Source organism: Lygodium microphyllum, chromosome 24, assembly GCF_053477565.2.
Source record: "Lygodium microphyllum isolate KBCC chromosome 24, Lygodium_microphyllum_v1.1.10, whole genome shotgun sequence".
NCBI lineage: Eukaryota > Viridiplantae > Streptophyta > Polypodiopsida > Schizaeales > Lygodiaceae > Lygodium > Lygodium microphyllum.
The window spans coordinates 135023881-135312238 of record NC_141158.1 but is presented as its reverse complement, the minus strand read 5'-3'; the positions used below and the strand labels follow the sequence as shown (position 1 = coordinate 135312238).

Genomic DNA, 288358 nt, shown 5'->3' with positions numbered 1-288358 from the left:
AAATCAAAAGTTGAAAAGAAATCCTCAGTGAACAAGGGATTATTAGCAATATGGTTTGTTGCTCCCTAGACTTGCAAAGAGAGAGAGAGAGAGAGAGAGAGAGAGAGAGAGAGAGAAGAAGAAGAAGAAGAAGAAGAAGAAGGTGATGATGATGATGATGATGAAGGAGAAAAAAAAATTCTCAATAATTTAGTTTATATATTGTCAAATTTATGTAATGTTGTAGACTTAGTGTGTGAGGATAATATGCACATGATAAGCTCAATGTGAATAGAAATCACTATTAAATGTGTTTGTTTTTGAGAAACTTTGAAAAATGGTTATAAGGTTCTTTAGAGATATAGTTTAGGCTTGATCATATTAATGGTGGTCTTCCACTCCCTATACATCAATGAGTGCCACATCACCTTATATTGCATTTTCATGCATTCAACATTGTATAAGTTGCCAAAGCTTTCAAAGTTCAAAGTATGTTCCTTATATCAACCTTCCATGAATCGTATTGCCACAGGAAATGTGTTTTCAAGCCCTAGTGAGAACAATGGTGCAAATCACCTAAAGAATCCACGTGCAAAGTGCCTAGTATTAGACTAACATGAGGATTTGTAGCCTTACATCCAATAGGATGCCAATGTGCACATCATATGTTTCCAAGAATGCCAAACTAAGATATGGCTATTTAACACATGAGCCACATTGACACTTCTTGAGGGTTTTGAGATTTGGGGAGTTAGCCTTTATCACACTAGGAGAAAGCCACTTGTGGGACATGATAGACTAGCTAGAGAGTACTACAATGGCTAGCGACACATGGAGAGACCATAGGTGATGATGATGACCTAAATGACTCGTAGAAAGCAATCGGTTCCTCATAAGATTATCAAAGTAAAGCTAGGTGCAACTCCCATAGGCATAGGGGCTCTCTTCAAGGCAATCATCTTGCTTCATAGATCTTGGAATCTCTTGCATTAGAGATATCCACATCTTGCACTTATATCCTCAAAACGATTCGTTACAAGGAGTAACACTCACTACTAGTTTGCCCAAATGTGCACATGGTTGAGCTCACATGGGATCAAGATAGATGCTCTTCCACCCTAATGATTATAGCCTTGATTTCCCCACCTTTCATTCAACCACTTAGATAAAAATTAGCTAATTATGATGGACATTGTATGACTAGATAGTGAGAGGAGTTGAGTGAGCCTAGTGCAACCACTTGGTAGGAAGATGCTATAACATCCATTTGCATACATTCTTTTTACTTTTCAAACGATGGTTTTATTGCATGACTATTATACATTGACACCTACCTTTCACATGGCCTTAGATGTGCCATTGGTCAACTCCACACCTCATCATATGAGTTGAAGATAGAGACACAGAGAAATGAGAGTATAGCCCCAATGAAAGGTATACACTAATTGTGTGGGATGGAGGTTAAGTCAGAGGAGCACCACACTTATTAACGTGTAGTGTACTATGAGAGTAGAGGGAAATGGCATTACCTTTTTTGTGAGGGATTTGGTCAACTAAGACAAGTCATGGAGTACAAGGACTAGAGATATTTGGGATAATTCTTACTAGGGCATTCATGATATAGGAAGATACTCTCGAGGTTTGCGCCTCAAAAAGTTGTGTACCACATATGATTACTAGAATGGTTATTTTCATTTGATGAAATTTGGATAATTATAGGCTTACATTTGTAAAAGGGATTTTAAAATTGGAATTGGTAGAAGACTTGTAAGTCTCTAAAGAAGAAATGGATCATTTTATTTCCTCATGACACGTAAGTAAAGGGGGGTTACATTCATAAAAGGGATTTAAAAATTGCAAAAGGGAAAGAAACTTGTAAGTCTTTAAAGGAAAAAATGGGCCATTTTAATAGCAAAGGGGATAATTATTTAATTCCCTTTGAAAATACATGATAGAAGTATTTTCAAAGGGAATTAAATAATTATCCCCTTTGCTATTAAAATGTATTTTCATGGGTGTGCGTTTTACAAGCCTCTGTGATAACCGCCCAGGTCGTGCATGCATGCGGCAGCTCAAGCCTCAAGCCACACCCGCACGTGTGCGTGTGCGTGTGTGCGCCTGCATGAAATCAATGGGGCTCTGAATAGATAGATATTAAGCGGGTCTCTTTGTCCTACATTACATGAGGCGCGTTCACATCAGAAGTCCACTTTACACATGCATATTGACGTCGGGCGGATTTTTCTGATGCAGAAAATATTATTTGTTAATATAAATTGTCATTAGTGAAAGCATGTCTTTTAGGTTTGCATTTGAAGGGCACTCATCGTACCATGTACAACTTTTTGCTAATGGTGGTGGCCCATGGGGATTGCATGTTTCATCCTAATAAGTGGAAACTAAACTAGGCATGGAGATCCTCCTAGTGCTTCGCATCAATACTGGTAATAGGATCCTATATTAGCACCTCAGGTTACAAAATGGTGGCGGCCCGTGGGAATTGCATGTTTCATCCTAATAAGTGGAAACTAAACTAGGCAGAGAGATTCTCCTAGTGCTTCGCATCAATACTGGCAATAGGATCCTATATTAGCACCTTAGGTTACAAAATGGAGTGTGAGATGGCCCTTGATTGTAGCACTTTCCTTGGTCCTACTTTTTTCTCCTTTGCCTTCTTATGCAAGACCATACATGATGTGGCTCGCATCTTAATTTTTTGTATGAGTGGTTGGAATCTCTCACTCTTTGAAGGTCAAGGGAGTGTGCAAGGGCCCTTTCTATGAGGTTCACTCTGAAGCATGAATGACCAACTATTCATTCATTGTTAGGCTGTAGCAATGGGCACAAAAATTGAGTAATAACTTCCAATCCTAGAAACCTATAAGTGGGCATATAATGCAATATTGAAATTTTGAAAGCTAAGAGTACTCGCATCAATGAAATATATCAATGCATGTGCTTGATGTGGATGCAAAATATCTTATATGTGACTCTATCCATTGTCATGGATTGGGCTCTCTCACACTTTAATCTAATAATATTACTCTTATGCGGGATTGTTATCAAATTCTTTGTGATAAAGTCTTGGAGTCTTCTATCCAAAAGCCCATGAAATACTTTCCTAAAGTTGCTATAAGTTATTGTTGGAAAACCCTAAGGACCGTGGATAGATCCAAATTCGAATATGTGGAATGGGGGGAGGTGATCGAAGGATAAGGTGGAAGAGGGCGATCACAAATGCTATTAGATGCCCACAAAGTGCGACAATGTTACAAATATATGCACCCATGTTAGATGGCATGAGAGAAGGATAACATTAGTGACTAATCTAGCCATCGTGAACCTATAATGGCCATATACCTTACTACTAAAGCAAACCTTTGAGGCACGCTTCTATCACTAAAGGCAAAAAAAAAGAATTTGGGGAGGGCTAGTCTCAAGCCTCTCTTTAATACACATTGACATCCCGTACAATCATATATCGTAATTTCCATTGCTCTCGAAATCTCTTTGGTGATGTGGTAACTCTACCTTCCGATCCACAATCATAAGTTGGTCTGGTTGAGAATGCAAATTATGTGGATGAAAATCTCTAAGTTAAACATGAAATTTGTATGGGCAAGTAAATCAGTCAAAGTAGAAATCCCTTTTGTGAGTAGTCATGTATTCCATGGGCGAGGTCTACGTATGGATAATCAACTATGCTGGTAGTATGGCATGTCTATTTGTTGGGCAAAGTGTAGTCAAGATCTCACATTGGCAAGCAACCACATGGGTGACCTTGCTTTGGTGTGGTGGGTCAACACATAGAAATAGTGGATCTTCACAAATCTTTTGATGTAGAATCTACTTTGGTGCCTTATGTTTTGCACATAGTTGAGCTCCATCATACTCCTACACTAATAAGTGAAGTGTCCTTGTGAATCATTGAAGAAGAACCATCATTGAGGAATGTTGGAAACAAGGAAACAAGGTCAATGACAAGGAGGCCAACTTGGTGTGAGCCTTGTGGGGAGGAGACCCTTGCCTCCACCAAACTCCCACACTAAAAACATTGAATACTCTTCAAAAAGAATTGTCTCCAACAATGATCCACAATAACACCTACCATCTCAACGTGAGATCGAGATAACATGTCACTTTAAGAACTTGGATCCATGATATTCATGGACTTAATCCTCATGAGAGATAATACATTCAACATAGCCTCCCTTTGTGTATACAAATTTAATGCTCCACCTTAAGGAAAGCTTTGACTATCAGTGTAGTAGCATATGTGCAAAGGCTTTGGTGTTTTAGAAATAGGGTTGTTTTTGGGTTTTTATGGGCCATTTGATAAAAGAAAGTAAAAACAATGCCACGGAGGAGAAGAGAAGATAATTGAAATCCTATAAATATGGGAGATAATGTGAAGGGTAGCAGTCAAAGAAGAAGACAATCGTGGTTAATACTTGATCAGGCTCCACATTTTCACTATTGGTTATGTGATGAACTGAGATGGGATGCTAGTGGGAGAAGCATCGCAACATGGGATGTTATCAAAACCCCACCTCTTCAGCAACATATGCATTGTTCATGGCCTTCATGCCTTCACATTCTCTTCATTTGTGTGTACATTTCTTATAGCCTCCATTTAATCTTCCCTTCCTTGCAATAAGTCTCTATTCTTGGCTTGAGAGCGATCATTCCCTAGTTGCACATCACTTGATAGCCTCTCCCACAAGCACCAAAGAAAGACAAAAATGAAGGATTAAACCTACAATATCTATGTAGAAGGCTGAGCCTTCAATAAAAAAATTGACTTTTGTTAACTCCATCAGGTGACAGCAAGGTACTAAAATTTTTATAATAGTGTGAGTTTTGGTAACGACAAGAAGTAACTAATGTAATCAGAGTGTCAGGCTCACTCCCATACAAGTTGCAATAATCTTTGTGTAGTTGAATCCCACTTAGCTTTAACATCTACTTGTAAATATATAAGGTCAGGTTTGATGGACAATATAATGGTCTAGGTGCCCTAGGGGTGCAAGAGGCTAGAGCCCTCTAAACCTATGTATAAAAGCCAAAAAGTTAATGAAGGAGATTGCACCATTCGGATCATAAGACTACCTTGGTTTGCTGAGACTACAACAATGAGTGAGCCCTAGGTTTGTTTATTACAAACTTAGTCCCATTGGTTTCTTTTGCTACATGTGAGAGTAGCCATTGGATGAGAGAGGTAAGAGACTAGGTGAGAGTTGATTTGCCTCGGATGGTCAAATTGCTGAAATAATAGGAGCTTCATTTGGAGCATTTGCCTCTCTACCATGCTGCATAGGAATATGAAATAGGTTGTGAAGGGTGAGCAAGAGATTGATGGAGGTTCGCTTTTTGCTTGCACAATAGTTGTTTTCAAGACATGCATGGTTAGAGTAGGAAAGGAGTGAGAGTGATGTTGATATTTCCCTTTGTTAGAGTAGGTTGTAGTAGCTTATTATGGAATCTAGAAGCAATCTCACGTAGGAATAGAATATGTTAGGAGTAGGTATGTGCTAAATACATGCTGTAGAATTGTAAGGGAAAGACTCAGAGTGGTTGAGAAAAAATCTTGATAAGGAAGCCCCTTCCGGATAGAACTGAGAGATAGCATATGAGTGTGAATCCAAGTGCAACCATTTAAGGGCAGAAAGCACTTGAACATGGGAGAGCTAAAGGAAAAGAGTTTAAAATTAAAAGGAAAAAAAAATAACTACATGAGTAAGCAAGTACATGACATGGGAAATTTCTCTTTGAGAGGGTCAGATGTTAGGGGGTAACCTAAGCAGGAGGGAATGTTGTGATAATTTGAAGAGAGAGATAGAGAGAATACATGTTAGAGAGTGATATTCGGAGTTAAGGAAGAAGACCTAGTGACAGTGGGCCTCAAAAAAGGGGGTAGGCTCAAGTTTCCATCAATAATTGCAGTTGAATTGTATGAGAGGGTGAAGAGCATGAGAGGTGTATCTTAGTGCACATCCGAGTGTGTGATTTGATGATAGCACATAGCAAAGGGTGAGGTATTCTAAGAATAGAAGATAAGAGAGAGCGTGAAAAAGGAGAAAGGGGGAGTTGCATTTGGTGTGCCATTCGAGTGGGAGTACGAATTGAATAGTGATTGAGCAATTCGTGCGAGTTCTTTCAAGTCATCCAAGTGTGAGCGAGCTATTTGAGTGACCTCTCTTGAGTAATCCGAGTGCAAGTGGGCAATTTGAGCAATAGAGTCCACTTGAGTGATGCAAGTGTGTGGGTGAACAATCCCACTTGAGTGATCCGAGTGTGAGCAAGTCATCCAAGTGCAAGCAAGCAATTTGAGTAATGGAGAAGAGTCCACTCGAGTGATTTGAGTATAGGTTGAGCCATTTGATTGAGTGATTAGAGTGTGGGTGAGCAATCCCACTCGAGTGATCAGAGTGTGAGCGAGTCATACAAGTGCAAGCGAGCAATTCGAGTAATGAAGAAGAGTGAACTTGAGTGATCCAAGTGTGGGTTGAGTCATTCGATCAAGTGATTTGAGTGTGGGTAAATAGTTCCACTCGAGTGATCTATGTGGGTGGGCTATTCAAGTACGAGGGAAAGCTATCTGAGTGCAAGAGAGCTATTTGAGTGCAAGGGCAAGAAATCCAAGTGCAAAGGAGAGAAATCCAAGTGTGAGAAAGAGCAATCATACGAGTGCAAAGTGAAAAGAGCACTTGAGGGCAAGACATCAAACTCAAATAGGGTTCATGCCACATGAGCCCATGAGAAGTAGATCGTTCATCGGCTTGACCCGATTGCAAGCATAATGAGATGGTGAGTAGCTAACACCCAAGCCCTACACATGTAAATCCTGCATATCTGACTGAGTCCGAGTTCGAACACATCTGAGCCCTACACATTCGAGTTCCAGTAGGAGCATCATCTCCATCTGATCTATTTGAGTCACCGCCTGAGTGACCTAGTTGAGCCTCCACACCCACTTGAATAGAGTTTCATGGAATTGTTGTGCCTTTCGAGTGGATCCATATGAACGACTACCCCTAGAGTACTATGGAGCCCACAACAATCAAGCAAAGAGAAGCCATATTGCAGATTCACCACAAGGCCACTACACTTGAAAAGCATAGCCAAGCCATAAGACTGCACAGAGAGGAGTAGGCTTGAGCTTCAATTGAAGTAGGAGTTGGGCATCCTAGTCAAGTGCTCTTTGTTTATAATTCCATCTTGCTTTTGATTCTAGACTTTCCATTTGATCCCACACATGTTTTGGTTCCTTGACACATTTCAACTAACCGACCCTTGATTTGAGGCTACACAATCCCACCCAATTTGCTCATCAAATTTTCCTTCTTGATCGGTTTTACAAATTGGCTACCCTTCCATCATCCCAAGACTCAACTGGTTGATTTGGATGCTGTGTATGAACCTTAGGCATTAGCTAGAACCCCCATTACTCACAAATATGCCATTGAGGGTAAAGCACTTGCACGAGGAGTTTCCTTGATGGAGCATATGCTTTCTACTCATAGATACATATTTGGGTTCTCGACGCATCCTATGAGCTTCCCACATAATCCCTTAAATCATACCAGGCTCTCTTGTGGATAGACCTCTTTTGTATTTCTCTTTTTGCATATCATGATCCTCTTTCCTACCTTATGAAACTTAGTTGAAGCATTTGTCACGTACAATAGAACACATTCATTAGGCTTAGTCTCTTCTTGATCGGAAAATTGTCCTACATGACCACCTGATAGAAAATTGCTTGTATCTTCCAAACTATAACCCGGATAACCAAGTTTTATTCTGCAAAGATGTGGGTCCACTTTTGATCTACAACTTCCTTGAAGACATGAGGACCAAATTCTCAAGGATTCCCCAAAATTTTTTTGTGCAACTTTCAACTCTCTTTTCTTGTGCACAGTGTTGGTGGTCAGACATCACCTTTCCAAAGCCCATAACTCTCGCATACTAACTCGAATGAAAACCAAAATTGGTAGACCTCTTCCTTAGGTATATGAGCCCATCATGGAAGTGTTGTGCCACCATTAGAACCTCCCCAATTAGCATCAGAATTTAAAACACTAAATCTGCCCTAAATAATAAATTGCAATAAACAAATTAGATAGGAAACACACTCAAAACAATAGACCCACCATTGGAAAATACCTTAAGAAGTTGACCTAGCCATCAACACACCTTACTAGTTGAGGAAGGTCATAAAGGAGAAATTCAGTTAGATCCCAAGCAACCACCGTGTAGATCATTTGATCAACTCTAAGAGTAGAAAGTGTATTCCTCAGGAACCACTACATCATCATCCGACTTGATCAACCTCATTGAAACTCTAGTCGCACAAGAAGAGTCAAAGGCCATGTCTACCTTGAGATCCAACATGGATAACTTTACTTTTGACCCTAGTAGATTTCCAAAAGACATACATCCACTTTTAGAGCAATATGATCAGAAGGGGGAGGTCAGCAAATGAAATACTAATTGAACTGAAAGAGGAGAGAAGGCTAGGAAAGGACCTACTGCAACAAGTTGCTAGGTTCTCGCAAGCGCAAGGATTTGACAGGCAAAGGAGAGAGATAGAACTAAACTAGATCTAGTGCATGCTAGCATTCGCAAGAAGAATCAAACCAGGAGCAAATGACATTAGAGAAAGAGCACTTTATGCAGATCTCATGCTAGTTGAGCTTTTAACTAAGAATTTTACGAATAATTTAGCCAACGAATGAAGTAGTGTAGCACTAGCTACTTCAATCTTGGGAGGGTTAGGAATTGCACCCACCAACACTAGGAGCAAAATGAAAATCTCTATAGTCATAAAACAAGGCGAGAAGTACAAAGCAAGAGATGACCCTTACAGCTTCATTAAGGAGATTGAGTAGGCTTGCGGGGTCAATAACCTCCAAGATGCTAGTCAATGCACACAAGCTTTTGGGTTGTGCATAAGGAAAAGGGTCAAACTTGGTTAACCAGCTAAGCATAACAATTTTGACACCCTAAAAGACCTTTTCATCAAGAGGTTTTCCAAAGTAGGGTACCAAATGATGTGATTTTCAAATTGATGAATGTTAATCAAAAAGAAAAAGAAGAGATTTGTGATTATGTCACCCATATTAGGAGCCACTATAAGGGAATCTCAATGATTGAGCATCCAAACAAGAAGGTAGTCTTTACTTGTTCATCAATGGAATACGAAATGAGGAGCTCTACAAAGCCCTAGTGTGAGTAACTCAAGTTTGTAAAGGGATGTGTGAGCAAGGATCTTTGAAGAAGCAATATTTGTGATGACTTGTTGATGAAGGAAAGAATCTTAAAAGCCATTCAACCAACAAGCGCCATTTCTAGCCGTGGTGGGAGAACCATTATTCATAGTAGTGAGTGATCTATCCTTGACATTTAGGGTAAAAGGAAGGGTATTGACCAATTGCAGGAAATAGTAGACTTGAAATTGGAATTGGACAAGCTCTAGAAAGTCATACAAATACCTGCAGGGCCTCATGTACAATGCATCCATTGCAAGGGAAACCACCTCCCAACCAGATGCCTTGACCCTACACTATATAGTTGCATGAATTGTGGCAGGTATGGGCACAAAGCAATACATTACTTCTTACTGAGGAGGTTGCCATACTAGTATCGCCACCCATAGAGATCGGGAGCCCCTAGGGTTGATATTAGTTATATTAGTCCGACAAGAGTACATAGACCACTTGGGCCCATCATAACCCATCTGCCTAGTGATGCACCAGTGCACTTTGTGGAAGAACCATTGGATGAGGAAATATATGTGAATCCTTACATCACCTATGATGAGGAGGGTGATCTAGTCTTGATGGATTACAGACCAATGTTGGTTGTGGCTTGTACCTTCTTCCAATTCCACCATTGGGCTTTTAAAAGGTCCTCAAGAAATATGAGATTTATATTGGGATTACCTTGTAGCCTTTCTTTGAGACATTCTGTGATTTTCATTAACTCCAATTGGTTTAGAGGCACATGATAGGTCATAAAGAGGAGGAACCTGTTCCAACAGCTTATTTGAGGGTCAAGTTAATGGCTAGAAAAGAACATACAATTGATGCCCTACATGGGTCAATGAAGATGTAGAATGTAATGTCATGATCTATAGTGAGTGGACCAATTTGGGTCAACCCACGCTAATTCCAACTACTGTCAAAGTAAACCCATACGGAGGCATGCCTTACACACTACTAGGTAAATGACAATTGATGTTGATCGCCAAGATTAAGATCTTGCTAACCATCTTCTATGTATTGTGCCTAACAGGGAAGGGGTAGAGAATATTATTGGACATCCATTTAAATGATAGAGCAAGTGTCTAGTGGTTGATGTGAAAACTCAATGAATACATCTGGAATTACCCAACACATGGATCATCATGACTTTCAGCAAGGGCACACCGCTGCCGACGATGAAACCCTTACTTAACATGACCTCCACAAAAAGGAATCATGACCTACTCAAGCAATTTGTTCAAATGCACAAAGAACAATGCTGGCCAGTGAACAAGTTTGCTAACCACAAAGGTGGATCCTGAAAATAAATATCAAGGCCAACCTCATGTACAATGGCCACAAACCCCTAGGGAAAATCCCCGATGTAGGAGACATCTACATCATACCCATAATTGAACTAGGTGGGTCCCCAAATGCTTGTTGTAGGCACAAGGTTGTTATGATGGAAACTCTTGGATTTAGTCACTCAAACTCTCGCATATCACTATTTCCCACAATCGACCCACTCCACCCCCATCTCCACCATCCCACTCGTGTAAATTGACTAATAGCTGCAAGCCACCAAAGGCATCTAAACCCCAACTAATCTATAGGTGAAAAATGTCTCCCTTACCTTTTGGGCCCAATAACCAACCTAAGCTAGAAAATTTGTAGAGCTTTATAGAAGATCCATGGTCTGAGTCCTCTTCTACTCATGCTTACAAGGTGGACCATACAAGAGATCTTCTTATGCCATCACAAGACCCATCTGGCTCACTACCTCCACAAAAGGCCATTGAGGGCGATATGACTCTTGTGTCTAATGCCATCCTCTCGACATTAGCTAAATAGGAACCATAGATTTCCCAAAAACCATCTCTAATAATGCCACCGCAATAGCTCAACTTGACAACTGGCCTACCATGACTAGTCATGTCAATGAGCACAGCCAAACGAAGCCAACTTCTCCACCCAAGTTGAAACCTTGCTACAAGTAGCCATCCATTCTAGCACTTGTTGCTAACTTCGTTTCTAACATAAGTGAAGACATAGTCTCGTGCATTCGGAACTTGGATGACATCTTCACCATGTTTGCCTGTAGTTATGACAAGCTAGACCTTGGCCTCCTAGACGAGACCATGTCTCAAGCCATCACTTCCCTAGCTTGCTCACAAGAAAAATTAAAATTTACTGTCACAAAGGCCCCCTCAATCATTGATGAGCTAATCGCCATGCAAATTTTGTATGAAAACGCTCTTAAGGGCCATCTCATCACCTCTTTCTAGAGTGTAGCCATGTCATGACCACTCATGATGACCCCTTGGATTGACTAGCCACATTCGAGTCTAGATTTCTACAATAGTGGTTCATGCTACATGTGCAATGGGAGTGCATTGGGTGCCAAATCATGACCAATTCTAAGCAATGTTGTGCCATCAAGACATTTGAATATGATCCAACTTATGCTGCCCCTACCTCATTCCACATCCTTGCAATGACCCACAATGGACCGCTTGAGGAGAACATGTTGCTCCACCCTTACCTCGATAAAACTCTAAGTGAGAAGGAGCTTTACATTGCCAAGCAGGACAAACTCAAGAGACTTCCTAGTGTATATCCTCACCTACATAATGCATGTTGGCATATGCCCATAGGACATGGAACATTACACACCATTGGAATATAACTCTTAGTTCTACCATTGGCTCCTGCAAACCTCGTAACGTAGCATCCACCTTGTACGTAGCTACCATGAACACATATGCACCATTCATTTCTTTTATTCTTCTTCAAAAAACCACAAAAGGCACACCTCGAATTGTCCCACCTCTGACCTTTGCAATCTTAAGAAATATTGCACCCAGTAAGTTGGGGGGACACATAAGAGGCTAGAGATAGAAAAACAGACACATGGGAGATCGGAGATACAAAAATGGATACATGGGAGATTGAAGACACAAAAACACCAAAAGTGGACACTTGAGTGTCAAACTAAAGATGTCATCTTAACTAAGGGCTAAAGTGCTAGTGGAGATAATATGTCCTCATGCCTACAAAATTAATATTTCATTGTTCACTGCCATTGTCAATTTGAGCGGATGAGATCTGGCATGGATGTTTCCTTTGTGTATATGGCTCTATTGAGGCACCCCAACAAGGAGTAGAAGTCATTATAGACACCAAGTACTATGAAAAGAACAATATCTTCACCCTTAAGTAGCAACAAAAGTTCAACTTCTACCCCCAATAGTACTAGGTTGGGGAGCTAAATTTCACCCCCTGGGAAACCTAGATAAGGTAATCAACAATAGCAATATGGCCAAGGAGCTCATCTCAGATTGTAAGTTGGGTACTTATGTCAAGGCAATGTGTGGACTAGTATAGGTGTTAGGATGCTTGACCTTCATACAAACCTTTGACCTGGAAGCCAAGAAAGGGTTGGTCAATATTGGAGAAGAAACTAAAAGAAAGCTCTACCTGGTGATTCTTACTATTGAATTGGTTGAGGTAGTGTTACCAAAGAGGGATGAAAAGTATGTCATAAAGAAAGCCACGATGGTGGTAGCTAGGTGGAATGAAAAAATAGGAAGGTTGAATGATGATGGAATACTATTTAGTACAATCTTGAATGAGGAATTGAGAGTCGTGGCCTAGTTATTCCACTCCATGTTCATATACTAAAGTAGGATTCCAAAGGGACTCATGGAGGACATATTATCTAGAACTATCTTTAAGCAAAATATGAATAATCTCTGGATTGATAATGTGGTGGAATCATTTGCAAGAGCAAAATCAATGATGTGCAAACCTCGAGGAATTGTGACCAACTTAGAAGCAAGGATGGCTATAATCACTTATGGTTCGGCACTTATTGGAGTGATATTTATAGGATTAGGTGCATCTATGGGGGCAAGAATATTTATGGTTGGCTTGGCGGTGACCCATCCCACACAAACAACCACCACCATGCAAAGGAAGGAATAGATGTAGGGAGAAGATCAGGGCATAGGAGGCACATCAGAACAGGGAGAAAAGCAAAAAGGAGAAAAGGAGGAAGAGAAGGCAATGATGAGACAGGTTATGCAATGGAAGACACAATAGAGGAAGTTAGAAGAGAAAAGAGGAAAAAAAGGGAATGTTGGGCAAAACAAGAAAGAACAGACTTATCACAACCTTAATGGGGGCCCTAAAAAAACTACAATAGAAGTAGGCAACACATCTGAAACAACATGAGGATTTCTTCACAATCACACATTTGTCTCACCAAGAGGACCTACACAGAAGGGAAGAAGAACTACACAAGAAGGAAGAAGACCTATACAGGAGGGAGCAAGAGCTCATTAGCAAAACTAACACACTCCAGGTTGGGCAAAGAGAAATATCTAGCCAAGGAAAGAGCAAGGTAGATGAGGGATTGCATGAATTACAATTGATGTTGAACACACTTCAAGCCATACAAGCTGAGCTGTTTGGGCTAAAAAAGGGGAGATTAATAGAAGAAGCAACCGCCAAGAAAGATGGACAACCTGATGACTTTGCAATTGGCATGAGGTTAAGCAACCATCATAGAAGGGAACTTATCTACCCTTGGAATAGTTGTGCAAAGAACTCAAGAGAGAAAAAGCTAGGGTCTTGAGAGATAATGTGAAGCTACATGCCAAGCTAGATAAGATGATGGATACTTAGCAAGAGCACTTAAAGCACAAGACCTTGTAGCAATATGACCTTCAAGCTCAATTAGAAAGCAAAGACAAGGAACTTGATGAACTGAAGACACAAATCCAAGGGATAGGGGAGATAAAGAGGCAATGAGAAGACAAGGAACTTGATGAGCTGAAGACACAAATCCAAGGGATAGAGGAGGTAAGGAGGAAATTAGAAGAGATGAGAATAAAGTCAGTGCTCCACTTCAATGCTCCACCAAAAGGGATGAGTGATGAAGCCTCCAATCAATAATAAGACATAGAAGCCACCCATGAACAACAAGTAGCCTGTGACAGGATGAAGAGAGTATGGAAAGCACAACCATAAAGGGTGCAGGATGTCTCCCTAAACATCAAAGTGATTAAAGAGCAAAGCAAGAGCCTAGAAGAACCTATATGTAGGTATGTGGAGAGGGAGGAATAGAGTGAGACAATCACATTTGATTTCTAGGTATATGAAGATGCTAGGTATAGAGATCCCCTCTCCTTGAGGTTAGTGCACCTACTCATTAAAATAGGAGAGAGAATCACTCAACTATGGCTAGACCAACAAGATATAGGAGCTCTTCATAGAAGTTGTAGGCTCATAGGTACAGAAAGGAGCAACCATTGTGTTCATCAATGACCTCAAGAGGCATTCCCAAGGCAATCCAAACAACACTATCCCATTCTTGAAAATGATGGGATTGCTTGGGATGCCTATCGTCATGTAGGTACAACTAAGTGAGTTGACCCACATACTATCCCTATCCTCGTAGGCATCTCCAATACCACAAAGAAAAGCATGGCCGGCATAAGTTTCCCAAGGTTCCCAATGTCTAGGTCCTTGTGTTTGAGAAGACATCTCACTTCTAGCCAAGGGACTTGGTTCCATTTTTCAAGTTGTTTGTAAGGAGATTCAACAATTGTTTTGATGAGGCTTTCATCACCACTTGCAATTGCTTGAAAGTACTCATCATATTGCTACAATAGCCACCCACCCTATATGAAGACATGTTACCACCCCTCTTCTTTGATGTGAATGTAGAGATAGACATAGTTGCTATGGTGTGGTTGCATTTTTGTGCCTTGCCCTTGCCCGCATATTTCTTGAGTATCTTAGAAGATATATTAGATAGCCACTTTGCCCTATGCACCCACCCATTTTATCCAGAATTCCACCTCCGCTTAAAGAAAGACACAAAGAAGTAGCTTCTAACCAAAGATTGCTTGACTAGAACAATTTGACCACTACCCGAGGAGTAAAGTATGTTTTAGAAAATGAAAAGAAAAAGAAAAATGGGAGAGAGAGAGAGAGAGAGAGAGAGAGAGAGAGAGAGAGAGAGGGGGAGAGAGAGAGAGAGGGAGAGGGAGAAGGAGAGAGAGGTTTCACAAACACGTTGCACCTAGAGGTCCTTAGGCCTCAAAGCAAAGCCCGAAACCCTAGCCTTTTCCCCCCCATGACACAGATTCATGGCACATGAAGGGCAAGACAACTTGGATCAATTGATCGTCTCGTCTCCATAAACATCACACTGCACCCCCCCACCATGCACCAATTAGGTTCTCAAGTGTGGGTTAACGTACTCCGAGTTGCACTAGCATGTGCACAATCCACATCACCCAGTGAGGGTAGCACACCCCTTAGGGAGAGCATTGATAGATCTATAGCCATGGTTGACATGGGGTGATACCCATCGGCATTGGTGGCCTAGTATCATCCACACCTAGCCATGTGCCATGCGCCTTGTGTATCACCCCAATTGCAAGCTATATCACCCTTTTAGCATTGGTCACTATTATTCCACTTCCTCAATAGTGCAACAAACATTCCCACATGTCCTCTTCCAATGTAGTATGCCCCATCAAACCTTCCCCTTAGCAGTGCCATGGGACTAGCACTTTTTTAGGAGAGGGGTTATGTTAACTTCATCAGGCGACAAGTGACACAAAGAAAGAAAGGCACTACATTTTTTTTCTAATAGTGCGAGTTTTGGTAATGCCAAGAATTAATCGATGTAATTTGAGTGTCAGGCTGCTCACTCTCATGCAAGTTGTAATAATCTTTGCGGAGTCGAATTCCACTTAGCTTTAACATCCACTTGTAAAAAAAAGGTTAAGTTTGATTGAAATAGAATGGTCTAGGTGCTGAAGGGGTGCAAGGGGTTGGAGCCCTCTAAACTCATGTATAAAAGCCAAAGGCTTAATGAAAGAGATCATTTGAGTATGGTCCAACTTTTGAGTGAGTAATCTTCTACCTATGTGGTATTGCTTGAAACTTTTGAGTCGGTACTCTTCTACCTATGTGCTATTTCTTGAAGCTTCTATGTACTAGAGATGCATAGCAGGACATGTCAAAGTCTAGATCTTATGGGAAAGGTCCTTGTAAATCTTGTGGCCCCAAATCATCTCTTACATATCATTATTGTGAATAGCACGGTCATATTTGGCCACCATAGTGCTATAAAATGTGCCAGGATAGGTGAGATAAAGGCAAGAGAAAAGTGTAGGATAATGCTAAGACTTTGAATGATTGAAGCATCACAAAGTCTATGTCAAGATTAAGGAGATAAATGCATTAGAGTAGAGTTTTGATAAGTACATTTAGGTTACTTTTTTACTTGATGTCCAATTGACTGACACTTAGTCATCTTTCTCTCACTATTGGCTACTTGATTTGGGGGCTTCCTTTCATGTGCCCTAGCATCATGCTTGGTTCTACACATATCATTCTATGATAGGTTCTATGAGACGACCAGGAGATGATCATATTTGTGATATTCTTGGCATTTATTGAGCTTCACACATGGCAAGCAAGCTGTGGATGGAACTTTTATAATTTCTCAAGCTCAATGACTACCATTATGGAGTTATATCCTCCTTGTACTAGGGATAATCCAACTATGAATTCCATGCTGATATACTCCCATTTCATTTGAGGGATGTCAAGTGCCTGGAGCTTTTCTAGCAACTTAACATGCTCGGCCTTAATTTGTTGATAGTTTAGGCATTCAGTGACATACTTGAGTACATCACCCTTGAGTCTCTCCCAATAGAATCTTCTTCTGACTGTATTAAGAGTCTTACCATAACCAGGATGACCAAAAAATGGGAAATCGTGAGCTTCTCAGAGTATTTTCATTTTGAGTTCCTATCTTGCAGGAATACATAGTCTTGTCTTGTAATAGTGGATTTGAATCCTTGATAGAAATTTCTCTTAACAAGTTCTGATAGCTTGAATCCTTTGATGCCTCTTCTTTAGCCATTTCTATGAGAGGGTTAGTGGGCATTGAAATCATTGTGGCAAGAGTTCTAGCCCTAGAGGGTTCTTCTAAGATTAGAGCATTAAGGAATGATTTACGGCTTAGACATCTACAATCACATTCTCCTCGCCTGGTCTATACTTGATTTCAAAGTCAAATTCTTGCAAGGTCTCAATCCATCAGCATTGTCTCATATTGAGATCTGGTTGAGTAAAAATCCACTTTAGGCTCTTATGATCAGTGACTAGAGAAAACCTATTACCAAGCTGGTAATGTCTCGATAGTTTAAAGGCATGAATTACAGCAAGTAATTCTAGATCATGTGTGGCATAGTTTCTTTCATGGATCTTTAATTTTATTGAAGCATAGGCTATTTGATGTCCTTCTTGCATAAGCACACAACCCAAAGCAAGAGAGCTTGTGTTAGTTATGACTTCGAATTCTTTGCTAAGGCCGAGTAGCCTTAGGATAGGGGTAGTTACCAAACTCTGCCTAAGCTTCTCAAAACTAGATTGTTCGGCAGACATCCATATAATGGAGACCTAATTTTTGAGAAGGTTGATGAGAGGTGCAACGATTGAGGCATAGTCGTTAATGAAGACTCTATACCAACCCGTTAGCCCTAGAAATCTTCACACTTCCTTGACCGTCGTCGGGGGTGGCCAATCTTGTACATCTTGGACCTAGGCAGGATCCACTAAAATGCCATCTACTGATACTATGAACCCTAGATATTCAATCTACTTCTTGAAGAAAGCACATTTCTTCTTTTTAGCATAAAGTTTATGGGCTCTCATTAAATAAGACAAGGACCAAGTCGTCAAGGTAGGATCGGAAAATGACTTGCATCAACCTGTTGAAGGTGGTAGGAGCATTTGTTAACCCAAAGGACATTACAATAAACTCATAATGACCATACCTTGTGTTAAAAGCATTTTTAGGGATATCTTCCTCCCTAATTCTTATTTGATAATATTCTGATCTGAGTTCCATCTTTGAGAAGACCTTTGCTCCCTAGAGTCGATCAAGCAACACATCTATCCTAGGAATTGGATATTTGTTTTTCACTATCACCTGGTTTAATCCACGGTAATCCATACAAAGGCGGAGTGTTCTGCTTTCTTTTTCTGAAATAAAATCGGGGCTCCCTATGGTGAATTACTTGGCCGGATGTATCCTTGGTCTAATAGCTACTTGAGTTGTTCTTTAAGCTCAATGGCTTCAGGAATCGACATTCAGTAAGGCCGTTTAGCGACGGGGGTAGCACATGGAATAAGTTGAATTTCATGATCTACTTCCCTTGCTAGTAGGAGCTCTATTAGGTCCTTTGGAAAAACATCCGCATTTTCTTTTAGCCAAGATGGTTGATCCTTGGCTTCACTATTCTACTCAGCCTTGTTGAGTTTAATTAGATAGACATGTAATCCTTTCTTCAGTTCCTTTACTATTCGAGAGGCTTTAGCTAGCTAAACCTTAGGGTTTCTTGCTTCTCCCTGAGTGGTTACTTGTTCTCCCTTTGAGTTTTGGAATGTGATTTGGCCCTTTTCGCAATGGATATGGGCATTATTTGGAATTAACCAATCCATACCTAGCAGACATTCATAAGCCCCGAGGTTCGTAATTTGGAAGTTCATTTTGGAAGAATTACCACCCAAGCTAGATTCCACCTTGCTAGTTTGTTGTGATGATAGAACTTCTTTGCCATTTGCTAATTCCACAATCATTATAGGTGCAAGAATAATGTTTATGCCTAGCCTTTTTGCGTGTTTTGGTGATACAAAAGAGTGGGTACTTCCACAGTCGATTAAAATTCAAAAAGGTTTACCTTAATAATCTGTTAGTGTTTGAATTGCAAAGAATTGGCAATTTGGACCCTTCTTATTGAGAGTGGCATGTACTCTAGCTCTTTCCATATCAAATTCCATCGTGGGATTTTTATCGTTATTGATCTCCTTTAGGTTATTCGAGCAACCTTTCCCCTGTCATCTTGGCTTTGCCTACGAAATTAACCTTGGCCAAGCTTTGGGCACTGCGTCTTTAAATATCTTGGTTTCTTGCAATAGAAACACCTTGGAGTCTCATTGCTTCTTCTTGTGGGTATAAAGCTTCCCACGACATATGATTTGGTTCTTTAATAAAACCCTCGAAGTTTGCTACCTAGGCTCGCTTGAGTCTACCCCATAGTGGGAGTTCACTTGTGAATCTGGGAAAATTTTGAGTTACAATCCTCAGGTCTTTTTGCTCAATATCTTCTCTATTTAATGATTTTAGAGCTCTTCAAGTCCATTCTATGAGAATTCAAGAAGATTTAAAATCCAATTTGGGATATCACACTTACTGAATAGATATAGAAGCTCTATATAGTACAAAAGGTCTATAGAAGGCATAAAAACCATACATCTCAAACCAAAACCACTTCAAATCATAAAAAAACCTTCCAACACACTCCTCAAAATACTCATTCACAATCCCAACCTTACAAACAAAAAGAAATCAGATCAAAATAGAGGCAAAACAAACCCTATCATTAGAATCAATCAAGCTCGTTATAGAACCTATCAGAATATCATATCTCAATAAAAAACCATCATAAGCCTCAAACATACTTATAAAAAACTTCAAAAACATCTAAAATCAATCAATACATCGTAAAAATAAACTATTTAGCTCACAAAAATAATTCAACATCAGCCAAAAAAATGAGTCAATTTAGACCTCAACATATCCCCACACTTAATCAGGGAGCAACCTCGTGACCTTCTTTCTAGAACTTTGATCAATCAACATCCACAAACAAACATGGATCCCATCAATCTCCAAAATAACATGGATCTATCAAATAGATTGATGAAAGGAAAACACCTTGAAGCATAAATCGATCCTTAGTTTTCAAAATATAACCAAAAATTTTAGTAAAGGATATAAAAGGTTTTTCCATTTCTTCACAAGTCTTCAAACCTTTAGCCAAAATCCATAAATTAACATCTTCAAATCTTTTCTGCTTTCTCGAGTCATATCTGCAAATAAACACAAATCAAACACACTCATACACTAACACATAACACAAAAAAAATATGAATGACACCCTAATAAGGGAGGATAAAAAAGAGATTCCATTTAAAGATCAGTCCACTAGTTACATCCAAAAAGAAATCATCAATGAAAACATTCTCTTTTAAAGTCCTAATGATTTTGAAACCTATCCATAGAAAGGGATTCATCCAGAAATATATTGGGTGGATTTTGAAAAAATTAGAAATAGCACATCCTCTCCACAAGGACAAGATATCTGCTCGAAAGATAAAGAGCATAGAAATTCAAGGACAAGATATTTGCTCAAAAGACAAAGAGCATGGAAATTCAAGATATCCAATTGATGGGGATCAACATCCATATTGGCATTCGTATAAAACTTCAAGACCTGCTTTTGATCATTATGAAAATGGCATTGTATGTATGCTAGGTACTAAGAAAAATAAGTAATTAATCAAGTTGAAGGATTAGTAGATTGATGATAGATCTAGGAAACTACAAATAATTCTAGTAAGCTTGGATAGGAATCTACCAATCCCTTGGAATCATAGGCCAATTAATTTGAGATCCTGTCAATGAATTAGTTTGGCTCCACCCTCTTTGTCTTTGTATCTGCAAATTAAAATTAGAGTGGTTGAGGGGGACTATGAATAAAAGATATAGATGGAGGAAGTGGAACAAGTACCAATCGATAAGCAAAATCATAAAAAGAAGAAAGGGTTAAAGATGGAGATTCGTGTAATTTAGCTAAATTGGATAACAAAGGAGTTAGAAAATAGGTTGGAAAAGTGGAAAGGAGTGTGATAGACAATGTAGGACAAGGAGTAGGAGAGAAAACACGATCCACAATGAATGGGCAATGAGTAAAGATAGGAATTTAAGGACCACCTTGTGGTTAAAAAAGAAGAGGAGAAATAACATGGGGAGTCATTTGAAGTATGGATAGATAAGAATCCAATCTATGGGCCATTTGTTGATAATAAGCAAGGGAAGACATTGATGGACCTAGAATAGAGCGATGATTGTAAGCTTCAAAGAAGAATGTATCAAAAGGAAATACATTAGAAATATGGACTAAAAGATCCTCCCTCAGTTGGTTAGCAGTTTGTAATCATGCAGGAGCTTTCAATTGTTTTTGATTCAATACCACAAACTCTATCATGGAATACCAAGAAACCTCAAGACATGCATCAACTTTGAAAGAATAGGCTTGAAAGATCTCATCCATCTACAACTCCAAGCGTCTGACATAAATAACAACTTGCAAGATAATGTCCCCCATCATGTAGAATTAGAATATCACCTCTCAGATACATGTAAGATATCAGCATGGTATCTAATGTAGCTCATTCCCTAAAAACCATTCGGGCAAATTTTGCTAGAAGATTTGAGGATCAAGTATCACTCTATCCATCCTTTGGAGGATGTAAATCCATAGTGGACTCATGTAAAAGGCCAGCTTTTGTTGTTGATAGTGTATAAAGAATGAATGATTTGGTGAGATGTATTCCCTAAATTGTTCAAAATAAGACCACAAAAGGTCCATTCTAGACAAAAATATTTCCATCTTAGCTTGGAACAGACACAATGTTGCATTATGTTGGAGAGTAGCCAAGTCCAAGCTGATAAAGAGGGTATTGATGGTACATTAGGACTCGGAGGAATGGGGGCCAACTGTTCTTTTAACTCCTCAATCTTGGTATTTTGATGCTCAACTGTACGATTTGCTGATTCTAACTCCACTATTTGGGCAACAATTAAAGCTTTAAGCTCTTGGGTTTCCTAAAAAAGATGATACTTATCCTCATTGACAGTAGCTACTTGAGCCTTTGCTTTAGTCAATTGAGCCTACAAAGAGGAGATTTCCACCTTTTGAGCTTCTAGCAATCTAGTTTGTGTCTCCAGTTGTTTGAAAAGATTGGAAAGAGTCTCCTTAGTTGAGGCATGGTCAATGTTAGCCTTATGTAACTCCTCCTTGGAGCGTTGCATCTCTTCATGGAAAGAAGAGTACAACTACTGAGCACAAGTGGTAACTGATATCTCTGTGGAACTTTGAATGTCCTTATAGAGCAAAGAAATCACATCTTTGGCCACTATAGGCGATGCAAATAAGGAATTAGTATGTCCAAACCATCTCTATGTGCCCTAAATAAATTGGTAGCAGGCTGTAAGGCATATAGGAAGGGTACTCCTTGATGTAGTAGGGATTAACACTGGAGGTAAGGAAGTAAGAATTGTTTCTGCCACTCGCTTTAAGCACTTCCTCTAAATGACCAAAGGAGGAGGGGAGTCCTGATCCTCAAGGAGAGGTTCAAAATCTTCAATAGAAGGAGGCGGAGCTACTGGAGGATTTTTAGGAGGTAGTGGAATTTCCTTTGCAAGGGGGAAGAGTATATCAAGAAAACATACAAGTAAGAACCACATGTGACATTAGTCACATTATCCCTAGTCACTCTCATAAAGTGTTGATCCACCTTGGCAAGGAGATAGGAACTCCAATCAATGGTCATGCCCTTGAGCACCATTCTGGAAGTAGTGAATAATTCATTGGACATATAATTAGATGGAGTTTTGCCATGCATAAAACTACCTTGAAGGAACTAGCATACTTGTTTTCAAAAAGGATTAGAGATCATGGAGACACAAACTATGGATGTAGTGATGACCCATTTGGCATCCAGTAATTCTTTGGTATGTCTCTGTAAGAGCTTCAGAATGTCAACATTGAAAAAAAGCTAGTAGGCTACTGGAAAGGGTTCTCCATGATAGGGACGAGACAAAGCCTTTCTCAATCCTCGAGGTGTCAATAAAACAGTGGTACCATGAATAAAGCCAAGCTGCTTATTGTAAGAGGTTAAAAATCATCACATAAGATAGGATCATCAAGAATAAGTGGTAATGAGAGAGCCACATACTGGGAGACGTCAGCTTTAATAATAATATCTGATTTCGAAAAACTAAGAATATTCCCAACTTACAAACGAAACATATTAGACTAGAGGAGGAGTTCAAGGTGCCATTCAGATAAAAAACAAAATACACACCACACAAACAGATACAAAGGAGGCCTGCAAAATAGTAAAACAAAAAACCAATAAGATCTTGACAAAGGATCAATCCGTTCACAATACAAAAGACCACCCCAAGCAAACTACATCCTAGAAAAAATTCTGCATGACCTACCCACATATACATCCAATAGCTTCATAAAATGCAAACAAATAGGTACCCTAATCCAAGCTAGAAAATTAAAAATATTCGCACATCATATCCTAGACCACATCAATGTGACCATTAAAACAAAAAAAATACCACAAACTACACCACAATTGACACAACTGAACTCGACTAAAACCTACTAATATGGACTAAGTAATCGATTGAATCACCTTCATTTCCACATATCACATTCATTGATTAGATGAGAGATGTTGATGAAGAAGGATTTAGATTTAACGGCAGGTGGATTTAACTAATTACTATCAATGGGTGATTTTTATTAGGTAATCAATATTTTAAAAAAAAGTACAATTCAATTTATCCTTCAAGAAAAATTATTACATATTTACGGTGCATCAAATGAACCTGGACTTCAATCTCGACTCCATGGGTCTCTAAATTCATATTCATTTTTAATCAATTATTGTGTATGGAGTGTTTTTTTGCCAACATGTATAAGAGTGATGGTTGGTTCATTTTATTACAAATTTAAAATATGCATATTTAGTGTATGAAGCGCATGTAATGTGAACGACGGGTTGATTTGATTTTATTTAAATTGATGTGTGTTAACCATGGATGCTTGTGAAAAAGTGATCGAGTGGTTCCTTTTAACAATAGAATGTGGTTGGCAATGCATTAAAAATAAAATAAAAATTTTGATACTTATAGGGTGTGTAAATGCACCTTAATTTGAATGAGCACAAAAAATCAATTAGTGAAGAAAAAACCATAGTCTCGAAGCAATCCAAAAGATGATTCTACCAAGCTAAAAATTTATAGCATGAGGAAAAAATACCAAAATTACCACATCTTTTAAAAGATTTTTTTTCTAATTTTAATTCGTTTTTTTAAATCTTATTTTTCTACAAACAATAATCAAAATTTTTGGACTTTTTGGAAATTCTTTTCTAATTTTTATGAAAAATTTAGATTTTTTTACTTTTTATTTAAAAATTAGCTTATAATTATAGGTTAAAATTTTAGAGATTTTTTTAAAAATTTGGCATTTTTAGATTTTTTTTTTTAAAATTTCATTTGAATTTTTATATTTTGTTTAGATTTTTTAAGTTTTTTTTGGTATTTTTAGCATTTTGAAATTACAATAAGGCATTACCAAGATCCGCTACACTACATGTGAATAGCAACAACACCTCGATACGGTTGAGACTCCATGCACATCCTGGCACATGAATAACAACTTAATCAACACACTCGCATGGCAAGAAAATTCTCGCATGCCTGGCACATGAATAACAACTTAATCAACACACTCGCATGGCAAGAAAATTCTCGCATGCCAACGATGGCACCTAACAAAATGGCAGAATCAGCCCCACACGTAGGAAACCACATGACAGGGGCCCTCTCTAGGGGTCGGAGTCAATGCAAGGGCCGGTGGCAATGACGAACGGACATCGAGACAATGGGCGCGTAGAAGAGGAGGTGAGTGTGTTGGGGGTGAAGGGGGAACATGGGCTAGGAGGGGGGGGGGGGGGGGTTTACCGGAGGGGGAGATGATGTGTACGATGGGGTTTTGGGGGATTGGGAAAGGGGCTTAGGCAAGCAAGGGCCAAACAGCAGTTGCGCAGCATCAGAAGTGGGCTTGGTGGGGCTAACCAATACTAGTGGCTCGTCGATCGAAGGTAGCAACAACACCAACAGCCAAGCGGCCATAGCGGCAGCACGATAAGGCGAGGAGGGAAAGGGGAGAGGGAAAGGGGAGAGGGAAAGGGGGGAAAGGAGGGAAAGGGGAGGAGATGAAGAAGGAGAAGGGAGAGGCAACAATGACACCAACAATCGAGCGGCCACAGCGGCAACACGACGAGGCAAGGAGGAAGAGGAGGAAGGGGAGGAGATGAAGAAGGAGAAGAGAAGAAGGACAAGGGAGAGGGAAAAAGGAAGAGGGAAGAAGGAGAAGAAGGGGAGAGAGGGGAAGGGGGGAGGGAACACAGGGAGAAGGATGAGGAGAGAGAAGAGGGAGTTTGGGAGAGAAGAGATTACGGAGAGACGGAGTGAGGAGAAAGACATAAAGAAAAAAAGAAAAATAAAATAAAAAGAAGAGAGAAAAGAGTTGGGAGAAGGTAGAGTGGGTGGTTATGGCATGGGGTGGGTTTTTTTTTAATAAGCAATGACTTTCCCCACATCCCACCCACAAGCGTGGGTAGGATTAAAATTTTTGTAGCGGGGCAGAAATGACACCAAAGGAGGACAGATGGGTCGACCACAAGACAACGGACCCAACTGCACATAATGCAAGGAGAAAACCAAGCACTAGCACGAACACGCAAAGACAATAAGAGAAAAATTTCACATAACATTTATTTCAAAAAGATTTGAGCCTCAAATTGACATGTGGCAAAAAGGAAAAGTGGGCAAGGCAACAGGGCGAACAAGATGGACAGCATGAATAGTATGATCAGCATGAAAAAGCAGCATTTAGCTGAAAAAAGTTGAAAATTTTTCACACAAAAGCGTGATCAAGAATTAATCGCAAAAATTCTATTTGCCAAAATAGAGTGCAAGAAAAAGGCAAAGTGGTTGAAAATACGTAGGAAAACACAATTAATAATTAATAATATGAAATCTATGTATTGAAACACAGATAAGAAAAAACAAAAAAGCTTTGATGGGACAAGCGGCTCAAGCCTATCCAAATAGGACATCATTCCGATTAGAAAAGAGCGTGTTCACATGAAAAAATAGCAAAAATTGCGTGAGAAAATACCTACAAACATGCAAAAATGAATAATGGCTAATCCGTGCATTAGATAGACAAGCTATAAAAAGGAAAATTGTCTAAGAGAAAGGAAAGATCATGACTATCATATCAAAGTGCAATTCCAGGGCAAAAAAGGCATGTATGCATGGAAACACATCTAATTCACATAAAATTCTTCAAAAATTAATAACTAAGAAACCATTGCATGAAACAAAGGGAAGTAAAAAGGAAAAATGTCAAGTTTGAAGGAACAAACAGGGTTGTAAGATCATATTTGAATTTTGGTGAACATAGGATGTATCACAGAGATGAATGTGGTCCTGACATACCATGGATTCAATCCCTTTCATATCCTTGTATAACCAAGCAAACAAATCCAAGTTCTCCTTCAATACATCATGAAGGACTAATAATTCATCATCAAGAAGACTACTATCCACTTTGAGATGACATTTGATCCCATCTAGATCAATAAAGTTCCATCTACATCAATGAAGTTAAACTACTTTTTGCCTTTCACTTCTTGGATGAAGGTCTTGCAGATAGGTTATGGGTACAAAGTCAAATTCCTTCAAGGGAGTTGCCTCTTCTTCTAATGCTCCACTCAAGCCACCTTCTTCTATATTTGGCTATAAATCATCCGATATCATTGGATGTTAAAATTAAATAAGTTTGGTTTGTGAACTTATTTTAGGAAATATCACTTCTTGACTCAAGGACTCATCTTCTAAGGATGCATCTGGTAATATCACATAACAAGAATCATCTGAGTTTCTTTTCTTTTGCAACACTCCTGCTTCATAGCATAGTACATCATTACCATATTTTCATGAAAAGCTAAAGCAAGGTGGCAAGGGGCATTGGTAAAGGGAATCTTTGTTTGCTTGATCGATTTTTGATACATCTTATGCATGTTGCACATCCATTAATCAACCCAAAGGGGACCATCATCATTACATCCAATGACATTCGATTTTCAAATTCTAAGACCTTTATGATTGCATCATCCTTTGTGTTCTCTCATGACTGAATCAATTCTCTTGCTTCACTTCCATAACCCTGCTCATCAATAGCATCATCTTCTTCTTCAAATTCTGTTTTTGTGGAGGAGTTGACTTTTTTAAAAACTGATTTTTGCTTCTTCTTTTTTTAAGTTGAATGGTTGATTTTGAGGATGCATTAATTGATTTTGGATGTGTTGAAGTTTTTTGGAATGTTCTGGGATAGGTTGAGTATGTTTAAGAAGCTTATGATGGTCTTTTATTGATATATGATGTTCTGATAGGTTATGTAATGTGTCTATTTGGTTCTGATAGGGTCTCTTTTGCCTTTGTTTTGGTTTGATTTCTTTTTGTTTGTGAGATTGAGATTGTGAATGAGTCTTTCAAGGATTTATTCAAAATGGCTTGAAGAAACAGAAAAAGTAGATGAAGAAGACTTGAAATGAAGATTGCAGTAACAATGACAATAGTGAGCTTCCAAGGGACATTGTAGTGGCTTTGGTAACTCTTCATATCAAGCATACCTCTTGGAAGGGGTATCCACGACCAAGAGGGAATTATTGAGATTTATTATTTATTATTATAATATACTATTAAGAGAGAGCATATGTAAGAGAGATAGAGTATGAGAGAGAGCCAATTTTTATAAGAAACATTGTATCTACATGAGACAAAGACTATGAACATGATAAAAGATGAATACTTTGTGATGAATTCCATTTAAAGTTGATCTTTCTTTTGTGTTATTGTGGTTCTTTGATGGTTTCTATGAAGAATATGTTGAAGATTTGTAATAATAAATATGTGGGGGAATTGCTATATGATATTGCATGAAGTTTTGTGAACATTGGTGTTGTTTGTTTTCTTATGGTTGATTAAAATATGAAGAACATCCATATTTGTATAACAAGATGGATTTCCTTACAGTAGACTCCCCATTTTCTTGGTGCTCCTCTTAGGGATCCTTGTTTTTTATGCGTGGCCAAGGAAAACTATGATCAACAAGCACCAACAAAGGTTGAAAATGGAAGATGTGGCATTGTTGAAGATGAAGAAAAGCAATGGAAGATTGTAGAATTCCTATTACCATTGAAGAATTGGAGATCTTCATTGCCAAATCTACTTCATATAAGAAGTGCATTCCTCAATGGTGGAAGCATGTCACTATCCTAATGCGGGCTCTGTGTAATATTTCCATGTAATTAAAAATTAGTTAGTTAGTTTGAAAGTTATTTTGTCAATTAATAAGTTAGTAAGGTTATTAACTAAAGTAAAAAAACTAACTAATAATTTTAATTTAATTAAAAATATTTTAAAAAAATCGAGAGTCATAATGAGACATTTTTTTCGGATTAACAAGGACCATAGCCACCCTTCACAAAAGTTACAACGTGAATGAGAGTTATGAGCCATATTAATCACTAATGTTAATGTGTATAGTATAGATGGTCCAAAAATATTAGATTTTTGGGCAAAAACAAGCATATTCTACATATTTTAGATATTACTTATTGTAAATATCCTAAAAAGCTATGGAGATTTCTAAAACAAGATGTCATATAAAAAAAGTAAGTGATTTTTTTCAGCTTGTTTCGGATATTTAATACAAAAAAAGAAGGATTGGCAAAATCGTGTGCATCGCGATCGCAATTTGTAGGCAGTAAACAACACTTTGAACCTAGAGAAGAAGGAGTGATTTGAAAGATTTCTAATCAACTGTCTTGGAGTTTTACCGCCATTTCGGAGCCAATGGAACTATCAGATTTATGAATTGAGCATCAAATCACTGATTTTTCCAAGATCCCCTCCACAAAGAGCTCTTCTTCTTAGCCACAACCCTTCTTCTCTAATTCACTACAAATAAGAGGCATGGGGAGCAGTTTAGAGAAGCACAAGGAGACCCCGAGAGGCTACGAGAGAGAGGTAGAGGGAGGGAGGTAGAAGAATACCCCTCCAAGAGATTGAGAGAAGGAGCTTGAGAGAGAGAGAGAGACAGAGATCGAGAGACAGAGACAGAGAGAGAGAGGAATTACCCGAAGAGGCTACGAGGGAGAGAGTTAGCTCAATTCCCCTATCTCGATCTTCCATTAAGCCATCTTCTCCTATGCTCTCCCATCTCAAATTCATTTCTCCTTCTTTAATCTCTCGAATCCACTTGCGGACAATGGCCCCCAAGTAAAATATCTCTCCAAATGCTGAAACTCCCACCACAACCAACGGGACCACGAACCAAGGGACCGCAACTACAAGAAATGTATCTCTTATGAATCACATGCACCCTATTGTATTAGGGAAAAGCAATTGGGAGAAAAGAATGTTTACATTAATTATCGCAACTTAATTGAGCATGTTTTGAGATAATGAGCGTACTAGGAAAATTTTGTTCATCACATTCATCTCAAGTGATCGATTAAAATTGCACTTAGAAGCCATTAAATTACACATAAATTGCATGGAAATTTTATGTTAATATATACATGAAAGGATTCAAAAATATGCATCAAATTACAATTAATCCAGATAGATTTTATGTATCCACATCGGTTTGCTTGATTGAAAAGAATGAGGAAATCCTTTTACATCTCACAAAACATAGATTGAACTTGTGATAGAATACGTAACGTTCCTAGGAAGTTGAAAGAATTTCAAATCCTAAAGTGTAGGAAGTTGAAGGATTCTTCTCAAGGCCCAACTTGCTTGAAGTTGTAAGGAATTCAAAGTCCTTAAGTAACTTTATGAATTACGTGACAAACCCTAGTTCAAATGAATACATAGGGTTTTATTGTAGGGAAGCCAATGTCCCGAATTGCAATCAACATTGCAAGGATACTCCTTCATTCAAAAGAATGAGGAAATTAAATTAGGTTATCTCTAGAAATCTCAAACGATAACGAGGATAAAGCCAAGACTAGATGCCATCGCATCAAATCAGAATTTCCTTGGCAAAGAGAAAAAAGAATTGTCTAGTACATATTATGCACTTCTGCTTGTGTTGGTACTTAGGAACACCTGTTTGGAAAAGGAGTCATCTAACAAAGGAATTGATAAGAAGAAAATCTTTCAATTGGATTCAAGTTGAAACACCTGGGAAAGGCGTGTTGAGCACCCCTAGCTTGCCTTCAACCCTATATTCAATGGGGTTTTTGATAGCCACGTCGGGAATGTGGACCGAATCCATCATGAGAGGTCTCTCCATAGAAACATATGTTCGTAGGAGGATGTTTGGGTACCAGTAGGGGCTTTGGTTGTAAATCCCCTACCTCCAGGTCCTACTCAGATAGTCTACATGACTTGGGAAGGAATCTCAAGACCCTGTTATGAGTGCAAGGGCAGAAACTTGGAGGAAAATAAGACACATCCTTACATACGAATTGCATGAATCGTCCTATGGATGGGATTTATATCTCAATTAAATTTTAATATAAAGTTTATTTTCGAGGAATTTGTATGATATGTTTTCGTGTCAGTGCATAAAATTACATAAAGGAACATGTGACTTACGTGTTAATTAAGGAAGCTACTTATATGTGTTACCACTAATGCACCCTTAGGTAAGTAAGAAACTAAAGCTATCAAGGAAAGCGGGTGGGTGGAACCCCTAACAAATCCGTCCTACGGTAGGGTGGTCGCAGAGAACTGGGAGGCTTCTCAACATTCAAATCGGGATGATGTATTGACCTTAGATAATGTAGGGTAGAACTTTTGGCTCATATTGTTTTAGGGGACCGGAATGGGACTTTATCTTACAGGTAGAAAGATCGAGTGATGCGTCCCTCTTGTTTCCCATTCTCTTTGAATCGAGTGTGATATGAGTCCACCTCGGTTTAGATGCTCTCCGCAAAGTAGATCGTCTGAAGACCAATGCTAGAAGGTTGTGAAATAACTTGACCATTAGAAACCAAGAAGGATTTAGGTTGATCCTAACAGGATTGGCCGATATGCTTCATTACAAAGTAGACTTGGGGATTCACTATTCGACAAACCCTATGACGTTCCATGGGAGTGCCAAGCAGTGTCTTTTAGATCAGACTCCCAATGGACTACTAAAACGTGTCGTGACCCAGGCACATTACAATTGGTATCAGAGCAAACCAACAAACAACATAAGCAAGATAAGAGTAAATCAGGTAGAGTGAAGTAATATTTTCACTAGAAAATATTTTTTTAATTACTCATGTGAGGATTATTTTTGTGTTCAAACCTACGAGGCATGGAGCAGATTCCTCATATTTCATATCATGTTCGGGACTGCTACGAGCTCCTCAAGCTATCGCCAAAGAACATACATGATGGGGATCCTAGATCGCCTCTACAACCCTTCACCGTTGTTTATGGAAAGGCATTGGACTTGGAGTGTAGGTTACTACTACAAAGATGCCAACGGGTTTGCTTATCTTCAAAACAATCTGAAGAGGCTAAAATGGTTTGAAGGACTTCAAGATTATCAAGTTATTCATCTTCCATGAGGCACATGTGAACTCAATCTTGCACATCAGACACCGACAGGTAAAAGAAACTCGCTACATCTATGAAGAGGTGGTTAAAGTCTTACTGGCATATAGAATTAAAATAATGGGGCAATGCAAACATCATGGCTATCATAAGCCAGGATTTCCTGAACTTTCCATGACTTATCTCTTCTTGAGAATCCATTCTCCAAATCCATATTACTACTCTATCCCTGTAGAAGAATCCAATAAGGAATTGCTCTCTTGGCGTTGATATATATTTTGAACAGTTATCTAGCCTATCTCTATCTCCCCTAAACAATTGTACTTGAGGCTTATACCTCTTTTGAATAAATGAGAATTTTATGATTACCTGACTTGTTGCACAGTGTTTAAGTATGTGTGATTTAAATCATAATCTATGCATTGAGACAAGTTGTGAAGAAATGTGTAAATGCAATCTTAACGCAGAAATTTTAATCGAATCAAACACAACCCCAAACACAGAATCAAGTTCATGTTCCAGCACTAAGCCTGGTAGAGGCACAAGGGAAGAATTTTCTTCTCAAACACATCAAACCACCAAAATTTGATGGGAAAGGGAAGACTATTAAAGTTGATGCTAAAGTATGGATTGAATCCATGGAGGATTACTTTGGTGTAGTAGAAACAACACTTGCAAACCAGGCTATGGTTGCCAAGCTCAAGCTGATCGGCAAAGCTAGGCTCTGGTGGAAGCAGTGGTGCAAGGACCAAGCAGTAGCTGAAAGAACAGTAACTTGGGATAAACTCAAAGAGACAGTGCAAGGGAGATATATGCCACCGGCATACATGACTCAAAAGATGAATGAGTTCTTTAAGTTAAAGCAATTTGGTCTATCTCTGGAGGTAGACTACTCAAAATTTGTCTCCTTGCTAAAGTATGCCCCAACTATGTGCATATCCCAACAGGTTTCCAAATTTTGTGATGGGTTAGATCCACCAATGAATACCCGATTGGAATCTATGCATCCTACAAATTTACAAGATGCATTGATAAGAGCAGGTCCCATTGCCCAAGAAGTTCAACCCAAATCCAGGAATAATAGATCTCGGTCTTACAAAGACTAGAATTGGGGAATGACAATGGCCCAATTTAAAAGAGTACAAGGACAAGGTCAAGGACAGTGGAAGAAACCAAAGGCAAATGCAGTCAGTGACTTTGTTCCTACACAAAGAAATAACCAAAACCTATGATGCTTCTACTACAAGGAACCCGGGCACTTCAAAAGAGATTGTCCCAAACTTGGTGAGGACCACTGCCAAGGACGATTCCATGGGCAAACTAGAGCTACACTTGGTCGAGGTCAAGCAGCAATGGGGAGGGCAAGGACTTCCAATATCACCATTAAGGAAGTAAATGAAGAGGAAGAACCAACTATAGAAGCAGAGATTGAAAAGGTGACAGTCCATGCTACTCTCCATAAAAAGGGAGTGAATCGCCAATTCTCAGTTATCCAAACCCCTTCACACTACCAAGGTAAGAATTTCAAGACCTTGATTGACTATGGAAGTACACGTTCTTTTATTTCTCCTACTTGTGCAAGAAAGCTAGAAATAACCGCAATAATTGCACCCACTTTACTTGTGGAATTAGCAAATGGGCATGAAATCAATTGTACTAGAAAAATTGTCAAAGTGAGATTCCTACTCGCCGCTGGAAAGCCAACAATTGTAAAATTCAGAGTAATGAGCTTAGGGGCTTATGAATGCTTAATTGGCATGGATTGGTAAATACCCATTGGTTAATACCCAACGATGCCCACATTCACTATGGAAGGGGCCAAATTTCCTTTTGAAGTTCTGAAGGGGAACTAGTCACAACTCAAGGGGAGGCTGGTAAACCCAAAATCCAATTAGCAAAGGCATCACGGATAGTTAAGGGAATGCAAAAGGGTTTACCCTTCTACTTGATCAAGCTGAATAAGTTAGAGCAAAGCAAGGAGTCTAAAGAAGAACCTTCATGGCTAAAGGAATATGCATATTCCCCGAAGACTTGAGGAAGCTATCGCCCCCAAGGGAGATTGATCATGAGATCAAACTCATACCAGGTGTCGCTCTAGTTGCAAAAAGACCTTACAAAATGTCTATTCCCAAAGCTATCAAATTAAAGAAGCAACTCAAACAACTTTTAGATCAGGGGTTCATTTGGCCTAGTAGTTCACCATGGGGAGCTCCTGTATTGTTTCATAAGAAGACGGATGGAACGCTTCGACTATGCATCAACTACAAAGGGCTGAATTAAGTATCCTATCCCAAGGATAGATGAGCTACTCGATTGCCTACAAGGGGAAAAAATCTTCTCAAAAATTGACTTAAGGTCAAGGTATTACCACATGTGCATCAAGGATGAGGATATTCCAAAGGCAACTTTCAACACCAGATATGGTCAATTTGAGTTCACAGTAATGTCCTTTGTATTAACCAATGCTCCTGCTACATTCAATAGAATAATGTAGGATATCTTTAGACCATACCTTGATGAGTTTGTACTTGTTTCCTTTGATGACACCCTGGTCTACTCCAACGAAGAAGTGAGCCTTAACTTCACATTGTCCTTGAAATCATGAGGATGCACAAGCTTTATGCCAAAAAGAAAAAGTATGCCTTCCTCAAACGACAGATTGAGAATCTAGGCTTCATTGTATCACAAGAAGGAATCTCTGTGGATCTTAAAAATGTTAAAGATGTACAAGAATGGGCCCCATCAACCACTATTAAGGAAGTGCGTAGCTTTCTTGGTCTAATAGGATGGTATAGAATCTTCATCAAAGATTACGCCTTAGTTACCGTACCCCTCATAGATCTACTAAAGAAGCAGGTTGCCATAGTGTGGACAGCCACTGAACAAGCGAGCTTCAACCAACTTAAACATAGCTTAGTGACAGCGCCAATTCTAAAGCTCCCAGATTGAGAAAGGAGTTCAAAGTTGTTACGGATGCCAGCTCACTTGCACTAGGTTGTGTTATGCAAGAAGATCGTCCCGTGGCATATTCCTCAAGGAAGTTAAAAACCTATGAGAAAAATTATGCTACTCATGACTTGGAACTATTGACTATCATTCATGCCCTCAAACTCTGAAGGCATTACTTGCTTGGCAACAAATTCTCCTTGGTCACGGACCACAAGAGCCTCAAATGGACCTTCTCCTAGGTTGACCTCAACATGAGGCAATGCCGCTGGATCGAGGTGCTACAAGAGTATGACTTTGAAATCAGATACAAACCTAGCAAGGAAAATGTGGTCGTTAATGCCTTAAGTTATAAAGCATTCCTCAACTCTCTCATTAGGGAGAAACCTTCGATGGTCAGATCACTAGCTACCATTGTATCAATGCCAAGCAGCCCTATCCTCGAATTGGCTAGGGAAGACTCTAAACATGACCCACAATATCAGAAAATGATAAAGGAGATCCTAGAAATGACCAAAGACCCAAACTCAAAGTTAAATACCAAGAGTACTCTCTCTATGAAGGCCTAGTCTACTTCAGGACAAGACTATGTATTTCTTCAAGCCAAAGACTTAAACAACAGATACTTTGGGAAGCACATGATTCCCCTTTCTTTGGTCATCCAGGATATGCCAAGACTCTTAACATGGTCAGGAAGAGCTATCATTGGGAGAGACTTAAGGGAGATGTACTCAAATATGTCATGGAATGTTTGTCTTGCCAACGCATCAAGGCAAAGCATGTCAAGATGCCTAGAAAGCTACAACCTCTCAACATCCCTCAGATGAAGTGGGAATTTATCAGCATGGACTTTGTTGTTGGGTTACCTCCAGTTATAGGTGGGTACAACTCAATTATGGTTGTAGTAGATATGCTCACCAAGGTTGCGCATCTCATACTAGTAAAGACAAATTATAAGGCTTCAAATATTGCCAGATTGTTCATTAAGGAGATATTCAGACTCCATCGTCTACCCAAAAGGATCATCAATGATCAAGACTCCCTTTTCACATCTCATTTCTGGAGAGGGATATTTGAAGCTATTAGGACTCAGCTCTGTTTTAGTGCAGCCTATCATCCTCAAACTGATGGCCAAACAAAAAGGGTCAATTAAGTGATTGAAGATATGCTTAGAGCATATTGATGTCACGAACCCAAGAAGTGGATCCAATATCTACCCTTGGTGGATTTTGCCTACAATGCTTCCTTCTAGCAAAGCACTCAAATGACACCATTCCAAGCATCGTATGGGCATGATTTCCATTCTCCATTAAATTTCTCAGACCTTACTTTAAGGGTAGAGGCTTCCAAGAATATGCTAGAAGAAATGGATGAATATCAAAGCCATCAAGGATAGGCAAAAGGCTTATGCAGATTTGAACAGGCAAGAGTGGCTCTTCAAGGAGAGGGATATGGTTTTCATTCGTGTACGACCCCAAGAAGAATTCCTCATCCTTGGGAGAGTTTAAAAATCTTAGCCCTTGAAGATATTGCGGCCCTTACAGGATCCTCAAAAGCCTAGGACCTAATGCTTACAAACTTCAACTCCTTGAAAATGTAAAAGTTCACAACATATTTCATATTGGTCTACTAAAGAAATATGTCCAAGCCATGTACCGAGTGATCAAAAAATTGTAATGCCTAGCCAAGGAGTCCTTGAGCTACAGCTAAATAAAATCCTAGATACTAGGGAGAGAGAATTGAGGAGTAGAACCCTTAGAGAATACCTTGTCCAGAGTGGAAGGATTATCGTGAAGAAGATGCTAAATGGATAGATGAGAATGCTCTTCATCAACAATACCCACGGTTTCTCTCGAGATGAGGACATCTCGATTTCTCTAAGGGGAGGAGGATGTAATATTTCCACGTAATTAAAAATTATTTGGTTAATTCAAAAGTTAGTAAGTCAACTAACAAGTTAGTAAGGTTACTAACTAAAGACTAACTTAAGTAAAAAAACTAATTAACATTAATAACTAACCTTTTTTATTTAATTAAAATTATTTTTTAAAAAAAGAGAGTCGTAATCCAACATTTTTTTCGAATTGACAAGGACCATAGCCACGCTTCACAGAAGTTACAATGTGAACGAGAGTTATGAGCCATATTAATCACTAGTGTTAATGTGTATAGTATAGATGGTCCAAAAATATTAGATTTTTGGGCAAAACTAGCATATTCTACATATTTTAGATATTACTTATTGTAAATATCCTAAAAAGCTATGGATATTTCTAAAATAAGATGTCATGTAAAAAAATAAGTGGTTTTTTTAGCTTGTTTCGAAGATTTAATACAAAAAAGAAGGATTGGTGAAATCGCGATTGCAATTTACAGGCAGTAAACAGCACTTTGAACCTAGAGAAGAAGAATGAGTGATTTGAAAGATTTCTAATCAACTGTCTTGGAGTTTTACTCCCCTTTCGGAGCCAATGGAACCATCAAATTTATGAATTGAGCATCAAATCACTGATTTTTCCAAGGTCCCCTCCACAAAGAGCTCTTCTTCTCAGCCCACAACCCTTCTTCTCTAATTCACTATAAATAAGAGGCATGGGGAGTAGTTTAGAGAAGCACAAGGAGACCCTAAGAGGCGGCGAGAGAGAGGTAGAGAGAGGGAGGTAGAAGAATACCCTTCCAAGAGATTGCGAGAAGGAGCTTGAGAGAGAGACACACAAATATCGAGACAGAGACAGAGAGAGAGGAGTTACCCGGAGAGACTGCGAGGGAGAGAGTTAGCTCAATTCCCCTATCTCGATCTTCCATTAAGCCATCTTCTCCTACGCTCTCCCATCTCAAATTCGTTCCTCCTTCTTTATCTCTCGAATCCACTTGCAGACGATGGCCCCCAAGCAAAATATCTCTCTAAATGCTGAAACTCCCACCACAACCAACAGGACCATGAACCAAGGGACCGCAACTATGGAAAATGCATCTCTTATGAATCAAGTGCACCCCGTTGTATTAGGGAAAAGAAATTGGGAGAAAATAATATTTACATTAATTATCACAACTTAATTGAGTATGTTTCGAGATAATGAGCATATTAGGAAATTTTGGTTCATCTCATTCATCTCAGGTGATCGATTAAAATTGCACTTAGAAGTCATTAAATTGCACATAAATTGCATGAAAATTTTATGCTAATATATACATGAAAGGATTCAAGAATATGTATTAAACTGCAATTAAGCCAAATAGATTTTATGCATCTGCATCTGTTTGCTTGGTTGAAAAGAATGAGAAAATCCTATTACATCTCACAAAACATAGATTGAACTTGTGATAGAATATGTAATGTTCCTAGGAAGTTGAAAGAATTTCAAACCCTAAAGTGTTATAAGTTGAAGGATTCTCTCAAGGCCCATCTTTCTTGAAGTTGTAAGCAATTCAAAGTCCTTAAGTAACTTTATGAATTACGCAACAAACCCTAGTTCAAATGAATGCGTAGGGTTTCGTTGTAGGAAGCCAATGTCCTAAATTGCAATCAACATTGCAAGGATACTCCTTCATTCAAAAGAATGAGAAAATTAAATTAGGTTATCTCTAGAAATCTCGAATGATAACGGGGATAAAGCCGAGACTAGATGCTATCACGTCAAATCGAAATTTCCTTAGCAAAGAGAACAAAGAATTGTCTAGTACATATTGTGCACTTGTTCTTGTGTTTGTACTTAGGAACACTTGTTTGGAAAAGGATTTATCTAACAAAGGAATTGATAAGAAGAAAATCTTTCAAATTGGATTCAGGTTCAAACACCTAGGAAAGGCATGTTGAGCACCCCCAGCTAGCGGCCAACCCTATCCAAAGGGGTTTTTGATAGCCACGTCGAGAATGTGGACCAAACTCGTTGTGAGAGGTCTCTCCGTAGAAATGTATGTTTGTAGGAGGATGCTTGGGTGCCAGGGGGTCTGGCTATAAATCCCCTGCCTCCAGGTCCTACTCAGATGGTCTACGTGACTCGGGAAGGAATCTCGAGGCCCTGTTACTAGTACAAGGGCAGAAACTTGGAGGAGAATAAAACGCATCATTACAGATTGTGGGAATCGTCCTATGGATGGGATTTGTATCTCAATTGAAATTTTAATATAAAGTTTATTTTCAAAGAATTTTTTTGATATATTTTCATGTCAGTGCATAAAATTACGTAAAGGAACATGTGACTAACGGGTTAATTAAGGAAGTTAATTTTATGTGTTACCACTAATGTGCCCTTAGGTAAGTAGGAAACTAAAGCTATCAAGGGAAGCGGGTAGACGGAACCCCCAATAGATCCGTCCTATGGTAGGGTGGTCCCAGAGAAGTGAGAGGCTTCTCAACATTCAAATCACGATGATGTATTGACCTTAGATAATGTAGAGTAGAACCTGGCTCGTATTGTTTTTAGGGGACCAGAATGGGACTTTACCCTAAGTGGTAGAGAGGTCACGCAATGCATCCTCATTTCCCATTCTCTTTGAATCAAGTGCAATAAGAGTCTACCTTGGTTTTGATGCTTTGCGCAAAATAGATGGTTTGAAAACTGATGCTAGAAGGTTGTAGAATGACTTGACCATTAGAAACCCAGAAGGATTTAGGTTAATCCTAACAGGGTTGGCTGATACGCTTTGTTGCGGAGTAGACTCGAGGATTCGCTATTCCATAAACCATGTGACATTCCGTGGGAGTGACAGGTAGTGTCTTTTAAATCAGACTCCCAATGGATTACTAAAACATATCGTAACCAAGGCACGTTACACTATGTGATAGACTGATCCCATTGTCTCTTCTAAAGCTACAAAAAGTTGTATCACTATAGCCAATTGTTTCCCACAAAATTGAAGAGCAAAGCAGGGACAGAGAGAATGACCATCCATGGAAGATTTGACCTTCATTGAAGAATTTTCAAAGAACAAGCTAGTAGTAGAAGCCTCCTTTGATGCCCTTGCAGAATTATTTTACAGAAGTCCCAATGGTGAATCAAGGTTTCCTTCCTAGCCAAATCCATCCAAGAAATATTGATGACAGGCCATCAAATAGAGTCACGTTACCAATCTTTAAGGAAGAGTATAATGAAGATCCTAATCTTCATATAACTAAGTTCATGATAGTATGTGTAGCCAACAATGCTAGAACCCCCGAGCATTCAAGAACTTTTGACACATGGAACGACCTAAAGGTGGCCTTCCTCACCAAATTCAAGTGTGAAGGTTTTGAAGAGCGAATACAAGAGGAGTTTATGAATCTAAGTCACTCCTCTAATGAATGGGTGGAAGCATATATTTCTAGAATGGGATCCATACTAAAGAGATGGACCAACCATCACTTGGATTAAGGCATCCAAAAGGGAGTTTTTCTTATAGGCCTACAACCAAAAGTTTGTAAGTTTATGGATCCAAGAAGTCTAGTTAACCTACAAGGTGCACTAGAAGGTGCAAGACTGTATGATGAAGTTGAAGGAAGGCTATCGATGACCTCAAGAAGAGGAATCTTATCTCCTCCCATGCCAGAAATGGTATATCCACCAAATGCAGTCCCAAGGATTGTTCCCTATCTCTACCCTCAAATGCTAACAGTGCTGCAGTATAGTGCACCGAATCCACAACGGTGGCCACAAACAACAATACCTCACACCATTCAATAATAGTGGCCTCAAATAGTTCCACCCATGGAAACTCAATGACAACTGTGGAACCCTACCAACTGGAACCAACAACCAAGAGTCTCAAAAATACCTCTAAATAAAAATCAGAATAGAGGACTCTCTAGTCCAGTCTATGCACTGATTACAGAGACTTTCCAAAACCTACTATGATTACTCTAGAAGGAGAAAATTTAAAGGACTATTTCCTCAATTCAATTGCAAGCATCGAGAAAGAGTTCATGGATATGATTACTGCAAACATTGAAGGTGAATATGGCTAGTATATCTAGTACTGCAAGAGGTGGAAGAGTGTGATGTGATCTAATAGATGGTTTAAAAAGTGTCACTAGTAGGCAAGACATTCAGCCACTAAGTGTATCCAAAAATCAATTGTCACTGGAGCCTTCTGTTCATACTATTTAAGAAAGAACCACACATATGATTTATGGTCTCTAAAAAATATGTATGAACAAATGAAAAAAATATGAAAAAGAAAGATTCAATCTACCGGAATCCAAGTTAACAATCTAGGATATTGGACCAAATCTTAGAGAGTTTGGCCCTAATTTTGGCCCAAGAGGTTTCCTGCCCAAACCTACAAAGGATGATATTCTAGCGATGGCTAGAGATCAAAAGCAAAGTATTACAGATGCGGAGAAAAGGGACATATCTCACCAAATTATCCAAACCCTAGAAGATCCATGGACTACAATCCCTTATGCAATCAATGCAAGGGAGAAGGCCACACTGCAAAAGATTGTCCCATTCCATCCCTATAAAGGTCAGTGCTGCTAAAAGTCAGACTAAGGCCCAAGAACCTTCCTCAAACTTAGTGGAATTGAAAGTTGGTATAGTAACGTGTCCCAAGAAAAGAGAACCAACATTTCCAAAAGAGAACATTCCCTCTACCAAGACTATGAAGTTCAATCTCCCAATAGAGAAACAAAATAGTATAGAACAGAACAATACAAAATAGAGCACTCCAATGCCACAAAAGGATATAGAGACACTTACAAAAGCACCACTAGATGTCTAGGAGATAGAAGAGGTGGATGTACCTCCATGATAGTAGAAGTGGCGATGCAACTGATGCTAGAAGAAAGAGGAAAAATAAAGGTGGATATTGTCCCATTCCCTAGTTGGTTAGAGAAGCCTGTGGATCCTATCAAAGAGTATGTCTTGGTCAAAGACCTAGATACCTCTAAATCAAACGTAACATTTTGACAACTGGTGTTGTCCCCCAGCTCTGTCGAAAGAAATTTAAAAGCATACTGACAAGAAGACATGGCCTTGCCGCCTGAAACCTACATAGTGGCTTATTACATTAGCAAACCAGAGCAAAATTAAGCCTTTGGGCATTCTCCCTTATGTGAAGACAACTCTTGCAATATGAGACTATTGGCTAACCTATCTAGTAGTCAAACCAAATTCCTATGAAACCTCATATCCTTTAGTGGTACCATTACTTGTATGGAAACCAGTTTGGAGTTCAAAATGATCATACGATCCTAAAGTATTTCCTCACATAGTTAAATCTTACTCCTAAGAAGCATAGGTAGGTATCTACTTTCCAAAATTATGATGTTGACATCACTCACATGAGGGGCAAAGACAATGTGGTACCTAATTCTCTTTCCAGAATGTAGGTATGTACAACAAGGTCTCATGGATAAAAACTCACATTGTTAGCTTAAAAATGGCATAATCTGGCTTAATGGCAAAATCATTATTCTCTCTATTTCTTCTTTCACACAGAAATTTATAGAGGAGTCACATTCTTTGCCTTTAGTTAGACATTTTGGAGTCTTTAAAACCCAATGAGATAGAGGCATGGATGTACGAGTCTTCCTATTACATGGCCACAACAAAGCCAGAAACACAAGTAGATGTAGAGGCAGATACAGAAGCAAAAGTAGAAGATACAACAAAGAGTTTGTTTTTCTTTTAAAAGCCTCAACACAGGCAAAGCTAAAGTCTGAAGAGGATGATGATGAAAGTCAAGACAAAGATTACATGGCCACACCAAAGCTAGAAATAAAAGCAGATACAAAAGAAAATACAGAAGATACAACTGAGAGTTTGTTTTTCTCCTACTAGAGAGGTTCTACAGAGACAAAGCCAAAGTCTAAAGATGACGATGATAAAAGTCAAGATAAATATTATAGAATCAAGGTGGAAGAAGCTATCTAACCAGAAGAGGATAGGAATGAGAAGGAAGTCTCAGATGCTTCAAAAGCTAAAGATACTATGCCATGGGACAAAATGACTCTAGTATTATTTAGACTAGTAAATGAATCTCATCATATGTAAATGATATATAAGAAATGGATTAAGCAAAATAAGTCATTCTTTAGCAATGCCTTTTTTCACCCTAATGTATCCTTCTCAAGTAAGGATGATGATGATGCACCTTGCCAACAAACACCAATTCTGCAATCCAAATAGAACTCAGATGGTTCTTATTATGTGAGGTTCTTGGAGGCATCCTCAAAAGATGAGTCCTCAAGTCAAGATATAATTAACTCACCCATAAAATCTAAAACCACCATGATACCATTTCTATATCCCAAAGAGATAGGCAAGCCCCCATGGAAAGAAGAAGTTGCTTCTAGCAGAGCGTAAGATGAGGCTGTCACTCCTTTGAAGAAGTCAAGCTTTACCCACAAGCAATCCGTGGGACCTTCATTCGTGAAGTGGAAGATGAAAAGCAATTAACTTTTGTGGATATAGATGGCACTAAACGTCACCTAAAGATGGGTACCAAAATTCCAAAAGAAGAGCTATCAATCTTGCATAACCTACTAAAGAAGAACTTGGACATGTTTTCATGGTTGTATAAAAACCTAAAGGGGATTGATCCCATGGTGTGTGAACATCACATCGACATAGAGCTTGATACCAAACCTATGAGGCAAAGACAAAGGTGTATGAATCCAAATTACTCAGCCTGGTGAAAGTAGAGTCAATAGTGAATGGGTTTTGCCCATCGTAGTAGTATCCAAGAAGAATGAAAAGTTGTGAATACGTGTGGACTTTCGCAAGCTGAACTCTAAGACAAATAAGGATCATTTATCTATCTCTTTCATAGATCAGTTGTTGGATATAGTGGTTGGACATAAGCTCTATTCTTTATTGAATGGATTCAACAAGTATAACCAAGTCAAGTTAGCAAAAGAGGACTAATCCAAGGCAACCTTTATAATAGAATGAAAAACCTATGCCTACAAAGTGATGCCATTTGGGCTCTACAACACCCCTACCACCTTTCAAAGAGTGATAATGGCCACATTCCAAAATCACCCGCGTGATTTCATTGAGGTATGCCTCGATAATTTCCATGTCTTCAGTCTGCTCTCTGAGCATTGAGGACACTTGGAGTGGTACTTTCATCAGTGCCAGGAGTATGGGATCCCCCTCAACCCTAACAAATGCATCTTTGGAGTCTCTTCAAGAGTTCTTATGGGCTACATTATCTCTATGTAAGGAATAGCAATAGACCCTGCTAAGATTGAGATACAATTAGCATTTGGATTGAGGGATGTTTTATTACAAATGCATTGATTGATGGTAGCTCATAAGTGAACATAATGATAGATATGACAATGAAGGATCTAGGCCTGAAACCTACATAGTGGCTTATTACATTAGCAAACCAGAGCAAAATTAAGCCTTTGGGCATTCTCCCTTATGTGAAGACAACTCTTGCAATATGAGATTTGAGCTTCCAAGATGCAATCTGATGCTCAAATCACAAATTTGATCATTCCGTTGGTTCCAAAAGGGGGTAAAACCGTAGGACACCTAATCAAAAATCTTCTAGATCACTCCTTCTTCTTCTCCCCGTTTAGAGTGTTGTTTGTTGCCTTTAAACTGCAAATGGGATGGTGCGATTTTGCCAATCCTTCTTTTTGCATTAAATCTCCAAAACTGGCTGAAAAAACCGCTTGTTTTTTTTACTTGACACCTTTTTCTAGAAGTTTTCGTATCTTTTTAGGATATTTACAATAAATAATATCAAAAATATCAAAAAATGCTAGTTTTATCCAAAAGTCTAGTATTTTTGGACCATCCATACTATAGACACTGATACTAATGACTAATATGGCTCATAACTCTTGTTCATGTGGTAACTTCCATGATGGGTGGCTACAGTCCTTGTCAATTCAGAGAAAATTTCGAATTACAATCCTCTGTGTTTTTTTTTTCTCGAGATCTTCTCTATTTAATGTTTTTAGAATTCTTCGAGCCCATTTTGTGAGAAGTCATGAAGATTTTAAATCCAAGTCGGGATATCACATCCTCTCCCTCTTAGAGGAATTGAGATGTCCTCATCTCGAATGAAGCTGGGGATATTGGTTACATAGTGACTCATTGTCAATCCAAGTGGCATCCTCTTCAAGATAGTCTTTCCACTAGACGAGATATTCTCTAAGGGTCCTACTCTCAATTTTCCCTCCCTTGCATCAATTACTCTATCAGGTTGTAGCTCAAAGACTCCTTGGTTAGGTATTACAACTTGTTGATCATCAAGGCTATGGTTAGGGTTAGCTACCTATGCTTTCAATAAGATAGCATGAAATACATGGTCGATTTTTATATTCTCAAGGAGTTGTATCTTGTAAGCGCTTGGCCCTAAGCACTTGAGAACCTTATAGGATCCATATATCTTGGACTTAGCTTCTTAAATTCTCCTAAAGATAAAGAACTCTTCTTTGGATGGACACAGATGAAGACCATGTCTCCTTCTTTAAAGATTTGCTCTTGTCTTTTTAGATCAGCATACGCCTTTTGTCAGTCTTTGGCAACTTGAATATCTTGTCTGATAATCTTGATTTGATCATCCATTTTTTCTAAGATTTTTCTCGAAACTTCTACCCTTAGAGTAGGATCAAAAAATTAAGTGGCATACGGTAATCTTGACCATATAGTATTTGAAATGGAGTCATCTGAATACTTCGATGATAGGAGCCATTATAAGCAAATTCCACTAAGGGTAGATACTGAATCCACCTTTTAGGTTCTTTGGTGCAATATGCGCGTAGAATATCCTCAATCACTTGATTAATTTGTTTTGTATGCCCATCAGTTTGTGGATGGTAAGCAGTGTTGAAACAAAGTTGGGTCCCAATGGCTTCAAATAAACTCTTCCAGAAATGTGATGTGAAAAGAGAATCACGATCGCTAATGATCCTTTTAGGTAACACATGTAACTTAAAAATCTCTTTTACAAAAATTCTTGCAATATCTAAAGCTTTGTAATTGGCTTTTATTGGAATAAGATTAGCAACCTTTGTTAGCATGTCTACTATTACCATTATTTGAATTATATCATCCTTGCACAAAAGATAACCCAACTACAAAGTCCATGCTAATAAATTCCAATTTCATATGTGGAATGTCAAGTGGTTGTTTTCTTAGTAACTTGACATGTTCAGATTTTACCCTTTGGCAATTTAGACATTCAATGACATACTTAAGTACATCACCCTTGAGTCTCTGCCAATAATAGCTTTTTCTAGTAGCATTAAGAGTATTTGCATACCCCAAGGTGTCCTGAAAAGGGCGAGTCATGTGCTTCCCAAATTATCCTTCTCTTGAGAGTCTAAGTTGAAGGAATGCATAGTCTCATTCTAAAATAAACAAGTCCTTCGTCTTCATCTATAGAGAATACTTGATACTTAGTCTTGAATTTGGGATCTTGTTCCTTCTTCTGAACTTTCCAAAACAATTGTTGATAGTCTGGGTCCTTATTTTCTTCATCCTTAGTCAACTCGATGATGGGATTAGTTAGCATTGATACCATTGTAGCCAAAGTTTCTTCCCTAGATGGTTCTTCAATGTGATAAGAGCATTAAGGAAGGCTTTACAACCAAGGGCATCTACTACTACATTTTATTTACGAGATCTGAAGTTAATTTTAAAGTCATACTCCTACAAAATTTTGATCCACCGTTGTTGCCTCATATTAAGATCAGGCTGAGTAAAAATCCACTTAATACTTTTATGATCTGACTATGGAAAACTTATTTCCAAGAAAGTAATGTCTCCATAATTTGAGAGCGTGAATCACAGCTAACAACTTCAAGTCGTGAGTACCATATCTCTTTTCATGGGCTTTCAATTTTCTCGAAGAGTAAGCTACAAGATGACCTTCCTGCATTAGTATATATCCCAATGCAAGAGAGCTAGCATCAGTGGCAACTTCAAATTCCTTGCTTAAGTTAGGTAGCCTTAAGATAGGAACAGTTGTCAATCTATGCTTCAGTTGCTCAAATCTAGATTGTTCAATTGACGTCCAGATAATGCCAACTTGCTTTTTGAGTAGGTCTGTAGTAAGAGGTGCTGCAATTTGGGCATAATTTTTTATGAATATCCTATACCATCCTATTAGACCTAGAAAACTTCTCACTTCCTTAATAGTGGTTGGGGGTGGCCAATCTTGAATATCTTTGACCTGGAAGGATCTACTAATATACCTTTAGAAGACACTATGAATCTCCAAGTACTCATCTTTCTTTTGAAGAAGGCACACTTCTTCTTGGCAACAATTTATATGTTCTCATCATCTCCAGGACAATGCAAAGATGTGGTTCATGTTCTTCTTTCTCCTTAGAATAAGTTAGGACGTATCAAAGAATACAAGAACAAAATCATCAAGATGAGGCCTGAAAATGTCTTGCATTAAGTTGTTGAAGGTAGCGGGGCATTTGTCAATCCAAATGACATCATGATGAATTCAAAATTACCATACCTTGTGTTGAAGGCAATTTTAGGAATATCTTAATTCTTGATTCTGATCTGATAATATCCTAACCGAAGATTGATCTTAGAAAATATCCTTGCTCCTTGTAGATGGTCAAGAAGCTCGTCTATCCTTGGGATCGAGTACTTATTCTTCACTGTTACCTAGTTTAGCCCTCTGTAGCTGATACAAAGACAAAGAGTTCCATCTTTCTTCTTTTGGAATAATACTAGAGCTCCCCATGGTGAACTACTTGCCCGAATGTACCCTTGTTCTAGTAGTTGTTTGAGTTGCTCTTTTAGTTCGATGGCTTTAGGAATAGACATTTTGTAAGGTCTTTTTGCCACTGGAGCGGCTCCAAGAACAAGTTTGATCTCATGATTGACTTCTCTTTTCGAAGGTAACTCAGTTAGCTCTTCAAGAAATACATCGATGTATTCTTTTAACCAGGATGGTTTTTCTTTTGTCTGGCCATCTTGATTTACCTTGTTAAGCTTGATCAAGTAAACATGTAATCCTTTCTTTGGGCCTTTCACAATTCGAGAAGCTTTTGTTAATTGAACTTTAGGTTTCCCTGTTTCACCTTATGTAGTTGCTATTTCACCGTTCAAATCTTGAAATGTGACTTGATCTTTTCCACAATAGATATGAGCATCATTGGGAGTCAGCCAATCTATTCCTAGTAAACATTCATAAGCTCCTAAGTTCTTTATTCTAAACCTTATACTTGAAAGGTTTTCTCCTAGGTTAAACTCTACCTTGGCAGTTTGTTGTGTATAAAGTACTTCTTTCCATTTGCTAATTCCACAAGTAGTTTTGATTCATTTATTGTATCTATTCCTAACTTCTTAGCACACTTGGGAGAAATAAATAAGTGTGTACTTCCACAGTCAATCAAAACTTTAAATGATTTACCTTAGTGACTAGCTAGTGTCTGTATTATCAAATATTGATGATTTGGACCCTCCTTATGGAATGCAGCGTGAACAGTTGTTTTTTCAATATCTTCTTTCATAGTAGGGTCTTCCTCCTTATTAATCTTTGTAAGGGTAATATTTGACATTCTTTCTCTTTCCATAGCTACTTGACCACGGCCTTGGGCAGCTCTGCCTTGACCTCGAAATTGGCATTGGTGATGGTTTCCACCAAGCTTTGGACAATCTCTCCTGAAATGTCTTGGTTCATTACAATGAAAGCACCTAAGACCATCCTTGTTTTCCTGGGTAGAAACAAAATTTCCACCTGCATTGGATTTTTCATTTTTCTTCTGATATTGATGAAATTGGCCTTGGGTTCTTTTTGCTTGACCTTTGAATCCTCCTTTGTTGTGGTTATTGTAGCTCTAGAACTTATCATTTTTAGGCTTTGATTGTACCTCTTGCACAATAGGACCTCCTCGAATCAAAGCATCTTGGAGGTCTATTAGGCACATTGATTCCAAATGAGTGTTCAAAGGAGAATTTAGTCCATTGCAGAACTTGGACACTTGTTGAGCAATATCCATGGAGGGTGCATATTTAAGAAGTGAAACAAACTTGGAGTAATATGTCTCTAGGGTCAGTCCCATTTACTTCAAATTAAAGAACCTATTCATATTCTGGGTGTGATAAGTTGGATGTAAATATCTTTCTCTTATAACTTCTTTCTGCAAATCCCAGATAATGGTATTTTCAAGGACACCTTGATCTTGACACCACTTCTTCCACCAAAGTCAAGCTTCACCAATTAATTTTAGCTTAGTTATCATGGCTTGGTTGGCTGGATAGTTCCAGTAGCAGTAAAATAAATCTCCATGGATGCAATCCAATTTTATGCATCGCCTTCCACATCCTTTCATTTCTCGTCAAATTCTGAAGGTTTGACTTGCTTCAAAAGATTCGTTTTCCATTGGGCTTCATTGGAAATTGTTGTGGGTGCGAAATTTTGGGAAATTTTCAACAATTCTCAAGTTAAACTTTACAAAATTTATATAGTGTTACTATTAGAGTTTGATACTCAAATTATTTATCGTTTAATTTATTGAAACAATTTCAAATAAAACTCTTTTCCCATTGCTAAAGTTAAACTACAATTTCAGAGGTTCCAAGGGAAAATAAGGTTTCATTATTTCTCTGATTGATAAAATATCAATCAATCTTTATTATAACGGATGTACAAGGTAATCAAATGGGAAAAAAATACATTATTCAAATAGCTCACATGTGACAGCTTGCATCGATATAGCAGTATCCTCCACTAATCATCCACTGTCTTTCACAATATAGAGGTGAGGGGTTGTACAACTGATCTAGTATCCGCATCATCCGATTCCTCCAGGCAAGACTAGATGAATGCATAGCTAACATAAACATTACTTGAAAGATCAAGAATTGTTTCCAAGATTCGTTATTCTGCCATAATTCAAAAACATACATTAACAAAGAGAAGAAAACATGTCCTAGGCTGCTATATTAACCATCTAAGAAAAACAAATTCTTAAGCTTACGTCGTATTCTATTCTAACGAGTGCTCTAATACCAAATGTGAGGTGTCTGCCAATCTCAATCCAAGGCATGCCTTTTAGTAGTCCATTGATAGGTTTTCCAAAATGACACTGCCCAGCGTTCCCTTGGAGTATCACAGGATTTGTCACTTAGACCCTCTACTGATTCTACATCACAACAAAAGAGTTTCAACCAAACCCACTATGATCAACATGAATTTTCGAGTTCCTAAAATCAGATGGGTCTCCTAATAGCCACCTAGTGTCAGTAATTTCGAGTTTCCACTTTCTACAGGATTACTCGAACTAAAGCGGACTTGCCATTGCACTTGATTCAAAGAGAATGGGAGAAGGAGAGGAGTGCGGTATGTCAACCCTCTTGCCCATAAGGCAAAATCCCATTCCAGCCCCCTAAAACAATGCAAGTCGATTCTGCCTAATGACTAGTTGGTCAATTTATCGACTTTCTATTTCTATCACGGATTTAAAAAAACTCCCAGCTAATCGGGACTACCCTACCATTGGACAAACCCATCGAGGGTCACGCCCACTCGCTTTCCTTTCATGACGGTACCATCTTTAGTTTTTTAATTACCTATAGCACATTTATTGAAACATATACAACCAGTTTCCTTAATAAATCTATTATATCACAGGTTCCTTCACGTAATTTATTTCATGAACACGCATACAATTTAAACAACCCTTGCATAAAAAGAAATTTCATTTATTATATTGGAAGTTTATTATAATTTCCATCTTTTCAATCCTATGGAAGATATACAGAATTCCATGAGGGTATTATGTCCACTAAGATTCCTCCCTTGTAACTAGTATTAGGATTTTGGGATCCCATCCTGGGTCACAAACAAGCCCATCAGATTCTAGGAGTAATGTAGAATTTACGGCCATAACCCCCCTAGCATTTACATTTTCTACTACTCGAGACTATCCCTATGGACAGACCTTTCCACTACGGAGCTGGTCTAAGCCTGTTGAAGCAATAATCATGACCCCCTTGGAGTAGAGTCTCACAGCTAGCTTAGGGTTAGCTTAGCGCGATGTTTTCTTTTATCCTGTTAGTCAATGTTTTTAATCCGAGATCTAGATTCTAGCAAACACAAACAATCCTTTCAAACAATGACAATCACACCATCGTGCAATTCACAACTTCACATAGCCAAGGTAGATCCTTAACCCAAGATAACCTTACATTCTAATGAGGATTCTTCTTCCCATAAAGAAGTGTTGAGTACAAATATTTCAACATTATTAAGCAAGACACGAATTTCCCATTTAGGGCTAACTTACCCAACATAAGCAAATTTCCTTTTGGTACTTAGAAAAATATTGCGACAATAATTTAACGAGATGATTTACAAGATTCTTTAAATAGACTTTCACTTTTTAAGCATTAATCAACTCCTAATCATTGTCACGTTTGGCAATAAATATATCTAGTTATTTTACTAATCCCGAGCGCGCATAACATCCTTTACTCATTTTGTACAATAACCTCTTGCAACTATTTCCATCATGATTCTATAAACTATAATCGCGATTAATCTATCTACAAATCATAGGTAGTAGTTAACCGTTTATGCATCTATTAATATGCTCTCTAGATGAAACTAACATCTCGTGTAAGTGTAAGTACAAAAGTTAACATTTTATGTTCTCAATTTCAAAAAAAACAGTGTTATTTTATGTGGCTATATAAAAATAATAGCCTATTTTTGAGTTATGAAAAACATGGTTTGGCATGACGTCATTGGAAATTTCGTATTTGCTTATACTTGCATTCGCCACACCCGATGTTCCATTGGTAGTAGCAATTCTGGTAACTTTGAGCATTCCCGTATCTCTAGCAATACCCGTTCTTTGACCAATTGCGGTGGATTTCATGGTCTTTCCACCTCGTTGCTTTGGAGCTATCGTTCGTGAGTGGGTTTGAGAGGTAGAGAAGGTGGAATGAATTCGGGATGGGAGAACATAAGAGCAGCTTGCCGAGTTGAAGACCAAGACACGGGGAAGCTGAGTTAATTCATTTCCTCTCTAACCGCCTCTCTAATTCCCTCTCTCGCAGCCTCTTCAGATCTTCTTCCCTCTCTCTCTCTCTTTCTAATTCTCCCCCTCTCTATCTCCCTCTTGCAGCCTCTTAGGGAGGGGGGGTTAGTATCCTTCTACATCCCTCTCTTTTCCTCCCTCTTACTCTATACTCCTTAGAAGGGCCTCTCCCCTCTTACTCGGACCTCTCTAAATTGCTCCCCATGCCTCTTATTTATAGCTAAATTAGAGAAGAAGGGTTGCGGCTAAGAAGAATAGCTCTTTATGGAGGGGATCTTGGCAAAATCAGCAATCTGAAGCTTCCAAGATGCAATATGATGCTTAAATCGCAAATTTAATCGTTATGTTGGCTTCGAAAGGGGGGTAAAACCCTAGGACACCTGCTCAAAAATTTTCAAGATTGTTCCTTCTTCTTCTCCCCGTTTCGGAGTCATATTTGCAGCCTATAAACTACGATCACGACGTGCACAATTTTGCCAATCCTTCTTTTTGCATTAAATCTCCAAAACTGACTAAAAAAGTCACTCGCTTTTTTTACATGACACCTTATTCTAGAAGTTTTTATAGCTTTTTAGGATATTTACAATAGATAATATATAAAGTATGCTAGTTTTATCCAAAAATCTAGTATTTTTAGACCATCCATACTATAAACACTGACACTAATGACTAATATGGCTCATAAACTCTCGTTCGCATGGTAACTTTTGTAACGGGTGGCTATATTTTTTGTCAATCTGGAGAAAATGTCTGGTTACGATCCTCTCTTTTTTTTTCTCAAGATCTTCTCTATTTAATTATTTTAGAGTTGTTCAAGTCCATTTTGTGAGAAGTCAAGAAGATTTTAAATCAAAGTCGGGATATCACAACCTCCTACACTTGGAATATTTGGTCGAAATACGACAAATGGTTTTACAGTGTATGGAAGCCACACAGGCTCAACAAAAGGCTTAGCATAACAACTTCATCAAGCATAAAGAATTCAAGAAAGGTGACCTAGTCCTTGCCTATGATTCACACTTTGAAAAATTTCCAAGAAAACTCTAACAACGCTAGATGGGCCCCTACAAGGTACTCATTGTCAACCCTAATGGTTATGTCCAAGTGCAAACTATTGATACCTTAGATGATCCCTTTCTGATTAATGGTTACCACTTGAAGAAGTATTAGCATCCCTGAGGACCTTGACAATCGCAATCAACAGTCCCTCTCCCTCTTGGGCATCACTCCTTCCTACTTCATATGTTGTTATTGATAGCTATCATTCTCATCCTAATGATGTGACATCATTCTTTTAGCCCCTCATCTCCACCTCTTGTCTCTGTTGGGTTACCCTTCTATTCAATCCAACTAATGTGGTGAGGTTGGTTCTAATCTATGGTATTTTTCCATTTACCTACAGAAAGAAGGGGGAGGGGGGTGTGGGGGAAGAAGAGGAACAAAAGAAAAAAAAATGTCATAACAGAAAAGGAATTCGATCCCTATCATGCTGACCTACTCTTTGAGAAAAGAGGAAACACCCTCAAGAGTAGGGTAAAGAAAAAAAAACCAAAAATATAAAAAATCAAAAATCAAAATAGAACAATTAATAATAATAATAATATATTATGAAAGAAAATGAAGAAATTTCCTACCATAACAGGCCTTTTTCTAAGAATAGGTGGCAAATACCCTTGGATGGGAAGCTGGATGTGGAAACGGTGGCAACACCTTGCAGTCTAGAACAATTAACTCCTTGGTTGAAATCCTCGGGATGTGGTTCTAAAGATACCTCCCTTGGTGCATTGTGTCTTGTGCTTAGATAGTTGCATCTAACCCCCACGATAAACAACTTTTCTACAAGCAATTCAAGTTCTTGATCTGTTAGCTACCTCCCTAGATACACCTCTTCATCAGCAACAACTATTTGATATCATCGACAAGACAATGCTGCTCTTCATCGACAAACCCTAGGTGATGTGAGCTTTCATCCTAAGTAGATGGGGATGTGAGTATGGGAAGCCCTCTCATATTCATCAACTGAGCATGAGATAGAGGTGGAATTGAGTGTGACTAATTTTTCCTTCAATTAACTCTAAGAGGTAAGAATTGATGGACATTACGACATTGGTTTCGCGTACATTTTTGTTTTCTTATGCACACATAAGATAAGCCTCTATTATCACCGCATGACACCTCGCTCTCTTTTGTGCACTGCACTGCAAGACTCTCTAGCCTACCTTCTCGCACTTATGCCAAATGGGTTGGGATGCACTAATGTACTATCAACTATGCATGTTGGCATACTTCCTCTACACCATTCCCCTTGTCAATTTCTCAACCAGGTGTAAGATATGGGTTCTCTTTTCTTTCTCTCTAAGTGACATGAGCCATGGGGTAAGAGGCTAATCTATCATTCTCACATGAGCATTTTTTGAGCAAAGTGTTGCATTCTTTGTCACCGATACTTAATGGTTCTTCATCAATAACACTACCTCCCTAGGTGCTGCTACATGGTCCCTACCATGCCGAACGTGTGTTGTGGCGAGCCATGGTAGCTCCTGTAGATGACTCTAACTCCCAACACATCAATGACGATTCACCTCGACCATCTGAATGGGCCAAATGTTTCTAACCCTACCTCTTGCATTTATTTATATGTCATGTTTTAAGTGTAGGGATGCAAGGGTTTAGTTCATGGTCAAGTGTTAGGCCCCTGCTAATTAGACAAATCGGTTTATTAAGGTTTTAAGTGTGGTGACATGTCCCTACGCATCTTGTCTATATATATTCATGAGCACCCCACTATCTTATCTTTCAATGATATCATGTTTTATATATGCCCCCTTAAGGTGCCTTCCCCAGCCAACCATTGTGTTCTACCCCGTTTCGGGGTCTTTCCTTGCCCTTTAGTGCTTTTTCTCATTTTGCTGTTCTTCCACGTGAACGCATCCTACGTTACCAAAATTTAATTCTCAACTTATATCCATGTTTGTCCCTTTGAACTTGACACTTTTCTTTTTTATTGCCCTCTATTCCAACCAATGGTTCCTCTGTTTTTTTGAAGAATTTTACGCGAATTGGGCGTGTTTTCATACAAATGCATCTTTCTTGCCCCAGAATTGTAGTCTGACATGATAGCCCTAATCTTTCCCTTCTCTCGAATAAATTTTCTTTTTATAGCCTATATGTCCAACGCACCGATTCGCCATTATTCATTTTTTTATGTTTGTGGGTATTTTCTCACTCAATTTTAATTACTTTTTTATGTGAACATGCTCTCTTCTCGTCGAAATGGTGTCGTGCTTGGAAAGCCTTGATCATTGTCAAACCAATCCTTTTTCTTTTTCCTTCCCTCCATTCTAGCACATGGATTTCATGTTATCAAATTTTTATGGTATTTTTTACATGTTTTTTTATCTTTTTCCATGCAAACATGCCTTTCTTCCACCAAAACTGTGTTTTGACCTAGTCCTGTGGAACACCATTCCTTTCATATTTTTTCTTTTCATTACTCTCTATTTCGACCTTTGGATCTTCTCAAATTAATTTTTGTTTCGCTTTTTGTGTGTATTTTAACTATTTTTTCACATAAACGCTCTTATTTTTCACCAAATCTATGTTTTGCTTTGCTCGCTTATCCATTATATCAAACCCATCACTTCCTCTTTTCCCTGCACTCTGTTTTGCTTTGCTCACTTGTCCATTTTATCAAATCCATCACTTTTTATTTTCCCTACACTCCATCTTGGCAAATTAATTTTTCTTTATTAATTTTTTATTTCGTTTTCAAGTTTTTTTTTTCTTTTTTCATGTGAACGCCTATTTTTCATGCCAGATATGTCATTCCTATTGTCCATCCTATTCCTTATGTCGCCCTATCTACTTTTTCTTTTTGCTGCATGTTAATTCGAGGCATGGATCTTTTCAAAATATTTTTTTTGTGAATTTATTATATTGATGTCTCTGCATGTCCACCCGAATGCTAGTTTTCACTTTGTCTTGCATGCAATCGACCATGTTGTGGCCAACCGCCTGTCCTCATCCTTTGTTATTCGTTCCCACTGCTGTAAATTTTTTTTACCTCGCCCCATGCTTGTGCAAATTAGATTTTCTCTTCCCCGGTCGATTTTCGTGTCCTCATTCAAATTAGAGTGCATCTACACACCCTACATGTATTAAAATTTCATTTTCTTCTTGGTGCACCCCACACCACATTTAATTGTTAAAAGGAACCAATTGATCACTTTTTCATGTTGATTCATGCTTAACACACTAATATAACTAAAATAAAATGAACCTATCATTAACATTGCACTCATTTCATGCGCTAAACACATACATTTTTAATTTTTAATAAAATAAACCAACCATCACTCTTGCATGTGCTAGCAAAAAAAGCACTACACACATGGCAATTAGTAACAAATGAATATGCATTTAGAGACCCATGAAATTGAGATTAAAGTTCATATTCAATTAATGCATTGTGAACATGTAATAATTTTTCTTAAAGAATAAAATGAACCACTATTTTCTTTTTAAGGTTGAACACTTAATAAAAAATTCATCCATTGATAATAATTGGTAAAAACCACCTTTCAATAAATCAAAATCCATCTTCACTACACATCTCTCATCTAATCAATGAATGCAATATGTGGGAATGAACGTGACGTTGTTTATTACTTAGTCCATAATGACATGTTTCAGTCTGGTCTTGGTTCAATTGTATCAAAAGTGGTGCAAATTGTGGTTTTTCTTCTATTTTGATGGTGGTCACCTTGATGTAGTCTAGGATATGGTGTGTATATTTCTTTTTATTTTCTTGCTTGATATGGGGATCAGGGTGCTTGTTTGTTTGCATTTCACAAAGCTATCGATCGCATGTGTGGGTAGATCATGCCGAAGTTTTTCAAGGATGTGGTTTGCTTAGGGTGGTCTTGTGTATTATGGACAAACTAATCCTCTATCAAGATCCTATAGGTTTTTGTTTGATTGTTTTGCAGGCCTCCTTTGTGTCTATTTGTGTGGTGTGTATTTTGTTTTTTATTTGAATGGTACACTGAACTCCTCCTCTAGTCCAATATGTTCCGTTGGTCAATCAAGATTATTCTCAATTTGTCAAAATTGGAACTTATTACTAAGGCCATGCTATTCCATTTTGTGGCTCTCTCATTGGCACTCATTCTCGATGATCCTACCTTGTGTGATGAATTTTTAACCTCTTATAGCAAGCAGTCTAGTTTTTGTCATGGTATCACTATCTTGATGATGCCTTGAGATTTGGGGAAGGCTTTGTCTCTTCCATATCATGAGGAGACCTTTCCAGTAGCCTGCTAGCTTTTTTCCAATGCAAACATTATGAAGTTCTTTATAGAGACAGACCAAGAACTTATCGGATGCTAAACGGGTGATCACTACATTTGGAGCTTGTGTCTCCATGATCTCTAATCCTTTTTGGAAACAATTGTGTCAATTCCTTCATGATAGGTTTATGCCTACCATGACTCTGTCTAATTATATGTCCAAGAAATTATTCATAGCTTTCAGAATGGTGCTCAAGGGCATGATCATTGATTGGAGTTCTTATCTCCTTGCCAAAATGGATCAATACTTTATCAAGGTTACTAGGGGAAATGTGACTAATGTCACATATGGTTCTTACTTTTATGTTTTCTTGAGATACTTTGCCCCTACAAAGGGAATTCTACCACCTCTCTTGAAAATCGTCCAGTGGTTCCCCCTCCTTCTATTGAAAATTTTGAACATATCCCTAAAGATCATGATTCCCCTCCCTCTTTGGTCATTCAAAGGAAGCGCTTAAAGCATGTGGTAGAAACAATTCCTACTTCCGTTCCTCCAGTGTCAATCCCTACTACAATGAGCAGTACTCTTCCTACATACCTCACATCTCCAAATTTATTCAAGATGCACAAAGATGGTAGTTTGGACATACCAATTCCTTCTCTACATCGCTTGGTGTCAAGAGACACCATTCCTTTTCTTTGTGAGAACATTTAAAGTTCCATAGAAATATCATAGTCATATTTTTCAAGAGACCTAAGAGCTTAAAGCTTTAATTGTTGCCCAAACAGTGGAGTTACAATCAGTAAGTTGTACAATTGAGAATCAAAATACCAAGATTTAGGAGTTAAAAGAATAGTTAGCCGGCTACGCTCCATTTCTCCAAGTCCTAATGTACCATCAATACCCTCTTTATTAACTACAGACTTGGCTGCTCTCCAACCTAATGCAACTTTGTGTCCTTTGTTCGAAGCTAAGGTGGAAAGACTTCAATCTAGACCTTTTGTGGCATTGTTTTGAGCAATCTATGGACTACATCTCACTATATCATTCCTTCTTTATGCACTATCAACAACAGTAGCCGACCTTTTACGTAAAGCTATCCACTATGTATTTGCATAATCCAAAGGATAGATGGAGTGGTTCTTGGTTCTTAGATCTCTAGTAGAATTTTCCCAAATATTTTTGTGGATTCAGTTATACCAAACACTATGTTGATATCTTACATGTATCTTAGAGGTGATCTTTTGATTCCCGATGATGAGGATATGTCTTGGTATGTGGGGGATATTATCTTGTAAGTTGTTCTTTATGTCAAACACTTGGAGTTGCAGATAGATGAGATTTTTCAAGCCTATTCTTCCAAAGTGGATACATATCCTGAGATTTCTTAGCATTCCACGATAGAGTCTATAATATTTAATCAAAGACAATTGAAAGCTCCTACACAATTACAAACTACTTATCAACTAAGGGAGGATATTTTAGCCCATATTTCTAATCAATTCCCTTTTGATACCTCCTTCTTTGAAGCTTGTAATCGCCGCTCTGTTCTAGGTCCATTAGTGTCTTCCCTTACTTATTATCAATAGGTGGCCCACAAATTAGACTTTTATTTATGCATACTTCAAATAACTCCCCATGTTATTTCTCCTCTTCTTTTCCAACCACAAGGTGCTCCTAAAATTCCTATCTTTACTCATTGCCCATTTATTAAGGATTGTATTTTCTCTCCCACTCCTTGTCCTCCACCCCCTATCACACTCCTTTTCAATTTTCTAGTGTATTTCCTGATCCCTTTCTAATCCAAATTAGTTAAATTACCTGAATCTCTATCTTTAACATTTTCTTCTCTTCATGATTTTTCTTATCCATCCCTCATCCCTTGATGCTTGTTCCTCTTCCTTCATCCACATCTTTTCTTCCTAGTCCACTTGAGTTGGTTTTAGTAGCCACTCTAGTTTTTCTTTGCAAATACGAAGACAAAGGAAAAGGCTATAGCAATTAGTTATAGGCTTGTCACATTCCCTTCATAAGGAATGTCGATTCAAGCTTCATGTGGTTACTTATAAATATGCATTGCTACTGCAGCAAGGGCTCTATCATCATGCTATTTGCACTATGTCTTCCAGAAGCACTGTCAATGTCAAGGAATTCATAGCTTAGTTGGGGTTGGCCACAAGCACTTCGGCCAATTTTGACAAGGAAGGAGAGCGCACACTAATGACCTCTAACCCAACTAGTATGAGCTAGAAGATTTATTACTTGCATGGTATGGGTATGATGATCAAGAATTGAGAGATCTAGGGATCGTACAAACCAAATCTATTGAACCATCTAACATGTAGATTGAGTCATTGGCTAAAGCCATGAAGTCATAGCTTCACCATTATATTAAGTGGGTCCATAGGGTTTTGATGAGGAGGGTTTTATAACAGTATCCCAAGAATTACCACCAGTGATTGAGACAACATTCAAGGCCCATGCGTGCTTTGATATTATGCTACGTGTTCTTCATGCTTCCACTCAACAGATGCTAGAGTATCCACTTAACTTGCAAGGTATCAAAGCACATAGAGAAGACCTAAATGAGCCAATCAAGACTTATCATGAGAAGCGGATAAAGGAAGAGACCATAGTCTTTAATTTTGATGTCTAAGGCGAGCATGCCAAATTCAGGAAACCCTTACCTCTTAGCATAGTGCAAAGACTCGTCAACATAGAAGAGGACATAGCCAAAAAATGGTTGGGACAACAAACAAATCAGCTTTGAAGGTAGCTTGCAAGGTTCCCAAGGAGAAAAATAGAAGAGAATACCTCATAGAGAAACCACACAAAGCATGGGAGCTTCAACTAGACTGGAAGTATTCCATCCTTGAAGTAGATGAGCTCGATTGTCCCTTTACTACTCCAATGAAGGGGTAGATGTGCTCTATTGCCCTTATCCATGACAATGTGTAAGTGACTATGATGTTAAGAAACATGGCAAATATAACTTTTCCGAGATCCCCAATGTGCATGTTTCATAGGAGAAAAAAATCTACCACTTTCAGCTTGTGGAATCTTCAACAATGTTCTCAAACTATTCACAAATTGTACAAACCTAGCATTCGGAGCGATTCACATATGCTTGGTCTAACGGAGAAAGTGAGAGTATAGTGTTATATAGCCTCTTTGTAAGCAAAATTTGAATATAAAAAATTATAATATGACAGATGTAGATAGCCATGATCATCATCAAAACCAGATAGTACAACGTATAAAAAGACCAATATAAAGGGGAAAGTCTTTGAATAGAAATGCATGGAGCCCCTACTAGCTCCACCCACGTTCGCTACTGCCTCAATCCAATTACCCTCATTGCACTCCCCTTCCATCAGCCCCAGGTCCTGGGAGAGTGTTCAAAGCGGGAAAAAATAGAAAAAAAAAAGGGAAATAAGAAGAAGAAAAAAAAAGGACAGCAAAAGGTCCACAATTAGTCAGGTGCACTCAAAATTTACTATATCTAAGGGTCCTTAAGTTAGGTGTGTCCAATGGTTTCGATCGACTAGCTCTGTCTCTAACCCCTAGCCTTCCTCTCATTACACAATCTTAGGGCACATCAAGGGCATGGCACCCTAGCTGGGTCAAATGACCTGTCACCATGAGTTTTGCATTGCACACTAACTTGTCACAAATTTGGATCCTCAAATGTGTGAAACAGCACTTTAGGCTTTGTCTAGAGTTCGATCCATACCCTAGCTAGGTTGAATGACCTGTCATTGTGAGTTTTGCATTGCACACTAACTTTTCACGAATTTGGATCCTGAAATGTGTGAAATAACACTTTAGGCTTCTCGATCCATAACCTAGCTAGGTTGAATGACCTGTCACCGTGAGTTTTGCATTGCACACTAACTTTTCCCAAATTTGGATCCTCAAATGTGTGAAACAACATTTTAGGCATTGTCTAGAGTTCGATCCATCTCCTAGTTCCACTTGCATATGCTACATCATTGCACAAGTCAATTAAACACATCCCATAGGGAGAGTACAAGTTGGCTTGTTGGATTTTTGTAAAAGACAATTTGAAGAATTCAATACCCATCAACATCGGTGGGCTTTGCATCCTTCTCCTTCCATGATTCATTTCTGTTTGTTGGTAGTGGCATCAATGATTCGTTGTGCAACTACCTTCTTCCATCTGGAAGTATATCATTTTGGACATCATCTACAACATCAGTAGGAGCATCATCTTCTTTAGTACTAATTTTTTTATAAATAGGCATATTAGTCTTATCATCCATGGTTCTTCATTGACTACATTTATTTCTCTTCAATAGATTGTTTCTTCATTGATTGTTTTATTTTGTGAGATCGAAGCTTACTTCCATGCACATAGTATTATTCTTCATAATTGTATTTGTCACACCTACAATTGCTCTATGGGTTGAGCACATGCATATGTCATTGTATTAGTGTAGGCATGATCTAATTAGGCTAAGAATAAAACATGCTTCTAGCCTAGATCCCACAAAGTGGATAGGATGCCTAAAGGAGGGTACAAACCCTGAAATGCAATGTGGGGCGTAAACCCTAAAACATGAATGGGATGCCACCATAGAGAAATGACCTAACCCTAAGCCTAATTTGTGTCTATATAAGGGTGGGAGGTCTTGGTTGTATTTACCCTTTTGGTGCATCCATGCTATGGAAGCTTTGTCAATGCAACTGTTGAAGCTTTTTATTAATATGCATCTATTCTACATCTTACCTCCATTCTTGAGAGAGAGAGAGAGAGAGAGAGAGATTAAGGGAAGGTGAAGCTCCGCGTTGTCTTCTTTCTCTTCTTCTTCTTCTTCTTCTTCTTCTTCTTCTTCTCTACTAGCTTCTTGACTTGTTGGTGTGCTCAATGGTGGATGTGAAGGAGTAATGGCATTGGATCATATTTCTTGGGTTATGGAGTCATCTTTAGGCCTTCGAGCTTTTTGACTACAACATGGGAAGACAAGATCAACGAGTTTGCTACAACTTGATACTAGTCTTGTGTTCTTACTTTTTGGGTGTGGAGAGAAGGAGGCATGGTTAGTTAGAGCAAAGTGTTGAGAGACAAGGCAAGAGATCATCACTGAAGTGTGTTGTAACTTCTAAAAAAATAGAAGTCCCCATCCAATGTCCTGATTGTTGTGGATTTAGTCCAACACCCTAATGATGCTTTTGTGCATTATGTTGAAAAAGAGGAGTACAAAAATCCCTATGTCACTTATGATGTATAGGGAGTCCCTGTCTTAATAGACTATAGGGCATTCTTCTTAATGGATTATCATCTAGTGCCTATCATGATGTTGGGATGAGGAAGGGAATGTGGAATGATCCAACAATGTGAGATCATTGTATGTTGGAATTATGGCTAGCCACATTCCTACTTATCACACTCAAGGAAAGTAATCATAGCATAGTGTAGAGAGTACCACTACTACATCTCACATAAAAAAGGCCATTTCAATTAAGGTGGAAGAACATCCTAACCTAGATCAATAACTAGCACTAATTAATAAGGTAAAGAATTCATCCATATTGTTGAAGCCACGTGAGGGTTGGTAGTGGGATGTTGAGGCATCTGTGTTAGGGAACCATGCTTTGCAATGTGAATTCACTCTTTTGTATGCAAAAAGTACCTATATTACCACATGCATGCCATCTAATTTCACAATGAAATTCAATTTCTCCCTCATTCTTTTTTGTGTTCATCTTTTCTCTCTCTCTCTTCCTATCTCATGAAATTATTTTGAGGGGTTGTTTGAGCCACCTCCACCGTCCATTGTTGCCATTGCTTCCTCCTCAATGATTTATAAATCTAAATCTTACTCAACTTAATATAATACTATAGTTGTTCGTATTTCTTCAAAATTAATAAAACAACCATTCAACAACACTCTTCTTCCTAACCTAGCCATGCACGTTTTGGAGACAAGCAGCATGCATGCGATTCCTCATGGATCTCTCTCACACACTCCACATGCTTCCTATTCCCATGTAAGAAAGCAAAATGCTTGGCTAGCTGATTTGCTTGGTGTCATAATAGGATAAAAAATGTCAAGTTTTTATGCACTCAATGTGATGAGGCATGAGCAATCTCTTGTTCCTTCAAGCTTTTGACCATTCATGGTAGACTAGTTGCTTAGTTCCTTTTTCTAAATGCATTGAGTTCACTCTTCATGCAAGCAAAAGCAAACCAACGACTTTGAGATTGTAGTAGAAACACCTTAGTCCATCCACACATTGTAGTCTAGATTTAGAGTGAAGGTGGCATCATGATCTTGATGTCCTCTCCTTCACTCTAAGCCTTTGATCTATGCTTATAAATCTCTCATCAATCTTGAAGAGTAGAAGGGGAAAGAGAATACAAGAAAGAAGATGGATTTGATGAAGCTCTTCACCTTCTTGTCTCTCACACTCTGAAATAATTACTCTCTCCCTCTCTCTCCCTCATACTCTCTCAATAGCATGTAAGTAGGCAAGGGGAAAGAGCAAAAGAAAGCTTGAGGACAAACTTGGCACATACTAGAATGAGCTTTCCATTCATTTTTAAGCTTTTATACATAGATCAATATTTTAGGATTTTCTCCTTGTGGTTGGGTTCCATATCCTCTTTTGAGGATTTCGGGTTGGCCCCTTAGAAAGCAAAGGCCATAGGCGGAGAATGAACAAGTAGGAGAAGAATCCTTTGATGCCCTTGTGACACTCTTTATAAAAGTCCTAATGGCATGGCCGAATCAAGGTCCCCTTTATAGATAAATACGTCCTAGAAATGTTGATGATAGGCAAATGAATGTAATCCTCTTGCTAATTTTTAAGGGAGAATACAATGAAGACCCTAATTTTCATGCAGTATAGTTTATGGTAGCATGTGTAGAAAACAAGTCAAGGACCCTAGAGCATTAGTTGGTGATATTCCCTGCCACTTTCAAGGGTGTAGTGTTTCAATGTTATGAAAGACAAGCAACATGTACTTTTGGCACATGGGATGACCTGAAGTGGGTTTTTCTCACAAAGTTCAAGAGAGTGAATGTTTTGAAGAGAGGATGTGAGAAAAATTCATGAATCTAAGCTAGTTCCTTGGAGAAAAAATCAAAGCTTATGTCACAAGGATAGAGTCTATACTAAAGAGATGGTCCAATCATATTCTAGATGATGGAATTCAAAAGGGAGTCTTCCTTAGAGGATTGCAATTAGAAGTTCAAAAGTTCATAGAATTGCAAAGGCCATAAAATTTGCACATTGTAATGGAAGGTGCCATATTGTATGATGAAGTAGAAGTAAGATTGGCCATGAATTAAGGATGAGGGGTCCTACCTCTCTCAATGCCAAGAGTACTCTACCAGCCTAACTCAGTTCTTGGGACTCTACCCTACCCCCACCCATAGGTGCCTATAGTGCTTCAACCCAACAATGGCTATAGATAGTGTCTCTAATGATAGCTCAGTGATGATAGCAACAATGGTCTCATATAGTTTCCCCAATGGTAAACCAACAACAACAATGGAACCCTAGCAACTAGAATTAATAGTAGCCAATAGTCTAAATAGGAGCTTTGAATCAGAAATAGAACAAAAGCCCTTTTGCACCAATCTAGCTAGTCTATGCCCTAATCATGGAGACACATCAGAATCCCACTACAAGTGTATTTGGAGGAGAAATTTTGAAGGACTACATGTCCAGCTTAGTTGCAAACATCAAGAAAGAATTAATGGATATGATAATAGACCAATTGTAGACTCTAAAAGTGAATATTACTAGCGTTTCTAATACCATAGGAGTGGCATGAGACACCATAAAGTCAAATACTTCATGTGGAAAATGTTACCAAGTGAAACATTTAGGCACTAAATATACCCAAAAACCCACCATTCTTGGAGCTTTTTGTTCGTATATTGTTTAAAAAAGAACCACACTGAGGATATCTACTCCTTGAAGAAGATGCATGAAAGAAGAAAGAAAGATCTTGTTAACTCTCTCCTCCACATAATTGACTTCATTAGTCAAACTCATCCCAATTGTGACTTGTAACCCAATGAAGACTAACCTCAATCATGCTTGAGTTTGATGAGCAATTGCCAACTTGGTAAGAGTTGTTGTCCATGCTTTTTTCATCTCCAACCGGAGCATAAGATCTACAACCTATGGATGAGTGTTTTTTTCCCTCTTTCTCATAACTTGCACTTCTGTCATCTTATCTCTTAGCCCCATTATCTCCTTATTTTTCTCTATAATATGGGTTTGCAAGTCATGTAACTATTGGAAAAAGTGCCTTATAAATTCTTAATTTGTTGTTCTCTCTTTCTCATACTTCTTTTGCATCTCTAATCTCTCCTTAATTACTCTTTCTTTGTCCTATTTCAACTCATTACACAAGAATTCTAATGTGCTAACACTACCTAATGTCTCTAATGTCCTTTTTGTGCATCTCTTGAGCTTATTGAACTCTCAAAAGGTTGTTGCACTTCTATTTCAAAAATGATGGTAACATTTTCATTTTGTTTTTACCTTTTCAACTCGTTAATCCTTATGTGCATGGTCTTAAGAGTGGTCATGAGCATCTAAAAATCTCTCAAACTAATCACAAATTTCTTGACTATGGCCTTCCCCTTTCCTTTGCTAGAGCCTTCTGCACTCCTTGCAATGTCCTTCCCTCTCATATTTTCTTCAGATGATTCTCACATGGTTGTGCCCCATGTCCCCCTTCGTGCTTTTGGAGAGCTTCTTTCATGTGCCATGTATCCTTTAAAGACTCTATGATGGCTACATGGTGCTCTTTGGGATATTGTCTTGTCTTATTTCCTTTCAAGTTTGGCTTCTTGAGTTTCTTGAGTGGCTTCACAATATTTAGCTCATGTCACTCTATAACATGCTTATCCGAGCTGCTTCCTTGGGCAGTACATTCTTAGTAGCCCATCAAGAGATGTCCTAGAAAACGCCATCCGAGATTTTGATGAAAACTCTTGGAGTTTCCTAACTAGGATCGCTTGAGTCTACACTGAATTGGAACCAGTCATTCCCACGAAGATCAACTGAGTCTTTTTTGTCAAATCAACTACTAACAGTTTATTATTGTCAACGGTTCAAGTTTCCACCCCTTATAGAATTTGCTGACTGAAACGGGCTTGCATTGTGCTAGGTTCAAAGAGAACGGGAGATGAAGGGAAGTGTGGGACTTTGATCCTTTGTGCCCATGGTTCTAAAGTGATGCAAGTCAAGCTTTCTGATCTCTAGTGGTCTATCAAAAATGTGATTTTTATTCCTTCTTAGAAAAGCTATTGGCTCACTCAGACCATCCAACAATAGGTTTGGATCCAGGGGTCCATCCTCCCACTTCCCTCGAGAGAGTATTTCTAATTACCTAATTACCTACCACCTTAGGTTCAACATATAAAAATAGCTTCTTTGAATTATCTCCTAATACAAATTCGTTACACGCCTTTATTTCACGACACAAAAATAGAGTAAAGCAATTCCTTCTCAACAGTTCCTTTAAGAAAAATAACTTTTTACAATGTTTTCTATTCTAACTAGAATGATGTCAACCTGAAGGTATTATTCTCTCCAAGTTCAATTCCTAAACTAGTATTGGAACTTTTAGGATACGATTTGGAATTCAAAGGGTAGTTGGCAATTCATAATAGCCTAAGGAGTTTATGACCAGAGCCCCATGGCATCCTCACCTCCTCTTGCCGACTAGAGTACCCTAAGACAAGACCTTTCACATCATGATTGGTCTAAACTCACTAATGTGAAACAAAAAAGAAAACCCCCTGGAGTAGGTTTTATTCACGCTGGCCTTGGGGAGGTCTATCACCATCAAGAACACTACCTCAGTCATTAGCGTTCTATGCTCAAAATAATATTGCCTCAGTCGGCAATCTATACCCTATCATCAATCTTTTAGCCTGATGATTTTAGGAAAGATTAGTACCTAACTTACAGTCATTAATATTTTATTTTGAATGCATTATACATAAACTTTTAATAAATTTATTTCCAAGATAAATCTTTTCTTTCCAAAAATAATTATATCAAGGTAAAACTTAGCATAAGTGGCAATAGCTTCCAATAGTCTTCTTGGATTTCCCCTTCCTCAAGATCTAGTTTAGACTGAATCTAAACAAGATTTCTATTTTTGAGAATAACTCCCTTGGTGGACTTTTCTCAATGGAGTTTCATGGGTCCTTGCCCGCGATTTTAAAAAAAGATCTTGGTTAGTTTTATTACGAAAAGTATTCTTTTGACAACTCCATCTCAATGTATTTTATATACCGAGAATTAGCGTCCGTATTTATCCATTAGAGGTTTTGTTAGATCAATGCAAATCAAAAATATTAAGTCTTTTAGGGATACAGTACCTTCCTTGTACTCTCCTTGATACATCTTGTACAAACCCAATTTACCCCTTGAAATTTGTGGTTACGAATTCCTTTAAAACATTATATACAAGAAATAAATAAAATATTGTTTTATAAATGCAACTTTTTGTTGCCAATTCATGGGATGATGGCTTGCTAGTTTCCTTTATTATCAAAATATAGTACCTAGGGATCCAAGACAAGTGCTTGGTTGATGGTATTCTCAACTTTATTTGTAAACCCAATACTTGTCATTCCATTTGTAGCAATTGTGTCCACAATGTCATTGGTAGATCCTGCCTTCGTGGCCTTCATAACTTTCTTCTTTGGGGCCATGGCCTTTAATCGCAAGATTGTAAAAAGGAATTTTGCAAGGGAGCTTGGGGTTGTCGAAATTGGATTGATGGGAATTTGATTGATGGGGAATGGCGATCACTAGGAATTCAGAAAACTCGATAACTGTCTTGATTCCACAAGTGGACAGAGGATTCGATTCCAAGAGCATGCGGAGTATCCTCCTTGTCTTCGTGACAATAATTCCCGTCCTTGTGCTTCTCTTGTCCCATTCCCTCTTGCTCTATACTCTTGAGAAGAGCCTCTCCTCTCTTGCTCACAAGCTGCCTTCCAATGGCTCCTCATGCCTTGTATTTATAGTTAAATTGAAGAATAAGGGTCGTGGCCAAGAAGAGGAGCTATTTATGGATGCTATCTTTGAAAATCAGAAATCTAGAAGCTTTCAAGATGCAATCCAATGCTAGCAATTTGATCATTGAGATCCAGAGAGGCAGCCAGAGATGCCATGAGGACTGATTCGCCTGGCTCTCAGATGATCTTGCTTCAATCTAAGCCTCTCATCATACTGAGAAGAGGGGGAGATTGCCGGATTTTATGCTGTGATTGAGGAGGAAAATTTAGTCTTTTGCTTTTGTATTCAGGATCTCCAAATTTAGGAGATATTATGCTTTTTTTTTTCAAACAAAGGGGGGGTGGGACAATGGCCTATTCGTCATCATCTTCCTCTTAATCTCCTTCTTTTTTTCCATAAATCTTTAAGCTTTAAAGCTTAAAGTTTTTAAACTTGCCTTACTTGCTAAGTTTTAAATGGGTTCAGTCAATTATGACTTATGGGCCATGACTTGTGTTTGTGTGGTGACTTCTATAAAGGATGGCTATAGTCCTTATCAACCTAGGAAAGTGTGGAGTTACGACCTTCGGACTTTTCTTTTTTCGAGACTTCCTGTATTTAATGGTCTAGAATTCTTCGTGGTAAGCAGTAGTACTAAAGCAAAGTTGGGTACTTAGAGCTTCAAACAAACACTTCCAAAAGTTTGATATGAAGAGAGAATCGCGATCGCTGATGATTCTCTAGGGTAATCCATGTAACTTGAAATTTTTCTTAATGAAAAGCCTGGAAATATCGAAAGTCTTGTAACTGGTGTTTATAGAAATAAGGTGTGTAACTTTTGTTATGTAACGTGCCCACCTAACGGCTGTTCAAGTACGTTTTTAGCGGTCCATCAAGGAACGAACATAAGCGTTCCTGCCCGGCACTCCCATGGAATGTTTCGGGGTTTGTCACCTAGGGTTCCCTAAGTCCACTTCGCAATGGAACATTCACGGTCGAACCCACTAGGATCAACCTGAAATCTGGGTTCTTAGAGGCCAAGGTCTCCTAACAACATTCTAGCCTCGGATCATGAACATCCTATTTTATGCAAAGATACCGAAGCCGAAGCAAACCCATGCTACACTTGGTTCAAAGAGAATGGAAAACGAGAGGGATGCACTGCTCAACCTCTTTGCCCATAAGGCATAGTTCCATTTTGGTTCCCTAAAATGACATGCATCGGGTTTCAACTTAACGATTCATAAAGGTCGAATGCCGATAGAATCCTATAAGAAGTCTCCCAGTTCTCTAGGACCACCCTGTCGTTGGATGGACCCGTCAGGGTTCCGCCCACCCGCTTCCCTCAATGGGCATTCTTTAGTTACCTAATTAGGTCCTATCACATTTATGTGGGACATTTTAAAAAAACTTCCTTAATTAAGCCTTTTAAGAAACAAGATTCGTTTGCATAACTTATGGCAATGATACAAAAATAATCCATGCATGTTCTTGGAAGTAAACTTTATATTATCATCTTAACTGAAATACAAGTCTCATCCAAAAAGGACGGATTTCGCAATCCGTGGGGATGCGTCTTATTTCCTCCAAGTTTTCACCCTTGCACTAGTAACAAGGCCTCGATAATCTATCCCAAGTCACATAGATTGTTTGAGTAGGACCAGGAGGCAAGGAATTTACAGCCAGAGCCCCCCCTAGCATCCAAGCATCCTCCTACATTCAAACTAACCTACGGAGAGACCTCTCATGGTAGGTTTAGTCCACGTTCCCGTCACGGTTATTTGAAACCCCCTTGGCAAGGGTTGGCGGCCAGCTAGGGGTAGCTTGGAGTGCCCTTCTTGAATTCAACCTGAATCATTATTCAATTTTCTGTTGTGAGCTTGGGTCATTCATTCCTTTCACAGACATTGAACCTAGATATACAAGCACAAAAAAACAATGAAGGCGAGTGCTCTCAAGACATCTGCTAAGATGGAGTCCTCATCTTTGACGCTAATGTCGCCTTTCTTGATCATTCCTGCCTTGGTGTGATTTTTCATTATTTTTCGGGGGATAGACAATACCCTCTTCTCGACCTCACTACTATGTATTAGGGTGGAGCAATTACACTATAGTTTCATATGATAGCTCCCCTGGGTTACTATCCTTTGGTCCCCCCTATCTTAAGATATTGGTCTAAGGTTTTGTTGGGTCAATTGGTAATCATCTTTTCTATCTTAGAACTCTATCGGGTTCTAAGTTCACCCTAGGGTCTCCTCATCTTCAAGATAATGGAAACTTATATTTACTCCTCTTGCAAAACAACGTAAACCAAGTCCATTTACCATTCTGAAATAGCTATGAGCATCGAATTTAGCATGGCGAGTAGTCATTTTCCTTGTGGCTACTACATTCGAGCTTCCTTGTGTTAGTTTCAGGATGTTTCATATTCTGGAAATGATATACCTAAGCATGTTTTGGGCTCATCACGGTTGGCTATTGGGGTAGAGACCAAAGAGCATGTTGACTCCAAGTCAAAATATGGTCGTAAGGACAACCCGATTTATTTTGCGACTAAGGTCCTAGGTGGGTCGAGCTAAACCTTGGCTTCACTTATTGGCCATGACCTCATTTACCAAACTATTCCTTTCAAACAAGCTCAACATTTCACGTGTGCATCCTAATCTACCTTTTTAGATGCATATCCCATTATGTGGTGCAATTGAAGCTATTCATGATGCCATGCAAGTCCCAATGCAAGTCTTCCCTAAGTTGTTGATGCAATGCAAGATCCCTATTCATAAAAATCCCTTCTAGTACATTTATGCAACTCAGAAGGCGTGACCTAATTACTCAAATGTGACTGTACATGCGTTCGTTGTAAATGCAAGTTAATTCTCTATGATGGACTATGGAGTATAGTTGTCCTATATGGAATATTCATGTTCCCCGACAATCTACAATGCATCTACGAAAGTTAGATCCTAATACTTGACTTGTTTCTGCTATAACCGTAGATACTCAATCTATTTCCGACAGCTCATGATTATTAAACCCTTTTCGGCTACCTTTCAAGATATGAAAATTACCCGATGCGAGGCATGACTTTCTTCCTAATAATGCCTATGCTTAAATATTCGATTTCAGTTTTCTAGACATGATAGCAGTACCTGATTTTTGAGAGTCGAGTTAGCATTTCCGCTTGATAAACCATTCATGTTGATAGTGGCGTCTTTTACTGGCCTTTCTCCCGTAGTCGCGGCTTTTCCAGTTACCTGGGAGAGCTTATGCTTTGGGGCCATTTTGGAGTTGGAAGCGACCTTCACTTCCTTCGAATGACTCCTTGGTGTCAGAGTTCCCTAAGCCTTGTCTTGACTTTCGCGGTCTCCTTGTCAATTTGAGGCAATCGATGGAGAGGTTATGAGGATCGCTATGAGGGAGACGGTACTCAAGTGTTCGCCCAAGGAAGGAATTGTCCTTGGGCCTCCCTCTCTCTCTTTCTCTCTTCCTCTCTTATTCTAGATTTCCCTTCCCTCTTCTCTCTCTCTCTTTCTCTCGTTCACTCTCTCTCTCTCAACAGTACCTCAAATGGTGGTTCAACCATAATAATAGTGGCCTCAAATAATTCCACTAATGGCAACTCAACAATAACAATGGAACCCTACCAATTGGAACCAACAACCAGCAATCTCAACAAGAGCTCTAAATCAGAATCAGAACAAAGGACCCTCTAGACCAACCCAACCTGTCTATGCAATGATTATAAAGAATTTCCAAAACCCTACTGCGAGTACTCCAAGAAGAGAAAATTTGAAGGACTATTTGTCCAATTCACTTGCAAGCATTAAGAAAGAGTTGATGGACGTGATTACAAAACAAACACTGAAGCTCAATACCGCTAGCATATCCAATACTGCAGGAGTGGAAGAGATGTGATGCGATCAAATACATGGTGCAGAAAGTGCCATCAGGCAGGACATTTAGCCACTAAATATTCTAGAAAATCAACTATCCCTAGTCCCAATCCAATTCCTATGAAAGCCAACACCACTAATAATCAACAAAAGACCCAATAGCCTGCCTCCAATTTGGTAGAATTGAAAGTTGCCACAATAACACATGCCAAGAAAGGAAAACCCATATTTCTAAAATAGGACATTCCCTCGACTAAAATAGCAAAGTTCGATCTTCCAAAGGAGAAACATAACAGAATAGTATTGTACAAAGCAATCCAATGCCATAGAAGGATACAAAAATAGTTATAGAAGCACGATCAAATATCTAAGATATAGAGGATGCAGAAGTATGCCCAATAATAGAATAAGTTCAAATGTTGCCGATTCTAAAAGAAAGAGAAAATATGAAAGTGGTTGTTGCTCCATTTTCTAACTGATTGAAGAAGCCCATGGATCCTATCAAAGAGTATGACTTAGTCAAAGATCTAGATACCTACATTGAATTCTGACAATTGTCTGGAATGTCCCCCAGTCTCTGTGAAAGAAATTTAAAAGCATAATGGACGAGAAGACATGGCCTAAGAATTATCCCCATAGCTGCCACTAAGTCCGATAAGGTCCCAAAGCCTGTGAAAAAAGTGGATGCAGCATCTTCCTAGATCGTGGTACCCCAAAGATTAGTGTTTGGATTAAAGGTAGCTTTATTACAGATGCATTGATTGATGAAAGCTCATCAGTAAACATAATGATAGATGTGATAATGAAAAAGCTAGTCCTACAAGGCATGCAGCTTACACAATGGCTTATTAGAGTAGCAAACCAAAGCAAAAATAAGCCTTTAGGCATTCTCTCTAATATGAAGACAACCCTAGTAAGAACAAACTATTAGCTGACCTGTCTGGTGGTAAAACCAAATTCCTATGGGAACTCATATCCTTTACTACTAGAAAAGTCCATGGCTTTTTGAAGCAAGAGCACGAATTGATCGGTTCAAGGGAACCCTGACCCAAGGTAGAGGATCCAGCAAGGCGGTAGTAAAGTTGTATGGTTCGCAAAAAGGTAATGGATCCACTTCTATCAAAGTCTTAACAAACTCCTCCCATAAAGTTACATATGGTACATGAGCAGATAAAGAAGCTGTCAAATAGATCTTTCTCAAGAAAATGGAGGCACATTCCTTGACAATGGTATACTATAAGCCAACTCCCAAAAGAAGAAAAGTCATTGTCAATGGGTGAATACATGTTGCCTGAACTAGAAATGAATTTTGAAATTACCTCTGATAGTGAGATAGAGGTATGTATGTATTGTCCTCTCTATTACATGGCCACAGTAGAGCTAGAGACAGAAGCAAAGCCAGAGATAGAGATAGAAGCAGAGCCAGAAGTAAAAGATACAACAGAGAGCTTGTTTTTCTCCTACAAGGCCCTTGCAGAGGCAAAGTCGAAGTTTAAAGAGGGCAATGATGAAAGTCAAGATAAAGATTACAAAAGTGAGGTACATGAATCTATTCAATTTGAAGAGGATACTAATGAGGAGCAACTCCCAGAAGTGTTTGAAGATGAAGTCCCCCATATTGTGGGATAGAATGACTCTAGTATCCTTTGAAATGGTAAATGAATCGCATCATATGTAAAACCTTTATGAAAAATGGTTTAAGCAAAATAAGCCTTTCTTTAGTAATGGCTCTTGTCACCCTAATCTACCCTTCTCAAGGAAAGACGATGATGATGCACCTTGCCAACAAACACCAATCCTCTAGCTTGAGGAGAACTCATATGGTTCCTTTTATGTGATGTTCTTAGAGGCATCCTCAGAAGGATGAGTCCTCGAGTCAAGAAGTCTTCCACAAAATTCAAAACAACCATGATACCATTTCAACACTCAAAAGAGCCACTCAAGTCCCCATGAAAAGAAGTTGCTTCTAGTAAAGCATTAGATGAGGAGACCACTCCCTTAAAAAAGTCAAATCTGTACCTAGAAGAAATCCCTAGAACCTTCATTCACAAAGTGAAAAGTGGAAAGTGAAAAGTGAAAAGCGATTAACTTTTGTGAATACAAATGATACTCAATGTCACTTAAAGATGGGTACCAGTCTTCTAGAAGAGGAGCTGTCAATCTTGAATAACCTACTAAAAGAGAACTTGGACATGTTCGCATGGTTGTATAAAGATGTAAAGGGGATTGATCCTATGGTGTGTCAACATCACATCAACCTAGAGCTTGATGCTAAGCCAGTAAGGCAAAGACAAAGACGTATGAATCCAATTTACTCAACCCTGGTGAAAGCAGAGTTGCTGAAGATATTAGAAGTTGAGTTCATCTATCCAATGGCCAATAGTGAATGGGTTTTCACCCATCGTAGTAGTACCTAAGAATAATGGAAAGTTGTGAATATGTATGGACTTTCGCAAGTTGAACTCCAAGACAAAGAAGGATCATATTCTTCTCTCTTTCACTGACCAACAGTTAGACACCCTAGCAAGACATGAGCTCTATTCCCTCTTGGATTCAGTAGGTATAACCAAGTCCAGATAGCAGAAGAGTACTAATCAAAGACAATCTTTACAATAGAATGGGGAACCTATGCCTACAGAGTGATGTCGTTTGGGCTCAGTACCCCTATTACCTTTCAAAGAGTGATGATGGACGTATTTCAAAATCACCTGCATGATTTCATTAAGGTATACCCATATGACTTTTGTGTATATAGCCTAATTTGTGAGCACACTTTGATCGATACCGAGAGTATGGGATCTCCCTCAATCCCGACAAATGTATCTTTGGAGTCTCTTCAGGAATTCTTTTGGTGTCACGTTGTCTCTATACAAGGGATAGCAACAAACCCTACCAAGATTGATAAGATTGCAGTTTTAACAACACCAACCAACCCCAAATAGTTCAGGGGATTTTTGCCATGTGGGCTATTACAGGAGGTTCATCGCACATTTTGCAACAAAGGCATCGCCCTTGCATAAGCTCCTAAGAAAAGATGCAGAGTTTACAACAAAGACATAGGCCTATTCGTGTATGAGAATATTATCACTACCTTAGCAGTCCTTTAGAGCTGATTTGTGATAGAGACACTCACTTCTTGAACAAGATTATGGAAGAGCTAACATAGCTTTATAAGATCCTCCATCACAAGTCCACACCCTACTACCCCATAGCAAACAACCAAGTCAAAGTTACCAATTGCATCCTTTGCTCGATCCTATTGACAAGGACAATTATTGCACATCGTGGTGATTGGGACGATTGACTTACGAAGGCCCTCCAGGTGTATAAAGCATCTCGTAAGGTTACTACAAGACAAACACCTTTCGAGTTGGTGTATAGCACAGAAGCTATCTTCTAGTCAAATTGGATATTTTTTTCTTTTTCCTCTCCTTCGTTCCGACCCATGGATTTAGTATTATTAAATTTTTATTCTATTTTCATACATATTTTTATATTTTTTCATATGAACGTACATTTCTCACATCGAAACCACATTTTGACCTAGTATCCATGTTAAACACCTCTCCTTTGACATTTTTTCTTTTTGTTGTATTTTGTTTTAATTAACGGATTGTCTCGAATTAATTTTTATTCTCGTTTTCATATTCGTTTTTGTCATTTTTTCTATGTGAATATCCATGTTTCTCACCGGATCCATATTTTGATATGATGGCCCTATCTATCTTATCCAATTGGATCTTTTTCATTTTTCTTGTACTCCATTTTGACAAATATATTATTTTTTGATATTTTTTATTTTTCTATGTGAACGCTTATTTTTCCTACCAGACATTTCGTTCATGTTGTCCATCTTGTTCCTCATATTGCCCTGCCCACTTTTCCTTTTTATCGCATGTCAATCTGAGGCTCAAATTTTTTCAAATTAAATTTTAGTGAATTTTCTGTATTGTTGCATCTAAGTGTCCATGAGAATGTCTGGTTTTCACCTCAAATTGCATATCAGAGAGTCTACCATCTTGTGGCTGACCTGCTCATCCTCCTCCTTTGTCGTTCATTCCCATTGTTGCAAATTTTTTTTACTCCACCCCACACCTGTGCACGGGGCAAATTTTTTTTACCCCACCCCGCACCTATGCACGGGATGTGGACAATTTAAAAGAAAAACCCCAAAAAAAGGGGGGAAAGAAAAAAAAAACAAGAAAAACAAAAACCGACCCACCCTCCCATTACCTCCCACTCCTTTCTCTCTCCCTTTTTTTTCTTTTTTTCCTTCTTTTTTATTTCTCTCTCCTCCCTCCTCACTCTCTCTCCCTAACGCCTCTCCCATCCCTAACTCTCTTCTCTCTCCTCAACTCTCTCCCTATGTCCTTTCTCACCTCCCCTTCTTCTCCTTCTTCCCTCTTCTTCTTCCCCTCTCTTCCCCTTCTTCTCATCTCCTTCTTCCTCTCCTCTCCTTTCTCCTCTCCCTCCTTGTTAGTCGCCACTACCTATGCTACCACCACCACCCGTGGCCCTTGCCGCTATCGTGTACCCAAGCGGCCACCTCCCCCCTTCACTCGCCCACCTACAGTCCTCCTTGCCGTCCGTCGACTTCCTCCTCGACGCCCAGCGTCTTCCTCCTCGCCACCTCAATTTCCCTCCCTACCCCCCAACAATCTAACCCTCCTACCCACCCACCTACCTTCCCCCCCCCCCCCCCCCCCCCCCCCCCCCACTAGCCTCCATTTCCCCCATCCCCTTTATCCCCCCATAAACCCCCACCACTACCCCCCCTCCCCCCCGCATAACACCCCTGTAAACCTCCCAGTACACCCTTGCCTTGATTTTCATGTCCCTATCCACCGGCCCTTAACTCAACTCCACCCCCTGCTAAACCCCTAGTCACACGCATCTCTATGTGCCATGGTTTTTTCTCATTTCATTAAACATTCATGCGTGGGGATTTTCTTGCCACTCGGGTGTGTTGATTAAGTTGCCATTCACACACAAGGACAAGGTGGGGTCTCAACAATGTTGAGGCATTGTTGATATTCACACTCAGTGTAATGAATCCCAATACATGCATTCTCTGCAATTTTAAATGGCCAAAAATACCACAAATACTAAAAACTCTGAACACAAATATAAAAATTTAAATAAAATTTAAAAAATCTAAAATTTTACCAACAAAATCACAAAAATTCAATGAAACTTTTGCTCACAAATCTAAGTTAAAAATTATAATTTAAAATAGAACAATTTTGGAACCTAATAAAAACTTAAAAATTCTATTAAAAATTTCTAAAATTTCAAAAAATAATTGAGAATTCCTTTACATTTTGAAAAAAAAAACAATGACTCATTTTCAATCTTTTGCTTATTATTTTCATAGACATAAAATCCAACAATCCATTAAATCAAAAAAGAATCAAAAAAATAAATCTCTAAAATCTAAAATAAATCTTTTCAAAAAAATACATGCGATATTTTTGGTATTTTTTCCTCATGCTATAAATTTTCAGCTTGGTAGGATTGTCTTTTAGATTGCTTCTAGGCCATGGTTTTCTCTTTACTTGTCAATTTTCACGTGCCAAATTAGATTAGGGTGCATTCACACACCCTACATGTATGAAAATTTTCTTTTCTTTTTATTGCACCACAAACCACATCAAATTGTTAAAAGGAACTAGTTGAACACTTTTCCACACATATTTACACTCGATACACATCAATCTTAAATAAAATAAAATAAATATATCGTTCAAACTTCATGCACTAAATACACATATTTTTAATTGGTAATAAAATGAATTAGCCATCACTCTTACAGTGCTGGCAAAAAAAAGTGCTACACACAATAATTGGTAAAAATGAATATGCATTTAGAGATCCATGGAGTCGGGATCAAAGTTTCACTTCATCTAACGCACCATAAAACGTAATAATTTTTTTAAAGGACAGAATAAATTACGGTTTTCTTTTTAAGGTTAATCACCTAATTTTAAAAATGACCCATTGATAATAATTGGTAAAATTCACCTACCATTAATCCATCTTCACTACACATCTCTCATTTAATGAATGAATGTGATACGTTGGAATGAGGGAGACGTACTCTATTACTAAGTCTATGTTCACATGTTTCAATCTAGTCTTGGTTCAATTATGTCAAGAGTGGTGTAATATGTGGTATTTTTTCTATTTTGATGGTCATGTTAATGTAGTCTAGGCTACGGTATGTATATATTTTTTTATTTTCTTGCTTGATATAGGGATCAAGGTGTCTGTTTGTTTACATTTCACGAAGCTATTAGTCGCACGTGTGGATAGGTCATGTCGAAATGTTTCTAGGATATAGTTTGCTTAGAGTGGTCTTCTGTGTTGTGAATGAATTGATCCTTTGCCAAGATATTATTGATTTTCTGCTTTACTATTTTATAGGTCTCCTTTATATTTCTTTGTCGTGTGTGTTTTGTTTTTTATCTGAACGACACCCCGAACTCCTCCTTCCGTCCAATATGTTCCATTGGTCAGTCGAGATTATTCGCAGTTGATGGAATCAGACCTTATTACTAAGGCCAGGCTATCTTGGTTTATGGCTCTCTCATTGCCACTTATTCCTAATTATCCTACCTTATGTAATGACTTTTTAACCTCATACAATAAGCAATCTACTCTCTCCGACGTACCACTATTCTGATGACACCTCGAGGATTGGGGAATGCTTTGTCTCTTCCCTATCGTGAGGAACCCTTTCTAACAGCCCGGTAGCTCTTTTCCAATGCCTAGCATTCTCTGAAGCTCTTATAGAGACAGACCAAAGATTTATTAGGTGCTAAACGAGTCATCACTATATCTAAAGTTTGTGTCTCTATGATCTCTAATCCTTTTTGGAAACTGTTGTGCAAGTTCTTTCAGGACAAGTTTATGCCTACCAAGACTCCCTCTAATTATATGTCTAATGAATTATTCACTGCTTCCAAAATGGTACTCAATGGCATAATCATTGATTGGTGTTCCTATCTCCTTGCCAAAATGAATCAACACATTATCGAGGTGACTAGGGATCATGTGACTAATATCACATATGGTTCTTATTTGTATAATTTTTTGACATACTCTACCCTTGCAAAGGAAATTTCACCACCTCCTAAAAATCCTCCAATGATTCCCCCTCTTTCTATTGAGGATTTTGAACCTATCCATGAAGATCATGACTCCCCTCCTCCTCTGGTCATTCAGAGAAAGTGCTTAAAGCATGTGGTAGAAACAGTTCATGCTTCCACTCCTCCAGTGTCGATCCCTGCTACATCAAGCAATACCCTTCCTACATGCCTCACATCTCCAAATTTATTCAAGACACACAGAGATGGTAGTTTGACACAATACCAAATCCTTCTCTACATCGCCTACTTTCAAGAGACACCATTCATTTTCTCTATAAGGACATTCAGAGTTCTATAGAGATATCTGTTTATAGCTTGCGTTCATCAATTGTACTCTTCTTTCCATGAGGAGCTGCAACACTCCAAAGAGGAGTTACATAAGGCTAACACTAAGCTTGTCTCAACTAGGGAAACTCTTTCCAGATTTTCAAGTAAATGAAGTCACAACTAGAATGTTAGAAGCCTAAAAAGTGAAATCCCCTCTTTTCAAGCTCAATTGATTAAAGCAAAGGCTCAAGTAGCTATTGTTAATGAGGATAAGAATCATTTTTTTCAGGAGACCCAAGAGCTTAAAGCTTTAATTATTGCCCAAATAGGAGAGTCACAATCAACAAATTGTACAGTTGAGCATCAGAATACCAAGATTGAGGAATTAAAAGAATAGTTGGCTCAGCTACGCTCCATTTCTCCAAGTCCTAATATACCATCAGTACCATTTTTATTAGCTATGGACTTGGCTACTCTCCAATGTAATGCTATCTTGTATCCTTTGTTCCAAGCTAAAGTGGAGAGACTTCAATCTACAATGGATCTTTTGTGGTCTTATTTTGAGTAGTTTCTAGAATACATTCCACCAAATCATTCCTTCTTTCTACACTATCAAATGAGAAAAGCCGGCCTTTTACATGAAGCTGTCCACTATGGATTTGCATCCTCCAAAGGATGGATGGGATGGTGCTTGGTCCTCAAATCTTTTAGTAGAAGTTACCAAAATGGTTTTTGTGGATTCAGTTATACCAAACACCATGTTGATGTCTTATATGTATCTCAAAGGTGATCTTCTAATTCTCAATGGATGAGGATATATCTTTGTATGTGGGGAATATCATATTGTAAGTTGTTCTTTATGTTAGACACTCGGAGTTGCAAATGGATGAGATTTTCCAAGCCCTATCCTTTCAAAGTGGATGCTTATCCTAAGGTTTCTTAACATTCTATGATTGAGTTTGTGGTATTGAATCAGATATAATTAAAAGCTCTTGCACGATTACAAACTGCTAACCAACAAATGGAGGATCTTTACCTCATATTTCTAATCAATTCCTTTTTTATACCTCCTTCTTTGAAGCTTATAATCGCTGCTCTATTCTAGGTCCATCAATGTCGTCCCTTGCTTATTATCAACAAATGGCCCATAGATTAGATTCTTATCTATCCATACTTCAAACGACACATCACACTCAATCACATCACACTCTCTTTAACCGAGCACTCAGGGGATGCACCTATAAGAAATCATTCACATCATGTGTATTCAATGGGTATTTCAAAATGCCCTATTCTTACATATTATGAGGTATAAATGATCATCTTTTCTCAAGAAACTTATTACATTTTCTTGAATTGTAATTAAAAATCCTATCTCGTAAATGTAATCCTATAAGTTTCATTAAATAAAATAACCATTTTATTAATCTCTCATGGTACAATTTTTTTTTTTAATGTATCTCTCGAGAGAAAGCAATCCTTGATGAATTGATCCAACTTCAACACAAAAGTGATCATTAGAAGTGTATTATATTTTTTCTTTTTGTGAATGTACTAGCATAACAAGGAAAGCAATAGCTCAAGTGATGTGTAAATTCTACAAGGTCACAAGTTTAACTCCCAATTGGGTACCTTTGTGTGATGACTTTACTTTGGGTGCACATCTCTCTCTCTCTCTCTCTCTCTCTCTCTCTCTCTCTCTCTCTCTCTCTCTCTCTCTCTCTCTCTCTCTCTCTCTCTCTCTCTCTCTCTCTCTCTCTCTCTCTCTCTCTCTCTCTCTCTCTCTCTCTCTCTATGCATGCACACATATATGTGTACATACATGTGTGTTTGCCAATCCAATAATCAGGCCATGCATATCAGCATCTATCATTACTATTATTACTAGTCTCTTGCCAAACCATAGACTTCTTTCTCATCCTTATGCACATCGTTAAATGTGTAGCGTGTGACAAGTGCTACAATAAGGATTCTCGATGAAGGGCCAGCATGTTATCTTCACAATTGGAAATGGTGGCAAGGCCCATGATTCAATTTTCTTCCCAAATGATGATTATGAATGCCAAAGTGAGGATTACAAGCATGCAATGCTCATATATGGGATGATTGCATGTAGTGTTAAGAGATCACACGAAACCTCCCAGGATGGGCATGGCACTCTAAGTGGGTATGATTCCTTTCCAAGAAACACTCATCATGGAGCCAATATGTTATTTGAAATTCAGAAATAATGATACCACCAATTCCTTTTTGCAATTGACATTTTTGGTGTTCCAAACCTCTTCTTTGGTAGATGTAGAGCTTTGATAATCCGAGGATGGATATAATGACATGTAGCCCCTATATCAAAATGAATGAGAACAAGTTGATTAGCAATCTTACCCCAAGCCATAAAAAGCTTCATTTTCTCTAACGGAGTTTCACCCTAATCCAAGGATTTCTTAGGTACAACATTTGCTTGAGGTGTCTTTTTGGATTGGTTTTCCTTCTTTGCCTTATGAGGACATTGCTTAGTCATTTGTCCTTTTTCTCCACAAAAGAAACATCATTCTTCTCTTGTATATTCTACTAACTGCTAATATGTTAGCTTCTTTTTGGATGGCAAAGTTGATGTATCTCCATCCTTATGCTTTGGTTCTTATTTATCTGACTTCTTTTGGTCAAACATCTTGGTCTTCTTCTTTTGAGGTTTTACCAAGCATCCATGACATATACAGTCCTTCAACTTCTAAGGCCCCATCTTGGGCTACTTCTAAAGTATCAACCTCTGTCAACTTGACAACTCACCGTACCATGGGATGAAATCCATAAATAAAATTTATCATCTCTGTATTGAAAGGAACTTCATTAAGAGATGTAAATTTAAGAGAAACAACTGCAAACTTATTGGTATATGTTTCAACATTGTATCCATGGCTTTGCTTCAGCTCATCCCATTCTTGTTGCACATTGGCTTCAAAGGATAAAGGGAGAAACTTCTTGTTGAACATTTCTTTAAACTTTTAACCATTCTTTTTTTTTGTATAATCTTTACCACCAAAAGTGACATCAAACGGTCTAGTAAAAGACACAGCTTTCTAAGAATCTCTCTTACCATAGAAAACATCAAACTTGGCGCTCTTCACTCCAAGCTTGAAGTCTCTTTTAGCATCATTTTTCTTTGCTAAAAGCATCTCTGGAGATTCGGCTACTACCATGTAAATGGCCAGTTCTTTGACTTTCTCCTTGCTCTTCTCCATGAAGGGATTCTTGGAACAAGAGGAAACAACTTGTGTATGATGAGATTTTGAAGTCACCGCTTATGTGGATCCTCGAATGATAGATGATGTATTACCTTCATAGACTTACTTGCATTAATAACATTGATACATTTTGTGCTAAGATAGGCCTTCGCAATCGTAATACTATCTGTCTCAAGAGCCTTCTCAATAAGGAAATCTTTAAAGACCTTCACTTCAACCCCTACTTTAGTCATTCTCTCCATCAAAGCTTGAATTTTTTAATTGACTTTCAACTCCTTGTATATTTGTATCTTCTCATAAGTAGAGAAGCATACAAATACAAAGTGTCGAGAGCCTTTTAGTTATTGACCAAAATTCTCCCCTTTGCCTCTTAACATGGTGAGAAAGTTGAGGCTAAAGATCTTGTCACCATAGAAAAGTTATTGCAAAGAAGAAGTCCTTGCTCTGATACCAATATAAATGTAGGGAAGAATGTAAAAATGACAATTCTTTGAACTAATCAACCCGATCAAATTTCACCCTGAAAATTAGAAGAGAGAGACAGAGAGAGTCAACACCCATTGAGAGGGAATCGGCCCCTCCCCCTTTACAAGAATTATTGAAATAAACCACATGTAGCATCGAGTGCTTGAACCATATATAAAAGGGTTGATTTGCTGCAATTCTAAAAATGAGAGTTTTTGAAACCCTAATTTCTACAAATTCGTGTTCTTTAATGCTTGGATTAGATTAAGCTAAGTAGAAAGTGCTTCTTGGATGAGAAATAGATAGGAGAGTACAAAGCATATAGCTGAAATTTTAGCATGATAGCCTATTCCAAATGAAAAGAGAAACCTCTAATATATAGGTATAGGACTTGGGTGCTCAAAAGTGAAAAGTAAAGGCTATAAATAATAAGTGTTTGTTGAAAATGACAAGTATAGTGATACTTGTCTCTTCAAAATGACACGTCATATTCTAGATGCCACATGTCACTTTTCTAGAGAAAGAAGCTGTCAATCCTTCAACTCTAAAAATCTCTCAGATGTTTAAGAATTTGAGATAACTCTAGTGAAGACAAAATTGTTACTTGTGAAATTCTAGAGCCTTTGATGTAAACAAAATTTCCATTTGCGCAGCTTTCAAAAATAGTAATCTCCTAAATTTTAAAAGTCGCCAAATTTAGCTTCTGGAGAGCTTCATTGTATAGATTCATCAATTCATGGTTTGTTTCTTTAATCATAAGCATCTAGTTTCACTTTCTAAAACCACTTATTATACGGGCTTCTAATCAATACGACTATCTAAGTGTAAAAGTCTTAGTCATATGAGCTTTCAAGTAAATCTAACCGCTCAACTAAACTTTTAATTTCTCTTGGGCATCTTATCAATGATGACCCAATTATAATTATAGGGCATTTTGGCCATTGACCACTCTTAAGCAGAAAGATGAACATTTAATCATATTTTGAAATACTTAAATAATACAAATTGCCTTTCAAAATGCATGAGCATGAAATTAATTTTGATTCATTAAGCCAATATGTCTTCGTAACAATTGATACATAAAGGGTTTATTACAAATGTCCCACCGCTTGACAAGGCATAAGGGTAGGGAGAAGCCCCCACCACTAGCAATTATCTACATAACAGGAGGGAGCAAAGCATAGTAGGGTTTGTTGCTTGAGGTTATTCATAGCCCTAGAAGCCAAGCAACAAGAAGTCCTCTTGTTGTATGCCATATCCTTTGGTCTACTGCCTAATCTTCTTGGCTGGCATCTTGAGTGCTCTCATGATAGAGCTTCTATTTGTATTGTCTTCACTCATTAGGTTTGGCACTAGTACTGCCTTGATCATTTGTATCGGTTGTTAGGTCTTTGTTCCTTAAGAGCACTGCGCTGTAACCAATTGATTCCCATTCGGTGTATTGTCCCTGATTCCAGCAATACAATTGTTGATTTAGTTTTGAGTCCATTCCTGTGCTGTGATAATGCCTCGCTCTCCAACCCAGGCTCTGATCATCAGAAGTGATGTTAGAGTTTGTCCGTGTCAGTAATGAGTGCGACCATTATCATTTCTGTGGCAGTTGTACAAGGATACCAATAACAAGAAGCATGCCATGTTTTTGAAGGGTTGCCTCTGGAAGATGCAATTTCCTGGGCTGCTAGGATTACACGGTATGATGAACATGGTTAGGAAGAGAATATGGAAAGTGGCTGCCTCTGGAAGATGCAGTTTCCTAAGTTTTCATAATTGTAGAATAAAAGAGGAGTATCATTGGGCTATGACATGCAAGAGTCAACAAGTGATGCCTCTTGTCCCCAGAGTTAGCAGCTTGCTTGGCGTAGAAAAGGGAAGCAGGATCAGGACCATGAGTGGATGTGATTGGGAAGCATTTCACATCCTTGTTGCTGTCAGAATAGGGCTTGACATTGATGAGATAGTGCAAGGCTGGCAATGGCTACAATGCAGTACAGGATGTCTTGGTGGAGGACAGAGGAAATGTTGGGTGATGATCATAGTGCTGATATGAGGGCTGAGCTCCTAGCCCATACCTGTGTTTGAGCCGGTGGCAAGAAGCATGACTTGCTAATTGTGTGAGAGGAGACTTCCAATGCACAGGCTATGTCAGAGAGCTTGAGGACAAGTGCAAAGGGTGGGAAGGGATTGAAATGCTTGGGTTGATGATGGCAGCTGATTTGCTAATCAGGAAGGTGGAAGACATGGGAGAATTGGTCTTATTATCACAACAGAAGGACGGAGCCAATTGATTTTGGCCTTGCATAATGGGAACAGTAGACAGCTTTAGGGTGGTTCAAGCATCTTTCCTATGTTTGGAAGACCTCTCTTTCATTCCAGTCATGATGGGACTGTCATAGTAAAGTTGGGTATCAGGGGGCAGCTCGAAAAGAGATTGAAAATCAATCTTCTTCTTCTAGAAGGATTTCACATCCCTGTTGCTGCTGGAATCGGACCTGACATTGATGAGATTGTGTGAGGCTGGGCAATGGCTGCAATGAAGTGCAGGATGTCTTGGTGGAGGATGGAGGAAATGTTGGGTGATTATCAAAGTGCTGATATGAGGGCTGAGCTCCTAACCCTGTTTTTGAGCCTGTTGCAAGAGGCATGACTTGCTAATTGTGTTGCATTGAGGCCAATAGCAGGCTGAGAGAATACTTCCAATGCACAGGCTATGTCAGAGAGCTTGAGGACAAATGCAAAGGGTGGAGAGGGATTGAAATGGCAGCTGATTTGCTAATCCTGAAGGTAGAAGACATGGGAGATTCGGTCTTATTGTTGCAACAGAAGGATGGAGCCAATTGATCTTGGCCTTGCGCAATGGGAACATTAGACAGCTTTAGGGTGGTTCAAGCACCTCTCCTATGTTTGGAGGACCTCTCTTTCACTCCAGACATGCTAGGACTGTCATAGTAAAGTTGGGTATCAGGGGAAAGCTCGAAAAGAGATTAAAAATCAATCTTCTTCTTCTCTAGCTCATCCAAGGTGCCCCTCAAGGATTGAATGTATGAGATTACCTTTGTCAAGATTGTGATGCGGTCTGAGTGCTGCATGTGGACAAGCACACAAGACAATGAGATAGGCACTTCACTTTAGTCATGCTGGGACTGTCATAGTAAAGGTGGGTATCAAGAGGCAACTTGAAAAAAGATAAAAAATCAGTCTTCCTCTTCTCTAGCTTATCCAAGGTGCTCCTCGAGGATTGAATGTATGTGATTACCTCTGTCAAGACTGTGACACGGTCTGAGTGCTGCATGTGGATAAGCACACAAGACAATGAGTGGGGGTAGAAGAAAGTATAAGTTAGCCAAGTGGGCTACAGTCTCATAATTATGGAGCATTAGAAATCAATTTACAAACATATTTTGCAAAGGGTATCTTTTTAAATTCTCATTAAAAACCACATTCACTTGAATTGTACTGTCATTACACAACATACTAGTTCGATTTCCTCACCACCCATCTAGATATAGTATGTATCAGTCCGCCAGTATCAAAACATGACTGTGACTATTCACAGCAAGGAAAAGGCTAAAAGTGGATAGGCTGTCCATGAGCCAAATGTTTGCAACGGCCCTTAATTGCTTCTATGTTTGCCGCAATTCTCCTCTCTGCAGCCAGATCCAAGCTGTTCTCAGCCAAGAGACTGTTGTCAGAGCTGCATTTACTACCATGCACTGTCATACAGCAATTGATGTCATCAATCTTCTGCTGCCTGGTCACTTCCAGCTTGCTTTGTCGCCAATAGATGTTATCCTAATCAAATTCTTCCTCCTAGAGCTGTTAGCTACTACTGATCTGTTGCTGTCTACATACTCATCTTCAGCTACCACAGTCCTATGTGCAGTCTGCACTGCTGTTTACAATAGCTGGTCACTATTTGGAGGCTGGATACTGCATTTACATACTCTACAGTTCATCTTTGCCCCAGTCCTTTTGAGAGAGCTTATCAATATAATCGAAGGCAAATATAGGGAGATTACAAAAAAAGAGGTAGGATTTCTAAAGGCTTTAACAGCCCATCTCTCAGATATTGCTAGTTCTTCCCTGGTTAAAACTGAGTGGCTATCATTAAAAACTTAGTGCCTTTCTTGAAGTGGAGTGCCCCACAACACCACACGAAGAAATGATGATGTTGCAGAGGTCTTTTCGACTAAAGAAAAGCAGTTTATTGTGAGGAGGATTAAAGTGGCCAGATCCCAGACTGGAAGCATCCTAAAGTATGTGCGAGTCTAGTATTTATGCTAGTACATCGTTAAGTGGATTGATTACAGATGGAAATAGATGTCATAGGATTCCTGAGATATATGATTGTCTATGTTTAGTTCTAACAGGATGCGTTCTCTCTTGAGAATGGCCATTTCCGACTCCCGCATTGTGGTTCTAACAACGCTTCAAAACTGTTAAAAACGAAGATAAATGGGTGTACATCGGATCATTTCTTTCTTCATACGGTTCGCTTGAGATTGTGTTACCTCCTTGCAAGAGAAAATAAATCAGGCAAGCCCTACCAGTTGATCTTTGTGTTACCTGCTTGCGAACTCGGGGGCCGCTAAGATCAACGGATGGGCCAAACGACTGCGGAGATTTTCAACCGATCTTTGCGCTATGTGCTTGCAAAATTAACAGACCACAAAGCTAGCTCACCGGGGCAAATTAGGCAATTCGGTGTAAATCCAGGTGCAAAAGACTCCGGGCAGAAGCATCCTGGATTCCTGGGTTGCAAGGATGACTCTAATTTTACTGAAAAACCTGCTCATGTCGAATGGGTGGTTAACCGTCGTCTCGTTGAATTACCACTGCAGCTTCGGGTCGCACGACTACTTCCGGTTCCACTGCTACAGGTTCCCCCTTGACTGTCCTTTGTATCTTGGAAAAGAACACGAAGAACATGAGAAAAGAGCTGCAAGAAGGGAACAACAACGAGATATCAAATTGATGGCTTACCAGGGTAGTGGGTTTGTGAATGGTTGATGGATGCTTCATAACAGATGGCTGGCGCCCAGGGAAGAAGGGATTGATTCATATAAAAAGATTTAATACCTCCTCACCATGAGACTAATCGGTGCAATCAGGGCAGTCCATGCATGTACATTATCAAACGGGCAACTTGTCAAGCACTTGATGTGCTTCTACAATAAGGCTACACTTCCCAAACATATCAATAAGTGCCTACCAGTAATGGCTCTTCATGCAAAATCTCCCTTAGTTACTTTTGTATATATTTCTCTATCTAACTTTCTTGCACCCATAGTGCTACACGATTTCAAGCATGTCAGCATTTACAAGGATCTCGACTGACTGCATTTTCTTAAAATGATTCAAAACTTCCCCAACATGGCTGTAGTTAGATCCATGAGATTATATCATGAACTGACATCATGCAAAATATTTAATGTGCTTCTACAAGGCAACCACATTTGCCCTACATTTAGAACTTATATCTATATGTTTACATAACATCGCAATACATCTTTGTTAAATCCATGTTCACGTATGCTTCAATATAGATATTCTAGACGACTAGATGGGAAGTCCATTAAATATATAGCACCACATTTGTCTTACATAATCCACCAAAGCATTGCCCACATACAACTATTTCTGAAGCCTCTGCTTCATTATATCGACATGTATGCAATAGACTCTTCTATATCTTCCAACATAGCAAGCATATTGAGCATAAAGCGTGGCAACAAGTGTAAGTAGCTTTGCCTGCATATGTACCCAATGTTTCTTACCATGAGGAAGAGCAATAACGTTACATGCTCAATAGGTGTGAGAATTTGTGTTGATAGACCTCTATGTAGCAATCAACATCTTTCTTTATCTTCTCCGTGGTGTTCTCAATATGGTTTTGAGGCCCTCATGATGGTTGCTTGTCTATTGGGTTAACATCATTGCAGTAGTTCTCTATATATTAGTGGGCTTGTTTGGTTGTATTTCAACTATCACACAAATTGTTCTTTATGTAAGTAACTTGACATCTAATATAGATTGTACGTGTCCTTTATACATGATTTATACATACCCTCCATTAAATCAAGGTAGTAATGGTCAAAAGTCGTAAAAATGCGAATGAAAGGTAATAACTCTACGCAAAGTTTAGTGTATGGCTTGTAAAGATGTATTGTGAATGGGTTGTAAATGAGATGCAAAGTTGTTATCTTCACACTGATTTAGTCTATTCAAAAAATGTTATTGGAGGGCATACATCCTAATTCTGTCTCTTTTTTTCAATCTCTAACATTGTTGCTGCCAGGAAAGCTTCAAAAATAGGCCAAGGAAAACATGTTGAAGTAAGTATACAAGGGTTTGATAAGAGCTTCATGTGGAAAGTGCAATGTTGTGTGATAAGAGCTTCAAAAATAGGTTATGTTGAATATGGGCTCGGAAAGGAGGCAAAGATTGCATTTCAACAAATGATGTTACAGGACAAGTGCCCTGATTTTGCTTCGTTTGTTTCTTACTTGAAGGCATGGTGCTTTACGTGCACTGCATCTTGAATTTTTTGATTGAAACCACCAAAGGAGGGTTGGAAATAAAGGTCTATGTGGACAACACTAGTGTAAACATGTACATGGCATGTGGCTCAACTGTATAATCCTACCACTTGCAGGATGTTGAATATGGGTTGGAAAGGAGATAAAGATTGTGTTTCAACAAATGCTATTGGAGAGCATATGCCCTAATTCTACTACCTTTATCTTTTCCTTGAAAGCATGTTGCTCTACAAAGGCATTGGAATTGAGTGTTGTTCTATACACTTTTCTTAGTGCATGTAAGATTTATACAAAGGTAGAGATAGGGCAATGATGCTTATAACCTTGCAACTATGAAATGTCCTCCATTAAGTGTTATCCTATACACTTTGCTTAGTGCCTATAAGATTTACGGGGAGGAAGAGCTAGGGCAATGATGCTTACAACAACTAGTTCAAATGAATTAAGTAATCTCTCCCACTTATAATTTATTTGTATATCTTTTACTTCAAAGCTTCTAATAACTATTATCCATCCAGAACATTGTCATTAAATACTTAGTTTTCCAAATGGATTTGTTTAGTTAACCAATGGTTAAAAGCAATCACTATATTTTAGAATCTCTCTCCCCTCTTGAATGATATTGCTAGAATAGAACAAAAATCAAATTGGCTTAGTAAAGTACATTAATGTTGTAACTTATGTTGGTTGATCTAAATCCATAGATAATAAGTAATTTAGAGCCTAGTAGTCATTTTGGGACTTATTTTCAATGCCAATAAAGCTACACTTGCCTAATAAAATAACAATAAGTAAAGTATGTTTTCCACTGGTCTTAAGGTTGTATTTTCTTGATAGAAAAAAAAAGAGTTTTTGGAATAACTTTCTTCTACGAGAATTTATCAATGACTTTCATTATGGTTGTAATGTATGATCACTTTTCAACAAATATGTGTATTAACCTAGATAATTATCTAAAAGTGTTATTTAAGTCATTGCAAAAAATTATAATACTAGTAACATCAGTAAAATTTGAGGAATTATATAACATTTTATTTAGTCATCATTGAAATTAAAAACTAACATATTATCACACATTTCATGACTAACTACTTTCTTGTGATGTTTTGCGCGACTAAACATTATGGCATTTCACTTATAGCACTTTATCTTATTCCTTAAACTACAATAATTAGAGATCTTAAACATCTTCTCATTAGCAAAAAAGCTTTAGGACATATTGCTTATTTTGATACTAACTTTAGATCTTCAATGGACCAAAAGGAAACTCGATCACATCTAGATTTTGAAGCAAATACTAGAACATTCAAAACCACTTCAACTTTAATGGTCAAAACTCGTTTGTAAATATAGTTATTTTAGAATCTTCTAGAATGTAATGAATTTCTACAAAAATAACAACTCATGATGATATCTTAAAAAGATATTAACAAAATATGGAACATACTATATTGAGAACACTACGTACAAAAAATGCTCAAGGGCTGATTTGACAAATCATGCATTTGAATCAACAATTACATGTCAGAGAGAGAACCAGGGAGAGAGAAAGAGGAGAGAGAAAGACTGTAGAGGAGAGAGAAAGACTGCAGGGAGAGAGAATAAGAGTGACGAGGAGAGAGAAATACTAGAATTGGAGAGAGAAAGACAGGAAAGATGAGGAAGCCATGGAAGCTTAGATCAAGATGGGAGAGAAAGATTGTAAATGTATTGATTTGTCAAAAGATATGAAAAATTACAACTTATCTCCTTATATACCAATGTCAGTGTGACATGGCATATTATCAACATTTTTAACTATTCCCAACTTCTTACAATCCATCCCTTCCCAAAAGTTTTTGTCCTCAAAAACAAACCTAGAAACAAGCTAAAGAGGAGATGGATAGAACAGAGTACTACTCTGTACAGCATTACAAGGGATAAAGGAAAAGATTGCCTAATACTCAATAGTAGTACTAATCTATACAGGAGATCAAAATCAGCTTGTAGCCTCCCAGATCAAAAGGAAAAGTTGTATCTTTGCCATGCATTGGATCAACTTTCATAAGATCGAAATCAAATACTACTGGAAATATGATCATCATGATGGTACTCACTAACAAAGTCTCCATTGTATGATGGTCCTCCAAATCCACATGCTGTCCATAATCTGCCTTCTTGAACTGAACTTCTTGTTGTTGAACTTCTTGTTGTGGACTCATACCAGAATGGTCCTCAACAAGATGTTCTTCTTCATTTACATCATAATATTCAAATAGCAAGATTATTTTGGCAGACTTTGCTCTACATGTGGCTTGGTGATTACAAGATAGTGGCTTAGCACAACGATAGCATAAGCCCGCAGCATGCAGTTCCCGTATTGTATCACTAGTAAGGTGTCTAACACGTTTAGCTTTAGATAGCAATTTACACACCTGTTCATCACCATTGGTCAGCTCTATGATAGTTTTGACATGCTGCTCATAGTCATCTTGCTGCTCATGCATAACAGATGGCTGTCCATGCTCATCATGTACAGCTGTCCATACTTATAACCATATTGCTCATGCTGTTCATACTGCATATGGTGATAATAGCCCTGCTGCACATCAGAGGAATAGTTTGGTTGAGCATATACATTTGCTTCTACTGATGTTTGCTGCTCATATACATTAGCATGTTGCCTTTGATCATTGATCCCACTGTATTGGTCATAATCACTTGCTTGCTGTTGATCAAAGCTAGAAGTGTACTGATAAGCATAACCATTTCTGTTACATCCATAAGAACTATTTTGCTGAAGAGATGGATGCTCATAAGCATAAGCATGTTGACCATAATAACCATTCTGCTGCCAAGGTTCAATGGAATGATACTCTGCATTATGATATGGTACATCATATTTATAAGCATTAACATGATGTCCAGATGTACTTGCATACTGCTCATATTCATTTGCATATTGTTGCTGTTCATATTCATAAGATGCATGTGGATCATAGTGTGTACCATCAGCATATACATGTTGTCCATAAGCATAAGCATTTGATCCAAGTGTACCATCAGCATATTGATGCTAGCCATGAGCATAAGCATTTGATTCAGGTCTTGCTATTTTTTCCATATATGCCTTTATAAGAGCAATACACTGTTCAGTCGAAGCTACAAGTTTGTCAACATTAGCTTGTGTTTGAAGCCAACGTTGTTCACTAAAGCTGGAACTATTGTTCTCAGCTGCCATTGCAGTCAAGTTGAAGAAATATGTTGTTCCTTGAAAAATAGAAGTCCAAATAAGTTGTATGATAGCTCGACTCGAAGGTTAGGATGTCTAGTATCAAGTAGAAATCCTGGTTTGAATTTAGGAGTAGCAATACCCCTCTCTGTTTAAGAATTTCCAGAACTGTCCACAGTAAACTGCTAGTGAACTGCCGGTACCAAATAGGCTCTAGCTCGAGAAATATGTGTCCAAAAGAGACGTTTGATGGCTCCACTCGAAGCTTATGATGTCTAGTATCACTTCCAATTGTTCCTTTGTCGTTAGAATGATGCTACTAATTTCTGTAGCAACTTTTCCAAATCTGTCCCTGTTTGGACTGCACCCTGTTTTAGCCAAGGAATTGAAGAAGGCAACCGACAGCTTCAGCGACTCCCGTAGGTTAGGGAAAGGGAGCTTCGGCGTCGTGTACAAAGGTGTCCTCAGAAATGGCCAAGAAGTGGCAGTGAAGAAGCTGGTTCTGTGGACCAATTCATCATGGAGGTTTAGTACCAGTTCATACCATTAATCCTCCAACAACACCACGTCCTCTTGTTCCTCCTGGGTTTTCTAAAATTGCTTTTCAAAGATCAGGCTCACAAAAAGAGAATGATCAAGGAAGCAAGATTTCATCTGATGTTGATGGGAACTTTAAGGAGTCAAACACATGTCAAGCCATCAGAACTGAGAAGCATCAACATGATGGCACAGAAGATGAAGATCAACCCAACCAACACTAAAGATGATGAGGCCTTTTTGTAGCCAGCAATATCAAAATTTGCTCAATGGTTTGGTAAAGAAAGGAATGAGCCAAGATTTCTCCAGACTCTACGAATGGAGCTGTCACTACCGATGCTGCACCGGCAGTTTCCTCACCTATTGAGTCAGGATGTGGTGAAGCTCAACCTCAGCTTTCAAGTCTTACAATATCCAGAATCAGAAAAGCCTGGTTCATGAAATGGCAACATCAGTGCCCTTGATGTATATGCCTTCTCATCCAGCTGCACATTCAACATGGAACAATCTAACAGCAGCAGTGTTGATTGGTCATTTTCATCTCCGAATGTCTTCAAAAGATTGGTCGAAGCAGAATTCTGAGAGGCAGCATGCGATGATTCCTGGAGTTCCGTGTTACCAGGGAGGTCTCCTTGAGGCTGTCCAAGAAGATGCTTTGGAGAATCCAATCAAGATACACCGTCTGTTTTTGCCTCAGTCCTGAGAGATCCTTTGAGTCAGATTCTTGAGACCCCTTATTCCTTTGGTGAAGCGTTCAAAGCAAATGGCAATTGGCTATTTTGAATGCCCTTTGCAGATAAGAGACATAAATCTGCAAGGGTTTTCTCAAGTAGATCTTCTTGGTTCAGTGCTCTTTCGTTTTCTCTTTAAAACTTCACTGGGCAGTTTTTTTTTTTTTTTGGATCGTGAAAGCTCATCACTGTCAGGAGTAGCAGAACCCTCCACAGCATGCAGCCATCCTGGAGGAGTTGTAAGGAAACTATTGAAACTGTTGGGAATGTGCTTTCTTCAGCTTGTCTGAGGGAAGATGCTATTTTTGACTCTTTCAATATGCTTCTTACCTCGGCACATAGTTCTTTGTGCTTCCCAACTATCTCAAGGGTCATACATTCTCATCTCCATAACTGTGAAAGCTGGATTAATTTTCTAGAAAGCAGGTCAGAGGAGTCTGTGAGCCAGCTTCAGAAATTTTTTTGTTGTCAAGTATCAATGAACAAGGGCCTTTAGCTGTCAAGCTCCATGACATGACGGAACAAGCATTTTCAGAAATTGCAAGTCAAGAAAGAAGTGACTCAAGTCTTTTGGGCTCTGTACTCAGAAGGAATTCACTGCTGAAATGAACAAGCGATCCTTCAAGTATGCTTGGGTGCTCGATAAGCTCAAGGCTGAGCGGGAGCGTGGTATTACGATTGATATTGCTCTCTGGAAATTTGAGACCACCAAGTACTATTGTACTGTCATTGATGCCCCTGGCCATCGTGATTTCATCCAGAACATGATTACTGGAACTTCGCAGGCTGATTGCGCTGTACTCATCATCGACTCCACCACTGGTGATTTTGAGGCTAGTATTTCAAAGGACGGACAAACACGTGAGCATGCTTTGCTCGCATTCACACTTGGGGTGAGGCAAATGATTTGCTGTTGCAATAAGATGGACGCGACCACCCCTAGATTTGATGTTCTGCACAGTGAGCTACAGACACAGATTGAGCAGCAGCTTGGCCAGATTCACTGTTCAGCACAGTGAGCTACAGACACAGATTGAGCAGCAGCTTGGCCAGATTCACTGTTTAGCACAGTGAGCTACAGACACAGATTGAGTAGCAGCTTTGCCAGATTCACTGTTCAGCACAGTGAGCTACAGACAGAGAGTCACAGTTTGAACAGCAAATTTTGCATCCTTTCTTGCACAGGGGCTCATACACGCCCATCGCTTGAGCGGATTCACACCAGCGTGTCTACAGATTGTGAACAGACAAGTGGAGGTAGCAATTTGCAGTTTATACACCCAGTGTTGTGCAACTCAAACACATCGTGAGTATATCTATGCTTTAAGCAAGATGGTGCCTCATTCAGCAGGGCTTAGATTTGGTCTTTAGAAGGTAAATTCAGTCAAGTGGGAGACAAATGGCTCAGTTGTCGAGTGAGGACATAGCCAAATATGCACACAGTCATGTTCATTATGCTATTGCTCGTAAGGATTATGCAGCGTTGCGCAGGATTATCTCTGCTTTGTCTCGACTAGCGAAAGCAAGGGAGATCCACACAGGAACTGACGCAATTGCTAAAGGAGGCTGTCTTCGTGCTTTGACAATAGCTTTGTATGTTTCATCAGCACTTAAACCAGTCCACGGCACAGCTCCAGTGCACATCGCAACCATGACACATCCAAAACTCCAGACATAAGCTTAAACCAGTCCACGGCACAGATCCAGTGCACATCTCAACCATGACACATCCAAAATTCCAGACATCAGATTCTGGTGAAATTCCCACACGGTCATCAGCAAAGAGATTAAGAGCGGACTTCCGCATTGGTTCCCACGCCTCAGGTGCTGTATAGTGAGGGTTTAGCACGATACATTCTAAGTAGAATGTATCTAAGCAGAATGTAGACGTGATGCTCCATCATCACTCCCTAAAGAACGAGCCTTTCGGCAGTAGCAGGTCTTGCACCTTCGCAGAATGTAGACGTGATGCTCCATCATCACTCCCTGAAGAACAAGCCTTTCGGCAGTAGCAGGTCCCGTATTGTCGAAAATCTTCCAAAGGTCCTGTGCTCGAAGAAGAGGAAGCAGGAGAAAGAGACATGGATTGGCAGCAAGGATTGCAAGGAAGGGGTTCTTTGCCTCACTTCTAGTTTCTTTTGTATTTGTTTTTGTGCTTGCAGCAGATAGCCCTGGTCTGCTTTGCGTATCCCTTGACGAATGCCCCTTCTCCCAAAGGGTTCTTCTGCACCTCAAACAGAAAGGCGTGCCTTAAAATGCCAAATATGTGGACCTCGTCAATAAGCCCGACTGGTTTGTTGGAATCAACCCTGAAGCCATGTTTCGGACGCAGCACCAAGGGAAGAGGAAGAGCCAGGCCAACAATGGCTGCATAGAAGAAATCTTCAGTGCTGCATGTTTCCTAAAGCCTCTTCAAAGCCTTCAATAATGGTGCTCCACTTGTTAAGAATGAAGAGTAAAGAAAGTTTCCAGCATGAAATGCCTTCAAAAACCTCATGGCTGAAAGCTAGGAGAAGATATGTGCTGCAACTCCATGAAAGCTTGGCAAAAGCTTGGAGAAAGAGGAAAGGAATACCTCTTTTGAAAAGTAACCACAGTTGAACCCCAAACTAAGCCCGGTTAACCATCCTTTACCCTAGTTACCTCCATTTTTGCATGAAATTTGATGACGTCCAGCCATTTAAACCTTATCCGCCATATCTGACCTTGGATATCTCCAGATGTAGTCATTTACTAACTGTAGTTGTCCTGCAGCACTCCACTAGTCACTGTCTTGTACCATTTTTGTCTGAAATTGGTTTTGAAATAGGAAAATAGGAGTGAAAATGGAAGAAAATAATGGATCAAAGACTGAGGCTCTGATACCACTTGTCAGAGAGAGAACCAGGGAGAGAGAAAGAGGAGAGAGAAAGACTGCAGTGAGAGAGAGAATAAGAGTGACGAGGAGAGAGAAAGATAGGAAAGATGAGGAAGCCATGGAAGCTTAGAGCAAGATGGGAGAGAAAGATTGTAAATGTATTGATTTGTCAAAAGATATGAAAAATTACAACTTATCTCCTTATATACCAATGTCAGTGTGACATGGCATATTATCAACATTTTTAACTATTCCCAACTTCTTACAATATACCACTTGTCAGAGAGAGAACCAGGGAGAGAGAAAGAGGAGAGAGAAATACTGCAGAGGAGAGAGAAAGACTGTAGGGAGAGAGAGAATAAGAGTGACAAGGAGAGAGAAAGACTAGAATTGGAGAGAGAAAGACAGGAAAGATGAGGAAGCCATGGAAGCTTAGAGCAAGATGGGAGAGAAAGATTGTAAATGTATTGATTTGTCAAAATATATGAAAAATTACAACTTATCTCCTTATATACTAATGTCAGTGTGACATGGCATATTATCAACATTTTTAACTATTCCCAACTTCTTACATTACACTTATAATTGTTGAGCCTTTCATTCATCTCTTTAAATATTTAATACAAGTAGATGATTGCATATTATTTGAAGGTGCAATATTAAAATCCAAAGCACCTAGTGAGGGTGGCACTTCACAAAAAAGCCTACATGTCGATGCCACGACATCCATTATTAAGATAAGTCCATTATTTGGTAATATAGAATTTTATCCTGAGTGTAAGATATGACACTTCTTCCAATGGATACATTCTTTCGAGTCACAATATGAAAGGAAAGGGCCTACACAACCTACAACTATTGCTTTTTGTGTGATTTACATTGATAATGTATAAAAAGCAGGAGGTGGCATTCTTGAACAACAAACCATGGCCGATGGACCAAATCCTAAATACCATGCAACTATAAGCCATTAAATTTTCTTAATTTTCTTTCTCATAAAAACAACACGTTAAATTATATTCATTTTTATATTTGTAGTTAACTTTTGTATCATACCAAATAGCAACATACTACTACATGGTAGAAGAATTGAATGAACATGGCATAGTAATGTATGTGGTAAAGAATATTGGATATTAGAGAAAGCACATCAATACATTGTCTATTAATGATTGCTCAATACTAACATCAATTCTTATAGTCATTTGACAAGAACTCGTAGACATACAAACAAAACAAGTGTCTAATTTGGGATGTGGAAGATGAGCAACTTTAAATATCTTTAATACACAATAAGCATTCCATCAAAAATTGTTTAAACATACTTTATGCTAAACAAATAAATTTTACATTTCAAGTGTGTGGATCCTTAACTATCAGTAACATCAATGATAACTTAGTTGACCTTCTTTGTCCTTCTTGTCTTAATGCAAGACTAAATAAACAAGGCTATCAAACTTTTTACCTTTCTAGTGAAAAAACACGTGAAATGATTGAGTACCCATCTCTAAAAGGATATATCACTCAATCAAATTCATCGTTGGTCAATATCACAATACAATGTAATTATAGCGATAAAATCTTCAAGTTTTGTACCCCGTTAATGACAATGTATAAACAGTATATCAACCAAAAGAGCTATTCTTATAGAAACCAAACATAGAGGAATGTTCCATCTCAATAATGTAGAACAAGTAGTGGAATACTCAATAGAAGCTACCTTGTAAGACATACCGCCACTATTTGAATAAGAAAATAAGAAACATATACATTTTCTTATAAGTTGTTTATGTTCCAACACATGTGACAATGGAAAATCCAAATAAAATGGTGACAATAGTATTTACTCTTAAGAATCTTCACTTGATTTAGAACATATGAAAATATCAAATTCGCAAATCTTTTATATAAGCGCATTCAAACAAATCATCAATAATTGAAGTTCTAAGATTCATATTTAATATGTCAAATGAGCATACATTAAATATGACATTGCAACTTACATATGTTTTAATCTTATGCAAAAAAACAATAAAAAGTTATGTGAATCCTTAATGTTAGAGAAAGAATTTGATCTTAGTTTGGAAAACGTTGTAGCATCTCTTAGTGCTTCAAAAACATCCATGCTTTCAAGTTTATTCATTCTTAATGTTGTGTCAGAAATTGATATAAACAATATACACATAATAAGAATACCAAATGAACAATATGAAATAAGCCACATGGATACATTGATAAAACAATTTTTACCTTATGCGATACTATTTTTAAACCTACATGATGACAGTTTAGTTATATATCCTTCTAGACCCAATGTCAAGTTTCGAACAAGTGTTCATTGTTGGTCCAAAGAAGATGTAGAAACACTTTAAGGACTCATCCAAAATAATAGAAACAATACTGTTCAAAACATATCACATCTTTTCAATGAAATTAAAGTTAAACAAAATGAAATGAGCATCCCAATTAATGTTATCAAATGTCAAGTATATGCTCTGATGCATTGTATGAACATATCACAAACCCAACGAGAAGAAAATTATACATGACCCCAAAGAATGCAAAATGAGACAATTAACATTATGCAAACAAAAAAATCCAAAAGAAAAATACACATAATAACTCAATTACAAAATATATACAAAAAAATATTTAAAATCAGTGGAAGACGTTTCGACATTTCCATATGTATCATGTTGTACTTTACACATTAAAAACAATCTAAAGAGACTAACAATAAAAAACAACTTGCTATGCTAGAATGCACTAACAATCATATCATATATACAAATCCACTATTATGTTATTCTCATACAAAGCAACTTCATGCTGGTAAAACACCTTTATATACCAACCCTACAATATTCAACCTTAACAAAATACCACATATAATCAATCAACTTAATCAAGTAGAGATATGTCTTATTTCAATGGGTACATCTTTTGCACAAATATGAGAGCTATCTATGATAAACAATATGGTTCCTGATGGAGTGTTATTGATGTAATGGTAGATCCTCAACCTGCTCAACAATTACTTCCAAATTTTATACACGAAGATGACATTGTTCTTGTTGGAATAAAAATAAAGATGTAATATGAGCATTACTATTTAAGTGGAAATATAAGACCCCTAATGACAATGAAAGGACTAAGTACTCTTTTGAAAGCACTACTATATACCAAACATAATAATATCACAAATACTAACCAATGGCTTTTGCATATTCTTTTCTTGCAAAACAATCCAAATATGTGAAAGCATGACTTTCTTCTAAGTAAAGAAATTGAAGAACAACAAAATGATAGCTTGCTACATGGACTATACACATCTCAACAAGTTGTTGACCACAACGATAATATCATAAATATTTCTCCCTCTAAAGGCTTTTCCCCTATCAGCTTGTTTCGTGATGAGTATTGTGAAGAACTTGCATTTCCACATCTATTTGCGGGGCATGTCGACTATATCAAGTTTATGCTTCTAATAACTACCAGTCATATTGTAAATGGGAGCTAACCTCGAGCTAACAAACATTGATAGATGGTTTACTCATTGCATTGAGAATTTAATTTTTAAAATAATAAAAGTAATTGTGCAAAAATTTTCTCAATCTATTTGGATCTGCTGTCTTCGTAAAGGTCAACTCTAAGGATCAATTTTGTGTGCTAGAGACGTGGCCAATGACACCAATCTAGAATGATGCTTAGGTTCTAAAACCAAATACAAAGACTTGAAGCATTATGAACGTCACCAAATTATAAACACAAGCTTTTTAAAAAAGTGTTTGCAATGATGAGTCGACTAGATCTACTTACTTTCTTTTTCACATTCCCATTTGTAGAAAGACATTGGGAACATAAAATGAAATACTTACAAGAACTTAACCCTGATATTACACAAGATACATAAAAAACAGATTCATCTTATCATAAAAGACTCATGTGTTCCACCCCAATTACAATAGCTTAATATTATGTACATTGTTTTAAGCAAATTAAAAAACAATTATTAATAGATCCTAATATCCTTGGTAAGATTTAGGATTTTTTCTTCATTAGAAAATTTCAAAGCAGAGGAAGCCAACACAACCACTGAATAATTTGGATGAAAATGCATCTTCGTGCCATCTAGAAAATCATCAAGCAATAATTGAATTTGTGGATCAAGCTATATCAACAAATAAATATGCATTACCTGAAAATCTAAGAGCAATACAAATACATCAACATTGAGCAACTTGCAAGAAGAGAAATGCTCAACTTTATATACAAAACCCTAAATCCCTTTTGGGCGATCATCCCCTTATCCCCTTTTTTACATGGCCGGGGCCCTTTTTCCCATTGTCCTTCTATCTTCCTAGCTTCCTTTCCACCGCCCGTCTACATTTACAAATTGCACGGGTGAGAGCCCGGCACTCCTTAAATTAAATCACGATGCGTTTGCGCTCTTTTACAAATGTATTGACTTGCGCTTTTCCTTGTGCACCTTTTTCCCTTATTTAGGACTTTTCTACGCTTCTTGTGTTTCTAGATTTTTCTTGGCACGCCTTCGTCTTCCATTTCACTTTTGCCTTGGCCTTGTCTTCTACTTCAACTTTTCCGAATTTTCCACCTTTGTTCGTTTGAGGGTTAACACTTGTGCAAATATGGTACCATCCATTTCAAGCAGACTTATATCAAGAGTAAATCATCTGTCAATATGTTTGCCTTTTGCAATCAACTTGCAATCATTTTTTAGATATTCCACATAACAACCATGAGATGTGAACCGAACTTGCATTCCCTATTCTACCATTTGACCAACAAAAACCAAAATTTTTGTAATATTTGGCATATGCATCACATCAACCAAGTAAGTTTTGGCATCATGTAGAATCAAATGAACATTTCCAACATGAGTAATGGGGTGAGTTGTATCATCTCCTATCTCCACATAGCCTAGAGACTTTGGATTGCGTATCTCTCTAAATCACTCTCCACGAGAAGTCACGTGGTTAGAAGCACATGGGTCTACATACCATACATCATTCTTTAATGAACCATCAATAATCATAGTATTCAAATGTTGCATAATGAATATTTATTCACTATTGTTTCTATCGTTATGGATATATAATTATCTTGCTTCTTTTTTTCATTTCTAATTTCAACCTTATTTTTGAAGCAAATTTTAGAAGTGTGACCTTTATGGCCACAATGTCATCACTCTTTACTATCACCAAAATTATGTTGCCTATTAGAATTTGCAACTTGCCCTCTTTGACTCCCCCTTCCTCAAGAATATCCTCCTCTATTTTGTTCTATGTTATAACCTTGACCACAACCACTACCTTGGCCTTTGCCATGACCTCTACCCCTGTTAGTAAAGTAAAACACATGTTCATTGTTTTTGCTTTGAGAAGAAGAGGAATCCAAGCCAAGGTTCTTCTCCTCAAGTATCATCATAGAAATCAAGTCTGCAAAATCAATGATACCATCCCTTCTATTCATAGATGACTTGAAGCTCTTTTATTCATCTCCAAGCCCATCTAAACATGCACGCACAACATCATCATCATCATCAACTATCACATTGATGGATCCAAGAGTTTCCACGATACTCTTGATCTTCAAAGCATGATCAATAAGGGATAGGTTCCCTCCTTTCACTTCTAACTTGAGTTGCAACGTGTTTGCTCCTAATCTTTCTTAGCCTTAAACTATTTAGTAGTAGCATTTTGTGAGGAACTTTAGGTGTTATTGCCATGTCTCGTTCAATGTAATTCCAAATACCTTTACCCTTCATGAAATTTTTCATCCAGAACTTTCATGCAAGTTAATGGTTCTTATCACGCTTCTTGCTAACAATCTGGTTAAAGTTGCCAAAAATTTTGACAAAATAGAAACCTTGCAAAAACCTACAATCTACAAGCAAGCTGATACCAAGTGCATCACAATTAAACAACAAACCTTTTCATTGACTACACAATAGTAACTGCAATTTTCAATGCGTATGCAAATGCATTTTGTGTCTATAATCCAATAAACACCCGAAACCTTGTAGATTCAAAATTTGTAACTTATGTATTTGTGAATGGTGAACATAATTGAAACTACAGTGTATCCAAAAATTGTTGTAGAGACCACTCAAGGTCCATAAATGGAGGTCCAAATGATGTTAGATGCCAAAAATCATTATGTATAGTGTTCTTACTACTCATCAAGTTTCATTGCAATCGGAGACTGTAGTCCTACCGACCTCAAGAGCCTCATGCGGTTATAACCTAAGGCAAATCAAGCAAGGTGGAGGAGCTTCTTGCCCGTTGCTTGATTTCTTGCTTTTATGCTCCAATGCCTTCATTTGAGCCTTCAATTGAGCTCCATGCAATCATGGGATGGTTATGATACCATGAAAACAAACAAGAATGAAGAGATGTAAAGAGACCAAAAGCACATACACAAAAGCAATGGAAAATTGAGCACATAGAGAGATGGAGTTGAAGTCATCATCATCATCATCATCATCCTCTTCTTCTTCTTCTTCCACATTGAATAATTAAGTCTACAACATGATAAGAGACTAATATAAAAAGTACCACAATGTATATACACATGGTCACCGAGTGTGAACCTACTAAGAATTTGCGACGGTTACACAGAATTTGCGACGCTCATAGCGACGAGTGCAGTAAATTTGCGACGCAAATTATAAAGTGTGCTGTATGAGAGCCATACAAAATAGTTTCTGCACTACTGCATACAAAGCGTTTGCAAACAAAAAGAATGTATACTGAAATCATAAAACTGATACATGAAATAAATACATGATATCGCATAAAATGCGATTGGTACAATCATGAAACGATATCACTAATACATAGAAAATGTCTACATAGATCGGGCGACTAAAACTAAAGGTGTGTGAGCTCTAAGGATCCAAGGGCGAGCTACAAATCCTCGTCCCCCGAAAGCTCGTCCCGCTGCAAAGGAGCATCAAACGGATTCTGTAGAAAAAGAAACAACATATCAATCCACCATACAATAATGCATTCGAATATCTCATGGTAACTACGGACAAGAAAGATGAGTGACTTACAGGGCCGTCGCGTCTATACAATCGGTCGATCAATGCCCTAAAACCGTGCCTCTCTGCATATCGAGTCTCAAGGCCTTGCGGATCGCGATTTGTAACGGAGTGCTGCAAAGAAAACAAAATGCTAATTGTTAGAAACATGATTGTCAGTACAAAGAATATCTCAAAAAAACAAATAAGCAAAACAAAAGAGAAACTTACAAAGTCCTCAAAATATGTCCTGTGGCCGCCACTCCCAAGATGATGTACCGATCCGACCTCGATTCGTGCCCTCGCCACCTCCCGCTGCTGACTTCAACGTCCTGGTGAATTTGTAGTCTCCTCCCTCAGTCGGCGCCAGTCGTCTGCATCTAACCACTCGAGCTTTGGAGCCCCACTCTTGATTGCCTTGCGTGCGTCGGATAGTCTATGTGACATGTATGCACGCATGCAATCCATCATCCAGCCCGTAGAGAATCTATCCACTGTGGCTGGCACCGGGAACTCCTCGTGCAAGGATGCTACTATGTAGTCCTTGCTCCCCTCCGGTATGTTCCTCCAATGATCCAAGACGTTGTGCCGAAAAACTTGTTGGCACAACTCCCTCATGCGAGCCATCACCCTCCTCCCCTCATCATTCATGATGATGGCTCCTGACCTGCCATCCACTAGGTATCCATAACCCCTAGGAGTATGCCTAAGATGGGCCCTCTCCCATCTCCGTCCACGCTCCTGGGCATATCCAGGAGACCCCTGCACATCCGGTGTACCGACGGGGGTACCCTCTCCCGGAGTGCCACTCAAAGGGGTGCCACCAAAGGGGGTGCCACCAAAAGGAGTGCCACCAAAAGGCGTGCCATCTGCCGACGGCTGCGCAAAAGCCGGAGTAACTGGAGTGGACGTCCCCCACAGGTGTGACAAATCCTGGAGGTGACGCAGCTCCAGCTGAACGACGAGACGGAGACACCACATCTGTGTCTCCACAGCAGCACCCCCCCTGATCCTCCTTCAGTCGCAGTCCCTCCCTCTGGCCCAAGTCGCGAGCGTCGAGATCGTCTGCTCGAAGCTGAAGCATCTGATCGCGCTGAAGCTGATCTAGCAGAGTGCCCTGAAGAAGAACGAGACAGCTCCTGATCTGCCATCTCTCTGAATCTCGCGAGCTGATCTGGAGATATGCGTGCCATCATGTCCTGAAACTCCTCATCGCTCATCCCTCGACTCATCCTGAAAATGTCGATACCTGCACAGATAAAAAATGATGTTAGAATAATCAATTTAAACTATACAAAGCACATTAATATAAATCATTTTTGAAAAATCCCTCTTAAAATGTGTATCTTATCTACCTTTATGGAAGATCTAAACAACGAATTGAGTAATACAATTCTCCAAGAATGAAGTATTCTATGGTCCCATGTTAATCTCCTGACACAACTCTGCATACACTGGAAGGTCGATAGACATGTCACCACAAAAGAACGAGTCTGCCTCGTTCTCAAAAAATTCTACGACTTCTGTATTTCCATCATTGTTAGCCGATGCGGGCTCCAAGCTTGCGGTGGCCTCCACCCCTTGTAATATCGATCCCTCTATTTGCATATTTTCTTCATCTATGCCTGGAACATCGCTTTGATCATATACTCTCGCACCTCGAGGAGTTGAAGGTATAACATACCACCATCGAGGTTGTCGAGGGTTTGGATAGAAGATTACCTGTTCACAAACACTTACAAAGCGACTTCAAACCATTGTGACATAAACCATGTCGTATTACAATTAGCAAGCAAATGACTATTTGTACCTGTTCACAATGGGCCGGCAACACAAAGGTGTCGCACAAATCCATCCATTTTTTTTCGGAATCTATTTCGAGAAATCCAGATGGACCTCGTCGAACTGTTGCTCTAGCTCCTCCAAGTACCACTTTGAACCACTGCACATCGAATAGTATCATGGACAAGCTACGGTAATCCACCGTAATAATACTTTGCAAGTTTCAAAAATACTCCATCTCATCCACAACCGTGTTCGGATCCGTTGCTTGTCGCCGGCTCTCTTGCTCAAACCTTGCCATGACACCACAGTCCATTGTGAAGCGCATTTGGTCAATACGCTCCACCCGAAAATGCCGTCCGCGCGACCACGCTGCACTATATATTTTGTACTGCACATTGAAACACTCAAATTAGATGTAGCAAGCAAACTATCCCGCGATCGCGATCGGTAAGACAAACTGCCACAAATGAGAAAGCATTGAGAATAATGGTCACTTTTCAAATTTCAAAATGTCCACGCTAATTAAAATCCATTCTGTTCACAAACCTGACATATCTTATGCCAATCATGGGATTTTAGCCCAGACATTTGGTCATCTTTAGAAAATGCGGACCTGAGAGAACGCATCATACCCGTCGGAGTGCGGATAGACTTGATTACTTGCTTTACAATGCGCTCTTCTTTGGTAGACAAAACCCAGGGAGCGCGAGGAAGATGCACTCCCCCTTCAGCACTCGACTGCGGCCAAAGCGCCTCCATCTTACCTACCTCCTTTAAATCCATTCGTGACCCTATAGTATCTCTCTTTCCTGTGATGTGGTCCCATAGCAAGCTGCCCACATTTTTGAAAATATGCATGGGATCCAACAAGTGGTTGACCTGTAAGTGGGTCCAATATGGCAACTTGTAGAAAACTGAGAACCGTCGCATTCCATTTGGATGTGATTCCGGGTTTACCATTTTCAGCTTATACCAGCTTGCAGCGTTCATACGTGCTGGAGGTCGTCCAAGAAAACCTTCCCTGAGTTCATGATCCTCCAGCAAGAAAGCGGCGTGTCCTTGATATACCATCTTCTTCATGGTTCGTGACCTTCGGGAGTCTAACTGTGGCCCACACAATGGACATGCATGATAACCTGAGGTAACGAGACCTGCAAGGCGATCCACGACCTAGTGAATACTTGATTGAATGAAATAAAATATAGATATTACCAACGAGAACAAAGGTCTGCTCACCTGAGCACTCTCCCAATCCCGGAAAGTCATGCATCGTCCACATGAGAATGGCTCGAATGTTGGCTGACCGCCGACCATCTCGCCTGCTCATATCTTGCACCGTGACCCCCTCCTCCCACAAAATCTTAAGCTCATCGACTAATGGACGAAGATACACGTCCATATTTTTTACTTTGTAGTGGCCCGGGACGAGCAAGCTAAGGATGAGATGTCCTTTCTTCGTAGAAAGCCACAGAGGAATGCTGTAGTTGACAAGCACTATAGGCCACACACTGTAAGAAGTCGAGCGCAGACCGAATGGGTTCACACCATCCATGGCGAGACCAAGCCGAAGATTCCTTGGCTCTCGCGCAAAGCCTGGGAAGGTAGAGTCAATGTGGCTCCATGCACGCGAATCTGCTGATATTCGTTGAACTCCATCCGTGGACCTATTCTGCACATGCCACGTTGTCAAGCTTGCCATGGCAGACGTGCGAAACATGTGATTTATGCGGGGGATGAGCGGAAAGTGTCTGAGAACTTTTTGAGGGATGGTCTGCCCTTGCAAGTCCTGTCGATACCTGTGAGCACCACACTTTGGACATGTCTCCATAGTCTCGTATTCATCTCGAAACAATATGCAGTCGTTGATACATGCATGGATGTTATTGTAGTCCATGCCAAGCTTCCGTAAAACATGTCGTGCATCATCACGAGACTCAAGCATGGTGTTTGCAGGTGGCAATATATGATATTTCAATAACCTTAAAAAAAAAGCATAAAACACCTTGAAAAAACACAAATGTTTGCAATAATACTGTTTTTAAAAAAAATCAATGAAGTCTATGTGCAAGGTACCTGAATAACTCTGTCACACTCGTATCGCTCCAACCGTATTTTGCTTGCACACTTAAGAGTGCAAGCAATGTCTTCAACCGAGATACTCGGCACCCATCATATAATGGTATGGATGCTTCCTCTCTAAGCGGGTCAGATGTCTCAACATCCATGGGAATCAATGCATCGATCATTGCCTCCATCTCAGGCTCCAAGATTGTAGGAAAGTCGGGAAGGTTGTCTGTCTCCTCTGGCATTGACGGTATAGATGGGCCTTGCGAGTGGTCGATTGGCTCCTGCAATCCATCCATCGCACGTCCACGAACTCTTCTAATTGGCCGCAAAGGGTGCACTCCCCCTTGGGTCGAGACATCACCCCCCTGGATACAAAATTTGCCAACAAGACCCAATCTTTTTGTGTATGGTTTTCAATTAGCTTGAGAGTACAATGCATGAAAAATGCTAACTTCAAATTACCGTTTGCTGAAAATCCGCAATCGCCTGATCAATGATCTCAGATTGAAACTTGCCAAATTGTCGTACGTGTTCTATAGACAATCGGCGTTTTTGTCTAATTGCCAACTTGCATTGAGAGCAAGGACATGGGACACGCTGATTAAGATACGTCTCGCGGTCTTGAACAATAAGACCTTCTTCGTTTGCCATCTTATCTACATTACAACAAACGAGGCTTAAATGGATAGCTTTATGGAGATGTAGGAGATGTACATCAAGTTGCAAGTTGACCATAAACCTTGCATTGTATATAGTAGTCGAGAGATTTTCCGATGTTATATCTCGGCCTTGTATCATGCTCAACGATTTGTTTGTCCCGGTAGATAATTATTTGTTATATCTCGGCTTTGAGTATAAGTAATCCATTTTAAAATTAATGCGCGCCATCTATGCAATTTTATAACTATAGTAATAAAATTTATTTCAATCAATTCTACTCATAGTCATAAGACCTGAGATAAATTATCCTATACTCAATTTAAGGGTTTCTTCTTCTATAACAATAATTTTGGGTTCATTTTGATGAAGTACGTGGCCCACGGCAAAGCACATTGCATACCATTATCAATAAGTCTATTATCTTAAATTTCCTTCCCCTCCCTCTCCCTCTCTTTCTCTCCCTCTCCCTCTCTTTCTCTCTTTCTCTCTTTCTCTCACCCTCTCCCTCTCCCTCTCGTTCTCTTTCTCTCCCTCTCTCATTTCCTTCCCCTCCCTCTCCCTCTCCCTCTCTTTCTCTCTTTCTCTCACCCTCACCCTCTCGTTCTCTTTCTCTCCCTCTCTCATTTCCTTCCCCTCCCTCTCCCTCTCTTTCTCTTTTTCTCCCTCTCCCTCTCTATCTCTCTTTTCCTTCCCCTCCCTCTCCTTCTCCCTCTCTTTCTCTCACCCTCTCCCTCTCCCTCTCGTTCTCTTTCTCTCCCTCTCTCATTTCCTTCCCCTCCCTCTCCCTCTCCCTCTCTTTCTCTTTTTCTCCCTCTCCCTCTCTATCTCTCTTTTCCTTCCCCTCCCTCTCCCTCTCCCTCTCCCTCTCGTTCTCTTTCTCTCCCTCTCCCTCTCTATCTCTCTTTTCCTTCCCCCTCCCTCTCCCTCTCGTTCTCTTTCTCTCCCTCTCTCATTTCCTTCCCCTCCCTCTCCCTCTCCCTCTCCCTCTCTTTCTCTTTTTCTCCCTCTCCCTCTCTATCTCTCTTTCTCTCTCATTTCCTAAACAAGCAAAAAATAAAGTGATTTAAACATCCTCCAAGCAAAAGGGAGAGGGAGAGATACAATGCACTCTCCCTCTCTTTCTCTTTCTATCCCTCTCTCATTTCCTTCCCCTTCCTCTCCCTCTCGCTCTCTTTCTCTCTCATTTCCTCTCCTAAACAAGTAAAAAATAAAGTGATTCAAACATTAAACAAGCAAAAGGGAGAGGGAGAGAGAGAATGCACTCTCCCCCTCCTTCTCCCTCTCTTTCTCTTTCTCTCCCTCTCTTATTTTCTTCCCCTCCCTCTCCCTCTCCCTCTATTTCTCTTTCTCTTTCTCTTTCTCTTTCTTTCCCTCTCCCTCTCCCTCTCCCTCTCCCTCTCTTTCTCTCTTACTCTCTCGTTTCCTCTCTTCAACAAGCAAAAAAGGAAGTAATTTAAACATTAAACAAGCAAAAGGGAGAGAGAGAGAGAGAGAATGCACTCTCCCTCTCTTTCTCTCCCTCTCCCTCTCCCTCTCCCTCTCTTTCTCCCTCTCTCTCCCTCTCCCTCTCCTTCTCTTTCATTTCCTCTCCTAAACAAGCAAAAGAGAACGATTTAAACCTTCAACGAACAAAAGAAAGAGAGAGGGAGACTCACCAATGAGATATGGCGAACGTGGGCGGCTTCTCTTTGCAACGAGGGCTCCTCCTCTCCTTCGCGAACAACGGCGGCGGCGGCGGCGGCGACAAGTCTCTTCCTCTTCTTCTCTCACAAAGCCTTCGCTCTCGCTCTCAAAAGGCGAAGAAAAGAAAATGAAAACGGCGCTCTGGTTTCGGCCGCGCTTTTTTTCCCTGCGGCGTCGCTACTGGCGTCGCTATTTGCATTCGCAAATAGCGACGCCAATAGCGACGCCGCTATCTGCCGTCGCTAATCGGCATCGCTACTAGCTCAAATCCTTGTAGTGATATCTTCATCATGATGGAATGGTAAGTATAGTACACATTGCTCTCTATTTAAAAAAATTCAGGATCTTTTTCTTTAGTGTAGTGAATATATCTTACAACACATGATTTTTTGAGTTTTTTTTTAATTTAAGTCAATCAACGTGTACATGCTTGCATACTTAGCTAAACACAATTGTCATAGGTTATTAGGTCTTAAGTTATATTTTTGTATTGTATCTAGAAAGAACACAGGTCTTGTTCTTGCTTGCTTGAGCTTGTGCTTGAGAGAGGGAGTGTGAGAGTGTGAGGGAGTGAGTGTGTGAGGGTGAGAGACCGGGGAGGAGAAGCTCTCCATCTTCTCCTCTCTTCTTCTCTTTTCTTCTCTTCTCCTCTCTTCTTCTCTTCTCTTGTCTTGCTTGCGGTGATGGAGCTTGGAGCGTGGAGCTTGAGGATAGAGCTTGCTTGAAGCTTGCACTTGAATCGTGGAGCTACGGGAGTGTGCGGGAGAGGAGGTAACTCGATCGGCATGGAGGTAAGCTCACTACACCCATAGATATGGATGGCGCATCGGCTATGTGAGAGGTAGCCATTAGTGCTCGGCTTGGAACACTTGAAACAATAAGCGGTCCGTGGGTCTTGGTGGTTGAGCTAAAGCTCCCACAACAAGGTTCAGGTGTTGTGGCTTGAAATTTGGCATAAGAGATTTGGTCATGTGAATGTGCAGTAGTTGAAAGACATGTAGTCAAAACAAATTGTAGATGGCTTGCCCAAGTTTAGGGTTGATGGGATGCATAAAGTATGTAAAGCATGACAACTTGGAAAGCAAGCAAGGCACGTGTTTCCACATGAAAATCATGTATGCAAGAAGCCACTTGAATTGATACATTTTGACATGTGGGATCTTACAAAGGCTGCAACCTTGAGTGGTTATAGATATTATGTTTTCTTCATTGATGAGCATACTCGCAAAAAGTATATGTTAACTTGCAGAAAAATGGTGTACAAAGACAATATATATGTAGATATACTCCACAACAAAATGGAGTTGCTGAGTAGAAAAACCTACACATTATAGAGGTGGTTTGTACATTGATGTCAGAAAAAAGCTTGCCTCGTTACTATTGGGCTAAAGTAGTTGCTACTATTGTATACAATATGAACATGGCACCCATTGTTGTTATACATGGTATGATACTCAAAGAGAAGTTTACATGTAGAAAGCTAAATCTGTCCCATCTAAAAGTATTTGGATGTATTGCTTATGAATATATTCCTAATGAGTTGCTTAATAAATTGGATCCTAAAGTAAAAATATATGTATTTGTTAGATATTCTCTTGAGTAGAAGGGATATAGATATTATAACCCTATTACATGTGTGTTGAGAGTTAGCAATGATATTGTTTTTAATGAAATGAGTATTGGAATCATGCTATGGATGAAGAAATGGTTGCACTAATGGATAATGACACATGGGAGCTAGTGCCCTTACCTAAAGGCAAAAAATCAATTGGCTGCAAATGAGTTTATTAGGTCAAAGCATAATTCACATGCATCTATTGAGTGCTATAAAGCATGGCTGGTTACCAAAGGGTATACATAGACTCATGGTATTAATTATGAGGAGACTTTTGCTCCAATAGCTAAAATGGCCATTATAGGGGCTGTCATAGCAATGACTGTATCAAAATGTTAGATCATGCATTAAATGGATGCTAAGAATGCCTTCTTGTAGGGGGACTTACAAGAGGAAGTCTATATGGAGTAACCACTTGGTTATGTGAATGAGAATGATCCAAATTATGTATGTAGGCTTTATAAGGCCTTGTATAGGTTGAAGCAAGTACTTAGGCATGGCATGACAAGATTACAGAATACCTTGTCAACATTGGATTTCGCAAAGCATAGGCTGATTACTCACTCTATATATGTGAGAGTGATGCATTTATTATAGTCATTGCTATATACATGTACAATTTAATCATTGTGGTTGATGTTGAGATAGAGACTGACAACGTGAAGAGTCTTCTCAAGGCTAAATTTGAGATGAAGGATTTAGGAGAGTTGCACTATTTTCTTGGCATAGAGATTATAAGAGCTCAAGAGGATATATGCTTATCACAGAGATAGTATGCATTGGATATGTTCAAGAAGTATGGTATGGCTAATTGCAAGCCTATTTCTATACTTTGGATGTTAATGCTAAGCTTAGTGCACATAAGGGTGACTTGATTGAGGATGTCACTATGTATTGGAAGATTGTGGGTAGCTTTATCTATTTGATGATCACTAGACCAAACCTAAACTACACTGTTGATTTGGAGAGTTAGTTTATATGGCTTCCCAAAAGCTGCATTTGAATGTAGTATGGCACACATTGCGCTATGTCAAGTCCACATTGGACTCCACCTTATTCCATTGTACAAGTGTACCATTGGACTTGCATGGTTAGATACAGATTGGGCTGGTAGTATTTCAGACACGAGATCTACCAATGGTTTTATGTTGTCCTTTGGCAATGGTGCTATTACTCGGAGAACCAAAAAAGGGTCGACAATTGCCTTGTCTAGTACATAGACACGAGGATATGCCAATGATTCTACAACTAGACTACACCCACATAGTCCATCCTTGGTTACAACCCATTCATTGTGCCACCTCTTATTTTCTTAGTAGGTTTACACTTAGTGACCACGTGTACATGTATTATGGTACTTTTCATATTAGTCTTTTATAATGTTGTAGACTTAGCTCTTTGGTGTGGAAGAACAAGGAAGAATAAGAATAAGATTTTAGCCCTATCTCACTGTATGCTCAAATCTCCATTGCTTTTGTGTGTATTTTTTTGGTCTCTTCACCTCTCTTCCCACTTGCCTCTTTTTAGCAAAGTCGCATATAATATCGGTGGCACAACATTATACTTTGCTCACTTGTATTACAATCAAGAAGTGCATTATCAAATAGAAAAGTTAGATACCTTGTCCACACATTACAAAAATGTGCAACTACTCGTTCTAGATAAGAGATCACTTGTAGGTCAAAAAATGCCTATTATGGTGGATACAAGACTCAGACAAATAAAATGTAACCATAATTTACCATTTGGAAAACTTGATATCATTTTTTGTAGTGATTTATGCCAAGCAAGTCTAGTCAAAGACAATTGTATCTTAAAAAAATCTCAAATTCCAACATCATTAATTGGATATGATTTTTGGCACCAACATAATAAAGCATATGAACTAACAAAAGTCTTGCAACAAGAAAACAAAGAATTTATCAACATACTAAATAAGATAAGAATGGGAACACAATCAATGGCTAATTCATATCTTATAAATAAAAAAGATGTTCATGCTCCTCTATCACCCTCAAAGATCACCCATCTGCTCTACACTAACAAACAAAAGGATGACCACAACACGTTCATTCTCAAAAACATCGAAGGACTACTAGAAGTTTTCATAGCAATAGATAAGAAACGTAGCACATGCAATTAAAAAATTAAGCTTCCCTTAAACCCAAAGCAAATCGTTAGATTGCATCACACTCTATAACTTAAGAAAAACATGCTTGTTGAAATTTGTGGAAGCAACATAGATGTATGGGATGGACTAGTTAAAGATAATGATGGATACTTTAAAGGATCAACAAAACTACTTAATGAAGCAATAATTTGGGTAGAATTTATCTCAACTTGCATAGGAATGAAGTCAATAAACAAGCAAAAAATGCTAAGATCATCAAATATATATCCTAATTGGACTCCAATTTTCCAATCACAATAGAGTTTCAAATAGGACTAAATCATAGCAACACAGTAAGCTGAACACAATTCCCATTGCAACCATCTAAGACACGAACAATACATCGCGCACAAGGACTCACAATGGAAACAGTTGCATTTAGTCACAAAAATATAAAAATGCATGGTCTAGTATACACTGCATTATCATGTATTAATGATCCAAACAATCTTTACTTACTACATTCCATACAAACATCCCAAATAAAACTAGACCAAGAAATCAACAAAGAAATAGAAAAACTACAATCAGATGCAACATGGAAAACCATAAACCAAGATATTACAAATCTAAATCTAGAAAAATTGCTACTCGTGTCCTTAAATATTTGTAGCTTCCAACAACATAAGGAAGATGTCCTTGCTAACCACATGATCATGCAAGCTAAAATATCGTGTCTCGAAGAAACCAAAACAATAAATAATCATCAAGTTAAGCTTAATAGATATATAGGATACACATCAACAAAAGGCCACGGACTAACAATACACCACCACCCTAAAATACACACCATAAATGTAAAGGAAAATGTAAGTAATAATTTAAAAGCATTGCAAGCTACAATCAAATATAACCATATGACTATATACTCCATTCATTGCTGTTGCAGATCTCAACATAGACATTAAAAAACAAACAAATGAAACCTTACAAATTACTCAAAGTACAATGCAAAACCACTAATACAAGAACCAACAACAAGTCACTCATCTTGTTTAGACCATACATATACAAATATAGAAATAAACAACAAAAAAACAGGAGTTATATATTTTGCCCATATCATATATATAATATCACATATTAAATTAACTGTCAAATAAACATAAAAATTCGTTAAGGCAGGCCGTTGTGATTACATCACCTTGTTTCGATACCATATATTTTCGCGGACACATACAAATTTCAACACAGTGACGGCTGCTGGCGGGAACACCGAGCCATGGAGCAGTACTTCGGTCCTCCTGCCGCTGCATCAGATCATCACCATCTTCATCAGCACGGGCAGACGAAGAAGAAACACGACGTTGCCGGAACGAGGTGCGCTCTCTCCTCCTCTTTTGATTTTCTGATCTCGATTGCATGCAATCCCATTTGACGAATCGGACGTGCTCAGGTGCATTAGGTGGAATGAACTGATCTCGCTAGCACAGGTGCAAGGGAGAATCCAATCCCGTCAGAAGCATGCCCTTGTTATGGCTACATTACGGTCCTACTCGGAGGCATGCCTTCGTACCTCTTTTCATCAGATTGAGTGGACTTTGCACCCCCCGAGAGGCTGATCGTTTGTTGCATGAATGGTTACAGATAGGAAAATGCTTCCAGTCGCCTCCAAACTTTCAGGAACAGGAGGTATTCATGTGTTTTCTCCGAGGAAGGATGTATCATCTGTATGTTTTATTGCTGTTCAAATGCCAGCTTTATCTACATCAACAGAAAGTGCGCGCCTCCTCATGTTGATACTACAGAGTGATCCTGTATAGATAGTAGGCTCTTTATGAGTAAACGCTTTTAGCACACGCTCATTGATTGCACACAATTGGAGCTCTAAGGCTATGGAATTTCGGTTGAAGATTTTTGCCATACCGTCCCAGGCAATTTATTGAGTCCAATCAACAGCAGGGGGGCTATAAGAGTGAACTAATTGATTAGAAGAACAATACGATTGTTTTTGTTTTTGTGTAATGCGAACTAAGCCAGCCGAAGTCCTCCTCCCTGAAATGGATGAATATTAGCAAATGGGACCAAACCTGCACTTTCAGTGGAGTGTGTCATAGTATTGGTTTATCAGGATATAGCTGTATTGACAATTTATCTGATGCTTTGTGTCTCTGTGTGCGTGTTCGCATGGATGACTGGATCAAATATAAACCTGAACTCTGTAAATTTCATGCCAATTCAGAAAAGTATGTTAAGGTCCTTTTTAGTCTTATGTCTGAAAAAGTGGCAAATGTCGAGTTTTCTATCATATTGATGGTTGGATATCCTGTGTGCTGCAGGTTAGCCAATCAAATTTGTCCAACCATATTCACCTAGGTCTCTATCAAAGTCGCTCGTCTCAAAGGTGGGTGCCCATATGCAAATGCTTTTAACAAGCTTGGATGTCACATGATTATGTTTGCTGTAGCTTTAAGCCTTTGTATTCACAATGTCCTACATGGTACATGCGACTCTGAAGTAATATTCCAGCATATTTCCAATGCATATTTTTTAAAGTACAGGAATAGAGAACCGAATGCTAAAGTGCATGAGGATTGGGTACATAATGCAAAGCTCATGGAGATTAGGGATGCCTCCATGTTTAAGATGGACTGAAGTACAAGGTACTGCTACTACATGGCTGAAAACTGTCTATGTACCTAACTTCAAGGCTTTAGCAAAGCAGTGTCAAAGTTGGAAAGATTGTGTCCACTCGCGATCTTAAAAACTAAGGCTATCAGTCTTTCCTGTGAATTTGGAGAAAATTCAGGCTGGTTACACACCAAGTAATGGACGGCCAACCCCCGCCCAGAGTGTGGGCATGCACTTTTTGAAATTGGGCACAAACATGGGCGTCATACCTTTACACACCAAAGGGACACTGTTTGTAAAAAAATAAAAAAGAATAAACTTATAAATCTTTTGATTGGTTGCAAATGCAAAAAGTATACCCTTGTCCGCCACTTTACAAAGTGGGCAGGGGAGACTCCCCGTCCAAAAGTGGGCGGGGAGTTCACCTGTTTAATAGGTAAACAACAGGTCATGTCCTCTCCAGTGTGTAAAGGACTGCGGACGCCAACCTTTAAATAAGTGTTTTGATTGGTCAAAGTTTAAAAAGTGGGCGGCCCTTTTTTGGTGTGTATCCAGCCTCAGCATCAATGCTACTCTTGATGACTCTGATTTGTCTTTGTCAGTCCTTTCAAGGTCTTCCTTGATATGATGTATAATCTGGTCCATATCATGGATCACTTGATTAGGCACAAAAACTCAGTAGCAGAGAGCCTGGCAGCAGACTCTGTTCAGATCAGAGTGACATGACACCCTACTGAAGTGGCTATTTGTATCTATGCCTTCGGTATAAGATTTCAAGCTAGTTCAGACAGACTTCATAGACACGCCCTGTATGCATTGACAGTTTTACAGAATGATAAGAGACCGATCTTAGAGTACAACCAGTCTGATGCTTATATCCTCTTGCAGATAACTTTCTGCCCTAGTGGGTAGGTAGTAGATTAAGGGGCTTTTTCGATTTAGAATATTTTTTTTCCGAACAGAGATGGCAGTTATCAGTGGTGATCTACCTTATTAAGCTTCTTCTCAAAGGACTACAGCTTGTATCTGAGCCCTGGAAGTGGGTTCACACATTGTACCAGGAGATGATTTGACCCCAGCTTTGACGCAGTTATTCTCAGAGATTCAACCTTTATGGGTTAGGTGTGGGATTTGAGAACGTTTCAGACATGCAGAATGTTGCTTGGCTGTCTGTTTCTGATGTAAAAGCCTGCAATTATATCAGTTCAAGTTCAAGGGTAAAACTTCAATGCAGAATGTGATTGTGCTCAATGTGACCACAAGGATGGAGGAGCTGGCTGGCCAGCTGCATCTGAACGGTTGTAGTCTCAATGCTCAAAGAATGTGCAGGTTATTTTATTGTGCAAATGTGCTTGCCGTAGTATGGTTTCAGTTGTACACAGGGAGAGATGAGCAACTTGATTAAGAGGTCTTTAAACATTTAAAAGAAGCTTTCTTTTTACTCCTGTTTCATATTGAAAGGGCACTCAAACTTGTTATTAAGAGATCCTGGGAACTTTTTTGGTTGCTTTGTAATATTGGCATTCAGCTGTGGTTCTCCAGGAAAATGCTTAATGAAACAATGGTGGTATTTAGCAATCATGTTCTATTTTTTGATATTGAAAATGAATGCAAACTTGTTCATGAGAGGATTTTCTTGGTTTTTAGTATTGTAGGTGTGTTGACATTCACCTATTCTCACACATTGATCATTATGTTTTATGTGAACTGTAGATCCTATATATCAGGCCTGAGGTTTGACTCCAAGGTATGTGTATGATGTCCTGCCGTGTACTTTTATGCTCAAAACATCAAAGCTGCTTGTAAAGTTTTCAGTTCTTAAAAAAGCAAAGCATTTGCAGAATGTATGCAGCTTCTCCTTTTTCCATAATTAGCTGCCAGCAATAGTATTTCCCTATCGGTTGGTAGATTGCACAATTCAAGTACATGTGCCAAGGGGGCAAAACATTAGTCCATCTGCACACACACCCTTTTTTCAATGGATTTATTCATGGCTTTGGATTATCTCTTTGAAGAATATTCACCAGCATACCAGTATTTGATCAGCATTATAGCATGGCTCTGAGACAGGCAGACCTGAGGCCATAGTTGCAGGATATGCAAAACAGAAATAAGCCCCTGTCCCTCCACTGCATGCTAGCATTTGGTGCATCCCCGGCATCTCAGCTCCCATCAGCACCTTGTTATCTTTCCCTTCTCAGTGTGCTGCCTGCCCTACTAGCTTCTGGCAATGACCATTCTGGCTTTTTTCTCTTCTTTTATCTTCTCTTTTCCACCTTGCCCTCACATGAGCAACTTTCTTGCAGCTGCTTCCAGATTCTTTAGACCTTGTTCTTTTGGCAACTGCATCCAAGGAATCTGGCATTGGGGGAAATTTTGCCATCATCATGGTAGGTTATTCCATGTCATCCAGGGTTCTTTGGACCCACAATATTTGTGACACTCTCCTCTGCAATATGGCAACTGAGCAATGCCTTCTGTGTTTGATTCCTTCACCATACGAGTCATGAACCCTATAATCAATCCATGCGGTCAATGTTGATTATAATGCTTAAAAGTGGAAATGTTTTTGTACTTCTCAAGATAAAAATTCTGTTAACAATGGAGTCCAATAATCAATCTATGTGGTAATTGTTGATGAGCCTCAGTTTGAGTCAGACCAGGATTTTGGGAGCTCTGTCATTGTCCCAGTCTATGATTTATTTTTGTGTCAGTCTTCTCCATGTCAAGCACATTGGTGGAGATTAGAGTGCATTTGCCACTAGCCACTTGAGCTTGTTCACACTGCATAGTTCTGATTAGTGGGTGCATTTGTCACTTGTGACATGTGGCAAGAGAGGCACCCTGTTTTCAGCCTCTTGGTGGCCAGATCAGCTGGTTGGACATCTTCATGATCAGGTCAGCCTGTTTGCTGGCCACTCCCTATTTATAGCTGCCCAGTCCATGCCTCCCTCATTCAGATCAGATCATCCATCATTCCAGCCATCATCATTCTCCCAATCTTCCTTAGATCTTTTGCCATCATCCGGCACCCTCATTGATGCACCTCTGCAAGCATGCAGGGGCTGATTGTGTGCATGCAGCCTTGCACAGGTGCTTTCAGATCAGTATTCCCTCTGTTCTTTTGCATTTTAATCTCTGTTCTTTCTCTCCTCTTTGTGTTCCTCTTTCGTTGTGCACTCACATGGTATCATTGCCAAAGTGAGAGATGGAGAGCCCATCTACTGCATCTTTTTCAATATGGTTTACTGTGTATGGATATGGACCCTCTGCAGAGCTGTTACAGCAGGTTGTTTTCTGCCAGAACAGGCAATTTCTCTCTAAACTGCAGTGACCAGCAGCCTGTATCCTGCAAAATGCAGCTTTGTTGCCACTCTCTAGCTGTTTTCTAGCCCTCAAAGCAGGTCCTCTACTGTCCGCTGCTCTTGCTGTCCTGAAAACGCAGTATTTGGAGCTTAACAGAAGGTTGTTTCAGCTTTACACAGGTGTTTTCTGCCTTTCCAAGGCCATTGAAGTCAAAATGCAGCAAGGTGCCCCTCCCTAGGAGTCAGTTCCCATCAAAATGTGTCATATTTCTTGCTTTTTGTAGGTCAGTTGAAGGATGTGCATGGTGTTTCGAACATCATGATCGTGGGGTTCGTTTTGTGAAGGTTGCTGAGATTGGAGGATCAACATGAAGACCATGATCGTGTAGATTACGAGGATCGATGTAAACACCTCGGAGAGATTCTGCCATGGATCTACATGTGGGCTGTGACTGGCCACCTTCTTGTCCCCCATCCCTTCATGATTCCCATCTTTCTTTATCATTGGCATGTTCCATTCCGTGGAGGGCCATCATGGCACCATTTGTGTAGGTGCCCATTCTTCCCAACTCTTAGAGAAAGATAAGCTTGATGGCTTGAATAGGGCCCTATGGTTTTGCAAGATTGAGTGTATCTTAGATACTTTTGATCTTTGGGACTTTGCCACCCTTCCTACTTCCCATCTCTTAGTGGATTTGATGATTGGGTCTAGATTATTTGATACATCACCTTAGAAGTTTAAGTGTGAATTTATTGTCACATCTCCCCTCACTAAAATATGGTGTGTTTAATACCAGCCTTCTCACTTTTAAAGTTTGGAACATCATTTCATAGGAGGAGTTAGGCCTCATGGTTCTTGACCAAGATGTGTGACATCAAGAGACAAGATCCGTGCCTTTGTGGCATGCACATGATTGGGTAAAGGGCAAAAGAAGAAGAAGATAGGGAAGAAGGCTAAATAGAGATAGTCCTTACACTTTGATTTCTTCCACATTGTGGAAGACTTGGCATCCCAAGGAGCAGTGCTCAAAGAAATATCCTCACTTTTTTTTGTCTTTGTGCAAAGGAAGAAGTGGCAAAGCCTATGTCTACATACACCACTACTGCAATTGTTAGCAGTTAGTTTACCTTCACATTCATGAGGTCGGCTTCCCTTTGATTATCTTGGCTTTAGAGAGGCCTTGGCTTGTGGATACTACAGTCACCATGGGTGACATCGTCAACAACTATCCAATGTGTCAGCACCATGTTGCTTTTTTTGTAGTCAAAGTCCTCCATGTTTTAGATTTCAGCTTCCATCTCCTTTGAGTCCATGGGCTTACTTGTATTGAGACATAGGTTGTCTTTATAGAGTAGGTCATCTTTGTTGAAGATGCTGCCTTAGGAGTTGTATTTTGGATAGGTCTTCAAGAGCATGGGCTTTATCAAATTTTTTCTTTTGTGTAGGGTCCTCCTTGGCATCTCCCTATTGTCTCACTCATCAAGCTTCCATCTATCCCACAAGTCCCTGCTCGTCCCCCAACATCTCCTTCGGTGGTTGCCTTTGACCCTCTATCCCTCTCAAAGGGGGATATCGATATTAGTGATGCAATTGTGGGTTCTTGGTCCTCCTATTAGTTTTAGAGGGGGACTCCTAGGATTGTGAAGAGCTCTTCCAAGAATGCACATTATCTCAAGGCTTTTATCTGATGCAACGGCTTCCTTCTTTCTTCTTCAAGCCACTTGTTCGTGTTGCTAGCATGTCCATCTTGCTCTTTGATCCTTGATGTTTACCTTTGGCTCCTTGTCATATTCTTCGGGTTGGATATCCATTCTTGACTTGATACCTCCGGTATGGATTGTTGTTTTCTTTTATGTACATCTTGCATGTGAACCTCAACAAGAACTTTGGGAGCTTTGTTAGTGTCTCAATATGTCATTTATTTTCGTGTGTCCAATCTTCTTTGTTTCAAGCACATAAGGTGGGGATTAGAGCACATTTGCCACTGATCCACTTGAGCCTATTTACATTTCACACTTATGATTAGAGGGTGCATTTGTCACTTGTGACACATGGCAGGAGGGGCACCGTGTTTCAATCCTTGTTAAACAGTCTTTTCATGCTCCAATAATGGAGCTTTTGTTAGATGCTCAAAGATAGTGGTGCTTGTTGAGCCACTAACATTAGGGTTAGCAGTAATTTGAAATTACAATGCATTAATCCCTATTTTATTCTCCTTAAAACAACCCTAAAAAGCAATTAATGCTGAATGGCTTTATTTTTACTTTATAAATAGAGTCAGTTGTGGGCATCTCTTCATCCATTTTCATCATTCATTATTCTGACCTTCAACTATTAGTTGCCAATTCTCTTCTCCAGTGCTGCATGTACCCCATCTGGAGCTGCCACCACCATCATTTGCTGCCGCTGCCATTGTTGGAGGGCATCACCATCAGTCAGGAGGATGTTACTGCAGCCACAGCCTGTCATCTACATCTAACAGCTATTGCTTGCATGCTGCTAATCAGATTGTCCTGTTTCAGGTGGGGTTTCTATCGGTCCTGCTGTGTTTTCAGCTAGAGACTGGCCATCCAGCTGATATCATCAACTCAATCTGCTGTCATCATCATTCATGACCATCTGCTGCGTGGGACTGCTTCATTTTACAGCTGAGGTCTGCTGATCCACATCATCTTCAATATCAGGCACACTCCAGAGGATTGTGCTCTACTCCCTTTGCTATTGGCCACATCATTATCATCATCCTTGGATTGTGCCGTGGCATTTCAGGATCTGTCACAATTACGACACACTTTGACACACCATTCTCATTCACTTGCAAGCTGTCCTTGGATTAAAGTCTCCAAGTAGAATGACATCTCCATTCACTTGCAAGCTGTCCTTTGTCACCATTTCGGAGCTTCTTGGCTTGGCCCAGCACCCCTCTAAGTAGATTTTTGCAGCTTGTTCAGCTTTTTATGATTTTGTTTGGGACTATATTTCCTCTAACATATAGGTTGTATTAGAAAGTGACATTCATGAGGATGAGGTCATGGATATCTTGTTGCACTTACCCATGGATAAAAGCCTTGGTTGGGATGGCCTCACTCACTAATGAATTTTTTGAGACCTATGCCACTCATTTGGTGAAACCTTTGGTTGTGATGTGTAGGTTCGGGAAACTGGAGTTATGCTACTAGCATTATGGAAGGAGGGAGTTACTATATTGATTCCAAAAGTACCATCTCCGTCAATGTTGAAATATTGGAGACCCATCTCCTTAATGGGCTTGATGGAGACCCATTTCCTTAATGGGCTTGATGTATAAAATTTTCTTTAAAGTGCCGACTAATCGTCTCCATAGGCATCTCTTTGCCATTGTGCATCCCAATCAATATGGCTTCAATAAGGGTAGAAACATTTTGCATAATTTGTTGAATGTGCATATGGGAATTGATTATGCCAAGCATTCTAACCAGGAGGTGGTATTAGTGTTGGATTTGGAAAAATCTTTTGATTATTTTGATTGGTATTTTCTTGCAGAACTGATGCATACCATGGGTTTTGGGTCGTGTATGTTTCAATTATATTCACTATCAGTGTTGATGCTTCTTCCATGATTGTGTTAAATGGTGGTGTTACTAACCCATTTCCCCTTGCATACTTGATTTGACAAGGCTGTCCATTGAGCCCTTTGTTTTTTGCCTTGGCAACACATCCAATGCTCACCATGCCATCCCATATGGCAAACACTAAGTAGTGTTGAGAAACCTTTCACCCTTCACTCGTAGTTTGCGTTTTTTGCGTTTTTGTGTTTTGTGTTTAGGGTTTGTAGTCCCAAAAAGGGGTGTCACCCTAGACTGATTGTGCCTATTTATAAACCACTCTCTCATTCATTCCTTACGGTTGATCTTTCAGTCCGTCACTCCCACTCTCTCTTCGTCACTCTTCTGACACTCTCTCTTCCATCATCTCTCTCTCTCTCTCCTCTCCTACCACCATCTCCACTCTCTTGGTGTGAGCCTTTATCTCCAGTTGGCTGCGTTTATGGTGGTAGTGTGTTCCTCTTCAGTCGGTGTCCATCCTCCATTGTTGGCGAAAACATCTTTGGTGCTCCTACACCTTGCGTCTGGAGTCCACACTCTCTTGGCGTCAGCATCCACCCTATCTGGTGTCATCCTTCACCCTTCTCTAGTAGCTCCACCTTCTTGCATTTGGTTGCCAGGAAGGTTCCTCACCATCTGGTGTCTCTCTCCAATATGCGTCACCTTCATTAGAGGTAGTTGCACCTTGCGTTTGGTTCTTGGCCGCTTCCCATTCTTCTCACGTCACTCCATAGCTGGCGTTTCACTCCCAGAGTTTGTCTTCATTTGCGTTTTCAGCATCTGGGTCATCCTCACCATCTCGCGTTACTCCTAGTAGCTGGCGTCACCCCATCAGGCTTGCGTTTGCAAACAGAGGCTTCATCGGCTGTCCCCTGCTCATAGGTACCACTCTTCATCCTTACGTTTGCAGATTCAGAGGCTCCTCACCCTTCGACGGTAGTCTCCTTGCTTCAAGAGACACCTTCTTATCTTGCGTTTGCAGACTCAAAGGCTTCTTCGGCAGTCTTCTTGCACTTCAAGGCTTCCTTTGTGCTACGACACCCTTGTATCAGATTCACTTCATCAGCATGATTCATCTTTCATCATCTTGTGTGTTACTTTTCTCTTAGTGTTTGCCATACACACTGTTTTTCCTCGCAAATCCTATTGTCTCTCTGGTCACTTAGTCATTTTGACATGATATCATCATCTGAAGCCATAACTAATACAATTGCTATCATCATCTCTCATTAGAGAAGAAAATAGAATTATGTCTAGGTCTACATGATAAATTGAAATGGAAATTGAAAAATATGGAAAACTGAAAAATTGAAAAGATTATAGAATATCTCCCTCTTAGTGTATGGAATCCACCAAGACTTTGCAAGCTACCTTTGACTGACTTGATGTGGTAATCTTTGTTTGTAATGAGCAATTGTGATGTAAATGTGTTGCATATGAGCATGCCTACAGTGTTGACTAGGTATCCTAGGATGTCATGCTTTGCATAACATTATAGCTCTATCTATTGTGATGCCACTTGATGATGTCCCTTGACGTAATGGCGCTTGCCAGTAGGAGATGTAGTATCTAAGGTGGTAGTGGCCATGGGGTCAGCTATATTGAAAAAGTCTGTAACTGCTCTTTGTAGGGGTGGATGTGGCTTGGGTTGCCTCCGATCTCGTAACAATGCTACTCTGCACCATTGGAGCTCCAACAAGAAAAGGCCCAGACATCTTTGGTCCTCATAGTCCATCACTTGTCTCAATGGTCCAAAGCCCTCCTTAAAGAGGCAATGGTAGTAGCCTTGGATATCATAATATATAGTGCCCTCTACAACTGTAGTGTTCCTTTGTCTTTGGCTCCCATCCACAAAGCTGGCACATTCTCTCATTTGCTGCAACATGGCTCCATAGACTTGTTTCAATCATTAGCTGATGTGATGAGATGCAGATTTGTCCAATAGCAACTCGAAGCCTGTGAGAAAGTTGAGCATCCATATATCTTGGTCTCAATATGAAACCATCATGGGAAATCTGCAAGAAGTGACATTGGTATTGTGCCATCTTTGTGCCTTATGAGAAAGGGGGCTTGGACCAAGTCCTCTGTGTCTCCACTTTAGTGATGTCTGTTGATCACTACATTCAACTCTGAACAACTGAGACTCAAAGTGGGACAATCAAGGTTGTAATTGAACGGTGGCAATCTGTCTATATTCATGCCATGCAAGTCCAGCCACGTGCTCATATGTGCATACCAACACTGTCTATCTCCCTTTGCTGCAAGTTGTCTTGAAAACTCCAGAGCTAGCCTAGGGTATCAGTTTTTAGGGAGCTGCCATATCCTGTGGAGGAAGATGATTGGCTGGAATAGTGCCTCCACTACCATGGGTGCTGTACCCAATTTTGCTTGGATGATCTCTTGTGGTATTGAGGCTTTCGTCCTTATCATATGTGCCATCATCATGACCAGCGGTCTCTCCATATGTTCCCAGCCATCATAATGTTGTGCTTGAGGTTCGTTATAGTCCATGAGAGGCGCCCGTCTAGTATGATACAAGGCTTGGGCCCCAAATGGTTGCTCCGTAGAGTAGTGTGGGCATAATTGAAGTGTCAAAGAGCCACAATTTGGTATGGGGCTCTTGGAACTATGTGTGTGCACATTGTCACTCTAGAGTACCCAAAGCTACATATGCTTGTGTAAGCCTAGCCTTTGAAGTCTCCTTTCATGAAAACTGTGGCTCTTTGAAAGGGACCCCAAGGTATACATATTGTCTAACCATTTCCATAGATTGATCATCATACATAAAGTGATGCTCTGAGCATGTCACCCAAGCTGCCGAGGTGTTAAAGACCATAATTTTAGTCTTTCCAAGATTAACCTTGAGGCCTTTCTCTTCACAAAATACATGCAATGCATCTAGATGTCACTGTAGCCTCTCAGGTGAATTGGAGATGAGCATAATATTGTTTGCATATAACAAAATTGGTATCAATATCTCAACCAAGCTGGCTCCCATACCACCCCATCTTTGTATGTAATCTAAAATCTCATCAATGTACAATCCAAACAGCAAAGGAGAGATTGGACAACCTTGCTTTACACCAACCGTGCTAGACACTGAGTTTGTTGTGCCTTGAGGCACTCGTATTCTACTTGTCATTGTCTCTCTCTCTCTCACACACACACACACACACACACACACACACACACACACAGAGTTAGAGTTGGAGTTGGAGTTGGAGTTGGAGTTACAGTTGGAGTTGGAAACCCTAATTGTCTTGCAGTCTTGGATGATCTGTGTTTCCACAGGGCTGCAACAGTCGTAGATCAGGAGCGTCAGTGCCTGAGGAGGGTCGTGCGCAATCTTCCTTTCTCTTTTCAGTCTTGCAGAGGGTCACGCCTGTCCTGCCTATAAAACACGACTTGCTCTTGCCGTCCCTAAACATACTATTGGTCGACTTGCAGATTGTTCTTCCTTCTTGTGGCGTTTGGTTGAATGACTGAGAGAGCGAGAAGACCTTTCACATTTATTGCACCTGCGCAGAGAGTTTTCACATAGGGCCAGAAGAAGTTAGTTCCAACTCAGATCTGGTTGGACATAGCTTGTTAGTGTGTTTGGAAAGACATTTGTGATCAGCATCTAGTTTTACAATGGCGAATCTGCAGGTATCAAATGGTATTGATATAGCCTTTCTCAATTAGCATATAGAGCAAGGAAATGACCAAGACCTGAAGTAGAGTTGGCCGAATGTTCACTTTAGATGCTAGAATTCCTGTAATGGATGCTACTATGTATGCTAAAGGAAAAGGAGTAGTTGCAGATATTGAAATATGGTATAAACGCATTGGACATGCAAATGTGCAAATGCTAAAATTAATATAGTCCAGAGGATTGTCATAGGGTTGCCTTCTTTTAGAGTTGCAGAATTGCATAAAGTCTGTGAAGCATGCCAGTTTGGTAAGCAGGCGAGACAACCTTAAGCCCCCCAAATTTGCCTCAGCCAGAGGTTCATGCTTTTTGTTCACAGACTGATGGGTCTTTTTAGTTCATGTTGGCCATTGCCTATCATCTTATGTCGGATTATGTCCATGCTAATGAGAGTAAAGCTAACTCTTTTCCCGATGGGGATTATGTAGTTGCAGTCATGGGAAGTGACCTGGTCTTAAAGCAAATTGTTGCTTTCCATGAGAGGGTAGCCATCTTGTACTTTATGGGAAGGACTCCCTTGATCACTAGAATTCGTGCTTTTTGGTTGCGGTCCCTATGCTAGTCAATGTTGAATAGTGCCATGATGATGCTTTAGGAAATATGCAGGCCTCTCTTGTTGAATAGATATACGATGGACCGAGGGGGTTCTTTGAGGTTCTTTTTCGTTTCTTGGAAGTGTGGGCTCTCATTATGCAACACATTCCTTTGTTTATGGATGGGCAGCTAGTTCATATGGTCCCTTGGAGACCCATGGCCGAGTTTCAGGAGGTGTTGAGGGCCTAAGGCAAGCATGTCTAATTTGGGTGGAGGTGGTTGATTTTCCTTCACATCTTTGGAGACTCCTCCCTTTGATACCAAGAACCCTTGGTGAGGTTTTGGTGGAACCTTGGCTAGCTTCCGGCAATAGGAACATGGCATGTATGCTTTGGGATATAGGGAAACCTCACCCGACCAAAATTCGTTTTGAGGTTCCAAGGTTACAACCGTTGGTTTATGAATTGAAATGGGGTACTTTTATTGGACACCGCTTCAGATGTGGCGAATTGGGCCATTTCATTTCAGAATGCGACAAAAATCCTGAGGTATTGCAACGCTCTATGGATCCTGACATGGATATGTAAGACCACCATCCTTAGCAGACGCTTCAGCAACCAAAGGCTGATCTTGAGTAGCTTCCCCAACATGGTCGTGATGATGGGAAGAAGGATGTTCCTCAAGTTAGTGTGGAGCGTGCTTTCGCTTGCACTCGGTTAGATTTGTCCCCTCAGGAGGATTCTTGGGTCATGGTGGTTAGACGTAGTGCCAGACAGGATTCTTGTTCGACTCCTGCCCATCCACCGCCGCATCCAATCACTCAGACCTTTCAACGGAGAGGCAGGGGGGTTTATATGAAACCTCAATCTTCACGTGCATTGCCAGTGGATGATAAACGGACTTTTGATTCTGCTTTGCGCTCTGATGCATGTGGGAGGCTTGTGCCTCCTCGAGATGTTCTCCGTTCACAACAACGATAATTTGCTTCCCGTGCTTCGATTGCTGGCTTACAGAGGGCAGATCTTGTAGATGTAATTCGAAGCGAAATGGAGAGATTCTAGGCAGCTAAGGCTATTGATCTAAAAGGGAAAGGGAAATTGGTGGTTCAATAGTTTGTCTCATTTGTGATTTATCATGAGAATTGCTTTGTGGAATGTGAAAGGTATTTCTTTGGGCAGCAAGTAGTATCGGTTGTGGAAAGTTGTGTTAGCTAGAAATTGGGATGTTTTCTGTGCTGTAGAGCATAAACAGCATGCTTGGGCTGGATCTTCTTATGTTTATAAGGTTTATGTAGTCTTTTTTAGCGGTCGAGCTCCACATAAATCTGGAGTTATGCTGGTTGCCAAATCTTCCTTGAAACCATTAGTGGTTTCTCAGGACCCTCACGGCCATTTGTGATTCTAGAAATACTTTATGAAGGAGAGGCTTTGTGGCTAGTGGGTGTATATGCTCCTTCTATTGCAAGGGAATGTTGTTAGCTCTGGGATGACTTGCACTGTCTTGCCATGGCTCGTCAAGCCTTTGTCATGGGTGATTTTAATGCATGTGTATTTGGGAATTAGGCGACTTCCCCTCATTCGGTCATGGATGGTCTTGAGCAATAGGCTTGGGATGCTCTAGCAATTGTCTTTGAAATAGGACACGTGAGCCTGGATGTATCCATCACAACCGGGATATACTTATCGTTCTTTTCAGCATCCAAATACTTGGGCCAGATTGGATAGGATCTACATTTGCTAGAGTGATTCTTTTTTTCTTGCAGTCATTGACATGTGGGTGGAAAGACAACATGTCTTGTCAGATCATTACCCTGTGGTCTTGGACATGAGCCGCAGACTTGTTCATGCATTTAAGGCTCTCCTTGCTCGTTTGCCTCTTCGTTTTAACCAATCTTTTTTGCAACAAAGGCAGTTTTTGGATGGTGTCCAGCAATTGATCGCTTCTTTTAGTTTGAGGGTCCTATTTGGAGGGATGGATGTATGGATTGTTTTTAGGGAAAATGCTCGAGCATTTTCTAGACAATATGGCATTCAACATGCTTCCTCTTCACAAGCTGAATTGCAGCATGCTTAATCTTTATTGGCTCATTCGTTGTCTCTATGTCAGTTAGGGGATTCCAATGATGATTTGCTCACATGCATTGAATGGTTGAAAGGTAGGGTTCATTCTCTTAAGGAAGAGGAATATGCAAAATACAAATTGTTGGCCAGAGCTAAAGCTTTACGTGACAATAATTGTCAATCCCATCAATTTTTTGCTTGTCTGCATTAGAAATATGCCCAAGAAAATATAGTGCATTTAATGGATGGGCAAGGTGTTATGGTGACTAGTCTTGCTTCCATCATTCAGATGACTGTTGACTTTTATAGATCCTTATTGGGTAAGCGAGAGATTCTTTCATATGTTGTTCACTTTGCTCATTGATATGTTTGTGAGTTGGTTAGTAATCAAGTCAAACCTGAATGGGTGGATCTAATGGAGGTTGATACTTCAAAAGATGAAGTGGAAGTGCTGTCCCACTTGCCTCGAAGGAAAAGTACTAGCTAGGATGGGCTGCCTAATGAGCTGTTTTCAGCCCATGTGGAGTAGCTCAAGGACCCATTAACTCACTTGTGTCATCAAGTGTGGAATTTTAGTATGATGCCTCTAGACTAGAAGATTGCTGTCATTAGGTTGTTGCCCAAGGTTCCCTCTCCAACCTCTTGGAAACAATGGAGACCCATTTTAGTTATGGGTTCCTTATATAAAATCTTCTCCAAAATCATTGCCAACAGATTGCAGAAGGTATTTCCACACCTAGTTCATCCACGACAATACGGCTTCATTAAAGGCCGGAATATAATGCACAACATTTTGAATGTTCAACTGGGAATTGATTATGCTAAAGCTTTAGGCCAGCAGGTTGTTATGCTTCAGTTGGATATTGAGAAGGCATTTGATCATGTTAGCTGGTCTTTTTTGTGTCAATTAATGTCCACAATGGGATTCGGTCCTCGCATGATTTCTCTGGCAGATACCATTAGTCAGGGTGTTGTGGCTTGTATCACACTCAATGGAGGGATCACGGAGAAAATCAACTTATCTCGGTCTCTTCGGCAAGGTTTCCCTCTCAGCCCTTTGTTGCTTGCTTTGGTCTCTCATCGGATGCTCTCGTTGTTGGATAGGTTGGTTGATCAAGGAGAGATAGTTGGCTTGCCTCTTCCCTTTGGTACCCAACTTGTGGGTCAATCTTTGGCAGACAATTCTTTTATGTTCCTCAAGGCTGATCGTACTAATGTTAATCGAGCAGGTGGAGTTTTTTTGCTTTGGCATCGGGTTTTCATATTAATACTCATAAATCTACTCTAATCTCTTGTACGGAGAATAATCTGTAGGCCTTGGGTTGGTATGGTATTGTGATCTCAAAGGGAAATATAATCAGACAATTGGGATATCCTATTGGTGTGGAGGTAGCTCCTCGTGCCTTGTTGGATTGGATGGGCTCTCGGATTCATGATAGGTTCATGTACTGGAAATCTCAAGGCTGGCCTCTACATGTTAGACTTAAAGTTGCTCAATATATTATGATCAGTATGATTTTGTTTTTTTTGCCACTGTTTCCTTGGACTAAGAAATCCCTTTTGGAATTGGTTCAGCCTATCAGATTCATGTTGTGGAAAAAGAAAGGCAATCGTTTGGGACAGGCATGGATTTCGTGGTAGCATGTGACCACTCCGAAAAGGATTGGGGGTGTAGCTCTGTTGGATGTCAACATGCATATGGTTGCTTTGAGGCTAATCCTTTTGCAGGCCCTATGTGTACTGAGTCATCCTTGGTCAGATATTGCTAAAATTTTCACAGAAAAGACTGACATATCTCATGGTAGCACAGTTATTCATGCTTCCAAGTGGCATGTGCTTAATTCCACAAGGCCTATTAAGGTCTCCCAGTCTTTTCTCCTTTCTCATTTGTTTGCATTTGATAATCGTAAGGAGGAGAATTTGCTGCAAGGAGAAGTATTGGCTTTCTCCAGGTTGTTGGATTGTTGGTTGGATAAAGATCTGCAGAGAGAATTTTAATCAGATGGCTCGTTTGGGGTTGCAGACAGTCCTTGATGGTGTTATTCTTGGGCAGCCCCGTCTTTATTCTTTCAGGCGTATTCGTCAGTACTTTCGGGTGCCTTGCAAATATAGTGACATTTGGTCGTCCATACAGGATTGACTTCAGATGTTCTTTCCTTTGCCGGCATTACAACCATTGTACCCATGGCGTGATTGGATGTTTGTGCTTCCTGATGATTTCGAGAAGAGGTCAGCTAATCAGATATATCATCAGATGGTGCACGCCAAGAAATGGGTCATTGGGAAGGTTAATAAATTATGGCATATTCGGGATAGCAAAAAGAAATGGCAAGAAAGATTTATTTAGCTGTGGAAGTCTAAGGTTCTGTATCAAGGTAAAGTGTTCATGTAGATGCTACTTATAGGGGGTCTTCCGATTGGGGATGTTTTGCGTGCTCGGAAGATTTTTGTTGGTCGTTGTGTATTTTGCACTACATGTGATAAGACACTGCTTCATCTCTTTGTCTCTTGCCTTGCTCGGAAAATTTGGAGTTTCATTTCCCATGTGTGGTCCTCGGTGACTCAGCACTGGATACTTGCTCATTCGTGGATTATGGGAAACATGCCTTGTGTGTCTTCTTTGCATTCAGATTATTCCTGCCTTTTTCAGTTCCTTCGATGGACAGCCCTGTGGCATATTTGGCATACTTTATTTTGATTCAGTTTCGGGCATCCATGGTCATGTGGCTTGTGCTCGTGGTTTAGTGCTATGGCAGATCTCTTCTATGATGTAAGCTGACCTGGTTCTTTTTGACATCGCTGCTCCCTGGCTGGCTATTGTTCGCTATACTCCTGCTGTCCTTTTTGTGTGATCTCTTTGTGTTACTCACGTAGAAGGTTGCTCTGACAGCCTGATTGCTTCATTACTGTTGTTTCCTTCCTGTTTGGTTGGCCTGAAGGCCTGATGTAAATATTTCCCTACATTAATATACACTTATTCACAAAAAAAAAGAGAGGAGAATTGGAGATGACGATAGAAGAACGGTGCTGTCATGCTCTGCGTGTAGCCTGTGTGGAGACGAGTGCTGCCTGACTGCCCTGATTTAGGGCACGTTTTCAGCGTTTCTTCCCTGTTCGTGGGCCATGCAGCCCTGCATGTGCTGCGTGCCCTTCCAGGTATCTGGCTTTTATTGTTGCAGGACCTCCAGATCTGCTGCGACCCTACTGTGAATCTGTAGTGACGACTTTGCTGAGGGGAGACAAATCGACTGCACCAGACGACCTCGTAGACTGTTGAATAGACATCAGCAGGGAAATGAATAATTGACTGCACAGAGAGAGAGAGAGAGAGAGAGAGAGAGAGAGAGAGAGAGAGATTTACGAAAGAGAGAGAGAGAGAGAGAGAGGGGGGGGGGGCGCAGAGGAATCTGACAGATAGATAGACATCCAAGGACAGATCTGTGCCTTGGCGGACAGCAGATTATAGACGTGCAGAAATTGCACACGGTACATCCTCTTGTTGCGTGTGCAACCTGCCCCTATGCACAGACAAAGAGAGCAGACCCGCCCTTGCACGCGCGCGCGCACACACACACACAGAGCTTTGTTGGATGCTAACTTGCATATGGCAGCCTTGAGGCTAGCACTTTTGCAAGCATTATGTACAGAGAGTCATCCCTGGTTAGATATCGCAAAATTTTTCATAGAAAAGATTGGAATCTCTCATGGCAACATGTTTATTCATGCTTCTTGGTGGCATGTGCTTAATTCCACAAGACCTGTAAAGGTGGCATGTGCTTAATTCCACAAGACCTGTAAAGGTCTCTTAGTCTTTTCTCCTTTCTCATTTGATTCTTGTAAGGAGGAGAATTTGTTACGCTTTGCAATTTGGTGCCCTCCTCATTCTCGTAAGGAGGAGAATTCGTTACAAGGAGAAGTGCTGGCTACTTCCAGGTTGTTGGATTGGCCTCATAAAGATTTGCACAGAGATAAGTTTAATCGGATGGTTCGTTTGGGGTTGAAGACGGTCTTTGATGGTGTCATTCTTGGACAAGCTCGTCCTTATTCTTTTCGGCGTATCAGTCAGCACTTTCGGGTACCTCGTGGTTATCATGACATTTGGTCGTCTATATAGGACAAGCTTTTGAGGTTCTCCCCTTTGCCAGTATTACAACAGTCCTCTCCATGGCGTGATTGGAAGTTTGTGATCCTGATGATTTTGAGAAAAGGTAAGCTAAGCAAATTTATCATCAAATGCTGGAGGCCAAGAGATGGGTCATGGAAAAGGCTAATAAAGTACGCATCGTGCTGCTCTCCTGTCTAAACTGCCTTTGTTTTTTGATCGCCGTTTGGTCCATGTTGTACCATGGCGTCCAATGGCAGATTTTCAGTGTCTGCTGCAATGTGAATGCCTTGTGTGGGTTGAAGTGGAAAATTGTCCGGTTGTCTATTGGCCACTGTTGAAGGACGCTATGGCCGCTGTGGGCACTGTTCTGGTCCCTCCAAGTCTAAGGGCCGTGAATCGCAACCGCTTGTATATGTTATGGGACACTGCAAGGAAAAGGCTTGCTTGGTTACATCTCAATTGCCCTAGCATGCATCCTTTACGCTTTCGTTTGAAATGGGGCAATTTTGTAGGACATTGCTTTTCCTGTGGACAATTGGGGGATTTTATGGCCGAATGCCTAGAGCAGCAACACACTTCAGATGTTGGGCATGTTGCGTTGCCCATGGAAGATATGGTGTGTGATGCTTCGTCGCAGGATGCTATCCACCCGTCTCAAGTTCTGGCCAAAGGTAAACAACAGGTTTCGGGTCTGGATTCCCGTGCCACTGATTGGGTTGAAGTACGTGCAAAAAAAGGCAACAGGGTTGTTGCTGGCATGGAGAATACTGTGTCTACTACCTCACAAGATTCCATGCGTACATATATGCGCAGGAAGGAAATGTTGTCTTCCGAGCGCTCTGCTCCTGCTATGGTTTCCTCTGCCCCCCGTCCTCAGCCCGCCAGGAAAATGTATTCGGATCGTCCAAAGGGTCCACCTGCTAAGCTGGCTTTTGATACCAGAGGCAACGTCATTACCCCGTGGGACCGTCGTTATCCCCGTTCCAACGCCAAGCCAGCAGATATACCGTCTACTTCCAAATCTGGTCCTCAGAACTCTTTTGCGGTGTTGGCGGATTTCTTGGATGAGGGAGTCCTGGACATTCTCGCCGACAAAGTCAAATCGAGGCAAGCTGTGCCTCGTACCTGATTTTGTTTTGAATACACATGAAAATAGCCACGTGGAATGTGCGAGGAATTTGTTCTGGACACAAGCAACATGCCATGTGGACTGTATTGTATGAGAATCAGTGGGATGTCCTGTGCGCTGTTGAGCACAAGAGTCACGGTGAAGCCGGAAAAGTTGTGGATTGCCATGGCTTTCGTTTGTTCTATGCAGGGACATAGGCCATGCATTATTCGGGTGTGCTTATGATTGTACATGACAAATATCAACTTGTTCTTATTAAAAATGATGTTCATGGCCGCTTTTTGGTGATTGAAATTTTATTTGAAGGGGAAATCTTATGGTTACTTGGCCTCTATGCTCTGAATGATTCGTTATCTCGTGGAGAGCTTTGGCAGACTTTGCAGACCTCCTTGTCACTTGGCAGATGGGGCTTCTTCATGGGGGATTTCAATATGTGTGTTGATTCTTCCCAGTCCACATCGGAGCATTCGGTGATGGATGCGCTGGAAAGTCGTATGTGGCATGAGTTGGCTCTTGCTGTTCTTAAGCAAGATATCTGGTCCTGGCTACACCCGTCTTCTACAGGGTTTACTTTCCATTCTGCCTAGTATGCAACAACATGGTCGCGGTTGGACCGTATATATATCATGCAGAATGATGATTTTCTTCCCGAGATGCTCGAAATAAAAGTGTTGCAGCAATCTGCCTTGTCGGACCATTTCCCTCTGCAGATCGAGCTGCTTGCACAACCCATTGCACCTTTCAAGCAATTTTTGGAGAGACTCCCTTTGCGTTTCAACTCGTCTTACTTGAAGCATGCCATCTTTCAGGGCTATATGCAGCAATTGATTGACAGATTCTTCTTGGACTTCTCCTCTCAGGGCACTGCGTCATTTGAATGATTGCTCTCTAATGTGCAGCGGGTTGCTCGGCAGTATGGGATCTATCATGCCTCTCTTTGTCGGCAGCGTCGACAGGCAGCGGAGGACGTGTTGGTTTTGGTTCGTTCTCTGCTGGTGGACACTCCGGATGATGCATTTCTGCTCGCACTGGCCATGCGGGTGGCTGATCTTATTAAAGAGTTCCAGTTGTAATCATATCAGCAGGCCAAATTGCAACATCTGACGGAGACTTTGCAAGATAGTGCGTGTCAGACCCATAAGTTATTTCGAGCTCTCCATGCCTCTCCTGCTCGAGAGAATATGACCAGACTCGAGGATGCAGAAGGCCACCTTATCCTGGATCCGCAGACTATTGTGCATATGTGCAGGAATTATTTTTGCGATCTTCTCGGTTCCACTTCTCCACCTTCAGCCCAAATTACTCAAGCCCGTTCGGTTTTTTATGACCTGGTCCGCAATCAGCTTCCGCAGGACATGCAAGCTACTATGGAGTCAGATATTTGTGAGGCAGAGGTTATGGACGTCTTGTTACACTTGCCCAAGGATAAAAGTCCGTGTTGGGATGGTCTCACCAATGAGTTCTTTGAGGTTTTTCTACCCAACTGGCGAAACCATTGCAGGCTTTGTTTCAGCAGGTGTGGGAAACGGGGATCATGCCTTCCTCATGGAAAGAAGGACTTATTAAACTGCTTCCAAAAGTTCCTTCGCCATCTAAGTTGACACAGTGGCGCCCAATTTCTTTGATGGGTTCAATGTACAAAATCTTTTCCAAAGTAATGGCGAATCGGCTCCATAAGCATCTCCCTGCCCTTGTGCACCCTCTCCAGTATGGTTTCATTAAGGGCCGCAATATTCTACAGAATGTTTTGAATGCCCAATTGGCCATTGATTATGCCAGGCATTCTCATCAGGAGGTAGTGCTGATTCAACTGGACCTGGAAAAGGCTTTTGACTATCTGGACTGGTCTTTCATTGCTGAACTTATGTCTGCTATGGGCTTTGGTGCTCGGATGTCTCGTCTAATCTACACCATTAGCGTTGCGGCGTCTTCACGAGTCATGCTGAATGGAGGTGTTACTGAGCCATTTGTCCTTGCCCGCTCTGTCAGACAGGGGTGCCCTTTGAGCCCTCTATTCTTTGCCCTTGCGACACATCCAGTTCTTTCGATGTTATCTCATATGGCAGCCTATTCTCAGTTGGCCGGACTGTCGCTTCCTACAGGACATCACTTCATTAGCCAATCCCTGGCGGATGATACCTTTATGATTTTGCGTGCGGACAAGGATAACCTTGGAAAAGCATTGGATGTTTGGGGTCTCTTTGGTCAGGCGTCCGGCCTTCGTATCAATGCGCTCAAATCAGCCATTCTCAGCTGCACGGAGTCGGATTTGCAGTCCTTGGATTGGAAGGGTCTGGTTGTTCCTCGTGGCTCCATTGTCAGGCATCTTGGGTACCCTTTGGGTGTTGATGTTCCCCCAAAGCAGCTTCTGCAGTGGATTTCTCAGAAAATGGTGACTAAGTTTATGTATTGGAAGTCTCAGGCCTGGCCCTTCCATGTTCGCCTCAAAGTAGCCGAGACAATTATGTTGCTAATGCTCACATATTTCTTGCCATTGTTGCCCTGGACTACTACGACTCTGAATGCTCTTACTCAGTCTATTCGTTTCATGCTATGGAAGGACTCATTGCATGCAAGTATTTTCTGGATCTCTTGGTCGCACGCGTGCACCCCCAAACGCATGGGTGGCGGAGCTATTTTAGATGCCCAAACTCACATGCAGGCACTCCGTTGGTCTCTTTTCCGCGCCATGTGCTCGGATCATCATCCATGGGTCGATATAGCCCGTTATTTCCTTGAAGGCCATGGGCTTCTGCATGGTAATACCCAAATCCGGAGTTCTTGGTGGCATGTTCTTAATGCTGATTCGCGGTTCTCCAGTTCTTCTTCATCGTTGCTTACTCATTTGGTATTTTCTTGGAAACTGGTCCTCCAGAAGGCTCAGTGGCATCCAGCGGAGGATCGCTTAGCTACTAACTCTTTTCAATTGGAATTGCTGGCAGTCTCGCGGTTACTTTCATGGGAAGGTAAACATGAGCTTAGACCACAATTCAACCGGATGGCACGTTTGGGCTTGTCTTCAGTTGCGGATGCCACCCTTGCCAGTCGCAATGTGCTTATATCGTTTCGTACAGCTAGGAGGCTTTTCAGGATCCCTCGTGGATATAGGCCTTTATGGGAACAACTTTTGAGGGTGCTCCAGAGGAGACAACCCTTTCCTGCCCTTGCTTCGGATCATACCTGGCAGGATTGGGACCTACAAGGCCAGCTGAATTTACGCAAAGCTTCTGCTAACCAAGTGTATCATCTTCTGATTAAAGATCATCAATGGCTAGTTACTAAAGCAAATGCTTTATGGGGATTGCGTACATCCCGGTCATGGTGGAGGGCAACTGTGATGGAGGGCTGGTTGAACAAGACACCCTTCAAATATAAAGTCTTTCTTTGGAGAGTGATGATTGGTGGTCTTCCGCTTGCTTCAGCTCTTTCCAAGCAACGAATCTCCAATGGCAACTGTTTCTTTTGCACCACTACTGTGGAATCCGCCCGCCACTGATTTATTTCTTGCCCCATCGCTAAGAAAGTCTGGTTATTTTTGTCGGCTGTTTGGCAAGGGGTGGTTGGTTTCACCCTGCGCCCCTTTGATTGGGTTTTTGGGCAGCCCAAATACCCCACTCCGGCACAGCCACATATGAAGCTCATGTATCACTTTCTTCGATATTGGGGCTGTTGGCATAACTGGACCATTCGGAATGCTTTTCTTTTTGACTCCGCCTATAATGTTCAGCGGCATATTGCGAGGCTTAAGGGCCTCTTGTATTGGCAGTTAGATCTTCTCCAGCATTCTGATTTGCTCTCTAGGGAGGACTTGCGTCCCTGGTATATGGCAATTTCCTCCGCGTCTTTGCCATGACCTTGTAACTTGTAGTACTTAGAACCTCTTCACATGATGGCTTAGATTGTCGTCATGTATCTTGTAATCAAGTAATCTTGTATTTTTTTCGTAATTAATACAATTACCTTTTACGGAGAGAGAGAGAGAGAGAGAGAGAGAGAGAGAGAGAGAGAGAGAGAGAGAGAGAGAGAGAGAGAGAGAGAGAGAGAGAGAGAGAGAGAGAGAGAGAGAGAGAGAGAGAGAGAGAGAGAGAGAGGGGAAGGGAGAGAACAGATATTTTCTTCCTCTCAGCGAGAGGTAGCATCCATTGTTCGAGCCTGAGCGTGCGCCCTTGGGTTCTGCGACTTGCTCACGGAGACAGAGCAGCCCTGCCTTTACACACACACACACACACACACACACACACAGAGAGAGAGAGAGAGAGAGAGAGAGAGAGAGAGAGAGAGAGAGAGAGAGAGAGAGAGAGAGAGAGAGAGAGAGAGAGAGAGAGAGAGAGAGAGTAGTCATTGAGTTAGTTTACAACTTGAGAGAGAGAGAGAGAGAGAGAGAGAGAGAGAGAGAGAGAGAGAGAGAGAGAGAGAGAGAGAGAGAGAGAGAGAGAGAGAGGTTGAAGAGAGAGAGAGAAGGATGCGATGCTGCTCCCGCTCCGTGCCGCCTTGCCATCGCTAGGTTTGGCGTGTCCTGTGGTCGCGTTCACCTGCGCCGCCGCCGCCTGAAACCCTACCTGTCGGCACCCCGCGTTCGCCTCAGGCTCCTCGTCGTTCCCGTTCGCCAGGCGTTCGCGTGTCGTCGTCACCATCGCGGGCTGCGTCGCTGCCTACCTCGGCCAGTCGCGTCTGCGCCCTGCGCTGCCGGCGGCCTCCCTGGTGTCGTCTCCCGGCCGTCCTGCTCCTGGAGCCGTCGGGAGCAGTCGCCCTGCTCTTGGAGCCGCCAGCGTCTTCTGTTCCGGCCGCCCTGTCCACGCCCTGATGCCCGGTCACTGACGCCCTATTCATGGTAGCATCCTCCTGACGCCCTGTTCCCGGACACTGCTGACGGACCCCTGCCCGGCATCCCAGCCTGTCCCGTCCTCCTGTGGAGACCGCCCGGCCTGTGTTTCGCCTGTCTGCCCCTGCACGGAGACAGGTAAACCTCAGTTTTCATTAGCTCTCCTTGCTGAGTACACCCCTGGACAGCGCCTCTGTACAGAAAAAAGGGGAAGCGAGAGAGCCGGCAAAACAGAGGGTCAGTCCTCCTTCGACATCAAATCATCATATACGATGGCTGGTTTGGATCTGGACTTCATAGATCAAACAGTGGCAGCACTGGGCCCGGATTGTGATGTGGAGGAACCTGAGGATATGGTTCCGTGCAACGAAGAGATGCCCCCTGGTCCCGACATCAAGCCTGCGGGTAAACGTACCAAGCATGCTTCGGAAGAGATAGGCGTTTCTCAGGATCGGTCCTATGCCCAGGTTGCTTCGGATTCGGTGGACTCTCAGGAAGTGGACTGGGAACACTTGCTGGAATTCGCAAACACTTTGCTTGGCGATTATGTTCAACATAATCAGGAAGCCTTTTCTGACTCTGCACCTGACGATGTGCTGGACGCCACCGTGGACCCAAAAACTGTCCTACGCTCCTTTTCGGTCTTTTATGATCGCGCTGTGATACTTTTATTCACTGGTTGAATCCCGTTGCTGTCCCGTATTCGCCAGTGGTTGCAACATCTGCTACAAGGAGACTGTGTTGAAGAGATTTTTTGAGGTCCTGTTGAAATCAGAGACGCACCGTGCTGCTCTCCTGTCTAAACTGCCTTTGTTTTTTGAACGCCGGTTGGTTCATGTGGTTCCATGGCGTCCAATGGCAGATTTTCAGCGTCTGCTGCAAAGTGAATGCCCGGTATGGGTCGAGGTGGAAAACTGTCCGGCGGTTTATTGGCTGCTATTGAAGGATGCTATGGCCGTTGTGGGCACTGTTCTGGTCCCTCCCAGTCTCCGGGCTGTGAATCGCAACCGTTTGTGTATGCTATGGGACACTGCAAGAAAAAGGCCTGCCTGGTTACGCCTCAATTGCCCTGGCATGCACCCATTACACTTTCGTTTGAAATGGTGCAATTTTGCAGGGCATTGCTTCTCCTGTGGACAGTTGGGGCACTTTATGGCCGAGTGCCCGGAACAGCAACACACTTCCCATGATGGCCAGGCTGTGCCGCCCATGGAGGAGATGGTGTGTGATGCCCCATCGCTGGATGCTACCCATCAGCCCCAAGCTTTGGCCAAAGACAAACAACAGGTTGCGGGTCTGGATTCTAGCGCCACTAATTGGGTGGAAGTACGTGCAAAAAAAGGCAACAGGGTTGTTGCGGCCATGGAGAACAATGTGCCTACTACATCACAAGATTCCATGCGTACATACATGCGAAGGAAGGAAATGCAGTCTTCTGAGCGCTCGGCTCCTGCTATGGTTTCCTCTGCCCCCCGTCATCAGCCCGCTAGGAAAATGTCTTCGGATCGTTCAAAGGGTCCCTCTGCTAAGCTGGCATTTGATACCAGAGGTAATGTCATTACCCCGTGGGACCATCGTTATCCCCGTTCCATCCCAAAGCCATCAGATATGCCGTCTACTTCCAAATCTGGTCCGCAGAACTCTTTTGCAGTGTTGGCAGATTTCTTGGACGAGGGAGTCCTGGACATTCTCGCTGACAAAGTCAAATCGAGGCAAGCAGTGCCTCATACCTGATTTTGTTTTGAGTATACATGAAAATCGCCACGTGGAATGTGCGTGGAATTTGTTCGCGACACAAGCAACATGCTATGTGGACTGTGTTGCATGAAAATCAGTGGGATGTCCTGTGCGCTGTTGAGCACAAGAGTCATGATGAAGCCGGAAAAGTGGTAGATTGCCATGGCTTTAGATTGTTTTATGCTGGGTCACAGGCCATGCATTATTCGGGTGTGCTCATGATTGTCCATGACAAATATCAGCCTGTTCTGATTAAAAATGATGTTCAGGGCCGTTTTTTGGTGATTGAAATTATATTCGAAGGGGAAATCTTATGGCTACTTGGCCTCTATGCTCCGAATGATTCCTTATCTCGTCGGGCGCTTTGGCAAACTTTGCAGGCCTCCTTGTCACTTGGCAGACGGGGCTTCTTCATGGGGGATTTCAATATGTGTGTGGATTCCTCCCAGTCCACATCGGAGCATTCGGTGATGGATACGCCGGAAAGTCGTATGTGGCAGGCGCTGGCTCTTGACGTCCTCAAGCAAGATCTCTGGTCCTGGCTACACCCGTCCTCTACAGGGTTTACTTTCCATTCTGCCCAGTATGCAACAACATGGTTGAGATTGAATCGTATATATATCATGCAGAATGATGATTTTCTTCCTAAGCTGCTCGAAATAAAAGTATTGCAGCAATATGCCCTGTCGGACCATTTCCCTCTGCAGCTTGAGCTGCTTGCACAACCCATTGCCCCGTTCCAGCAATTTCTGGAGAGACTCCCTTTGCGTTTCAATTCGTCTTACCTGAAGCATGCCATCTTTCAGGGCTATATGCAGCAATTGATTGACAGATTTCTCTTCGACTTCTCTTCTCAAGGCGCTGCGTCATTCGAACGATTGCTCTCTAATGTGCAGCGGGTTGCTCGGCAGTATGGGATCCACCATGCCTCTCTTTGTCGGCAGCGTCGCAAGGCAGCCGAGGACATGCTGGCTTTGGTTCGTTCTCTGCTGGTGGACACTCCGGATGATGCATTCCTGCTCGCACTGGCCATGCGAGTGGCGGATCTTCTTAAAGAATTCCAATTGAAATCATATCAGCAGGCCAAACTGCAACATCTGACAGAGACGTTGCAAGATAATGCATGTCAAACCCATAAGTTCTTTCGGGCTCTTCACGCCTCTCCTGCTAGGGAGAATATGACCAGACTAGACGATGCAGAAGGTCACCTTATCATGGATCCGCAGACTATTGTGCAGATGTGTAGGAATTATTTCCGTGACCTTCTCGGCACCACTTCTCCACCTTCAGATCAAATCACTCAGGCCCGTTCGGATTTTTATGACCTGGTCCGCAATTAGCTACCGCAGGACATGCAAGCTATTATGGAGTCCGATATTTGTGAGGCAGAGGTTATGGACGTCTTGTTACATTTGCCCAAGGATAAAAGCCCGGGTTGGGATGGTCTCACCAATGAGTTCTTTGAAGCTTTTGCTACCCAACTGGCGAAACCATTGCAGGCCTTGTTTCAGCAGGTGTGGCAAACCGGGATCATGCCTTCGTCATGGAAAGAAGGCCTTATTAAACTGCTTCCAAAAGTTCCTTCGCCATCTAGGTTGACACAGTGGCGCCCCATTTCCTTGATGGGTTCAATGTACAAAATCTTTTCCAAAATAATGGCGAATCGGCTTCATAAGCATCTCCCGGCCATTGTGCATCCTCTACAGTATGGTTTCATTAAGGGCCGAAATATTCTGCACAATGTATTGAATGCTCAACTAGCTATTGATTATGCAAGGCATTCTAACCAGGAGGTAGTACTGATTCAATTGGACCTGGAAAAGGCTTTTGACTATTTGGATTGGTCTTTCGTCGCTGAACTTATGTCGGCTATGGGCTTTGGTCCCCGGATGTCTCGTCTAATCTACACCATTAGCGCTGCGGCGTCTTCGCGAGTCATGCTGAACGGAGGTGTTACTGAGCCATTTGTACTTGCCCGCTCTGTCAGACAAGGATGCCCTTTGAGCCCGCTATTCTTTGCCCTCGCGACACATCCGGTTCTTTCCATGTTATCCCATATGGTAGCCTCTTCTCAGTTGGCCGGTCTGTCGCTTCCTTCAGGACAGCACTTCATTAGCCAATCCCTGGCGGATGATACTTTTATGATTTTGCGGGCGGACAAGGACAACCTCAAGCGCGCATTGGATGTTTGGGGCATCTTTGGTCAAGCCTCCGGCCTTCGCATCAATGCGCTCAAATCAGCCATTCTCAGCTGCACGGAGTCGGATTTGCAGTCCTTGGCCTGGCAGGGTCTGGTTGTTCCTCGTGGCTCCATTGTTAGGCACCTTGGGTACCCTTTGGGTGTCGACGTTCCACCAAAGCAGCTTCTGCAGTGGATTTCTCAGAAAATGGTGGCCAAGTTTATGTATTGGAAATCTCAAGCCTGGCCCTTCCATGTTCGTCTCAAAGTGGCACAGACAATTATGTTGCCAATGCTGACATATTTCTTGCCATTGTTGCCCTGGACTACTACGACTCTCAATGCTCTTACTCAGTCTATTCGCTTCATGCTATGGAAGAAGGACTCGTTGCATGCAGGTATTTCCTGGATTTCTTGGTCGCATGCCTGCACCCCTAAACGCATGGGTGGCGGAGCTATTTTAGATGCCCAAACTCACATGCAGGCACTCCGTTGGTCTCTCTTCCGCGCCATGTGCTCGGATCATCATCCATGGGTCGATATAGCCCGTTATTTCCTTGAGAGCCATGGGCTTCTACATGGCAATACCCAAATCCGGACTTCTTGGTGGCATGCTCTTAATGCTGATTCGAGGTTCTCCAGTTCTTCTTCGTCGCTGCTCAATCATTTGGTATGTTCCTGGAAACGGGTCCTTCTAAAGGCTCAGTGGCATCCACCGGAGGATCGCTTGACTACGAATTCTTTTCAATTGGAATTATTGGCAGTCTCGCGTTTACTTGCATGGGAAGGCAAAAATGAGCTTAGACCACAATTCAACCGGATGGGTCGTTTGGGCTTGTCTTCGGTCGCGGATGCCACCCTTGCTAGTCGCAATGTGCTTATATCTTTTCGTACAGCCAGGAGGCTTTACAAGATTCCGCGGGGATATAGGCCTTTATGGGAACAGCTTTTGCGGATGCTCCAGAGCAGACAACCCTTTCCTGCCCTTGCTTCAGATCATCCCTGGCAGGATTGGGACCTACAAGGCCGGCTGCCTTTAAGCAAAGCTTCTGCTAATCAGGTTTATCATATTCTGATCAAAGATCAACAATGGTTAGTTACCAAAGCCAATGCTTTATGGGGCTTACGAAAATCCAGGTCTTGGTGGAGGGCAACTGTGATGGAGGGCTGGTTGAACAAGACCCCCTTCAAATGTAAAGTATTTCTTTGGAGAGTGATGATTGGTGGTCTTCCGCTTGCGTCGGCTCTTTCCCCCTTCAAATGTAAAGTATTTCTTTGGAGAGTGATGATTGGTGGTCTTCCGCTTGCGTCGGCTCTTTCCAAGCGACGAATCTCCAATGGCAACTGTTTCTTTTGCACCACTGCGGTGGAATCAGCCCGCCACAGATTTATTTCTTGCCCTATCGCAAAAAAAGTCTGGTTCTTTTTGTCGGCTATTTGGCAAGGAGCGGTTGGATTCACCCTGCGCCCTTTTGATTGGGTTTTCGGGCAGCCCAAATACCCCACTCCTGCACAGCCACATATGAAACTCATGTATCATTTTCTTCGATATTGGGGCTGTTGGCATAACTGGACCATTAGGAATGCTTTTCTTTTTGACTCCACCTATAATGTTCAGCGACATATTGCGAGGCTTAAGGGCCTTTTGTATTGGCAGTTGGATCTTCTCCGGCATTCTGATTTGCTCTCTAGGGAGGACTTCCGTCCCTGGCTTATGGCAATTTCATCTGCCCCCTTGCCATAACTTTGTAACTTGTAGCACTTAGCCCCTCTTCACATGATGGCCTGGATTGGCGTCATGTATCTTGTAATCACGTTATCTTGTACTTTTTTTCGTAATTAATACAATTACCTTTTACGAAAAAAAAAGAGAGAGAGAGTTATATTAATGTCTACAACAGGCCAAGTTGGCCTATGAGACCAAAATGTTGCATACAAATGTCTGGGAGATTTCAAAAGTCCCAATGAAGCTAACATTTATGCTATGTTGAACTAAATTGAGTAGGTACAAAATGATATCTGGACTAGATACAATCTAGAGGTACTCCCAGTGCGGTGTGGAACTGCTCCTGGGGTGTTCATCCTAAGATGTCCCGCATGGGTCGGTCTAGCATGGAGAGGCTAAAGCGGCGGGGCAGGGCCCTTCGATGGCGGCGTAGTATCCCTTGTATCTTCGACCAGTGTCTTTTGCGGGGACGGGGGCCGGCGGGGCATGGTCGCCGGGCTTTACCTCTCGTCGTGGCTATTTCTAAGGTGGTCCCCGGGGGCCGGGAGGCCGGTTGGGCTGGTGGGGCCTCGGTGGTGGGGAGGGTAGCTGGTATTTGGTAGAAGTCGTTGAGTGTGCGTTGGTTGGTGGCTCCTTGTCTTTGCTCCGTGGTTCGTAGGAGGTGGTCTTTGTGGCGTCATATTTCCAGTAGAAAGAGCCCCAGGCATCTCTGGTCTTTGAATTCCATCACCTTGGAGAGTGGTCCGAATCCTTCGCTGAATAGGCAGTGGAAGCGTCCCCAAATTTCGTAGTACACTGGGCATCTACAGATATAGTGTTCCTCTGTCTCTGGCTCGAGATGGCAGAGCTGACAGATTCCGTCTTCTGGGGGGAGGAGGTTGGCCCCGTATCTGCCCGTTTCGACCCGTAGTTGGTGTGAGGATGTGCGGATCTGTCCGATGGCACTTCTGACCCCGTGAGACAAGTGTGCGTCCATGTAGCTTGGGTGGGTGATGAAGCCGTCCGGGGAGATATGCAGGAAGTGTTCTCGGTAGAAAGCCTTCTTGGTTCCTAGTTCCGATGTGGGGGTCACCCATGTCCTGGCGGTGTCTGTCTGGATGATATCCATTCTGGTGATGCGATTTACCTCCTCTCGGCTGAGCTCCAGGTGTGGGCAGTCTAGGCTGTATTGTAGTGGGGGGAGGTGGTGCATGTGCAGGCCATGGAGCCGTAGCCAGGTCTCTGTTCGGGCGTGCCAGCACTCAGTGTCCCCTTGTGTTGCTAGCTGTTTGGATGACTTCAGGGCGAGTCTGGGGTACCGGTGCTGGGGCAGGTTCCATATTCGGCGCAAGGTCACGGTCTGGAAGAGGGCCTCAGCCACGAGGGGCGGTGCCCCTAGCTCTGCGCGGATGATCTCGTGTGGTACGGAGGGCTTGCTTCGGATCATCCGTGAGATCATAAGTACTAGGGGTCTCTCCATCTGGTCCCATCCCTCATAGGTGGCCTCCTCCTCAGGCAGTGGCTGATCCTGTGGGGCCCTCCGCGTATGGTAGAGATTGGACCCCCATATGGGAGCCCCGTACAGGAGGGTTGGTGTGACCAAGGTGTCAAAAAGCCAGAGTTTTGTCCGGGGTTCCTGGAACTGTATGCGGGCACATTGGTTCTCCATTGACCCGAGGGCTGCATAGCCTCGGGTTAGTCTATCTTCCGCGGCTTTTCTCAGGGTAAATCTCGGTCCAGAGAATGTAATCCCCAGATAGATGTATCTTTGGACCACGTCCACGGTTTCTCCACCGTATGTGAAGGGGGGTACCGACCGACGGAGCCATTGGGTTGACGTGTTGAACACCATGACCTTGGTTTTCCCCAGGTTCACAGTTAGGTCTTTGTCTTGGCAGAAGGCCTGTAGTGCGTCCAGTTGGCGTTGCAGCCCTTCGGGTGTGCTAGAGATGAGGACTATGTCGTCCGCATATAGTAAGATAGGTATCAGTGTCCCTCCCAGGCTCGATCCCACCTTGCCCAATTTATCTATGTACTCTGAGATCTCATCAATGTAGAGGCCAAATAGGGTGGGCGAGAGTGGGCATCCCTGCTTGACTTCGATGGTGCTGGTGATCTCCTTTGACAGCCCTCCCGGTGCCCGAACTCGGCCCGTTACCGATTTGTATAGTGCCAGTATCCCCCATCGTATTTCGGTTGGTACCTCCAGTTCCTGTGGTCTCTACGTGAGCCTCGCTCGTGGGACTGTGTCAAAGGCCTTGCGGAAGTCCACGAAGCAGTAGTACACCCGTCTTCCATGCACTCTGTCCTCCTCTATGATGGCTCTCAGTGTGAGGATATGGTGAAGGGTGCAGAACCCCCTCCTAAACCCTGCTTGTCTTGCTGCGCGGTGCTGGTGTTGCTCTGCCCACTTGCTCAGCTCGTGTTCCAGTATGGATCCATAGAGCTTGGCTAGTACATGGCCAACCATGACTGCTCGGTAGTTCGTGGGAACCATGGGGTCTCCGGCCTTCAGGATAGGTATTATGGTGTTGGCTGACCAACTGGCTGGGAAGCCTTCGCATAGGGCTCTGTTGAACATGTGTGCTAGGAGAGGTGCGAGTATGTCTCTAGCATGGGTCAAATGCTCTGCTACCAAGCCTTCGTGGTCTTGGGCACGGCCATTTTGGAGTCTGTCAATGGCGTCTCGAACCTGCCCCGTGCTGAAGAATGTGGATGATCCGGGTCTGCTCCCTGGGGGCTGGGGTAGCTGGGGCTGCTTGGGTACTTGGTATAGTGAGGTTGCATATGCGTGCCAAGTGTCCGGGGAGGTGATGGGCGTCTGGGCTCGGGGTTCTTGAAACGCCTTCCATGCCTCTTTGCTGTCCTATCCTAAGAATAGCTGGTAGAATTCGTGTTCCACTTTGGAGAGGTAGGCTCGTTTCTTCCGTCGCACTAGGCGACGGAAGATCAAGCGTGCCTGTTTATGCGTGTGTACTCCCCGTGCTTCGTCCTGTTGAAGACGGAGCCGGGTTTCCCTGCATTCTGCGTCATACCAGCTATTCTGTGGGACATTCTTGTTCGGAGGGGTGGGGTGGGGGGAGGGGGATGTGTGGGGGAAGTATTCGGCAGCTGAGGTGTGTAGTGTGCCCGCCAACTGTGCTGCGACCTCCTCCAGGGGTGCGTGGGGGTTCATTCCTTGCAGGCTCCAATAGAGATGGTCGGAGTATGCGCTCGTAGTTAGCCTAGTAAAGTGGTACCTGGGGAATCTTGGGGGGTTGCTTGCTGGGGGGGTTAGGTCATACCTGCAGGTTATGTCAAATTGTAGGTATGCATGGTCGGCAGCCACTGCGAGTGGGCGAGGTGATATTTTAAGGGATTGGACGTCGGGGATAAGTGATAGAGGGCCGAGGATATAGTCCACTGTGCTTGCTCCCAGTTTCTGTGTGGGTGCTCCATGTGCCCCCTGTCCGATGCAATTGGCCGCGTGCCTGTGTGGGAAGCATGTGAGGGCATCCGACCCGAGCCATCTATCGAGGCCATTGAGGATGGCCAGTCCGTGTGCCCCCCCTAACGCCAGTAGGTGTTCGCCATATTCGGTGCACTCAGCTGTGTCCTGTGACGCCCGGTTGAGTCCTATCTCCTCCGGTGCAATCTCTTTGTACATGTGGTCTTCGCTCTCGAAGAAGGGGGTCTGCCTTTGTGCTGTGCGTGCGTTGAAGTCTCTAGCCAACATGACATCCCCCAGGCTGGAGTAGTGCATGATATCTTCGTACAGTGGTAGGTATGGTGACTCGCCCTTCTGTGGTGCGTATGGGGAGTGTGCTGGTGGGAAATAGCACACTGCCATGTATATGTCTCGGGGGCGATCTGTGTGTATTCGGATCCACATGAACCGGGCTTCCTCTTCTTTCCGCATGACCTGCACCATGGGCTGTAGCTCCTCCTTGTACAACCCAGCCACCCCTCCGGACCCTCGGGTCCCTCCTTTTGTTCGGGCTCTAGGGCGGCATGCCGTCTCCCATCTATATCCCCTCACTTCTGGTAAGTAGGTGCCTCGGCTTTGGTGGGTTTCTATGTAGAGGACGATGTCCTTGCCACTGAAGGTCTCCTGGAATAATCCTGCATCTGTCTTCATAGCTCCGTTGCAATTCCACACTGCAAAACTCAGGTGGGTCTCATAGGCCGCGCCTCGTCATTGGCGCTTATCTGTGATGATGACCCGACCATCTCTGTATACTGCCCATTTTCCCGCTTTGCGAGTCTCCAGGATCTGTGGCATGCATTCTTTACAGTGTGCCACCTGTGCGGGTGTGAGGTCATCCTCCAGGTAGACTTTTTCCCCTTTTAGAGCTGTCCTTTTAGAGAGGAAGGCTCGTCTGGATTCTAAGTTGGCAAATTTTAGAGAGAGAGAGAGAGAGAGAGAGAGCATTATTTCATCGACCTTCTTGGTTCCACTTCTCCACCTTCAGCCCAAACTACTCAGGCCCGTTCAGTTTTTTATGACCTGGTCCGCAATTAGGTTCCGCAGGATATGCAAGCTACTATGGAGTCAGATATTTGTGAGGCGGAGGTTATGGATGTTTTGTTACACTTGCCCAAGGACAAAAGTCCTGGTTGGGATGGTCTCACCAATGAGTTCTTTGAGGTTTTTGCTACCCAATTGGTGAAACCATTGACGGCTTTGTTTCAGCAGGTGTGGGAAACAGTGATTATGCCTTCCTCATGGAAAGAAGGACTTATTAAACTGCTTCCAAAGGTTCCTTCGCCGTCTATGTTGAAACATTGGCGCCCAATTTCTTTAATGGGTTCTATTCTACACAATGTATTAAATGCGCAACTGGTGATTGATTATGCAAGGCATTCTAATCAGGAGGTCGTACTGATTCAATTGGACCTGGAAAAGGCTTTTGACTATCTTGACTAGTCTTTTGTTGCAGAGCTTATGTCTGCTATGGGCTTTGGTGATCGGATGTCTCGATTGATCTACATCATCAGTGCAGCGGCGTCTTCGCGAGTCATGTTGAATGGAGGCGTTACCGAGCCATTTGTCTTTGCCCGCTCTGTTAGACAGGGGTGCCCTTTGAGCCCTCTCTTCTTTGCCTTTGTGACTCATCCAGTTCTTTCGATGTTATCTCATATGGCAGCTTCCACTCAGTTGGTTGGATCGTCGCTTCCTTCTGGACAGCATTTCATTAGTCAATCCTTGGCTGATGACAGCTTTATGATTCTGCGTGTGGACAAGGATAACCTTCGCAAAGCATTGGATGTTTGGGCTCTCTTTGGTCAGGCTTCCGGTCTTCGCATCAATGCGTTGAAATCAGCCATTCTCAGCTGCACAGAGTCGGATTTGCAGTCATTGAATTGGCAGGGTATCGTTGTGTCTCGTGGCTCCATTGTTAGGCATCTTGGCTTCCCCTTGGGTGTTGATGTTCCCCCAAAGCAGCTTCTACAGTGGATTTCTCAGAAACTGGTGGCTAAGTTCCTGTATTGGAAGTCTCAAGCTTGGCCATTCCATGTTCGCCTCAAAGTAGCCCAGACAATTATGTTGCCGATGCTCACATATTTCTTGCCCCTGCTGCCTTGGACTACTACTACTCTGAATGCTCTGACTCAATCTATGGAAGAAGGATTCCTTCCATGTAGGCATTTCTTGGATTTCTTGGTCGCATGCGTGCACCCCCAAACGCATGGGTGGAGGAGCTATTTTGGATGCCCAAACTCACATGCTGGCCCTCCGTTGGTTTTTTTTCCGTGCCATGTGCTCAGATCATCATCCGTGGGTCGTTATAGCCCATTATTTCCTTGAGGAGCATGGCCTTTGGCATGGCAATACCCAAATCTAGAGTTCTTGGTGGCATGTTCTTAATGCCGATTCTCGGTTCTCCAGTTCCTCTTCATCACTGCTTGCTCATTTGGTATGTTCCTGGAAAGTGGTCCTCCGGAAGGCTCAATGGCATCCGGCGGAGGATCGCTTAGCTGCTAATTCTTTTCAACTGGAATTGTTGGCAGTCTCGCGATTTCTTTCATGGGAAGGTAAACAAGAGCTTCGACCACAATTCAACCGTATGGCACGTTTGGGCTTAACTTTAGTTGCGGATGCCACCCTTGCCAGTTGCAATGTGTTAATATTGTTTCGTATAGCCATGAGGATTTTCAGGATCCCTCGTGGATATAGGCATTTATGGGAACAGCTTTTGATGGTGCTCCAGAGCAGACAACCCTTTCTTGCCCTTGCTTCAGATCGTCTCTGGCAGGATTGGGACTTTGAAGGCCGGCTGAGTTTAGGCAAAGCTTCCGCTAACCAGGTCTATCATCTTCTGATTAAAGATCATCAATGGCTGGTTACTAAAGCTAATGCTCTATGGGGATTGCGTAAATCCCGGTCATGGTGGAGGGCAACTGTGATGGAAGGGTGGTTGAACAAGACACCCTTCAAATATAAGGTCTTTCTTTGGAGGGTGATGATTGGGGGTCTTCCGCTTGCTTCGGCTCTTTCCAAGCGACAAATATCCAACGGCAACTGTTTCTTTTGCACCACCAGTGTGGAATCCGCCCGTCACCGATTTATTTCTTGCCCTATCGCTAAGAAAATATGGTCGTTCTTGTCAGCCGTTTGGCGAGCGGTGGTTGGTTTCTCGCTAAGGCCCTTTGATTGGGTATTTGTGCAGCCCAAATACCCAACACCGGCACAGCCACATATGAAGCTCATGTTTCACTTTCTTCGATATTGGGGCTGTTGGCATAACTGGACCATTCGGAATGCTTTTCTTTTTGATTCCACCTATAATGTTTAGCGGCATATTGCTAGGCTTAAGGGTCTCTTGTATTGGCAGATAGATCTTCTTCAGCATTCTGACTTACTCTCCCGGGAGGACTTACGTCCCTGGCATATGGCAATTTCCTCTACGTCTTTGCCATGACTTTGTAACTCTTAGTACTGGAACCTTTTCACATGATGGCTTAGTGTCATCATGTATCTTGTAATCAAGTAAACTTGTACTTTTTTTGTAATTAATACAATTACCTTTTACGGAGAGAGAGAGAGAGAGAGAGAGAGAGAGAGAGAGAGAGAGAGAGAGAGAGAGAGAGAGAGAGAGAGAGAGAGAGAGAGAGAGAGAGAGAGAGAGAGAGAGAGAGAGAGAGAGAGAACCTGAGACGTCAGCTGGCCTGTGACCTGGCTGACCTGCACCGCGGACTTGCGACGTTGCCCTTGGCTGCGCGCCCTGATAGAGAGAGAGGACAGTAGTATGGCTGGCCTGGATATGGATTTCGTCGACCGGACAGTGGCAGCCCTTGGTCTTAATTCTGATACAGAGGAGCCGGAGGATATGGTGCCGTGCACGGAGGAGATGCGTTCTGGTTCTGACCTGCCGCCTGCGGGCAAACACTCCAAGCATACTTCTGACGAGACAATGGGCCCTCAGGAACGTTCTTATGTGCAGGTTGCCTTTGATCTTGTGGATTCGCAGGAGGTTGACTGGGAGCATTTGCTGGACTTTGCCAATACTCTGCTTGGCGATTATGTCCAGCATAATCATGAAGCTTTTTTTGACTCGGGAACTGGTGAAGTGCTAGAAGCTACGGTGGACCCGAAATCAGTCTTGCGGTCTTTTTCGGTGTTTTATGACCGTGCAGTTATACTTTTCTTCACTGGCAGGATCCCAGTGCTTTTCCATATTCGCCAGTGGCTGCACCATTTATTACAAGGGGAGTGTGCTGAGGAGATCTTTCTTGGACCCCGCGGCTTTTATGAGGTGCTGCTGAAATCAGAGACACATCGGGCTGAGCTCCTGTCCAAGTTGCCATTATTCTTTGATCACCGCTTGGTCCATGCTGTGCCATGGCGTCCTATGGCAGACTTTCAGCGCCTGCTTCAACGAGAATGCCCGGTATGGGTGGAAGTGGAAAATTGTCCGGCGGTCTATTGGCCATTGTTAAAGGATGCGATGGCAGTTGTGGAACGGTGCTGGTTTCCCCAAGCCTAAGGGCTATGAATCGAAACTGTTTATGCATGTTATGGGACACGGCGAGGAAAAGGCCTGCGTGGCTTCGTCTCAATTGCTCTGGCATGCATCCTTTGCACTTTCGCTTGAAATGGGGCAACTTTGCAGGACATTGCTTTTCATGTGGTAAATTAGGGCATTTTATGGCTGAATGCCCAGAGAGACAACCGTCTTTAGATGATGTGCATGTTGTGCTGCTTAAGGATGACATGGTGCTTGATGCCCCGGCACAGGAGGCCCCCTAGCCATCTAATGTTGTGGATAAAGGTAAACAACAGGTCTTGGGTTTGGATCTCCGTAGCAATGATTGGCTTGAGGCATGTCCAAAAAAAGGTAAAAAGTTGGATGCAGGTCTGGCGGATTCTGGGCCTAATGCTTCACAGGATTCCGTGCGCACGTATATGCACAGGAAAGAAATGTTCTCTTTGCAGCATGTTGCGTGCACTATGGCTTCTTCAGCCCCCCGTAATCAGTCTGCAAGGAAAGTCTATGCAGACGGTTCAAAGGGCCCACCTGCTAAGCTGGTGTTTGATACTAGAGGTAATGTGATTACACCCTGGGATCGTCGTTATCCCCGTTCCACTCCCAAGGCAGTGGATATTCCATCTACCTCTAAAGCGGGCCGCCAGAATTCTTTTGCAGTGTTAGCTGATTTTCTGGATGAGAGTGTCCTGGACGCTCTCATGGAAAAGGTGAAATCGAGGCAACAAGTGCCTCCTTCCTGATTCTCTTTTTTTTGAAGATATATGAAGATAGCCACGTGGAATGTGCGAGGCATTTGCTCTCGTCATAAGCAACATGCCATGTGGACTGTCTTGCATGAGAACCAGTGGGATGTCTTGTGTGCGGTTGAGCACAAGAGTCACGGTGAAGCAGGAAAAGTTGTGGATTGCCATGGATTTCGCCTGTTTTATGCAAGGACACATGCTATGCACTATTCGGGCGTACTTATGATTGTCCATGAGAAATACCAGCCTGTTCTTATTAAAAATGATGTACAGGGCCGTTTTTTGGTATTCGAAGTCTTATTCGAAGGAGAGATACGGGATCTTTGGACGAATTTGCAGAGCTCCATGTCACTTGGCAGAAGGGGTTTTTTGATGGGAGACTTCAATATGTGTGTTGACTCTTCTCAGTCCACTTTAGGGCATTCGGTAATGGATGCTCCGGAAAGCCGGGTGTGGAATGCCTTCGCTCTTCATGTACTTAAGCAAGATCTCTGGTCTTGGCTCACTTTAGCTGGTGTGAGAAAGTGGGATTTGGCCTATGACACATTTGAGGCCATTTGATAGGTGTACATCCATGTATCTTGGGCAACTGACAATGGGCAACTGACAAACCCCTCCTAGAAGAGGTTTAGGAAGTGTGTCTTGTATTGTGCCATCTTCATACCCAGTTGCTATGCCAGGCTCAACCACATTCTCTCAACATTGGGCTGGGAATCATACATACTGTATCTTTCCATGGGCTGCTGCCATCATAGCAATCTCACTCAGGTCCATCTTGCTTTGGTAGTGGCTCTCTTCTTGTGTAGTAGAGATTAGGCTCCCAAATCTCTGCTCATGGAATCCCCAAATTTTGATCATGGCTCAGTGGTAGAGAAGTGTCAGTGTTACGACTGTCAAAAAACCATAATCTGGTGCATGGTTCCTGGAATTGTATGTGCACAAAGTGCCTTTCCAGTGTGCCAAGTGTTGCACAGCCTTGTGCTCTGCTGCCTCTTGCATGGAAATTTGTGCCCCTGTGAGTGTCACACCCAAATATACATATGATCTGACCATCTTTGCGAAAGTCCACAAAACAACAGTAGATCCTCTTAGCTTGTGCCCTTCCCTCTTCTATGAGAGCTCTGCATGAGTACATGGTCTAAAGTGGTAAAGCCTCTTTTACACCATGTTACATTGAAGCTCTCTGATTATATTTCTTTGCCCAGAGGCTCAATTCATGTTTCAAAATAGAGCCATAGATTTTATCGAGTAGTATCCATCATAACTGTCTGTTGGGAGACATGGGGTCTCCGCTCTTAAAGAGAGGCACAATGGCATGGTCTGCCCAATGAGCTAGGAAACCCTTGCACATGGCTCTGTTAAATGTGTATCAATATTGGGGCGTGTATCTTGGATATGTGAGAAGTGTTGAGCCACTGACCATCATGGTCTTGTGCCATCGTGGTTTGCACTTTGTCAATAGCATCTATGACCATTTTTTGTGTAAATAAATCTCTTTGGGTTAGTCTAGGTGCAATGGGCTGCGGCATGTTGGCTTGTCCTGGCACATCGTATAGAGCTGTTGCATATTCATACCATGGTTTTAGTGCTGTGATTGGGTTGGGTGGCCCTTTCTCCTGAATTGTCCTCCAGACTCTATTGTTGTCCTAACCTAGGAATTGTTGTACATATCATTTTCAAGTTTAGCTACTACACACCAAAATACTCTCTTAGCTTGGTTGTGTACATGTGCTGGATGAGATGTCTTTCCATAATCTATAGCCTTGGTCTGACGGCATTCATCATCATACTGACTTTGTGAGGTGTTGTGTTCCGTGCTTGCCTATCTGGAGAGGTTTTTCCATGTGGAAATGCATACATTGCAGATGTATGTAGCGTATCCTCCACTCTAGGGATGTGTTAGGATCTATATTCCATAATCCATCCCATACTACCTCAGTGTATGCTTTAGAGGCCTTGCTTGTAAAGTGATACCTTGAGGGCATCTGTCTGTATGTGAGGCCATACCTTCCCTCTCCCCTTCATACACCACTGAAAAGTCAAATATACATGATCTGCTGTGACCTCAATGGGTTTGGCAGAAATATGAAAATTCTAGATGTCTGGGATTAAAGTCGATGATCCTATGAGGTGTCAGCAGTGCTGGCACCTCTCTTTTGTTCCAGCAAGTCAGAGTCCCTGATTTTGGCCATCTAGCCGAGCCATTACAAACCACAATTCTATGTGCACTACCCAAGGTTAGTGGATGTCTCCCATACTCTAAATCTCGTGTATCCTGGGAGGTTCGTTGCATGTCCTTCACTTCTAGTGGCAGCTCTCTATACATAGGGCCATGTGGGTCGTAAAAAGGTGTTTGCAAGTTGCCAGTGCATGCATGAAGGTCACCTACTAGGAGTATGTCTCCCATGTTGGCATAGTGCATAATATTTCTGTATAATGGCATGTAGGGTGATTCTTCTTGTGATTGCATCCTTGCCAATATTTGTATTGCACTTGCTAGTTCCTCTTTGAGAAGCCCTGCCACTCCTCCTGAACCTCCTGTCAGATGGGAGAGGATCGAGGTGCAGCTGAAGTGCAGTAGACAGTGTGAGAGTGAGAGACAGAGTTGAGCACGACACCCAATGCAATAGTACTGAATAGAGTGTAAAATGAAAGTACAAATGATAACCCTTATACCTTAGGGTTATAAGGGGCTGTTCACACCCGAACACAGTAAGTGCCCGTAAGTGTGCACCACAAGCACATACAAAATAGTACACATAATCTGGGGGAAAAAACCTCTCCTACCGAGAGTAAAAAGTGCCCCAGTGTCCTAGTGATCACCCGCACACTCCCATATGAGCGTAGGCGTAAGTAAGGCGTGTGAGATATCCAACAAACCCCCCTGGAGTGAAGAGTGATCAAGTGTACAAGGATCATCCGCCACCAAAGGGCGTCAAATTCAAAGCATCGCGAAATGCTTCAAATTTGTCTCGTGGAAGAGCTTTGGTGAAGATGTCTGCCACATTGCTGGTGGTAGGACAGTAGACAAGGCTGATATCACCTGCATGTAGCCTCTCTCTGACAAAGTGGTAGTGAATCTCTATGTGTTTCGTGCGAGCATGAAACACAGGGTTCCGTGCCACTGCAATGGCACTCTGACTGTCAGTATATAAAGGAGTAGGCTCCGTAACAGATACATCCAAATCAGCAAGTAAGCGTCTAAGCCATACGCACTCAACTGCAGTAGTGAAGGCTGCCTTGTACTCAGCTTCACATGACGACGTGGCAACAGTGGATTGTTTCTTGCTAAGCCAAGAAATGCATGACGAGCCAAGAAAGAAACAATTGCCACTAGTGGAGTGACGAGTATCAAAATCACCAGCCCAATCAGAGTCACTATAAGCATGTAACTGCAATGGTCCCCCCTTGGCATAAAGCAATCCAAGAGCTCTAGTACCCTGCAAGTAACGAAACACACGCTTCACAGCTTGCCAATGCGACATACGAGGCTGATGCATGTACCTGCTCAAAACTGAAACGGCAAACTGTATGTCTGGCCGAGTGTGGCATAGATAGATGAGACATCCCACTGCTGGAGCATAAGTATGGATATCAAACAAATCACTGTCATCATGTAATGACAGTTTGAGCCCAGGTTCCATGGGTGTACAAACTGGCTTGCAATCCTGTAAGCCAAACTTCTCAAGAAGTTGCCCAATGTACCTTGACTGACATAATCCAATGCCTCTAGCATCATGTACAAACTGGATGCCCAAGTAATAGTGCAAAATACCCAAGTCAGACATGTCAAAAGTTTGCTGTAAATTATTTTTGAATGCTGAAATCTGATCAGCACGTGTTCCAGTGAGCAAAAGGTCGTCTACATATAGACACAAAATCAGCATGGATCCCCCCTCTTTATGTACATAAAGGGTAGACTCAGATGGGCTGTTTACAAACCCCTGACTAAGCAAGAAGGCATCTATCTTTGCGTACCAAGCTCGTGGAGCTTGTTTCAAACCATATAGAGCTTTTTTCAGCTTGCATACTAAATTTTCTGAGCCTTCAACTGCAAAACCAATGGGCTGCTGTACATACACTTCTTCCTGAAGTTCCCCATGTAAGAATGCAGTCTTTATATCCAGCTGATGCACTTTCCAACCAAAATGTGCAGCCAAGGCAATCATAGACCGAATGGTCGTCATACGGGAGGTAGGAGCAAAGGTCTCCTCATAGTCAATGCCCTTTTTCTGTGCGTAGCCTTTAGCTACCAGCCGTGCCTTGTACTTATCTATGGATCCATCTGCATTCCTTTTCAATTTGTAGACCCATTTCGTACCAATGGCACGCTTGCCAACTGGCAAAGACACCAAATCCCAAGTATGATTCTTATGAATAGAATCCAATTCAGCTTGCATGGCTGCCATCCAATGCACACTATGTCGTGCATCCTCAAAACATTCAGGCTCCTCATTATCATGAGTACATGCTGCCATAACAAACTCCATGGAATGTGCTGAATCATGCAGTCGAGTTTGCCTTCGAGTACGACCAGCCAAGGGTGTTTCCAAATGACTATCTCTCATAGTCTGCGTGTACCATCTAGGCACCTGTCTTGCTTCCTGACTGTGTACAAGTTCCTGCTGAATTTCAGTTTCAACAATGTGCTGATTTACTGCATGTTCCATAGGAGCAGCTGGCTGAACATTAGGTTCATTTGCTGAAGTACCAGCTGAATCACCAAATGTGATGGGCAGCAGCCCTTCAAAGACATCACGGGCAGCCTGATATGTATCAAAACCAGCCAAGGATAATTCTGATTTTTCATCAAATACAACATCCCTGCTGACAAAAACCTTCTTGGTCATGGGATCATAGAGTCTGTAGCCTTTGCTTTCGCTGCTATATCCCATAAAGATGCATTTTACAGCCTTGTTGTCCAACTTCTTTCGAAGTACCTGTGGAATATGGGCATATGCAAGACACCCAAAAGTACGGAAGTGGCCAACAGAAGGTTTGCGGCTGTGCCAAGCCTCAAAAGGTGTGACGGTTTTCAAGGCCTTGGTAGGGCATCTGTTCAAAATGTGGCAAGCGCACATGACGGCTTCCATCCAAAAACTATGAGGCAAACTCTTTGCCTTCAGCATACATCTGGCCATCTCCATGAGTGACCGATTTTTCCTCTGTGCTACCCCATTCTGCTGTGGAGTATATGCAGTAGTGTACTGATGGATAATGCCCTTCTGCTGCAAATAAGAATTCAGCATAGAGGACATGTATTCCCCCCCTCGGTCCGAACGGAGAGTCTTAATCTTGCAACCAGACTGAGTTTCCACAAGTGCACTGAAAGCCAAAAATGCATCATACACTTCTGACTTCTTTTTCAAGCAGTAGACCCAGCACAAACGTGTAAAGTCATCAATAAATGTTACAAAATAGTAACAACCACCCAATGACTGTGTCTGCATGGGCCCACAAACATCCGAATGCACAAGCTGCAATCTGGCTGTTGCTCTAAAAGCAACATCACGGGGAAAAGAGAAACGATGCATTTTCCCCAAAATGCAACCCTCGCATAAATGCTCAGGAGGTCTCTCCAAGAGAGGTAATCCATCCAACATTTGAGTACGCTGTAATAGCATCAAGCTGCCATAGTTTACATGCCCCAAACGAGCATGCCATAACTCTGCCTCTAACATAGCAGGAGTAAGAGTGGATGTCAAATATGCAGACTGATCTACCGAAAGAGCATCCAACTCATATAACCCATGACACAGAGAACCTGTCAAGACCAATGTCATGTGTTCCTTGTCACGGACCATGCAACGGTCATCATCAAAGGTGACCTGCAAACCACAACGTGCCATAGAAGAAATGGAAAGCAGATTCTTCTTAATGCCAGGCACATACAAAGCATCCTGTAGGCGGAGAATAGAGCCATCAATGGCTGTAAGTTGAATCTCCCCAATACCACGAACAGGGTATGATGCATTATTAGCACACTGAACAGACTTCCCAACGGGAGGTGCACCAAGAGAAGCAAACAAATCTCTACGAGATGTGATATGCCGTGAAGCACCACTGTCAAAGAACCAAGTGTCAGCATCTTCTGTAGAGCTAAATGCTCTATCAGCCCAAGAGACATCATAACTGCAAGTGTAAAAACAATAGTCCCTGTCTGCAACAAAGGACGCGGACTCACTAGCAGTGGAAGGAGCTACAGAAACAGACATCCCTGACTCCTTTTTCTTCTCTTTGGCGATGCGCTTCCTGCACTCAGTGATGTAGTGGCCAGGCTTCTTGCAGTAATGGCATTTTCCTTTCTTGGCTTGCGTGCCCCCCTGTTTCTGACTTGTCTGTGAAGTGTTACTACTACCAGAACTCTGCGAAGCATTTTTCCCTTGGCTGTTTTTACCCTTCTGCCTTGACATAAAAGCCTGCTCAGAGGCTATACCATCCACACCACTGTTCCGTCTAGTTTGCTCCTCCTCTAGAAGCAAACTGACAAGCTGAATGAAAGTGATGGGCTCTTTCGAAATCCTCATAGTGAGGTTCAAGGCAGTATGAAAAGCCAAGTAAGAGGGAGGCAGTGAATTCAATGTCGTAGAAAGCAGCTGCGCATCTGAGTAGTACTCATCCACATTCATGAGTTGCTCCCGCAAGTCCTGAATTTTGTTGAGATGATCCTGCATAGAATCACCCTCATTCATCTTTAGAGTCTCTAGCTCTTTCTTCAAGAAAGAGATGCGAGTCTCATTCTTTCCTGCAAACATCTGCTCCAATATCAACCAAGCTTCTTGTGAAGAAGCTGCTGAACGAATATGAGGAATGATAGAATGCTGAACTGCCAATGCAATCAGCGACATAGCCTGTGCATCCCGTGTATCCCAAGTTTTCTGAGCTGCAGTTCTTGGGGGAAGTGGCTGAGCGGGGTGAGGTGGAGGGGGCTGAGGTTGCCCTCTTGCACGTCCTCCTGGAGGAGGAGTAGCGGGAGCCACAACTCCCGGTCGTGCTTCCTCTCCACTGACATAATCCCACAAATTTTTTGCCACTAATACATTCTTCATCATGAAAGACCAAAGGGAATAATTGTTCCCATCCAATCGGTCTTCCTTGGACACATAGGTGAATACATCTCCTCCCTGATTTGCCATTATTTCCCAAAAGGCAATTGAGCAATGTCAATGCAGTACGGGCTGGAAATCTGCAAATTTCCAGAAATTGCAGCAAACACAAGTCTGCAATTAATGTGCAAAGGGTACTCTGTCAAAAAAAAACTGTCACTGATGCACGCTTCCCAAGGTGCAATTAGTGCTCAGCAGCACTAAAACATCAAAAGCCCCAAAATTTTCTGCCCAAAATTTCTGTCACAAATGTCTGTTACAAAAGCCCCAAAATGTGCATTCAATGTGTCACAGACAGACACAGCACGTTTCCCAATGCTGAAAACTGAACCTGCTGTTCAGCACGTTTCCCAATGCTGAAAACTGAACCTGTTGCACGAACTCCTGTGTAAAAGAAAAGTGCAGAATGTTACCTCTGCGTGTTGACGACGGGCACGATTCCCGAGATAATGACTGCTGGGTACAGTCGGACTGACGCACAGGTACAGGCGTGCAGGTCCAGTGACACGCGCAGGCAGGACTGGGCGCGCGCTGGGCAGAGGAGGCGGTACCCAGGACTGGGTGGTGGAAACAGGTGGCGCGCTGGCAGCTGGAGCTGACGGCACAGTCTAGCTCAGCGCAGGGAGGCTGCGCAGGCAGACTGACAGGCGAAGGGGCACGCTGGGCAGACACAGGGCAGAGGACACGCTGGGCAGAGGTGGCAGCACGCAGGTACAGGTGGCGCGCTGGGCAGGGCGCGCTGTGCAGGACAGATAGCACGCTGTGCAGGACACGCACAGGTACAGGCGGCTGGGGCAGAACTGGCGGGGGCTGGCTGAACTGGAGTGGGCTGCAGACTGCAGACTGAAGACTGCTCTGAGCTGAGCTCTGATACCAAATGTCAGATGGGAGAGGATCGAGGTGCAGCTGAAGTGCAGTAGACAGTGTGAGAGTGAGAGACAGAGTTGAGCACGACACCCAATGCAATAGTACTGAATAGAGTGTAAAATGAAAGTACAAATGATAACCCTTATACCTTAGGGTTATAAGGGGCTGTTCACACCCGAACACAGTAAGTGCCCGTAAGTGTGCACCACAAGCACATACAAAATAGTACACATAATCTGGGGGAAAAAACCTCTCCTACCGAGAGTAAAAAGTGCCCCAGTGTCCTAGTGATCACCCGCACACTCCCATATGAGCGTAGGCGTAAGTAAGGCGTGTGAGATATCCAACACCTCCTAGTGCTCCTTGTGGTATGGTTGTGGATGAAAGGCTCAATGGTAGAAAAGACGTTCAAACGGTTCCCAGGAGAAAACCTATGTGAGGTTAAAACAAACCCATTGCATTCGAGATTGTAACGTCCTGTCTGTTTGTAACCATCAGCCTTAACACATCACAACAAGTAGATAGATTAGCAAAATTCAGCTTAAAAAGGTACTTAAGCTACAAAGGGAATATAAATAGATAGGTAGCTTTAGCCAAATTCTCATCTGTGTAGGCAACTTACTGTCCAATATATGAAGAAGTGCGGCGTTATACTACCAAATCTTGTAGGCTGTCTTTATCCATGCATTACTGCAAGCGTGCTGCCTATGCATTGGTGTGTTTCAGTGTAGAAGGCATTGTCTCTCACCTTTAAAGGTGTCCTCAAAGTGGCATGCACCTAGGCGCAAACTTCCATTGCGGTTCCATGCAAAGATTTTTGGGTTCTGATAGGTCAATACTGTCATGCGGGCTTGTGGCCTATGATGGTCACCTTTCCATCTCTGTAGACCCCATTAGGTCTTTTACATGCTGGCTAGATAGCCTCTTGTTCATCTGATTATCCTTGAATTGTTCGATGTGTATGGCTTTTAAATCAGACCGAAAACATAGAGCTCACCTCTACTTTAGTAAGACTGGAATAAAACGATTTCATGTGAAGATGAGAAGGCTTAGTGTGTAAAATCAGTCAACCTTTCTTACAAGTCCAATTTTCAATAGGATGGAGAAATGATTTTTCTCTCTTCTTTCAAGAGCTGGAAGCCTGGATTCTCAGAATGAAAGCAAGCTTGGTTAGTTTTGATGAGACCACCCTATTTCAGACAATCAGAGGCAATCTTCCTCCAAGACATCAACTCTTGGAAAAAATTGCAGGAGAAGGGATCTCTTATTGCCCAATGCATACATGTGCAAAACATCAATTCCAGTGAGATTGCATTTGTGCAAAACATCAATTCCACTGAGATTGCATTTGTGCTCAAGCGTGTGACAGTTTCAAAGGCATCCCATGCATTTTGTTCATTGTTTAGCATGTTTAATGACTCAGTTGTTATCACCATATTGTAGCAATTTTTGCTGCCTTCTAGCTGCTTTTGATTTGTTCAGTCTTTACTATGAAATGACAGGGTGTGTATTTGGCATCTGTTACTAGCACTGGCTCTCTAAGAATAAAATTTTCTAGCTTTCATCAGGGGTTTTCTGTTCTACCTCTACTTCTTGTGGGGAGTCAGGCATTCAAAATCAGGTTGATTATCTGTGTGTTTGTACACTGTACAGTAAGCTCTTAAGGAAGGTCCATAAAATGAGACTTCAAATATGTAGGGCCTGTTTGTGTGGTGCATCAGGTTTGGACATTGGTTCAATTGCACCTGTGGTGCAGTTTTCACAACGACAAAGATACGAGGCTGTGTGCTGGAATCCAAATAATCAAGATGAGGTACAGGAACTCAGTAAACCCAATTTAATAAACTTTCACGATCTTGAGCCTGACATTTTTTGGCCATGGCCTTTTGCAGGACAAGGAATAGTTAGTGTGGTTGAAATTGAGAATGTGATGTCAAAGTGTTGTGATATTTTTAACAGCTAGTCAGTACCTAAGTCTTGAATACCAAAGTTTTGACCTCCTTAAACAAATGATAACCTCAGACATACAGACATTGCTTATCTCATCAAACATGTATTCAAAAAGATGTAAGAGGAAGAGAAGAAAGAAAGTTCTATTTAAATACTAAGCCAACACAGATGATCAAAGACCATAAAGTCTATAGTAGCTGTCCATATGACAATGTAGCCCCAACCAACATTGGGACCGGCCATACAATTCTGCCTGATAATTCCTTGGAAATAAAGCTCTGACAACAGATTATCAGAACATGGAAAGAATATGTGAAACTGCACACACAGGTGTACACTCACATTTTTAAGGTTCTCTAAACGTATGGTTCTGTAAATTACTACAACAGTGCCAGGATTGCAAGCTGTCCCTCCTGCTGTAGAAGGCTGTTTCTCTTGGATTTTACTTTTTGCTAATGAAGCTAACATATCACAAAATGGTCGCTCCGATATGTAGTTATTCATCCAACTTGTTTTTTTTGCTCAAAGAAAGGTGTGGCTGATCATATTACTTGGAAGAAAAATACAATGATGTACAAGTGCTCAACAATCTAGTTGGACCTGAATGCAAATCAACATTACGTATGTGCAAGGCCTCTTGAGTCCTAGGTGCAAAGAAATACTCAAATGCAGAATATAAACACAATCATATGACAAAGCACAAATTGATAGCAGAACTTAATAGGGTTAGGGTAACTCAAAATCAATGAGCACAGAAGATAAATGAATGAATGCATAGATACAATGCTCAATGCAGTGAACACACTATGTAGGGTGAATAGAAAACTTCATACCCCCATGTCTTTGAAGGGCTAGGGCAGAGAGTATGAGTTGGAGAGTGTCATATTCTGTATGGATCCCCAAATGTAGCAGATAGCCTCCAGATGAGATCAGCAGTAGTGAACACAGATCTGGAGAGTCTAGATCAGGCTGAACATGATTGGAGCAGCTCGAACAGTGGGCAGCATGCTGAAGGTTGTTAGGATGAAGTGGTTGGCTGTTGGGCATAGTAAATGCAACTGTAGATGTGCTCCAGGAAGGCTAACGACGATAGGAAAGTGGCAAACACACAGACTGGTGATGCTGGTCTGAAGTAAACAGAGGCAATAGAGGCCACTCAGACTGAGAGCGATGGGTGGAAACAGCTGCCTGCAGGCTCAATGATAGTCACCAGTAGTAAATGCAGGCCTGGAGGACTGTAGGTTGATGCTAGGGGCTGAAGATGATTAGTCACCACCAGGAACTGAGGTATCTGCCAAGGAGGGTTGTAGATAGTAGTGGATAAGTAGGTGTGAGTAGGAGGAAGACTCGAAAACGAGATTAGGGCTGAGTGGATAGGCTGCCTCCTATTTATAGATGAGTGGATTCTCCCAAAACGAGAGTTTGGTCTATGGGACATTGACATTCTGGGAAAGTTTGGTAATAATTAAGTTTTGGGGTTGTATTAAAAAGTTAATTAGTATATAATGCTTTTATTAGCTCAACATTCCCTCTCAGGCACAAAAATGGAATCATGAAGGGATTGCGAAGCATAGCTCAGCCCAATATAGATGGTTACTCATTGAGTTTGCCACTATTGGCTCACCGAAGTCAGACAACGATCAAGTTATGTTTTTCTTAAATAAGTTGCTTGAAAAATTACTTCCATTTTATTTGGCACAATATCTTGTTGCTTTGATTGTTGGCCTTCTATGAGTTCAAGTGTCGGTTCTTGGGTTATGCGAGACAACACGATCAAGTCCACTAGAAGTCCTTCATATACTCTTATTCAAGGAGGGATTTGGTTGCTTCTTTTTCACAAGGAAAAATTGACGGTGGCAAGAACTCACAAGATGTGAAGGCAAGCCAAAACAAGGGTGACACCTTTTCCTTTGACGGAAATAAAGAAACAAAATATTACAATTTGCCAATTTTATGGGTAGTGCCCAATGTTTTAGTTAGCTGGTTTATAGTGTGAACACAACTACATTAATAAGTTGCATCATCACTTCTAGAGTTAGTTTTAGAGTTAAATTAACTCTAGTTGAGTTAAGGTTAGGTTTTACTTACTTGAGACCTATTGTACTTTCATTCTATCATTTTAGCACTTGTATATTTTGAGTGTGGAATTGTTGCCCACTCTTTCTCACTATCTTGTGTTCACACACACGTACACACACACACACACTCTCTCTCTTCCTCCATTTTCAACATTTGATATCAGAGCTAGATATATGGGTTTTTTCTCTCCATTGCTTAGTTGGTGTCACCCACGCGAAGTCCACTCAGTCGACAAAGGAAGAGGACCTGTTTTGGAGGGAGGAGTTATTGTTTTGGAAGAGAAGTTGCTCTTTTGGAGGTGCAATTGGTGTTTTCAGCTTGTAGGCTGTTCTCTATGCAGTCTTGCACGTAGCCTTGCACATATAGCCTCTCTTAGCCCTCGTGATATTCTAAGCCCTACCACCATTTTCTCAGCCTTTCTCGTCATTTGCTCAACCTTGCTTGTCATTTTTTGCAAATGTAAGAAAACACACAAAAACCCTAATTTTTTGAATTTGGGGGTTTTAAAAAATGTTTGCAATTTCTCATCAACTTGCACGTCTCATATCCAGTTTCAAAGAAATTTTCAATTTCTTACACTTTGTGCTAAGAAATTTGGGGATTTTCGATTGACTTTTTTAATTTCTAAAATTTCTCAAAATTTCTTTGAGAAAATTTGAATCTCTTGCTCGATTAAAGTTCTTGTGTGTGAATCTCTATGAAATTGCTAATATTGCATAATTTCTTCAACATTAGTACGAGAAATTTGACGCTTTTTAGTTTTTTGGCTTTGGCATGCATCACGATGTGGATTTGAGCTGCTATTTATTGTTGGTATATGTCCCAAGGTGATATTTTTTGAAGAAATTTGAATTGTAAGGTATAAATTTCTTCAACTCTTTTGAAATTTTTGTAAAGAAATTTGAGGCTTTTGGTTGACAAGCATTTCAAGGTAGATAACAAGTGGTTCAACAATATTAATTTGTTGTGACAATCAAATTTGGCGGGAAAAATTGGGGATTTTTAATAAACTTTGGTGGGACTTACTATTAAATTGTTGTAAATTGCTTTTTTGGGCACGCATTTGAAGGTAAGTGTGGTACAAGAGCGTGTTGTTGTCATTTGTAGATTGAGTGCTAAATTGTGGAGCATTGGGCACATTTGGTAAGATTTGTGGCAGTTTGGTACTTGTATTCTAATCATGCGTGGGGATTTTTGGAACTTTGCAGAGTACACTTTATACTTCAGTATTGAAGTATTTGGTTGTTGATCTTTGTGCATCATTGGTAGCATGGCACATTAGGGCCATAATGATCAGAGCAATATCCTTGGTGCCCTCACTCAGGAGAACAAACTTGATGGCACCAACTATCCATCGTGGAGGTTCATGGTGGGCAACCTTCTTGTGGCGAACGATTTGTGAAACTATGTCAGTGGTGATCTACAATGACTAGGAGATCTTGCACCTCAGACATCTTAGCGTAATGCTTGAGAATAGGTTGTTGGTTCTATTGCTACTACCCCTCCTTGCCCTCCTACTGAGGATTAGTGGAGGTGGGACTCGAAGGATGCATAGGCACTATCTTTAATTGCTTTGTTAGTGAAAAGGGCTATTAATCTGCACATTCGGTCTTGTAGGACCTCAAAGGTTGCTTGGGATATATTTGAGCACATGCTTGTAGCACATTGAAGCCAGGATATCCTATCTCCACAGAGAGTTGGCTAGTGTGAACATGGACGAGGGTGATAATATGACAGATCACCTCACACACATATAGGATTTGCGTGAGCAATTGCTAAATGTTGATAAGGTCATTTAGGATGTCGATTGGTAAACAACACATTGAACTCTATTCTTGAGTCATATCTTGGTTTTCACACCTCTTTGATATTGTCTTTTGGGGGGGGGGGGGGGGGAGAGGACAACAACCCCTTACATGAAAGAATGTTGCATTCCATTTGGGTGGCATAGCTATGCTTTCAAAGTATTAATGCAAAGGGAAAGTCCGGCAAAATCTGAAAAATTAGCAAAAGATTGATGCTAGACAACCATCAAGTAAGGCTGCCCAAGGCATAGAAAAGTCCAAGAAAAAGAAAAAATGTCATTATTGCAAGAAGCCGGGTCATTAAATTGATGAATACAAAAAGTGATTAGCCAAAGAGAACTCTGGTTTGGTTTTCTAGGAGAGATCAGCTATGGTGACGCTTCAACCAACTTTGTGGAGGAGAGCTATGCGTTTCTTACATGCAGTTTTAATTCTTTGATGGTTGATTCAGCATTTAATGCTACTGAAACGCAACACATCTGATATTTTGATAGTGGGGCATCAAAGCATATCACTTCTAGGAAGTCTTTGTTTACCTCTTTGCATTCAGCCCTTGTTGAAAGTCGTGTTACATGTGTGAACAAGGGTTATGATGTATCTGGCATTGGTTCAGTCATGATTACTGTTGGAGATGGTTCCTTTTGGGTCATCTTTGAGGTTGACAAATGCATTGCCAGAGACAGAGAGATGGATTATGTACTCAAGCTATTCGGCACCTTGTATAAGGGTCTCTTTTTGTTGGATACGTAAGATAGATGGTCTCATGACACTTTGGCAGTTAGTACTCTTTCGCCCACAATGTAGAATGTAGACCTATGGCATGCTTGATATGGACATATGAGTTTTGGTAGTCTGATGACCCTTTAACGGTGTTGGATGGTAGATACATTGCCTCTAGTGGAGATCCTACCTCCCCATGCACGTAAAGGATGTATTTTGGGCAAAATGCACAAGTTTGCTTTTAAAAAGGATGGTGTAGTGCTTGTTCGGAAAATGTAGCTTATTTACTTTGATGTATGTGGTCCTATGAGGGCACTTGTACTTGGGGGTCATCTTTATTTTGTCACCTTTATTGATTACTACTCTTAGTATACATGCAAGGCTGAAAGCAAAATCTGATGTGTTTATGCATATTAAACATCTTGTTGCAAAGCTTGAGGTTGAAACTAGTTTGAAAGTGTAGACATTTTGCACGGATAGAGGGCATAGTACATGTCTCATGCTTTTGAGACATATTTGCTTGAAAATGGCACTACATATCGAGCCACGGTAAGAATGATACCTTAATAAAATGGTGTTGTTGAAAGGAAAAATTGGACACTTATGAAGATAACTTATTGTATGCTGAAAAGCAAGGGGTCGCCACATGAATTTTGGCTAGAAGGCCTTGAGTGTGTGAATCATGTATCAAATCGTGCACCCACCAAAGCATTGAAGTTGACCACACTGTTTGAAGCTTGGCATGGTAAGAAACAAAAATTTGACTACTTTTTAGTGTTCGGATGCATAGCTCATGCATATCTATTGGCCATAGTTCAGAGAGCAAGAGCTATCGCTTGTACGATCCACGCACAAAGAAAGTTTTTGTCAGTCAGGATGTTGTATTTGCTGAAAATGCTGCATTTTTACATGATCATTTTGAGATGCCAGCCATCCATGATATTGATGATGTCTTTGAGGGTCTTTTGCCACTTTATTTGGAGTTTGTGTCTGTTGTAAAGGGCTAGGCAGACATAATATAGCAAGTTGTTGCTGCACTACATGTTCCTGAACAGCAGGGTTATGATGATGGTTTACCTCATATAGTGGAAGATGCAGTACAACATGAAAGAGTTGTTGTAAATGCATCCAAAATAGTCCCTAGATGGTTGCTATGGACCCTCTAGGAGAGTAAAATGGATGCTCCCTTACTTCATCACACTAGAATGGTTATTAGGCATACAATGCATGATGTAGGGGGGTCCATTCGTATTGCCACTAACTCTCCATAGGAACTTGTGGATTTTCCACTTGGTAAAAAGACCATAAGTATGAAATGGGTTTTTAAACTCAAATGCAAAACTGATGACACTATTGATAGGTACGAAGCACAGTTGGTAGCAAAAGGCTATGTGTAGAAGAAGGGCATAGATTATGAGGATTCCTTTCCTCCTACATCTTGTATGAGTATGGTGAGATGTGTGATTGCTATGGCTGCAAATTATAGCTGGAAAGTACATTAATTGGACATTAAGATTGCATTTTTGAATAGGGATCTACATGAGGATGTTTATGTGTCACAATCTCCAAGGTTTGTAATTAAGGGAAAAGAGCACATGGTTTGCAAGTTGGATAAGGCTCTTTATGGTCTCAAACAAGCTCAAATAGGCTCCTCGTGCATGGTACTCTAAAATTGATACATATTTGGCCAACAAAGGCTTCAAAAATAGTCAAATTGCTCCCTCTCTGCATTAAGAATGAAGGGGGGACTTGTTGATTATCATTCTTTATGTGGATGACATGCTGCTCATTGGGCCTAAAGAGGATAAAATCGCAGATTTCAAGGCTGAATTGAAACATGCATTTTTCTATGTCAGATATAGGTTGCTTGCACTACTATTTGGGGATTGAGTTTATCCAAAATCAGCATGGCATTATCATGTCATAGTCATAGTATATGGACAACCTTTTACATAGGTTAAACATACAAGATTGTAAATGTATGTGCACTTCCATGGAGCCAAGCTTAAAGCTGTCCATGCATGACGGTGAAGAGATGTTTGATATTGCAATTTATAGCCAAGTTGTTGGTTGTCTTTTTTATCTTTGCAACACATAGCCTGGCATTCAGTATACAATATCTCACGTGAATAGGTATATGCAGAGCCCGTGGACCATACATTTGGCAAGCTATTAAGCAGATCTTTAGATATTTGCAAGGTACTCAATCATATGCATTATTATTTTCCAAGGGGATAGAGTTGCACTTAGAAGCTCACATCTATTCGGATTGGGCTGGTGATTCAGACACTAGGTAGTTTACTAGTGGACACTATTTCTTTTTGGGCCGTTCATGCATTTTATGGCTAAGTAAGAAATAACTTAGAGTGGCTACCTCATCTTATGAGATTGAGTACAAGGCAGCTTTCATTGCAACAATGGAATGTGTATGTTGCGTAGATTGTTGATTGATCTATAGATTTCTTTGAAGGATTCTATACCCATTCTTTTTGACAGTCAAAGTGCTATTGCAGTTGCACAGAATCTTGTGTTTCATGCTTGCACGAAATACATTGAGGTACATTATCATTATGTTAGAGAGAGATGCTGTGCAGGAGAGATCGATTTGATGTATGTCTCTACACAGGAGAATGTTGCTGACGTTTTTACAACGGCACTTTCTCTTGAGAAGTTTGAGGCTTTTTGAAAGTCTTTGAACTTGCTATCCTTGGGTGATTGATCTTTTTGTACTTCTACCGCATTGGCACGACAAGGGGTGTTAGAATTTGCCAATTCTATGTGCAATGCCCAATGTTTTAGTTAGTTGATTTGTAGTGTGAACACTATTACATTAATAAGTTGTGTCACCACTATTAGAGTTAGTTTAGGAGTTAAATTAACTTTGGTTGAGTTAGGGATAGGTCCCCGACTTACTTGAGATCTATTGTACTTTCATTTTATCATTCTAGTACTTGGTATCTTTTGAGTGTGGAATTGTTGCCCACTCTTGGTCATTGTCTTGTGTTCACACAAACTCTCTGTTTTTCCATTTCAAACACAACCATATGGTAACATCTTCCTAAGAAAAATAGATTTTGCATATATTGTTAGAGATCAGACCATGTGGAGGAGTGTCGTACCAAGGCCCATGGTCTCCCATCTAAGAAATGTTTAGAGTTTGACAATCACACTTGTTTGTATGTCTCTTTGTATGGAGCAGTGGACAAGGGAAATGCAAGCAATCTAGGAAGTGGTGCTTGAATCCCATAGGCATAGTGGAGGAAAAGAAAACTATCTTGCAACTATAAAGCATTGTATTTGACTATTATTTTCTAGGGAATGCTATTGTCCTTTGTCCTTTCAATCAAGTGTTAGTCTCATTGTCCATATACATAAGATTGTGTTTATGAGTCCAAGTACTTAATCTTGGAACCTAATTCACTTGTGTGACAGTCATTGTTCTTGTCTATGTCTTTATGAGCTTAGTCTTTGTGTTTCAATCTCCATAGCCATGCTCTAGATCCATGTTTCTCAACATGGTATCAGAGCCATGGTAAGCATGGCTCAGCTCTGCAAAATCTTCTCTTAGCTCCTCTTCACCTTTGTCCAAATTATGACCTCATCTTTCATCTCCATCTTCACTTTGTCTTCTTGTTTGCCATAGCCAGCTTGCACCTACCTTCAATGGAGCTCTTGGATCTCACTCTACAAGCCATATCTTTGCAAGGTTTCTTCTAGGGACTTTCTCCTCTGCTTAGGGCACAACTTTGTGTCACTTTACTTCATGACACTGTGTAGTCTGTAGGTTAGCATTGTCAAGATTGGAGCTCATTGTCTAAAATCGCGCCTACAACTTGTCGTACGATTCGTTCTCCTTCCGCGCAGTGCGATTGATCCTTTGACCATAGGGCAAAATTAAAGATTGGTCCATGAGCTCTCTCCCCATCAAAGGGTTTATCGAATGATTCATTCTACACGTTGCTGTGACTAAAAAACCAGCCCCTTATCTAATTTCTAACAGGCAAGCCATAGCCATTTCACTTGAAACTCATTTTTTTTCTTCATTTTCTCACTGTGCCTCTTGGTCCAAGTCATGGCCACTTTGATCTGATTAATCATTGAAGTTTTCAGCAAGTCTACACATCAAATCAGCAAAAGGAGGGGAGATTTAGAAGATTTGGAATACCCAAGGAACAACATCAAATTTCAAACTAGTATCATTTGATACTACTCTGCTATTGCTTGTGTCTCTTGACACATCCAAAGGTAGCACATTACTGGCCTAAACTTGAGAATTCTAGTGTTGATTTGTTGTTGTTCCAGTCACTCAACATGGAAAAAGACTCACCGACATGTTGCTTTAAAGGAGTAGGGTTTCATACCTGGCAAACACGGATAAAGCTTATTGTGATGAAGAAGGGCTTATGGATGATCACTAGCAGTCAAGAGAAGAAGTCGTGAGATGCTGGTCTTGTAGCAGCTTGGTAGAAAAGCAATGAGAAGGCTCAAACCATCATAAAGCTTGAGTTGGATGATAGTTACATCCATCATGTGGATACTTGTGAAATCTCTCATGACACATGGGACCGGCTTGAAACCTTGTTTGGAGCTCAATCCAAATCCTCTAATATAGGATATTAATTGAATTACTTAGACTTGATATGAAGAGCACTACTTCTCTGGCAACTCACTTGAATTACATGAAAAGCCTTTTAACTCAGTTTGCAAGAATTAAAATTAAAGTGGATGAAAATGTATGCATTGGTATTTTGTTAAAAAGTTTATCTCGAGATTATGATAATGTCTCCACCACCTTAATCAATATGCCAAATCCTAAACTGGTTGACATTAAGGCCTCTCTGTTAGAAGAAGAAAAGAAGATCAAAAGCAAAGAAGAACCAAGTACTTCAAAGGAAGAACAAGTGTTGTATGTCAGTAACAAATACAAAGGCAAAAAGGATTAGCTAGTTTGTGACTTTTGCAAAAGGATTGTGTAAAAATTACACGGCGTAGCGAATAAAATTTGAGAAAGAGATAGAGAATACACAACAGATAAGAGGAGAATAAAAAAAGTTTCTTTAGCTCCAAACAACTAATACAAAGATGGCTTTGTCCACCCGTGTGCTTCCACTGTGAAGCTTAGATAGTGATCTAGACAGAAGATAGGTAAAGAGCTTAAGGCTAGCTGGAGCAACTTTGACTGGGTGAAATATAGATGATGAAAATTGTGAAGGGGTCTACCTTTTATAGCCTGTGAAGGGGGCCATGATGGATGACCTTCCATATGCACCTCCACTAGTTGGCTAGGGAATATTCCCTTTACCGTTGGCCAGGGTCCATGATAACTCTCTTACCTCGCAACTCGATGCAATGTGCCTTGAGTTGCTACCACCTTAACTACTCCGTCTAACCCAAAGATTAGATCCACAACGGTTACCTTTTTGCCATCCGGTCACATAGACCTCATCTGACATACAAGTCAGGACTCAACCAATATCCGGGATCACATCTGGCTTCTTTTCATAATGGGGGCTTTATAACTTTGAGCACCATGGATCATTGGTGGCACTTTATGAGGGTGGGGTATTGAGCATATCTAATAGATCGGACATATTGAATAGTTCTATCATGCCAGAAAGAGGTCTTAGAAGGTCTACCTTGCAACTTTGAAGGAAAAGGAAAAAGAAGACCATTAAGAGAAGAATGATAAGTCTCACCAGTCGTGCTATCCCCACTACTTTGATTGAATTTTTTAGAGTCTTATATAGCCTTGCCTTATTGCTTCTATTATAAGGTTGTAAAACTCCTCATGTAGCCTATGCATAACAGCCTCTACACACTTAGTGAGGCCTTGTAACAACCTTGGGATGTTTGCCATGTTTGGCTGTACCCACACTTAGTAGGATGTTTTATTTTCCTTGTAACAACCTCTAGATGCTTCATTTTTTTGTGATATGCCCACACTTAGCAAGGTTCTACTCATGACAACCTCTATGCACTTAGTGCTTTTTGATGGTTGTGATTGAGAAGAGGTGTTGAGAGTTTGGCAATCACACCTGTTTGTATGCCTCTTTGTATGGAGTGGTGGGTAGAGGAAATGCAAGCAGTCTAGGAAGAGGTGCTTGAATCCCATGGGCACAATGGAGATAAAGGAAACTATCTTGCAACTATAAAGCATTGTACTTGACTATCATTTTCTATGGAATGCTATCGTCCTTTGTCCTTTCAGTCAAGTGTTAGTGTCATTGTCCATATATATAAGATTATGTTTGAGTCCAAGTACTCAATCTTGGAACCTAATTCACTTGTGTGATAGTCATTGTTCTTGTCTATGTCTTCATGAGCTTAGTCTTTGGGTTTCAACCTCCATAGCCATGCTCTAGATCCATGTTTCTCGACAAGAAACCACAATAGATTGCTGCAATCTCTTCTAGTCCCATTGCTACTCTATCACCTCCTTTTGCCCTAGGGGCCGTTGGACATGTGGTACACGAGCAGCCTTAGTTGTCTATATCTTTTAGTACTCTTGAAGGATTAATTGATCGGTTTTATAGTTTCTCACCCATTGCACTCTTTGCATCCATTCTTAGGTTATCCTTTGCACCTCTGTCTAGGACTACATCTCCATCTTGTCACGCGTTTCATTAGCAGTGACTTGTTGATGGACGCATGTGATGGTGGCCACATCCTTGGTCTTTCCTTCTTCAATCTTCCGCTGCATTTACTCATACATGCACACTTATTTCATTGTTTCTTCATTTAGCTTTACTTTTTTGTTTTGTTTTGCTTTGGAGCATTTCACTACTGATCTCTGTTTTGTAGATTTTGATCTCTTTTGTAGGGTTTTGTATTTCAGTATAGGGCTAACATCCAGGTTTGCATTGATTCTTCTTGGGTTGGAGATATTGGATGTGCACTGTTCCCTTTGTGGTTTCATCTTCCTAGGAGATTTGCTCTTTTACTAGCATGGAGGCTTTCCCTCTTGAGGCGGATGGTGTAGCATCTCTCTTGATGCTATCATGATAGTAACTTCTACCTTGCTCTTCCAGGTTGGTTGCTTCATCTTTATCTTCATCTTCATCTTCATCTTCATCCTCATGGTTCTCAGCACCACATGAAGATTGACATCAATCTTGGTATTCTAGAGGATGTGGCACTTGTTTTTGACATTGGCCTTCCTTCCTTGTTGTACCCTTTCTTTGCATTGCATGATCATCATTATCTCAGTACAATGGTGCTTGAGCAAGTGAACAATTTTCCGATGAGGGACACTGTTCAAGTGGCACTTGCTACATGCACATTATCATGTAGCACATTGCTATGCATCTCATGTGCGCAGAGCATCCCTAAGCGGATCTATCCCCATCAGTGGTTCTTTACCATCTTACCACCATTGACATGATGATACTTTGAATTATGTTGTATTGTTTGATTGTGCACTGTTGATGGCATTAACCTAGTGTTGCGTAGGATGTAGTGTAGGTATCACCAATGCTAGCATTGTCTTGATGTGTCTTGGCGGGTTAGGATCACATAAAAATGGATTTTACAAACTTGCCATTGGGCTTGATCGAGATCAAGGATTTGGACTTTTGGTTGTACCTTGAGTCAATTGTTCTCCTTGAACTGAGAATTGAGATGTGATCAATGGAGTGTCTCAATTGAGAAGCACCTTGTGAAGAAGGAAAATGAGAAGAAGAGTTGCACTTTGGTGAATAGTCCCTAGATGCTATTGCAAAAACAAGTCTTGAGATTGCAAGAAGAGACCTAACCCATTAACCTCACTAGCGCTTGCAATGCTAGGAAGCATTGCAATCTTCTTGTGTGGGAAACATATTACAAGGTAAACGTATCAAGAGCTCAAATTTTTTATTTTTTACCTATTCTTGATGGGTTTGATTGTTTCACTTTTCTATGTTTTCAAAAAGTTTCAAATAGCGGGGCAAATTTTTCATTGGTTTGCTTTATTACACTCCTTATATTTTGTAATTAATAAGCTTCTTTATTCAACATTTTTGGCCTTCAAATTTTTAGCTTGCATTTAGCTGGCCAGATTTGAATAGACCGATCAGGATGGACATTGTGAGCTTGGATATTGAGAGGACTTGGGAGAGCCTTGTGCATAGTTGGACTAGGAGATGGAACTATACAAGAGAATTTTAACAGCTCTCTCTAAATCGATTTGTTGCACATCCAACATACTTGGACACACACCTCTTACTTAGTATTAGTTGCACCATTGGCTAGATCTACACCTTGTCATTGTGGATGCGGATAGAGATAGGAAGATCTCAAGGGTTTTGTGCTAGAGAACCGTAAATGCCAATGATGAGGGGCAAAGGTAGGGTCAAAGGAGCACTATAGGTGTCATTGCTTAGTATATGATATGATTATGGTGCCAATCTCTCTTTCCAAAGGATTGTGGACCATTACTAGAGGATGGAGTATGAGGACTAGAGATGTCTAGGGATTTTCTTGCTTCAGCTTTGATGCCACAAAGAGTCCCACTTGAGAGATAGACAGGTTGCATAACTGTGCTCACTCTAGATAGAGGATGCCTATAGAGCTCCTTAACATGGTGATATCCATGATGGTTCACCTTGGAGTAAGCCATAGCCTCATGTGGGACGAGATGTCCTTGGTGCCCAAGGCTATGACTCAGCTATCCTCACCACCCATAGATCTGAGTTATTATTGCCTACCATAGGAGATGGCCGGTGAAAACTTCAGCCCTCCTATACTAGAGCAACTATTGCAACATCCTATGTTGGAGTTGTTGAGCTGAGAAACACTGCATTACACATAGGAGATGGCCGGTGAAAACTTCAGCCCTCCTATACTAGAGCAACTATTGCAACATCCTATGTTGGTGATGTTGAGCTGAGCAGACACTGCATTACACATCTAGACATGGTGACATCTTATTATTCCAGTTTGGCTTTTAGGACTTATTCTTTTTATTTCTTAGATTTTTAGCTTTCCCTATACTTATAGATCTTTACATTTTCCTTTACTGACCATACTTTGATTTCATTTACTTACTGGTCATACTTTGATTGTACTTTTGGTTGTACTCTATGAAGAAAGTCAGAATTAGGCTTTAGGCTGAAATGATCAAGTCTCCATAGAAGCATAGTTTTTTGAGTTCAAACAGTCCACAAAGCCCAAAAATAGCCTTTGCTTCAAGGGCAATCAATTTTTCGTGATTTCACCAAGATTTGATTTCCACCATCTAAGTATTTGTCCAGATGCCATAGTACATTACCATGGTTGTCAATCCAAGGTGGTGGTAATGTGTGCATGTAACCCAGAACCATTTCCCAATAGTCTGTAATCGATTGTGCATATGCCTCGGCTTTCATATCAACACATTTGGCAGCTGACATAATTGGTCAAGGCTGTTTTTGCTTAAAAGAAAATAGTAAGCAAGGTAGCTTTCAGGCGGTAGTTCTATAGGTGGCTTTTTTTGTGGCAGGGTATCTTCTCTTGTCCTAGCCTACATAGAGGCACCTCTCACTCTCATTCCATGTATACCATTTGGATGGAGAGGGCAGTAGTTATGTGGCTGCTGTTCTAGGAAGCTGGCGGCATAGCCATTGGAATTTCTGGAGATTGGGTGGGTTGTATAGCCTCTCTAAACTTTTGCAAACAGAGTAGCAAGTGACTCAGTGAGCTAGAGAATGGACCATTGTTAATGCAGTAGTGTGGCTTATCTGGAAGTCTAGATGCATATGTGTGGTTGAGCAGCATAATAATTTTTCAACAGAGAGCCGTTTGCTTGATATTCTACATTCTTTAAGATGTTATTGCGGGGAACTCCAAGTAGATACATTTTGGATGAGGGAAATGCAAACACCTTTCTGGACATTTGGCAGCTAAATCCTGTCCTTGCTAGACGAGAGATCCAGTGGCCTCACACAAATAGAGGCGCCTCTAAGTCTCATTTTATGTATGCACCCTTCTTTAGTATGCAATGTCATCATCTTGCTTCTCTCTTGTCTCTTCTGTCTTATTCATACAAATGGAGTTTATTATTCCCAATCCCATCATTGATATTTTTTCCACAACATAAATTTAATAATCACATGAGTTTGGGAGACATTTATTCAATCATTATAACATTGTTAAATAACGAGGCATCTTTATAGTATGTACTAGCTAGCCTAAGAACTCTAATACTAACACTTATCTTGCCTCCAAAAATTAACTCTGATAGTACCTAGGGCAACATATCAATTCTGATTTGATGGCTGAAAGATAATTTTACCCTCTTGAACATAGGCTCTTACTCCTGTTTATTACCTTCTTAAACATAGGTTCCTTAACATAGGACAGTGTGAATCAATCCATTATGACTTGCTCCTGTACATAGGTTCATAACCATCCCATTAAATAAATTTTGCGTTACTCTCTGTACTACAATAAGCTGATATAGTAATCCTAAAAAAGAGGACTATACTTTACAAAATGCATCGATGTGGCCTTCAAGATGGGGAGAGAATCCATTCACCATAGTCGTTTTACTCACATAAGCTTCTGATGTGCTTTAGTACGAGTACTGTGTCCTAGATGTGGATATTGTCAGAGACTTGGAGATATGGAGTTTGTCTCCATATCTTTGGATATTAACTGGACTTAAATTTAAAGAGTGTTACTCTGAAACTGATTTTCTATCTTGGGTCTTATCTTACTTCATATGATTACATTAGGTTTCCTTGCTTGTGCAAACAAGTGCGATATAAATATATCTCAGTGGGTTATTCTGAACAGATGAAAGAGTCCTCTTAAGAAAAAGAAAGAAAATAAGTTTCTTTTTTGGGTTTACAGGTGGTCTGTGTTGCAGGATTGAGCAGGGAAGTGTACTGTTATGATATAGGATGTATAACCGACAAACCTTCAGAGGTAACATCTCAAATATCATGGAAGACAATTAGCTTTTTTGTGGTTCTTGGTAATTACGAGAAGAAGCTTACATTGATAAACAAAAGTGGCAATATTGAGACTTGCAAATGTCATGAAATGGATTGTTACAATTGTTGGATGCACTTTTTAAAATTGTTAAAAGGATGCATTTAAATTCTGACAGAAGATTTTCACACGATCCATTTCTGATCAGTGTGCAGAAGCTCTAAAATGAACATCTGATTCAAATTAAAGAAAAAAAAGGTGCAGGAATGCAGATGTTCTGTAGTATTCCATGATCATCTGTCCATCTTTGTATGGCCTTCCATTCTAGACAGAGACTGTAAGTTGATATCATTCTAGTCTGTATGGTCTCCTTTTGCTGAGATTGTAGTTGCTGATCATTGGTGTGCATGCAGTGTGTCCTTATTATGGCTATCAATAAATATGCACTAAAGCCTCAATGACATAAGCTTGTGAGAGTTGAAATGGGGGCCTTATAGTTTACCATATTTCTACTTTTGTGTGGATTTGACTGTTTTAGCATGCTTGGGTTGACAATTATGCTAGTTTTTATGCCTAGGTCAGGTACGTTCTAATCTTGTACAGATTGTAGTGCAACAAGAGAAGGTGGACATGGCTATGCCAGATACCATCTTTGTGAGTGTAGGCATATGATTGAAGAATAGTAGAGAAATTGGTGGAGCTAAGCTGGAAATGAAGGTAAGGAAAATGAAAAATGTTGATATAGAATGAACATGTGATGTGCTCAATCAGCATAAGAGCGTGTCATTATCAGGTTGCAAGGGACGCGTAGCAATCCTCCCCCTATAGGTTTCATCTGCTCTGTACTGATTCTATGGTTAGCCATAATGAATCCTGAGGAGGCTAGGCACCTTAAAAGGCCTTATGATGCAGGAATTGAAAGAAGCAGTTGGGAAAGCTAAACCCCTTGGATGGGGTGGTTCTATTCCTATCCTTGATAAGATTTTAAACAATCAAAAGGTTGCTATGACCACTTTTCTATGCATAACAGTTGAAAACTCAAGATTGTAGAAAGAAGGTATCTTTCTATAAGCCTGTCCTTAAGAAGAAATTACGACTTCAGGGATTGAAAGGGAAATCAAATTCTGCCTGCAGTGACTAACTGCAATCATATAGACACTGTATGATGGGATGCATTAATGAGTGTTGCATAAAAACCTGTTTCTTACATGATAAGAAACTCACAAAATATCTTTTACACAAAAGCTATCTCATTTTTAGGTGTCCTTTTCCAGTGAAACTAATCTCTCACTTTCTTTGTAAAATTGTATATGCACGTGCTATCTTCACTGCTGCTCATTTTGTAGCTGCTCTTTTACATGAAGAAGAGAGAGATCTACACCATGCATCGTAAGGAAACGTCAGTTTCTTCTTTCACGGCATGCTTACGCTAATGCTGCAGGCACACTGCCAGTACAAAGTATTAGGTTACTGTTGAAGAGTCTAGTTTTAGTGGTAGCCAGTTGTAGAGTCGAGGATGCAGAGGATAAGGAGGATTGATTGCTTTACTTCTGAATGCATTTGACTTAAGAGTTTTGCATGGATTTCATAGCCATGCAAAGTTGAATTTAAAATTCATATTTGGCTTGCCATTCAGAGTTGAGTATAGGTGGTAACTTGAACTGATTTGCTCTTAACTTGTTGCCATAACTTATCAAATATTGGATTAATAAAGACAAGTTATGATCTGTAGGTAGCTTTTTCCAGACGTTTTGTATGCTCCAAAGGTTTCTGAAATCTGTTTTGCACTTGTGGACTCGTTTAATTCTGTAAGTCAAGAAGGACCTGGCACACTAGCCTTGATCAAGCAGGGCAAGCATTGCAGTGAATATATTGTGCTGGGTCAAATAACATAGCTAGGCTGCAGAAAAAGGCATTCTCACTGCCTCCTTTGCCAAGAAAGAGCCTTGAGTGATTATTGTCAAGCAACTATGGTAGTTGAGCACATCATATGTGGACATGTATCTACATTATGGTGGCTACAAGTTCTAGTTTCAAGAATTTGACTTCTCAGCAGAGTGATTCTCAGCCAATACATGCACTTTCATCATTGCAGTATATCAGCCAACAGAAGTACCTCCAGTGTTGCTGTAGGATGATACTTTATCTTTGTGTGATGTGCTTTGTGAAGAGACTATGAACAATGCCTTCCCATCCTTGCGAAATAGAAATTTCAAATAGCAAAACTCAGTTCAAAGAGGGTTTGCATAAAGGAAACTGCTATGTTAGGATTCTATGTTTAGGGATATTGTGGCAGTCCTAAAAGTGGAAATCTGTCTGGAAAGTAATGTTTCAACTTTTGTGAGTAGATTTCTTAATGCAGGCTGTTCTTTGAATAGATACTGAAGGTAAATGGAAGCAAGGATAAAACTCACGAATCAATAGGCTTATTTGATGTTTCAGTTTCCAAGCTTTCTGATAAAAGGTGAATGCAGATAAATTTGACATGCTCTGTAAGGCTAGAGCTGCATAGAAGTCATTGTTGTGGAACTCAAGCTTTGTATATCTTCTCTTTGTATTCTGGCAAGAGTCATAGCATGCGGACGAGACGGTGAGATTCATGTATGGGATAGGCGAATAAGCAGAAGTTCTCGGTGTCCTTTCTCATCTAAACAAGAAGGCTGCTTGAATAGTTTGGCACTTTCACAAGATGAACAGGTAATTTTTTATTTCATAAAGGTTGCTGAAATTAAGAAAAATCAAATGTACAAGATGAACAGGTAATTTAGTGTCTTAGATGCGCATTCAGAAATGCGACTTGTCCAAGATTAAAGTCTCATGAACTACATGTTCCGACTTTGTCGAAAAATTGGTTTAACAATGGGGTCACCTTTCGGTCAAGTATAATATAGTTAAAGTATGAAAACTACTAATGTGCTTGCTTTTAAAAGCATAGTTTTTTGGTCTTTCATTGTGTAGGCTCTAATTCTGGGACTAAAGCTAGATTCTTGGTTAGATCTCAAAGATCAAGAGAAAATATGCCAAGACCCAACTGGCTCAAGGGGAAGTAAGAGTATGTGTCAAGCTTGAGATCATGGATTTCATTCTTGTGAGCAAAGCTGAGGCACATTGGAGGAAATGATGTAAAAAGGGCCTATGTTGTAGCTCCCCTGGGCTCTGGTCAGAGGGGAACATCTTAAAAGGAAGCAAAAGTCCAGTTGGTTGCAGCCAGTGTTGGACACCCCTTGGCAACAAGTCTATGATGTAAAACCCAGATCATTGTTGGCAGGGGTTTTGAAAATTGAAGGCATGAAACAGGTTTTCAATGGCTTCATATGAGTTTCATAAATTGTAAGAAATGGGCTTCCTTCGAGATGAGAATTATTCATATTTTATATATATATGAACATACTTCAAAGTCCGTAGTGAAACAGATATTGAATGTGATTCATCATATGGTGTAACACTCAATAGACTAACAATTTACATGCCCCATGTCCCACCATCCATCATCCATGACCAATGATAACCTTAAGTATCAAAGAAGCATAAATACAGACTTCAAGTATAAACTTAAGCTTAAATGTATAAGAAGCCTAGCGACTGTAGGAGTAGAAGCTGGCAGCAGTAGAGGCAGATCTGATGCAGGGTGGCTTGTTTTGCTGCAAATGCAGGCTGCAGCAGCTGTTTGGAGTCCATGACCAGCAGGGCGCCAGCTGTAGGGTGAAAATGCAGGTAGATGAAAGCTGAGAAGAGGTCGCCCAGGTTAATAGGAGATCAAGGACAGCGAATGCAGGGTGTGGCAGCTGTTTGAAGTCCATGATCAGCAGGGCAGCAGTTGTAGGGTGAAAATGCAGCTAGATGAAGGCTGAGAACGGCTTGCCCAGCTGAGTGGTGATCAAGGACAGCAGAGGCAGCACTCCAAACAGCTCCACAAACTCAGGTATGCACTAGAGGGGGGTGTAGACAGCAATGGGCCTGAAGAGGGCTGAGTGTAATCTGGCTGGTAATGATGAATGAGAGATGAGGATGCACAAACATAAGACTCCTATCTAAAGAGGATTGGGGGTGCCAAAAATAAGCCATTTAATAATAACCAATAAGCAATAATATGCTTTTAGGGCTGTTTTAAGGAGACTAAATCAGGTGTTAATGCAACTAATCATGAGTGTGTGCAAACTGTAATATTAATGGCTCAACAACCCCTCTTACGCCCAAAAGGATAGTGTACCTGAGATGGAGTGAAAGTCATGTCTCCACCCTCTTTTTGTAATTGAAAGGTCCCACCCCAAAGCAACCAAGGCATTGGTTGTCAGTTGCCTAAGGACCTACCAAGACTATAGAGATGATGGATGTCTTCTTTCAAGTAGCCCTATTTAAATGGCCCTACTTTTGTTTATGGCTCTTAATAACAATAAGGGAGGAAAATTAATCTTCCTCCATAAATGAATATGTATAGGTGCAAGGCTAGGGTGAGGAGCCATAGCTAAGGGAATGGCTGTGGTAAATGTCTGCCACAATAGACTCCCTTAATGATGAGATGTTGTGAATATGGTGGGCCCAAGTTGATTACCTCCTTTGATGAGGTAAAAAGGGGGTCATGCTCCATAATTCAAGGAGTTTTTATCCTTGGATGGGTGCGTGCAAATACAGGATTTCCCCTCATCCAAAGTGCTCCATTTCACATGAACACAATACCAATGTATGGATGATGCAAGGGATAATGCAAAGTGTTATATTAAAATAGAATGCTATGCACAATGCATTGATGCCACTTGAGCAAAGCTGTCATACAGGAATTGCTCACTTGCCCAAGCAACCTTTTACAAGTATGAATCGTCAAGATGTAAATGGATGGTGATACAAAAAGTATGAATGAATTAGTATAGTGTGACCAAGATCTTGTAACCACCAAAGAAGGATATCTCCTCCTTGTCAAAAGATGACATACCAACGAGAGTAGCGTTTGCAGGGAGGAACACGGAGTGAACTCGGCAAACATGGAGAAGAGAAGAGAAGAGAGAAAAAACTCTGATGAATGGAATGATGAAGATCTGAATCATGGAGTGAATGTGATACACGGGAACAAGGGTGCCGTAGCACAAGGAAGATGATGAAGACAGGCACGAACCACGAAGTACAATGTCCTCCTGAAGGGGTGTGAGGATAGTGGATAGGCTGGAGAGAAGAGGCGACGGACTGAATGAATCAGCCGTAAGGAATGAATGAGAGAGCGGCCTAAAAATAGGCACAGTCAGTCTAGGATGGTGCCTCTTTTTGGGGCTGGAAACCCTAAACGCAAAACGCAGAAACGCAAAAATGCAAATTGCGGGTGAAGGGTTTCTCAACACCCCCTCTCAGGCCCAAAAAGGGGAACAAGAGAAGAGAGGTGGAGATGCAATGCTACATGTTGAAGAATGCTCATGCAGCAGGTGCCACTTGGATAGTGTCTCTCGTGGAGAAATTGTTCACTTGTCCAAGCATCCTAGTACAAAGATGATGAAATCATGCAATACATAGGAGGAATGTCGCACTTTGTGTGGTGCTGAGAACCATAAGGATATGCCCGTACTCGATCTCGGGAGGTGGCTCCATGTTGACCAAGGAACGGAGTCAAGAAGAAGAGGAGGAAGAAGATGTAGAGGATCCCAAAGATCCAAGATTTCCATCGGAAAGGGAACATGCAGTAAAGAACAGTAGACAGAGTGAACTGGAGAACTCGAAACTCAACCTCGGGAGAGAAGCCACTAGCTCCGTGCATCCATGCTGGAAGGAATACGAAGGCCTCGTCATAAACCTCCGAGGTCCCGATCTGGGTGGTACTTGAAGATCTTGGATATCAATAGAAGAGATGACTGGTCGAAGACAGCCACCCCAAGAAAGTAGTGGATGGGTGAAGAACTTCATGTGGAGTAGGGTCTCCCTGTGAGGTGGGAGATGGAGGGGCCTCTGTTGAAGTCAAAGAAGAAGTAGATGCCCCCTTTGAGGGCAAATAAATAACATTCCCCTCTGAATCTCCCTCGTCATAAACCTCCGAGGTCTCAATCTAGATGGTACCTGAAGATCCTGGGTATCAGTAGAAGAGATGACTGGTTGAAGACAGCCACCCCAAGAAAGTAGTGGATGGGTGAAGAACTTCATGTGGAGTAGGGTCTCCCTGTGAGGTGGGAGATGGAGGGGCCTCTGTTGAAGTCAAAGAAGAAGTAGATACCCCCTTTGAGGGCAAATAAATAACATCCCCCTCTGAATCTCCCTCTGAAGTAGATAGAGAATCCAAAAACTCATGGATCACGGACTCCAAAATGTCTGATGACGAAGGAAGTGCCGCCGGTCATGCCGAAGAAGGTATCTGGGATGCTGAAGACCTCCCAGAGGTAGCCTCTCGAACTTGAGTTGTCGAGGGTGGGGCTCAGAATGAGCAAGAGGTGGGTAATAGTCGCTGTCTCTCAGTGGAGTGGACTAGGTAGCCGAAGAAGAGGAAGGAGTCGAGCAGCCACTCTCTCTCGAAGGAGAAGACTGATGAGGAGACGGTATCAAACAATCACTGTCTCTCAATGGAGCGGACTGCGGATCCGCGGACCGTGGTAGCCACTGTATCCGAAAATAGGTGGGAGAAGATTGCCGCTGGTATTGCGACGATCTCTAGGAGCTCGTAGCGCCAATCGATCCTCCATGTGCTCGAAAGGACTTAGTGCACATCGGATGTGTCTTATTGCCTTGAGCATAGTACTCTGATAGCCGATGCAGAACAATCTCTGTGGCCCAGAAAGGAGAGGTGGCACAAGGAGTGCCTGGTGGAAGACATATACTCCGGGCAAGTGGGGAGCAAAGGTCGATGTCGACAATCTTCGGTGGGATGACCGTTCGTGCTACAATAGGAACACCCAGTAGAAGGGCAACCTGTTTGGGGAGATGCCATGGTACCGGTGTGGCAAACTGGAGAAGGGAGGGGTTAGCCACAAACCACAAGCCACAATTTCCGCCGCTCAAGGGATGGGAGGGCTAGAAGTGAGCTGTCAGTGGGAGGAGGATGTGACCAGCTGTAAGAGATTGCAACCAGTAGAAAAACGTAGGTGAGGAGAGAGAAATACTAATAATGCAGGCAGAATAGCTTGTAGGAGAGAGAAAGACTAAAAACGCAGGAAAAAACAGCAGCAAACAATGTGTTGAAATCAGCTCCAAACAGTGTGTGATAGGCTGGAAACAGGGGCCAGACTGTTGTAGACAGCAATGGCCAGCTTGGATGGCGATGTTCTCCGCGTTTGGAGTGTGGGCAACAAGCTGAAACACTTGAAATCTGCAAAAACGAGATTGTTTTCTGAATGGAGAGTGATTAGCGACAGTCGTTCTGCTGTAAACAGCTGCAAACTGCGGGTGGAAGGCTGGAAATAGGTGCCAGACTGTAGATAACAGCAAGGGATAGCTGAGACTGTGATGTCCTCTGCGAAAGGGGTGTGGGTAGCAAGCTGAAAACACGTGAAACCTGCAAAAACGAGATTTTGATGCAGCGGAAGAAGAAGAGAAGTGGATGCCGAACCCGCCACCGGTCTTTGCCTTCACTGGAGTGGAGGATCTTCGTTGCTAGGTGAGCAGATCTAGCTCTGATACCATGTCAAAAGATGACGTATCAGCGAGATAGTAGGGTTGGCAAGGAGGAACACGGAGTGAACTCAGCAAACATGGAGAATAGATAAAAAAAACTCTGATGAATGGAATGATGAAGATCTGAATCATGGAGTGAATGTGATACAAGGGAACAAGGGTGTCGTAGCACATGGAAGATGATGAAGACAGCCATGAACCACGAACCGCAATGTCCTCTTGAAGGGGTGTGAGGATAGTGGATAGGTTGGAGAGAGAAGAGGTGACAGATTGAATGAATCAGCCATAAGGAATGAATGAGAGAGTGGCCTATAAATAAGCACAATCAGTCTAGGATGGCGCCCTTTTTTGGGGCTGCAACCCTAAATGCAAAACGCAGAAACGCAAAAATGCAAAAATGCAAACTGCAGGTGAAGGGTTTCTCAACACTCCTCTCACCAACAGGACGTTGATTAGTGCAAGCACCTTATTGGTGTGGATAAGCTGTAGATTGAGGTTGTTTTGGGTATGATTGCGACGTGCATAGCAGTTGATTAATATGCCCACTGCTCAATTTGTTGTGGAAAGCCAAACTTTATTCCTCATGAAAGGAGAGGATCTTTAGCTCTTAGAGCACCTTTGCTCTAATATCATGCAAAGAAACGGTATGGCAAATATAGAAAAAGTTTCAAACTTTGCATTTTTAAAAGATTAAAATTTTGACAGAAGGTTGGAATAAAGTGTTGTTTTGGTCCATACTTTTGTTTTAGTGGTCCGCAAGGAGGAAGAGGATATTGTAGTCTCAATGCGAAACACAAGGACAAGCACAATTTGCTAGATTGAGCTCCCTTGGTAAGCATGACATGAATGAGATGATGATTATGGAGGATGAGGAGTAGGAAGAAAAAGGGGGAGAAAGACTCTCCTTTTGAGAATGATGAAGACGATGAATAGGCTAATTAGTAGTCATTAGTATCTACAACCTATAGCCCTATTATTTTTTGGGGTTTATGTTTGGTTTTCCATCTTGAGTACGATTGGGTCTTGACTCTCGATCCTTAGGCTTGGTATTAATTGCCTCAAGCTACAATATTTTATATCTTGCACTTTTGTTCTTTGCACATTTCTTTTGTTTGACAAGTGGAAGTTGATAGTTGTTTTGGAGATGCTTATCAGTTTAGTGCTCAAATTTCAATGTTTGTCTTTTAATAAATTTGTTAGGTATATAAAAAATTAGGGTTGGTCAAATGTGATTTAACTCAAGGGTTCAGGCCATACTCAAATCATATTTCCATGCTTATTTGCATCACACATTTGATTGATGTAAGAACAAACAATGGCAAAGTTAATGCTTGTGACATGGGAGATGATTGTGGGTCATAGACGGAGGCCCAACTTGTGGATATGAGGATGGATAGGGGAGTTATACCTATGGATTGCCTTGCCCGAATTTTCATAGCTAATATGGACTTAGGGGCAATGTCATAGATGGGAGTTGATAGCTATCTTATATCCATTCAACAGTGTAGAGACTTTCTCCATAGAGATTATCCATGCTCTACATGGGAGATGGGAGGTGATACAAGGTGATTTGGAGACTATGAGGAAGAGAGATGCTTTTCCGAAGACCTAGGATTTTGAGACTTTCTTTCACTACCAACACTTGGTTTGGCATTGTAGACCTCTTGGTGGTTACTCACTTAGCTTTGTAATAGATTTCGTCTTTGTTGTATCATTTTGTTTTGGAAGTCTCTTACAAGGCTATTTTTAAAATTTATACTTTGCCTTTGTCCCAAGGCGGTTTATTAATATAATCATTCTTTTCTTTGAATAAAAAAGATTGCAACAAAGAAACTTGATGCATAATGAGATAAAGAGAGCCCTTTTTATAGGGAAAAGTAGTCTCAAGAACAAAGGGGAAACATGTAGTAGCTCACGACAAGTATCTAGCCACAAGACATGAAGTGGTGGGACACTTGGAAGTTTGAATGAGAATGTCTTGACACTCATCTGATCTTCAAAGCTTTCCTTTTTGGCTGAAAAATATCACAAGTAGAAACAACGAGATTTAAGAAAAATAGTCAAGACATTGTCTTAGTACCTTTAGAAGATCATCCCTATTTTTTAGGGTTAGCACATTTAAGGCTATCAGAGGTTCCTACAATTAAGGAACCCCCAATACATGTATCATATTGAAGCAATACAAAATAATCATAATATTAGAATCTTAATCTCACATTTCTATGCAAAGATATACATGTTTTAAATTTTGAGCTTGCTCATGTAGGTCACACAAACTTTTCATGATTATGCCATCTTACTAATGATAATTATTTGTTTGGTAGATGTAGCCCATTTTCTAAATTTATCCTTTCTGTGTGAGTTTGACCTTGATATGCTTTGAGTTGTAGTCATAGGTGCCCAATTGGATCATATGTGGGAGTGTGCACTATCGTTCTTCCAACTCATTGGATGGATGATGGATCCAATATAACCTGTGACCACTTATCAATGGCCAAGTATATTGAAGTATCTTAGGTATTTTTAGATATTGCATCAACCAATAAATATGAAATTCTAAAAGAAGGGATATAAGTTTTTTGTTTTATTTTTAGTTGCGATAAGAGGGAGGGTGGGTGAGGGTGGCGAGAGAAGTTGGTTGAAGGTGGAGTCTAAAAAAAAGAATTTTTGGGGGGAGGGAGGGGTATCGAGGGCGAAGATGGGTGGTGTTAAGAAATGTTCGAACAACTAGAGAGACAATAGGGTTCGCAATGAGAAACACAAAGTGCGTATGGCAAACATTGAGAGGAGAAAAAAGAGAAACTCAGATGAATGAAATGAAATAATGAAGTGAATCTGATACAAGGGTGCCGTGGCACGAATGATGTCTTTTTTTTTTGTCAAGTAAAATGTGATTGATTATATTACTCAAAAAAAGCTGATTACAAACGGAATATTCATGCTCAACAGATAAGCTGGAGCTGATGCAAGGTCACAAATACATCGTGTATACAAGCCTCTCAAGGCGGTCTGGGGGCGATGGGGGCAAAAAGCCATGGAGGGGGGTGTATCGCCAACTGGGGCTGCCTGCCTGCATCATGAAAAACAGGTCCTGGCAGCCCCAAGTGCGTATGAAATGATCACAGAGTTCTTGTCGAGCCTTGGACTTGCCCTGCACCTTATCCCATTGGCCGCGGAGGGAGTGGATGATGGAGGTCTAGAGCTCTGCTAAGGTCACCTGTACTGACAGTCTCTCTCCGCCGAAGGCTTCTTGACACCTCGCCTTCCAGATATGCCATCCAGTAAGGCTGCCTATGATCTCCCATACCTCCGAGCGGTCTGCTGTGGGCTATAGTACTTGTCGGATGGGTAGAGCCTCCAAATCGACCACTGCGCACGACCCTGCCGCGATAATGAAAATCTTGTCTTGCATCCCAACCTCATACAAAAGATGACGGCCCTGGCTAACTGCCTGCCAGCAGAAGGCTCCCCATGAAATACATCCAAGGCTGGGTGCCATACGACGAAGGATGCGGCAAGCTCCTATCCGCAGGAGCTGCGTCTCCTCACATGACCAAAGGCAGTGCTTTGGGGTTTCCAGAGGCTACTGTGTGCAACGCTTACAACCTCCCTCCTGCATCTGAGCAAGGCAACTTTCCACCGCCAAGCCTCCATGTGCCACAAGCCATAAGAAATATGACACCCTCCTCAGCTTCCAGCTATCCCATAGGCGGCGCCAGAAGGATCGTCGGAAAGGTTCCGTTATGCTGTGCTTTGCCCAGTGCCTGCTACGTGACGACGCCTACTCCATACCCTCCTGCATCAGTACGTGTCTGCCGATCCTGGCAGTGTACTTAAAGAACCTGGGTGGCTTTTTGGCAACTGCCGTGGCCGGCCATAGCCACTCTCTTGGATCCCACTCCAGCTCATCAAGTGGTCTGCCCTCCCAGATCCAAAGGCGCTACTCCCTGAGCTCCTCCCAGAAGACATAGGGGTCCAATTGCCATGTCTTCCCCTGAAGCCCCACCACCCGAATCCTTCTCCACAAGAGGGCGGCTATCCCCTCATCCTGTTGCCCTCTGTCAAGGGCCAAACGTCCCCCCTCATGCACTGCGAAGAAAGTCCCGTGTAGGGCGTCGCCCACTCTTCTTGCCACCTGTAGGGGGATGCCTGTTGGTGAGAACCTAGCTACCCATACCTCCCTAGGCTCTATCGCCTCTCGTATCGGGGGAGCAAGCCACTCTAGAGGTATTGTTGCATCAATCTCCCTTCTCCTCAACTCCACTCCCCTCTGATAGCTTGATGCTCTCTGTAGCACCTTCTCTTCCGCCATCCTGTACACCTCCCGCCATGTCTTGATGGTACGAGCCAGGCCGGCCTCCCAACCAGCCCACTGGATGTGGGTATGCTCCACGATCTGTGCTTCTTCTCGATCTTTGATGTGGGGATTCCAGATCATCGGTTGATGGTCTATCTCCTCTTGGCAGCCTTGGGGGCTCTGTGTTAGGGCCTTGCGGAGGCCCTGCCGCATGCGGAGTAGGCTGTGTAGGAAAGGTGATCTAGGCTGACGTGAAAATCCATCCCAAGGACGGCCTCCACTCACCACCAAGCCTCGGTCTATAGTCTTGAAAGCCCTCCTGCAATAAGACCTTCCAGGTCTGCCCACCTGGTGTGAGGCCGTGGATAACTAGCTTGCCCAAGAGGGCCATGCTCTGATGTTCTGGGTCTATGATCTTGAGCCCTCCCTCTGACCGATGTCGTATGATGGTCGCTCACGCCACCTTGGCCTTGGAGTCCCATCTGCCCTCTGCTCACCCATCTAAATCCCAGGTGGACTTTCCACTCCGTGCTAGAGTTCGGGTGTGTGAGGAAACCAATTGACTTTCGCCAGTTGATTTTCGCTCCCGCTGTTGAATAGAACACGTCAAGAGCCAGTCTCACTCTCTCCAGCATCAACTCATCGTCCTCTATGTAGAGTGCTGTGCCATTTGCATACTCTAAGTCTAGCAACTCAGTCTCCTCTCTCACTGGAAGTCGGAGGCCGCGTAGTCCGCTCACACGTGACCCGAGGAAGTGAGACATCGCCTCTGCAAAGAGTAGAAACAGGTATGGGGCCAGGGGGCAGCCCTGTCGAACCGATCTCTCTAGCCGAAACTCCTCCCCTCGCCTTCCACCTATGAGAACCCTGTTGGTGGCCAATCTGTAAAGGGTGGAAACCCTGTGAGTCCAAACCTGAGAGAATCCTAACCTCACCATGGTGCCCTCTAGAAAGTCCCAGTCCACCCTGTCATAAGCTTTCTCAAAATCCAAGAGTAGTACGGCCAGTCTCTACCCATTGTGCTGAGTCCACTCAGTCGCCTCAAAGAAGGTGAATACATTGTCTAGGATGCTCCTATCCTAGACAAAGCCTGTCTGTGTGTCGTGGATGATGTCTGGAAGCACGGGGCGTAGTCGCCTACCAATCATCTTTGCTAGTGTCTTATAGGCCACTGACAACAAGGTGATCGGTCTCCATTGGGAAAGCTCCAGCCGGTCTTTCCCTTTGGGGAGAAGGTTGATAAGGCCTGTCGAGAGACTCTCAGGCATCTGTCCAGAAGTGAAAATCTCCTGGAAAGCCAACAATAGGGGGTCCTTCACCACTTCCAAGTAGGTAGTGAAGAAGGCCTTAGATAGACCATCACCCCTGGGCACTTCTGTCCATCTTGTGTGTGGAAAGCCTCCTCTAGTTCCTTCTTTGTGAAGGGGGCTAGGAGAGAGCGTTCCATCTCCTTTGTGACGAGGGACGGGATGTGATCCCAGACCTACTCTCTACACCTCTGTTCTCTAGCTGAGGTTCTCTCTTGTTGGAAGAGGCACGTGTAGTAGTTGGTGGCAATCTCCATCACCTCGTCTGGGCTAGAACGAGTTCTCCCATACTGACCCTAAAGGCTGCGTATATGCTCTCCTGAGGTGCAAGGCTGGTGCACCTGGAAGAACTCCTTGCACATCGTGTTCCCCTTCCGTGCCTAGAAAGCTGTTGAGGTTCGGAAAGAGAATTCTGAGCGCTTGTCCTCTAGGCCAACAATGGTTGCTCGCGCGCGCACCTTTTGCTCATGGAGGGTGGGATCTCCAAGTGCCTTTTGTAACAGTCTCTGCATGGCTACAAGGTCTCGCCGGAGTTCTCTCTCCTCCCAGCTCTGCTGCCTGGCTTGTATGGTTGCCTCTTGGCAGATTTTGCTCGACTCGGCTAGGACCTCTGCAACCTCCTCTGCTATCCGGTCCCTCCCACCCCACTCTTGGTCCAAATTTGCTCTATCTATCTCGTCACCTCCTCCCTCCTATAGATCAAGTCAAGGATCCGACAAGAGCGTGTGTCTAAGGCGGATGCTGGGGGATCAAGTGTGAGGAGGACTGGGCAATGGTCGGACAACGTGGTGTCTGCCAACTGCTCAATCTGGCCTCCACAAAGGCCTCCCCACTCTCCCACATAGAACCTATCCAACTGCTCCAGCAAGACTCCTCCAAGCCACTTGTATTCCCAGGAGAAATCCAACGACCTCTCTCTCTTGTGGAAAGCAGGGTCTCTCCAGGCGTCACGTGCTCCTACTGCCAGCAGAAAGACCTCCCATGCCTCCTGCTCCTCCCCAGCCATGCCTTGGTAGTTTTTGCCGTTGCCCTGCTGGTCCTCGAAAGCCTCCAGGTTGTTGAAGTCACCTCCAACAATCCAGGAGTCCACCTCTGGGAGTCCATCTGCGATCTTCTCCTAGAACCTACTGCGTGCCCTAACCTTCGTAGGGGTGTAGACATTGAGGACTCCAAGGCACGAGTCCCCAATATGCAGTCTGATCCAAAGAACCCTCCCTGCCACTATCATCCCATGGTCTCGTACGCAGGCAATGAGACTCGAGTTAATAGAGGTGCATACGCCTCCCCTCTTGCTGTGGGCACCTATAACGTGCTCCCAGTAGGTGTGTGAGCTGCCTGGAAGTACCTTTCCTTGGGTGGGGGTGAGCCTGTGCTCCTGTAGAAGTAAGATGTTGATCCGTCTGGCAAGGGCATGCTGCACTCCTGCCGAACAATCAACTTCCTGGAACCACGTGCCCCACTGTAGTGGAGACTATTCACATTCTAAGATGCAAGGTGTAGGCTCATGGGGAAACCTATGAGAGATCGAACAGAGGCATCTGTTCGTTGTGGAGGCAATTGATGAGGAGGAGAAACTATGAGGCATGCAAGTACGCTTTGCCACTGGTCTCGACGGTGAGCTCCAGTCCTCCATGGTGGCCGTTGGCCGGACCATAGGAGTGATAGATGCTCCAGGTGGTATTATCAATGCATCTATCAGCCATGCTGAGAGCTGTGACTTTGTACATTGGTAGAATCGGGCCGCTTGTGCCAGGGGCCACTTAATCACATACTTCGGAGCTCTCCCACTGAGGAGGGGCTCGAAAAATGATGCTCAAGTGAGGGGGGTGCCAGCCCACCAGTTAATGTCCATCATGCAGCTAGGCCACTGCTGTGCAAACAGTGCTAGTCCTTCTTCTCCCATCCACACTGGAAGATGGGGTCCGCCACCTGACTCTTTAACTCCTCTACCTGTGTAGTCGTCCACTCCCCTGAGTGAGAGGACTGAAGAAAAAAGGCATAGTTTGGTCCATCCGGTGGTGCTAGTAGATGGACCTTGCCTCTCCTTGACTTACGAACCACGGAGATCCCCACCTCTAGCGGCAATGGGAACTCTCCGCGCTCCGCAACTCTCAAGTAGGACCATGGGCCACTGCGGAAGAACTCCTATGGCAGCAATTGTGCGTGACTCGGGAAAGAGTGAAGGGCGGCATGGGCGGATGAGCTGGTAGCTGTGTGGGAGGAGGGAGACTTCTGGTGCGAGGAGGATGTTGGCGTGTGCAGCTCATCACCACTTGTGGGAGGAAGGGGAGTGGGTCTAGGGGAGGTCGCCTGAACCGGGTGCGGGTTAGGGGGAGTGCTTGGTAGGGGAGATGGTGGGGGGGAGGAAGATCGAGTGATGGTGGGATGGATGGCGGTGTATGGCAGGTGTGGGGGGGGGGGGGGGACTGGTGGCCTTGAAAAGAGGGGGCTGTTGACCAGGGTCAGTGGGGGGGGTGGGTGGGTGGGTGTGGGGGCTGTGGGACCTCAAGTGAGGTAGTCGGTGGTGCGGGTGGTGGATGTGGGAGGGCTGTGGTCCTGCCAGGTGGGGCGGGTAGGGGCGGCTGTGGCGTGCTCTGCTGATGGGGCTTCGCACACCCACCTACTCCCTGTTGTCGAAGCTGGGTCTGAGGAGCTGGCTGCAGCCCTCCCCTTGCCGTCTCCCTCTCTGTCATCTCTGGACCTGTGTGAAGCCATTGGTGTCCACTTGCGGGCCTGTCGGTGGAGCCGCCTTGGCATCGAAGTGTGTACAAAGTGCTGCATGATGCCCAAAGTTGTGGCAGTGCAGGCATTGCCCTGGTTGCCCAGTCACAATGACCTGCTACCTAAAGGAGTGCCCGCACGCCTCAATCTCTAAGAACAGTGGGATATTCTTTACCTCTTTCACTGCCACCCGTACCTTTGGGACTCCTGCTGCTGTCACTGCATCTGCAAAAGACGCAGGAAGGACAGTGCTGAAGAGACGTCCAAAATCTTGCACGAGCCGGCGATACTCTATCGCCAAGCTGGGGAAAAGAAGGGTGATCGGGAGTCGAAGAAACCTGTTATGGATTGCAAATGCCTCCACAGTAAAGCCATTGTACCAGGGGACCATGTATATGACCCCCTTCGTGGACGCATACATGGACGCATACGGTGAACTGGCAAGTAACTTGCGAGTTGCGTCTGTCGAACTGAGCCGGACCATGAAAATCCCTTGGCCCAGTAGGACCGCCTCCACGATCTATGCTGGCACGAATGATGTCTTGGAGCAGGTAGGTTGCCGAAGAAGTCTCTGAGTCTACAAATGCAGGGATGATGAGATTTTTCTGGAAGCAAGGAGAGTGTTGTCGAAAAGGAGCCTCTGAATCCATAATGCAGGGATGATGTTTGGTGATGCTTGGAGCAGGGAGATTGTTGTCTGAGGATGAGGAGCCTCTAAGTCTGCAAATGGAGGCTAGATGATTGATGCCAATTGCTGGGGAAGATGGAAGAGCCAAAACTGAAAACACTAATGTACCAGCCTCTGATGATGGAAGCACCAGTTGGAAGAGTGATGCCAGGTGGAGAAGTAGGGTCCAAGCTAAAAAAATTAAAATGTAGATGATTGAAGGGTGTGAGCTACTGAATGCAGGGAAGAACAACCCAAATCTTGACGTGCGGTGGAGATGAAAGTCGCCAGCTGTGTTGGAGACACTAGATGCAACAAAGGAAAATGGATGCAGCCTCGTGATTGGCAAACATAGAGGACAAGGGCTGAAAATCTAACGCTTGGATGATGGTGGTGGACGCCAGCTGGAGGAGGGCAGAAGATATTGGATGCAAGAAATCTACCTTTAGGATGTTGTCGCCATGATGAGGGGAGGGTCACTAGTTGGAGAGGAAGAAGCCATTGCCACCATGAGCGTAGCCTAGGGGAGCTAGAGATTGGCGCTTGGCAATAGGAATGGAGATGGTGGAAGGAGAGGCGAGAGAGATGACAGTCTCACAAAGTGAGCGAAAGAAGTAAGAATGAATGGGAGGTGTCGTATATATAGGTATAAACAGTCTCGAGTCTCACACCTATAAACAGTCTCGAGTCTCGCCCATTGAAGTCTCTTGTATGGTGTTTCGACACTCTTGAAAAAGATCCTAGAAAACCTTTTTGGGATTGGACATTGAAACCATAAGTCGGAATGAAGAAGGGAAACTGTACGGAACAATGTGGTTTCTCAACACCCCCTCTCAAGCCCAAAAGAAGGGCACAAAAAGAGAAGCGAGATGAAAAGAAGAAGATCCACCTTGTAATCTGAGAATGCCACTTGAAAGGAGACCTTTGAAGATACTTAGGAGACCGGATGAGCAGTAGCACTTGAAATACAACCTTGGGTGAGAAGCCACTAGCTTCGTTACACGATATTGGAAGGAATATGAAGGCCTAGTCACAAAGTCACGGCTGAAAATCCAAGGCCCCCAATTGAACTTAGATTCTTTAGAGATTGGGTAGAAGTAGAGGAAAGGAGTGCTTGAAAAAGAAAGCCACTCCTCGAAACTAAATGATGGTGGGTTAGAAACTTTGAGAGTAGTAGGGTCCCCCTTTAAAACGGGAGTAGGAGCCCCCTCTGAAGTCGAAGGAAAAGGAGATGCTTTGTTGAGGGCAAAGGAAAAAAATTCTCCTTTGTATCGCCGTTTGAGAGAGATAGGGATGCCAACTCATGGATCACGGACTCCGAGGTGTCTTCGGACAATGGAAGTACCGCCAGTCGTGTGGAAGAAGTTATCTAGGGCTTGGAAGGAGCAGAAGTTAGAGAGCGCCTAGAGATGTCTTCTTGAACTTAAGGAGAAGAGGGTGGGGTAGGAGGCTTAGGGTGAGTCAAGGGTGGGGAATAGTGGCGGGTTCTCAATGGAGTGGATTGTGGAGGAGATGTGGGCCGTGGGAGCCATTGGACTTAAAAATGGGTGGGGGAAATTGGTGTGTAGTGTGGTGGTCTCCAAGAGGACTTATTTGCTCGGAAGGTCTTAAAGCCTCCCCTTGCTCGTGAGGACTTAGTGCGCGTTAGATGCGTCTTATTGCCTTGAGCATAGTAAGCTAAGAGTTGATGTAGAACAATCTTTGTGGCCCAAAAAGGAGAGATAGCACAAGGAGTGCTTGGTGGAAGACACATATATTTTGGTGGGGTAGGGAGCAAAGGTTGATGTCGACAATCTTCAAGGGTGTGATTGTTATTGCAGTAGTAGGAGCACCCAATAGACATGCAATTTGATGGTGGAGATGCCATGATATTGTAGTGCCAACCTTGTAAAAGGGAGGGTGGGAGGGAGAAGAAGGATATCCCCCAAGGACGCAACGGAAATGGTAAGGAAATCAAATGTTGATGTCGATCTTGCAAGCTATCTTTACCTTCACTGATGCAGAGGATCTTCGTAGCTCACTGAGCACCTCTCTGGCTCTCATACCATGTCAAGAAACGATTGAACAACTAGAAAGATACTAGGGTTTGGAGGGAGAAACACAGTGTGTACGACAAACATTGAGAGGAGAAAAAAGAGAAACTCAGATGAATGAAATGAAATAATGAAGTGAATCTGATCCAAGGGTGCTGTAGCACGAATGATGCCTTGTAAAAGGAAGGGTGGGAGGGAGAAGAAGGATATCCCCCAAGGACGCCACGGAAATGGTAAGGAAATTAAATGTTGATACCGATCTTGCAAGCTGTCTTTACCTTCATTGATGCAGAGGATCTTCGTAGCTCACTAAACACCTCTCTGGCTCTCATAGCATGTTAAGAAACAATTGAACAACTAGAAAGACAGCAGGTTGTGGAGGGAGAAACAGAGAGTGTGTACGACAAACTCCGAGAGGAGAAAAAAGAGAAACTTAGATGAATGAAATGAAATAATGAACTGAATCTGATCCAAGGGTGTTGTAGCACGAATGATACCCAGGAACAAGGAGATTGCTGAAGAAGTCTTCGAGTCTACAAATGCAAGGATGATGAGATGTTGCTTGGAGCAAGGAGGCTGCTGTTGAAGAGGAGCCTTTGAATCTGCAACATAGGGATGATGACTGGTGATGCTTGGAGCAAGGAGACTGTCGTTTGAGGATGAGGAGTCTTTGAGTCTGCAAATGCAGGCCGGATGATTGATGCCAACAGTGAGGTTGGAGAAGATGGAAGAGCCAAAAACTGAAAGCACAAATATAGCAGCCTCTAATGATGGAAGCGCCAACTGGAAGAGTGATGCCAAGTGGAAAAGCAAGGGCCAAGCTACAAAATGTAGATGACTAAAGGGTGTGAGCTATCAAACGCAGGAGAGAACAGCCCAAATGCTAACGCTTGGTGGAGATGAAGGTTGCCAGTTGTGTTGGAGACACCATAGCAAATGCAAATGCATACAACCTCTTGACTTGCAAACGTAGAGGACAGGGGTTGAGAATCTGACCTTTGGATGATAGTGGTGGACACTAGCTGGAGGAGGAGGGAAAAATATGTCAAACGCAAGAAATCCACCCTCACAATGTTGTCACCATGATGAGGGGATGGTTGCCAGCTAGAGAGAGAAGCCATTGCCACTGTGAATGCAGCCCAAGGAAGTTGGAGGCTGGCACTTGGCAACAAGGATGGAGATGGTGGAAGGAGGGGAGAGAGATATGATGTTCTCACGAAGTGAGTGAAAGAAGTAAGAATGAATGGGAGGTGTTGTATATATAGGCACGAATAGTCTCGAGTCTCGCCCATTGAAGTCTCTCGTTCAATGCTTTGACACTCTAGGAAGACGCTAGAAAACCTTTTTGGGACTGGAAATTGAAACCATAAGTGGGAATGAAAAAGGGAAACTGCATGCAATTATGTGGTTTCTTAATAGGTGGGTACTGTATCTTTGTGTAATCGCCATATTCCTTGCAGCTCCAACAATTGGTATCATTGGTATTAGAGCAGGAGGAAGTCTCCAGCCAACCATGCCCCCAACATAAATCATCACGGTCTTCATTTTGTGCTGTTTTGAGCTTTGTTTTTAACCTCAACTATTGCACAAGTTGTTTCATCTTTTTATTTTTTTGGGAATCATACACAGATCTTTTAGAACCTACAAAACAGGTTGAGCCTTGTAGTTTTCATTGTAGAGACATTGTATGTATGTTACCTAGCATTAATAATTGGTGATAGATTGCTAGAAACAAGTAGTTTCAGGTTGTAGGTTGTTTGACATAGGTTGAGATTATAGGTTTCATAGTTTTGGACTTTGTTGTTGCTTGGTATTATATGCAAGTGTTTTTGGAGTAGAGACTTTGATGTTGTAGTGATTCTTGAGCTACATATATCTGAAAATACACACTTTACCACTTAGTCTTGAACATCCATGCTCCCAACAGTTGGCGCCCCATGCAGTATTACTCTAAGGTTAAAAGTACAATGAGAAATAAGCTAATCTTGTATCTTGTATTGCTCTAAGGTTAATATACAATGAGATATAAGCTAATCTTTGTCAATCTTCAATACACTATCATAAAATGACTAGCATTGCTTGGGGGCACAATTTGACCCTGATTGTACAACAATTTTGGCTTAGATTGGATCTTAACCTCTTGCATGCGGGCCACAATAATTGGTGAATGAGCTATCCCTTGGGTTCAGTTGCAAAAAAAAAATCTCGTTGCCTTGAGTTGCAATATAAGTGCTAAAACTTTAGTAATTGGGCAAGGATCTCGAGATGGCTGACCAAGGGGTAGCATGTGCCCAATTACTAATGACCTATCACTTGTGTTGCAGCTCATGCCAAAGAGATTTGTAGTTGAACCCAAGGGGTAGCCCATTTACCAATTATTGTGGTATGCATGCAAGACATTGAAGACCCAATCTGAGCTTGGATTGTTGTACAATCAAGTGGCAAATTGTGCCCACAAGCAGTATTGGTCATTTTATGACGGCGAGTGTATTGAAGATTGAAGGAGATTAGCTTATATCTTATTGTACTTCAATCTTAGAGCAATACAAGATTAAGAAATAGTGCAATGGGTGCAACAGTCATTGGGGCCAGTTGGGTTCGGGGCTCCAAGATTAAGTAGTAAAGTGTGTATTTTCAGATTTATGTATTTAATGCTTACTGTAATTTAAGTTAAATTAGGTTATCATCACCCTTCCTAAGGATGAAGGTTGGTTTCATGGTTCAATTGTGGCGATTACTAAGGTCTCAATGTCATTTAATTGACTTACATTTCACATGTGCAAACCTTAATAATGCCAAAGCTAAGCATTAAAATTACATGTCCTTGTGACAGTTGAGCAATTTACTTGTTGAGAGATATGTATGAAATCTATGGACCCAGGTAGAAATGGTTAGGCATTGGCACTTAGGGAAGAAAGAGGCTTCTAGAAAATAGTATAAAAGCAAAAACTGGGACTATGGGTGGTCACACAACAAATTTAAGTTCAAGAGAGACTTTTAATGCTTCCATTGTGGTAAAACATGTCAAATTAAGGGCTATTACAAATGAAAGGGAGAGCAAAAGGATAAGAAGAAAGAGGATAAGGATGTTGATAGGAAAGAAGATAAAGGAAAGGTAATGCTTGAAGAAATAAATGCATTGATTGGGCATAATGATGATGGTAAAGTGCTATTTATTTTCACTCTTTCTACACATATACTAGTTACAACAGATTGACAATTAGCTTAAGATTGGATACTTGATTCTGGTGCATCTTTTCATGTGACTCATCATAGGAGTGGTTTTGTTCATATGATAGCAGTAGGTATGGATGAGTCCACCTTGGTAATGACTATGTATGTGATATAGTTGGTGCAAGTGATATGCAATTTACTTTTTAGAATGGATCTATCTTTACTCTTTAGAATGTATGCCATGTGTCCAAGCCTACTAATAACTTGATATCTATTGGTTAGTTGGATGACTTAGGATACTCTTTTACTTTTGGGAGTTAGTCATGGAAAGCTTAGAAGGGATCTTTTGTTGTTGATAAAAAAACGAAATGTGGCACTTTGTATTTCCTTCATGTATCTGTTGTCGAAAATCATGTAATCGGAGTAATTGAGCAACCAAATATATCTTTATGGCATCGGTGGTTGGGATAGTTCAAGAAAAGGATGGAAATGCTATCTCATTTGGGTTACTTGCATTCTCTTGAGTTTTCCGATCTTTTTGTTTGTGAGCATTTTAAATACGGAAAGCATGCATGTTCAATCCATAAGAAAAACTTAAATAGAAAAAGGAGTGAGCTGCTTGACTTAGTGCATAACGTTATATGTAGGCCTATGTTTGCAAAGTTTATAAGGGGGCATCCTCTTTTATCACATTCATTGACGATGCAACTAGAAAGTGTGGGCTTTCATATGGGTAGGAAAGATGAGGCTTTGTTTTGTTTTCAAAAAATTTTGGCACTTCTAGAAAATCAGTCCGGCAAGAGGCTTAAGTGTTTCAGAAGTGATAATGTTGGATAATATGTCTCTCATGAGTCACCTAATATTACTTTGGATGGTAACATTCTTTAAGAGGCATCGTTGGGCAACAAGCCCTTTTATGACCACTTAAGATTATTTGGTTGTGAAGCTTATGTACATGTATCAAAGGACAAGTGCATTATGTTAGAGCCAAAATCTGCTAAATACATTTATTTTGAATATGAATAGAGTGTAGAGATAGGCTATTACTTTTCAGATCCAAAAAGTAGAAAGTAGTAACGATGTGATTTTCAATGAGAAGAAGATGCATAAGCAGCCTCTTAAGGAAGTGGAAATAAGGAAAGTTACCTTCCAAGATGTAGTGCTTGAAAGGGGGTAAAGGCACCTGTGCCTAGCCGTTTGTGTATTAGTTACATTGACAATATCTGCACACTTGTACATTGCAGGTGTGGCGGGCGTCCATCACTCTCACTTCATTCTTTATTTTTTTAGTGACATTTGAATAAGGGGAGGATGGTCACAAATTGTGACTATTGGAGCACCCACATCTAGTCTCTCTTGCTCCTTCCACCATAGCTCTTGCTTCTGCTTGCGAGCTTCCACTCAAGGCTTTCTCCCTTCAACTGGTATTTGAGCTGAGATCGAGGAGAGCTTTCCCTTTAGTTTACTTGAGCCCAGATTTGAAAAGCTTTAGCTCTTCAACAATGGTAGCCATGACTTCACCTTTAAAGGTATGCATTTGATCTTCCCTCCTTCTTAGCTTTTTGCTACCCCCTAAGGCTTGCTTTGGGGTTGCATTGGGCCTTGTCCCTCAGTTTTTGAGGCTTGAGGGTGGTCAAAACAATCAGCAACAGGGCCAACACAGCCATCGTAATTTGCACTTGCTGTGCTGCCCACCTTCTCTAACCTGTTGTACTTCACCTCCTCTTGTGTGGCCTTTGGTATTTGGGTAATCATCTTGGGCAGCCTTTCCATTAGCATTGAACATTGGACATGAGATTTGAGCTCATCCACTTCAGTTCATTACTGTATACAGCAGTAGACTTGCTCCTTACAGGTCTGTGAAGGCTTTACTTCATTGTTCGAAGCTTGTGCATACTTCTCGGGATGCTCGTATGCGCATGTATTGATGCCAGATACTTGGAGGATGATATGGCATTGATGTGAGATGCTACTGAACTGATCTTAAAACACAATTGGCTCAGTTTTCTCAGAGATTTCATTGCTGTAATAACAGGGCTGAATGTCATTTATCTGGGAAAAGTATATGCCTATTGTCATTGGATGCTTCTTGAGCACTTTGGATGCTATATTGGGATATACCATTGATCTCACATGCTTGGTTGTGCTCCTCACATGCTATTGAGCTGAGATTGAAGCTTGATTTTATTGACACGGGCTGTTATTCACTGTTATGGATGCTAGTTGGATGCCACAATAAGAGCTTTGTAGACTACTTGGGTCCCATGCTTTTGGATGTCTCTCACATGGATATTGGATGTCTAGATGCCACACACATGATGTATTGAGTTTCTTATGCGTGTTTGGCATGTGACTTTTGTTCTAGTGGGGGCCGCTACTTGACACTTGGATGCTACATAGAGCACGTGATATTAGCAATTGAGCTTGAGTGTATTATAGTGAGACTCATTGTGACATGTATATACTCTCTTGATATATATTGGATGCAGTTACTCTATCGTGGGATGATTTGATCTCTTTGCTTGGACTTGGCACTTATGTCTATTAGGGTGTTGTCAGTGGTATTCATATGCTTTTGGGTTATGTATTGAGCTTTGCTCAGTGGATTAAGCATTTGGTAGTTCTCTTCATTTATCCTTGAGACCTACCTTGTGAATGATGTCTACGCCTATTGCATGTATGATTATTGACACACTACATTTGTGATAGTCTTTAATATTGGTTGTTCTTGGATTCTTCATCTTGATTGCTCATAGTGGGTTGTTGATCTATTGCTGTGGTTTACTATAGTAGCTTGTCTTTTTTGACCTATGCATTCTTTATGAGAGCACTCACTTGTACTTGACAGTTTCTTGATTGTAGTTTGTAGACAGCTCATTACCTATTGCTACAGTTTACTACAATAGCTTGTTATTTTTGACATATGCATTCTTTATGAGATCACTCACTTGTACTCCATAGTTTCTTGATTGCAATTTGTAGACAGCTCATTACCTTGGTAGTCTTTCTTGTTCATAGCTTGATTTGGTAGTGGTTTTGGGGTTGATTTGCAGGAAATTACAGCAGCTTGTTTTGGGGTCGATTTGAGAGTGGTTTGGGGTCGATTTTCTAGAAATTACATCAGCTTGTTTTGCCCTTTTGTGCATTGGCTTGATCTCATTATGGTTGGTGGTTCTCTTGATAGTGCTATCTTCAATATTGAAAAATTGGATGGGACCAATTACAGCTCTTGGAAGACATAGATATGGCAGGTTTAAGTGCAGAAATTACAGGTTAGACCACTAAAAAATGAGGGTGCAAAACATGAAAACATTGATACCGAGGATTCGGTTGAATTGTATGAGCTATGCAAGTCCACAATCATTTTATCACTCTCTAAGCAGGTTCACTACAATGTTGTGATTGAAAAACAGACTGTATATCAGCTTTGGACAGAGATTAAGAATCTTTATGACAAGTGGAATCTTGTATCTCAAATGTGGAGTCTTGTATGTCAAATGTATTGGTTGAAATAATTGATGGACTTTCGTATGAAGGAAAGGACTTTCATGTTTGCATATTTGAATGAGCTTCACTTTTCATTAGCCATCTGGCTTCACAGGAGATTGAGTTCAATGACCCTCTGCATCCTTTATTTTTGCTTGGTACTCTACCTAAGTCGTGGGACACTTTTCGTATAGCTCTATGTGCTAAGATCTCAAAGGATGGGCTGAAATTGCAGCATGTTGAGTGCTCTCTTAACAGAAGAGGTGGAGAGAGAATGTGGATGCTTCTTGTACGTCACATGTATTGACTGTGAGAGGCTGGTAAGATAGAAATGGCCATGGTAGAGACTCTCAAAGGTCTTAGTCTAGGATACGTGGACAGTCTCGTAGTGGGCGCAAGTTAGGTCTTACTTGTCATTATTATGGGAAAGCATGTCATATTTGATTACAATGCCATAAAATGCATGAAGACAAATGCAAGGAAAAGGGTAAAGAGAAAGTGTAGGAAAAGAATTATGGTAGCACTATTCCTAGCAAGTCTAGCGTCAAGGTTGAGGAGATTAATGTGGTGCAGCTTGATGTGTCTGATGATCTTATATTGGCAGCTTCTTGCTTGGACGTCTCACAGTTGATCGATGCTTTGCCAAGATAATACTCAGTGATAATTGATAGATTTAGGTGATTTATTTCATGTTACCCCTCATAGAGAGTGGTTTCACTTATATTGCAGTATGACTGGATCTGTTCGTCTGGGTGTTTGGTTTTAGAGATTATGTTCTCTCTTCATGATGTATGTCATAGAGAGTGGTTTTACTCCTATCGCAATATGACTAGATCTATCTGTTTGGGTAATAACATGGCATTGGAGATAGTTGGTATTGGTAATGTCTAGTTGCAGCTTGGTTTAAGCAACATATTCTCTTTTCATGATGTACGTTATGTATTGGCTCTCACGAAGAGCTTTATCTCTGTTGGCACCTTGGATGATGCAAGTTATTTTGTTTCTTTTGGTGATTCCTCATGAAAGATTACCCTTGAGAACGATACTAAGTTTGGTATCCTCTATCTCTTGCTTGTATTTGGGTTAGTTTACCATGTTTTGGTTGTGGATGCAATTTCATATGTATCTCTTTGGTATCCTTGCCTTGGGCACATATCTTTGAAAGGAATGAAAATGCTTACCAGTTTGTAGTATCTTTTGTTTTTGAGTTGTGTGATCATTGTTTATATAGCAGGTAGACCTATAGTAGTATGCTTCAAAGGTTTGGCATGAAGTGCATTTGTGAGTCTTTGACTCTGGTATATTCGGATGCATGTGTTAGATATGTTCAATGTCTCACCCTTGTAAGGTGCTACCAACGATCCATGGTGCTTTAAGTTGTAAGGCCCTCATTATGAGAAGAAGCTATGTGTGAGTACGGACATTGGGTGGTTTTGACTTGTATGTCAAATGAGGTTTATGTAATCTGATGGCAAAAAGGTGACCTTTGTGGATCTAGCCTTTGGATTAGATAGAGTAGTCATACTGGTAGCATCGAGTTGGGGAGGTGTGGGAGTTATTAAGGATGCCTATTTTGGGGTTCAAGGGCCACGTAAAAGCGGCCCTTGGTTGAGGGGTTTGAAGGGGGACTAGTAGCTTCCTTGACAGGGTTCCGGAGGCAGTGTTCCCAATCCAACCGTAAAGGGAATATTCCCTAGAATGTTCCTTGGCCAACTAGAAAAGGTTCATAATATAGTCGAACATGCCGATTAGACTATCTTCTCGGGCTATAAAAGAAAAACCTCTCTAAAGCCATCGCCAATCTATCTTTCATCCAGTTAGAGTTCTTCTAGCTACCCTTAAGCTCTTCATCTATCATTTGTTTGGATTGCCATCTAAGCTTCACAGTGAAAGTAGACGGGTGGATAGAGCCATCTTTGTATCAATTCATTTGAAATTAAAGCAGTCTCTGTTATTCTCATATTTGTTGTGTGTTCTTTACTTCTTGCTTAGATTGTGTCTGTTGTGGCGTGTATTTTCTACAGTATGTGGTCCCATGGCCTATCAGTCACTAGGTGGTGCAAAGTACTTTGTCACCTTTAGTGATGATTACTCACATAAGGTTTGGGCTTACCGTATTAAGTAGAAATCGGATGTTGTGTCTACCTTTCAGCATTGACTTGCTCTTGTTGAGAGTTAGTTTGTGTATAGATTGAAATGCCTAAGGTTTGATAATGGGGTGAGTATGTCTCAAAATCTTTTGAGTAGTTTTGTGATGAGCAAGGTATTAAGCATTAGTTGACCATCCTTTATATCCCTTCCCACAATGGTATTGCCGATCGCATGAACATGAAAATTTAAGAGAGAGTCCGATGTATGCTTAGCTAGGCAAGCTTACCATAGCACTTTTGGACTGAGGCATTTACTATTGTCGTACATTTGATTAATAGGTCTCCTTGCACTGCTATTGATTACTAGGTTGCAGAGGAGTTATGGATTGGGAAATCTCCATCATATTCTCATTTGCACATCTTTGGTTGTGAGGCATTTTGTCATGTTTTCAAGGACAAGCACAATAAGTTGGATCCTAAGTCCATGAAATGCATCTTTCTTGGTTATGGAGATACAGGTGAGATGGGATATTGCCCATGGGATTTGCAGGCTCCTCAGGTTTTGCGCATCCATAGTGTAGTTTTCAATGAGGAAAAGATGCATAAGTAGCATAAATATGTAGTTGAGGTATCCAGGGTGATCTTTCAAGAGGAGCGTCCTGTTTCCGTACAGCTAGATAGACACTCTATAGCGGTTGATGCTTCCGTGGCCTAGGATCTGTATGTTATGGAGGATCAACCTGTTTTGAGATGCTCTACTAGAGCTAAATGTCAGCTTGAGTGCTTTACAACCTCCATGGATTATATGATGGTGACAATTGCAGGTGAGTCTCTCTCTCATGATGAGGCCATGAGTAGAGATTATAGTCACTCATGGAACATGGCTATGCAGTCGGAGTTTGACTCTTTACAGACAAACCATACTTGGGATTTGGTTCCATTGCCTAGTGGCAAGAAGGCATTGCCATGAAGTGGATATTATAAGTTGCAAAGTATTCCTGGACGCCCCAAGCCCACTTATAAGGTCAGACTGGTAGCTAAGGGTTTCAAGCAGAACATGGTGATGACTTCAATGAAGTCTTTTATCTAGTGGTCAAAATGATGACCTTACGCTTAGTATTAGCATTGGTTGCTTAGCTAGATCTGGACCATTATCAGATGGATGTAAAGAGAGCTTTTCTACATGGGGACTTACATGATAATATTTATATGCCAACGACCTAAGGGCTTTGAAGAAAAAGGTAGGAAATACCTAGTGTGCAAGTTGAGAAAGAGCTTTTATGGCCTTAAGTAAGCACTTACGGAATTGTACCACAAGTTTGATGCTTTCATGCATTTACAAGGATATAGCTGTAGTGCTATGTTATGGTGGCCAGGATACAAGAGACTTGGGATATAGAGGCAAGACTTTGGCGTGATTGATGTGATTCCTACATTGCATTCGAATTCTATGAGCGCTATTCAGTTGGTCAAGAATCCGGTCTTTCATGCAAAGACAAACCACATTGAGGTGTACTATCACTTCATTATGGAGGTAGTAGAGGATAAGTCTGTTGAGCTTGTCAAGATCTCAAGCGACGAGAATTCTACAGATTTGCTAAGTAAAAGTCTCTTAGTTGAAGGTTTTGCCTTAGGAAGATGATGGGCGTAGGATGAGATGGAATCTTTTTCTCATCTTGTTATTCTTTATGTACATTTATACTCTGTCATTTTTTTCTCATTCTCTTTTCACTAGGGGCACATTCGCCTTGAGTGGAAGGTTTTTGGGGGTAAAGGTGCTTGTCCCTAGCCGCCCATAGTTACATTGACAGTATCTGTACACCTATACATTGCAGGTGGCAGACACTCGTCATTGTCACTTCTTTTTTTATTCTTTCAGTGATATTTGAATAAGAGAAGGTTGGTCACACATTGTCACTGTTGGAGTTCCCACGTCCGGTCTCTCTTGCTCGTTTCACCAAAGCTCTTGCTTCCGCTTGTGAGCTTCCACTCAAGGCTTTCTCCCTTTAGTGCCACCTATTATTTTGCCATATAGGGCAAGTGCTAGTGTACCAAGTATATAGAAAGAGGGCACAAATGATGCTTCAACTAGTGAGCAAGAAGCAGGGAGATTTTCCACATCCGGTCTCTCTTGCTCCTTCCACCATAGCTCTTGCTTCCGCTTGTGAGCTTCCACTCAAGGCTTTCTCCCTTTAGTGCCACCTATTATTTTGCCATATAGGGCAAGTGCTAGTGTACCAAGTATATAGAAAGAGGGCACAAATGATGCTTCAACTAGTGAGCAAGAAGCAGGGAGATTTATTGAGTAGCAGGTTGAGAGCCCTATGGTGCCTTAGAAAAAAACAATGAAGGTTGAGATTCCCACTCCAAGTCAGCTCGTTGTGCTATGCAAACCTATCCACATCTCTTGTCTCTTTGAGAGATTATGGAGAACCATCTTGCTATAAAGGACACGACTCATGATGATGAGCTTAAGTGAAAACTAGCTATGTGGTTTAAAATGGATTTCATTATGAAGAGTCAAACTTGGGAGTTGGTTCTTTTGCCAAAGGGCAAAAATGCTTTTCTATCCAAGTGGATGTTTAAGTTGGAGGTTATAGGTGATGCTCAGCCAAAGTATACGGCAAGGTTAGTTGCCAAAGATTTTAAGCAAGAAAAAGGTGCAGACTTTTATAGGATTTTTTCATCTGTGGTGAAATTGACTATTTTTTGCATTGTGCTTGCCTTGGTGGCTAAGGATGACATGGACCTTGTACAATTAGATGTCAAGATAGCATTTCTATGCGGTGAACTTAATGATGAGATTTATATGTAGCAGCCTAAGGGTTTTGTGGAATATGGCAAAGAAAAGCTTGTTTGCAATTCAAGAAGAGTCTTTATGGATTAAAGTAGGTTCCTCAGAAATGATACGATAAGTTCCAAAAGGATTATGATAGCAAAGTGTTGCAGGGTTTCAATATAGATGGGGGAAGGCAATCAATGCTCTATTGTTTCCTTGTGTGAAATTGAGTGTTGATGATTGTCCCAAATCTGATGAGAAGATTGAACTGACCAAGGTTCCATATTCATCACGTGCGGTTAGTCTCATGTATGCTATGATTGCTACTTGCTTATACATTGCTTTTGTAATGGAAGTAATGAGCATGCACATGTCAAATCTTGGCAAGAAGCATTGGGAAGCGGTGAAAGATATCTTGAGGTACTTGAATGATACAAGAGATATGTGTATATGCTTTTGGAGTAGTAGTAGTGGTGTACTTGGGTACACAAACAACCATTGGGTATGTTTTTACCTTGTGTGGTGGTGCGATCTCATGGATGTCTCATTCGTAGAAATGCATGGCATTATGTACCATTGAAGTTGAGGATATTGCAGCCATAGAGGCATGCAAAGAAGCCATATTGCTTACTAGTTTGGTGGGAGACTTGGGCCTCGGTGAAGACATGCCATTGTTGCTTAGTGATATTTAGAGTGCCATCATGTTGGGAAAGAATCGTGTTTCATGTAAAAACCAAGCACATAGAAGTATCACTTCATTCATCAAGTGCTTGGGGGCAAGCGAGCTGCGCTTGTCAAAGTTCATACTGATAATAACCTTGCAAGCTTTCTCACCAACAATTTGCTCACCGAAAAGTCTGCACAATTCAAAGAGTTGATGGGCATTGGGTGAGGGTAACTCACATGTATTTATCTCACACATTTTCTTATTGTTGTCTCCTTTAAAGGTACATTGGCCTTTAAGTGGGAGGTTGTCAAGGTAAAGGCCAATGTGGCTGGCCGCCTGTCTTACTTACTTACTAACCCTAAGTGTATGTGTACACACTCATTCTTTGAGTGATAAGACAATAAGGTGCTGCTAAGAAAAAGAGCTATTGGAAGCACCACAAACATTCTCTCTCTCTCTCTCTCTCTCTCTCTCTCTCTCTCTCTCTCTCTCTGTGTGGGTGTGTGTGCATGCGCGCGTGCAATCTCTGTTCTCCTTGCAGCTCCAACAAAATGGCCCAGTTTTTGGAAGGTTTTATGTTTAATCCTTCAATGACTTTGTGACTGAGGTTAGCCTCTTGATGCTGTCATCAAACTTGTCGGTGAAGTTTAGGGGTTGTGTGTGTGGTCCTGGCTTTAATAGCAGCTTCTCTCATATGTTTTTCACCTTTGACTGCAACTGGAGATGAACTACTGTCTGCATATACAGGTGGTTTATGTTGGGAGTAGTACTGGACAAATACATGCTTGGGACTTTAGGGGAGGGAAAACCTCGGCTGCTTTTATTACCCCTGGAGAGGTATCGAACATATTTTGATGTATTTGTCTTTTTAGTACTCCACATTCCAGTTGATTAAGTTACACATATTCAAATAGAGATTTGTCAATCTATAAGCCTTGATCACAACAGTGAACTTGACAAAACAAATATTTATCTGATGGTGAAGTACTGCAGGCATACAATCCACCCTTTGCTACTTGGAAAATCACATCACTTTTGAGTTGTATACCATCACTACTGGTAAACTTATCTCCAGGATCTAAAATTCTCTTTATATTTCAGTTCTATTGGTTTACTATGCTTTGGCATCTTGCATCATACCTGGCTGTTCAAAATTGCGTATCAATTAGTCTCTCCTTGCTCGGTGTATGAACTGTTAGAGGAGTTAAAATAAGTTTCAAGAATATGTAATTTTGAGATGTATATAGTGTTAAAAGACATGGATCCCTGTAAATAACAATAATGGGTTTTGCACCAAGATCAGAGTATCATGCCAAGAATGTACCAGAGAAGAACACATCATGGTCCCAAAGATTGTAGAAAGCCATTGTTTTTGCTTTGCAGATTTAGAGTTACCTAGAGTATGGATGACATCTTTCCCAGGTCACTAGTGACTTGTGTTACACAGGCATGGGAAATTTTGAAAAATTTGGGCATTTCACTTTCCACATTTTCTGTGCCATGATTCTGGTAAAAATAGCATCTTCTAATTCTTCCATTGTAACCCATACAAGCGGTGCCTGTTTGCTTAGAATTGAGCGTCTGATAATGCCAAGTGAGAAATTGTTCTCAACGTTATACAGGCTTTTAAAATGTACCATGACTTCTGAGTCTGTTTGTTTCTTTCATTGCTAAATGCAAAGGGAAACGATTTTGAACAAAGCAGAGCATTTGAAATAACAACAGTCAAAACCACACATCAAGTGCCATTGATTGAAAAGTAATCCACCCAGCAAAAATAGCCTGTAAAATTGATGGATTAGTCTTCTTTATGATAGTGCTGAAAGTGTACTTCACAAACCTTTGAGCTTCAATCTTTCATATCATAGGATTCCTAGTGAACCTTGAGAGTAGGCCCTAGGAGCTTTTCTGGATTGGCACCCAAGGAGGCAGCATGTTTGCATTTTGAAAAATGTAGGTAACAGAGGTATGCCCTTGAAGGCCTCCAACCACATTGACTGATTGAAAACACTTGCGAAAGGATTGGTGACACATAGTAGACAAGAAACTACTTTCACTCTCTTTACCTCGCAGCCTGGTGTATCCTCCAGAATCTCCAACCATCTGCAACAGATGATGAGGCACGACGTTTTGAATTTGCTCTAGTCTGCCATTTCTCTTGATACAAATAGAAAGTTGCACTCCTCTATGTTTACTGGCAAATTCAAAGGAGGAGGAAAAAGTTGCCATGGAAAGGACGGCAATGCATGTTTGTTTGTAAATATTATTTTCATCAGCATTAGATTCAGAAGGAAGGTAATCTCAATATTGTCTTTTGATATATGTGTTTGTTTTGTCCCCACTGTTGCTTTTTTCTCTAATTTTCTGCTGAACCAGAAAAAGGAAAAGGAGGTTTTGGGGGGGTTGAGAAGAAAAAACACTGCTAGAAATTAGTGCTTTAAAGTGTGCTGCTGGAAACTATCACATGCTAATAATTTCTCTTTCATGTCTTCATTAATTTCATAGTCCAATGTCATTTGATAGTCCTTACTGGTACTGCAGGCTCAAACAGAAATAAAGCAAAGTGGAATCCAATCAGTTAGTCTCAATCCACGTTGCGAGCAGCAGTTGGCTTTTCATCTCAATAATGGATGGTAGATCAAATATCAATCTACTGATCAACCAATTCAAGTTCAACTGTTTTCATGTTTCATAATGGATGTTGGATGTAATATCAGTCTATTGATCAAACCAATTGAACTTTTAAGTGGTGTTCGCGTTCAATAATGGATGGTAGATTAATTATTAAGCTCCCAAATAAAGCAAATCGAGCTCAAGCTTTGGTTGTGACGTGTGCTTATAAAACGAATTGCTGTAAACTATTTTCTGCAATAGTGAAGGAATAACAACAGTTTTTATGTTTCCAACTTCTGTATGATTTATAAGGTGTAAATATTTGGCATTTTGAGCTTTCCCTCTGCTGCATGCAAGTTTGAATCAATGAAAGCTTTTTACAAGAGATTGAGACCTTGCTTTGTAAGGATAGTGTAGTGAGTCCTCTACTTACAGAGATACCTTGATGTGAGAATTCTGCATCATTTTGTACGAGCTACTTCATATTGGATTAAATCTCCATCCTATTGGACAAGTCTTCAAGCGAAACATTGTTCTAGCATTAAGACAGACACCCTTACAGGACTATAAAGGGCCAAATCGTGTGACAAGTACCTGAATGACGATGACAGCAAAAACATGCTTTTATAGAAAGGATCCTATGTCTCCATCTATCTGCACCAATTTTGTACCTGAGGGGACATGGAGAAAAGGGCTAAAACATGATTTGTATGCTTCTTGATCTAGTAGCAAAGCAATCATGTGTGCCAATGATGTCTTAACTTTGTCAAGTCACAAGTGACATCTTTGTTCCAAAAATCTTGGCAAGGTCCTTTTGATCTGAAGCATGCTCATAGTGACATGATGTTCCGTTTTGTATTTCCAAAGTTCTTAAATTCATTTCATTTCTCCTCGGACCAAATGCTTTATGTGTTTGTGAACTTTGTGGCATAGCATAATTAGGAAGATATGGAGAATTACAAATAAATACCCATGCACTTTCAATCTGAAATTTGGTGAAGTTGCAGTCTCACTGTCTCAAACATAGAAAAGCAAACTCTAGAGACTGAAGCTTATAAATATTGACAACATGAAATTTTCAGTTTTTCATCAGAAACATGAACATCAGAATGACTTGTCTAGATTTGGAGGTGACATTGTGAATCTTTGTAAGATGTAACCATTGAGGTAAACAGTCCATAAGATGCTTAAAGTATTAGGGAGTTGCATGCCAAAGGTCAAAGTCTCAAAGCTATGTCTAAGCCCAAATATCAAAGTCTGAAGTCTAACAAAACCCAATATCTGGAGACGAAAGCACATCTGCAGTCTAGGGCAGCTTAGATGCCTCTGATATCAGATAGCATCAATACCTGCATGACTACTAGCTTAAATGCTGGAAATGAACAGCATTGCTTGTGGAGGGCCACTTTCACAAGACCATGTTTTGTTGACTTGTTTAGTCCATGAAATGAGGTGTTTCGTCATGTTTCATAACTAGAAAACCTTATGAGTATGTTATGTGTGGGAAATCGTTATAAAAAAGGATTTGAATGAGTACTTCTGGCCGTTGGGAGTCTGAGGGACAAACAGGTCTAAGTAGTGAGAACCTGACTCAGTTTTTGGAAAATCCCTACAAACATTGACAAAGTCTCATGCTGATGAGTAGAGTGCCAACAAGCAACACCTTCTACATATGATGAACTCACTGTTTTACTGGGAAAATGGAAGCCAGTGTAGTAAATCTTGAGTTGGTTCTTGTTATGAATAGAAGGTCATACCTATATATTTCATGCTGCACTTTCAAATTTGATACACATGCCAGCAAACAGTAGCTGCTCTACTTTATATTGTGCATGACAGCAAATCCTACTTGTGCTTTTGTATTTCTAGGAAAAAGCATCATTGTTAGTTGGCTTACCCTTTAACGGAAGCAGCTGCAAACAGCCATAGCGAACGTATGCAGAATTAGAAAGGATTTTGTTTGATTGGTGACCACTGGATGGTTAACTCCAAAGTTTCTGTATCGTGTTCTTGATTAGAAATTGCTGTTTGTTTGTTTTTTGTTGGGGGAGGGAACGATGATTAAGAGCAGATAATTGTATAAGAAGAAAAAGTTAATACAATGGCTGAACAGCATGGCTAAACTAGAATGAGGTAGGCCCAATAATAGTGCAGAGTAAATTAAACTCAAATACAGTGTCTCTTGAGCATGTCAAGAGAATGTGGCAACAACTGTAGCTCCAATGCAGCTGCCACGATGCAAGGTCATAACTTGCTGTTCCTTGCGCAGATTCACAGAGAATGTTGTGCAAGTGCATGCCAGTGGTGCAAGTCCCTGTGTGAGTGATCCTAGTGTCATCAAGGGGGCCGAATGATAGGTAACATAGTGGCTTTTGAGGTCTGCTTGCTGCATAACACGAGCTGGTACTAGGCATTCCAGATATGCCTCCCTATAGGGCTTCCGATGGATTTCAGAGAGCTCTGAACAAGATGCTAAGAGCTTCAACAAATTGAAAATTAGGGAGGGCCTCTAGTGTAATTAGGAAGTGCATTCTAGCACACTTTAAGAGTATTTATCTGAACAATGAGAGGATGAAAGAGGATGCCCAAGCCTTGAAACAAACTGAAGTTGGTTTAGGCTCAAGAAATTCTTAACAAACGGTGGATTAAAACACACTAAGAGATTCATCAACACAAAATTAGGGCAAGACAATGAGATGATCAAGATTTAGTTGGACACGAGAGCAAGCTGATTGGGGGCAGTAAGACAATCTTTATTCATACTCGTGTTTCTTTCATGCACAGAGTCCAAGCTAGTCTGCATACATGAGAGCCTATCTGTCTACCTCTCCTAGATCTTTGTTGATTGATGATATAAGTTTAAAAATCTCCTCCTTAATAGTATCCACGACCTGTGAATTAGCATTGTAAAAATGCCCTCAGGCAGTATCCAATGCTCACTTGTATAAGAAAATTCCAACGTGTTAATATTTTATGACAAAATTTGTTAATTAGCATTCTAGAAACCCATGCCTTTAAGAATTAAATAAATGTTTTCAAAAGCTTTGTTGCTGTATTCACTCCAAAAGTCTTAGATTCTCATAACACAGTTCTATATGTACAAAGCCTAATTCATAACTTCTGTTTTTTAATCTTGCTGCTAGGCAATGGGAAAACAAAAACATGCTTTGGAGTCGCTAAACAGGGTTCAAGCTTCTATCCAAAATGGTGAAACGGGGACCTAATAAGCATAAATATAAGTGTAAATAAATGTGTGTGCACGTGTGTGTAGAACATTGTATAAGCTAAGAGTTAAGAGTTAATACTACCTTCATAGTTATGCAAATCTTTGTGCAACTCCATGCATCTTCTCAATATGATGAAGAGAAACAGACATGGGAATACATGTGACAAAACTACAATTTAAAGGCTAGAAGTGAAAGTTAAAAGCTAAAACACATATCAGCCAGAGAGTGAAAACATGGGTGTTCCCACGCAAAAAATTCAAACTTCAGAATAGCAAATATTTATGTCTTGAAAAGGTACTTCCAGGAGTCAATAATGGGAAGGAAGAGGAAGAGCTCCAATAAAACCGAGGGACCCTATTGAGTGCTGGAACCATGGGTGAAGAAAATAGAGGGGCATCCCTTTCAGTGGTCCGAAATGCCATTTTGAGCAACTACGGCTGCAATGGGTTACTGGCTTGTGGGCAAACAGATCCTGAGATGGGGTTGGTTTGAAGCAAATTAGTCTCCAGGTGGCTGTGAGCTGTTATCATTCTATCTACGGGTACTATAGTGGGCTCTATTTAAATAGGCAGCTCCCTATTTATATGTTTTAGGATTCTTTGTTTTGTGGCCACTGGCTGTACTAGAAACATTCATGTGATTGCTTAGTTGCAAAGAGCAAGCATGGCACTGGGAACTCAGAAAACTTGCTACTATCTTAGTAATTGCCTTTTTGCTGCCAAGTTATTGTTTTGATTTAGCATCTTTTCTTTAAAGATCATCAATTTGAATACCTGGTATTTGATGCTTTCTGATAGGTCTGGTGTTTTGGATTTGTCTTCCCTTGAAGTGACACATATGCATTGCCCTCCACCACCTTGGGAGAGGTGAAACTTTTCTAGGCTTCATTTCCAAAAATTAGTGAAACTTTTCTAGGCTTTATTTCCAAAAATTAGTGTTGCACCCTGTTTCTGTTTTTAAAAATAGTATTTGATGAGATTTTTATTTGCAATGGCAGCATGGAGGAAAATTCTGTGACAGATGTTGTGATTGAGAGAAGAAAACCAACTTGGTTGTCTGCAAACTCGGTAATCTCCGGAATTTGTTTGTATGTCAATTGTTCGAGTTGCAATGTCAAATAATATAATGACAAAAAACAGCTTGGAAGTTTAATTGTTAGTGTTGTACGGTGAAAAAACAAATTCTTAGGTTTTCACAGCAACATATCCTAACATTCTTAAGTATACACCAGCGCTTTTGTGACAGAGGTGCTGGGAAGTAGAAAGGAAAGCTTGTGAGAATGACAATAATAACATTGAACCTAATCGCACTTTGGTGGATCCCAAACATATCAGCTTGATGACAAAATTGGACAAAGGCAGCCTAGGCAGCAGTAATAGAGGGAATGTTCAAAGAGTGGAGGGGTATCCAACAGCCATTGTCTCTTATGGGAGTGGGCTTAGGGAAGCTAGAAGAGTGTGTTGTACCTTGACAGTTACCGAACACATCAAACCAGCAAGCTTGATGCCGAAATTTGATATAGGCAGCCAAGGGAGCAGCCATGATGGAGGAAATTGTCAAACACAATAGAGCAAACGATGAATGCAGAAGCCAAACACAACAGCAGGAGGTGACATCCAGGCTGTGCAGCAGGGTGTGGTAGCAAAATTCAATAGGCTGAAGATTCTTCAAGTGGTGGGCCAAAAGACAGGTGCAAAAGCGTAAAACTTTTGGGTGCAGAGCGCGTATCTGGATGTTTAAGGATCTAATGCTCCCTCCTTAGGTTTGATTGTGTCCTCAGCAATTCCAGACTGGAAAATTGATTTCTAAGCAATCTTACTGACTCCCAAGCAACATCAGTGCTTCTACTTGATGGAGTAATCTAAGCAAGAAGTCCTATGGAACCGCTTCATGCTTTGGTCTAAGACCAACACGGGTCCAAGTGGAACATAATGTGTGTAATCCTCAAAGATACAAATGTTCCACAAAAAGGTGAGCGTTAGCTTTTTAGTAAGGACTTGATGGGCATGAATCTTGCCATTTTGGTCAAGTGGTCGACAACCCATATAGCAACTAGTAGGGATCAACATCGACCTAGCCAAGATCACATTGGTCAAGTCCTCATTGGTTTCATGCCTTAGTGGAAGCAGACAGCAAGGGGAAGTCGAATGATTGCATCCACATCAATCCTCCACTAATCATTGTTTGGAATTACTGCAGCCATGCCATTCCAAACGTTGTCTAACTTTTGCTATTGTCATAGTTGTCAGGTATGATACGGTACGGTATGATAAAATATGGTACTCTTATGATTTTAAAAGGTACGGTACAATATTAGCATGAAAAAAAAAGGACGATTTTTTAAATAACAAAAACCATAAATCATTAAATGATAGATCATAGAATACATGTTTAAATTGGAAATTGCCATTTCATTACAGAATAAGATGAATACATGAGGGTGACCACGGTCGCATGGGTTGTACAAAACATGCAATACAACTACAGTCACTAATGAGGTTACCATCATCATCAAATGATGGCTCCCTAGGTGGCGGTTGTGTAGGCAAGGGGGGGATGTCATCATGAGGCACAAGATGTGAGCTACTAGAGTCTTGCCTTACATATTTCTACAAGCCACTCGAACTACCTCTCCTCGATGATGGAGGGCGTCGAATGACCATGCCTCTGCTACCACCTACTCGAACTCCTTGTCCACGAGTACACTGATTGCGAGTGTCACGAGTATTTGCTGCTATAAGCTCTGCAAAAATCTTCTCCTCACTCATACTCATCCTCACTGATGAGGTTACCATCATCATCAAATGATGACTCCCTAGGTGGCGGTTGTGTAGGCAAGGGGGGGATGTCATCATGAGGCACAAGATGTGAGCTACTAGAGCTTTGCCTTACATATTTTTGCAAGCCACTCGAACCACCCCTCCTTGTTGATGGAGGGCGTTGAATGACCATGCCCTTGCTACCACCTAGTCGAACTCCTTGCCCACGAGCATACTGATTGTGAGTGTCACGAGTATTTGCTACTATAAGCTTTGCAAAAATCATCTCCTCCTCGTCTATCTCCTGATGTGTACTTGGAAGAGTGTCGTTTGTTAACTTGAATGTATCAACATTCACCTACACAATCCAGTGATGCACGTTAGATCGATCATTATAAATGCTAAAGTCTAAATGGTAAAGTATAAACTTCAAAGTTCAAAGTTTAAAACTACAAAGTTTAAATATTATGGTTAAGTGTTTAAACTTTACCTGCTTCAGACTACCCATGCTCATCATAGCTCTCATCATGTATAAGTTAGTGCGGCAATAGACTAGCCACTCTAACTGTCGTGTGCTAAGCCGATTGCAAATCAATGTGTGAATGAGAGAATAGGCACTCAAGTTTCTCTCACATGCACTCAAAGAGCAATCCTGGGCAAGGACCATCATGGCTAAGGGTTGAAGGGTCTCCAATGCATATCCAAAGTTTTGCTACCAAAATAAATCCTCCAGTATTGCATTGTGGTCATCCACAGGGACCACACAAGTCAAATAAGCAAGCTGGTTCGAACGGAACTCTCTATCATCCATGACTGTTTGCGACTTGTAGGCCGGGTGTACCAATGCAGCAAAACCATGGATGGGCTTATGCATCCATGCCCATCTCCTCTCTGCTATCTCTAAAACATGTGCACGCTATGTCTCTGTGATAAATGCACAAGCGTGTGTCTCCACCAATGCGGCTCTAAAGAAGTGAAACGAGAAGACTCATTGTGGACTCCTCGTAATCACTCATATGTAACACCCTATAAAAGGAAGTCACGACAATGATGCCGACATAGAATTTTTGTCAAAAATGCTCATTAAGGCACAAGCGTTGCATTGCTTTGGCCTCCTTTGTCTCATACTCATCCCACTCATTCCATAGAGTGGACACCACTGTTTGGCGCAAGGGGAACCGCACCTCATAAAGGCGCTCCAGCAATAACCACATGTAAGCAAAGTGAGTTGAAGAAGGCTTCTTCAACTCTAGTGTGCTATGCTCACGATACATAGCAAACACTTTTACCTTTACCGTGAAGAATGTGATAAGTGATGTAGCTTTGCGGACCACCCTCTTCATCCACTTGAGCTTCCCAATGTCCTCCATGAGCAAGTCCAAATGATGACTTGCACATGGAGTCCACACAATCGTGGGAAACTTGGCCTCAAGCAGACGGCCCATGCGCCGATAATTTGATGCATTGTCGGTAACAACTTGCACTGCATTGGAGGGGTCCATCTACTACCACAATTTACAAATTACAAGTAAGTATACTAACAATACTTCGAGGTTAGAGAGACAAAAGAGAGAGTTGAGCCTTTCAAGTTTTAAGTTTCAACTTTCAAGATTCAAGAATGAAGAGAGATGGGGGCCTTGCGGCCCGGGGGGAAAGAGAGAATCGAGATAGATACTAGAGAGAAATTAGAATAGGGAGATAGATAGTTATGCATAAATCAATTATCATAATGAAAAAAAGGGAAACAAATTTAAAAGGCAATGTATACCTCAGTGATAGCTTGTCGAATGTGGTGGTAGATAAATGCGCCTGTCATTTTCCTCCTCCTCTTGCCGGTATCTACGGCCCGCAAAAAGTAAGTGTCGAGTGGACATGAGACGAGTATGTTGATGATGCCCCGTTTCTTACGATCACTCCATCCGTCGGTGAGAATGGAGCAATCATATTTTATCCATGCAGCCCGAATAGGATCAAGGACTCGTATCAATCCTCTCCTTCTCTTCATCAATCTTTTTCGTCCTCATGTCATTGTATGTAACACTGGTCAATCCTTCACATGAACCCACATTGGCAATAGCTTTTACCATCTTCTTCCATTGCTTTTGCTTTAGGACATTGAATGTAGGATTGCACTCAATCACTGTGCATGCAATTTCAATGTTCGCAAGTCGTTGCCTTTCTCTAAGAAAGGCAACCGATCCACTCACAAGACTAGGAGCTTGAGAGAGAGAGGATTGTCTCTCCGACACCGCATGAGCCTCCACTCTTTGTCTTTTACCGAAGTAGGATGTAGATGTGGAGCCCCATCACCAATGGTAGAGGCCTCTCCTGCATCGGTTGAAGATACACCCACATTTGATGCTTCCTCGTTAGTAGGCATAGGAGTTGGTGCCGATAAGCCACTTTCTCCTCCTCTTGTGGATCCCTCTCTCATCTTGGTGAGAATCTCCTCCCCGATGTTTTAATGGATCTCCTTGCGTGGAGCAACTTTCCCCCTTGTCTTGGAAAGATGTTGGAGAAGCCGAGTTGCACCACTTGTATAGCGCTTCCCGCAATACTTGCATGTCCAATGGTGGGAGTTGGACTTCTTTGTGTCCCTCTCCACATGGATCACGTGTAAATTGAAGGTCTCATGCTTCTCACGAGTCATGGTGCTGATGACGGATAGAGGAGAGAGAGAGAGAGAGAGAGAGAGAGAGAGAGAGAGAGAGAGAGAGAGTCTTGACTCTTTAAACTTGAGTCTTGAAAGTTGAAAGGGAGGGAGACTGGAGAGGCCCAAGGGTTGGGGTAAAGTTGAAAGAGCAAGAGTGAGAGCGAGGGGATGGGATATGAGAATGGCAAATGCTTTGATAGGGTGTGGGATAGAGGGGATGGGAGATGAGATTTGAGAATGACAAATTCTTCGATAGGGTGCGAGAAAGAGGGGATGGGAGATGAGATTCGAGAATGACAAATCATAAGTCCATTCAAGATCCAAGAGAGGAAGATGAGAATGGTATGTGCTTGTTGAATTGGTATGGAAGCATGGAGGAGAGGAGCACCTTTTGTAGATGAGAGAAGGGTCAAAGTTCAAACAGTCAAAGAGGGGTCAACGGTCAAAGAGAGGGTTGCCTGTTGGAAGGAATCCAAAGAGGGTTTTGGAGGGGGGGGGGGAGTGCATGGTTGGAAAAGGGGGTGGGATGAGGTATCCAAGGCTTTCCATCCCCCCAAATAGTGCCATGCAGGCAGGCGGAATGCATAGGAGTAAATGTGGGGGCACAGGGAACGTGGGATAGGGGACGCAGGACACATAGGCGAGGTGGCCCAAAAGGGCCCAAAATAACGTACGAAAGTGTACGGATACGAACCGTACGGATCATACGGTAGTATTCCGTACGGTACGAATAGTACCGCACATCGTACAGAGGCAACTATGGCTATCGCATTATGGTCATATTTGAAGCAAAATTGTTATAATAAACTTATCCTAATGGGCATTCTAAAAATTGTCAAGCTTTTGCTACTGCTTGTATTAGAAGCAAAATATAATAGAAGATGATTTGGAATTTATAGCGGATATAATAGAAGATGATTTGGAATTTAAACTCTAGCATCCTTTATCTGCCTTTTGAGTTGTGCAGTTGACATCCAATTTTGTAGCCCAACACTCTTGTCTTCGGGTCGCGTTTTAATGAATTAAAATTGGTTGACTTTAATGTTTAAGACAAGGCACGATCCTGCAGCACAATTTGCTGCCTAGGATTTGCTGGTGGTTGCACATGCAACTTGCTTCTTGCATATGCATCTTGCCTCTTGCACATGTATCATACTTTTCACACAGTTGTTCTCTCGCATGCTCCCTTGGCCATACCATCCATCTTTGCCTATCCCATTGCTTGCTCAGCGTATGAGCACGTGTATGTGGTTGGCACCCAAGCGCATCACATTTGCTCCCACTTGAGTTGCAGCTATCCCCAGTTGCATAGCGAAGGCTAAGAGTCAGCACCGATGTGAGACTCATCCAACCATATTGCCTCACGTATGCAGTAACCTTGAAACTTAGAACAAGAACTTCTTCATGTGTCTAGATTTCTCGTACTTGTGATGTAACAATTGCTTTGGCACCAACTTTTGAAGCCCATCTACATCCTCTAGCTCATCCTATTTGGGGTTGTGGTAGGAGTAGGTCCACGATACTCCAAGATTACTCACAAAACAATGAATGCATCTTCCAACTAGAGGTAGCTCCAATTTTTAAGGCACATCACGTAGCTTCTTAATAATGTGGAAAGGCCCTTCTTTCGCGGTGCTAGCTTAGGTGAAAACTCCCCAGATTGCTTCAAATGTTGCTTTAGATTATAAGATAGCACCATTAACCTTCCTAGAAGATCAGCCTATTTCTTTTGCTGTGTGCTTGAACTTGCCTCAAGAATTCATATCCACAATCAATTGATATGCCACATAGTTCCTAGTAGAGGTTTCCAAGGTATGGTTGAAGGTATTGCTAACCAGCCACCCATAAACTATCCAAATGGGGTTCACTTGTTAGATGGATTGTACCAATGATTGCATGAACAACCAATGGTAGATACTTCTCATATGTAGCTTAATGATCTTAACAGTAGCAATGAAGCATGACAATCATGATATGATTGGAATCTTTGTTTGCTCATCAATTTGTGGGTGAAAAGCAATAGAGAGTACTAACTGGGTGTTGAAGTTGCACAACCTCCATTGCACAGTTGGATTTATCACTTGCATCTTGTTGAACTTGTCCACCATGGTAAAGATGGCATCATTTTGGAACTGCTTGCTCTTTGGAAGGTCGATGAAATCCATCGAGATCTCTCAAGGAAAATCTAGAATAGGCAATGGTTGTAGCTTCCCCAACACTTATGATTGTTTGGTTGAGGTTTGGCATGCTTGGCATCCCCTCACATATTACTAAACATTTTACTTCATTTGTGGCCAAAAAGAAATGTTGTGAAAGCTTCTCTAGAGTGGGACCTTCACCATGATGCTCGACAATAGGTGTATCGTGCACCTCTTGTAGAACAATAACCTTGTAAGGTCCTACAGTGATAAGATAATCTGCCATGTAAATACATCCACTAAATCTTCAGCACATAATGTGAATGAAGATCGTGCTTGCATTTTTGCATCTTCCAACCAAATCTAGATCAACCTCCTAAAGCTTCTTTATAGGAGTGAAAAAAATAGACTCCATGGAAGTAACCACCATCATTGCATGTAGTTGTCGGCCCAATGCATCCACTACATTTTCCTTCCCTTGCACATACTCAATTTCAAAACTCCATTGAGTTCAAAATTGCCACCAATGCAATTGTCTAGGAGTCATATCCTTTTGAGACCGAGTAAGTATATAATGTAAAGCTTGCTGATCAGATTTGATATGAAAGTCTTGCCCAATCAAATAGTGTTTGCCGTTCTGTAAGGCATGTACAATGGCCAAGAGTTCTTTGTCATAGATGGAATAGTTTAACTCAATTGCCTTGAGCATTTGACTTTCATTAAGCAATTGGATGGCCATGCTATCACAACATTGCTCATACACCATGACCACTTGCATCACAAATCACCACAAAAAGGTTCATTGAGATTTGAGAGTCTTGACACAAGATTTGAAGAGTACATGGACTTCCAACTCCTTGAAAGCCTAGTTCATCTTTTGCGTCCACATCCACTTGAACTAATGTCATGTGGCATTTGTCAAATGCAATGCCACTTGTGTATAGTGCTCCACTAACTTGAGATGGAACATTGTCTATCCCAAGAACATGTGCACAAGGCCACTCCATGATTGCCTTGACCTTCTTAGGATCCATAGAAATCACACATGCAAAAATGATGTGCCCCAAATGAGAGAAGAATTCACACTTCTTTTGATTAAAAAAGAGTCGATTCTTGTGCAACAACTGCAAGACACTCCGCAAGTGATCATAATGCTCTTCTCAAGACTCATTTTAGATCAAGATATTAGAGGAAAACATTTCCTCCTCCTTCCCTGTCCCCCATCCCTGTTCCATTTTATGTCACTTGTGACTATGCATGAGTCTAGAAAACAAAGTAGGTGCATTGGATGGTCCAAAAGGAAGCATCACAAATTTAAACAATCCAAATAGAGTCCGAAATGCCATCTTTGGAAATCTTTTGGAACAATTTGAATTAGGTGATAACTGGACTTCAAATCCAACTTGCTGAAAACGTCTATTGGTTGATGTAATATGCCATCTATTTGTGGCAAGGGAAACCTGTTTGGGTGAGCTTATTGAGTGCCTTGTAATCTATACACATGAGCTCCCATTCTTCTTTTGACCAACAAGATCGGAGCATTGAATGGGCTAGAGCTAACCCAAATCAGTTCTTGCTCCAAAATGTTCTCAATCTATTCTCAAAGCTCTATGAGCTCCTTCTTGCTCATCTAGTATGGTGTCTTTGAGAGGGTTTTCACTCTTGGGAACTAGCTCAATCCTAAAATTCTTCATGATGCAATAGAGAGCCTAAAGGCCCTAACCCAACCACCTTAAGGGTTGGAATGCATCCCTCAAAAGGCTGCATCATAGCTTACTTAACTTCCGAACAAAAGGGCATGTTAGCTGTGCCGTTGTGGCTGTAGAGATTGCCCACTTCATAGAGGTATATGATGGCGATGAAGTAGGGAGAGAATGCTTGTGAAGGCTAGCAAAGTAGAGGAAGATGATAGTGATGGCAAGGGCCAATAGCAATTGGTGAAGATGTTGCAATGAGGGCTAAAAGAATGGTCTTTCTTGTTATCCCCTTTTATATAACTTTTTGAGTCAATGATCCTACCAAAAACTCTCAAATTTTGGATTTGAAATACATTTTATTTAAAAATGTTTAGGGGGGCGCACAAGAGCCAAGGGAAATTAACAATATAGATTGAGATTAACTTTTCAGCATTTTTCATAATTAAATATTAATTTTCAGCTATAAATAGTGTAAATTCATTAATAATTATTTCGGTGCCCTGAAAAATAATCTGACTGGCCAATAGTTAAATTGGTTAGGCAACTTTCAATGTCTCTACGCCATCTTTGATAATCAGATTGACGTTGGGCACCATTAAATGCCACTTCTCTAGTGTCATAAACTGATACTTATGGCCAAATGAATGCCCTAGGCCAACAACTAGCACTGGATACCACCAAGTACCTGTGCGGCATAACTTATAGTAACTTTTGCCTTTGACATCCCGTGATTTCTTTGGGTTGCGGGCTCGTAAATTTACTTAAACCCCAGTTGCACCTCATATGTGCAACATTTACTTAATCATGTGATTAAAAATTAATCCACATGTTAAGTGAGGTTTCAAAAATACATGTCCTTATGATAGCCCTCCTCCTTGAAATCCTTGCAATCGTCCTCGATTGCACTGCCAAATGCATCAAAAGCGTTATATTGGAATTTCCATAGGGCATCATAGTCATTGCGCATTGTTGTTTAACCATTCTATATGCCTAACATATGCTAAAGATTACCAGTCAATATAGCATAACATAATATCACAAAGAATCTTAAAAACATTGTTAGATAATCATGTGAGATGTCCATTTTTCATGAGCTCAACTCATTCGGAAAAACCAAACCATAGTATAGCGAAAACCAAGCATAAACCATGGCTAAAATATCAATGGCATCATAACATATGTTGTTGTCCATGGAACTAGATATAAACCATTGAAAACTGAGCATCATCTAATCTTAAATTAATCACCTACTAATTTGAGAATTGATTACAAATTGTTGCAAATGTGACTTGAAACTGATCACAAACTCATTGCAAAAATTGACTAGCAATTACTGCAAAATTTGATGCACAACTGATTCAAAAAGTGACCATAAACAGTTCTCAAGCTGATCAATAACCGAGCTGAAACTAATTAGAATATTTGTCTCAAGATCGAGGCAAAATTCATGCTAAATTGATCATAAGATGATGCAAAAGTATAGTTCCAGTGCTCGGGTGAAACTCATACTCATGTGCATACATCTAATAGTGACTAGTACACTAAGTAGTGATCTCATGGCAAACATACTGTCAGTGCAGTACCTTGGATGCATGCTGAATTACATCCGAGATCCACTACATATGAGAGTGTCCATAACTGGAGGAGTGGAAGTGCTACCTTCCCCTTGAGCATCACACAATACTCCGGACCTTTGCTCTGCTGAACCTGACGGAGCCCAAACTAAAGTCGGCTCTAACTGAAAGGCATCTAGGTGAAGCTACAACAATTGAGGATGGTTTGCCAAGTCATCCTCTTCTATCCATTTGGCATCTATTGGTGAATAATTTTGAAATTTCAGCAAGTATCTCTTGGAAACTTTACCTTTGACATTTCTTTTCTTATGTGCCAAAATCTGCTCACATACCAAAGTCTCATATTGCTCCTCAACCTCAGGCTGAATTTCAGCAGACATATCCTTCGGCACATCATCATGAAAAGGCCTCAACAAATTGACATTGGTGCGCAGATCGGACGCAGGTAGCTCACGTAGTGAATTCCCAAAGGTCCCCAAGAACAAAGCACTCTACTTTTTAGCACAAAAATCAATGTGAAAGCAAGCACGACATGAGACAAGAGACAAATTGGGTTGAATCTCCCCCATGCCTTGTGTGAGCGCTTCACAAAGCATGTATTTAATATATATTTTCAATCTTTTTGCTCAAAAATAGCCCAATTACAAAAATATGACAAGCTTTTAGCTTTTGAATTTGCTTTCTACCAAAAATAGGAAAATAAAGCTAATGGACGGTGCCCAAAGAGTCTGGCACGCCCAATCTCAATGTCCAAATAAAAATAACATATCCAGGCGCATAAGCGCATACAAAATAATAATAAATAGTCGATGTCTCTATAGACATAATCAAGATATAGGCGTGGCGCCTATCAAAATATAGTCCAAAGGTCGAAAACCCGCTAGACTCCAATGCTTTCCTCCGCCACTGCTGTTATCTCTACACATCAACTGAAGCATTCACAATCGTTAGTAAAATAACACAATTAAACCGACAAAAGTGAATACCTAGCAGTCTTCAGCTACATAAATAAATCAACTGGTTAGAAATAAATCCTAACCTTAATTTATTACGAGTGCGCACTCTAAACTCATAAACGTTTATTAATTTAATATGCATTTTGCGGAATCACCCGCTATGGAATCACCCATGTACACACTAAATTAATGAAACGCCCGAAAAGGACAGGCGTCCCCATCAACTTCTCGCACAAAGAATCCTCTTTGCGTATGAGCCCCGGTCATCTAAGTTTACGGAATCCACCGTAAAACCTCACGGAATCCACCGTGGAATATGCCTCCTGGCATCATACCCCCGGGGTGGGATAGCAATTGACCTCAATTGCTATTAGCTCAATGTGGAGCTAACAGAGTGGGGAAAGCATTTAGGTCTCTAGCGTGCATCCATTGTGCTTCTTCTACAGGATGGTTCTTAAATTTCACGAGATATCTAGAGTACCTTCGGCCAGTTCTAGTGGTCATGTAATCAGTGTCTATGATGGCTTCTGGTTCAAGGATTTCAGTCTCTTCTTCTAGTAAAGGTGGGTTTTCATAGACAGGGTGGATAGGTAATTGTCCTCTAAATGGTCTCAATAAACTAATATGAAATGTATTATGAATTTTCCAATGTGATGGTAGTTCTAACTTGAATGCATTGTCATTAATCTTATGAATGATTCTAAATGGTCCGTAGAATCTAGGGGCTAATTTGATAACTGGATGTCTATCTACACTTTGCAGTCTACGCTTTTCTATTCTAAGCCAAACATAATCATCAACTTTGAAATTCTTGGCTTGTCTTTTCTTGTTGGCTTGTTTGGTATATGATTGTTGGGCTTTAGCAATCATATCCTTTACCTCATCAAAAATAGTGTTATGCATAGCAGCAATATCATCGGCACTTTGTATTCTATTAGACAAAGAAGCAACAGGTGTAGATAATCTATATCCATAAATAACTTCAAAAGGTGCTTTCTTTGTAGATGTGTGCGGTGTATTATTATAGGCAAACTGTTATAAATGCAAATGAGTATCCCATGTTTGAGGTTTAGAGATAGTGTATGCACGTAAAAGATCTAAAATAGTGCTATTTGTGGCTTCTGTTTGTCCATTTGTTTCTGGATGAAATGCAGATGAGAAATCAATCTTTGTGCCTAGATTTGCAAACAGCGTAATCCAGAAATTATTACAAAATCTAGAATCTCTATCTGAAATAATGACTTTCGGCAATCCATGGTTAGTAAAAACAGTTTTCAAAAATAATTGTGCTGCTTGTGATGCTGTTAAAGTTTTCTTACATGCAATGAAATATGCTTGCTTACTAAATCTATCTACAATTGTCCAAATCATGTCATGGTTAGATTTAGTATTTGGTAAGCCAGTAATGAAATCCATAGATATATGTTCCCAAGGTTTAGATGGAATAGATAAAGGCATTAATAACCCATACTGTTTACCATGATGTCTCTTTATTCTTTGACAAATCAGACATTCAGAAACAAAATTAGACACATCTACATCCATATGCGGCCAATAAAAATCTTCAGTTAACATGCGTAATGTAGAAATGATACCTCTATGACCTTGATATGGGGGACAATGAATTTCATTTAAAACAAAAGATCGGAATGGAATAGTAACACACAGTCTCTTTTCAAAGAACATGAATCCATCATTATATGACAATGAATCAACAGGAATGAAATTATTTTGAACTAATTTTTGCCAATCAGAATGAAAAGTAATATCCTGGTGATATGTGTCTTTCATAGCAATCAAAGAATCAAAAGATATGATAGAAATGTTATGAATTGCAGGTCTTCTACTTAATGCATCGGCAACTACATTTTCTTTTCCAGGTTGGTATTGAATGATAGGATGGAAACTTTGAATGAATGAAGCCCATTTGATATGGCGGTCAGAAATTTGGGGTTGGCTAAGTAGATGTCTAATGCTTTGCTGGTCAGTCTTTATCATGAATTCTGAACCCATTAAATAATGCTTCCATTGTTTCAATGCTTGGACAACTGCTAAGAGTTCCTTGTCATAAGTGGAATATTTAAGCTCAGAGGGTTTCAGCTTAGAACTAGAATATGCTATTGGATGGTTGTCTTGCATTAACACAGCTCTTATTCCTGATCCGCTAGCATCGGTCACAACTAGAAAGAATGGTCTATTAAAGTCAGGCAATTGTAGGACAGGGGCATTGGTCAATGCACGTTTAAGTAAATCAAAGGATTTCTGCTGGTTTTCAGTCCATTGATAAACAATGCCTTTCTTAAGAAGTTTGGTCAATGGTAAAGCAAGTAATGAGAAATTACGTACAAACTTCCTATAGAAACTAGCAAGACCAAGGAATGAGCGTAATTCATGTACATTTTTAGGAATAGGCCAATGCAATATTGCGTCAATTTTCTTAGGATCAACTTTTATTCCTTCTTCTGATACTATATGACCTAGATATTCTATTTCTGTTTTAAAGAATTCACTCTTGTCAGGATTTGCAAACAATTGATTTTCTTTCAGTAATTGAAAAACTAATGATAAATGCTCATAATGCTCTTTTTCACTTTGACTGAATACTAAAATATCATCAAAGAAAACAATCACACAATACTGATATTTTAGAAAAATACGGTTCATCATTCTACTGAAAGTAGCAGGTGCATTAGTTAATCCGAATGGCATAACTAAGAATTCGTAATGGCCAAACTGTGTCCTGAATGCAGTCTTAAATATGTCGGATCTATCTAGCCTCACCTGATGATATCCAGATTTAAGGTCAATTTTACTAAATATAGAAGATCCTTGCAGTTTGTCCATAAGGTCATCAACTCTAGGTATAGGATACCTATTCTTTACAGTGATCTTGTTTAATGCTCGGTAGTCAATACACATCCGATAAGTATTATTCTTTTTCTTGACTAAGAGCACAGGTGCACCGAATGGGGAACTGCTAGGTCGAATTAAACCTCTATTTAGTAATTCTTCTACTTGAGTCTGGATTTCTTTTTGCTCTATTTGATTGTGCCTATATGGGGCTTTGCAAGGTGGTTGTGTGCCAGGTATTAGGTCAATCTTATGGTCTTCTGGACGTGATGGAGGTAAACCTGGTGGTAGGTCTTCTGCAAAACAGTCCTTAAAATATGCAAGAAATTCCTTGTGCCTAGGGTGCATATGAGTTTCTTTTGCGTGTAATTCATTCACCCAAATGAGATATGATTTAGTGTTCTTGCGTAGTGCACGTTTTGCTTGAGTATGTGAAAGCAGTGGAAACATATGAGATGCATGCATACCAAATAATGTAATAGATTTTCCTTGAAAATTTATATTCATTGTGTGCGTGGAATAATCTATATTGGGATTATGTTGGTGTCTCCATGGCATTCCTAGAATAATGTCGCTAGACTGTAATGGGACAACTAAGAAATTTCTTCTTTCAATATATGGACCAATTTGAATTTCTAAATTTTGAACTTCTTGTGTGCCATTGTACCTAGTGCCTAAAAATGCAGCTTTTATGCGATAGTGTGTAGGTACTGTATGCAATTTCAATTCCTTTACCAATTTTGCTGAAATAAAATCATGCGTACTATCGTCATCATGCAATATAGTTCTTTCTTTTCCATGCACCATACATTTCATAGTCAACAATGAATGTAAAGTAGGCATACCTGGTAAAGTGTCGGAAGTAGTAGTAGGATCATCTTCTTCTTCAGTGAAGTCCGGCATATCCTCATGCTCGTCCTCGTCCATAGCTCCAATGTAGTTGATATGTGCTGATGGCTTCTTTGAATGACAATTTGCTGCGAGATGGCCTGGCTGGTGACACTTGTAGCATACGATAGGCTTGGCTTTGGTCACATTATTTGCAATGGCTGGGAGTCTGGGTATATTTGGATTTGCTTGTTGGATAGGCTTAGTATTTGGATTGACAGTGGATGGTAATGCAGGTGGTTTAGGCCAATTCTTGCGGAAAGATGGTGATGAAAAACGACCTGGATTAAACCTTCTGAAATTGGAATTGAATTGTTTAGATCCATAATTACCGTTTGCTTGGAATGGCTGTGGTCGTCGATCTCTTCCACGTAACTTATCTTCAGTGTCGTGAGCTAAGGAGATGGCATCTTCAAGGGTAGCAGGCTTGAACATATTCACCTCAGCGTAGTAATGTCCAAGAAGTCCAGACATGTACTTCCGCTTATGGGTCGTCTCTGATACGTCTTCAAGCATGCGTAGCTGTAAGAGTGCATTCCAAAAACGCTCTGTATACTGTGGAATAGGCTCACGGTCGCGCTGTTGTAGTAAATCCCATTGCTTGATTGCCTTCTCATGAAATTGCGGTGGAAGGAAATTTTGCATGAACTTCTTCTTAAAATCTTCCCATGTAGCAGGACATTCTATGCTCTTGCGGACGACAGTCCACCAAAGTGATGCTCTATCTATCAGATGATTAGTAACACACTTGATTTTATCTTTCTCAGGATAAGTTTCCTCATGGAAATAGTCATCAAACTGGCTAATGAATGATAAAACAGTCTTTCCTTCTCTTATGCCATTGAAAGTGCGAAACTTGAAACTTCGTTTACTTATCTTGGATTCCTTGCGAATGGTTTGTGCTTCAAGAGTGGCGTCGATGGTACGGCGAATCAGATCTTCAGCTTGAGGTTCTTCTTTATCAGTAGACGCTCCTTGTAGCTTTGTCAATTGCACTTGCAAGGCTTGCCTAGCTCTTCGCTCTTCGTCCAATTGCAACATGATAAGATCCAGCTTTTGCTCCATGGTAGGCTCGGGTAGGTCGTCTTCAGCCATAGGATCATCCATATGTGGGGAAGTCATCCTGTAAAACTCAACAAACCTTTCTCACTCAAAATCAGTTAGCGGGATGAGCGTAGCTCAAATTTGGGGTTACAAGGCTATGTATTTTTTTGGGTATTTTCTTCTTCAATTGTCAGAAATTCTGAAATATTTCTGTCTCCGTTTGCTGAAAGTACTTCAACGAAGTTGCAGATAGGTAAAACAGCTTGCTGTGAACAACTTTCCAGTTCAGAGTTTTTGCAAACGAACAAGTCTTCTAGGAGTTTCAAGCGTTAGTCAGTTCTGATTTAGTCTGACTTGCAGACTTAACAGACTTGCAGGGTTGTGAACTTGCTGAACTTAGCTGACTTGCAGGACTTGCAGTACTTGACTAGTGTCGACTTGCGAAACTTGTCTTCTGGAGTGCGTGACCCGGAGTTACTGAACTTGTCTGCCCAGTGTGACTTGCAGAGGATTGTGTGACTTAGCTTAAGGAATTAAGCTTAAGTTTAACACGGTGGATTCCGTGAGGTTTTACGGTGGATTCCGTAAACTTAGATGACCGGGGCTCATACGCAAAGAGGATTCTTTGTGCGAGAAGTTGATGGGGACGCCTGTCCTTTTCGGGCGTTTCATTAATTTAATATGCATTTTGCGGAATCACCCGCTATGGAATCACCCATGTACACACTAAATTAATGAAACGCCCGAAAAGGACAGGCGTCCCCATCAACTTCTCGCACAAAGAATCCTCTTTGCGTATGAGCCCCGGTCATCTAAGTTTACGGAATCCACCGTAAAACCTCACGGAATCCACCGTGGAATATGCCTCCTGGCATCAGACATGAAAGGCATTGTGTAGTTGCCAATGTGGAGGTAATTTCAATTGATATGCCACATCGTTGATCTTCTCCAACACCTAGAAGGACCCATAGTATCTCATACTCAACTTCGGATACAATCTTTCTCTTCCTTTCATCTTTTTCAGCCTTGCCTTTTCAAAACGCAACGATATATAATCACCCTTTGCAAATTGCAAAGCACATCCGTGGCGATCAGCTGTCCTCTTTTGCTTTTCTCGCGATCTTTGAAGTGTATATTTTATCTTTGCTTAGACTACATTCAAGTTTTTCACATAACGATCAGCCTCAAAGATCTTATCCTTAGTTTGCAAAATAGGTGGTATCTTCTTGCCACCGTCAACCACCTCAAATGGTGCTTTGCTCGTAGAACTATGCAATGTGTTATTGTAAGCAAACTCAACCAAGGGCAAATACTGCTCCCACTGTTTCTTGTGGTCTAAAACATAGCACCTCAAAAGATCTAATACTGTGGAATTTGGTTCCTCAGTCTAACCATCTATTTGTGGATTTCAGCGTTCTATCCATATTCTCAAACAAGCCCTTCCAGAATAAAGTGGTCATCCGGAGGTCTCGATCACTAATGATCGACTTTGGCGGCATACCATGATACTTAAAGATATGTTGTGAAAACAATTGTGCTATATGATCAGCCTTTAATTTCTTCCTCACTGAAATGAAATGGGATTCTTTGCTAAATCTGCAAATGATAGTCCATATCCCATCATTCCCTGTATGTGTCTTAGGAAGCTAAAAAATAACGTCCATTGCAATGCTCTGCCAAGGCCTATCTGGGATAGGCAAGGACTGCAATAAACCCGACATCTTTTGCCTATCGTGCTTTACCTTTTGACATACAATGTATATCTTCACAAACTGTTCTACATTATGCCTCAAAGTTGGCGGATAAAAGAAATGCTACACTGCCTTGACCGTAGCATCAATACCTCTGTGTCTTGCATATGGAGGAACATGACTTTTAGCGATAACTCTAGGCCTTAACTGCTTTGTGACACATAGTCGTCTATGCATCATCAGAAATCCATCTCTTAGCACAAAGTGTTCATGCCTTTGACCATTGCAAAGGTGATCATAAACATTAGCAAAGTCTGATCAGCAACATATTGCTCTTTCATGGCATCCAACGAAGTGTGATAAACCATGTTGATGGCTTAAATTTGTGGCTTATGTGATAGTACATCAGCCACAACATTCTTTTTACCATCAATATGTACAATCTGAAAATGAAACATAGAGAGAAAATTTTCCCATCTCATATGCTTCTTTGACAAATTTGTCTGCGTCAGAAAGTACCTTAAAGTTTGATGGTTTGTCTGCACTATAAAATCAGCTCCCAACAAATAATGTTTCCACGTAGACAGTGCATGAATTACAGCCAAGAGCTCTTTCTCATAGACCTGTAAATTCTTTTCTACACCGTGGAGAATTCAGCTCTCATAAGCCACAACTTGGTCATCTTGCATATGAACAACCCCAATGCTGTTACCACATGTAGCACATTGAACTACGAATGACTTCCTTGGATCGGGAAACACAAGCGCAGAATCTGAAGTCATCTTTTCCTTCAACTTTTCAAATGCTGAAATTTCGACTATTGTCTATCTAAATGGCACATCCTTCTTCTGCAAGGCATGCAATGGAGATGCCATTTCAGCAAACCCGCGTATATACTTCCTATAGTAAGAACATAAATCCAAGAAGTTGCGGATCTCATACACATTCCTCAAAGGTGGCCATGATCGTATTGCTTCAACCTTTGTAGGGTCCATGCAAATACGTTCAACCGATACAATATGCCCCAAAAAGTGGAATTCATGCAAGAAGAATTCACTTTTCTTATCATTGATAACCAGCCTGTGGTCACGTAGTTCATTGAACACAATATCCAAGTGTTTTCTATGCTCTGCCTCGTTCTTTGAATAGACAATCATGTCATCAAAGAAAGTACCCATAAATCCTCTATGTGGCTTAAAGATACGATCCATTATTCGATTAAAAGTGGCACGAGCATTTGTAAGTCCAAAAGGCGTAAGAAGAAACTCATACAATCAAAAAGATTTCTTGAAAGCTGTCTTAGGTACATCTTTTGGTCTAATGAGTATCTGATGATAACCCACTTTTCAAATCTATTCGGCTAAATATGGTTGCTTCTTGCAATCTATCCATAACATCATCCATTTGAGGAATCGGAGAGCGATTCTTTATTGTGATCTTGTTCAGAGTATGATAATCAATGCATATACGCATGAACCATCCTTTTTTTGCACCAAAAGCACTGGAGAACAAAAAGAAGATGAGCTAGGCTGAATCAACCCTTTTTCTAATAGCTCATTTATCTGACTCATAATCTCCTCTTGTTGGGCTGCACACTTTGTAGGGTGGCTTATTAGGTGGGCTACTTCCAGGGATAAGATCTATGGTATGATCTTCTGGCCTTTCAGGTGGTAGCTGCCTTGGAAGTGACTGAGAGAAGCAATCAGGATACATTTTCAGAAATGACATGCAATCCTTCTCTTACTTAGACATGTTCTCAACATTCTCACTATCATCTTTATCATTAGTAAAAACCAAGTACATTGAAAGAAGATTTTTCATTACTTTAGAAATGACAGCTGTGCAGATACAACATAGATAGATTCACCTTTGAACTTTATATCAAGTGTGAGTATGTTTCCCTTATGCTGAAGAGTGATTTTTTTCAGGAGAATCAATCACTGCATGCATACGGTATACCATGGCATACCAAGCAATACATCACAACCCTCAAGTGGAGCAATGAAGAACTCTTCGCTGTCCACATATCCTTGTATATGTAATCGAACCTTTCCAATGAGTGGTGTGACGGGCTCTGCATGGCCTTTACATGCCATTCCAACTTTTCCCATGGGTCCCATCTCATCCTCTCTGATGCCTAGACGGGCGGCCATGTCAACAAAGATGAAGTTGGTTCGTGTACCATTATCAAAGAAAATCATTGCATGTTGATCCCTAATTTTGCCCCATGCTTTGTACAACTCAGTAGCATCATCATTGGGCTGATCACTAACAACATCAGTCACCAATCCCACTGATGTTTCAGGCTTATTTCCTTTAGAATCTCCTTGATTTTTTGATTTTTCAGCTTGTTGCCTATTGGGACAGTCCCTTGCAATGTGACCCTCTTGTTCACAAATAAAACATTTATTTGCAGCCATCAATTCCCTACATTGTACCAATGTTTTCGAGCCCTTTCTTTGTTGTTTTGGCCTCTTTTCATGTTGATTCTCAGATCTGCCACTTTTCTCAATCTTAAACAACTTTTTATTCGGCTTCTCCCCACTCTCTAGGAAGCCCGAATCCTTCCCACGAAGCGAAGCATCGGTTGTATCAACAGTCTCTATAAGCTGAGACATGTTAGACGCGGTGGATTTAATGCAAAAATCCCTAATTCCTTTAGACAGTCAACAACACGTTTTTCAACTTGCTCATGAAGCGGTATGGGGCGATAAGGAGTAATAGGCAGTAATGCATTCCAAAACTTGTTTTTATATTGCTCCAAATTTTTACATTCCTTAGCATATAGCTTATTCCAAGCTCTCATGATGTCCACCTCAAAGGTACTTGTCAACCAATGCGATGTAAACATTTGCTTGAATTGCACCCACATTGATGGTGCTTTACCTTGCATCGCAAGAGTGGACCACCACTGTAATGCATTCCCTTTTAAGAAAGTGGTTGCCTTTCGAATCTTTGAGGATTCCGTGTAGTTCTCCCCTGAATAGGTTGCATCAAACTGCTGAATGAAAGTCAAAGCTTTCAACCTATCTTGTACACTGTTGAAGGACTCAAATTTCACTCCTTTTCCACCCTCATCAAGTCTTTTGTTGCACCTTTGGGTGTCAAGTTGTCATACACTGACTGCTGCAAAAAGGATGCATTTGTTGAGTTTACATCAAAACCAACGCCAAACGGAGCATTTGCATGACCAACATTCATTCCTTGAGCCCCATAAGCATTCGAGGATGTAGATGTAGTACCAAACATGCTACTTTGTGTCCCAGGCATCAAGCCAATGCTACCATACATAGGGTTTTGTATATTTCCAACCATACTCAAATACATTGGGCCTCGCACTCCATGCATTGGTTGCTGCATACCATAGGGATTTGTGTCATACATTCTCGTATGTGGTCCTTGTCCAACCATAGCATGAAAAATCGTGCTTCCACCAAAATATCCTGGCTGCCCTATCATAGCATGCACACCTGGATATCCAAAATCTATTGGATTGGCACTTCAGTGATGGCCTTGCATATGCATTCTTTGCTCCGTAGGTACCAATTTTTTTATTTCATTAGCATCTTTGGGAGTTTCAAATGAAGGGTTTGGCATTATCTTCGCTGCATCTTGCTGTCCCGAAGGTGTAGAAGATGTCTTCTTCTTCTTGTCTCTACTATCCTTCTTTGGAGCATTCAAAAATCGGGTAAATTGAGGATCCTTTGCCAATTCAGCAAAGAGATTTGTTGCTGTCCTCATCCGATTCTTGAACTGGTCATTAAATTCCTTTTCACTTTGTTGGTCATTAGCCTCCTTATTCTCGCAAGACCGTGCATCTTGCCCAACAACAACATTTTCAGCTTGTTGTACATGGTCTAAGCCTTGTCCAAGGTCAGACATTGCATTTCCTTCATTCCCATGTGAACGTTCATATTGAGAGGCATCATCATTGCTCGAGTCCATCTCACTATATGAAGACATATTGTTGTAATTTCTCAGCTGAGAGTAAAAATCAGCACTAACACAAAGCTTTGGCTTGCAATCAGGTGCCTCGGGTCCACCAAATCAAGGGATTGAGTGGTATCCCGGCAATGGAACCATGTAACCAGTCTTCCTTCCATGGATGGGTGGTAAATCCGTGATTACAACTTAATTAGAGTAGCAAACAAGTAATGCAAATCTGAAAATACAAATTTACCTACTGATCGTGGATAATACATACCCGATTGGCCCCAAAATTTGCGTCCCTTTCAGTATTTCTTTAGCTTTATTGAAGAAAAAGTTGATTTAGAATGGGATTCTCCCAATCCCTTTCGGTATTTCAACTCCCCTTGCTGTCCATTGTGACTAGCAAGTCTTCAATCTATTTTGCCCCTTGATTCGGACACTTAATTGGCTTTCACCCACTTCATAGACGATGGAAATGCCCCAAATTCAATGGTTGGCTAGTCCTCCACTTGAATTCAGTTGAAATTTACATTCAGTCTTGTTGAATCCAAGTCTTGGAGCTTCTAATTTTTCGCATGCTTCCTAGGTTGTTACTAAACCCTAATTTTTGCTGTAAATTAGGGTTTACACTAGAGAAATTTGCAATTTCTCAGTCTCCAAGGGTCCAAATGCTGAGATCTTCTGAGCAACACTGTGAAATTACTGGGAGATAAGAGAGAAAGTTGTAGAGAGAGAAAATCCAGAGTTTTGTCACGAAGAATGACTGAAAATTAGTCAAATGTAGTTGTTGCCTTACCACAACAGCTTGTAGATGCAAAGAACTGAAGAAAATCAGTCATTTACTGTTGCTGCTCCATCTCAACAGCCTATAGATGCTGTCACCTGTTGTTGATTGGTCTTCTTTTGCCCTTGGCTATGTTAGAAGGTCCTCCAATGGTTACAAACTAGACGAGTAGTCTCCTCTCCCTCTCTCTTGCAGATTGAATTTATAAAAATGCTTGTCTCCAATCTCTAAAGACGTTTTTAAGTCTTGAATGGGCATTTTTGACAAGTGGTAGTCTTTCCAAATGGTTTTTCTAGCATGCGTTAGAAGGTCCTCCAATGGTTACAAACTAGACGAGCAGTCTCCTCTCCCTCTCTCTTGTAGATTGAATTTATAAAAATGCTTGTCTCCAATCTCTAAAGACGTTTTTTAGTCTTGAATGGGCATTTTTGACAAGTGGTAGTCTTTCCAAATGGTTTTTCTAGCATTTTTCATAATTAAATATTAATTTTTAACCTTTAAATACTGTAAGTTAATCTAATAATTATTTTGGTGTCTTGAAAAATAATATGATTGGCCAATAATTAAATTGGCTAGGCAACTTCCATTCCTGAGTGAACTCTTTTTAATATTCCTAGTGGGGCCAAGCTCCTCCCACAATCTCTTGAGATGATTGATTGATGTTTCTCAACGCTTAGAAGTCCTATGTGGACACTTTTTGGTTTGCCTTCGGGTCTCTACATCAATGTATAAAATTCAATTCTCAGCAGCTATAATGTGCATGCTTTAGGCTGCTATGGTATGGTTATTTCCCATGGTGGAGCTACTTAATACTTGGACTACCCATTGGAGTAGATGTTGGCCCCACAAATTGTTGGATTGGATATCCTCGTGCATTCATAAATTAATGCACTAGAAATCTTAGGGATGGCCCTTGCATGTGCAACTCAAAGTAGGCCATATGGTAATGATGAGCATGCTATCATATTTTTTGCCTTTGCGCTCCTGGACACAAAAAGTCTTTGGATGAATTTATGCAGCCCATTTGTTTCATGTTATGGAAGAAGGAAGGAAATCATTTTGACCAAGTTTGGGCCTCTTGGTAGTATATCACTAGAGCAAGACTCCATAGTCTTTTTTGCTTCACTTGATAGACTCCTATTGTATTTCATAACTTGGTATCCTGCATTAAAGACAAGACCGTGATCTTAAGTCTTACCAAGATTCGGCAAGAAATCTGTCTCTACAAAAAATCTATAAAGCATTTAACTCTTGTCGTAACCCTCCAGTGAATCTACAACGAGAACAACTTCATTAGTATATTGAAGAATCGGTATGAAGACTCTAGCTTAAGCTTACCCCATGTATCTACATAATGTGCCGCTTCGTCAATGCATAGGCCAGAAAACATAGGTGACAAGGGGCATCCTTGCTTCACTCTAATAGTGTTGTTTACTCTAGGTTGGACTGTGGTTTTGTGCCAAAGGCTTTGCTTGTCCCTTCCCTCTATGAGAGCTTGAGTTTGAGTATATGGTCTAATATAATAGTTGTGCCCATGTGGAGTGCAAAGTCAGACAAGTCAGGTTGAGTTTGAGTATATGGTCTAATATAATAGTTGAGTTTGAGTATATGGTCTAATATAATAGTTGTGCCCATGTGGAGTGCAAAGTCAGACAAGTCAGGTTGACGGTCTAAGCACCCCAATTGAGTAGTGAGTGACATTGGCAAAAGTGGTATAAAGTTACGGTGGATAGGTACTTGTGGGTGCTTGGTGTTAGTTTGGGTCTAGGCCATTAATTGGCCATCAAAAGGTCCAGTGGTGACATGAGGGTATTAGGCATTAATTAATTAATGCTAGTCCAAGGCCAATTAATGTTGGGGCAATTAAATGTCCCATGGGGGTCAGCACATTAAATGTGAATTTGGACTAGCCAGTTCTTGGGCAAGGACAAAGGGATGATTAATTAATTTTCATAAATTAAGATTTGAAAATTAATTAATTAATATTGGAAATTAAATTAGAAGGCTGCCAAGTGGCAAAACAGGCTGGTGCTTGTCCAAATTAGCCATGCTACCCATGCAAACTAGATGAGGACTGTTTTGGGGCTGGCTGAGGGCCATTCCAGCCATTCTAAAGCTGGTGGAGGCTGAGGGAGAGAAAGGAGAGGGTGTAGACTGCAGGCACCAGTAGGAAGAGGTCATTTCCTAGCAAGAGGGAGGAGATCAGCAGCAGGTGATTGACTTGGAAGTGGCCAGGTTTCTGAGGACAGCATCTATAGGGGTTTGGGTTGCTGGCAACTTGATCTGGGCAGCAAAAACCAGCAAGAGACTGCTAGTACAGGTCTTATGCAGGAGGGAACAACTGATTTAGTCTCTTTTTGGTGAGAGAAATCAGCAATTTGTTTTCATAATGAGTAATTTATAGTATGTCAAATCACAAAAGGAATACAAAAGTCATGGCAAAGAAACAAAAGAAATTGCTGTATACCACGGGGCCAAATCCTCCCGGGGGAGCAGATCAGTGTGCTGAATGAGATCCAACTGCCAATGTAAAAGTCCCTTGAGCCTAGCAATGTCCCTGGACACCAGCGGCTGAATTGAAAGTTGATGAGAGAGAAATTAGTAGCAATTTCTCTCTCATCATCTTTTTCTCTCATCCCCTCTTGAGGAACAGTTGCGTTCTAGCATACTCCATTTCTCTGCAGGCAGTATTGCTTCTTAGCATACTCCACTTCTACCACAGCATTAAGGAGGGCACTACAGATTTTCTTTGCTTCAAGTTCAACTGTATTGGTGGGGACTAGAATAGGAAAACGTATACTTCAGCTGCTGGGGTTGGTACTTATATTGCGTGATTGTGCTATGAAACCAGGCTATTTGTCACTAGACAATCTTAAATAGCACCCAAGAGGTGACAAGCCTGTTCAATGTGCTAATATGAAACATCCGATGAAAAACTTGATCTTGCTGACCAATTTAACCATAGAAACATCGAAGGGGGTGGGGATGGTGTCAGGGACAGGGGACAGCCCAAACCAGGGAACGGGGGATTTGGGGCTGCGGGAATGGCATTAAAGATTGCAATTTAATCTATTATGAACAGCTGTGACGGGGGACTAAAATGGGCTGACTCATTCAAGGCTGAGTATGGGCTGACATGGTTTGAAATTGGCTGAGATGCAATATCGAGCCGGATAGGCTGCGACAGTAAGAGTTTCATGCTGACTGCTAAAACACGCAAGTAGCAATGCTTACTTCATGTCCTTCCAGGTTTATGTATGTGGATGTACATGGACATCGAAAGTCAACTGTCTGGATTTTAGGCCAGGCCCAAACTCCCCACATCATGTTGAAGACGACAGGTAACTTGAATGGCAAGAATTCTCAGAAAATATATCACTATCTGAAGACATACTCATGGTTTGATTTGTCAGACACGAAGCTTCAGGATGCGTCGAAATAGAAACTTCACAACCAGTTGTTGCTTGTTCAGCACATCCTTTGAATGATCACGTTGTTGCAGGATCTATGGTAAATCTAACGTGCAATCCATCTCTACATTGAATGATTACGTTTCTTCTCTGGTTGTTCTGACCGACCGTTAAATGCATGTATATTGCAGGGAGCATCTATTCTTGTCATTGGCCACAAGGGCTATTCAGTTAAAGAAGACTAGGCAAGCAGTCTATATTTCATCACATTAGAAATGTGCTGTACAGAGGCTGTCTGACTTTGCAATCTTATCCAGCACATTAGAAATGATGAGCATTTCATCTGTTGTCGGAGCAGATCTTACTCGTCTTATACCAAGTCCCAGGGACCCGGATCAGAAATGTATATTGCAGCATTGTCCACAAACAGTAACGATGTGGTAAACGGATCATATAACCACAGTCTGAGGTCTTTAGGCGAGTCGAGTATGAAGAATTTAGTCATAACCTTTGGTGGCAACCCAACTTCCTTTATGGGCACATTTCACTGAACTTTTCCTCAGACAGTCGAGTCTCTCATCAGGGGTGTGTGTTTGAACGAGTAAATAGATGGGAAACCGACCTTACCAACAAGGCTTTGTAATGAGTTGAGAATCCAGCTCTGGCTTTACATTCAGACCATTTCGCATTTAACAGAGGAGCTAACAAGGGAGACTAAGAAGACCTAGTCTTCATGTTGAGCCACCACTTAATATCGTAAAGATATCCATCCTTAAAAGATGCAAGATATCCATTCGACCCCAAACTATGTGAATATGAGTAAGATTAATCCTACTCTCTGTTACCATTGAAATTTGCAGCAAATGTAGGACAGGCTAAATTTGATTTAGCCTCCCAAGTCTTGCCTTACATTGTGGTTTTTGAGAGAGAGAGAGAGAGAGAGAGAGAGAGAGAGAGAGAGAGAGCGCTTTTAAGCAAGGTTATGTGGGCTTGGTTGAACTCCGAAGACCCACCTTTCACTTTACATTCCACTCAACATTAAACAACTTGCAACAACTTGGATTAGATGTGCGTTACGCATGATAACGATTCCTTCCTTATCTGGGTTGAGAATAAATTTTATCTAATATCCTTTACATTGTACTTGAATCACGACATCAACCAATCCATATGCATCACCAAATTAAGGACAACTATATTTGAAACTTTTGAGAAATTTACAGTGGTTTGTCAATATGATGTTCATGCATTTAAAGATGTATGGGAGCCAATTCTAGTTCACCACTTGGGATTTAAAGATGTTTAAAGCTTGAAGGTATATTGCTTCACTTGGAAAAAGATAGAACTCAAATTGGGGTGGAATCAATAAGAAATTTTGTATTGAAAATGTGATTAATTAGAAAGTCTTTTGACTAATTGTGTGTAAAAGTTTGGTGGATAGAATGTATAATTGATGCATCGAAGGTGGGGTGATTTAGTCATTGCTTAAGGTTCCCCTCTCGTGTACTTTCAAAAAATTGACATTGATCTTTACGATGATAGATATATAAAATTTCCCCCAAGATCTTAGTTAAACATAGTCACTTGCTAAAGCTTAAAATTTGCCAGATTGACTTAGGGGTTGAAATGTCTGGTATAATATGGTTAATATTGATTTGGATATTGGTTATGCTAGGGTATAGAAACAAGAAATTCTTATGGTCCAACTTGGACTTGAGACTTGAGAATGTGTTAGATAATCTTAGTTAGTCATACTTAATGGAACTCATGGATGTTATGGAAATTTGACCTTTGAAGGTGGGGTGATTTAGTGATTGCTTAAGATTCCTTCTCATGTACTTTTAAAAAATGGTGGTCGATCTTTATGATGATAGATGTATACAATTTCCTCCAAGGTCTTAGTTAAACATAGTCACTTGCAAAACCTTAAAATTGTGGAGATCAACCTTAGGGGTTGACATGTTTGATATAATGTGGTTAATTATGCTTGGGTATAGAAACAAGAAATGCTAATGGTCCAACTTGGACTTGAGAATGCGTCCGATCATCTTCATACTTAATGGAACTCATGTGTGTTATGAAAATTTGACCTTGAATGAAGTGATTAATATTAGTTTATAATCACGATTTATGATGAATGGGAGGAATGATTAATACATTCTCACTTTCTTGTTTAGTTAAGGTTGCCTTTGGAGTTTGTTACTCTTTGGTATTGCATGCATCCAATCTTGATCATGTTATGACACTTAGCTAGCTATGAAGAGATCACGGGTCTTGCATTGCTATTCAGAGCAATGTTTGGACATGTGTTTATTGATGATGTTCTCAGGCTAACAAACATAGTTTGAAAAGGCAACGGATATATGGTCTTTATTGGCACATAGTGGCAATGTTTGGACACATGTTTATTGATGTTTTGGAGCTAACAAACATAGTTTGCAAAGGCAACAGATATATGGTCTTTATTGGCACACATTAAATGTTGACCATGTGACACTTAGTTGGCTATGAATGGAGAAATCATGTGCCTTATATTTTCATTGAGAGAGCAATTTTTGGGCAAGTGCTTGTTGATTCTTTATGTTCTTGAGGGCTAACAAATGTAGTTTGCAATGGTAAAGGATGCATGATATTTATTTGCTATATTTGCTCTATTAGGTTCTTTATTAGTATGGGAAATTTATGCTTGAGCAATTGCATGAAGATCCCTATACCTTGGGTTGGTTAGGTGAAATTGTCTCATTACATCTCATTTTGGACATTTGTTGAAAATTGATGTCAACTTTGTAAGAATTGAGCAATTGGATCTTGGTTTTCGTCACATATAATTTTGTGAATGTAGATCCTAAGCATTATTTTTCCACAATGCCATTCTTGATGTATACATGTGCTTACCAAAATATGGGCCTTGTTCAACACATGTAAGAGAGAAGTGGTGGATGGTTATTGTTCATTTGATTGAATGCCAATGTATTCAATGTCGAACATAGACATTGAGACTTGGTGGCATTATTGCAAATGTAAGTAAGGAACTTCAACTAGTAGAATCTATGATGGTGGGTGAGTTGATTGAGTTATGGAAAAGTGTGTGTGTGGTTGTGGAAACCACCACAGTGTTAGGATGCTAAGTTTCTTCATCATGAAATTTTAGCATCTGGAGTGATTACATGATTTGATGCAATGAGAATTTGTGGCATAGACAATCTATTCACGTAGAATTGTTTAGGCATTTTTACCCTATCCAATGCATTGCTCCTTGATAGAAACATGGTCCTTGATTTTTGTTCGAGACATCATGCTTTTTGTATCCCACATGGGTGTAGATGTATCTAGGAGCAGCCCCAAGCATGGTTACCATTTTAGGCCATCTTGCATTTGAGATTTAGACAATTATCGATAGATTGGATACTCAAAGGTAGCCTTGAAATCGCCACCATGTTGGCATATGAGATTGATCACATGTTGGTCAGAGCAAATAAATGGATGGAGAAAAAGGTCGATGAAGCATGCTAATTACATAAATTAGGTTCTTCGTGGAAGGTAAATATTTAGAGATTGGTAGTATATATTATTGTTTAGTGCAAATGTTTTCGTATATATGACTATGTGGGGAGACTTGTTGATATAGTAGATGCACTCATCAATAGAATGTAAGATGGAATAGGCTTCTTACATGTCTTGAACAAGGCCCATGACAAACATGACAAATATGGAAGACCTAGATGTGCATGCGATCCAATCTTCTTTTGCAATGTAGCTTCGTTAACTAGAGAAAAGATAGTGTCTAACATACCTTGTGTTTCTTTTTCCTTCCTTGTTCTAGTATCCTTTTGTATCTCCTCTAGCACTCTTGCTATCATATCATTGACTTCATCTTTAATTTCTTATTAGTTATAGTCACTTTATAGTGAGTTTCTCCTTTCCATGTGCACCTTGGAAAGTGATCATTTTAAGGTTGCATTTTCAACTTCCAAGTTTTAGACTCATTGATGTAAGTATTCCTCCTATGGGCTTGGCTTTTGAGCTTAGGTATTGTTGCAAGGATGGTAAAACATTCTTTGGGTGCATCTCATTGTTAGGGTGAGAATTCAAGTCTAATCCTTCCATTAGGTGCTAGGGGAGGTGATTGAGAGATTTGAAAAGCTCTTTGAAGACACTTATGCATGTGAACAAGCTCTTATTTGAGAAAAAGATACTGGGTTTCATGTACTGGTTGTGCTACAAAACTAGACACTTTTTTACTAGAAGTAGACTTTTAAAGCGATTGTGAGGGTGGGTGTGTTTGAGCCACTAGAAGTGGATTTGGAGTAGAGAGAGAGAGAGAGAGAGAGAGAGAGAGAGAGAGAGAGAGAGAGAGAGAGAGAGAGAGAGAGAGAGAGAGAGAGAGAGAGAGAGAGAGAGAGAGAGAGAGAGAGAAAATGTGTGTGTGTGTGTGTGTTTTTTTTTTTCCCCCACTTTAGGGAGTCATTGCTCAGGAAAGTTGCTATATGTATATCCTCTACATCATGTGCGTTCAAGGTCTTTTTATAAATATCCTTATCTGTAAATTTTTCTTGAATAAAACATAATCCTTTTCTATTCAATTTGTAAATAACCCCTTTATATTACACCCTTCTATATGTAAAAAATTATAAAAATGGTATTTTAAAAATACCTTATTTTGAACCCATGTGATGCACACATATATTCATGAGTAACTTACTCGAGAGCCATTGGTACAAAAAGAAACTCATGCTAAGGTGCCATTAACACCAAGAAGAAAACTAAATATAGAAACTATCAAAGTTATTGATATATAAGGAGCCAAAAGTAACCTAGTTGCTTAGACTTTTTAAACACCACTATGATGACTTTGCCACATTAATAAACTATCAAATTTTCCTAAAAGTAACTTAATGCTAGGCTTTTTGAATTCCTTTATGACAATTTTGACACGTCCATAAATTTTCCATTTGCTCTCCTTTCTAGTTGCCTTCATCTTGGAAATTTCACATGGTACATGTAAGTTCATCGATTATCCATACTTTGGTTCCCTTGAAACATTTTGATTGCTTTAATACTTAGCTACATCTTCCATGTTTTCAAACTCCAAAATTCATTCTTTTCCTGCTTGATGATTTTCATGGTATCATCCTCTTGAATCCTTTTTCTATTAGCTCGTTCCTCTTTCTTTTGTTTCTTCATGGCATCCCTCAAAGGAGATCTGAGAGAGAGAGAGAGAGAGAGAGAGAGAGAGAGAGAGAGAGAGAGAGAGAGAGAGAGAGAGAGAGAGATTTGGTTAGTGACCATTTGTCCTCCTAATGTGGCTAGTTATGAGAGGACTTGTAGTGTCTTTCCATGGCTCAGCTAGGGTTTGTCAAAAAGTGACTATTAGCTGCAAGCATTTAGCTCATGCCACCTTCTCTCATTCAAGCTTGGATGGTCATGAGACTTACGATAGATATGCATTGGGGCTTCCTCTTTGATGCATGATATGTGGTCCTTGCCTCATCCTTCTCGGTACATTTTGTTCCCTTGAGAATTCTAGTAGTCTAACTCGGTGGGATAGTATCTATTTGTCAAGATATGTGGGTGGAATGACATGCCACATATCTATATATTATCATTCTTGAATACTGCTAGAAGTTTTGTAGCAACGAGCTGATGACTTGAAGAAGGCTCTAGCTAGGCACTTGCTGTACATTTGAATCCCTCTATGGAGCCATAGTTGTATGATGGCAAGATGGCCAGTAAAGCATTTGCAGGCTCATATCAACGGATTTTTTGAATTTGCAGTAGCCTGTTGATTCTTTCATCAAATTAGCTCTCGCTTGCTATAAGCATGCCTTACCTCTTGTTGTTTATTGCGAAGATTCATCCAATGTTATTTTTGTTGGATAAGCTTGCTAGATATAATGACTAAGTCTTTGGTGGATGATTCTTTCATGTTTGGGGTTTTCTCAGATCTCTATGTTTAATGCCCAAAAATAGACTCTCATCAACTTCAGAGACACACACAAAAACACTTAAAAAATGTAGGGTATTGAGATTTGCCATGTCATGGTTACTAGACACTTTGGGTATCTCATTGTTGTGGATATGGCTAGTAAAACTTTGGATTGGATGCCCTCTTGCATAAAGTTAGATTCTTGTATTGGAAATCACAAAGCTAACCTTTGTACGTTTGCCTTAAAGTAGGACAAGTAATGATGATCAATAAGATTTCCTTTACTTTGCCTTTTTGTTGTTGGACAAAGCAATCTTTGGATGAGTTGTTGTAACCTATTGCAATGATCTTATAGAAAACAAACATCTAAAACATCCGTGCTAGATTTTGGATCTCCTATTAGGATGCCACAATGTTGAAGCAAATGTGTGGAGTGGGTTCGATTGGATGTTTAACACCATATGTAGATTTGTGGAAGGCTCTATTATATGATGTGTGTGGAGTAGCACACTTGGATAAACATTACCAAGGCTATTATTAGGAGCTTCATGTTTTACACATTATACTTAATTCAATTGAGTTGGTCACATGTTCCAAACTCAACACATGCTATTAAAACTCCACTCTTTTTGGCGTAGGAATGAAATGAACTGATTTAGTCAACTGGTCCACCACCACATAAATTCTATTCCACCCATGCTTTGTTGCAGGTAATCCCACAATAAAATCCATTGTAATATCAGTCCACTTGCCTTGAGGAATAAGAAGTGGCTGAAGTAAACCACCGAGTAGAAGAGAGGAGTCTTTATTTTGTTGACACGGAAGACATTGCATAACATAATCCTAAACATCCCTCCGAATGCCCTTCCAATAGAAACTCTTATGGATATTATCAAATATTTTGAACAATCCATGGTGTCACACTAAAGGCGAAGAGTGCATCTCATGCAAGATTCGGTCTTTAAAAGAAGATTGTGGTGTCAAGTAGACTCTATCATGATACCATAAAATATCATTGTGCCATTTGAAATATGGATACTCTTCTCATTTATCTTGCTGAAATTCCTTCATCATCTTTGACATCAAGCAAATACTCTTCTTGGATTTCATGGATCCAATTCTTATGCACGGTTGAAATAGTAGATATAGAACATGCCCACATTCTTGATAAGGCATCTGCCACCACATTGTCTTTTCCAGCCATATAAGATATCTCAAAGTCATATCCTTGAAGAGTAGCCAACCATCTTCATTGCTTGGGAGATAAATTTGGTTGTGAAAGGAAGTATTTCAGCACACGATGATCACTTTTGACCTTGAAATGGCTGCCATAGATGTAATGATGCCACTTTTTGATAGCATGTAATATTGCTAACATCTCTTGCTCATAAACATGTAATTGACACTCCTTGTCATGAAGCTTTCGGCTCTCATAAGCTATGACTCCATGGTCTTGACATAAAACAACCCCAACTCCTCTTCCACTAGCATCCCTAGATATGATAAACTCCTTAGAGAAATCTGGGCATACAAGGATGGGTGCTGAGATTAGAAGAGATTTCAGCTCATTGAAATGTTGATCGACGATGGAGTCCCAAAAGAAAGCCTATTTTTTGAGTCTATTCGTCATTGGAGTCGCCACATGAGCATAATTCTTGATGAGAACCTCCTATAGAAGGATGATAACCCAAGGAATCTTCTCAAAGAGGTTGCATTCATAGGAGTAGGCAATTCTTTAACACATTTTATCTTATTGGGGTCCACTCTAAGGCCTTGCTCTCCCACAACATGACCTTAGTATTCAACTTCATTTTTCATGAAAGAACACTTTGTCATCTTGGCAAAGAGTGTGTGTCTTTGTAATTTGTCAAATATCTCTTGGATATGCTTCAAATTCTCATCCTTGGATTTTCTATAGATTAAGATGTCATAAAAGAAAACAAGGACTATTTTGAATAAGAAGGGCTGCAATATTTTATTCATGAGGGCTTGAAAAGTAGCGGGTGCATTGGAAAGCCCAAATGGCATAACCAAGAAGTGGTATAACCCTCTTTCAGTCTTAAAGGCTGTTTTGAACTCATCTCCTTCCTTCATTTGAATTTGATGATAACCTGATCAAAGATCTATTTTGGTGAAGATTTTTGCATCTTTAAGCTCATCCAAAAGATCATCAATTCGGGGAATAGGATACCTATTCTTGATCGTTGACTTGTTCAAATCTCGATGATCAATACACATGAAAAATTATCCATCCTTCTTTTTGACTAAGAGCAAGGGAGAGGAAAACGGTGATTGACTTCGCTAAATTAAACCCATTTGCAACAATTCTTTGACTTGTCACTCCACTTCTTCCCTTTCAAACTTGGACAAGTGAGGTTTGTTGATGGGCTTTGTGTTAGGCAACAAATCAATAGGATGGTCAACCTCTTGCTTTGGAGGTAAAGGTGATGGTGGCTGAAATAAATCCTTGTATTCCTCTAATAACTCTTCCAATCTTGGATTTATTTTCTTTGAAGAAGAAGATGACTGATTTGTTGATTGCCCTTCATCTACTTTCGCAAGCAAAAGAGTGAAGATGCATGCCTTGGCATTGATTTTTTTTCACAATTTCTTCATGGAGATGAGTTTCATTTGTTTGAGGTCTATGCCTTTCAACTCTATGTGGTGTCTTTGCCAATTAAATCCCATTTGCATTTGCTCCAAGTCTAAGGTGAATTTTCCAAGTGTTTTCACCCAATTACATCCAATGACAATGTCAATAGGCCCCATATCCAAAGTGATCAAGTCTACATTTATTGTGCAAGAGGGCAATAACTTAATTGAAGTACATGGGCACACTTCTTTACTAGACTCATATGCATCATTGGCAATTTGTATCAGCAAGCAAGAATGCATATCAATGGGTAGCAACTTCAACCCATTCAATGATTTGGTGTTGACAAAGCTATGAGTGCTGCCTGTATCCACTAAAATGTGTGCAACCTTGCCATTGATGAAACCTTTGAGTCTAAGTGTATCTTCCCCTTTGCACCCAGTCCATGCATCATGTGAGAATATGGTACACAAGGAAGCATGAGAATCATGAGTACCACCTGGATCATATGGAAATCCATCCATGGGATCATAAAATTCTTCATTGGTGGCATGCTCTTCTTCATAAATCTCTTCAACCATTGGGTATGCATCAACATGCACCTGATTCCCCTCTTGATCTTCTTCTTCTTCTTCAACTTCCACATCTTGAGTGATCACCATGTTGATTTTTGAGTTCTTAGCTTTACACTTCAGCTTATGATCTTGTGGCAAATTCTCCCCACATTTGAAGCATAATCATTTTGTATACATTTCTCTAAGCTTATTGTGAGAGGAAGGAAGTTGCTATTAGAACTATTTTGGGGCAGTTTAGGAGCACTTTCAGCTTTTGAAAAAGTACATCTTGCCTCAGCCACATTTTTGAAAGTTTGCCCCTATCTCTATACAAAATTTCCATCCTGTTTAAAGGCATAAACAGTGGGAAATGTTGGCACTTTGGTGTTATAATTGTTTTGACTGTTATAACATTTGTTTTCTTACCTAAAAGAGTCTCTTGATTGGCTAAAAACTTGCCCATACTTTGTAGGTTGATTGAAAATATTGTTGGGGTAAAGGCGCCTCTGCTGTGCCGCCCCGTGTATTACTACACTGACAGTACCCGCCACTGCACACTGCAGGTGGCGGGCGCCCGTCACGTCACTTTATTCTTTACATTCATTTTAGTGACTAGTAAATAAAGGAAGGCCCGGTCACACATTGTGACTGTTGGAGTTCCCATTTCTTGTCTCTCTCTTTCTTGCTCTTGCTCTCCCGCCATAGCTCGCGTGCAAGCTTCGATCCTTCTTACCTTTCAACTGGTATCAAAGCTTGGCTTCCTCTTGCTCGAGCACGACTTGGTGCTTCTCTACCTTCACATCGACTCCCTTCACGCATTGGGTCTCCATCCTGCAGCCATAGCCGATCTCCTAAGCTTCTGACACTCCCCGGCTCCCCGAGCTCCCTCCCGGCATTGTTGAGCTTCGTCAGGGCCTTGCCCTTGAGGTAGTGCATCAGAGTTTGAAGGGTTTTACTTCAGTTCTCAATTTTTAAACAGGTGGAAGAAGAGGGGCAGCCATCATTTGAAGCTTCAAAGCTCCATATCTCCCTTGCTCTTTGCTTTGGGCATTCATGGCTTTGTGTATGCCCTCTTTGGGGCCTCTTTGAGCCTCCCATCCACACCAACATTGCCACATGGAGCAACCACTTCCCAGGACAGCCTGCGCTGAATTTGCGCCAGATTTTTGCCTGCCTACTCATCACGTTTTCCATCCACACCAACATTGCCACATGGAGCAACCACTTCCCAGGACAGCCTGCGCTGAATTTGCGCCAGATTTTTGCCTGCCTACTCATCACGTTTTCAACCTATATGCCTTGGCTCCTAAATGAGCACTTAAATAATGGTTTCTAGAAGGCATTTGAGCTACTTTGAAAGCCTCTTTAGGCCTTGTGCTTGGCATTGAAGCTTTGGGGCTGACATTCTCTGATTTGGGACTGTCATTTACTGTTATACAATGTTGGAAACATGGCAGCCACACTTGGCATTGGCATTTGATGCTTATACTCTACTCCGATTACCTTGTTTGATGCCCGTATGCAGCCTACATGATGCCTAGTGCCTTGGGAATGTATACACATGATTATGCCATGATTTTGGCCTGAAATATTGGCTGAAATTTCTTAGTTTTGACAGTCAAACTTGGCTGTAATAACAGTCGGCTAAAGGTACTTTGGATGCTTTGTCACTTACCTATTGGTACCGGATGTATGCTTTGGGATTTGCCATCATGTATCTGACATTTGGGGACGACTTTGAGCTCATGTTTGAGTCTATGGAATGTATTTGAGCTACGCATAAGCTCCGTGTTGGTTGGTATTCACTGGCATTTGGACCGAGTTGGCATGCTCTTGGACCGCTTATGCCTCATGTCTATGCTTGACAGTTAGGCTTCATTACATTACATGCTTTGGTTCGTGATATATGCCGCTTGGTTCGTCTATGCTTTACCGACATTGAAAGCTTTGCCTTGGATGTATTTGAGCATTTTCGACTTAGTTTGATCATTTACTTGGTTGCTATCAGATGTCATTGAGTTGACAGAGATCTTATTTTGGGATTATGTATTGCTCGTTGGTTGCTTCCATCAGTTGCTTTATGTATGTCATGCTCTTGGGATGCGTATGACGCATTGACTTGGTCACTTGTCACTGATACTTTGTCTTGGGTTGCTTGAGCCCTTGAGCTCGTTTGTACGCCTTTTGTGCCAGTGGGAGCATCTTGCATGCTTACTTGACCTTGAGCAGGGCTTACATGCTATTGGAGCAGTTACATGTATTGGAGCAGTCTATGTCATTGAGCAGTTACAGATGTATTGAGACTTTGGGATTATACTCTGACAATTGGATGTTGCATTGAGTATATGTCTTGGTTCACAGGATGGTTATGAGCTGAGTCTCAGTTTTGGATCCGCTTTCTTTTGAGCAGACACCTATTTATGTCAGGTCTTGGCAGTTGCAAGTACATTTTGCCTAGATTGTCTGGGGGTGTGCCTCTTACTGGCAGATGCTATTTGACATCTCTCGGTGTTATGCTCATGTATTTTCACTGTCATTTGGCTTTACTTTGTCCTCTTTATGCCGGCTTTGGACCTAGCATTGTTTAGTTGACATTAGATCCAGTTTTGGGACAGTTTGCTCTCATTATTGCAGTTCTGAAATTTATTACAACAAGCATTTATTGGTGGACTAAGCAGTATTTTTTATGCTAAAATATCTTGATTTGGTGTACCACACCTAGCACTAAGTGGGCAGCATCTTTTGGCCCACTTTTTTCGCCATTTGGAGCTCATTTAAGTGGATTTTGGGCATTTTCTATAGTAAAACAGCAAGCAGTTTTAGATTGTCTGTGCATTTCCAGCCTGCATTATGGCATCCTCTTCGACTGATAATGCCATATTTAATATCACAAAGTTGGATGGTACCAACTACTCTTATTGAAAGAGTCAAATTTGGCAGGTCTTGGTGCAGAAATCTCAGATTAAGCCACTTCGGTTGAGCGGGGAGCAGCCTGAAACTATGTACAATGACGACTGGCTTGAACTTGATGAGCTATGCAAGTCCATGATTGTATTGTCTCTCACTGAACAGGTACATTATAATGTATTTGAGGAAGTATAGAGTGCATGGGATCTATGGAATAAGATCAAGAATCTTTATGATAAGAAAAGTCTGGCGAGTTAGATGTACTGGTTGAAGCAGCTTATGGATTTGCACATGAAGGATAATGCGACTATGTCTGCTCACTTGAGCGAGTTCCATGCTATACTGAAGAATCTGACTTCGCAGGATATCACCTTTAGAGAGGAAGTAACTCCTCTTTTCTTGCTTGGGACTCTGAATGAGTCATGGGATGTATTCCGGACTGCCCTATGTGCCTTTAGTGCTACTCTGAAATTGAATGATGTTGAGAGTGCTCTTCTGTAGGAAGAGGTTAATCGCAAAAACTTGGATGCCTCTCGTGTTTCACATGCTTTGACAATTAGAGGCAGGAATGACAGGAATGATCGTGGTCATGGCCGTGGTCGTGACTCGTAGAAGGGTCGGTCTAAATCTCGTGGAAAGTCACGTAGTAAGTCGCGTGGGCGCAACGCTAATGTCACTTGTCATCATTGTGGAAAAAAGGGCCATATCAGACCACAGTGTCATGAGTTGCGCAATGAGAAGTGCAAGGATAAGGGGAAAGAGAAAGTGTAGGAGAAGTCCTCTGATCGCAGCATAATACTTGCGAAGTCCAGTGTCAAGATTGAGGAAATTAATGTCACGCAGACCGAGGATTCCGATGGTGGTGATGAGTTCATACTTGCAACTAGTTCTTCTGATGCCTCACACTTGATTGAGACACCTAGTATGTGTGCATAGTGCTGGTTATTGGATTTAGGTGCGTCCTTCCATGTGACGCCTTACCGTGAGTGGTTTCACTCTTATCGTACTGAATCTGGATTAGTCAGACTTGACCATTTGTTAGCTCCTTCCTCGTCCGGCATCCAAATCGAGCTCTGAAAAATCTTGGGCATTCGGCTTGACATCCCGCATTGACAGGCAACTCCTGACAACCCGCACAGCAGTCTAAAAAATTATCAGAAATCCGCAAGTGTCATTCAGGTGCCTTTTAAAAGTCGTCTTTCACTTGGTGCTTAAAATCGTCCTAACTGGAGCTGCTGCCTTGGAGATGACATGTCTCTTGATATTGTGGGCTGTGGAGATATTCAGTTGCAGTTTTCCATTGGCAGTTCCTTTTTGCTCAAGGATGTACGTCATGTGCCTGTGCTTACGCACAGTCTTATGTCTGCAGGATAGTTGGATTATGCAGGGTTTCATGTCTGTTTTGGGGATTCTGCCTGGAAGATTACCAGAGGCAGACTTGTGCTTGCTAGAGGCGCCAAGGCTGGCAGCCTCTATCCTCTTGTTGTATCTGGGTCTTCTGTAGACCATGTTTTGGCAGTGGGTTCTATCCCACATGTATCACTTTGGCATGCCCATTTGGGGCATATGTCTTTGAAGGGAATGAAAATGTTATTTGGTTTGCAGTATCTTCCGCCTTTGGACTATGCATGTTTTGACTCGTGTGATCATTGTCTTTATGGTAAGCAGAATAGGTCTACGCATAAGAAATCGGGTAGGCCATGCATGAGTGAGCCCTTGGCTTTGGTGCATTCAGATGTTTTTGGGCCCATGCCGTGTATGTCTATGGGTGGCGCGAAGTACTTTGTTACCTTCATTGATGATTTTTCTAGGAAAGTGTGGGCTTATCCCATAAAGCAAAAGTTTGATGTCTTGGCAGTCTTTCCGCATTGGCTTGCTCTTGTTGAGAACCAGACTGGGTATAGACTGAAATGCCTTAAGACTGACAATGGGGTAGAATATGTCTCATGTGCTTTTGAGTAGTTTTGTGATGACAGGGATATTAAGCGTCAGTTGACCGCCCCTTACACCCCCACCTAGAATGGTTTGGCTGAGTGCATGAACAGGACTATTCAGGAGCGTGTCCGCTCTATGCTTAGCCATGTAGGCCTACCACAGAGCTTTTGGGCTGAGGCAGTTAGTACGGCAGTGCATGTCATAAACCGATCGCCTTCTAGTGGATTGGATTTCCAGGTTGCAGAGGAAGTTTGGGCTGGTAAGCCATCCTCTTATGCGCATCTTCGTGTCTTTGGATGTGAGGCATTCTGCCATGTGCCCAAGGAAAAGAGGAGTAAGTTGGATCCAAAGAGCATTAAATGCATCTTTCTTGGTTATGCTGATTCACAAGAGATGGGCTATTGCCTATGGGATCCGCACGCGCGAAAAATAGTATGCAACCATGATGTAGTCTTCCATGAAGACAAGTGCACAGGCAGCTTGAGAAGGTGGTTGAGATCCACAGAGTGATCTTTCACGAGGAGCCTAGAGCTCCTGCACAGCCAGTTGGATAGCCTACAGCTGGTAGATGCTCATGGTCAGGGTGTTGGACAGGTAGCTGGGCAGGCAGCAGAGCCTGCAGTGAGATGGTCTGCTAGAGACAGACGTCCACTTGATAGATTTCAGCCCTCTATGCATTATGTTTTGGTTATAGATGCAAGAGAGCCTTTCACTTATGATGAGGCTATGCGCAGGGGTGACAGTCACTCCTGGGAGAGGGCTATGCAGTCTGAGATCGACTCTTGCCTAAGGGCAAGAAGGCTTTGCCATGCAAGTGGGTGTACAAGCTGAAAAGTACCCCTGGATACCCAAAGCCGGCATACAAGGCTAGATTGGTAGCAAAGGGTTTTAAGCAGGAGCATGGTGTAGACTTTGATGAGGTCTTTTCTCCTGTGGTTAAGATGACCACCCTGCGCTTGGTCTTGGCTTTGGTTGCTCTTGACTTAGATCTATATCAGATGGATGTCAAGACGGCTTTCTTACATGGGGACTTGCATGATGAGATCTATATGGAGCAACCTAAGGGCTTTGCAGAACCTGGCAGGGAGCACCTAGTGTGCAAGTTGAAGAAAAGTCTTTATGGCTTGAAGCAGGCACCTAGGGAATGGTATCATAAGTTTGATGCCTTTATGCAGTCATAGGGCTAGAGCAGGAGTATAGGGCTTAGACAATTAGAGATACAAGAACCTATCAAATGATATATTAGTACCCTGAAGAGAAAAATAAAAACAAATCCTTATGCTACAAATTTCCCTTTGGTGTTTATGGTGACACCTTACCAGTATTTAGAAAAAGAAAACTTTGATATGTCCAAAGTAGCGCCATATGACTATTATATCATAGGTAGCTCACACTCCTTGAAGTAAGAAGGCAACTTCCAGTGGAGTATCCTCATATACATCACTTTAAATTTGTTGAGTATAAAGTGTATGCAAGATTGAGTTTTAAAGAAGCAAAGCTCTTGGCTTGGGATCATAATCCAAGAGAAAAATGTCCTTCATCGAGAATATAAGATTTTTTATATAGAATATGAGGAGTATATACAAAAGTATGGGAAGGTAGACATGAACCTTAAAAGAATATGCTTATTAGAGGTTAGTGTGGTAATTGATGAGAGCTCAAAGACATTGGCTTTTTGTAAATATAATCGAATGTTTTAACTTGCATTTAGGATGGGCCAAATTCGAGATTTACAAGATCAAATCTTATGCATATTGGAAGATAAGAAATTAAAAGGTCAAACATTAGAGAAGGCTTGGGATAAATTTGCAAATATCATTTTGAAGGAAAAGTCTAAGAAGATAGATGTGTCCATTGAAGAGATAGTTGATAATATAAATTTGTTACTATGGCACTCTCTTCAAGAAGTGAAGGATGAGAGGGTGCGTATACCCACATTATCTAGGGTAATAGTAAAGGAACTCTCCTTAGATGAGATGGTCAATGAATTGAAATCATAAGTTTTCTTTTCAATATGTTTATCTTATTTTATAGTCTATTCTTTCAAATATTAAGAAAATACTTATGTTTGTAGGGATAAAGTTTTATGAAAATACAAGAGACAATGACAAAGCGCTTGAGTTGTTTTTTTCATGGGATAAAGTCACTCGTGAATATCTAGAGTCTAGTACTATGAATGTGTTGAATATTTCTTCTTAACATTCAAGGATTGGATAAGTATTTGTGCTTCTCATCTTGAAGTATAACTTATTTGTAGTGTATAGATAGTAATAGTTTTTTTTTCTATTAAAAACACCAACCAAAGATAAAAGGAATGGAAAAAGGCAATGCACATTATAGAGTGATGATTGCTTGCCATAGTTCTTGATCCATTTGGAGAGGAAAAAGTAAGAGAGATTACATAGATGACTAAAGGAGCAATATGTAGCTTGATGATGCGGAGATATGCTATTTTTATCATCCATACAAGAGATACGTTACAAAGTTATTCATGGTGATGTGAATAACTTAGATAAATTGGTAGATCCACATTACTTTATCCTTGTGATTGTAGATATACCATATGGATTCAACATGTTGGAATCTACTAATGATGATAAGGCTTTCATATTAAAAAAAGTCTAACTTTAATAAAATAGCAAATTCTCCATTGTTTAGATTTGTTATCTTCCGTAATACACACAAGCTAGTAGTGTGGCACTTGCCTTCAAAAATGAGTTACATGGAGAATAATCTTTATCAAGAAGAGGGCATGGAGATGAGAGAAAGGAGAGCAAAAGAGAGAAAAAGAGAGAGAAAAGACGAGAGAGAAAGACTAGAAAGATAGGAGAGAAGAGAGAGAAGCAATGAGAGCTTGGAACAAGAAGGTGAGATGAGAGACAATAATTGTATTATGATAGAAAGTGATAAAAAATTACACAACTCACACCTTTTATACCTACATGAGTGTGACAAGTTATTATCAATAATTTCTCACTAAAACATAAGTATTTCCAACTTCTGACAATCCATCCCTTCCCAAAGGTTTTTGCCCACAAAAATAAATTTACAATGGCTAAAAAGGATGAAAAAAACAAAGTACTATTCTAATTTTAGCTATACAAATGATGGAAAATGAATGAAAAAATTTAGATTTGATTGACTAAAATAAAGATATAAAAGAAAGCCTTTGCTATATGTATAATTTGAATGTCTTCAAAAAGGAATTTGAGTCTTTAGAACTTCAAGAAATTGTCTTTGTAATGAATAGACAACTTGCTAGAAGAATAAGCCTTGTTGTCTTACTATAAATCGATGTCATTAAACAAATAGGGACAAACTAAAAAAGAAAATGATGCAATAACTTATTCATCAAAATTTTTGGAAGGTAGCTAGAGTATTAGTAAGCCAAAATGGCATCACCAAGAAACAATATAACCTACAATTAGTCCTAAAGGCTATTTTAGCTTCATCACCCTCTTGCATACAAATTTGATGATATCATGATCTCAAGTCAATCTTGGTAAAGAACTTATCCCCCTTCAACTCATTAAGAAAATCATTTACTCTAGAAACTAACTACCTATTTTTCACTATCATCTTGTTTACATCCCTATAATCAATACATATCCTAAAGGATCCATCTTTCTTCTTCACTAACAAGACCAGTGAAGTATATGGTGAAGAACTAGGCCCAACGAATCCCATCTTTAGAAGTTTGTTGATTTACTTGGCCACTTACTTGCACTCACATTTAGACAATATGTAGCGTGGCTTATTGTGAGTGTCTTTAAATGTGGCTCCAAATCTATAGGGTGATTCACTCCTCTCTTGGGAGATAATGAAGTAGTCACCTCAAACAAATCCATGTACTTCTCAAGTAGGTCTTTTAAAGGTGGATACTCAACTAAATTCTTGGATTGATTCTTGACCTCTTCATTTAGGTATAAAGGTGGATACTCAATAAATTCTTGGGATTTATCCTCAACCTCCTTATTTAGGTGAACAATAAAAATATGAGAGTGTTTCTTATACTCCTTGTTGAGTAGCTTTATGATGATCAACTAAAAATTAGATTTACTAGGGATTCCCTATAAATGGATAGGGTGCCCACCAATGTTGAACTCAATTTATAACTATGAGAAATCCATAGCAATTCTTGCTAAGATCATCACTCCATCACATCTAATTACAATATCTATGGGTCCCATTTCCAAAGTAATATTCAAGTTCACATTTACTTCATAATTTTCATAACTATATTGGGACCTATGGACACATTTGGATATTGATTTCTCTTCATCATTGGTTACTTGAACTCTTATGGGTTGTTGTAAATCAATGAAAAAATAATGTAATCTGTCCACAATAGAATAATTCACAAAATTATACGTACTACCACTGTCTATCATGATAAACACATCTTTCCCATGAATGGTATCATTCATATGAAGTGGACTAGGGCTCCTAAAACCTACCCAAGCATCCATGAAAATAGAACAAAGAGTAGTGGCAATAGTAGAAAAATATGTCCCACCAGGATCAAATGAAATATGCCCACCTGGGTCAAATGAAAATCCATTGCTAATCTCATAAGACTGATTTGGTTCAATGTCCTTATCATGCTCTTCAAATTCAGCTTCTGCACTCACAATCGATTCTTCAATAACTTCTTCATCCACATCCTTAAGTACTATTATGTTATAATTCTTAGCTTTGGCATTCTTATAAGTGCAATTAGATGTATGATCAACTGTATACTTTTCACCATGTTTGAAGCATAAACCCTTCTCTTTGCGTTCTCTAAAAAGATCCATCTTAGTATAAACTTGACATTGTTTGTTGAATTATTTCTAGGTCTACTATCACCTTACTTAGGATCAACTTTATGATTGATTGTTGGTTTTGCCATACTTGCCATCAAAGTTGCCCTACTTACCAACATCCCTTTGCTGTCCAAAATAAGCATGTATGGGAATATCCTTCTTAAACTTGCAAATATACCTCTCTGCTAGCTCAATAGCCTAGAATAGTAGCAAGTTTCTTGGCCATAACATCAATTGACAAATTAGGCTCCATATCATAGATAAATTTATGCAACTTTCCATCATTGCTCATACTCTCTACATACATTGTAACATTCAAAATTTGAATTGTATATTCTCTAACTTATAGGCTTCTTTGGTCTAATTGATACCATCTTCTAGCCAATCTTTCTTTCTCAATGAAAGAGACAAATACTTGAGCCATCTTACCATTGAATTCCTCCTAGCTATCAACCATTTATCTCTTTATGTACCTCCACCATGTATGAGCAAATCCCTCAACGTGAACTATAGCAAAGTGAATCTTTTGGTCATCTCACCTAGGAAAAGTATCAAAATATAATTCTAACTTTGATATCAATTGTTGGTGATAATGAATGGCTTCTATATTTGGTTAACACCATCTTATTATGGAGTTCCCTCTCAACAAATCCTTACTATGCATTAGATGCTTGGGGTTGTATATTAATATAACTGCCAAAGGGTTTGAAAGATTAGAGGCACTCCTATAATAATTAGTTTGAAATTTACCTAGAGGAATAGTGGATGATTTCCACCTCCTGGAGGAGGATTAGGTCCATGAATACTCAAAATAGGCTCATTATCCCTAAAAGATATCTCTCTAATCTCATAAGTGGTATGTGGTATACCCTTCTTTTCAATGATACCTGATTGAGGGTTATAATTTAATGGTTGAAAGAAATGCTTATCTCTACTCTCTTTGTCTACCATTTGTGCTACTACAACCATAAATATTTGAGCATTAAGGTTATCCAAAGACTCTCTAGTGGAAGAGGCAAAATTTTCCAAGTCATCCTTAGTAGAGTGGGCGATCTGCTTCATAGCTTTCGTGGTTTGAATATTGGACTAAAACATTTTCTCAAACACTTGATTCAGTTTAGAGACTAAGTACTCCATATGCCTGACAGAGTGCCTTGTCTCATGGTTACAAAGAGTGACATTAAGAGTGGCACAACCTATAATCAACTTGGAATAATCTATAGCACATGTATATTATCCCTAATTACTAGCCAAGTGTCTTGTTATTCTTATGTATACTTATACAATGCTAATAAAGGTTGAAATAGGTTGAAATAACTTGTAATTCCCTATAAACTGATCAATCTAGCCCTAATTAATGCTATTCACTTGAAATATTTGGGTCTTCAATATCTCTACTCACAATACCTATGTGAGGGATAAAATAATGTGAGAGGCTCCCTACATGGGCTCCAAATCACCGAGAGGTGATCCAAGTTTCCCTTGGGTCCGTGGGTTATAACCCTTCTAGATCTTTCATGGTGGGAAAGGGTCACTTCTCTATTTTTGCATTATCTCCCTTAGTATCTGCTTTTTTCCTCGATGGAAATTTTCCATGGTAAGAGCATTCTACTTTAAGCAAATAGGGATGAAATGCATAATTGAAAGAATTCTTTCATCCTTCAATGATATGCAAAGATTTGATTGATAAAATGGAATGCAGAAATGAAGATTTGTTGAGGCTCTTATCATTGCAAATCAGTGACTCGCTAATTGCAATTACTTACCCTTTACAATAGTTTTTCTAGGTATAAGAGAGTCACAAAATCAAATCATGTTTATGCATCGAGACATTGAGAATGGCAATCATGATAAGGTTAGATTAAAATGAATGCTAAAATTTAATTAATAAGCTTTGATTAATGAAGAGAAACACTAACCTCTAGTCTATTGATCAATTTCGAGGCTTAATTAACTAAGAATCTCCCATCAATAAGTGGAAAAGCTTAATCAAGTGAATGTAGAGAGATTTTAAAAGATTAAGCAAGTGAAATACCTCTTTTTAACTTGAAAAAGATGATTGATTCAATTAATACTAAGCTTCAATTCACTGGTTGAAAAGACCACCCCAAATCATCCTATAAAAGCTTCAATCCATGGGTGAAAAGATTGCCCAAAAGCATCCTAAAAGCTTCATGCTCCAATAATCAATTGAATTCAGCCCATATATGATTAAAGATCATTAAATCCTCAAAGAATCAATGCCTTGATTCCTCTTGAACATCAAATATTGAAGCTCCATGATCAAAAGCCCCAAAGTATAGCTTCATTATGCACTCCAAGAAGTTTAATATGTTAACATTTCTCCAATTTCTTAAATCTTCCACCTCAGTAATTTGTTAAGCAATGTCCTTTGGCCTTGAATGCAAGATTTCTTGAAGATTCTTGAATGCTATAAAGAATGTCAATAAAACCTTGTTGTCCATAATCGATGGAAGGAGAAGAAATCTTGAAGAGAAGAAAAAATGGCTCAATCTTGATACAATTGATGACCCATAACCAAATAGAGAAACTTAGGAGTAAGAAAATGAGTAATTCCTTGAGATTTGTCAAGATTCTTGACCATTGAAGCTGCTGCCATGTTCTACCATGGCTAAGGTTCGAATAGGTTGAAAGAAAAGCTCCAAAGGTTGAAAGAGAAGCTACCTTGCTCTCCAAAGATGGCTAAACTTACCCTTGATCAACAAAAAATAGCTCAATATCTATTGAAGATGGAGTTGATCCTTGCTATAGTGAATGCAAAATGTGTCAAAAAATGCACCATTGATTCTTGGCTCTAGGCTTAAGCAATCCTAATTAGAAGTGTGCTCTATGGATCAAGGATGATGTATAGATCATTTATCTATTGATGAGAGAGAGAGAGAGAGAGAGAGAGAGAGAGAGAGAGAGAGAGAGAGAGAGAGAGAGAGAGAGAGAGAGAGAGAGAGAGAGAGAGAGAGAGAGAGAGAGAGAGAGAGAGAGAGAGAGAGAGAGAGAGAGAGAGAGAGAGAGAGAGAGAGAGAGAGAGAGAGAGAGAGAGAGATCATCCTCACATTGCTCATGAAGAGAGAATTCTTACTATCCTCCATGGAAGCTTCAACCAAAAGCTTGAAAGAAAGAAGAGAGAGAAAGTTTGTTTGAAAAGTAATTGTAGTTTAACCTTGATTAACTCGATTTTCCCTTTCTTTTACCATTTTACTTCAAAAAGGTCAATTTCTTGTCCATGACTTGCCATTTTTTCCATGATGCCTCCAACTTGGCCTTCATGTACTCCCTTAGCTCTGACTATATTATTTTTGGTCTCCTTAGAAAGTGATAAAGAAACTATACGTCTCACACATTTTATACCTATGTCAGTGTGACAAGGTATTATCAATAATCTACACTAAAATATAAGTCTTTCCAACTTCTTACAATCTTTCATTTGATATAATTGCTTTGTTGTTTATCTAATATAATTTATATTCTTGTATATGTTGTATATTTTTTGCATGCTTAAGCTAAGTATCTTTTAGAGAGAAGACCAATATTGGCTCTACACCTCGATTCCAAATCAAGAGTTACTTTGAGATGATTACTATAGGACACTGGGATGAAGTAGAGAAGAAAAGAGTCAAAGCACATGTAGTTGAAACAAATACAGAGAACATCTTCAAGTATCTGGTCATCACAAGAAAACTAAAGTATGTGGATTGTAGAAAGTCTATGGTGAACTCATATCAAAAGCTAGAAAGGTTGATCAATAGATTGCTTGACTTATTTTCAATATAAGATAATTTGGTGTTTGATTTATTTTCAGAGACAAGTGCATTTATAGTTGTTCTACTAAGAAAAAGTATCTAAATAATATAACAAAGATATATATAGCCCATGGTAAATAAATAACATATTTAAATTTTAGATCATGAATAAAACAACAATCACATGAGCTATTCAAAAAGAAAGACATTGTATTGTAGTGGAAAAGGATGACCTTCCAATGGCATTTATTAAATTGCAACATCAAGGTGCCCTTGAAGTGCTAGACTAGGATCAATAAATAGGTGCAAAAGTCATATTAGACATTGAGAAGGTCATGCTTGCATCTAAAGAGCCCATGCCTCTATGTAATGAACTAAGAGAACTTGTGGAACTTGTTGATGTTGAAATTGTTGAAGTAATTGAGGAGAATGAAGAATAAGAAGATGATGATGATAATAATAATAGTGATGATGGAAAAAAGGAGAAAGAGAAGGAGCAATACCTTAAAGACAAATAAGGTGTGGATGGATAAGACAAGCTATTGATGTATTAAATCATTATAGGTTTTGTACATTTAAACAATTTTCATTTTTCTCAAAGTGAGCTCTCTCAATCTATTATAGTATTTTGTATATGGCACTTAAAATAATTAACAATTAACATATTTTCTTTATTGGTTATTATTGTGAAGCTATTGGTTTAAAAACACTCAATTCACTTATATGAAAAGCATATAATTACATTCATAATGGCTAACCATGTAAATTTAGGATAGCTTTGTAAGTTTGTTTTGTCTACTTCTTGGAATACATAAAAGAAACATGTGCAAACATGTAATGTGGTATGTATGCCACTAAGCATGGGTCCTCATTGTTATGAAAGTGGTTGAAAAGATTGGAAACTAGTTATGTATATTCACTTTCATGGTTAAGGTCATAGGAGTTTATCAAGGCCCCCCCCCCCCCCCCCCCCCCCCCCACACACACACACACACACACACAAAGGTTCTCTCTAATGTAGTAGAAGTAGGCATTTAATTGACAAGCACAATACTGCATTGTGTGTGAAGTAGACATTTAATTGGCAAGCACAATACTACATTGTGTGTGGGATTTAGTGTGCCCATGCTTAATATGAAGACTTGTTATAAGCATTATGCATTCATGTATGTATGACGCGCGCCCACGCACGCACGCACGCACGCACGCACGCACGCACGCACACACACACACACACACACACACACATGCAAACATGACTTCTTAGATATAGATGTTTAATTGGCAAGCCCAAAATTACATTTTGAATGGGGTTCAATTGTGTGTGTCCATGATCACCATGAAAACTTATTATGTACATGAGAGGGAAAGAGAAAGAGAGAGAGAGAGAATTATATCCATCAAACCAACCACGAACATGTGACTAGTAATGCAAACATGTAAGATGTGAATGGTAAGACTCAATTTTTGAATTATAATATGTAATGGGTTTAATATTTGGGTTACTACTATCTAATTTATTACATATGCTACTTGTCTTTTTTGGTATGTATACATTAGAAATAATATTAAAAAATCATTGGCCATTCATAGGTGAATCATATGGGAGGTCATTCCTATGGAGTTTTGTCATAAATATATATATGTATCAAGTGGGTTCAACATAAGGGATTTTTAAAATACTATTTTTATACATTTTTTTACATACAAAAAGGTCCCATATAAAGGGATTACTCAGAGATTGAATAGAAAAGGGCTATGTTTTATTATGGTAAAATTCACAGATAAAATATTTGTAAATCACTACAACAGAAACGAGGCATAGACACGCACGTTAGACGCGCAAAGTCAGGCGCGTCTATCAGAGCGTCTATAAATGCGTGTAAACCTGCGTGTAAATAGACACGAATTTTGCGTCTATATATCCGCACAAATAGACGCTAATATAGATGCGCTAGCAGATGCACAATTATTTAACCACCTAAAATTAGCAATTCACATAATTGAAAAACCAAAGTTAATAATTATTTAACCACCTGAAATTGATTCTTGAGCATGCACATGTGCGCATGATAAAAACCATAGAATTAAGAATACACATTGAATCATTGAATTAAAAAAATAGAGTTAATGATTACTTTTTCATTGCTCTCTAATGAATGGCAGTTCCTCCAGTTGACAAGCCTGATATAAGTAATTAGCGACAAGCGACACAAACCTTACAATTAGTAGTAAGCATTGCAATATGTATCTCGTAATTTCTCTATGTACTTGAAGATGATAAAAGATACTTACTTTTTATTATGGAAAATTCAATGCTTGCTTTAAAATTGACTATTGATTCTTGAGTATTCACGTGTGCGCATGATAAAAAGCATAGAATTAGGAATACACATTGAATCAATAAGCAAATTAAGTATGTTACAGTGAATGATCCATCTCATCTTCAATGAGATCAGCCCTTGCTAAACTATCTACTTCTAGGTCTATGTTACCAAGAGGTAACGAAACAAATAAGTCTATCCCACTATCAGATGTGTTGCTATATTGCTTAATAACTTCATCAATATCATTGACAATCACATTATTGTCTTCTTCTGCGTTTCCTTGAACATCCTCGCAAGGTTCATCTTGTAATATATCACGCATATCATCCATTATGGTGTCATCATGCACATCATCATTAATTGTTGGATTGTCATCTCCTATCTCCATGTCGGTAATATTACCATATATTGGTTTTGAACAATTAGATATAGGGATGACATACCACCATCGGTTATTGTTTACCATTGGATGTTACACAACCTGTATTTGAAAAACAAAAGCAAAAAACTTAAGTACTTATTATATTGTGTATATGTATCACATGTATACATATAAAAAAATTAGCCTTTGCATATATACATGCTCGCATTGTTGAGGTAGTACTAATGTGTCATTCTTGTTTTGGTGAAATTTTGTAGAGTCAATGATTACAAAACCACTTGGATGACGTCTGATAGTGCAATGCTCACCATTTGTTACCACTTCTTTAAACCACTTCACATCCAGTATATATATAAAGAATTGTTTGAAGTCAAGCTTCTGAATATCTTGGATCAAGCCACAATAACCTTCCATGGTACCATTGGCAGCCTCGAAGTGAGCAAGGACACCACAATCTTGGGTATTTCTCTTTTCATCTATACGTTGAGTTCGAAGATGTTTACCCTCACATCAAAGTGCATTGAATAATGTGCACTAGTAGTAAAAGATAAAAGATCAAACATGTCAATTATTTATATAAAATAAAACTTATAGAAACAAATTAATTGATAGTATGTCTCACCTTTGATAAGTAACCTCGTGCGTATTCCCACTCTTCTTGAGATATATTAATTTCCTCAACTTTTTCCATTCTCTCCATTTCCTCATGTAACCAATCTATGTCAATATGACGTGGGAGCGCATTTAGATGATCTGAAAATGAGACATTACATCCATATCTAGTGCGAAATTCTTGTCTTTCACTTTTTCTTCTTGCCCTTGCTTCATTATATAGTGTCACCCATTTTCTCATAACATAACTATTGAGCACACAAAAACTATTTAACTTACGAAGTTCTTCTTTTGTTAGCACTTTACTCATTCCTTTTCCTTGAGGTACTATAGAGGTCATCCTCAAGTCTTCATCATCTTTCCATAGTCGTGGTTGAGAGGGATCCACTTCAGCAAGATATTCAGAGATATAAATAAGGGATGATTGCACTAACCAACCCTCAGCCATGCTTCCCTCAGGCCGTGCTTTTTGCCTCACAAAATCTTTCAAGGTTTTCATGAAGCGCTCAAGAAAAAACATCCACCTTGCATGAACTGCCCCACAAAGTGCGATCTCATCAATCAAATGTACGAGTAAATGTAATTGAGTAGTCAAAATGGATCGAGGAAAAATTTCCTCCACCAAACAAACCACCTCAACAGATAATACTCGAGCATCTTGCAATGTGTTTGGATCAATTTCCTTCGAGCTCACGTATCTGTCAAGATGTATTTGAGAATTGTTTAATTTTGTGTAGAAATTCAAAGATATATAATGAAAAAATACAATATATACACACCTCACAAGCTCTCCCATCTTGTAAATGATATCACGTACATCTTTGGAGGCACAATGGAATATGCTAGTAGGAAGTACGAACTGAATGTAAATAATATTTATAGATCAAATGATTAGTTGAGGAAAAAGTCATCATACCCCAAAGTTTACAAATAGTTATGCCACTAATTACTATATTCATGGTTAGAGATACCCTTACTTGAATCATTTTGTGCTAATAGTGGGACTTCAAACCAGATAGTTGCTCCACACCTCTTTTCTTTTTCTTTATGAAGGCTCCCTTGAGACATCTCATACATCCTGTGGGTGTTTGAAAGCTATATATTTGTTACTTCACTATTTTTTTCTCGTTCTTTGACAATATCCAAGGTGCATGGGGTAGCTCAATCTTTCCTCTGGGTCCAATGCGTGGCCAGGCTCGTCTCATGCGACCAATGTTACGTAAATCCTCCCTTACATTAACTGAATCACGAGCCCCTATCAAGTGATCCCATAATGTAGATACAACATTTTTGAATATGTGCATAGGGTCCAACAGGTGATTGATCTTGAGTTCAGTCCAATATGAAAAACGAAAGAATATAGAGAACCTAACAAACAAACAATATATTATGTAAACAATTCATCATGCTAAATATTTTAAAGTCAATCGAGATAAATGCACTTCTTACCGACTCATGCTGAGTGGAGGGTGGTTGTCGGCATTAATCCATCTCTCCTTCCAATCTCGAATGGTTAGAGATTGTGGAGTCATTCCATTAGTACGGAGAACATATTTCGGATGGTCAATAGGAAGAAATCGATGATGATTGTCGTAGATAACCTTCTTTAAACGTGCCGGCCTAGAGGAAACTAGAGAGGGATCACAAATAGGACATGCATGATATCCTGACGTGGTTAAACCTGAAAAAACAAGTGAATTAATAAAATGCAATTGATTCAATGTATCTGAACACTCTCCGTATCCTAGAAAGTCGTGCATGGTCCACAACAACATGGCCTTCAATGTGAAATCTCTAGAGGATGCAGATGCACTTGTATCTTGCACCTCAATACCTTCCCATAACATTTCTAACTCTTCAATCAAAGGCTCTAAGTAAATGTCCATGTTTTTTACCTTGTGCTTTCCAGGAATCAGAAGGGACAACATCACATGTCCCTTTTTAATTGCCATGGATGGAGGAATATTATAGTTCATCAATACCACTGGCCATACACTGTATAATGTACTTTTGATGCCAAATGGATTGATTCCATCCATACCTAAACCAAATCTCAAATTTCTTGGCTCTTCTTTGAAAACGGGCCACAAATTATCTATATGTTGCCATGCAGGTGTCTCTGCAGGGATTCTCCATTTTCCATCACTTGAACGATGACTAGCATGCCATGACATGAGCTTTCCAATAGACTTACACTTGAACATAAGTTTTATACGTGGAACAATTGAAAAATGTCGCAAAACCTTACGAGGCACATCCATTGACTTCATCTCCACTTCGTATCTTGATTCGCCACAAACAGGACACTCTTGTGCGAACTCATGAATCCCACGAAATAAGACATAATCATTGACACATGCATGGATCTTGACATAATCGAGGCCTCCCAGAGATGTCAAGTAATGTCTTGCTTGCTCTCTCTTAGTTGGCAATTTGTTTCCTTTTGGAAGTATTTATGATAATAACCTACATATATTTTTAAAAGTGAGTTAAAAAACCACCAACATATATTTCTGTCTGATTTCAAATAGAATTAACAATTAATATTATGATTCATATATAAGCCAAACTGAATTGATACCTACTTCAATAACGTATCCAAACTGACATTACTCCATATTCCATAAATTGTTTGCAAGTTAAGTATCTCGAGGGACGCACGAAGAACGGAGTACGTACAATCTTCATACAACGGAGTAGATGATGCTACATATAGTGGATCATCTGGCTTCGTAGAGTGACCTTCTCCCTGAACTGATTGCGAAAATAGATGGTGTACCATGTTGTCCAAAATCTCATCCTCTACGACTTGATGGGGCATTTCATGAGGGCTACTATCATGTTCGTCAGTCTCTACTCTTCTTGAAGACTCTGCCTCCTCACGTCGACGTTTTGCAGCCTCTCGACGCCCGGGAGGGAGCATCTGAGGATGTGGCACCGCATCCTGCTCAACCACAAAAGGGAGTTTCATGTACGTTGATATATAATTCCCGTAACATAGACATGCAATCTTAGTGATAAAAAAAAACTATGAATACTGGTGATTTTTCTCGGTCCCATTCTCCATACAAGCTGAGGCGTGACATTGCAATTCGACATGCTCGAAAAATACACCCTCGACAACGATTACACATACATTTAATTTTTCGTTGTAGCCATGCATCTCGATTATGAAGACGCAATGTTTCATCCTCACTTGAGGATGTGGTCATTGACTCATCAGCTTGCACCATACTAGGTGATGACGACGTCGACATAATTAAACCTAATTCATGACAACATCAAAATATTTGTCATTCATATGTTTAGATAAGATCTTAATTTTAAATACACAAAAATCATCATAAATATATTAAAACTTATGATAAGAATTTACTATCAAAACTTATCTTAAAAACAAAAAATTATGATAAATCCCAAATGCGCGTCTATATCCATGTTTAACTACGCGTCTATATTCGCGTCTATACTCGCGTCTATCTGTACAATAGACGCACATATACACGTGAAAATAGACGCACACGTCAAAATTCAAACCATACTTAAATCATTTCTTTTCAAACTACACCTTTCCTTTCCTGCATTTTTTGCGGTTCTGAAGCTTGAGTTTAGCCGACATGCAGTCTCTTCATGCCTCACCTAGTCTCTTCATGCCTCACCTCCTCATGACTCACCTCTTCTTTCATTTCAAACACACAAGAAGGGAAAAAGAAAAGCCAAGGAGAGAAAGAAAGAGAGAACAAGAAAGAGGAGAACAAGAAAGAGGAGAACAAGAAGAAGCAGCAAGCAAGCAAACAAGCATCAATGGAGAGTAACTTACCAAGGAGAGGAAGAAAGAGAAGGAGAAGCACCACCACCTGCCACACCAAACACCCAAGGTGAGTCTCTCTCTCTTTCTCTCTCTCTCTCTCTCTCTCTCTCTCTCTCTCTCTCTCTCTCTCTCTGTTTATCTCTTCCTCTCTCTACTCTGTCTGTGTATTTAGGATTTGTGATTCCATTATGTATTGCATTATATAAATCGTCAATGGCGGTCGTCGGCCTAAAATCGGCCGATCGAGCGTGTCTGCTAGCGCGTCTACATCTCAGAGTAGACGCAGACATAGATGCGAAAAAATGTTTCCTCTCAGAGCGTCTGAGGGCACGTCTTAGAGCGTGTGTGCTGGTGCGTGTGCTCTGCAATGTACACGCGATGATATACGCGCTGCACAGAAGGTTCACCTGCAGTCTACACGTGATTATACATGCGCATTAACCTGGGATGCGCGTCTGGCAGCGCGTTTGTGCTGCATGTTAGATGTGCAGATAGACGCCCTGGAGAGAAATTGACCTGAGATGCACGTCTAGCAGTGCGTCTATGCTGCATGTTAGATGCGCAGATAGACGTGGGGATATACATGCCAGGTCTCCCAGTTCTAATATTAAACAATATATTTTTGCAATGATGAATGTGATCAATCCCATGTTTGTGTTTATGAGTTTTCTTGTTTAAGAGAAGCATTAGCACTTAAGTGTTATGCTCAATGTCTAAAGAAAGCTCTTTGAAAATGTAGGTAATACATGATTTTTTGTATGCAAATAAATTTGTCTTTTTCTTGTGTTTTTTTTGTAGATGTCGTATCCTGGTTCATCTAGCAATGACCCAGATGTGGATTGCATAAATGATACATTGGCCTCCTTTGGCAGGGGGTCAATGCATTTTTTGGAGGTTTTCCTAGTAGGGAAGACTTCATGGGAGAGATGACCAAACACCTTGGCCGCTCTCCCACAGCGGACGAGGTGTTCAGTGTCATGTCTGGGACGCCTCTGGCATCTTTGCCTGGCTCTACTTCCCAGACTCCACATGCAGGTACTCTACATACAGGTACTCCATATGCAGGTACTCCGTATGCAGGTACTCCATATGCATGTACTCCATTTGCAGGTACTCCATGTGCTCCACGTGCATCGGCTGAAGCACAAGCATCTACAGAAGCTCGTGCATCCAGTGAGGCAGAGGGCAGTTGACAGAGAGGGAGGAGGTAGAGTTGAGGGGGAGGACGAGGGTTGTGTGGAGGTTGCCTAGGAGGTGGCGAGCGATCACCCTCACCAGTAGATCATGTAGAGGAGGTTGTACGCCATTACTATAGAGTTACATATGCTGGTGGCATCTTTCATGATGATGAGGGAAGGGATGTAATGACGTACATGAGGAGCGTCGTGCATGTGACGTATAAAGATTGTTTCATTACCTTCAAAAATAAGAAAAGTGGCTTGTGGCAGGAGGTGTTGAGGGCAGTCCATAGGAGGTACCCAAATCCTGAGGGTCAGCGATTCTCGGATGATTGGGGACGTACAAAAGTGAGGGATATACTTCACAACAAAAGATCCCACCTCATGACACGGGCGAAGGACTCACTACGGAGGCTGGAGGAGGGGCGTGGAGCCTACAGCCAACCACCTATGTGCCACCGCGTAGAGTGGAAGAAAGCCAAGAAGAAAGCAGTTGAGAAAGTGAAGAGTTGCTAGCACGCAAAGGCGCGACGGATCCAAATGGAAACCATAGGATCGTCGCATTACGGATCGGGCGGCAGAGAGTCATGGGAGGCAGAGTTTGTAAGTATATTTTGATTTCTAGTTTTTTAAAATTTATATTTATTTCAATTCTTTATATATTTTAGTCTAATATATTGTGATGTCTAATTGTTTGTATATCTCTAAATGTTTTGCAGACTACCATCATTGGTAGGACACCTACCCCTAGAGAGGTAGGTTACCATCGAGGCCATAAACCGCGCAGCGACATAGCTTCACTTTTATGAGGAGGGTCTCATCACTGAGGACCAATACAACCGGGCCATGAGGATTCGACAGCTAGAGAAGGTATGTTTTTCTTACTTTCCTATTAAAAGTATAACTAATTATAACTTTTTCTCCACCTTGTCTATGTAAGCAACCCTGATCTTTTGTGTGTGTAGGCGAACCCGGATGTGGAGCATAACGAGGAGGGGGATAGCGATGCTAGTAGCCATGGTGGTACTAGCGAGGATGTTTCCTCTTCAGATTCGTAGAGGAGCACCATACCTCCTCATGAGGCCTTCTTTTCTTGTATATGTATGATATCTCATTGAGCCTACTGCTTGCGGCCACACTTTAGGTCGCAAGCACTTAAACTTCCCTTGTAAATGCTTTGATATATAATGAATATATGGACTTTTATTTTCAATTCTTGTGCCCGTAAGATATATTGTCTTTTTTCCAAATACACAATCTGATGTATGGGAGGGGGGGAAAAAAAACCCAGAGTGCATGTGGTTGCTCTCTGGTTTTTTTTTCCACTTCTATTTTGCGCGTCTATCAGCACGTCTAAATTGCAGATAATTCTCGTTTATTCGTGCGTCCATAATGCAGACTACACGCGCTTCATAATTCAAATTAAAAAAAGAAATTAAATATCTTTTTTTTAAAAAGGACTTTTTTTGTTTTACGTTCGCGTCTATCAGTGCTTGTAAAAGCGTGTCTACCAGCGTGTCTATATGCGCGTGTATATGTGCGTCTATTGCGCGTCTATTTGTGAGTGTAAATTCATTGATACATGCGATTATAGACGCGAAATGATAGATGTGCAAATAGACGGGCAGATAGACGCGCCCGTAAGTTTCTCTTTGTATTCGAAAATCGCGTCTAAATGTGCGTCTATGAGGCCTTTTTGTTGTAGTGAATAGGCCTTGAATACATGTCATATAAAGGGTATACATATACTAAATTCCCCGAGAGGTCATTCAACATTCATACTCTTTGCCTACCCTCATTCTCAACATGTAATTCAAATCACATGAAATCGATATTCTTGGCATGACCTAGAATTATAATATTATATTGCCTCTTTGAGATTTGTGGGATGTTACTATATTATCTTTAGAGCACGTTCTTTGCCTGTTTTTTGTGACTAAGAGAAGCAACTATGCGATACTGCTACTTTTGATTTGTGCTTTTAAAAAAAGTGAAGAGCGAGAGTCGGTGCAATCTTGTGAGCTTTAATATAAGCTTACAAAAACGTGCAAGGCTCATTTTCTAGGTTTAAACATACAACTTGCATTAAGAAACTACATTTATATCTCAATTTAATTTGGTTAGGTTTGCTTTTAAATTCCCTAATAAATCTCAAGTCGTTTGTGTGAACATCCCATTGTTGCATGTAGCTCCACATTTAGAGGAGGAAATTCATGGAAAAATGTGGCATGTGCCAATGGAGTCATGGGTGTAGTAGTTTGGGTGTGGGTTAAGTTTAAGGGGTGCGTGAGTTCAAATCATGTGCCTTGCATTCCCAAAGGCATATTCAGAATATCTATTCACTTTAAACAAAACCGGCATGTATTAAGGAAACATAATGTGTACATGGTTTCACAAAGTAATATAGTCAGCTCACAGTTTTGATAATATATACATAGTTGGGTATATTAGTATGGTCAGCTCACATAGAGCTTGCTGGTTGAAATTATCTTAACCGGCCATTCTAGAGTTCAAATGCATTAACACATGATTTCTAACCTGATTAAGTTCTTTCAATTTTAACAAGTGGACGAGATTATAGTATATTGCCTTTGTGACCTTGTTTAGATTCAAGCTCTTTGGACGAAAAGAAAGAGGAGATCGAAACAATGATGATGCGGTTAAAAAGTATACGGGACTTTTACCAATTCGGAAAACAAATTCTGTACATTTCCAGAGATTGAAAATGTTTCAGCGAGTATTTACAATGGCGATATGCGTCAATTTCGATGACGATCGATGATGTACCGGCTAGAGTACTTGAAAGCCGATATATTGGGAGTTAAATTGCATGAGTAGTAGCAGGTTGTGAAGCAGACTCCACAGCGGTATTTGATGGGATTGAGGCGGCAGTACCCCTTTGGAGGACGTGAGAGACAGGCACAAGGCACAGGCCATAGCCACCAAGGAATTGGAGGGCCTCCTGGAGACGCTCGTTCTCTCGATGGTCGTTATAACCGTTGAGGAGCCTCGTGAACTGGCTCTCAGCTTCAGAAATCCTCTCCTCTAGAGGGTCCAGCACCCTTTCCAGGTAGCCTTGCAGCCTCGGCCCGGTTGTTAGTCCGCGACCATTAATCGACGTAATCATGGTTGCATGTTGATTATGTTGATCAGCAGCGCCGTTGTTGCAGAAGATGTTGTATTCATGCTGACGATCCGGGTTACTGTAGTAACCAGTACTGCTGCAGTACTCTTCCATGGAAGAAGAAGAACTCGAAGAAACATGATACATGAGACGCTGCAATCCGTCAATAATCATTCGATTACTATAAAATAATACGAATAGTGCACCTTAAACTATGCGCAAAAAAAGAAAATAAACACTTCCACCAGGGGGCCTGTTTCACGTCACAGTTTTCATAAGTCGACGTGCAATAATACCTGTGAGTGAGCAGGGTCCGTATCACTGACCTTGCGCATGCATGCACACTACGGTCACGAAACAACAGCTCGGCATTAGACTTATTATTATTAACGACTCCCAGGTTTAAGTAATGAAAAGTAGTGTTAAAATGCAAGCAGTGGTACCTTAAGCCGGAGCTGCAACAAGCTTACGTACTGGAGTATCTGGTCGAGCATGGCAGCTTTATTTGTCTGCGTACATATATATGTATATGTGTGCGTAAGTATGTATAAATATTGATGACGTCGCAACGCTTTGGGTTGAAGTGAATTTGACAACAATAATAATATTAGCACCCATCATACGACGTACCTTGGTAGAATGCGGAACAAGTTTCTGGAGGGCTTTCATTCTGTCGGTGATTCTAATACGGCGATTCTGTTAAGCAATGCAGTTTCAGACCAAAAAGATACTTACTCATGCAAACAACGATGTCTTATCTTTTTTAGAATAAAGGGTATAATTTTACAGTATTGAAGATAATCGATAAGAAGTACCCTTTCGGATATACTGTGGACGTCCGTCGCTTCCCCTCGACGAGCCCGCACACGTACCTTGCCAGCGACATAATTAGGCTCCTTCTCGATATCAGCAGCACCAAGACTATTACTATTACTATTATTATGACTATTCACTGTGCTGATATCTTCATCTCTCTTTAAAAGAACCTCTAAATTCTTATCGATGCACCCCGCCAGTGCAGCTGCCGCCTGTTCACCATGTTGCGTGCTGTTAGTCCTTGTAAATAATAATTAGACTAAGCCGGTCAGTAACCAATGCGAGTCTTTAATTAACATTCTTGCTGCGGTTAAGTTAGTTCACCTTAATCGGCCTCTCCATCCTTGATTGCGGTTGCCGCTCGCTAGAGGGTGGGTTCAAGAGCACATAGCGTGCAGCAGCAGCAGCAACTGCTGCTGGGGTGGTAACATCGTACTTACAGTTGTTAATTTGCTCAGCGAGGAGGGCCTCAGCTTGGTCCATTACTTCGGCGCAGCTCGGCTGCATGGGATCTGCTTCAATACAAAGCTTATATCAGTACAACACTGAAACTCAGCAACAGATTAACAGCTAGAGCAACAGACCAGAGACTCTTACCAGGATTAGCGGAATAGCGAGGAGGGACATTGACGCCAACATGATCAGTAGTCATTGATGCTGAACCCGTAGCCGAGTCGAGCAACATGTCTAATACCTCGGGATTCATTCCACACGAGGATATTAATTCAGGAGCCGCAGGCGCAGCAGCTGCGCCTGGTCCGTGGGAGCACTGATCATCGATGCTGTATGATTGACGATCTAGATGAGAAGAGGCTGAATTTGGTGCAGTCATTAGCGTCTCGTCGTCACTTAACAGCACACTGGATAGGGGTTGCGACTGTGTAGCAACATATAGATCACCCGCGAAAGCAGCAGTACTATGCGTGGCATTAGTATTGCAATTGATCTGTATATGATGATCCAGCATTGTATTGGCATCCTGGGGAAGCTGTGCGCCCCAACTACTATAAGTACTATCACTAGTATAACATGAGCTGGCTCTAGCGCTGAGCTTTATGTCAGTCAGATTACCAAGGTCAGCATAATTATTAATTCTAGCAGCTTCCTCCTGTGATGAGCACGGCAAGAGGCTGCTGCTTGTAGGATGTTGATTTGGGGGGACATTGACATTAAAAACATTTGCAATACTAGACTTGAGCAGCTTTCGTGGTCGAGGTGCTGCTGCCGCCGCCGCCGTGGCAGCGGCGAGAGGGTGGTTGAAGTGATGATCTGATGAGGAAGAATCGGGGAGGGCGCAAAACGCCGACATAGCTGGAGCAGTGCACAGTAGTAAAAGGAGTAGTAAGAGTGAGCTGCACCCAGGAAATGGGATGAGAACAGAGTGGCTACGAGGAATAGTAAGAGGAATAGCGTGACAATAATATATAGGATAGGTTAGGAGGATAGACGCAGTGCCTATGCTGGAGTCGGCCAGATAGATCATACGGCACCTATAGCAGGCAAGCTGACTGCGGTCAAGGTTTGTTACATGCATGCAAGCCAGACCCCACAACCACAACGGCCCTGCTGTTTCTAAATAGTATTCCTCTTGCTCTCTCGTCTTCTGACGACTCTGACTGAAGAGGACCGCGTGGCGCTTTTGATAGCCATGACCAACTTAATATATTGGTACATAATAATATAGAATTCACTCGGAATCTAAATGCCCACCTCTTCGCACCGCCACGCAAGAGAAGAACTTTTGACTTACCTTCAAACCGAACCAGCCGCCCAGCAAGCGCATCCATACATACCCTTCCTCTTTCAATGTCATACGATTCCTCTCCTCGTGCGGCCCACCCTCATTACTACCGCAAGGTGCAGGGCCCTTCTACTTCGCTTTTCCTGAGGAGAAACAACTTCCTATGACAGACACATCGAAAACCAACTACGACCTGCTCGAAGCCCACCACCTTTGAATAGGTGGTGGTGCTTGCTAAATAGGGTGGGTGCCACACTCCCATCATAAGTGCTGGACGATTGAAAGTTTTGCAAGATTGTAAAGCCAAGTGCAGAAGTTATCTTCTTATTGTGCTAGATTTGAGATTGTTGATTGGAAAGCCCAGCCTTATTCACCCTATGGATTGAGTAACTTGAAAGTTGAGACGTTGGAGACCATCCCATTGGTGCATTATGAACTAAAAAGACATTTGCAATTTGGCATCTCACATACCCTCCCGAGTCCCAAGCAACTAAGCCACTACCCAAAGAGCATCCAATTGGTGTGTTGTGAAGTAAAGATGTCCTCCAACTTAGGGTTGGGTTGCAACTAGAGTTAGCTAGGGAAGTTAGACCCCACTCCCCCTACTATAAATTACCCTTTGTCACCCTAGGAAGGTGCAAGGTGAGTAGTCAATCTTTTTTTAATATTTCGATTTCACCATTCAAACAGTGCTTAGCATGCATCACCATCCTATCTTCCATTTCCTTTCCCTCTCCACACTATAGTGTGGTCTCAAGGTGAGTGAATCATGATTTTTAGCCTTTTTCCTTGCTCACCCTAGGGTGACCTAGCTCTCGCATGCCCTCATGAACAATTGGGCTTCCACTTCTTGGCAATTCAATTGCACAAGTTGAACACACTTGTTAAAAGCATGTGTGATATTATACCACAAAAGAATGGAAGCATAAATGTGAGTGTTAAATAGGAATTTAGGGGCACATCTAATATCACATGTAAAATCATGTGTATAAGAGTGGATAACATGGACATTCTAATGCAAATATGCATGCATTGAATTGAGATTTTTATGCGCTATTTAGATGCGCATGAAACAAAAATATATATTCAAACCAACCACAAGTTTATTTTAATTTTAAATGTCATTTTGAGATAAACAAGGCAAAAGAAAAGCACTCAATGACCAATAAACAAGATATAAGATGAGACCCAGCAGGTCAGTGACACATGTGAGAGATGTCATGGTTAAGAGTTATCATGAAGAAAATATATATTATTCTTCATATAGTCTTCTTCTCCACATAGAGGAAGGCAAGTTACTTTTGTATATAGCACCACAAAGCTCTACATAGTGCATAAAGTACTGAGCTTTGCATTGTGCATAATATGCATTCATTTGCATGCTTTTGTACGTGATTGACTACATTGTACATGCCATAATGTTACAAGTGCTAGTAATTGCAGTGTATCGTAATAGCACTCGATGTAAAATGGTTTGCACGTAGAACTAACACTAACTTAAAATTGAATAGAACTGTAACAAAGTATAAAGAAGAAGGAATTGCTTCCTTTGAGTTGTTTGATACTTTCTCTCTGTTAGAGCTAAAGAAGAAAATAAGAAGAACAATAACAAAAAGAAGAGGTCCTCTATCTAGACTTCTACCATTCTCTCAGTATATAGTGTGCAATATTTTGTTAATCTTTGTTTTTATTGGTTATTTTTTAATTTTTTAATATTTCTATATAACCAAAAAGAGGTTGGGGCCCTAAGAGGAAAACCAAGAAAATGGGAAAACTACTGCAAGAAAATCTATCTTGGCACACCAACAAGCACGTTCTTCATACTTTAATTAACCGCAAGAAGAAAAAGAACACCAAGAACCACGAATATTCACGCAACATCACATAGCAATTCTCCCACGGATTTATCACAACAAATCTTCAACATATTCTTCATAGAAACCATCAAAGAACTAAAATGATACAAAGAAATGATCAACTTTGAATGGAATTCATCACATAGAATTCATCTTTCATCATCTTAATAGTCTTCATAGTCTTTCTCTCATATAGATATAATGTTTCTCGTAGAAAATTGACTATCTCTTGTACACTATCTCTCTCACACATACTCTCTCTCAATAGTACATTGGAATAACAAAGAATTACTCTCAATTATCCTCTCTTGGTCATGGATAACCCTCTTAAGAGGTATGTCTGATATAAAGAGTCGCTAGAGCCACTACAATGTCCCAGAGAGCTCATTAGTATCATTGTCACTTCAATCTTTACTTCAAGTCTTTTTCAGCTACTTTTTTTGGTTCTTCAAGCTATTTTGAGCTTTTATTCTTCCTCTTTCAAGATTACAAAACATTCCCCAAGCTAAACATCCATCCATTAGAACACTTATAGAAGCAAACAAAGGCTGACAAACCAAATATAGAAGGTCTGTAGAGGCCATAAAAACCATACAAATCAAACCAAAACTACTTTAAATCATCAAAAACCTCCTAACAAACTCTTAAACATTCCTCAAGAAAGTCATTCACAATATCAATCTCACAAATACAAAGGAAACATACCAAAACAAAGGCAAAAGACACCCTATCAAAACAGACACATTACAGAACCCGTCAAAATATCATATCTCAACCAAAAACCATCATGAGCTTCTCAAACATACTCAACCCATCCCAATACACTCCTAAAAACTTCCAACACGTCCAAAATAAATCAATCCATCACAAATCAACCATTCAGCTCACAAAAGCAACAAAAAATTGCCTAAAAAATAAGTCAATCAGTCCGCAACAAAGGTAAGGAATCGAGAGGAAAGGAGAAACAAACAAGTAAATAACAATGTATTTTTCTTCCATCCCTTCTTTTTTGTATTTTGAATGAGATTCTTTTTTTTATATTTTAATTTTTTTCTTAATCTCTATTTAGGATTTAGAATTATGCTTATGGGTGTGTTTAGTGGCACATCTAAATTAATATGGTTAATCATGCTATTAAAAACACTCATAAATGCTATATTGTAGTATTTCTTAGTATCTAATATATTTTTATTTTAGTTTTTTATTTTGTTTTATTTTTTTTAAACATAAAGGGACACTGGTATAGTTGTATAACTTATGATAGTTGCAATACTCCTTTGCTTACACTTGCTTATATGTTCAACAATGAATTGCAAGTAAAAGTGGAGACTATGGATAGATTGAGTAAGATATTACACTCACTTCACATCTAATGAGTACGTTGGATTAAGGTAATCCTACCTCCATAATATATGCTTCCCTAGGAGTAAGCCCCATGTACACTAGTGACACATGTATATTAACCTAAATCTAACTTGTCACTTTAATGAAAAAAATGAGTGGGTACTTCCACAATTAATCAAAATCATAAAGGTTTTACCTTGATAGGTTGTTGTAGGGATTTGAATCACTAAGAATTGGCCATTCAAGCCCTTCTTGTTGAGAGCAGCGTGTATTGCTGCTCTTTCCATGTCCGCCTCTAAAGTGGGATCTTCACCTTCATCTATTCCTTTGCCTTTTCTTTTGAAGGTTACTCCAACAACTTTTTATTTTGTTGTTAAAACTACTCGATTTTGGCCATGAAATTGTCATTGGTAGATTATTTGGCCTAACTTTGGGTATTTTCTTTTGAAGTGGCCAAGTTCGTTGCAATGGAAATGTCTTGGTGTCTCCTTATTTTCAACCACAGGTACAAAGTTTCCAACTGTACTTGTCTTGTCTTTCTTCATTTAACCAGTCTGGTTTTATCATTGGATCCTTTTTGACGTATCCATGTGTTCCTTTGTATGGATGAACTTATCCCCAAATTTTACTACTCTTGGATGTTGACTAAAGCTCTTGGAAAATGGGTCTTGCTTGAATTAATGTGTCTTGTAAGTTAGATGGGGCATTGCTTTGAGACAAATATTCAATGGAGGGTTTAGTCCATAGTAAAACTTTGATACCTACTAAGTGATGTCTAGTGTTATTAAAGAGCTTGCAAAAATTGTGGAAAAAAAACCCTCACTTTGATGCCAACAATACCATACTCTTAGAGGAATATCACTACAAGTCTCTAAGGAATGAGTATGAAAATTGCTTAGGTGTCTATTCCTACATGCCAAAGGTTGAGCTCCATGGAAGTCTCTATCATATCTAATGGGTATTGTTGAGCCTTGGCTTCAAGGGTGGATTGAATATCCTTTCGCATTGGCCTATTGTAGGTAACATCCAATGTATGATATCGAAGATGACTTGACTCGATTGGCGACAAATTTCTTCATTCAGGTGGAAGGCTATTCATATCAGCCTAAAAGGCCAAATGTATGAGTTGTTCTAGCTAGTGTGTGATGTGAACCCCACATGGGTCACCACCAAGCAAGAGCCCCATCATAGTAGTAGAATTCCCTCCTATCACTTTTGGTGGTGACCCTTATAGATTGCCACATTGTATAATACCACATTATGTACTTACTTTTGTATTAAGTTGTTATATCAATGCCCTTTTTGGATGATTATGTAGTGACAGTGTAGGTGGTAATATGTGGTAATCTTAGGCCTTTTAAATGTCTCAATGGTGATCACATTGTGATTATGAGGTTATATGATGTTATGGGTGGTGATCTCTAGCCTTTTAAAAATATAAATGTTGATTATGGTATCTTGGGGAATTATGTTAACAAGGTGACCATCATGTTGATATAGTCCGTTATTGCTTAGTGGCGACCTTCATGTACTGTGGACCCTGCACGAATCACCACCACAAGTGAGAGAGCCCCACCACAGTAATAGTGGAGTTTCCTCCTACAACTTGGTGGTAACCCTTAAAAATGTAAATGTTGATTATGGTATCCTAGGGAATCATGTTGAGGAGGTGACTATCATATTGATATGGCTTGTTATCACTTGGTAGTGAGCTTCATGTGTTGTGAACCCCACACATGTTACCACCAAGTGAGAGAGCTCCTTCAGAGTAGTGGAGTTTACTACTATAGCTTGGTGGTGACCCTTGTGGGTGGCTAGGATAAGAACCACAAGTGCTAAGTGTGCTACAATGGTGTGGGTGGCAATATGTGTTGATCTATGGGCTTTTAGAAATATAAATATTAATTATGGTATCTTCAAAAACTACGTTGAGGAGGTGACCATCATGTTGATGCGGCTCATTATTGCTTGGTGGTGACCTTTGTATCCTACGAACCCCACATGGGTCACCACCAAGTAAGAGAGCTCCATCACAATAGTGGAGTTCCCTCCTATAGCTTGGTGCTGACCCTTATGGGTAGTGAGACTGAGAACCACAAGTGCCAAGTGTGATATGATGTTGTGGATGGCAATTGGTGGAGTTCCCTCCTATAGCTTGGTGGTGACCCTTGTGGGTAGTGAGAGTGAGAACCACAAGTGCCAAGTGTGATATGATGTTGTGGATGGCAATTGGTGGTGATCATTAAGCTTTTAATTAAAAAGTTAACCTGCACGGATCACCACCAAGGAAGAGAGCCCCACCACAATAGTAGAGTTCCTTGTTGCGATACCTTGGTGGCGACCCTTGTGGATGGTAAGGATGAGAACCACAAGTGCTAAGTGTGATAGATGTTGTAGGTGGCGATAGGTGGTAATCTTTGAGCTTTTAAAAATGCAAATGTTGATTATGGTATCTTGGGGAATTATATTGAGGAGGTGACCCTCGTGTATAGAGGGCTTCAAATGAATCACCACCAAGCTAAAGAGGCTCCTTTTAAGGGCATTGTAGCCTACTAATGCTTTGTGGTATCTTGCATGTGGTGTAAAACCCACATGGGTCACCACCAAGCTAGAAAGCCCCCTCCCACTAGTGGAGTTTTGTCCTATCACTTGATGGTGGCCATTATGTGTGGCAAGGGTGAGAATCACACAATGCTAAGTGTGGTTATAACAATATTCCATCCTGGTATTAGATAGTAGCCCTCTGTTATGAAACCTAGCATAACTTTGGTACTATATTCTAAAACCAAATTTCTATTCTAGGATCAAGAAGAGTACACAAAAATAACAGAGAAAAATGTTCGGGTTTTAAAACAAAAGGTGATAAAAAGAGACAAAAAAACCCATGTGCATTACATCAATGACAACATTGTTGCACTAGCTATAGTTTGCAAGCATGGGGGTTGTTACAACAACCATGAGGGTACTTCTTCCCTACCTCAAAAAAGAGCTCTAACAAACTATAATCTCTTGAGATTTTGCTATTGCACTAGCAAGCAAAACTATAGTAAGGAAAGGGGGTACTATTGCTGTCAACACTTGAGCATGAAGTTGCCCCACAACATGTGCCACTTCCAATGACTCTCCACATGCAACTCAAATGCCAAACACATGGATTAGTATTATGTTTGTCTACAATATGTGGCATGGGAAAGAGAGTGAATCTCATTTCCTTCTTCACATTAGTGAGATCATTTGGTTGACAAAGTCCACATGGACGTGCCCTTCCTTGCAAGAGGTTTCTAACTTGTCATATTGTGACTGGCCAAAGACCAAGCCACTTTGAACCCGGTTGTTAAGCCAACTCCTAAGAGTTGTTGCACTAAACAGGTGATTGTTACTACTAACTATACTAACTATACTAATTTGGTTTAGCTTTCCATTATTTTTACGACGTTTGTTTGTAGTAGTCCAACTATAGATATCTAAACTCCAGTAAACATACTTAATCTCACACTTCGTTTCTTTTAAACTTTCATAGTTAGGTTTTTATATTGGGCACTAAAACACTAAACCTAGGATAACTACAGTTTCCCTCCATCTTTCAGGAGCGGCTCCTTATAAATTTCTCCTGCCATGCTAGTGGCGGTTTTTCCAGGAAGTTTTGATGTTTGACTTTAAGAAATTTGTTTCAAAGTATAGATCCCTTGGATCTATTTGAATATCCCCATTTAAATTCCTTTTTATATTTCTCTTCTCCAACTGATTAAAATTAATTCGTTTTATTTATTTAATTAACAGCAAACATTCAAATCAAAACATCTAACGTTCTAAAAACCCATAATTTAATTCCTTGTACCGTTTCCCAACTCCGTACTACAATTTCGTCATTGCTTTTTAGTGTTTAAATACTTAATTCATTTTGCGAGTATAACGTCATTTCTTTCTTCTTCTTTACTAAATACAAATCAGGATAAAAACATGTATTCTCTGCACTCTAACGTAAACACATACATAGTTCATTTTAAATTTTCATATTTTCCTTTAATTTATCAGTTAGTCCTAGTGGCCCTCCACTCTTCCTTGCAATAATCAGATAATCATTTTTTAAATTCGAACAAATTATAGATCCTAAATATAGATGCTGAGCCTTTCCCTCATGCCATCAAAATGATTATCTTATTAAGTTTCTTGATATTTGTAATTTAATTTAAGGTTATAATTTTCTTATCATCAGCAAACATCATAAAATACTATTGTATCTCTCATTCTTACCCATCCCTGTGTTATTTAATAGTACATCACGTATCGTTTTATTTACTCAAAATAAAAACACCATGTTTATATGAAAATGTTTCTTTTAGTAGAATATAATTAAACTGTTGTTTCTTTTCGTTTTAAAGCTTACAAAACTTCATCAAAAATCAAGAATTGTCTTTTCAGCTTTTCATGTAAAAATCCATATTTTTATTGATAAAAAACATATTTTACTCAAATGAAAACTATGATTTTTCTTTAAAAATAACACTTTTTAAATTTTTAAATTTATCAAATAGTCTTTAAATATTATGAAAAAATTTCAATAAATTATTAAAGACATAACCTTTATCAAAAAAAATATCATAGGTTATATTGGATTAACCAAAAATATTATAAAAATTCATATGTGTCAATTTTGAACCATTTTAAAGCATTTTTCACTATTTTTGATTTTTAGAAAATAATTTCAGGTACACATAAATGTAGAAAATCATTCAACTCCGAAAAACGGGTTTCAAGGCATTTTCTAAAAATATTAAACTGAACATTTACTCATGTTATATCATTTATTTTAGATAAGCAGTTTAGGCACGTACTTGTAAATCCCGCGGGTCGTTGTCACGTCCTTGAAGACCGTGTCCTCCTGCAGTCCAGCCAATGGTATCCTCTAGCCAATCGTATAAAATGCGAGCTCATCATTTTGTTTTGCTTCCCCAGAGTTTCCCCATATGCTATTCCTATGATCTCTAATTATGTAGTTACATTAATACTCAATTTCCATGTTTAGAGGGAAGGCATGGCAATGATTATCATGTGCATTTATGCTTTAGAGGTAAAAGATAGTAATTGAATATTGAGGCATAGCAATGATGATGAAGAAAGTGGTGAGGATGATCCAGAAGAAGATAGAGATTATAGACGAATAGTCATTCAAAATCTCTCTCTCTACCAGTCAATAAATTAAATACGGAGAAAGGAAGTTATCTCCTGGGACCTGGATATTGCCACGAACTTAAAGGGCAGAATTAAAATGGCAAGATTATTAGGGGTCCCTCAGCCCTGCTGAAACATATATATGCATAATGCAGCTATATTTGCAGAGAAGCAAATGATGGGTCTCTCTCTCTCGTCGTCTCAAAGGGACAAATTTGGGAAAGGAGAGGGAGCCTAAGTGGCGCCCCCTTTCATCTCTCTCTCTCTCTCTCTCTCTCTCTCTCTGAGCCTGCGCGCTTGTCTCTATCGTGCTCCTAGATTGAATCAGATTGGGGGATAAAAAAAATTGTGTTATTCACGAGGAACGGGGTGTGGAAATGGCATCTCTCTCTCAAGCCTCACTGTGTCTATCTTTGTATAGCGTATGACGACAGTTACACTATAGCATCAGACTGAACCCATACGACCAGACATCTCTCTCTCTCTCTCTCTCTCTCTCTCTCTCTCTCTCTCGTGCAGGCTATGTCGCGTATCCATGGCCTTCAGCATGTCCTCCACTGGCAAGTCCTCCGGCAGCATGTGGATGATGCTCTCCATGTCCTCCTCTCTCCTCATGTACACGTCATCCATTCTCTCTCTCTCTCTCTGAGCCTACAATCAAACGCCTAATATAAATATATTGGCAGTGTATGGAGTTGTCGGATTATCCCATCGACCAAGGTGCAATCAAGAAACACTTAGATTATAATCTCACGCCACTGCCCTGCTTCATAATCATCTTCCTTGTATGGTGCCTTGTATCAGAAGCACACGCAACTGCAATTCGACCCCCAAATCTTTCCTCGCAGTTTACTCAGAGATAGAGAGAGAGACGCCACGAGAATGTAACTGCCCGTACAATGAGAAAGCCTATATAGGGTAATATAGGCACCTTTGCACCCTTTGAAATGTCAATATGTGAGGTATTACTACTAGTTGATGACCTTAATGACACATGGACAACTCTTGCTCATCTAGACCAACCAACTTTACCATATGCATGGTAGCCAACTCCTCCTCCATAACAAACTTTTATATTTCCACGAAGGTTGCCACAAAAGTCATTGACATGGTCATGTCCATTAAAGACCACAAGAACATCTCCTGCCTCATGTAAGGTGGACAAGAAGCCAGAGTTCACTTGTGCACAACCAATTGATCCCTCTTGCTTAACTCCAATTATTGAGCAAAGACTTGCCATACGTGTCTCAACTAGA

At 40.7% G+C, this 288358-nt stretch overlaps 3 protein-coding genes across 3 annotated transcripts; 1 reads left to right on the top strand and 2 right to left on the bottom strand.

The window, feature by feature from the left end:
* The first annotated feature begins 114863 nt into the window (after positions 1–114863).
* LOC148015693 (Transducin/WD40 repeat-like superfamily protein) lies at positions 114864–243114 on the top strand. Its single transcript, XM_087665234.1, has 19 exons — positions 114864–115015; positions 115092–115197; positions 115283–115327; positions 115975–116039; positions 117980–118013; positions 163307–163374; positions 163406–163425; positions 163526–163617; positions 179165–179239; positions 181624–181709; positions 181813–181942; positions 210795–210884; positions 211041–211106; positions 212589–212680; positions 216685–216753; positions 216885–216954; positions 242101–242192; positions 242265–242361; positions 242453–243114. The coding sequence occupies exons 1-19, from the start codon at positions 114918–114920 to the stop codon at positions 242504–242506; spliced, it is 1449 nt and encodes a 482-aa protein (XP_087521360.1). The 5' UTR covers positions 114864–114917; the 3' UTR covers positions 242507–243114.
* Positions 160701–162600, bottom strand: LOC148015694 (uncharacterized). Its single transcript, XM_087666052.1, has 4 exons — positions 162595–162600; positions 162211–162303; positions 161307–162059; positions 160701–161268 (listed from the first exon to the last, which is right to left on the bottom strand). Exons 1-4 carry the CDS (start codon positions 162598–162600, stop codon positions 161218–161220), a joined length of 903 nt encoding a protein of 300 aa, XP_087522178.1. The 3' UTR covers positions 160701–161217.
* A 32610-nt stretch (positions 243115–275724) lies between the features above and the next one.
* LOC148015692 (uncharacterized) lies at positions 275725–278363 on the bottom strand. Its single transcript, XM_087665660.1, has 7 exons — positions 277587–278363; positions 277314–277501; positions 276989–277201; positions 276804–276869; positions 276617–276682; positions 276470–276517; positions 275725–276326 (listed from the first exon to the last, which is right to left on the bottom strand). Exons 1-7 carry the CDS (start codon positions 278296–278298, stop codon positions 275871–275873), a joined length of 1749 nt encoding a protein of 582 aa, XP_087521786.1. The 5' UTR covers positions 278299–278363; the 3' UTR covers positions 275725–275870.
* Between the last annotated feature and the right edge of the window lie 9995 nt (positions 278364–288358).

Bases quoted from the DNA above. Each gene is read 5' to 3' on its own strand.
- LOC148015693 (XM_087665234.1), top strand. From the start codon at position 114,918: ATGGAGCAGTACTTCGGTCCTCCTGCCGCTGCATCAGATCATCACCAT. The intron at 115,198-115,282 runs GCATGCCTTCGT...GAATGGTTACAG, and splicing joins CATTACGGTCCTACTCGGAG to ATAGGAAAATGCTTCCAGTC. The intron at 210,885-211,040 runs GTATCGAACATA...GAAGTACTGCAG, and splicing joins CTTTTATTACCCCTGGAGAG to GCATACAATCCACCCTTTGC.
- LOC148015692 (XM_087665660.1), bottom strand. From the start codon at position 278,298: ATGTCGGCGTTTTGCGCCCTCCCCGATTCTTCCTCATCAGATCATCAC. The intron at 277,502-277,586 runs GTAAGAGTCTCT...GTATTGAAGCAG, and splicing joins TCGCTATTCCGCTAATCCTG to ATCCCATGCAGCCGAGCTGC. The intron at 276,683-276,803 runs GTACGTCGTATG...ATATGTACGCAG, and splicing joins TTGTTCCGCATTCTACCAAG to ACAAATAAAGCTGCCATGCT.
- LOC148015694 (XM_087666052.1), bottom strand. The intron at 162,060-162,210 runs GTCTTTTCTACC...TACTCTCGGTAG, and splicing joins CTCCTGGGAACCGTTTGAAC to GAGAGGTTTTTTCCCCCAGA. The intron at 161,269-161,306 runs GTTCAGTTTTCA...GCTGAACAGCAG, and splicing joins CACAGGAGTTCGTGCAACAG to GTTCAGTTTTCAGCATTGGG.